The sequence below is a fragment of the Oryzias latipes genome, chromosome 1, assembly GCF_002234675.1.
Source record: "Oryzias latipes chromosome 1, ASM223467v1".
Classification (NCBI taxonomy): Eukaryota; Metazoa; Chordata; class Actinopteri; order Beloniformes; family Adrianichthyidae; genus Oryzias; species Oryzias latipes.
The window spans coordinates 23,921,486-24,209,843 of NC_019859.2; the positions used below are offsets into that span (position 1 = coordinate 23,921,486).

At 39.2% G+C, this 288,358-nt stretch overlaps 8 protein-coding genes and 2 long non-coding RNA genes across 21 annotated transcripts; 6 read left to right on the plus strand and 4 right to left on the minus strand.

Annotated features, from left to right (window-relative positions):
* The first annotated feature begins 8,281 nt into the window (after positions 1–8,281).
* Positions 8,282–14,286, plus strand: LOC101169912. Its single transcript, XR_909150.3, has 3 exons — positions 8,282–8,465; positions 11,876–12,150; positions 12,246–14,286. It is a non-coding gene; the product is annotated as an uncharacterized LOC101169912 (long non-coding RNA).
* A 1,212-nt stretch (positions 14,287–15,498) lies between these two features.
* On the plus strand, positions 15,499–31,947 carry gpr108 (G protein-coupled receptor 108). Its single transcript, XM_004066060.4, has 18 exons — positions 15,499–16,071; positions 16,324–16,443; positions 20,831–20,881; positions 20,998–21,089; positions 21,177–21,247; positions 21,335–21,465; positions 21,543–21,605; positions 21,684–21,785; positions 21,859–21,992; positions 26,204–26,279; positions 26,371–26,444; positions 26,531–26,648; positions 26,731–26,861; positions 28,133–28,176; positions 28,711–28,760; positions 28,948–29,031; positions 29,305–29,426; positions 30,506–31,947. Exons 1-18 carry the CDS (start codon positions 15,979–15,981, stop codon positions 30,594–30,596), a joined length of 1,647 nt encoding a protein of 548 aa, XP_004066108.1. The 5' UTR covers positions 15,499–15,978; the 3' UTR covers positions 30,597–31,947.
* A 1,304-nt stretch (positions 31,948–33,251) lies between these two features.
* Positions 33,252–38,391, plus strand: LOC101158921. The gene is made up of 7 exons (XM_023958775.1): positions 33,252–33,394; positions 33,950–34,009; positions 35,562–35,643; positions 35,715–35,835; positions 35,903–36,042; positions 36,289–36,452; positions 36,653–38,391. Coding segments are annotated over exons 1-7 (1,053 nt in total). The 5' UTR covers positions 33,252–33,392; the 3' UTR covers positions 37,137–38,391.
* A 2,009-nt stretch (positions 38,392–40,400) lies between these two features.
* Positions 40,401–59,243, minus strand: LOC101159169 (calmodulin-regulated spectrin-associated protein 3). Of its 3 annotated transcripts, none has more exons than XM_011478167.3 (19): positions 58,665–59,243; positions 54,599–54,861; positions 54,238–54,378; positions 53,629–53,718; positions 52,585–52,620; positions 52,002–52,049; positions 51,162–51,300; positions 50,732–50,871; positions 48,228–48,321; positions 48,067–48,118; positions 45,909–45,970; positions 45,792–45,822; positions 43,255–45,550; positions 43,001–43,122; positions 42,631–42,917; positions 42,438–42,537; positions 41,712–41,821; positions 41,500–41,618; positions 40,401–41,408 (listed from the first exon to the last, which is right to left on the minus strand). In XM_011478167.3, the coding sequence occupies exons 1-19, from the start codon at positions 58,798–58,800 to the stop codon at positions 41,079–41,081; spliced, it is 4,596 nt and encodes a 1,531-aa protein (XP_011476469.1). In that variant the 5' UTR covers positions 58,801–59,243; the 3' UTR covers positions 40,401–41,078. The 3 variants fall into 3 exon arrangements, with proteins under 3 accessions (XP_011476469.1, XP_011476460.1, XP_011476464.1); XM_011478158.3 differs by having other exon boundaries at positions 43,255–45,652; XM_011478162.3 differs by lacking the exon at positions 52,002–52,049 and having other exon boundaries at positions 43,255–45,652; positions 58,665–59,242.
* A 3,395-nt stretch (positions 59,244–62,638) lies between these two features.
* LOC101170403 lies at positions 62,639–64,909 on the plus strand. Its single transcript, XR_909155.3, has 2 exons — positions 62,639–63,714; positions 64,331–64,909. It is a non-coding gene; the product is annotated as an uncharacterized LOC101170403 (long non-coding RNA).
* LOC101159417 (lysophosphatidic acid receptor 1-A-like) lies at positions 64,901–86,350 on the minus strand. Of its 5 annotated transcripts, XR_909119.3 has the most exons (6): positions 86,007–86,350; positions 77,944–78,399; positions 73,935–74,429; positions 70,406–70,665; positions 66,366–66,521; positions 64,901–66,292 (listed from the first exon to the last, which is right to left on the minus strand). XR_909119.3 is itself a non-coding variant. In XM_011477835.3 (5 exons), exons 2-5 carry the CDS (start codon positions 78,188–78,190, stop codon positions 66,423–66,425), a joined length of 1,101 nt encoding a protein of 366 aa, XP_011476137.1. In that variant the 5' UTR covers positions 78,191–78,399; positions 86,007–86,350; the 3' UTR covers positions 64,901–66,422.
* Positions 86,351–99,552: 13,202 nt separating this feature from the next.
* Positions 99,553–126,020, minus strand: LOC101159647 (bromodomain-containing protein 4). 4 transcript variants are annotated; one of them, XM_023958803.1, is made up of 22 exons: positions 125,922–126,020; positions 123,366–123,511; positions 116,410–116,650; positions 116,228–116,320; positions 115,614–115,751; positions 112,631–112,763; positions 111,899–112,485; positions 111,442–111,813; positions 111,175–111,303; positions 110,509–110,727; positions 109,826–110,046; positions 109,651–109,751; positions 108,055–108,330; positions 106,946–107,035; positions 106,485–106,874; positions 105,628–106,275; positions 104,647–104,747; positions 104,389–104,509; positions 102,824–102,954; positions 102,550–102,734; positions 101,344–101,590; positions 99,553–101,257 (listed from the first exon to the last, which is right to left on the minus strand). In XM_023958803.1, the coding sequence occupies exons 3-22, from the start codon at positions 116,536–116,538 to the stop codon at positions 101,189–101,191; spliced, it is 4,380 nt and encodes a 1,459-aa protein (XP_023814571.1). In that variant the 5' UTR covers positions 116,539–116,650; positions 123,366–123,511; positions 125,922–126,020; the 3' UTR covers positions 99,553–101,188. The 4 variants fall into 4 exon arrangements, with proteins under 4 accessions (XP_023814571.1, XP_023814563.1, XP_023814554.1 ...); XM_023958795.1 differs by having other exon boundaries at positions 108,073–108,330; positions 110,452–110,727; XM_023958786.1 differs by having other exon boundaries at positions 101,344–101,587; positions 110,452–110,727.
* Positions 126,021–127,229: 1,209 nt separating this feature from the next.
* Positions 127,230–139,413, minus strand: LOC101170651 (A-kinase anchor protein 8-like). Of its 3 annotated transcripts, none has more exons than XM_011478200.3 (13): positions 139,104–139,413; positions 138,387–138,425; positions 137,307–137,523; positions 134,795–135,386; positions 134,115–134,226; positions 133,985–134,034; positions 133,867–133,897; positions 133,688–133,784; positions 133,403–133,544; positions 130,106–130,211; positions 129,369–129,499; positions 128,752–128,847; positions 127,230–128,393 (listed from the first exon to the last, which is right to left on the minus strand). In XM_011478200.3, exons 1-13 carry the CDS (start codon positions 139,126–139,128, stop codon positions 128,019–128,021), a joined length of 2,013 nt encoding a protein of 670 aa, XP_011476502.1. In that variant the 5' UTR covers positions 139,129–139,413; the 3' UTR covers positions 127,230–128,018. The 3 variants fall into 3 exon arrangements, with proteins under 3 accessions (XP_011476502.1, XP_004066110.1, XP_020560408.1); XM_004066062.4 differs by having other exon boundaries at positions 127,965–128,393; positions 133,985–134,031; XM_020704749.2 differs by having other exon boundaries at positions 127,965–128,393; positions 137,307–137,525; positions 138,392–138,425; positions 139,104–139,345.
* A 429-nt stretch (positions 139,414–139,842) lies between these two features.
* LOC101159893 (zinc finger protein GLIS2) lies at positions 139,843–176,706 on the plus strand. The gene is made up of 7 exons (XM_023958813.1): positions 139,843–140,443; positions 162,666–162,850; positions 165,316–165,503; positions 166,503–166,688; positions 170,141–170,274; positions 172,084–172,202; positions 173,617–176,706. Exons 2-7 carry the CDS (start codon positions 162,688–162,690, stop codon positions 174,261–174,263), a joined length of 1,437 nt encoding a protein of 478 aa, XP_023814581.1. The 5' UTR covers positions 139,843–140,443; positions 162,666–162,687; the 3' UTR covers positions 174,264–176,706.
* A 22,669-nt stretch (positions 176,707–199,375) lies between these two features.
* Positions 199,376–229,865, plus strand: LOC101160140 (vasorin). Its single transcript, XM_004066104.4, has 2 exons — positions 199,376–199,635; positions 225,508–229,865. The coding sequence occupies exon 2, from the start codon at positions 225,528–225,530 to the stop codon at positions 227,634–227,636; it is 2,109 nt and encodes a 702-aa protein (XP_004066152.1). The 5' UTR covers positions 199,376–199,635; positions 225,508–225,527; the 3' UTR covers positions 227,637–229,865.
* Positions 229,866–288,358: the final 58,493 nt, after the last annotated feature.

Consider the following 288,358-nt stretch of genomic DNA (forward strand, 5'->3'; position numbering starts at 1 on the left):
TAGCCAAAATCAAAAAACCTGTGTCATTTTCTAGGACATAGTTTTGCAGAGCTGCAGTAAGTCATTACAAATTTGCCTCTGAGTTGTGGGCAGGACCACTGACACAGAGCAACCCAGCTTCCCTTCCCTTCCCCGTCGTGGGGTGGAACGGACGGGGGAGCTTGTGGCCCGCCCATCATAGTTTCGAAGTCACAAATAAGCTCTTTTTTAAACTGTTTTTTTGTCTGTTCCTAAATCAGAAACAATAAAATATATGTTCTCCATCATGAGGAAAATGTCACAAAAATCCGATTTTCATCATAGTGAGTCTTAAAACCAACACAACAGGTTTCAATTTCACTTTTGACTTTGCACTTATGTGAAAAGTGAAAATTGGGTTCATCCTTATTTAAAAAAGGAATTAGAGAGAATGCCTGTCTTTAACCAAAAGCATACATTTTAATTTTTGAGTAGATTCAAACAGTAGGCTATTATGTTTGTTCTCGTATCTGATAAGCCAGGTAAGTGATGGCAGATGTGATGTGATTTATTTTGTTTAAATATCATTTTTTTTCTTGCTTGGTCCAATAAAGTTCATAGTGTCTGTATTATAAACTGACTTTGTAGGTTCTTCTGTTATCAGACACGGTTGTGTTTTTTCACATACCTGACTGATCCTCTAATGATGTTAGATTTGTACTTGACTGTCAGTCCAGACTACTATTGGATACTTAAGAAATCCCAGTGGTGTATACGGGATTTCTTGTGCCATATCAGCTGTGGTGCAGAGGTGAAGCGGTCCTTTTATGATTGGGAGATCACAAGTTCGGTTCCAGCCCTGCCTGCACATGTCTGGAAGTGTCCTTGGGCAAGGCACTGAAGCCAAAATTGCCCCTGGTGGTTATAGATAGGATGGCGCTGGTGTTAGACAACAGAGCTGCCTCCAGTGTGTGAATGTGTGTGTGCATGAGTGAAAGGGATTGAGACTGTAAAGCGCTTTGGACCTTCTAAAAAGGTAGTAAAGCGCTGTTTAGGTATACAGCATTTTCCATGTTTATAAAAGAAAACACACTGTATAACCTTGAATTTTTTTTAGCTTTCTTGGAGTAAAACAATATCTTATTCCAGTTTGTGTAATAGTTTGCACTTATAGAATGATTCTATCAGTCATTTATTCAGAGGAAATGGAACAGGTTTGACTGATGTCCTCTCATTTGCATACTCGAGTGTGGAGACAGAGCTGTAGGAAGGTGTGAGGGTTTTGTATTATGCGAAAAGTCTAGAAGAAAGAACAAGTCCTTCAGGGTGAGATGCTGTCTATCCTGATATCTTAACTCTGACAGGAAACTTATCTTTTTTACTCAAGCTTTTAACTCCAATGAGCAGATTTAGTGGGCCAGCTTGTTCAATTTGACTGTTAATTGCTATTTTTGTTTATTGTTTCTATTTTGTTGCTTAGTGATTTTATTTATATTTGACTTCATGCTCAGCACTTTGGTTGCTCCTGGTTTTATGAGTGCTTTATAAATCAATTGATTGATTAATACTCTGATCCAAAGGGTTTGGTTCCAATTTTATCAAAGAGTTTGGCAGGAATGATTGAGTTAAACAAAAGACTAAAAGAAATACTGATGCTTTAGAGTTCTAATAGAAAATGTCAATCAAATAAATGGCGTCCTCCACAGATGTGTTGGTCTTGTAAACAAAATGCTTGCTGTGCAGGAAAAGTGAGGTTTTTTTTGTTGCTTTATTTTATGTCCAGATGAAAGAGACTGATGATCTCCTGAATGCTTTGTTTTTAGAACAAATTATTTTCTGGACTTTTCAGAGTCCAAAAAAGAATATGGTCAACTTTTGATTTAATCCTATTTATTTTTTACCTGGGCTTGTGTGAGTACTTTCATTTTCAGCTCCTGTAGAGGTCCAGCTTCACCTTTTGTTGCTGACTCTGCCTCTTGCAGAGCTGATGGTGGCCTCTCCCTATACCAATCACCAGGCTGGGAGAGAAAAAAGCTCCCAGAAACCCTTGCTTCAGTTGCAGTTGAATTCCTTGGGTGGAATTGATTGGTATTCAACCCTTGGGTGGAATTGAAGCCTGATTTCTGACCTAGCTGATTTCCATCCCTGTCGTTTTTCCCTTTGTCCCTAAGCTTTTAAGTTTGGTCATGTGGTTCAGTTCCTGTTTGTTTTTCTCTTTAACAGCTGTTATGCAACAGCTTTCAGTTTGATTAGTTGTTAATTATTGTTAAGTATTTCTGTTAATATATTACTTCTTTAAACCTAAGAAGTATGTTCATTATTTATAGCTAATTTATAGCTCAGTTTTGTACCAGTTTTTTTCAGCTGAATCATTTTCCATTTGTTTTGTTTCGTTCCCTGCTTCAATCACCCAAATAAAAAACATTTTATCCCTCCTGGTTTTAATATTTTCCTTATGTTACCCATTTCTCCATTTTCTTCACGTAAGTACGGTGGCTCTGAGGTGAAAATCCCATCAACAAGGATGACAAAAACAACAAAAAAAGAAAAACAAATAATAATAAAAAACAACATTAAATTGTAGACACCAAAATAAAATTCTGAAAATCAAAATGGAAAAAAAATTAATTTAAATTGTCAAAATTACTTTTGAAAATTCTTTGTAATAATTTTTTTCATTTGTAAGAAGCCCTGCAACAATGTATTTTTCATTAAAGTTTGAGCTTTTAAAGCTGACTGTCTGTATTATATATATATATATATATATATATATATATATATATATATATATATATATATATATATATATATATATATATATATAAATTATATACATATATATTATAAATTTATATATATATGTATAAATATATAGATATATGAATTAATATATCTTATATAAAAGCTACCACCATGCCACCATGCCACCAGGGCTATAGGAAGCATTGTCATGTGGGTGCCGAAGACCCCACATGACAATGTGGGGTCTTCGCACTCCGCCACCGTCGGCCAGGCTTCTCAAGCAGGTGTGTCTCCTATATAACTCATTGGTAAGTCCCTTTGCAAATAAGGAAAATATTTAGCTCCAAACTGAATACTAAGCTAAAAACTTAAACATTTAGCTCCAAACTCAATATTTTCTTAAAAAGCTACACATTTAGGTCCAAACTAAATAATTAGTCAAAAAGCAAAATATTCCATTTGTGCTTGTATATTTAATTAACAAATAAATATTAAGCTTAAATGTTTACTTTGGAAAATATGTAGGTCAGATCTAAATATTAATTTGCAAACTAACTAGATATTTAGTTTACAAACTAAATGTCTAGTTTGTAAACTAAATATATTATTCTTTAAAAATATTTATCTTTAAAATAAATATTTAGCTTGCTAAATATTTTCTAACTAAATATTTACTTAGCAAGTGTAACATTAAAAGGTTAAAATATGCTAAACTTTAGGCTAAACATTTTTTGTTGGACAGGAAAGAAAAAAAAATCAGGCAAGAAGAGAGAGGGATGTTAGAGAGGAGTGGTAGGAGAGTGATTAAAGAAGGGGGTGGGGAGGTGGGGGGGGGGTAAAACCATGTAGCAGCATAAAGCAAAAAGTTGCTGGATTTTTATAATCATTACAGTGAGGTTCAGATGTAATACAAATCTAGAAGGGGCGGGGCCTGTCCACACACACCCAAATGTTGTCAACATACCTGTTGGCTCCAAAAATATTCACATACAGACATGTCATCATCTACACAATACAACTAACGTTCACACCCATTCTTATGGATTCAGACTAACACGTGTGAAATATTACATTCAGTCAAGCAAACTATTTGTGCAAAGTTGAGCTAACACCTGTGCTCGAGTGAGTATTTATGTTCTTCTAAGGGGGATGATGGAATGTAAAAAGAAGGAGGGAGAGTGCCCAGCCATCCCCACACCAGGGCCCCCACCGCAGCAGTGGCAGCCAGAACCCCCCAACACCCGAGCGGTAGCAGATAGAGAACAACCGCCCACTGGGCAATCACATCCGCCACCCAGGCCAGGGCCAGCAGGACTGCCACAGGGGCCCCCAATGCCAGAGAGCAGGGAGGCAAGGAGACAGAGAGTGCAAGCTCCAGCCCAACCAGAAGAGCAGCCCCCCACCGTGCCAGGAGGGCCCAACGTGGGGCCTCGCACCAGGAGAGCATCCCCAGATGAGCACCCCACCACCACCCAGGGGTTCTGAGCATCCCCCCACCCCAGGCACGAATGAGGGCCCCCCAAGGGAGATCCAGGCAGCTACCCACCCAGCCCACGGTTGGTCCAGGAGAAAGCAAGGCAGGGGCCAGCCACCCCCGGCCGGGAGGAGGACACCCAAGAAAAGTGGGGGTCCACAAGGACTGTTGTAAACATGGCTCACCCACAGTTGGAATTTTGGAGAAGGCGGGCGCCCGAGGGCAAGAACCAGAACCCCCACCACTGGAACACGGACACCCCCAGTCTCAGATGTGATGTGATCCGCGGCTCACGTGCTTGCCAGAGAACTCAGGGACCCTTCTCCCTGTGTGGAGAGATGGCCGTCGGACCAAGGAAGCCCCCCCACACACACACACACACACCCTACCAAGGGTCCTACATGACTGAGGGGCAATTAAAACCGAGAGGAGAGGGGCCAGTTTCCATATGGCAACCACTGCCAAGGAGCCACCCCCACCCCCCCCCCCCAGGTGCATTGCAGGCTGATCCCTACCCCCCCATCACTCTAATAAGTGATTCTATGAGGAAGAGGGTAAGTTGGGGTAATTGCTGTTAAGATTCGACTGAGTCACTTTACAAACAGCGCCCCATTCATGACCATTTTTTTTTTCATTTAGGACAGGGGTTTCAAACTCATTTTGGTTCGGGGGCCACATTCAGCCCATCTGATCTCAAGTGGACTGGACCAGTAATGTAAAGGCAAAATAACTGCTATGTTTTAGTTTTTTTACTCAGTTGGAAAAAATGCCTCAACGAACATAGTTGCCTGATCACTTGCAGCCAATGGATCTTAAATAAAATTAATTTCACTTCAAAAAAAGTTGGTCTATTCAATTTTATACAGACTGAAAATTTGACATCTGACACTGAAGCAATCCCGATAATAAACTCAAAAGGGGCTGGAGAAAAAAACGAAACACTGGGCATTAAATGTAAATGTCCAAACCATTAAAAATTAATTTAAATTAAACCTGCTAACATTTGTGAACATGAGAATTTAACCTCCCTTTCTCTCCTTAAACTTCACCCAAACATCAATTTCAGGATTAAAATCCTGTGCAGAAACACATTTACTGTCATTAAAGTCTGCAAAACACAAGGAAATGTCCAAGAATCTTTTCTTGGTTTCTGCCTGAATTTTGTGGCAACACCTACTTTCTTCCTGACTTTTGATGGGGCGCCATCAGTGACCAGACTGACATCACATGACAAGTTCACTCCAAAATCGTCTGGCGTTGTAACTAGAGAGCTGACTATTTCATCAGCTGTTGCTGTGTCCATCAACTCAAGAAACTCTGCTGTGACGTCTCTTTAACATCTCTGATAAATATACACAGCTGTATATATCTGTGATGTTGGTGTTTTCATTAATAGCAACCGAAAATGCAACAAATGACTGGATTCCTTCATTTGGCATCCAAGTCTCCTAAGAGATGCAGAGATGTTGGATCTGTAAACATAATCCTTGACAGACTCATGTTGGCAAAAGTCGACTGCTTATAGGGGCACAAGTTCACCTCTGAAAAGGTTTTGGATGTTTGCACCAACGTGTTTACAATAAGGTAGCTGTCACTGCTCCATCACTGATGTCAATGCTGCAGTGAATGCAAACATTTGTTTTTTTAGTCCAGCTAATAGTTGGTAAATCTTCTCTTTTCTTAACAGCAAATGGTAAAACTTTTCTTTATGGTGAGTCTCATAGTGGTGCTAAATGTTGTATTCTTTGAACACTGTCACCTGTTGATGACATATCAAGAATGGGGGTTTTGCATTCAGCTTTGTTGGAAAAAAACCTCTGTCCATTTTCCTGGAAAGCTCTTCACTCCACTTCACTTTTTGACAACATTTTGGTCATTAGGGTGTCACTACTGATCATCCCTACAGCAAGATAACAATGGTGAGGCTCATAGGGAACCAAAGTGCATCTTACCCAGACGCAGAGCTGTTAGGTTTCGCTTTTGGCACATGCAGAGATATGATGTTTCAGCTGTTTTGCTTTTCCTTTGCTCCCCCTAGTGGAGGAATAGCGCATTTCGGTTATTTCTTTAAAAAAATCATAACTCGCCACAGGAATGGACTAGAAACTTGCTTTCTTTTTTTAAGCATCCTTTTGGTTTTTACTCTTTATGTGTGGACTTAACCACCTGGCGGGCCGGATACAGTATGTTTGAAACCCCTGATTTAGGATGTTAAAATTATAGTTTTCAACTATGACTGAAAATAGCAAAAATATTTACTGTTGGGGTCTTGTCCGGCTTTCGCAGATTCGGATGGTTCTGGACGCCAAAAAATGACGTGCAGTTGGGAAATGAAAAGACACACAAGAGTTTATGAGGGGCCGTAAGAGAATATATGTATGCGAAAGAGAGTATATATGACTGTGAGAGCAAGAATGTATGAATGTGAATGGTTCAGAATAAATAATGTCTTATACGGCCCCTCATAAGAGTTTGCATGAATTTTCAAACCTTTTGCAAAAGGGGAGAGGTGGAAAACACGACCTGTTAGGCTTTGTGGCTGTCCAGTCTCTGTCCTCAAGGCAAAAGGCTTTTTTTTTCCCATTATTCAGTAAGGGAAGATGAAAACATACAAAATACGTCATTAGAATGGTGTATTTTTGTCTAGTCTGCATTGCAGGTGTCGTGGCTCCATAAACACTCCAGTACAGAAAGAAAACAGTGACCAAAAGTCAAAAACAGGCTACTGGTGACCTTGGTACCTAATATCTGTTACTGTTACTTGTGGCTACATAGATACGCAGTAGCGCCCCTGGGCGGTAGTTAACCCGCCTCCTTACGCATGGGTACTTCTGGTGGTAGTTTTAGTACTGGTGTCAAGCCAGCCCTCTCTCGTCGAACGGCTGTAAATTGAGCACTCTCTCAAATACGGTGTGCCGCTTTTTTACATACATTGCGGTAAAAGCAAGAATGCCTTCATTTGGGTAAATGCAAAGTGTAAGAACTGTCATTATACTCATATGTATATACTATTTACACATACGCCCCCTCCCCGTATAAATCTGTTATTACAGCGTTATTGTCATATGTTGACAGAGCTGTAAAATGAAAACTCCTAGATCCACAGAGTCATTTCACTTCTCACTAATAGATACCAACCTGGTGATGTCTTAAAATAAGTTTCAGATGGATCTGATGTGGAATTTCAAAATAAAACCCCAGTGAAATCTGTTATTACAGCATCATTGTCACATGTTGACAGAGCTGTAAAATGAAAACTCCTTGTTTCCACAGAGTCATTTCACTTCTCACTTATAGATACCAGCCTGGTGATGTCACAAAATAAGTTTCAAATGGATCTGATGTGGAATTTCAAAATAAAACCCATTAGAAATCTGGTAGAAATGTGTTATCGCCATATGATGACAAGGCTGTAAAATGAAAACTCGTAGTTTCCACAGAGGCATTTCACTTCTCACTTATAATATCCTACCTGGTGAGGTCACAAAATAAGTTTCACATAGATCTGATGTGGAATTTCAAACTAAAACCCAGCTTTTTACAGCTTTGTCAACTTATGACAATAACACATGTATAGCAGATTTCTAATGGGTTTTATTTTGAAATTCCACATCAGATCCTTCTGAAACCTATTTTGTTACATCACCTGGTGGGGCACTATCAGTGAGAAGTGAAGGGACTCTGTGGAAACTAGGAGTTTTCATTTTACAGCTCTGTCCACATATGACAATAACCCTGTAATGACAGATTTCAATTGGGTTTTATTTTGAAATTCCACATCAGATCCGTCTGAAACTTATGTTGTGACATCACCAGGTTGGTCACTATCAGTGAGAAGTGAAATGACTCAATGGAAACTAGGAGTTTTTTTCCTAAACATAAGTGAACATTATAGTAAATCCTCTTCAATATATGATTTCAATTTTGTCTTTAATTGAAAATTCACCTGAAACATATAATTAAATATACACATATAAATATATAGTTATATACGGGGGAGGGGGGCGTATGTGTAAATAGTATATGAGTATAATGACAGTTCTTACACTTTGCTTCTACCTGAATGAAGGCATTCTTGCTTTTACCGCAATGTATGTAAAAAAGCGGCACACCGTTTTTGAGAGAGGGCTCACTTGACAGCCGTTCGACGAGAGAGGGTTGGCTTGACACCAGTGTTTTACTGGTGGTTAGTGTACAGTCTTCCTGTTAGAACTTCTTGAAAAACGAAACAAACGAAAGTAAACCCGTTTCCTTTCCTTTAGTTTAGAGCTGCATCTTCGGCTGCAGAGCGGTGAGTGACTCGCTTTGGCTTTAGTCAAACAAAGTCTCAGCTTTGTGCCGCTGCTTTTGCTTCTTAGAAAAGGAGTAATAAACTAGACTGCAGCTCATCCTGTAGCGACGCGGTCGGTAGATCAACGGAGCTGAACCGAGCCGGAACGGTTCCGTTGATCTGTAGCGCGCTCCTCGGGAGCCGGTCATTCACCCGTGAATACATGGACTGTAGGAACTGAAATATTATTTACATCAAAGAGCAGTTAAGATACAGTAAATTGTTGCTCCATAATTATTATACGCGTCACTGACCACGAAGTAGTAACGTAGTTTACCACTTGGCTATAGAATGTATTTTCATAATACTGACAGAACGAATTTTCTTATCTAAAACAGTTATAATTAAATAAATAAAATAAATAAATACAAAAAACATTGCTGTTTCCTGTAACCGTGGGAACATTTGTTTTAATAAACACATTTTTTACAATAATAACTATCCATAGAGTGTGTGTCCCACAGCATGCATGCAACCCTTTGACTGTATAGAGAAAACTGGAATGAGCGAGACTGACGTCAGCCATAGAAAATACCTTTCTTCCAGCTCCAGCAAAATGAAGTCACTTCAGTCCTCATTTTTCCAAGATGCGGGCATGGGTTGTTCTGAGGCAACGTTTTTATGGCAACTAGTGTCACCAACCAGGAGTAAGCTTGTTGGACATCCACACCCCTTCCACTGCGAGGAAGGGGTGTGGACGTTGGGAGAATCTGTCAAATGTTCACGGTGGGGGCCAGCGGGCACCACATGCTTTTACTGAGGCATCTGATTTGTCAGTTTAATGTAAAGAAAAACAAAAAGGATTAGCAAGAAAAAAAAGTGTTTATAGCAAGACTGGTAATTCTGACAAATATGTCTATTTGTCAATAGAAGTCTGGCTGTGTCAGATTCCTGCACTACTCACCACATAGTGCACTATAAAGTGCGTTCGCCATTTTTTAGTACGGTCCAAATCTACAATTCCCAAATCGAGTGCCCTAGAAATTTCCCAGACGTCTTTGCAAAAAACCAGTGTGCATCGATGCTGACAAGATTGGCGAATTTAGACCAGAATGCATTGCGTTTGAACAATTTTTGCATCCTTTGCAAAAATGTATTTAAATGTATTTTTTGAATAAAATATCAGCGTTATCACAACACAGTGGATTCATAAATAGTTGTTGCAAAACGATCATTACAATTAGATATTCACGTCGTGAAATCGATGACGTCATATTCGCCGTTTAAAAAAAAAATAGTTGTGGGAACTTTGTCCAAATTTCTTTTAAAATCCAGGGCACCACATAGTCACGCACTATATAGCTTTCTTAGTAGTTAGGGGTTAGGGTGGGAATTCGGACATAGCCTATGGGATTTTGGTCTCTTGGAGCCAGCAGGTACTTCCTGTTTGGAACGCAAGGGGGGAGGAGTCACTCAGTTCAGTTCCTTTATGCAGTCAATGATGCAACCCTGTTACCATAACCTTTTTATAATGCTAAAGAAGATTATGAGTGAGAATCACATGATATGCTGGACTTGACATCATCAAACGGTTTACCAAAGGTTACGTTTTCCCCTCTGTTCTATTTGTCTTAACATAGTTAGCCTAGATTAAATGTCTCGCTCTACCCCATGCATCACATATGATCAGAGTAAGAGAATCCTTTTTATTTTTTTTTAACTTCTTAATATAAGGGAGTTTGTCGTCTTGGTCATCAGCAACTCCCAGCTAAACAACTAGCTTCTTCTCCTAAGAGAAAGCTAATATTAGTACAGACTTGCAACCCTGTTAACAGCAAAAGTTTTTAATTTTTTGCAGGTTTCAAGTTTTGTAATCATCATATAATGTAAAAAGAAATGTACAGTTGATCTGTAAGCTAAGCTAACCAAGCCTTTGATATTTGACCACCTATAATTAATCAATATGTAGCAGGAAATCAGAAAAATTCTTCCAATTCTGGAATGACCCTATACTTTGAATGAACGAGGATTGACCTTTTGACCCCTCCCCTAAATGTTTTTCTGCATCCAGCTGCAGACACAACACTGCAGCTCACATTACACATCTGATAAACCTATGAGAATCAAACCCAGCATTTGCAGCAGGGTTTGAACACATTCACCACTGATCCACACAGGCGATCCTAGGGACAAAAGCCATATGGAGGAACACACAGGAGAAATTTGTATAGCTCTGGGCCCTTCTGGCTCAAAAATGTTGTATTTCAAACTTTATTAAATATTTTTAGTCTTACAAATTTTTTCTTAACTTTTTGAGCTCAATCTTTTCCCGAATAAAGGACAGGGGCACAATGTTGGTTATAAACATTGATTATATTTTTAAAAGTTTATAAATCTCCAAACATTGTCATAGTTTTTACACAAAGTTGTAGTTTTTGTGGGTTAAACAATTGCTGCTGCAAAATAACAGAAACAAAATCAACAAAAGAAGGTTAAAAAAATAGTAAAAACATCAGCCACTGATGAAACGTTTCTTTAAATTTCTTTTATGTGGAATAAATCTGTTACAAAACTAAAATAATTTCTTTATTATTTTTTTAATCAACAGACTCAACTTTGTTTTTTAATGTGTGGCAAAAAATATGGATGGAGAATTTTGTAGTAATGCCAAATTTAGACACAACCAGATTATTATTATTTTGATCTGTAGAATTTAAACCCATTCAGAGCAGAAACTGTATGATAAATACTTCTATTTATAGGTGTGTCTAAGGTTCTCTTTTAAAGTACATCCTAATGTGAGGTATCCTAGCTACAGTCTCAACACATGCGGCTTCAGGTGGAAGAGAAGTTATTCTATAGAAAATGTCTGATATACGTTTTCAGACTGTAATGTTGTGAAAGCAATATCTATAATACAGCTGTTACACTGAATTTGCTTTGTGTGGGTTCCAACTTAGGCTTTTTATGTTGTGAAGAAAATTGCAAAGAAAATTGAACTTTAATAATAATTCAGTCACATGTGTGTGTAACTGCAGACATGTGACTTTGGCCTACCTTTCTTAAAAGAGAACTTGAATAAACTGTATTAGAACCATGAAAACCCTGAGAAGTAAGGAGTGGTTTGTTTTTCCTACTCCATCAGGAGTCGCCACAGTGAGTCATCCCTCTATTTGACCACGTGATTTGGCCTCAGTTTTGTGGCAGATGCCCTTCCTGACCCAACCCTTACAATTTACCCAGTATCAGTGTATGGAAACACTGGAAAGCTGCTATAACTCACAGCAACTGATGGTCCCAGTTGGTCTCCCAGATGTGTCCAGGGTGGCTGCTTTGAAAAGATTGCGTTATACTCAAACTGCACATATACATGCTGTTAATCTTCATCAAGCTTTCAGAGAAACTTACATGTTTTCCTTCTTTCTGTTTAGCTAAGGAACCATGGCGGTTCAAAAGCTGCTCCTTGAATCTCTGGAGCAGTTGCGCACGGTTGACTTCCAAAAGTTTCAGTGGTACCTCACAGAATGGGTCCTTCAAAGCTTTAAATCAATCCCTCGGTCCCACCTGGAGCATGCATCCAGGCCAGAAACAGTGACTAGGATCGTTGAGAGATACGGAGAGGATAAAGCAGTGGAAATCACTATTCAGATCTTAAGGGAGATTGGAAACAACAATGAAGCAGAGAAGTTGATGAAGGCCCACTCAGGTGATAAAGAGCTTGTAATTGAACTTACTTTACCACCTATTTGCAGCTTTTGATAATTTGTCTGTACTAACTCTCATAATCGATCTCCTTTAAAGCACAGGTGTATTGATGGCTTCATCTTCCACCACCCCCTCCTCTGTGACGGCCCCTGCAGCTCCAGCTACAATGCTGGCTAAGGACAAAAGCGCGATTGTTGCCCCTACCATCAGCAACAGCACCATCGGAGAAATAAATATAACCTTTAGAAAACATAGCTGAACAACAAATCCTGATAAATTCCTGACTTAATGCATTATTTAGGTTGAAATAGAAACCAAATAGTTTAATTTTGAGATTTACCTTTAAAAAAAAAGACAAATCAATCATTGACCATTGTTCGTTGAGATGAAACTGAGTGCTTGACTTACTCAAGGACAATATAATAGGAATGCCGAAAAATTAATAAAGCTGAACGTGACTTGTAACTTAAACTTACCTGTGACCTATTATTGTCATTACCGGTACTTAAACTGTACAATTCAAATAATTAAAATAAGAAACAAAGGGTCCATACTCCTCACAAATTATTTCTAAAAATATTCATTTTTAATCTCCAAACTGCTGAGTAAAACACAGTGAGGCATGTTTTGTAGAAATATGTTTTTTTGAAGAGGAATCGCTATTTTTTATTCTGAATATTTACATCCCTGAATCTGCAGGCGCATTTATTTCTAGCAGGTGTGCCTGGACTATTCCAATGTGTTGGGGTTTTATTTTTTGGGCAAAAAAGCTTCTAATGCAGACATAAGTGTGAGTCAAAAATTGTATTTCTTGATCATGTGTATTATATAACATTAACACCAGAGGTTTACATCCGCTGCAGAAAAAGACAGGTAACTCAGTCTATTTTTTTCGCATTTAATAAGTCCTCACTCATCCAGTTGAAGTTATTGTAAAAATAATTTGTTGTAAAAGATCGAGTTTTAGAAATGTTTTTTTTTTTTAAGGTCAAAACTGTTAAACAAATACACATTTACTGGACATGTGTAGCTTTCCAGATCAACTTTAACTTGAATGAAAATAGTTGGTATTCATCAAAATTCTTCTAGTTATATTTTACTGGGAATATGCTCTGAAGAGATTAATGAGAGCGAATGCAAACAACAACAAAAAACAACATTGTTTTAGTTTGTAAGCAACTTTGAAACTGTATCGGAACCATGATTAAGTGATGAGTTTTGTTGGCCCATTTGCAGCCCAGCTTTTCCTTCCTGTCTTATGTTTATATTATATTTCTAAAGAATAGATTTTATTTTGTGGGCCGATATTATTAGTACAGTCACCAAAGACTGTGCCACCACCCGAATCTCACACTTTTTACGTTATCAGACTAAAGGTGTTTATTCTGTTTGCATGTGCACTCTGTAACCTGACTTGTTAAACTGATTTGGAGGATCAAGCTTCTCTATTAGAAGGCCCGCCTTGCATGTGTTGGTTTTCTCAGGGAACTCCAGCCTCCTCCCACCGTCCACAAACATGCTTTACAGGTTAATTTGGTTGTCCTTTTGTGTGAATGTGAGTGTGCATAGGTATGTGATCTGTGGCCCTGCAACAGACTGGCGACCTGTCCAGGATGTCCCCTGCCTTCACCCACAAGTTGCCGGGAGAGGCTCCAGCTGCCCTGTGACCCCAAAAGGGAAAAACTGGTTTAGAAGATAAATAAACCTTCTCTATCATTAAAGAAAATATCCTTTCATTAAAAGTACTGCAAACTCTCTGTATAATTGCACTTTTTGTTGAGAACTCTCTTTGGAGGTCTGAAGTCATAGGAGGATCTGGCTTTACTTTGGATGGTAAAATGTCCCTATATGACTAAAAGCCCCCAAATGGTCCATTACTTCCCACACTGTATTTCTTGATAAGGAAAACACTGGACAACTCTTATGAAAGATTTACAGAAACAGGACTTTCACTAAAAGCTCTTCAAAGAAGATTCCCTTTTACTCTCCCTGAAGGACTTACTCCAGACTCCTTGGGAATGTAAGGTTTATGACTTCATCCACGGAAGGACACACAAACTCCACTCAGGACAAGCAGAGATGAACATTTTATTTGAATTACCTGTTTCCACGAATAAAAATTTCAAATATCTATTAATTTATTTTGTTGTGTTGAATGTAAATAACCTGACATGAAATTGACTAAACTTTCTTCACAGATCTAAACTGGAAGGATACAAAACTTTCATCATAATCTTTGTGATGACATGAATATTTTATCTGCATATTTGAAGATGAGTTTTCACATTTAATCATATATTGATAAACTGAATGTTAGGAGTGGATTGTGTTGAATTCAATTCAAGTTTTGACTTAATCCTTGTTATGTGAAACATGATGCTCAATGAAGTTAGAGCCACTGGAGGCGTGTGCTTATAGCTATTAGCTGATAGGAAGGCCTCTTCTGAGGTCAATGGGTGATGGACAGCCTCACCTCAGATTTTAATTTCAGAAAAATTCTGAGAGAGACAAGAATGAGAAAACCTTAGGAGGGAGGAGAACCACCGTTGTTTGCCTGGTGAGCCACCCTGGTGAGGAGACCCTCTCAGCCAAACTGTTGCAGCTTCATGTGTCTTTACAAATACCGACTTCATTCATCCAAATTTCAGTCTTGAATAGCCTAACTTTATTGATCTCTTTAGATCACAATATATCTCTTAAACTGTTCTGAGGCATTACTTTGCTCATCCACTAACTTTCACAAAGCTTCACACGCAGACACACACAATATTGAATTTTTAAGGAGCCCCTAAAGGGCCATTACAGAAAAAAAATGAAGTAAAAAAAAAAATAACAGCACCCGTTAGTTTTTTATTTTTTTTGCTTTATTTTTTTTTTTCAATGCCCCTTTAGGGGCTCTGTAAATTTTACCTGTTTGTCATTGTTTATATTTTCATGCTCATCTCATAATAAATATCAGAACATAAACATTCTGTTAAAATTGGTATTGAAGATTGCTCTCTTGACCACATTTTAAGATAACATTGATGAATTTACATAATTGAGTACGTTTTCCTTCCAATAAAGAAGGTGGTGTCCCTTAACGAGACAAATACATGGACGTTAAAACTCTCATTTCAAAGAAAACTAATGATGAGAAGCATTTGTGTTATAGTCTCAGTTATTTCGTTTAATTATAAACGATGCAATTTGCCATTTACAGCGTTTTTGAATCTGAGAGATTGTCTTAAAAAGTAGACGAGATGGGAAATAATGATAAAAATATAAGAATTAAAAAACATTTTTTAAGCTTTATCACGAATACAAGAGAATCAAAGTTAAACTTCAATTCACACATCCGCTTTCTGCCGGAAGAGCACCCCGACTCTTAATCACGTGACCTCTTTTTAGAAGAAAAAAAGATACGGTTAAACAATAAAGCTAAACACGTTGTTTAAATTACTCAACGCTTGTATTTTGGAAATTTTGCATTTGGAACCGTATCAATATTTTGTAGTTTAAAGTCGTATATTTACAGTAAGTTGAGGAAAATTGCTCGTCAGCGAACGTTGGCCGCTGATTCGCAGCTGATTTCAGACCAGGAAGTGAGATGTGTCCATCGCTCACTACTAGCTTGTTTTTAACCTTATGCGATGAAAGCGCTAAATGATATATAAATTATTGTATATTTGTGACAATTTAGGATTACGGTTACAATCGGTTTTTTTTTCTTATATATTAGCGCTGGTGCAATTTGACTTGGACACGGTGAAGACTCCTAATCGACCCCTTTTTTAACCATCTGGGAGGATCGTTGTTGGTCGAAGTATCCGTTAGCAAAGTCGGTGTGATGGCCGAAGCACACAGGTATTGTGTGGTCGGATTTCTACTCCTGTCACTGCTATCTGGATGCACGGCACGGATACATAATCTTACCCTGGAGGTTAGTAGCCAGCAAATTGAACTGTGGAGCTACGGTTAGCTAAGCAGCCTCCGGCATGAAGTCTAACGCCTGTTAGCTAGCTAGTTTGTGAAAATGAGCTTCAAAACATTGTGTCAATTTGTTAAAAATCTTTGAAATTTCTCCCCAAGATAATTTAAAATGTCTTTTTAATAATTAAAATAAAAAAGTAGATTAGAACCACAGTTGTTCGTTAACTTAATGGCTGAGAGTAATGTCTCATTTGTTCGTCAGAATGAAACGCGCTTTGTTGTGGATCTCAACAACTTTGGTTTCTACGCCAATGGGACTTTGAACGTGAACCTGTCTTCTCTGCGGATGAATGAAGGGATTGTGAACTACACCAAGTATCCAGTAAGAATCCTGTTTATAACCATACCCAAAAGGTGCTGAAGTCACTCAGAATTCTGACGGTCTATCTGTTCGGGGACAGTCTGCAGCGATAAAGGAGAAATGCAAATGTTCTTGCAGGCAGATTTAATCTATTTATTTACATGTTGCTGTTCTCTTTGTCAGTGTGGTGGAAAAATAAAATCACACTCCATAAAGAGTAATTTGTGCTATCCTAGGCACTTTAACATTGGGAGTGGGGTCATCTAGACCCACTAGACAGTGCTATGAACCTTTTTTCTTCAATGATTTGTGATCTTCACTGGTTTCCATGGATTACATCAAATCTTTCCACCTTTCTCCACCTTGCTCATGGTAGGGAGAACACGTCAATGTTAGGGTGGGGTCATCTAAGATAGCACAAGGGTTAAGGGCGCTGCTGCCAACAACCAAAGAATCTATCTAATTTAGAACCATATGTTTAGGTATTAAATTATAGTCATTCATTGTTTCAAGTTTTTATTCCAAATCCACTTTTATCTATAGAAACCTTTGTTTTTTTTACTTAAATTGGACAAAGGTAGGGTGCTCTTAAAGAGCCTTTCAGATAAAAATTGTGTTTTTGGTGTTTATAACATGTTCTTGTGGCATTTGTCTGATGATTGAGGACATATGTAAAGAAAACTAAACTTAAAATTGTATGAGTTGGATTTTAAAGGGCTTATATCATGCTTTCTTAAACCTTTCAGAGTAAACTATATCCATAGAAATGATAATATATCACCTCTGGCACACTAAAGAACGATTATTTCTAAATGAATAATGAGTTGGTTTCACAGCTCATTTTCCTACCTAGAAGTAAGATGACTCAATCTCTGAGGCACGACTTTCGATCCGTGTGGGTGGCGCCCATTTCATGACGTCAACCTCGGCAGCGTGTCTGCGTTTCGCCCACGAAAACAAACAACATCCAAACTTTTGCAAAGATGGATGTGCATGTTGTGCATAAAAAATGATACTGTTTTTGCCGATCAGCGCTAGCTGCGTGGAGAAAGTGTGTGTCTTAGCCTGGGGGCGGTGCTTGCAGCACAGAATCTACCTGGAAGGGGCTGTTCTCACCGACTGTAAAAACAGTGGACAGTTCAACCCCTCCCTTCTCGTGTTCCCAAATAGGAAGTACCATTGCTTCCTGTTACGGGCGCCGCCATGTTAAAACTAGTCGACAGTGACTGGTCCGAGTCGCTCTGAGTCATCGTTTCTATGTTTCTTATGTCGTGCCACAAGCACGATGACTCAGAGCAACTCTGACCAATCACTGTCGACTGGTTTCAAAATGGCGGTGCCCATATCAGGAAGTAATAGTGAGGAATTTGGCCTCATTTCGCGAGGGCTGGAGGTAAGGCATTTTCTATGGGTAAAGTCTCACCTCGATTCGTCCAATGTTTTTACAGTCTGTGGGCTGTCCTCACTGGTCTACGTCACAATATAAAAAAACGCTCCATTTCGTGGATTGGGAGGGGCGGGTGCTCAGAGCGGAGGGTTTTAGAGGAATACTCAAAAAACTGATGAATGGATCAAAATACTGCTGTGGGGTTGTTTTTTGTGAGGAATTAACATTATAATACACTTGAAAGTGCAAATAGTTGATTTTGCATTATATAGACCCTTTAAGAAGATCTATGAATTAATGCCAAAAAACAAATGAAAAAAGATGTCTGTTTGTTTTTTGGCTGCTAAAAGTACATGATATTGTTCTAATGGTAAATTATTTCCTGGATTTTATGAATTGCTCATGTACTTTAATATGTAAAACTCAATTTGATTGTTCATTCTTTAGTTGTTTTTTTTTTACCAATTTCTATAAGTGTCTGAAAATGCTGGTGTCATCAGATCATGCAGTTCTGCCAAATTGTGCATTTTCTTATCCACACTGCAAATCTGCCATACCATCACTTCCAACCTGCAGTGGAGGCCATTTTGTCATTAGAAAAGGAACTAAAGAAAACGTTAGACCTTTTTTTTTTCTTCTTTTTTTTTTACATGACAATTGGGCTTGATTATGTTTCCCTCCTTCCTGAATCAATTCAATTTATTATTACAAGGTCAACATCCACATTTCTTTTACATCTCAAAAGAAAAGGTTTTTGGCAAAAACAATCGACTCAAAAAAATAAAGGTCATTCTTGATTTTCTAAAATTGGTATTGCATACAGTAAGATAATAACAATAGCATAAAAAATAATCTATGGATTTAAATAATTATTCTAAATCCTGTAAATTAAGATCTTTTGTTTTTAAACCCAACTCCATGAATTGTCTTCCTAGGGGGTGCTCATTATCAGATGTGTGGACTGGATGAGACGGCCAGAAGCTTTGCTCCCATTGACTGTAGTGTTTAAGCATTTCTCTGTTCAAGTCTGCCAAAAATGATCCTGTCATCACGACGCAGCCACCTCCGTCCAGTATTCCAGGATTTACTCGAGCTCTAGTGTTGGTCTCTGTTTGCAGTAACACTAAGATAGACTTAGACATAAGTCATCAACGAGAGTGAAACCGGATGCATGCTGAGAATATAATCTACCATCTAAAGGATCTCAGCTGGATCTGCGTTTGCAAGGATGCATAAGAATTCAGATGCAAGGCTCCAAGACAAAAAAAGTCACTAAAAACAACAAACGAAGTAAAAACTGTCATCATGTCCGTTTCCTCTGCCTCTTCCTCACATGGTCTACTCAAAACTCACAACTACACAATTTTCTTTCGAGTTTAATGTTATGTACAGTAGATGATTATAACTGAGATACGGTTAACCTTTCATGGTTTTCATGTCATAAGTGTATAGGTTTTATAACCATTTTTCAAAAATATTCAAAGCGAGTTCATCTCTGTTCTTTTCAGAGCAGGTGGAAAGTTCAGAGAATTTTCTAATTGTCCTGCTGTAATATTTACTCTATATAAAGCACACACCCTCCTGACAAAACACTGGAGGAGCAGAGTGGACCAGAGAAACAGTCCTTCATCTGTTATCTGTGTTCTTCTAGTTAAGATTTAGACACAAAGGGCATTCAATAATCCCACCTTTATGTTTCAAAATATTATGGATTTCTCACAATCAAATCTCAGTTGACCTGTAAGATTGATTTCTAGCATTTAAAACTTTTTAAAAATGTTACTTGTTCCTGTTTTTAGTTGCTTTTAAATATTCAATAAATCTTATTTGCTATAGAATTGTTTATTGCGTGGGTTATGTTCTAAAAATAACCCGCGACATGTAAAATCTGCAAAGTAGAATTACAGATGTTTGAAGGTTGTAAAACCCCTCACTACACACTTTGAACATTTGTCTCTCCTGTTTAAACACTCAAAGTTCAAGTCTTAATAATTCAAAGCAAATCAACTTTTATTTATCTAGCACTTTTCATATATAACGTAACACAAAGTGCTTGACACCAGAACAAAACGAATACAGTGATCCCTCGCTATAACGCGGTTTACTTTTCACGGTTTCGCTACTTCACGGATTTGCATCGTGCATTGTGTTCTGCATTCTGATTGGCTAAAATGTCACTCCGCTTTTTCTCTACCTGTGCGTCAATAACGTTGCAGTTTAATATGTACATGTACATTAAACAGCTTACCAAATTTACAACACGTACGTGCAAATTCTCTTGCAATTTTGAGTTTCTCTAAAACCCATAGAAAAAGAGCGACAACAACTGCCTATCACTATGTTCTTCTCCCGAACAAACACAGCTGCACCGAGGGCTTCAAAAGGAGAAAACGCTGCTTAGCGGAGTCAGGATGCAGCGTCTAAGTCTGAAGAGCAGTGAAATTCACCTGAGTCACTATTTGTCCCATTGTATTTTTTCATAATCATTTTAAATTTTCTCCCGTTTAATCCAATTACTCTCGGGTCACGGTGGGCGGGGCTAATCTCCGCGATTTGAAGCTTTCTGTTCACGTTGATGATGAAAATTATTATTTGACAGTACAGTACAGAAGTTATTTGTTGAAAAAACCTTTCTTAAGTACTTTTATTTGTGAAACAAATGCTTGAGCCTGTAAAATGGTCTGTTCTTTCTTTTCAATGTATAATAGAGTTTTTAATTGTATAATACTTGTTAAAAAAATAAAGGTTTCTACTTCACGGATTTTGCCTATCACGGGTTCATTTTGGAACGTAACCCCTGCGAAAAACAAGGGTTTACTGTAATATAAATACGAGCACAACAGTACAAAAAAAAACACCCCCACCCTGAACCACAAAGAACCCTAAAAAGAAAAAATTCACAGAAAATAGTTTGCAAAACAAGATCGCTAAAGGTGAACTGTGATAAAGCGAGGAACCACTATATATGAAAAAATACAGTTTATCTAAGTTAATAAACTTAATGTCTACACTTTTTTTTAGGTTGGATTCAGCCTTTCCAGGTCTCGTGTTAATGGAGTCTTGTCCTACACAGTAAGTAGATCCAACTGTGCTCCAGAATATTTAAGCTGTTCCAATCCATTGTGGATCAGCTGCTGTAACGCATAAATGTAAGGATTGATGGTTAGTGTTTGTTTTGTTTTTTCCAGGCAGATGAAGCGGACACCTGTACACTCGATTTGACCAAATCACCCAATGATGAGCCACTCATTCTTTTTCTTATTGACATCAGCAGCCTCAGGTGTGTGCCGTACACCTTCTGCAAGTGTTTAGGAAAGCACCCCACTGCTTCCTGTAAAAGTTGACTAAACAGCTTGTATTTGTGCAGCGTCAAAGTGATGGCTATGGGCGACCAGGACAATGTGTTGACAGCAAAGCCGAAGGCTGAAACAAACACAGGTCAGTGGCTTTTACTCATGAACCTGCTGCATTCTGACGTGTATAACTTTTATCAAAGAAAAAAAAACCTGCGTCTGTGTGTTGTAGGAAAAAGAAAAACCACAGTGGCTTCTGCTACAGAGAAACACCCTGTCAGTATGAAGTCAGCACAGCCTGATAAGTCTAAAGAAATCGTGGAGCAGACGAAAGAAGTTAAGGATGAGGAAAAAGACTTTATTGTACGCTGCGTTTAAGCTCTATCAGTTCTTTATGTGACTTTCACAGGAAACTGAATGTAAAAGTGTGTGTTTTCTAGCTGGACAAGCCAACCAATTTCAGCTTAGCTCTGGTCAAAATTAACAACTCCTACAACTTCATGGTAAGTCGGCTGACCTCGGTTGACCCAGTATTCGATGGGGTTGTGAATAAGATTGAGGGTGCAGTTTGTCCTCCACAGTTCACCGTTTTGGTTGGCATGAAGGCCCAGGGCATATACAGCCTCAAGTTCCACTACTGTTATAACAGGTTACCTGGGATCCAGATTCCTTACTCCTTCACGGTGAGTTGACGGCTCTTTTGCACGCCTCCGCTCAGCTCAGAGCTCACATGCAACTAAGCGTGTCAAACCACAGGTGGCTGTGACTGAGAAGAATCCAGGAAGCTTCCTGTCTGCAGCAGAAATCCCTTTGTCCCGCCTCTACCTGTACATGGCTGGAGTCTTCCTCGTTGCTGCCATAGTCTGGGTCCACATCCTCATGAAGCACAGGTGCGTGAGAACACAAACCTGCCATGTTAAATTAGCAGGATGACTTCTTTTTTTCTAGATGTTGAAGTGAGATCGTTTGCAGCTCTCTATTTTCTATCATCCGAAATTCCTGGATCTGCCACATTTGATTTAAAGAAATGGTAATTGGCTCTAGGAGCAGGCTTGTTCTTATTGGAGCATATACAGTGGTGGACAAAATTGTCGGTACCCCTCAGTTAAAGAAAGAAAGTCCACAATGCTGACTGAAATTACTTGAAACATTCAAAGGTAACAGTAAATTAAAATTTATTGAAAATTAAATAATCAAAATCAGCCATTACTTTTGAGTTGTTGATTAACAGAATGATTTAAAAAAACAAACGAGTCAAATAGGGTTGGTCAAAAATGATGGTACCTCCATTAAATACTGAGAACCACCATATTTTCCGGACTATAAGTCGCTGCGGAGTATAAGTCGCACCAGCCCAAAAATGCATTATAAAGTATAAAAAACACAGATAAGTCGCATTTTGACGGGAAATTTATTTGACAAAATCTGAGACCAAGAACTAATAAGTTCCACAACCTCATATGACACAATCATAGCAGAATGTTTATCTCATAATTTCACAGTAATTCTTTCTCATACTTATTTATTTATTCCTTTCATGAAGCATCATTGGCCAACTAATACTCTGTTTTCATCCTGTATTTGTAGAAACAGTTGTCATTTTTATTGCATTTCTGAATCTATGAAATCATTGGAAAATAGAATATTATGTTTTTAGCCTTCAAGATCTTACTGTAAAAAAGGTTTGCTGATTCTCTGAGTCACTTAACATACTCTTAACACTTAACATACCTCATACATCAGATTGACCCAGGAACATCATCTCTGTTCCTCACAAATGAACATAACAGGAGGGTTAACAATGTATTTATTTCAATTTATTTCTAATATAAGTCGCTGCAGAGTAGGGCTGCACGATATGAGGAAAACTCGTGATATGCGATATTGGTAATTAATATTGCGATAACGATATAAATTGCGGTATATAAACAAATAGCAAAAAAAACCAAAAACATCATTTCCATTTCACTGCAACAGTTTAAAAATTATACTCCAAATGACCCTTGTCGACGTATGAGGCAAACATCAAACATAAAAGGGCTCATCTGGTTGATCAAAAACGTAAACGGGTCCTTCTGATTGGTTAAATGCATAAAGGGATTTATTTCATTTGTTCAATATTTCAAGCTGCCATGAGTTTGTTTTAGCACATTTAAGGTAATCATTTATTGCGATTTTTGCCGTCTTTTGCGGTATGCATATTGCACAGCTTGATTTCGCGATAACGATAAATTTGCGGTATATTGTGCAGGCCTACTGCAGAATATAAGTCGCACCCTTTGCCAAACTATGAAAAAAAGGGCGACTTATGGTCTGGAAAATACGGTAATTGCCCAGGGGGTCATGATGAACTCAGGTATGTCCTTTAATTGACATCACAGCTGTTTTCAAACCCATAATCAGTCAGTCTGCATACTTAAAGGGAGACAAATAGTCATGTTGCTGTTTGGTGAAAAGGTGTGTACCACACTGAACATGGACAACAGAAAGCGAAGGAGAGAATTGTCCCAGGACATTAGAAACAAAATTATAGACAAACATGGTAAAGGTAAAGGCTATAAAACCATCTCTAAGCGGCTTGAAGTTCCTGTGACGACAGTGGCACATATTATTCAGAAATTTAAGACCCATGGGACAGTAGCCAACCTCCCTGGACGTGGCCGGAAGAGGAAAATTGATGACCAATTGAGGAGACGGATAGTTGGAACTGTATCCAAAGAGCCCAGAACAACCTCCAAAGACATTAAAGGTGAACTCCTAGATCAGGGGTCGGGAACCTATGGCTCGCGAGCCATATATGGCTCTTTTGATGGTCACATGTGGCTCGCAGACAAATCTTTAATTATACTTTTTTTTTTTTTTTCATTAGACCAGTCATTCTCGTGCGCGATGCGATGCCAGAGGCGCGCAGTAGTATCGGTGCTTGGGGAGAAAAATCTGCACCGCATATCAGTTTACTATTATCTAATTTTTCTCAGAGTTTGTACCAGCTGGAAACCTGTGAATTGCCGTGCCTAATACTAATACTGCGCGCTCTTTCAGTTGCGGGGACGGGAGGTGTGAAGAAGAAAGCAGAGGGTGGGGGTGAGGGGTTGTGGGGACCGGCAGCAGGTGAATCGCGCAGGGATTATAAAAACGTAAAACCCGCTACCCGTCACTCACTGCAGCGTGTGAGTGTGTGTTTGGCTCCACGTCTGCATGTGAGCAGTCTGTCTCACATCTAAAGTACATTCATACTAACCTAAGATCACGTTTAAAGTCTCAACGCCTGCATGAAGCAGAAACTCACCTCGTATCAACCAGACTAAACCATCAGCAAAACTACCACGAGAAATACTCATCATTTATTAGCAACAGCATAACGATGTTATTAAAAATAATCCACAGACTTATTGTACTTTAAAAATGTTGAAATTACATCAAATTCACACATTCATTTGTATATTTAGTTTTAAACATATTGCACATTTAGTTTTAAACACATCGCGGACTGAGTTGGGCTGGGTGGGTGTTGGACCGCTTTATAAGTTCTGGAGTTCAATGAACGCATCATGCAGCGATCTGATTGGCTCTCAGTTCTGTCGCTCAGCCTGTTGTTAGGTAGTTTGGACCAATGGGGTTCAGCTATGGGCCGAATAAGGGAAATGGGAGGGCTGACGCGGCAGTGAGGGAATATAAAGTTGGGAGAAGTGCTTTCGTCTCAGCGGGATAGATTCAGGAGTTGCTGAATTAATTTTACGGCGTTTGTTGCGGTCTTCAGTAACCAGAATAAAGAACCTTAAAAGAGGTTAAGTCTCCGTGCATCAGTGTGGGAAAGAGACACTACATTATTGTATGGCTCTTTCAAAATTACAATTAAAGTATGTGGCGTTTATGGCTCTCTTGGCCAAAAAGGTTCCCGACCCCTGTCCTAGATCAAGGTACATCACTGTCAGAACGCACCATTCGTCGTCGTTTGAGCCAGAGTGGACTTCATGGGAGACGACCAAGGAGGACACCACTGTTGAAAGGAAATCATAAAAAAGCCAGACTGGAATTTGCAAAAATGCATGTTGACAAGCCACAAAGCTTCTGGGAAAATGTCCTTTGGACAGATGAGACAAAACTGGAGCTTTTTGGTAACGAACATCAGCTCTATGTTGGTAGACTCAAAAATGAAGCATACAACCAAAAGAACACTGTCCCTACTGTGAAACATGGAGGAGGCTCAGTTCTGTTTTGGGGCTGCTTTGCTGCGTCTGGCACAGGGTGTCTTGAAGTTGTGCAAGGTAAAATGAAATCTCACGATTATCAAGGCATTCTGGATAGAAATGTGCTGCCTAGTGTCAGAAAGCTTGGTCTCAGGTCATGGGTCATGGGTCTTCCAACAGGACAACGATCCAAAACACACAGCCAAAAAACCCCCAAGAATGGCTAAGAGAAAAGCGTTGGACTATTCTGAAGTGGCCCTCTATGAGCCCAGATCTGAATCCCATTGAACATCTATGGAAGGAGCTGAAACATGCCATTTGGAGAAGACACCCGTCAAACCTGAGACAACTGGAGCAGTTTGCTCATGAGGAGTGGGCCAAAATACTTGTCGACAGGTGCAGAAGGCTCATTGACAAATACAGAAACCGTTTAATTGCAGTGAATGCCTCAAAAGGTTGTGCAACAAAATATTACGTTATGGGTACCATCATTTTTGTCCAGCCCTATTTCATTAGTTTTTTTAATAATAATTTCTGGTTCCAATATTTTGGCATCTGTACTATGAAAAAAATGGCGACTGAAATGACTTCATTTTGTTGGAATTGGAAGTAAGCTATTTTCTATGGGTGGTGTCACACTCACTCGGTCCAGTCCTCATATACAGTCAATTGTTAGAAAACGGAAATCTGTAGAAAAAGAAAAAATATAGTTACAAACTTAACTAGAGTTAACAAAAAATACAGTGTTTTATTTAAATACTTGCTATTTTGAAGATGGGGAAATGTTGGGGGTCAGTATTTAATTTACCGAGTTTTTAATTAGCTGCAGTAAAAAAGAACCCCACTACTTTTGAGTCCAGTAAATGATGCAGATGAACCCATCAAGCTTTCTTTTTGTGCTTGTTTTGTAGGTACAGCGTCTTTAAGATCCACTGGCTGATGGCGGCTCTGGCTTTCACCAAGGTTATATCCTTAGTTTTCCACAGTGTAAGGACTCTGCACTATTCCACGGCCTGATCATTTTCAGTTGGTTCTGGTTTACTCTAATGCGTTGCACACTGATCTACTTCTTTTTCAGATCAACTATCACTTCATCAACACTGAGGGCCATCCGATTGAAGCCTGGGCTGTCATGTACTATATAACTCACCTGTGAGTGTCACACGGTAGCAGCAGGGAATGTTGTGTAGTGACATTTGTGAAGCATTTTTACGTGTTTGTGCTCATGTGGCCCTCAGGCTGAAGGGCGCTCTCCTCTTCATCACTCTGGCTCTGATCGGCACGGGCTGGGCTTTTGTCAAATACATCCTCTCTGACAAGGAAAAGAAGATATTTATGATAGTCATTCCTCTGCAGGTACTGTCTATATGTGTGTGTGGTGGGGTGGGGGCCTTTTACTCATTTTGTCTCAATAACTTCCTCATTTGACACCCTCCAGGTCCTGGCTAATGTTGCTTACATCATCATTGAGTCGACAGAGGAAGGCTCCAGCGAGTATAATCTCTGGAAGGAGATCCTCTTCCTCGTTGACCTCATCTGTTGCGGAGCCATCCTTTTTCCCGTCGTCTGGTCAGTGTCTGCCTTAGTTTGTGCCTTAAAAATGAGTTCAGACTAGGACGCCTCTGAAGTTGAGATGATCTGTTCTGCTGCTTGGAAAGAGGTGAACTATAGTTTGTTTTCCTAGCCTATGTTGGAGTGCTGTATTTTCTGCACTATTATTCGCCCTGGAGAAGATGCGGCAGCCAAAAAATACATAATAAAGAAGAAAAAAACTCCTACACACTGGAGTATAAGTCACACTTTTGAGAGAAAAGTGCAACGCTTCTAAACAACCCTGCCAAACCTCAATGCTGTGTTCACACCGAACGCGATTCCCACGCCAAATTCCCGTCCCCCACCTCTGTGTTGACACCTGTCAAATTTGACGCTTGTCCAGAAATGTGTTCATAAACCTGATGCTCACGCAGCTTGTGGGAGGAGCTACTGTCTAAAGTTTTCAGCCTCATCGTGGAAGCTTTGTCTGTAGATCTCATCTCTAGATCAGCTGATTTGGTTTGCTACCTTCATCACTTAATTTGTCCATCTCACAGCATGAAAGTTGAATTCATTACCACCTATACTTTACACAGTTAGAGGTAACTGGGTGTATGACTGGATGGGTGTGTGTGTGTGGGGGGGGGGGGGGTGACATGGAAACATAAGCAGTACTTCACCGTTTTACTATTATAGCTCAATAATTCACATTTCTATTGAGATGGAAAAGAGAAAAAATCCTTTGAGTCTTCTCCCACACAACTTTCCCTCAGACGTGGGCGCTAGAACATGTTAGCTGTCATCAGTGAAATTTGAGCAAAGAGGAACTGGAGTCGAGGTGGAAAATGCAGACGTCCAGGGAGGCTCCTGGTAGGTTTAGGATTTCAGCAGCTTGGTAAAGAATGATTTAGGCGAGAAGATTTTCATCACCAAGTCCAGGTTAATTAAACTTTTTGATGTAATGACTCCTGAGTTTGCTTTCCTTTTTAAGTGGGCTGCTTTTTGAGGAAAGGTTGGATCTCCTTCATTTCATAATGATTTTATGCAATGCGGATAAAGCGCACAACTACCCAGCACTGTGGTGCAGCAAATGGTCATGGGATTACATCACTGCATACCCTTCAATCCTGTCTTACTTTCTCAATTAGATACAGTCGAAGCCCAAAGTTTATGCAAGATTACGTCCTTCAACTACTATTAGGAAATGGAAGCTTTGACATAAGATCTTCAAACACAAATTCTGAGAGTTCAAGTGTTAAACTGTCCGAGTAAAATGCCCTTTAACTGTATCTAACCCGTGTTCACAGGTCCATCCGTCACCTACAGGAGGCTTCCAGCACAGATGGCAAAGGTGAGTCTTCATCCATCGGAGTTGGATCACTAAATGCAGAGCAGCATCTCACTTCATTAAACCGGCCGCAGAAATTTGAGCCATTAAAAAACATGAGCTAGCTGCCCCCCACCCCCCTTATTTTTAGTGAATCATACTTGTTTTAAATTTAAGATAACCTTCATGAGGTTCAATATTCACAGCGGAATAATATCTCTCTTTTACAAAGGCTGATAGTTGAAAAAGCCTGTTGTGACGTCCAAGTATTCATATGTCTCTAAAAACATCTTTGAAAAGTTTGAGTCTCGTCTGTAGCTGCGGTTTTGAAAAAAGTCTGAGTCAGAAAGCTTCCTACATATAGTTCTTCAACTCATCAGTGTGAAAATCTTTGACATGCAAACTGAAGTCAGGTTTTCTGGGGGGGAAGGAAGTGTCGATGTGTTTCTTTATAGGGAATGATGTAAAAGTGTGTACTGATGTGTGTGGACCTGAAGACTGCAGAAGCTGCTGTTGCTCATTTTTAAACCTCATTTTCTCTTCTTTTTTATTTCTTAGCTGCCATGAATTTGGAGAAACTCAAGCTCTTCCGACATTACTATGTTATGGTGAGTGGAAACGTCCCTTTGGGATCCAAATTTCTGCACTAGTTTTACAGTTTCACATTCAATGCTAACAATAGCGAGAGCCTATTGGTTAACATATACTTTCAAGAAACATCCACTTTCATTTTGGTTTGTTTGCAAATGTTTGCTCTTTGCTGATAATTTCTCATTTCTGTTCTTGGATGTGCAGATTGTGTGTTATATCTACTTCACAAGGATCATAGCCATTCTGCTCAAAATCACCATGCCTTTCCAGTGGCAGTGGTGTTATGAGGTAAGGCTGCAAGGATATTTAATAACTGACTGTGTTTGTCAAATATGGAGAAAAAACAGTGGCTTACTCTAAATCTTGCATGACTTTTCTTCTTTTCCTGCTGATTTTATGCCTTAGTCATAACATTCAGCCATAGTTCATAAGTAGCAGAGATTTCTTTTAGTAATTTAGTAGTAAAATGATATTTTCTTTATGGCTTTTAAAAGTGTTGAACTATCACTTCCCTGTGACTGCACAGTGTCAGTCACTTGTCTCACGCTGTCTCTTTTTTAGTTTCTTGTGGAGGTTTCCACTTTGATCTTTTTCGTGCTGACGGGTTACAAGTTCCGACCGGCGTCCAATAACCCCTACTTGCAGCTTCCCCAGGACGAGGAGGACGTGGAGATGGATGAAGTGTAAGAAACTCACCCTTAAATGAATAATGCCTTTAGCTTTTTTACTTTGATTGGTTGATTCTGGAAAACTATCAGTAATCAGTCGGAAGCATATGTATCTTTAGGAAGGACCCTCTGGTTCCAATGAGCCAAACTCCCAGAGACTTTTACAGAGAGTTAAAGCCCATTATATGTAAAAAGAAAGCCCCAGTCCAATGTTCAAAATGTTTTATTGACAGATTCTCTCGAGCCTGCTTTCAAGTGGTAGGGCTATGGACTTCAAACGAGCTTATTCCTGATTGGTCAAAGTGGTAGAACCGATTACTTACTGACGTTGTCTGGCTTTAACGTGGCGGCAGCCGTATGATGAAAAAAATGCCGTCTGAATTGACATTTTCTATAGATGATACCACAGTCACTCAGTCCAGCCTTCATATACAGTCAACGGGAAAAGCTGGATATTTAGACTAATTAAAGGTTTACCTACAGCTCACTTTAAATCAAATTGAATTTGTTTTCAATTTGGATTTGTGGGTGTTTGTTTTGTCAGAGAAGGTTCTGGGCCTCTGACCCCCTATCAGATACCATAGAAGAAGATGATTGACACCCTCCTGGCTAAATAAAGACTTAATTTTAAAACTTTTTTTTTTTTTTTGACAGGCACTTCCTCTTTTCAGACTGTAACAAGTCTTTCTTTTGGACCCTAACCCATACAAACCAATGTTTAGTCCAAAACAGGGGTGCTCATTACATCGATGTGATGGTAAATCGCGGGCCATCAAGGACAAATAAACAAAAAATGAAAAAATGCTTCCGGTTCCACGGTTCCCCACAAGGGATCCGAGTCCACTCGGGGCAGCAGGCATGCGCTTTCCGAGCGCTGTCCACGGGTCAGGGGCACCCTGGGCACCCTGGTCTAAAAAATGCTGTTGCAAGGATTTACTAAGGCCTGTTGTTGAAGGAGCTTCAACAACTCAGAAGATAGTTTTGCTTCTAAATTAGTCTTTTTTGTGCAAATTTAGTATAATAAACTCATTTGTTACTTTATGTAATTAATTCACATTAAAATCTCCACATATTTCTGTTTTTTTTTTCTTCAGGGTGACGGAGTCAGGCGCTCTGGAAGGAATTTCGAAGGTCAAGAAGACATCTAATGGACGTGAGCGCCAGAAGGAACCCGATGCCATCTGAGCCAAGGGCTTCAACTTCCAGAAAGAGCAACTAACCCCCCCCCTCACATCAGCGAATGGAAAAGGGGGAAACAGATGGACCAAGACTCCCCACTTTCGTTTAAGTTTTTCCTCTTGAAACTGAGTGGTTCCAGTGGTCATGTCCACTGTCTGGCTATGCAAAAAAACAAAAGAAAAAGGAAAAAAAAAAGGCCTAACCTGTGGGACTCCTCATTTTCTCACGTTTCTCCACACAGAAGCTTAGAAGATTCAGGAGGTTTCTGTCAACACGGACATGTGGAGATGCTGAGACCAGCTCTTTTTGGTCCCTGTTGTTTTCTTCTTCGTCTTTCTCCAAAGATAATTATTTTAGAACAGAAATTTGCTCTCGAGTGTGTTTATAAACTATTTAAAAACGGTACTTCTGCAAGCCTTCTTACCTTCTGTTGTGTGAAGCTAGAACATTGCGCGTATGTGAACGTGAGAACCTGCAGGGGTTCAGTTCAGCTTTTTGGAGACGATGGCCCAAACTCAGGTAAAAGGCTCATTCAGTCAATTTCAATATAGGCCCTGTATCCCACCATTCAGGGGGCAGGGAGTTTTCATTTCCCATCACTCATTGTACAACTTCCTGTTCACGCAGCACATGTTTTGCTTTTCTTTTGACAGTTTATTGCAATGTCTGGATGTTTGACGTAGTGTATTTCAATATATTGATTTCCCACATAACCCCATGTTTGGCTGTGTTCCTGTCTGTGTTTGGGAGGGAAATGCTCTTCCTCGTTTGGACCTTTGCTGTAATTTAGTGCTTTGAGGACAGCTCCTCCACCTCATTCAGATCCTGGCCTATCAGAGCGGTGGTCTTGCTTTGAGGACCGCCTTAATCTGTTTGTTTTTTTTCCTTTATTGGGCTTGTGTCGCCCTGGCAGAAGCATCTTTGCAGCTCTTTAAACACTCTGTTTCATCATTTGCTCTTGATGATGTGAAGCTTTTCCCGAGGAATTATTGACTACTTCTCTGAGCAGCCAGGCTCAGTACATGGCCGTGTGTAAATAAGACTGTTAATACAGAGAATTTCTTCGTGTTTCAGATGATATCGAAAGACCAGATTTTTTTTAATTTTTTTGGCTACAAGTTGAGTAAGTTAACAGTAAACCGTTAACTGGAGGCTCCTGATGTTTAACCAGTCCTGTTCACAGAAGACAGAGCTGCAGTGTTTACACTTTGTGTCTTCAGGCTCTCAGTATTGGAGCTAAAGAAACAGATTTATTTGAAAGTGGTGAACGAAGGTTAATTTCTTTTGTTGCTTTTGCTCATTGAAGGAGTCTAATTGATGTTTATATTATTGTCACAATAAACTGGATTTCAGGAAAGACCTGTTCACACTCTTCTTTCAAACTCTACACAAATCTTTTTCAGGGTGGGTATTGATGCATAAAATGTTTTGGTGCAAAATCAAATCTGTAAATTTAACATTAAAATACAAGGGAGAAGGCATCCATTTAAACTCCCATTAGCAGGCAAAAAACTTTCTGCTTAGTATTTTTCTTTTAGTTTCTTCTTGAACAAATAAAGTATAAGAATGATGTTCATCATCTGAGAAGTTACATATTTCCTTTAAAAAAATTGTTTTTCAGCATTCCTGACGCTGAAGACTAGATATGAGAAAGAACAACTGAAAAATAAGTTAAACATTTTTTGAAGAGGAGAGAAAAAGGTGGATGAGTCATCCATCTGTCTTCTGAACCTGCTGAAACCCCGTCTGGGTCATGGGGCCGCTAGAGCCAACCGAGCCACTGTTAGGTGAAAGTCGGGTACACAAAACAGTACCTATGGGCGATGTAGGATCATCAATTCACTAATGAAATTTGTTTTTGAACTGTGGGAGGAAGCTGGAGAAAACCCACACATGCATGGGGAGAACACACAAAGGTTCCAGCCGGGATTCAAGCGGAACCGTCTGGTGAGGCGAGAGGACTAACGTGTGACACTGAGCAGCCCTGATCAATGCAAAAAGGTAAAGGTTTGTGGGATAAAAGAGTTCTGAAGGGATTACTATAAGTAAAGGGGTTTGATTGTTGACTAAAGCAACATAAAGATAAACAGCCACATTTACTGAGTTAAGTCATGAATTTGTTTCATTGAAACATACTGACACCTGCAGCAGCAACATGACTAGTTGTTTTTTTTAATCTTTTTGGATTTTGAATTTTAACATGTTCTTGTGGCAGTACTCTGATGATGGAGAATATATATAAACTAACTAATTTAAATCGTTGTGAATCAAGAGCAGATGAAAAAATGGTGTTGGAAAAATATTGTATTTATGATGTAGAAAATATGCTGGGTTGGCCACAAGCTTCCTGCTCCAAGCTCTCAGCTATGGTGAGGGGAAGGGGGGATGGGGTTGCTCCAAGCACTCATGGTCCCACCCACAACTCAGATGTGAATTCCGAGGAACAACTGCCTCTCTGCAGAAGCTATGTTCAAGAAAATGATTGTTTTTTTTTATTTTAATCTTATATTGTTTGATAACAGCATAATCATAATTCAAGGACCACTGGGATGCCTTGACAACAGATGATCAGATTCTGAGCCCAATATTCCTGCGATGAGCAGAAATTGCCTCTGGATCACAGTCCTGCACTAAACCAAGCAGACTCCAGGTTCATCTCTTCGGCTGCTGCCCCCCACCCCCCCGCCCCTCCTCGTGGGCGGGACCGGTCCCAGTCTTCTCTGCAGTGAATCCTGCGCCCCCCTACAGCTGCAGTCTGCAGTCCCATCACTGCTGCGGAGAGCGCGCGCACCACAGGCGGAGATGTGAGTCTGCGCTTTCATTATTAGGGCTTTAATCTGTCCCCGCCAGAAATAGTTCTGACGTTTTTAAATGTGATGTAAAGTCAAATTAGATTTTTTTTCTGATATTGATTCTGTTACAGACTGCGTTAGTGAGTGATGATGATCTGGATCAGGTTTAGTCCTTTGGCGCTTAACTAAAATCACCGGTAGATAATTTAGGGATGATTTTCTGCAATCATCTGTAAAATTGGCTCTGACCCTGATCGATGACCTCAAAACGTCTTTGCATGAGACAGCGATGAGACAGCAAACGCCCCCCACCCCCCACCCCCTCACCTCTTTGTGGGCAGGAACCGTGTCCCGTTTCAGCTCTGCAGAGCCGGGATGCTGACGCACATGCGTCACCTCAAACCTCTTCGGTTTTTCATGACTTTTTGTGACCATTTGTGGCTCTTTTTGCCCTTTCATGGCTATTTTTCCCCCTTTGTACTTTCACAGATGACTTTGCATGATCAAACTCCTTTGTTGTTGTGAGTCTGTGATGTGCAAATCTGTCATCTGTGTGTTCTCCTCCAGGGCTTTCACCTACCTTCTTGTCATTTGGGTCCTGGCGATTTCAGCTCAAGGTAGTGTTGGGTAAGTAAAATATTTTTAAAGTCCCACTGTAATCATCTTTTGATCGATTTTCGTTGTGTTGTTTTTAGGACATAGTTTCTGCAGAGAGGCAGGAGTTCATTAGAATTTGTTTGAGTTGCGGGACTGTTTGCGTGGAACAAGCTGGCCCCACTTCCTGTCACCCATAACTGAGAGTTCTCTGTTTACAGGCTCTCCTCTCCTCCTCTCACAGCCCCTCAAACCTAACATTACCAGTTTTGAGCCAGATTCCAGCTCTGACGTCAAACATCATTTTAGTAATCTGCTCCTGATTCACAACAGTTTGAATAAAAAAATAGTCAGAAACATAATTTTAAGCTTAATTTTCTTTATTCATGTCCTCAATTACAGAGAAATGCTATAAGAACACATTAAAAACGCCATTTTGGTCAGAGTGGGTCTTGGGGTTTTCGTGGCCTTGTCTTCATCATCAGGCTTTTGTAATGATACAAGTCAAACATGAAGTTGTGCGCTGTCTGTTCAGCAGTACAAAAACACTGATCCATTATTAAAAAATTGAATACAACCAGAAGAAGTTTCTTTCAGTAAACAAGGCCTACACTCATGACTACAGTCATTTGAACCATAAGAAGCCCCGGTGACATGGTTGTTACAGAAAAACATCAGCAATGTGTTCTGTGGACCACTTGGTCCATGGTATATCCCACTTAATTTTCAATTTTAGAAAAAATGGTCTGGGTTATTTCGGGTTAAATTAAAGTCAGAGCATATTTAAGTCCAGTTGATATGATTCAACGAAAAGACGCCACCTGGATGAATGAGAACCTTTGCCAACTTAATTCCTAAAAGTTTTTTCGTCTTATCATAACTTGAGACAAAAAATTCCCCAAATTTAGAAGTTTAAACGTGAAACATATAAAACATGAGTTAATGGGTCTTGAGAGGTTAAAAACCTAGTCCAATGAAAATTGAGTTTTTGGTGTTTTTAACATGTTCCTGTGGCATTTTTCTGATGATGGAGGACAAATATAAAGAAAATGGGCTCAAAATATAATTTCTGAGAATTTCTTTATTCATGTACATCTTCGTTTTCCTCGTCTGAGCTGGTATCTGGCTCAAAACTGTTGAGCTGGATAGCTCCAATATTGCTCGGCATTTTTGTTGCACCACTAGTGTTAGGTTGGGGGTGTGAGAAGCTGTAAGTTAGTGGGAGAGCGTGAAAACGGTGAGCTCTCAGCAACTGGGAGGGGAAAGGAAAGGGATTACAGTTGCTCTGTGCCACAACTCAGAGATCAGTTTTTAATTAACCACTACCGCTCTGCAGAAACTAGGTCCTATGTCCTTTTTTTATGTTGACCAAAAACTGCTTAATTAAAATTAGAAGACAACTGGGAACAATTTGAAAATAGATTATAAGGTGATCAGAGTGGGAAATAAACAAAATTAAATTGAATAAACAGAAACAAATAATCTATTGCTTATAGTCAGCATAAAGTAAGCGCCCACATACCTGTTTTTCTAAAGAGTTGCCAAAAAGGGAGGCATCACGAGTTTTGTTACTTTGTGCTTTCAGACCAAGTACCAGCACCAGCTTCTGCACCGAGTCCAAAGAGTGTTTGGAGTATGAACTGATCTGCAAAACAGACGAGTATGAAGTGAGTGTTAACAGACACACACACATGCACACACACAACGTAGCTTTTTACATGTGTGCGTTTGTGTCCAGGTTCGACACTACAGCCCCACCCGCTGGATTTCAACTGACGCCGAGGCCTATTTCATGGGAGTGGGTGCAGCCATGGCTTTCAGGAGACTCTTCCAGTACATCACCGGGGCAAATGAAGGAGGTGAGGGATTGGAGTGAACATCTGAGTGCTGCAAGCTGCTTACATCACATTTGGACATTTTGGACAGGTGTTCAGATGGAAATGACTGCTCCCGTCCTGGTGAAGATCCCAGAGGACAGCAAGATGTGGGGGCCGGCTATCTACACGCTCAACTTCCTGCTGCCTGCTGCCTATCAGGAAAACCCACCAGCCCCCACTAATGATAAGGTGAGGGTACAGGTGATTGTGGAAGATGCAGAACTGAACATGGTTTTAAGGAAGGAGCAAATGTAATTCAGGCTCTGTTCATTGATATTGTTATTTTTTGTTCAAAATAAAGAACAGTCTCTAATGATCATAACCAAACATCAAACTGAAGAAAGGATCTTTTTCAGTGAAACACAAATCTTCAACCTTTAAGCATAAACATTTGTTAAAAAGAAATGGGACTGTGATGGTTTGTCCTCCTCACAGCTGTATTTCACTGAGATGCCGCACATGGACGTGTATGTGAGGACCTACGGAGGGTGGATGCTGTCCATTGACTCCCGGAGTCACACTTACCTGCTGACTGCAGAGCTGGAACGAGTGAGAGCCACCTACAACCACAGCTATCACTATGGCGTTGGCTATGACAGGTGTGTTTTTTTTTTTTTATTGTTTCTTAGACTTCTGACCTTTAAACCCAGCAATCCTAAATCTACTTATGCTCCAAAACCTTTGTGCAAACTAGGATTATGTAGACTTTTATGCACAGTCTCTAGAAATCACAGGGATTTTTTGCATGTGTTCCACTGATGACTGTTCTCTCTTTTGTTTGTTTGTTGGATGAATTCAGCCCCTTGAAGCTGTTGAACAGGCACAATGAGGTTTGGTACGTGGCAGAGGGCCAGCCTGTTTGCGCTGACCCACAGGAGCCCAGTCCTGCTCACACAACCCGGCCAACTCCGACCCACCTGCCTTCAGCCTCCCCGTCTGACCTCCTCCTACGCATGCTCTCTGACTCACCCTCGATGTCGTCCTCCAACGTGTCCTCCAACGCAACGTTTAACACCTCCTCGCTGCTGCCTTCTGACACCTCCCCTCTCCTGCCATCTGAAGCACCAAGCAGTCGTCCCTCTGACCAAACCCTGGACTCCAGCCAGCCTACCCCCTCTGCTCAGATGCCCCTCAACCCGGCCACCAACTCCTCAGATCCTGTGTCCGAGAGCCCGTTGTCAGAGTTGCAGCCCGATGCAGAGCTGTGGAACAGCACAGCACACAACCCAATGGACTCTGAAGACGAGCAGAACACTGTGTCTGAGCCTGTCGATGCAGTTTAGGAACGTCTTTTGCTGTTGACCCCACATGGAATCTCAGTGAGAATCAACCACTCGACCGCCCGTTCTCTGTGTCCATGTCCCCTTTATAGCACCTCCTGTTACACATTATACCACAGCCTCCTGTATCACCAACGTACGCTCTTCCACTTCTTCTTTAACATTATCACACATCTATATCCTAAAATGAGGTCACCTGTATGCATTCATTTATCTATGTGAGTTTCCAAAGCCATCTGTAGCTGCAGATTAACGTAGAATGTGCTTTCAGGGTTCTCTATATGTTATTTTCTCTGCATTACTGTGCTTTCAGCAGCACATAGGTGTGCTCCATTAGTGTCCAGCACACATGTCCAACGTGATCTCTGCTGCAGTATTAACTCTACAAATTGAAAACAAATAATTCGGAAACATTTTTTTGTTGTAAGTAAGCGCTTCAAATACCTGCTGAGCTGTAGATTTTGTGAAATGTTTGTGGAATTTAGGCCAGCTTCATGACTATTAACTCCTGTGAAACAAAATAATAGTAATAATAGAGTGAATTATTTGAAGAAATTACATGTGTAATATTCATCTAAAAAAATCAGCAATATTAAAGAAAGGAAAAAATACATTTCAAAATGCAGTTCAAATGCATCCTCTTCACACCGGGTCCAGCATTTCTGCTGAATGATCACCGCCTCACCAGTTCAAAAGATGCAACATTCTTCACCTTTTTCACCCAGCTTCTCTATGTGTCTCTAGGTTTTAATCTCCTGAGATGCAGCAGGAAACCAACAATTAGGAGGGTTTGCTTCTCCACATCACTTAAACTATAAGCTGTGATCCTATGTGTACACAAAATGTTACCAAGGATTCAAATTTAGTTTCTCTAAGGTTTTCTGAGAGACAAAAGAAAAATGCCACAAGTCAAGTACAAAGTGTAAATATTTGTCATTGGTTTGATAAAGGTTTTTTCTTTAGGCTTTAAGAACTTTCAGTGATTAGTTCTTTGCAGAAAACGGCTTAGTCACAAAACCTTTCCCTAACTACTGTGTCCATGTGAAATCTTTATGAAGCTTTCCTGTATGTATTTTTCTGGAATTATTGGGTGTAAGCTTGCTCTGGCATCGCTCCGAAAACTTAACAGCCTGCGTGAAATGTATGTATGGAGTCTAACTGTTGTGGGATAACACCAAAGATCTGAGTCCAGTGCACGATGCTTCAAAAGGAAAAAGTTCTGAGGAAGCTGCAATAAAAACTGAACTTATTCCATTCATTCTTGGATTGGTGGTGATTTTTTCTAAATAAGGAGTTTTCACTGTTTGTTACACATCATTAAATTAACCTTTGTGCTATCTTAGATGACCCCACCCTTACATTGACGTGTTCTCCCTACCATGACAAAGGTGGATAAAGGTGGAAAGATTTCATGTAATCCATGGACACCAGTGAAGATCACAAATCATTGAAGAAAAAAGGTTCAGCGCACTGCCTTGTGGATCTAGATCATAGACCCAACTCCCACAAGTGTTAGAGACTAAACTAGGTTAAATTAAACTAAATTTTGTGTTACTTGTAAAAGAAACAAATTAGCATCACAACTTGTTAGATTGAGGATTTAGTCTATCCTTCAAACAGCAGGTTTATTCTTTACTGGGAGTAATCTAAAAGAAGGAACTTTACATTTTTAGTACAAATTGACACAATAAAAAAAAAAAAAAAAGTGGTGTCTAACTGTTTTCTTACCTTTTACTTTACCTTTTTTGTCCGAAAAAGGTGTCCATGTATTTTGAGAACCCACGTAACCCTTGTGCTATCCTATCCACTTTAACATTGGGAGTTGGGTCATCTAGACCCACTAGACAGTGCTCTGAACCTTTTTTCTTCAATGATTTGTGATCTTCACTGGTGTCCATGGATTCTATGAAATCTTTCCACCTTTATCTACCTTTGTCATGGTAGGAATAAAATGTCAAAGTAAAGGTGAGGTCATCTAAGATAGCACATTAATCCGTTTTCTAGATGCTGGAGCCAATCCGGCTACTGTTGGGTGAAGGTGGGGTACACCTACCTGAACAGGTTGTCAAAGAGCTTGATGAGGATCATTTCAAACTATTTGCTGTTAAAACAATGGCCAATTAGAACTGTAGGATGCAATGGAAAATTCCTTAATTATCATTTAATTCATCATTTCAATTTCTTTCTTGAAGTAAAAAAAGACATTTGACGGTTTAACCCTTGTGCTATCCTAGGCACTTTAACATTGGGAATGGAGTCATCTGGACCTCACACGACAGTGCGCTGATCCTTTGTCTTCAATGATTTGTGAACCTCACTGGTGTCCATGGATTACATGAAATCTTTCCAGCTTTATCCGCCTTTGTCATGGTAGGGAGAACACGTCAATGGTCATCTTGACCACATGGGATAGCACAAGGGTTAAACATTTAGCCACACAATGTCTACGAAAGTAATTTGACCATTCTTGGCACGTTAACTGTTTCCTCACTGTTCAAGTAGTTTGAACAGCAAGCAGCAAACAAATATTTGTTTCAGATGCTGTAAAGACTATTTTTTGCAGTAGCTGAAGATGCAGAAGCACAGTGGAAAACATATTCATAAAACATATATCACTTAGACCTTAACCCTTGTGCTATCCTAGGTGAAGAGAATTTCATGTAATCCATGGACACCAGTAAAGATCACAAATCATTGAAGAAAAAAGGTTCAGTGCACTGTCTTGTTGGGTCCAGATGACCCCACTCCCAATGTTAAAGCGCCTAGGACACCACAAGGGTTAAGGTCAAAGTGATATATGTACGTCTTTATTTCTTTCAACAGAGCTGGCATTTGGCTCTCAACTGTACGGCTGGAAAGCTCCATTTTTGCTCGCCATTTTGTTTCACAGGTATTAGGTTGGGGTAGTGAGACTTTGTAAGCTAACAGGACTGTGTGTAAACAAAGGGATCATGGGAAATGAGGGCAGCCTCATTGTAAAATGACAATGACAAAGGTTTTTTTCATTTTGGCTCAAAGTAGCATCATCATCACTTAAAAACCTCTAGGAACACTTTAACAATAGATCAAAAGATGATCAGAGTGGGACTTTAACCCTTGCACTTTTATTGGTGCTTGTTTTCTCAAAGGTTTTCATCGTTGTGGAATAAAACCCAATCTGAATTGCACCAGATTTCAACCTGAATGAAAGTTGAAGTTGCTATGGTTACCCATCCCTGCATAAGAGTGCCACAGTACAGCAGAAAAAAAGAAGTTTTCTACTAAACGTGATTTAGCCTTTTCTATAAGTTTAATGTACAAAAGAGATTTTCATTGGCCTCCATTGCTTACATATCACCAGTTTCAGCAAACCACATCATTTTAGTTTGAAATTAGCTTATACCACACACAGCAAATAGGCATTCATGCTGTAGAAATCTCAGAAAACCACTGACAACTTTAGTGAACGACAGATACCATTGATATCTCTTCATAAATATCTTTCACTCATGAAGAAACTTGGCTTCAACCCACTTTCAAGTTGGTTCGTACAAAATAATAGTCCAGTCAGTCGCTCAGGTTTGTTTGGCTGTTGCTATAAAACTGCTTATGATGTAAAGAATCCAAGTGGGGCAGCAAAGGTGCTTCTATGAAAGTTTTCTAGTGCACAACTAAAAAAAGACACACTTTTAGTCTTGAAAAAAAATCTGTACTTTAAATAATTAAAGTATATTGTTTTATAAGACACAGATAAGTGACTCTTCTGAATGAAGTCAATTAACGGGACGTTTCTGTGTCTTCTGCTCTCTGATAGTTGTGCGATCAACATTTTCATGGACACAAAGGAGAATAAATGTACCTAAGGAGAGAAAACACACAGACTCATTTGTGTGCACGTGTTACTAGTTTTCTGTTTGATAAGTTTTCCTTGTCCTATGAAGATTTTTTATTTTTATTTTCTGCTCCTCATTTTACAATGGCCACCTTCTTGTTAATACTGGCTCTCCTGCTTCCTCCTCCGCCGGTGCCTCCTCCTCCTTGCCATAGATGGCTGGGGATGGTAAAGGCGTCCACACTCATCCCCACTGTTTTTGAAGGAATGGCACTAAACTGCTTCCTGTCCGAGCTGTATTTGTAGATGGACTCCACTTGGTTGGAGGAGAGCGTCCGTGGACCCACCCCGGTTAACCTGACGAGGTCCTGGGAGTCAGCGTTCATAGTGTACACACCTCGGAACTGACAGCTGGAATCACGAAAGAGGATCAGGAAGTGGTTGGCCGAGCTCTTCTCCATCTCCTGAAGTAGAAACAAAGAGAAGATCAGAAAAGTTATTTTGATTCAAGAACATCATGTTTGTAACATTTCAGAGACATCAAAAACCCCATACCTCAAAGATCTTATTCTTTTGCGTTTCATTGACCTTTCCAGCCAGGCAGCAACGGGACAGAGCGTTATGAATGATGAATTTATTTGACCTAAAACTTGGCTCTTTAAAGAGCTTTGGGCCTAAAACAAAGCAAGAGCATAAAAAACAGAAAGGGTAAGTACTTCATATCATTCTTCAAATTCGGATGGACTCGGCGCTGTTAATCTGTGTACCTGTGTATTCTGGGGCCGGCGAGGTCCCATTGGACTCACATTCCTCATCTTCATTGGAGTTTGATGGTTTGTTTTGTGATGTGCTTTGAGCGGGAGAATCAATGGAGCTGCTGCAGAAGAGTCAAACAGCAAGGCGATGAGTTCCCACCTGATCTCCCTTATGTGCAGACACTGTTCTTAGGTAGTACTCCTGTTGTTCTTTTAAAAAGATAGAGCTGAGATAGAGCCATAGATATTTTTCATTACCACTGTCAGAGAAACTTCTCTTCGATGTTTTCACTCTGACATGTGTGAATAGATCAAGATCAAAAACTTTTGTTGTCAAGTTTACCTACTTTTTATTTTTTGACCAAACTGCGCATGCTCTCGTATGAAAATGAAAATGGTGGATTTAAAAGGAGACCTACAGGTGACACGGTGACATCGGTGTAAAAGAACAATGTCAGAAATGTGTTATGAGGGGAAGGGGAAGGGGGACTGGGGTCGCTCTGTGACAACATTCCTGCCCACAAGGCACATTTTTATTGAACTGCCACTCTGCAGAAACTGTCCCAAAACAGTTTTTTTATTTTGGCCAAAAATGGCAAAAGACCACTGTGAATGCTTTTGGAACAGATCGAAAGATAGGTGTTGGTCTTAAAGAAACAGCGTTGGACACAGAGGCAGTCATGGAAAAAAGGCTAGAAAAGAAACAGGAATAGAGAGAGCAAAAAGAACATAGTCTACCTCTGTGGTTTCTTTGTGGGTTCACCTTTGTCGTTTCCTGGCTCTTCCGTGGCTGCAAGGTTAAGTGAGGAGTGGGAGTAAACTTTTGTCAACTTACATCCTGGGAAAAGACGTTAAAAATGAACATCTTGGTCATCAGATTGTGTGCAGATACATTCTGGTGGATTTTTCTTTCTTTGGTTATGACTGTTACCAGTTGCTCCTTTGGCTGGACTCAGAGACAGCTGTGTTTCCTCTCTGGTCATGCTGCGAGGGCGTGAGCGGGCCTTTTTAGCTGACGAGCGGCCATGAGTCGTTGACTTTTGCTTTAGAACTTTGCCCAGATCTTCCATTATTTTGAGCTGTTGGCGGCGTGCATACTCCCCTCTAGTGAAGTCCCCTCGGCGGGCTGGTGTAGCTGGAGGGGTTGGGGAGGGCGATGATGTGCCCCTGGGAGGCGTGCAGGAGGGAGATGCAATATTTCTGTCTGCAGATGCCGATCTGAAAACAAACCGGGGCGATGTCACTTTCACGTGTCATTATTCAGTCTTCAAGCAGCAAAAAGTTCAAACGTTAAAGTTGACCTTATTTCCCTCTCTTGCTCGTTCCACTGTCTCCTCTTCTTCAGCTCCTCAGTCCTCTTCTGCTGCCGCTCCAGCAGCAATGCTCTGCGATGGGCCATTTCTCCTTCACCGAGAGTCTCCTCCTACAAGCACACATGCACATGACTACAAAAAAGTGCACAAAACCCAAGGAGAAGGCCTGTATGTACATTTAGAAGCGGTGTAGAACCCTTCCACATGTGTACCTCGCTTAGGACAGATGTCAGAGCTCTCACCTTAAAGAAGAAGCCAATCCCTCCTCTGGTTTCCACTTCAGCCTGATCTCCACTTGGCTCAAGGGTTCCTGGGAGGACCTCGTGTTGTTCTTTGCACTCGATTTGCGGATCGCTAACATCTGTAACAAGACTGATTTGTTCAACTGGATCCAAGCTTTCTACAACAGGGGGCCTTGCAGATTCTGTGTGGTCGCTCATAGAGTCAGAGGAAAACTCTTGACCCTCGTCCGTTGGTTCATCACTGGTTCCCTCTGGACCTCCAGCAGTTGAAAAGGATGCCTCATTCAGACTGAATGGCTGCCCTGCAGCCATTCCAGGTCTTCCTGCTTCTGCACTGAACGCAGCAGAAATGGACAGAGTTTCACTCTCAAACGAACACTCAGACGGAGCTCCGGAGCTGCTGCCTCCGGCAGGCCTCCGTCGCTCCGGCCTGGACTGAAGGAAGGTGGGTAGCCCTGCTACTGCCTCTGCATCATCCTGCTCCAACTCCAGGCTGAACTGGGTGGGTGTCTCACTTGAAGCCGTGTCTGAGGTGTTCTCCTCAGGCTGCTGTGGGAGCTGAGGAGACTCCTGAGGAGTCTGGGCAGCGCCAATACGGAAGGAAGAGGAAGTCTGGACTTGACACTTGCTGGGGGACACGCGCCTCAGGTGAGGGAGTGTGTCCACATTGTGGGTCGGTGTCAAGACACGGTTAAGTGTTGGGAACTTGAGTTCAGAGGGCCTGGTCTGGGGATGAAGCTGAGCACGGGGGGCGTGTTTGGTACTGCGGGAGGAGAAGGAGTTCATTTTTGTGACAGGAGCTGGACAGGAGGAAGAGATGACTGTTTTAGGTGAGCCGGATGAAGAGAGAACTTGAGCACGGCGAGACGGCGAAGAAGCTGAAGGAGATTTGGACACAGTTGGAATAACCCAGGCCTTGCTGGTGCTCCTTGTAGGAGTCCTTGTCGGGGTTCTTGGTGGTGTCTTTGTTGGTGTGTGAGGTGGGGTTCTGGGTGGAGTTTTTGTGATGTTTCGCGTAGTGGATTTTGAAGTGGATTTGGGCATGTTTCTAGGTCTTTGGTTGCTCATGAGCTGCTGCTGCTGTTCTGTGAGTTTCTGCATGTCTTTCTGGAGGGACTGCAGAGCTTCACTCAGTTTCTGCACCACTTCATTGTACTCTACTATGACGGCCTCTCCGGGTTTCTCGCCTCCTTTTTCAGTCTCAGCTCCTTTCTTGCTTTCAATTGAGAATGTTACTTGTTTCTCTAAGCGGGGAGGATTTGAAACAGATGGTTTTTCTTTTTCCTTCTCTACACCCTCTTTCTCCTCCTCCTTTTTCAATTGTTCCTCCATATGAGTGAGACGCTCGTCCAGCGTTAGACTGTCCACCTCCGCCGTCTGCCCTTCTCCTTCTCCTTGCTCTCTTTTCAGCTGAAGGAAAGCAGTCTTTCCGAGCCTCTGTCTGTGTCTGGCAAAAATGGCTTCAATGCGTCTTTTTTGTGCTTCAATGCTTTTGCGTTTGTCCTCAAGGCGGGCTGCCAGCTCCCAGGCTTCAGAGCCTGGTTCTGGCGCATTGGGACCCTGGCTGCCCTGATGGCAGGACGCAGAAGCTGGTGTGGAAGGAGTGAGCGGAGTTCCAGGGGTTGTTGGGTTTGGAGCAGATGCGTGGTCTTCCCCAGCAGGAGGATTTTTTCTTTGATGGTCTCGTTGTTCTGCGAAGCTGGTCATCCGTGGACTGTTGTTGGCATTGGAGTTTCCATGACGACCACTGGCAGGTCGAATGTTACCAGGTGTGTTTCTGGGAATATCATCAGATGCTTCTGAGGAATCAATACTACCATCTCGCAGAACAGAGTCATCGTCACGCGACGTGTCACCGCTTTGTCCTGATCTGCTCCGCCTATTTTGCTTTTCAGCATCAGCTGACCAATCAGGGATTCCTGAGCGAGAGGGAGCAGAGCTACTTAGCTGAGGATTTTCTTTTTCAGGGGAGTGCAGAAAAAACCCAGCAGGGGCTCCTTCAGGGCGCAACCTGGCCTCCTGCCGGCTCCCTATCCTCCCTTTTTTCTCAGGTGTTCGCCCCTTCCTCCTGTCTTTGCTGCTGAGGGTGTGAACAACCTGCAGAGCTTCCTCGATGGTGGGCAGCTCCCCCAGGGGCGCAGTGTATGCATGAGGGCCCCAGGCAGACCGCTGTGGGGGTGCAGAAGCACTGACCAGGTGGCTGATGTCTTCAGGTGGACTGTAGGGGACATGAGCCAACCCTTTCATTGCCGCCGGTGAGGTCATTGCAGGGACACCGGCGGTGAGGTCTTCGGTGCTGACAGAGCGAAACACAGAATCTATTGGGTTTCCCATGACAATGTCAACATCACTGTCCAGGCCAAATGGGATGCTGAAAGTCACTGCAGACAGAGGACGACTGGAGAAAAGTGGATGGTGACAGAAAGATGGAGAAAAGGATGCAAACGATTTTTGAAAAGCAGGAAAACACCGAAGCCAAAGAAAGAGGAAATTAAAATATGAATGCCAAGCAACACCCATGATTTCCATTTGCATACCTGATTTGTTTCTTTGTCCAACCTTTATTTTCTGCAAATAATATTTTAAAAATCAAATTCTGTTTAATTCAACTGGTTATGAAAAACAGATGCTTTTCAATGAAGCAGTTATCCTACCTGGTGACATAGAGGAAGGAAGGGGGACAAAAGGCTGTTTGAGGATGAAAGCAGGAGAACCACTGAAAAAAAGAAGGTAGGTATGAGTATTGAGAGTTGATGTTGCAGTTTAGGTAAAATAGTTAAAATATTCATCAGTCTAAGTTTTCCTATAACACATGTATACCATAACTGAGTTTTAGCAGGGGATCTGAATCTGCTCATTTAAAAAAAACAGAAGTTATGTTCAAAAAACTTAAACAAAAAGATTAGCAATGACAATTGGGGATCATGAGCAAGTTATCTGCAAGGAAACTCTATAAAATATAAAAAGATGCTTGTGCTAAGCATCCCATAAATTGCTTTTATCAGTACTAACGCTTTTGCCGGTTAATAAAATAATCAGGCATTTTGTGGTCCAAGCACCAAATTTGGCAATGCTGTAACTTATGATCCCCTCTTTCAGCAAAGCATGTTAGCCACGAGGGAATTCAAGATTTTAGTATATATGTAATATACCGATATATAATCCATATTTATAACAGTATTCTGTAGGTACTCCTCAAGTTTAAAGACTGCATTTTGTGAAGGAGGAGCCCATATTGTTGACACTGGGGCAAAGAGACGCTGAACATTTTTGTTTAATAATTGAGTGTGTCGCGGGCATCTTTTCAAAAGGCTGCCAATTTGGAATTTTTCTCTTGGTCTAAGGTACATCCATCAGTGTTTGCCCGGGCAGTATACAGGGTCAGGGTTAAGATTTGGGCGTACTTTCCTGATTATTTTTACATTTTAAAGAGGTTTCTCACCTACAAAATTAAACAAAAACTGGCAAGTTTTTAAAGTGATGCTTATGGGATTGGCAGAACGCTACTGCACAAGTGCAAAATTATATATCTGCAAATAGAAGCAAACAGCACAGCAGCTGCAGTCAAAGCAAGAAATAAAAGATTAAATGAGCTTGTCGATTTCTCAGGCATCATTGAAACCTGAGATCTGAAGATGTAGGATTGTGCATCCTCAGGAATGAATGTGCTGCTGGTGTCGCTTGTCAAAGCAATAAAGGTGGCCTGCATGACGTAACAGTTACTTTTGAGGCCATGTGTTTTAAATACCAGAATGATTTGAATGAAAAAAGACTCAGAAATGCAATTTTAATCCTAATTTTCTTTATATATGTTCTCCATCATAAGAAAAATGCTACAATTACATTTTAAAAACACCATTTTTTAAGTGGGTCTTTCCACTCAAGCACCTTTTTAAAAACTCCTTCTCATTCTTAATAATTGTCGAAATAAAGACATGTACCTGTAATTTCAGCCTGCCCTAATTTGATGTCATTTTTTTTCATTTAATGAACTAAAAAACAGTGAAAGATATTGGCAGAGAAGAAAGCTTGGTTTATGAGAAGCAGGCAGCTGCAGCTTCTTCTCCCTTCCCTCCTTTCAATTGAATCGGTTAGTTCAAAAGGGGCCCAAGTCCACAATTTTTTCAAAATAGAGATATTATATGTTCTATGGTCTTCAAAGGAAAAGCTATCTGTTTATGTGCAAAAAAGTCCCAAGTCCGTTGTAATGAATTGACTATGCTTGACAGTTAAAATGCATTAAGTGCAAAATTCCTGGACTTGGGGCTCTCTTGCATGGGTTTTGCTTCATCCCATAGATGGCAGCACTACTTGTCCAGTATGGCAGCGCCCCTGTTTAATTCAAGAAGGGCCCAAGTCCAGAGACTTTAGTTTGCTAGTCCTCTGAAATTATAAAAGTGAGGTGCTTCATATTATAGCATTTGAAAGCTATGAACTGGTGCTAAATCTGGGTTAATTATTAATCATTTAGTGTAGCTTCCCTTTAAGCCATGCAATTAAAATCATTTCCTGGAAAAACAAACCTCTTGGACTTGGGCCCCTTTTGAACTAACCGATTCAATTGTTTTTGTCAAGTACAAAAAATTGTGTCAAAATTTGCACATCCATATTGTAAACCTTGTGTCTGTGACTTTAGTTCCTTTTATAAATTAGGGTCAGGTCAGGTTCAGTGAGGCTTGCTGTGTGAGTACCGTTGCATTGTTCTCAGATCTCGGAGCGCTCTTCACTTCTTGTATATCTGACTTGTGTTCTTTGTTTGCATATTCAGTATATACCGGTAGGTGTGTGTTGGTTCTTACAGAAAGCCAGTACCTGTTGCTGTTCCCATTTACAGGACTTGTACACTCCAACACTCCGGACACATCTGAAAACCACAGAAGCCCTTCATCACTGAGGCATTCATTTGGAAAAAGGAACCCAAACAAGAAAAACATTCATTTTTTGTGATGTGCTGAAAAAAACTACTAGCAAACCTGTGAGGTCAACTGGTTGAATTGGCTGAACAAAATCCGGTTTCTTCATTTCAAACCACTCCAGCAGCTCAGCTACGAGGCTGAGGATGTTCAGCTAACAAAAGACAGTGTTGTGTTAACAAAGACTTGACACGTGTAGTATCACACAATTTAATACATGCGGAAAAAGCTGAAGCCTGGGGAAGGAAATCCCAAGAAGCACAAAACAAAAAGGAACACAATGAATTACAGTTCAAATCTCTGTAATTAATTACAATTACTGGACAAAAGAAACTCCTGTTGCTTAATTGGTTAGGTTTTGTAGGCTCTGACATTTTCTATCGGTTAAATGAAACGAAAAAGAAGTTAATTTTAAAAAGAACGGAGTTACTAGTGAAAATGCAAACGAATGGATTGGTTAAAGTATAGAGATGCCCTCAATGCCGCAGCCACATTTCTTTCCAAACTAGCTCAAAGATGAGACGAAAACAGATGCTGCAAGGAGTCTTCTCGACCCAGAGGAGCAGCAGGTGAGCAGCAGAGTAAAGACCCGCTGTGAGTACTGATGTGTCGTTTGTGATACAAACAACTCTAAAGTCGGCTCTTTGGTGAGAAGGACAAGAGCCGTTTTTTTTCTTTCCTGGGAGCCATTTTTTCTATAATATTACACCCTTTCTTACTTTATTTTTCTCTCTAAGCTGCACGTGACTGCATCTCTGCACGTGACTGCACGTCTCAATGCCCTCCGCAGACAAGGGGGGTAATTTGGTAGACTCACAGCAGTGCAGAATTGTGCACAAAAGGCAGATGCAGAGAGAGAAAGGTGCAACTCATTGTAACGGGGCATGAAATATTTCTTTGTGTTTTCAAAAAGAGTGGCTTAATTTCACATTTGATAGATATGAATATCGGCGTAACAGGTTTTTTTTCCACATCTGACTTTGAGCAGTGGCATCGACCACATGTGTTGTAACTTATTTCTGTGTCATTTTTCACACATAAAGCCAGGTTTATACTTTGCAAAAGGTTAATGCTTTAAAAAAATAAAGTTAAATGAAAGACAAGAGGATCTTGTTTGTGTTGTTTTTCCGTTGAGAATTTTGGAAAAAAGTAAAGTAAGGAGTAGTAAATTACTCTTTCAAATAGGTATTGAGGAAAGTACGGTAATTTAATTAAAAATTTGATCCAGTAACTAAGTAAAGTAATCAATTACTTTTTAGAAGTACTTTACCCAACACTGATTATTGTAGACCCGGAGAAAACTGACGCATGTCGAAAAGGAAAAATATTGTTATTAATTCAGACAATTGTAGCTGAATAACAGTACTGGTTTAGAAACTCAAGTAAAGGTAGACTAGTTGGTGCAGTAAAACTACTCTTAGAGATATAGTTTTTAAAAAATGTTTAACGATGGATACGGCTGAGATTCATATTATTCCCTATTCCCTATTATTATATTCCTGAAACAGTGTGTTTTGGATTTCATGTATCTATACAATTGTTAAGTACCCAGTACCCAACGAAAATTTGCTGCGTGTAAGTGAAGTAGTTGCCAGGCACTTCTTTATAACAGACAAAACCTTCATTCAGCATCTTACAGCAAATTATCAATGCTTGATGTAATAATGTAATAATGAATTTATTTTCACTTTGAGATGTTTTGCGTTCTTGTTTACCTCATGGGCGCGGCCATTTTTATGTTAGTGGACACCGAACAGCCTTTGTAAGCGTATCTGCTATTGGTCGATACGTAGGTGAAGCTGCAGGCATCCTTGACATCAGCTGTCAGCCTCACAGAGGAAGATTGTCATCATGTCACTAGATTCATGGCTAAAAGACCTTAAGTACGGCCTCGGCTACACTGTATTGACGGTAAGGAAAATTTTAAAATTCTACAGTCGATAGTGCTTTCTTCTTTCTAGTTATTGATGTGGTGACTGTAGAAATCTTAGTAAGGTTTTCTGCAGCTTTTGATTAAATTCTGCATTAATTACAATACATCATTGGACCACAGAGAATTGGAAGAAGACCTCTCAAATGAAGCTGGGTCTGTAAGTTGTAGTGTACTACGTAAACTTATTTGAATGTTACCAGTAAGTTTACTTTACAAACAATAGTCATTCAGGGGCTCCTCCTCATACGTTTTGGAAGTTGTGTAGTAGATAAGCAGTCATGGGAAAACATGTTGGGTTAAATCCTAGTTGTCAACAGCAATAGAATAAAAGTAAATTACTAATTCCTCCTTCTTTACTGCTTTCAAATAGGCTGAAATAATGCCCCAGTTGTCTGGAAGATGCAGATAAAGGGCCCTAATTTTCTGTGCCCAGTAGTGGATGCCTCCTACTTTTTCCTCAGTAGCCTCGCACTTTGTAAACCTTTGAGGCCCCTGAATGGTGAAGTACTTTTTCCTCTATAGTATTTTCTTTTAGATATTGGTACAAACTTTTTTTGAATGCACATTTTAGATTGAATATCTGGTTTTAGAAGATATTTAGAAGAACAACATGATACCAGAATGGACTCACATGCAGGGGTGGGGGGGCGTAGAGCAGGTCCTCCACAGCCAGCTGGCAGCAGCTCAGCAAGTTGCTGTCACAAAACTCCTTGATGAGCTGCAGGTTGTAAATGCTGTCAGCCACAGACATGGTGTCCTTCAGACACACATCTGGAAAAAACACATACAAAACAAAAGATCCAGTATTAATATGCAGTGCATGATACGTTTTGGCAAAAATGGACTGAAAGTTCTTCAAATTTCTGTGGTGAAATAATCCTGGAAAACATCTTTTTTTAATTCAACATGAGAGAAAACTGCAAATTTGCAATAAATGACAAGGAGCAAAATATTAAACGTATATTTTTTTGTCTGTTTCACTATCACATTAACTGTAATATGATTTAAACTTAATCTGCTTTTTTTCCCAACGGTTTATCATGAATGGCTCATTTGTGTACCCTCTAGAAGTAGCAGGCTAGGGCAGTAGTAGTACAACACAGCAGCAATTGCACAGCCGTTAGAGAGGTCTTTGACGGCAGAAACCAGAGGAAAAGTGGGCGTAAGCTTGGACAGCACTTTGTCCTTCTTATAGCGGATCTGTAGGAGAAAAGACAAGGCAAAAGAAGGTTGAAGCAACCAGGAAACCTATCGGCAAAGAAAAAGCATAAAACGAAAAAAGCCAAGTGGAAAACAGACAGAGAAATCGAGGTGAAACGTTAAAATAAGAGCTTATATCATTTCTCTAATAGTTCAGACTTAACGCTCGCAAAGAAAATGTGAAGGCAGCCTGTCTGACTTGTGTGGAACAAGTACTTTCATTCAAAACTAGTGCGTCACTCAAATGCCAGTAAGAAAACCCAAAAAAGAAGAAGCACAGAACCACTAAAGTAAATTCAAGCACATACTGTACATCAAACACCTGCTGCAGCACAAAGCTTTAAACAAGGCAAAGAAGAAAGCAATATTTAAAAAAAAAAAGCTGTGGTTAGACAAATGCAAATGAAAATGTGGACATTCTTTCCTCAGGTAACATGCAGCAAAATCAGGCACTACTGGGTTTTAAATCCATTTTAATAAACAGTGACTCCTAACCCTCAGATGATTTATTTGCATGGATGGTATAAATCAAAGCAAATGCTTCAATCTTCACAGTCTTGAGGCTGTGATTTGATCCTCAGAGGGTTCAGTTATCAGTGGACTTTATAGGTGAGGTGCTGCTGACTGAGCGGTGTGTCAGTGCGTTGCTACGGGAGACGGAGAGGATGGGGGTGAGAAAAGAGCGAGGTGTTATACGTTACCACTGGCGGCTTATTCCCCGACTCCTTCAAACAAAAAGCGATAGCATGCTGGATGGGGATGGCAGAAAGAGGGAAACAGGCATAAATGACAAGGAGGCCGCTCATCAGGGGGACCGCCACACCACAAAATCACATGGCTCTGCTTAAGGAGGAAGAGGAGCAATAGACGAGAAGGAGGAAGAGGAGAGGAAGGAGAGATTAAAAATAAAATAAAGGAGGCATATACTGTATGTCTTTTGGATTGTTGTTTATCACCTCCCTCTGTTCCTCTCCAAGACCCCATTGACCCCATCAATCCCATCAACTGTCTGTGCACTTCCAGATGAGACAGATGACTGATGCAACAGTCAGAGACATCAACAAAGAAATCCAAAACATCATCAGACAAAAATATATAGCTACGGGACACACAGGACATCTTACTGCTCTGTTTACAAGCTCAGCAGATTTAAAAAAAAAAAAAAAAAAAGGTACTTTATGCAATTCCAGTTTCCACAGAAAGATAGGGTTGTGCAGCTTTTTCAGCACAGAAATGTCAGCCAGAGCAGTGGGATGGACAAACACAGATGAGGAGTGCACTTACTGGGACTAGTTTCCAGTACCAACGGGTGGACTGACACTGCCAGAGCGAGGAGTGATAGAGGCAAGCAGAAAAAAAGACCAAAGACGGTGTTACAAGCCTCAACATCACTGCAGCAGCCCACACAGAGCTTTTAAACCAAAAATGACCATTTGGACAAATTTGTCTGATTTTTTATCAGTCTGCAAACACCTACTTTTTCCTTGAGCTTAGGTGAGAATTTTTGACAAAAAGCATTGCATGAAAAAATTAAACAGGAATGTTACTCTGGAAAAAGTCCTTCTCAAAATAAGTTAGAAATAAAAAAAACAGGATGTTTGCCCTTGTTATACGGGAAAAAACTGCCAATAGAAGCAGTAGAATTAGTCATGGTGAGAATTCTTAAAATAAGTTTTAATGTCTGCACCTTTCAAGACCAAATTATAGCTTGTAATGAACTATAAACACTTGCATTATGTTCAGGTATATTGTTCTGATCACTGGAAAAAATATGTCACAAAATAAGCATGTTTGATGCATATTTGCATCAATAGACATCAATGGGTTATATTTAAACTCTTCTTCCCAAATATATACTATTTTATGTGCAACAACAGTCCAGCTATCCTTATTTCTAGAACATAATGAAAAATCTAAAGTGAAACCAAAATTACACAATTTGAGAAAAATTAATAAAAACGTATATGTATGTGATATGAGTCAACTCAAACTCTTCAGTTTGTTTAAATCAAGCAAGCCTCTCTCTGGAAATAAGACCACTCACAAATAAAACTTCTGCTTAAAATAACTGTATAAAGTAAAAAATAATAGCTTCTTTAGAGATATTATTTAAAAGAAGATGTTTTTTAAGATCAAATGACTTAACAAAATGTTTAAGATTTACTGTCTTAAAATAATATCAAATAAAACTAAGTTAATAGGAAGTTTATCATGTATCAAGCGTAATGAGATATTTAAACTAGAAACTAAAGAAAAGGTGTCTGGTATTTAGTGTTTTTGCAGTGTACGTTGTGAAAGTAAAAACTTGTGTGTGTGCAGCTTTTTTACCCTGTCATGAATGGGCTGCAAGTCTGTGCAGTTCTGTGATTTGGGCGGCCCGTCTTCTTCTTCTGTGATTTCTCTCAACTTCTGTGTGAGCTGAAACAAAACATTTTTCGAAAAAAAGGATGAAGGATTATTTCCAATACTGTTTATCTCTAAAATATGAAATTATGCTTTTCCAGTAAAACATAGGATGGAAAGTTGAAAGAACTGATGGCTGACATAATTTCAATCACTGGATTTTGTAACTCTCTAATAAATCTTTTAAAAACCCAGTTTTAGTTAAGTAAGTTTTCATATGACACCAAGACACCCTTTCATTGGGCCTTGTGTGTTGGACACTCAGGTAAAGAGAGGGGCAGAGCTGTCCACTGAGCACTAGCTAATAGTGAGTTGGATTTGCTGGTGCAGGTCCCCGCAGACGAGCTGGAGGAAGTGCTCGGGAATAAGAAAGACTGGGCATCTTTGATTAGACTGCTACGACCCTACAACCCAGTCCCGAATGAGCAGAAGAAGATGGATGGATAACTAAGACAAGTGTCCTTTGGTTTCAGAAAGGGTATTGTGATAAACCTACTAATGCAGTTTCTAAATGTTAAAAATGTTTAGCCTCACCCTGTTGACCCAGAAGAGCAGAGCATTCTCCCATGGAGCTCCGACGCCTATTTGCTCCGCCTCCGGTGCCATCTTTACCTTGTCCACTGTTTGTCTGGCAGCCAGTGACATGAGTGAGTCGATGAGGGCAAGATGGGCTTTCTAAACCAACCCCAAAAGGACAGCGACAGTTCAAAACCTGGGCTGCTTTTACTTCAAAAAAGATGGAAATATTGCAGTTTTAATCACAGAATTTCCATTGAAATTTTCTCTCATGTTAACACGGTTTCTTTATTCTCCCAAATTCTTGCTTTTCTTTTTCCTTATCTCTTCACATATATGTGGACTTCTGTGACAAACTGTGCAGTTGGTAGTCACTCACCACGTTAACGGGACTTTTGCTGAGGTCTCCCTCTGTGACAACTGCATCCTGGACATTTGGGGCGAGACCTTTCTTAACCAAGTACTGCAGCAGAGCCGAGTTGTCGGCTGGAGACCCCTGAGATGCTGGCGCCTGAGCCAGCAGGGCCTGAGCTCGGCAGTACGTGTCAGGGGACAAGAGCAGCTTAGAGATGGAGGGCTTGAGGTGCTCCTGGTCATACTGGTCCTTGTAAAGTGGATCTCGAAGCTCAACTGGAACATTTTCTAGAAAAAAAAAAGAGAGTCACCTTGAAATAGACACTCCATTCATCTCACCATCTGCAGTAACCACTGTAAACATAGCTGATTATAACTAACTGTAGTGTCTTTAAATAAAAACTGAACCTTTTATATTTTTAATGGAAACAAAAGCCAAATAAAGGACTGAAAGAGTCACCAAGTCACCATCTTCAGCCTGGAAGATGAGGACACGCTGAGATCATCAGAGAAGACCTGGGGAGCAGTTTATATTGATGATGTAAGACCTTTTTATACAGACATGCTCAAGTAAAAAAAAAGCCAAGTTTGCTGCATTGTTCTTGTAGCAGAGAGTCCCATGTGTAAGTCTACTGCAGATAAATGCTTCATTGATGAATTGCCTGATGTAAAGAAGTTGCTGCACAGAGACTGCAGACTTCCTGTGTTGTTTGGTGGAGAGTAACTTCTGGGCCTCTTCTTGTGACAGTAATAAAATGTGATTGCTAGACAGGATAACCTCATCATCTACATGAACAGCTCAGTTGGGTTACTGTGACATGAGAGTCATCTAAAATCGCAGCGACTGGGTCATTTATACACACAGAAAACCCAGACATCCACAGCCGACCCAAATTCTTCTTCTACATTGTTCTAAAAATTAAGGACTTTTTCCTTTCCTTCTATAGTCAGACCTTATTATGTTTTCTTTTCTTGTTTTTTGTCTCAATCTAACCCTGACACTCGATGAGCAGCTGAATCTTTGTGGTAAACCTCTTGAGTAAGGGCTTCCTTATATAATGAACTCCTTCCTCGCATCCCGTGTCCCATTTCTGCATTCTGCTGAGTGGAGGAGGCGGAAGAAAACCCAGCCATGTCTCTGCATCAACGGGGGAGGAAGCACGCACTCTGCTGCAGTGTGACACAAATTGTTTGGGGTTGAATTCTTGCTTTATGAGGACAGAAAGGAAAGAGGACTGTTGTCGCTATGGGAATGGCGGACATGGGAAGTCGTTGCTTGGCTTCCTAACACAGCAATGATGCAAGAAGACAAGACCGAAGAGCAGGAGACCAGGCAAACACTTCAAGAATGTGCTGAGTTAGAAAAAGCCCAGACCGCCTTGTGAGGCTGAAGCGGCACAGAAACAACATGAACGTTTACATCATGTTTACAATACCGGTACTTGTTTTGATCCCATCCTATAAAAATGATATTTGAGGTTCTGTTTGTGGGAGTGGATGTCAAGAATACCTTTTCAACTATGATCAGTTTGGACTCTTGACAACATTTGTTCACATATCAGAAATATCATAACTGAGTTTTATTCAAATAACAATTGAAAGGTTTTCTTACTTTCAGGTTTAATTTGTATCTCAAGAAAGCTTGAGACAATTTTGAGTGGATGCAGTTGTAAAACATTAATAACATGCATAGGACAGAAAAAAAAAGAAAACAGAAAATAAAGCGATCAGAGCTAAGACAAAAATAAAAGTAAAATAAAATAAGATCATCTATAGGCGAACACATTTCACACAACAAATCAAAGGTCTATGTATTCAGAGTCTCCTTATATGTTTACACAACCTGAACATCAAATACAGTCTAACTGTTGCTCAGTATAGTATATTTTGTCATATTAACTTTTGGTCTTATGCGAATAAATAATGAATTAATGACAATTTATGTTTACTTGAGAAATAATCCAAACAGTTTTGGTTACTTTTGTCTTTTTGGCAAAATTTTGTCTTTACTGTAATCCATATGAAGTTTTCTGCAGAATGTCATCGTCAAACATGACTTCACTTAACCCTTGTGCTATCTTAGATGACCCCACCCTTACATTGACGTGTTCTCCCTACCATGACAAAGGTGTATAAAGGTGGAAAGATTTCATGTAATCCATGGACACCAGTGAAGATCACAAATCATTGAAGAAAAAAGGTTCAGCGCACTGTCTAGTGGGTCTAGATGACCCAACTCCTAATGTTAAGGTGCCTAGGATAGCACAAGGGTTACAAGTGCTGACTCCCCCTCTTTTAACCTTTCTCCTTTTTAACTTTTTATCAACAGAAAAGTTACCAAAAAGGTCACATAGGGAGTTTTCTCTGTTTACGGTGGGAGTGAAACATTAGTGTGGTAAATCAATCCCTCAGCAGCTTCATTCGTGCTTCCATCAGTTTTCTCCAAAGCACCCAGTGGACGTTCCAAGTTCTCCATCTGTCTCAGGCAGGCTGGGTGGATCCTCTGGAGCTGTGTCCATGCAAAATGCATGGGATGTTGCATAAAGCCTGACTGTGAGGCCTTTTAGACGCAAGCTGACAGAAAAGTGTCAGCAGATCTTTGACCTGCCCCCCCCCCCACACACACACACACTCACACACTCATGCGGGCGGCTCGACGCCTAAAACAAATAAAGCTGTGGGCAGCTTAATAAAAAGACCTGCCATGATGGTTTAGCCCATTGAAGTATGATGTCACCACATACAGCACATCCTTAACCCTCTTAAGCCAATTACATAAAAAATGTACTGAAAATAAAACATTTTTAGAATGAAGATCTTTTTAAAAACCCTTTGATGAAATCCACAAGAAATGTCTTTTGATGAGATAAAGATACTATCAGCTAAACAATGTGTGATTTGGTAAGGTTTTGCTCAAAACAATGTTAGTTTAGAATAGAATAGAATAGAATAGAATAGAATAGAATAGAATAGAATAGAATAAAAAATAAGTCAAAAATATTGACATGAGTGTTGAGTGTTTACCCACTGTCTCCAATTTGATTCACACATTTTTGACTGTTTTATGAAGAATTAATTATAAACAAATTTTATCTTCTTTCAAAACAGCAAAGAGTCAATTAATAAAGAATGACAGTAAATGAGTTATTCTAACCATACAGTTGTGGAAAAACAGCAAATATTTGCAGTGATTTTGAGATTCCATGTAAGAAGCCATTTTCAGATGAGCAGGAAAGGGCCTTCTTCTGCCCCTAGTGGAAAGATGAGGAACTACAGGGCAGAAAACATGGACCAAGTTCTATACTAAAGGTTGTCAAGGCAAGTTTGGATCATGTTAAGGGGTCTCCTAAATGTGTGCATCAAATATGATACCAATGGTTGTATAGGGTTAAACAGCAACACTCCAGATATCATTTGACGTTTTTTCACAAGGTCTTAAATTTTAAAATATTTCTTTTGTGTGCAGTGAGATTAAACAGCAGGCAGCAATTAGTGCCCTTTGATAATCTGCCTGGCTAAACGCGTGTGCACATGCAGACAGGGAGGCACGGTGAGGCACCAAATGTTATAAAAGAAAGAACTAACAATAAGAATAAAAAACGCCCCCTTTCTTGATAGCACCTACAGTGTGTCACCTTCACCACACCAGCGCGCACTAATGCAGGGCGTGCGTGCGTAACACTGACACAGATATGATGTGGCCTGGACCATTCACAGCCTGCTCACGCACACAGCACAAAGACACGCTCACTTCTGAGCCACGCATCCGTGTCTGTGGCGAGAAAACACAGGGAGGCCCGTGGTCGACTCCAGATCTGTCAAAAGGCTTTGCTGGACCATGACAGCCTCACGCGCTCCTGAGGACATTATTCCTTCTGAAGAGCTCGTGTTCCGATTGTTGGCCCTCAACCATCATTTGAAAATGAAGCAGAGAGGAGTCAAACTGACAAAGGTGGATGCTGAAAATATCAGGTTCTGCATAGGACTCTAAAACTCAGAGATGCACATGCAGCAGCAGCAGCAGCAGCAGTAGCAGGATGATGATGCTCGTGCGCCCCACCCAACGCAGCTGATGGAAGGGGGGACTGTACCTGCACAGCCGTACAATTTGGACAGTAGCCAGCGGATGTTGGCGCAGATCTTGGCCCGGTTTTGGTTGTACTGGTCCAGTGGCTTGATCTCCGGCACCGAAAACGTCTTCTTCATGGCGCTAGGAGAGTCCACCATGGCCGCGCAGAACCTCACGGAAGACACGGCAGCGGGAGCGCGCCGGGGAGAAGTGAGGAGGAGGAGGAGGAGGATCCAGTGATGCACGCGCAGACAAAAAAGGTGAACGAATATAAGTCAGTTTTCATTGTGTGAGCGAAAAAAATGAAAACATTTGCAAATCAGCAGTTGATGATAAAATACTAATGCTTTGTGCTTCCACGAGCCCCTTCATCTCCCACAGCCAACCCCCAAAAAACACATCTTTATGTCCCTTATCAGAATAACACACTGGCTAAACTCAAGCCATTTTTGAGTGCACCTTATTTGAGTTTTATCATGAGATCTACTGCTCTGTTTCCTAAAATTACTTTCAGACAAACCAAATAACATTTGGAATGACATATTGTTAACAGAAAATATTGAAATTACTTTTGTAAATTGAAATTGAAGTCTACCTGGTTCTTCTTATACACACAAACATATATACACTCATTCATTTAAATTGACAAATTATTTAACATTTCAAATGTTTCAATTTCAATTTCAATTTCAATTTGACACAGTTTTTTATTTTTTATTTTTAGTTTTTTTAGTGTTACATAATTTAAGATCTTTATCCAAACAAATAGAAATTTTTGCTCCTTCATTAGCTCTTGCTCTGCTTGACTAAACATTTTGGAAGCTTCCATCGAACATAATACGTTTAAACCTGGAATCTGTCAGGACTTAAGCTTCTGTCTCCCTTTCCGACCACCAGAGGGAGCCATCTCCTGGGTGTTGACTTGGTTCTCAATTTTACTGCGTGCCCCATCACCCACTGCTCACTGTCCCCGGGCCTTTCAATGGCTATTCTGCATTCAGTAATCACCACCAGTGTACACAGGCACCGGGCTTTGCTTGGTGTGAAGTCTTGCTTTGCGTTTGCTGACAGGCTAAGCCTTACTTCTCTGTTTATCCCCTTCGTGTATTTTGACCTTTGGCTGTTTTGACTTCACTCTGCCTCGTCCGTGCCCAGTTTGTTTGCTGATTCTCTTATCAGCTTCTTCTTCTTCTTGACTATCCTGAGCCTTGTATGTGTTTGTCAATAAAAACAGTTGCACATGGATCCAAATGCCTCAGCTTCATCACAGAATGTCATGTTCTTTTTAAAAAGGACAGGACTTTTGAGGGAAAACTACTTTTTATTTCCCCAAATGTTACAGTAGTGGAAGTATGGTAGAATAAAAGTTGAATATACTACCATTTTGACTCTGTTTTTTGTTGTTTGTTTTACAGATTATACCCATATATTAAGTTATTAGTATATTTGTCTAAACTAGCATGATGGTCAATAATAGTCCCAAGAAACTACTTTTCTTACAAACACATTTCTATTTCTATCCAATCCAAACAAATGTTCATATTACCGGTATTAGCTTCATTTGTAATCTGTACAATTTGTTAAATCATTTCACTAAATGTCTTTCTACTTCTATGATTATTGATTCTTATTTTTACCTGGTTAACTTTTTGCAAATTACTATTGATCATTTGCAGATATGAAAAGCCTATATTGTTTTTCTTCTTTTTTTTGACAAATTAGCAACATCATTTAGTGTTGCTCTTGAAAGAGAACCTTGGGTAATTGTACAAGTTATCGTATTTTGTTGTGTCATCAAGTTGCAACATATTCAAGTCTGTCAGTTAAGTGCCTTGTAACCACTTTTTAACCAAGTTTCTTGTCTTGTAATGCCCACATTTCTGTCAAACAAGTTAATAAATAATTGTATCCAATACTTTGCTTAAATAAACTATAACCACTTTGTTTTTATCAACAGTTATTGTAAAATTTACTGTGAAATCTGCTATTACTAAAAATGCGGAACTGTTCAAATATGTCAATGTTGTTAAAATCTCTAGATTGTTTATTCTTACATTCTTACTTGTCTGTTGGAGTTAAATTCTTATTTTCTGCATCATTATATAAATAAAAGTCACATGATATGACTTCCTGTGATTTCTCTCGTCAGGTACGTTTCATGAACATTGCATTGCATTCTGGTTTTATTAATAGGGATAACTTTTCATAATCTGAACTACTGTACATAATATTTCTACACACCGTCAGCATAAAGTGCAGTTTTGTTTTGAGTGAAATTCAGTTCAAGGCTTTTTTTCTAGATGTTTTTTTTACTGATCGATTGATCAGTCGGAATGTCACACGGTCTGTTTCTCTGTCTATTTATTTATTTATTAATTAAAAAGGTTTACAACATAACCTTTCAGGTTTTGGGCAAAAGACAGCAATTCTGTAGTGAAAAGCATCCCCCCCGTGAGCAATAAATACTTTTTATTTTAAAGAAAAACAATGAAAATATAACATTTTTTATTAATAATCTATTTTCAACTTCATGACTCACAAAAGACTTGCTGCACTTAAAACATTTGCTGGGCCACTAGGTAACCATTCCTGTTTTTTACAATTACTTCTTAAAATACCTACAACCAATGCAATAAAAAAATCTCAGCTGTGGTGATGGGAAACACAGACCTGATGTAATAAAAACAGGAGGAAAGCAGAAACAGAATTTTAGCAATTGAAAATGCAAAAACGCGACTACAACAATACAAGCGCCACAACTAAAACACATCCAGTCCAGATACAAGAAACATGGACTGGGAAGCTGAATAGGAGTCTTGAAAATAATTACAATGGATCCTTAACAACTTCTACAACTGCATCTGTTCTGCTTTCAAAAACAAGACCTACAACCACAAAAAGAAAACTGTAAAACACGGCTAATATTTGAGAGTTTAAGTTCAACACAAAAGCATTGCAGGGTCTTCTCTCCCAGTAACAGGGACGGTATAATGTGAATTTTGGAGCTAAAACTCCACTCATCTATTTAACCATGAAAAGCTTTATTTGCCATATATTGTACTTTTCTTACTTTGTGTATTTTTCTTAATCTAATTTTATTTTGGAACCCATAAAAATGTGAACATATTCCAATGAGTTTTTTTGTCCTAAAATTGGCGAGATGCATCTTTGTAAAAATGACTCACATTCTAATGATAAAGAAAAAGACGTGACGTCATGGAGCCACTGGACACCAGATGGAGCACTACTTTCAGGAGAAACAGTTTTCTTGCTATGATTGGAAATACACTGGAAGAACTTCAGCTGTTTTCTGTTAAGTTCTCATTAATATGTTATCTATGTTTCCCATAGGGGTGGGAGGGCTAAGGGTATTGTGTGTGTATATATAAAAATGAAATTTAGATGAAGGATTTTGGACATTATATTACAATAACTGTCAAAAACTGTCAACTAATGAAAACAGATTGCACACTTTGAGAAAGATTCCAATCAGAAAAAGCATATTTTCTAAATAAAGCATTTATTAAGGTAAGGCTTGTGTAGTCACTATAAAGGCCTGTTCAAATCCCAGCTGGGAGCTTTCTGTGTGGAGTTTGCATGCTCTCCCGCTGCAAGTGTGCGTTTAAGCATGGCACTCCGGCTTCCTCCCACAGTCTAAAAACTTCTTCATGGGTTGATTGATGATTCCTGGTGACCTTTTCCAGGTTGTACACAGCAAATTCCCCAGTGTCAAATCTTTTCCTAGTCAAACTGTCATAGCTCTGTCTGAGTTGTGACAACAACAGCAAGTGTAAGGCCCAACCCACATTTTCCTAGTGTTGGTGTTAATGCTCGGAATTAAAAGGCGCTGAGTAAAAATGACTCTGCGGGGTGTTAGTCAGCATTTTTAGAGTTAAAGTTGTACAGATAGTGTCAACAATTAACACCCAAAAGAGTTATGTTAACTCTGAAAATTCAAAACTATATTCAGTGTCAATTTAACACTGTGTAGATAAAGACCATATGTTATCTGTCTCAGAGTTAAAATCCACTCTTTAAGTGTTGCATTAACACTTCTGTTTACTACAACCCGTCTTCACAAAGGGTAGCTGGGATAGGCTCCAGCATCCCCAAGACACTGACAGGGTTTGGAAATTAGGTGGTTGGACTCGTACCACCTTAAAATATTAGGTGTTGTAACAACATTTAATGAACACAACACTAAACTTCTGTTGGTATTTTGTACTTTTCAAAACATTTTTTGGCCATGACCCATTTTGCTATTCAGACCCCAGAAACATAAAGTAATATTTGTCATTTTTGTCTTGTTTCTGTAACTTCTCTTAAATAATTTGTGTTTTTTTTATGGTTCATTTTTCTAAATAGTCCTCTGGTTTATCTGTCTTATTCTCTGTAAGTAAACAAGGGTTAAATTTGACCAGTTTGTCTGATTCCCTGAACTGTGCTAAAAGATTCAGATGAAGGACTTTAAACTCATCACCCTTGTGACATTCTGCCCTTGTCATCCGGAAGTTCCCTTCTTATCTCCTCTCAGTTAAGTAATACCACATTTTTTTAAAATTCTGTTGATTATGCGTGGTGTCTAAGTTCTTCTTGCTGGCCTGTTCTTTTGTCAGCAAACAACAGATGACACAATTTTGTGTTCTTTTATTCCTTGGTTTCTCATTGTTTAAATATGAGAACAAACATTGAGCAACAAGCTGGTTTAGTGTCCTACCAGGAAAATGTAAACTTTGAGGAGTTTAAGGGAAAATTTGAAGTTTTTTGTTCCGTTTCTTCTGTAAAGACCTTTCTTTATTTAGAGAAAACAGATGTCAAGGAACTTGATTGGTGACTTTTTAAAAACAGGATAAAGAGCGACTCAGCATTTAGGAATGCCACAAGACTGGCTTGATTTTCCAGGACATTCTTTTTTTTTTTAGCTTCATTACCACAACAGAACAAGTTTGTTGTAGGAGGAACATCAGTGTTATCTGATTGTGTTATTGTAATACTTAAAGAAGCACCTGACTGTTCTCCAACCAGAGTTTAAGTGTAACAGAGACGACACGGAGCTGCACAGAAGACCAGAGGTGAGTGGGAAACAGCCCTATGTTTTTAGGTGTTGCGCTCAACAGTAACATGGAAAATAGATGGATTTTGTTGTGTTATAACCCTTGTGCTATCCTAGACACTTTAACATTGGGAGTTGGGTCATCTGGACCCACTAGACAGTGCGCTGAACCTTTTTTCTTCAATGATTTGTGATCTTCACTGGTGTCCATGGATTACATGAAATCTTTCCACCTTTATCCACCTTTGTCATGGTAGGAAGAACACAATGGAAGGGTGGAGTCATCTAAGATAGCACAAGGGTTAAAGAGACTGCTTTGTTTCAGCTCAACACATTAATTTATTAATATTGCGAGAAATCTAAAGTGGCAAAATATTTTAAAGTTATAACTTTCCCTTTAACATTTTTCCGGTTACTAACAGCTGATAAACCTCAGTTCTGCTTTGAGTTTATTATGACGTTAAAACGTCTGATTTTAGTTTATCTTGATTTTTCTATCTGCTTTATACATTATATAAAAATTCTGTTTAAGTGAAGGACACCTGTTCACAGAGCAAGAGGACATTTTCGATGTTTTGCATTTATGACATTAAAGTTTGTAGAATGATCATCTTTTATCTTGTTTTTTCTTTTAGGTATTCTTGCTCCTCTCATCAAACCATGGGTGGCTCCTCTTTAAAAAAGGCAATGTTCTGGAAGAAGAAGAAGAAGTCACCTCTGAACAAAGCCTTCAGTGAAATCAAAAAGGCGCTACCTAAAAAGAAAAAGAAGAGGAAGAGCATCTTTCAGAAGCTGAAGAAAGACAAACAGTCCAAGAAGAAATTTTCCCTGACCAAAGACAAAAAATCCACATCGCCGCTGCTGAAGAAGCTGTCTCTGGGTCACAAAAGGAAGGAGTCGCTTGATAGTGCTTCAGGAGATAGGAAGGAAAAGGACAAAGGAGGGCTGGGTCGGGTGGGAGAGCAGATTAAAAAGAAATTTTCTCCAGAGAACCAGAAAGAGACCAAAACTCAAGAACAGGTTTCTCCAATTGAGAATTCAAAGGAGGACACTGACAAAACATTTAAGATGAAGAAGCTGAAGGATGTCATGAGTTTCAGTCGAACAACAGGAGCCAAAGAGAACAGAAAATTATCCTGACGGCCTCTGAAGGATGAAAGACTCTGGAAGAAACAGAAAACTTGAAAAATAAATACAAAGATATGTGAACTCAAAGTTTTTATTTATGTCAATGTAAACTACAGAGAATAAAATAAAATGTGACCAACAGATAATGTCATCACCATTATATATTACATTCCCTCTTTTCATGACAGCTTTACCTGATATTCATATTATAAATAATCATCATGGTAAAATGGTCTGTAATTTAAAACTCAATAAACGCTTCATATTTGCCCTGAATATTGAACATCAAAGTTTAGAGTCACAAACAGTGAGTTAAAATATTTTGTGTCGCTCCTGCACAGTTTATATGATGCAAGGCACAAACGAGGTAAAAACAGTAAATCAGGTTTTAAAATAGTTCTAACATGCCTGATTAAAGAAAAATTGAAAAACATTGGCAATCTGCATTTTATACACAAAGTAAAATGAAAGTCATAAATCTTGCACTCATTAAAGAGAAAAAAAAAACACTAAAGTAGGCAAAAAACACACACACAATGGCCAAAATTAAAATATAAATATGGGCTAAAAATGTAAAGAAACTAGTCAGTTACACATTTTGTTCAAAATACATTTTTTTTTAAAAGGTCTCTCGTGCACAAAAATATGGGTTTTGCATTTAATTTGTCATGAAGATAGAATCCAATAAATTACAGAAGGGAATAAAGCTCAGACAGATGTTTCTAAGCAGAACTAGGAGTGACCAAGTATGGATGGAGCCGAACAATGAAACGAATCCTTTTCACAGCACTCAATAAAAAAAATTAAAAAAAGGAGAAGCAGCTAATGGGAACATTTTAAGAACATGAGCTTCAAGTTTTATGGACACATCTGTCCATAAAAAGGGTTGCAGAGGCCTTCACACAACTGCAATCTGAACAGGTCAGAAACAATAAGATAGGGCGGAATAAAGCCTTCTAAGACGAGTCAAACGTCTACAGCTCAGCTGGTCTTATAAGAGACTTTGTGAGTTCAGTCGATCAACGATCCCCGTTAGCTTCAACAAAAGGCAGTGTAATTCAATGGAAAGTTTGTGTCAGTTGGGTTCAGAGTCAGCCGTCTCTCGCCGTGGTTGCTTCTGTGTTGCACATCTCTCAGTCTGCACCTTCAGCTGTGTTTGAAGCTCGCTGCAACCACAGTTGAGCTGACGCACCATCAAAGTTGTTTTGATCCACGTAGTCTCCAGGAAGCCAGAGGCGCATGCTGCTTCACATGGAGCGTCGGGGCTCTTCTGCACTCTCTAGTCGCTTGTTATATAGAATAAAAGTCGTTCCAGGTGTTTTCTTGTTTACATCTCTGCCAGGAATCGCCAGTTAGTCATTGTCCTAGTGGGGAAATGTGATTCTCCCCCATGTTGAATAAATAAGCCAACATAGGCAGGAGGTTGAAGGTTTACTCTCCTAAAAACTGCCACCCTTCTGTGTAAGAAACTGTAAAACCAGTCCACCATTAACAGAAGTCCTTCTCTTCCTGCCAAACATACTAAACATCATTGTTTTTCACCTGCCAGATGTCTATGTAAGTCTGCAGACTGTGGAGCACTTGTCCTTTGTCTTATTTTCAGCTTCCTTCACAGGCGGAGATGCTTTCCTTGGTGTCATGCAAGAGAGGAGTCCCGTTGAGCTGTTGTCTCCTCCGGGCAATGTGAAGCTTAGATTTCTACAGACAGTGGTGAAGAGACAGAAAGTTGAAATCAAGTACAGAATTGGGAGAGTAAAAGGTGAAAAAAAAAAGAATAAAGTGCAGAGAAAATAAAAAAGAAATGGGAAACAGACCAGGTTATTCATGCATTATATAGCAAAAAAAAGACAAGAGAAAAGGACAGGAAACAACGTTCATCATCTCGGCACTTTGCGATGTTTCTAGTTTGCACCGGTTTCACATTTGACTGCTGTCAAAATGTGAAACCATTTTTCTATGTACTGCAGAAGAAGCACAGAAAGCCCACCAGCACACAAGCACTTACACAACATCTGTAGTCATATTGTGCTTTTATTATTTATTTTTTTGGAAGAAAACAGGTTATGTACAAAAATGCACCACAGATCATTCTAATTTCCCTAAAACACAAAATATAAAAAAATAAAACATTCTCAATTTTTAAAATTCAAGCACATACGATTAGACTGAAATGTACATTTATCTTCCTAAATTTTTGATTTGAATTTACTTTTACAATCGATTTTGTGTCTTCTTTCTTGAAAACTTTGACTCCAAACCACAGTAAAGCACACAAGCCTGCATTCCTGCCCTCTCCAAGCCTCATTCTCAAAGCCAAAACATTCAATTCATAGAAAAACATGTTTTCTATGCATCACAGCTGTGATTCAGAAATGCTCCCCCAAACACACACACATGTAGCTTGTGACTGCACTTCCGGCGAGTGTTTGTGATTTTCGGCACATGCTTGTGCTAGAGCAGCAAATTAGAGGAAATGTGGTAAAAGCTCCGCCTGATTAAAGCGCCAGCACACATCTGGACTGATTTAACACTGTTCAGCAAAGACGGGGACAAATCCAACACACACAGACTGCACTGAGGATGCAGAAATGTATCAAAACGCATCAGGCAACCAAATGATTTCAGGAATTTGGGTAATTCCAATTTTTTTTTTTTTCTTTTCTAAATAAAGTGGCTTGTTTACAGCGCGAGGGTCATTGAAGGCTTGTTTTTATGAGCCCAGTGGAGTTTGATCAAGGTCACCCAATGATGTTGAGAAAAAATATGCAGCATGAGAAGTTTGTCATCTTGGCTTTATTAGCATACACATGTATGAGTTTATGTGAGCACGCGAGTGTGAGAGCAGCGAGCTGCTGTCAGCACGCATGCAAGCTCAACAAAATGCTCAGGAAGTAGAGCTGTCAGAATAAAGTCCATTTTGAATGACAACGGTGGGATGAGAGCTTTCGGATAAGTTTAGAGTTGGATGGTTGCAAAGTTTTGGAAGAACCAGTCACAACCTTTTGTAGCTGCTCACACACAGTCTTCATGATCGCACACTTGTTTGGGATGTTCACTTCATGACGTGTGTACGCTTTGTTGGGCGGCAAAATCTTGAAATGAAAGAATCTAAATTCTGTGCTTACAGAGGCAAAAAAGGCTGGCTGCACTGTACGAAAGCTTCGAACATTGAAATGGTAAAAGAGCCACTGAACGGACTTTTTTGCAAAAATACAGGTCTCAGAATTTTTACAGTAAAGGAAATGCTGGGACTGAAAGTGAACAGTTGGTTTTGATTGACAGATTCTCAAACCACAGTGTGCTGTGCTAGGTATACACACGTCTGTACATTTACAACCACATCATTTACCCCCCCCCCCCCACCACCTCCTCAGTGCAGTCTTAAAACCAGACAGCAAAAGCACAACAAAAAGACAGTAAAGAGCAGACATCCAATAAGGCTAGTGCTAAAGCACAGTTTGCACCGTTAAAATGGAGTGGTGCTGATCTCATACCGAGCTCAGTCATGTCTTAATTTCAATGGAGCAAAGCTTATGATATCTGCTTTTCCTAAGATGAACAAATGTTTAAAAAACACCAACAGGTGCAAAGAATGCATTCCAAAAAACAATAAATGCAGAAGGTGGCAAATGTACAACTAAAGTAGAAGAATGGATTTATGCACACATGTCACCTTTTTTTTTAAATGAAAATACCAACTTCCACTGTGAAACTATCATCTGTCATGTAGGGAGTTTTTTTTTTTTTTTTTTTCTATAAGCAATAACTAACAGAAAGGAAGCGATTGAGTAGGTACGCTAATAAAAACCTCTGCTGACACAAACTCATTGATGCTTCCAGTATTTTTTGGCAATTTAACTGTGAAAGATACTTGGAACGATGAAGGAACTGTTCACTAAAACTTATGGCAGTAAATATTCAGCTTTGCAAATTCTACAAAATGTACTCACAGGTCAAACCGTTTTATAGTGTCAATTAAAGGCGCTTTGACACTGCTGTTGGTTTGTATTTGCATCTGAACTCTGGTCAAATCTGAACAAATAAAATGTGGGGCATCTGAAGGGTCATGTACAGACTATGGTGTCGTTCAAGCAACAGCGTGAATAGAAACGGACTAGTTAACAGACTTAAGAGCAGAAGATAACCAGAGGTTAATTTAAGTGCCCTGCATTTTAATCTGAAATAGAACAAAAAAAGCTGCTTAGCACAAGTAAAAACAAAGATTGATAAAATGATACCCAACTGTCTTAATGGTAAAAGTTCTACATAGACTAAAATAAAACGGACTTCCTTCTTTAATGTTTTCCTGTCAGAGCTTTTCAATGCATTAATGCTGCAAAATGAGCAGCTAAATATAAAAATGTTTCAAGACAGTTAGGTCCACTCTCACTAGTGTGCTGTAAAAGCAGACCAGAGCAAATTAGAGTCGAATTTTGGGGCATCACAAAGCCATTCAAAGAGCCATTGAGTGAAAGCACGCTTAATTTTAAGTTATTTGGTAAAATAGCCATCAACTAATTCTGTGGTGTTTTTTTTAATGATTTAAGACACAAAAATGTGGCTTTTATACCTAATGTATTTTCCGCACTACAAGGTGAGAAAACAAAACAAAAACGACAGTGCGCTTTATAATCCAGAGCCTCATATAAATGGATTAGTTCTGGTTGGGTTTACTGATGAGATACAAGACACTCTGTCAAAATGTCAGTTTGTATTTTTTACAAGTTCAAAACAAGTTAGGGCGTTTTTGTGAATACGCCAACACGGCTAACGTGTAGCAGTGTAAGATAGGATAGTGTGTTTTTTTATGTGTTGCTAACAGAGTTAGGAGTTACAAGTATTGGGAAAATGCTAACGAGGATAATGTCTGTAACGTAGCAAACATGTAGCGTATTACAAACAAGTTTTAGTTACTGTGATCGCAATTTATAAAGTCTGACCGACTGACAAACTTACCTCTGACCTATCTCATTAAATGAGCCTTTTTAGTTTGGTGCGCCTTAAGTATGTATGTATATATATGTATATATGTATGGGTGTGTGTGTGTGTGTGTGTGTGTGTGTGTGTATATATACATTTATACATATATATGCGTGTGTGTGTTTATGTTTATATGTATGCATGTATGTATATATACCATTCATTAACGGTGCAATTTATAATCCGGTGAGCCCTATGGAGCGGAAAATACAGTAACTCATTTGATTTTTGAACTCTGCAGATCTAGATACTTTGATGCTCTAAAGCATTTAGACCAATGACCCTTTATAAGGTTTATAATTCAAATATTAACACACACCAAGCTTTAAAATACATTGATTACATTCTATAAATCGTATCATTAATATTCTATTCATATAACTTGTTTGAAAGATTTTCTGTTCCAATAAATGTTCACACATCTGACACTGTGGTGGGAAAGCAATGAGAAAAGTCGAGCTGCCTTTCCAGAAGTTGTGAAACCACCTCATTAGTTTTCAGATCCTGTCCCATCAATGTGATTTCAGTGAACTGATACTTAGTGGAAGTGGTTGTTTAGCTTCCGCCTGCTCCCAACTACGCCATTGCTCTCAGACAGTACCTCATGCTCTGTGTTGTTAAAGTAAACCTCGGAGGTGCCGCCTTGATTGCCGCTTCGATTGGACATGCAGCACAGGATCTCCTTGAAGGTTTTCCTCATGTCTTTGTCCCTGAAGGAGTAGATGATGGCGTTGACGAAGGAGTTGCACTCAGCTAGAACCAGGCAGTATTTCTCGTAGCGGAGCACGTTGCACTTCTCGCAGTCCAGGCCATCCAGCAGCAGCACCACGAGCCCGGGTGTCCAGCAGATCACAAAAAAGCCTGAGGAGGGAAACAGCAGAAAGGTTGTTTTTTTTTTTTTTTTTGGGGGGGGGGGGTTCTTAAACAACACAAGAACTCGACAAGTTAAAGATGATAAGCCAGAGACAAACTGAGGAAAGATAAAGAACAGCATTGCATAAAAATGTTAGGAAGTGGGGGGGGGGGGGGTCATGCCATAAATTCCTTTGTAGACAGATACAGTGGATAGACACTGAGATGCACGGCGTGCGTATGTGTGTGGGGGTGAATAGTCAGGTTTCGTTGTCACAATACACGATTACGCAGCTCAGGAATGTGTGCACATGCTTGCAGGACCTTAAGTGTGCACCACAAACTGCAAACAGGAATAGTTAAACACATGATATTTGAGGGCAATTCTAATGTATGCTTCACCTCAAAGTTAAGTCTTCATCTACCAAATATTGCTTTTGGGGAGAAAAGAGCCTCACTTCAGGCTAGAGAAGATTGGGTTGCATCCCCTCACAGCCTCTACGGTCTCATAAAGGTGTCTGAGTAACAGATCAGATATGCAGCCGCTTGTCAGGACGCGCTCGGGTTTTTTCATCGCCTCCCTCACAAGCCAAGCAGCTGGATCCTGGCTGCTGAGCGACGGGACAAAGCTGAGTAACCTTTTTAGAAATGAGCTGAAACCTATTCAAAAAGTGCATGATCTAGAGCTGGCAAACAGAGCAGAGTAAAGCCATGAGGGGGGTAAGAAGAAAAGGCTGTGCCTTCCCATCATGGAGATGTTTGATTGCACAAATATGCACCTCTTCAGTCTTCCTTCACAATCACATGTTTAAGGATTCAGTTACAATCCGCCCTTTCTTGTTTTTGAACACCAGAACATGATTGTGCTTGTTGGCTTTCTGCAGACAAACTGCTGGTAGCAAAGGCAACATTGTCAGTACATTGACTATCTTAGGGGGGGTCGTTTCCATCAAAGCACACTAAGGGAGTTTAGGACATGTCTAGCTAGAAAACATGGACAGAACATAGAAGTTCATAGGTTTAGTGTTGGTGTCATCCTGTGCAGAGACTGAAATCTGCTCCAGACATTGTCTTCTTTGTGTTTTTTCCTTTTGCTGTCTGTGGGTGATGTTTGGGACTAACAACAGTTAAAAAAAGAAAAAGAAAAAAGCACTCAGTAAAGTGCTTTGCACAAATGCAGCAATAATAGTGTGGTCTGATAACACTCAAATTAATATTCAGATCAATAGTGTATTGATAAAACTAATACACCATTTATTATTATTTTTTAATCAGTTCCCAGTTGGAAGATTCTTTTACAAAAAAACTTGTTAAAAAAGATCCAACAAATGGCAAATCTTTTCCCGTACAAGTAAATGCAACAAGAAAAATGTCTGAAAGCTTTTTCTTTTAACTTACAAGCCTTTATGCAGAATGTCAGTTGTTCAAGTCCACACATGTTCATGCTATGTGAGTAAACAACAATACTTGGAGGAGGAGAAAACTTCTCTAAAACTTATCACAGTAAGATTAGCAAATTCAGAGCAAAACAAACAGCAGAATCATCAACACATCCATACAAGGCTAACGTGGACGCCAACAAAAAAGCAACCAGGCAAAAATTTCAGTTACAAAAGCAAATCTGAGATGAAATGAAGGAAAAACAGACAAGGTCAGTCACAAAGTCAAGACCACAACATGGTAGCACTGCGCCTGCAATTGTTCAAAGAGAGGGTCTGTGTGCTTTCACTGGTTTAAGACAGACCATGAGCAGTTTAGATTTGTGAATTACGCCATCTATTTATTTATACCAGAACAAAAAAGAAACAAATAAAGAAAACTGTCTCAGTCTGTCAAATACTAAGATTCATTAATCATTTCATTTAGCTAAATTTTAGAGAAAAACAAAAATGGGTCCAAGTTAAACAGACAAGTTTCTCCATATTTAATATTCATTCATATAAACTTTTCTTTGACACATTCCAATTTCTACAGAGCTTGCAGAGGTAGGACTTTCAGACCTTCTGAATCTGGGTCACTTCAGGATCTTTCAGTTCTTTGACAGCTCGCTCTCAGCCTAAAACCAACATTTTGGGGATGTTTCATTTTTCAATATACACAGTGCACTGTGTTCTGCATCCTGATTGGTTGTAGACCTCGTCAATCAATCAATCTCTGCACTCTTGTACAGAATGCATTCAGCTGGCCAGAGTGACATAAATCTTACATCGTGAACAGATTTTTGGGTTTATTCTACAAAACTGGACTTATTTTTCAACAAAGAGTTGAACTTTGAGAGTTTAAACGAGAGAAAAGTGTGAAAATGTTCATCTCTGTTTAATAAAAGTGCACACTGTCTGCTGTGAGGGGGTTTACAGCTTTAAACATCTACTTTACATACTTAATCTATCATTTAATACATTTCGGTCTACATTGTTAACATTTTTCCCCCTCCCACCACTCAACAACCGTGCCATTTTTGCTTAAATGATGTGGGAACTATTTAATGCTTTTGCTCTAATCCAGAACACGACCTGAAGCAAAATAAAAAGGATGACGTTTTTGTTAACTAAACTGGTAATATTTTATTTTAGCGCGCCAAATGGATTGGCAGATGTTCATTTGGAGCTGGTAACCTAGTGGTCATTTGGAAATTGGCCTGCCTCCCTTTTCTATTTCCAAGAAGCTTCAAACTAGTAAAAATCATTTTTGCTCGACATCAGGAGATCTGTATATAGAAGGTTTCCCTATAGCTACAGGCTTTGCAAGTCTGGGATGGAGTTCAAACAAGATAGGGGTTTGTGTGCCACTAAAAAACTGAATCTTTTCTCTCAGATCTTAGACTTTTAATTAGTGCATGAGTAAAACTACAACCTTTGTTTGTTTTTGTCCGCTGTAAAGCAAGAGCTGTTGACGAATTGGAACTGAAGGAATGTCCTGAGATAAGAGGATCTGCAAGCCGCAGCTGCACAGCCAGAGATCAAGTTGACCATTTTGACTTTTGGCCAGCACAAACTTTTCCTGCGTGTCATTCCTTGTTCCTCATTCTGTCCGCCACAGGAAAGCGTTGTGCAGATATAGCGTCAGAACGTTTGTGAAAACATGCAAAGTGAAACTTAATTAACCTCAGCTACACATGCCTTCCCTGCATGGCTGCCCATCCCCACTTCTTTGTAATAGCATTTGTTTTCATTATGTTGGAGGTGTTCACTGAAAGCGTTGGTGGACCAACAAACTCAACCCTCACCAAAACATTATGTAAAAATTGGTCATGACTGGTGCTGTGTGTGCTTCCTTACCTAAGATCATGGAGACGGTCTTCATCAGACTAACCACAGTCTCTTTGTGACGGACTTCCCTTGTGTGCTGTGACATCTGCTTGCTCTTGTGCCTCACATAGAGAAAGATCCGGATGTAGACCACCACCATTATGGTGAAGGTCAGCAAGTTGAGAATGGCCCAGAACACTAGGTATCTGCGGCTGTACATCGGCGCCATGGTAGAGCACTGTTCTAAGTCGCACAGGCAGTGCCAGCCCATTGAAGGAATCAGGCCCAGGATGATGGCCACTAACCAGATGAACACGATGATGACAAAAATCCGACGGGTGCTCATCTCACTGTGCAGCTGCATTTTAAAGATGGTTTGGTGGCGCTCCACAGCCACCGCCAGAAGGTTGAGGACCGAGGCTGTGAGGCTGGTGTCAATCAACCCCTGCCGCACAAACCACTGCTGAACGGACAGCTTAATGGTCCAGGGCCCGGTGTGAAACATCAAGTGGAGGTATGAGATACCTGAGGAGAATTTCAATACAAAATGTTTACCTCATGTATGGGTATGAACATACTGTAGTTTTTGTTTTCTTAAATTAATATTTGGTCATATCAGGCCTAGAGCAAAAAAAAGCATAAATCAAAAAAATATTTTAAAACAGTGAAAAGACAACCAATGAAAGAAATCTAACTTGTATTTTGATTGTCAAAACTTTACAAGCAGGAAGTGTGAACTAAGAAATTAAAAACATTATTTTCCTTACAGAGAGCCGCAAAAAGGAAACATCTGACTTCTTTAAATGTCTACTATCTTTAACATGAACATTTGTGTGTTTGGTTCTGACAAGGCTGAACCAAACACTGAGTTTGACCTTTCAATTCAGTCTCGTAAAAACTGACCCGTTGTAAAGGTTTTAAAGATCAGAATAACTGAAGAGAAAAAAATTGATATGCAGGGTTGCCGAAAAAAGCAAAAATCTAGTCTAGCATTTTGATATGAAGCTGAAGTGTTTGACCTCAGTCTTGGTTTAAATCAAATATTTATGCAATGCCTTACCTCATCAGCAACATAAGGAGCTGGATAAATGTATCAATTAGAATGAGTTGAATAAGATTCTAATGCATAGGTTGCAATGGTTCTTTGACATGATAATAGATTTGTTTACATAATTGACTGTATAAGAGAACTGGATATGAGTGACCCCTCCTCTCTTGCATTCTAAACAGGAAGTACCTGCTGGTCCCTAAATATGGAGTCCTATACTGTTCATAATTAAATAAATAAATATTTAATTAAATAAATAAATATGAACTCATGAAAATACACAATCAACCAATACATCTCTATAAAAAAAGATCATGAAATTGTTAAAAACCTGCACACTGATTTTAAATTAGCCATTATATTATTCAATATATTTCATTTTTCTTTAAAAACCTGTTCATTATTTTAAAACAGCAATTTAAAATATTCATTTTATTCATGTGGAATATTATTATAATTCTACGTCTTTTTTCAGAACCTTGGATTTCAAAATCAATATTTTCCAAAGTAGCTTTGTTTTTATTTCATGTTGCTGTTTTTCACAATGGCGTATTTATTTCATGAAGAGCTTTTTCAGGAGAATGTCTCTGTCTGTCAATCAAACTAGACAAGGCGGAGACACTTTTGTGATTGGCTTTTCCTTTACCCAGACATGAGCAGCAGCACCCCGACTATCGATCGAAGATGCTTCCCCAAACGTGACGGCGCAATGCACACTCCTCAACACTAGGGGGAGTATGCACCTCAACACACCCACAGTGTTACAAGAAATTGGACAGTTTTTGTTCTAAATTTGCGGATAAAAGTGGCTTTGGGAGAGTGTGCATAATTCAGGTGGTTTTGTGGTCGGTTTGGCAATTTTCATCTTCTCATGAACATCTAGTAGTGGTCTAAGTTAGGCTGGGTGGCTGTTGGAGTTCCACAAAACGTCTATGAACTGGAGTTCCATGAACGCAACATGCCGCGTGTGGGATGGGCTACCAGCTAATGTTTTTAGCCTTATAGCCACATGGAGCGGTTGCCTGTGCTTATCTCAGTAAAAATGCACGGATGCACAATGTACATGGAGTGTTAAAAGATCAGGTTTATTTATTTTGAATAGTTTCACATGATAACAATGTTTCCATGTTTGAGTTCATGAGATCATCCCAGTGAGTCTCTGCTTCAGCTCCTGCAGTCAAACGTCTTAATGACGTGTAAATCAGAGCGCCCAGGCAGCACGAGTGTATGTGTGAGCGCAAGTTAAGGGTCTGTTGCCCTGTCCCCCTGAAAAGTAATAATAAAAAAAAGGTTTCCTCCAAAGTACAGAGCCTGATTCTTGGAGTAAACCCTGGCTGCAGAATTGCTCAATCAATCCCGGATCTCCGCTGCGTTTTCTGACCACGGTCAGAAACGTCATCGCAGGAAAGGTTCAACATATTCCCGGGAGGGAAAAATAAAATCAGAGGACCCGACTATAATCATTGTCTCATTGAAAAAAGAAAAATTTAAGGTTCAGGACGCCTGAGCAGGCTTCTTCCGCTTTGCGTAGTTGCCTGGTCTGAGTCTGTTGGTCCGCCAGCTCACCTCCTGCCAGCCGACACAGTGTGAGGCACGATGTGAGCTCTGAGAGAATGGCGGAATGAGGAGTGTTTCAACGGGGGACTTATAGACGTGGACGACCGGAGCTCCTCTGTGGTTTGGTCCACACAAACCCTCAAACTACAAAACAGAGTTGTCAATGTTTGGTGCAGCAGACAGATTGTTTGTCTCTATTTGATCTATAATGTCAGCAAAGCCGTGCAGATATCACTGAAATATGTCATCTCTCTGACTGGCACACCGCTGAGCGAGTATCCAGGAATAAGAGTCAATTTCCATGGATAAGCCAATGAGCGTTAAGACCCCGCCCACTTTCACTGATTGACAGATAGACTCATTTTCCTGAAAAAGCTCTTCATGAAATAAATACGCCATTGTGAAAAACAGCAACATGAAATAAAAACAAAGCTACTTTGGAAAATATTGATTTTGAAATACAAAATACGAGCTTCTGAAAAAAGACAGAATTATAATAATATTCCACATGATTAAAAATGAATATTTTAAAATGCTGTTTTAAAATAATGAACAGGTTTTTAAAGCAAAATGAAATATTTAACAATATAATGGCTTATATAAAATCAGTATGCAGGTTTTTCACAATTTCATGATCTTTTTATATATTTATGAGAGATTTATTGGTTGATTGTGTATTTGCATGAGGCCATGAGCCAAAATTCCACGGATTTTTATTGAGAAATAAATGGCTAGTACTCATTTATGTCAGGATAACCATTTTTGCTCTAATATCTTTAGCGTGTTCTTGATCATCCTAATTATTTTTTTCACAATATATTTTCTGTAGTGCAAGTTTTTCAAGTTTTACCTTAAATAAAGGTAGGCGATCTTATTCAAAGTGTTTGACAGATGCTCCCGAGCCTGCTTTCTTTGAAGGGGTGTGGCCTTCTAACATGCTCACTACTGATTGGTGAGAGTGGTTGCCATAGAAATGTAGAGTCAGACCAATCATTGCTTACTGACAATTTCTGGCTCCAACATGGCAACAGATGTATTGCGAAAAAAACGCAACTGAATTGACTTCATTTTGTTGGAATTGGAGCAGGTGAATTTCTATGGGTGATTACACACTCACTCAGTCCAGTTCTCATATACAGTTGATGCTTTACGTGCGTTGACGTAGCCTTAATCAATATGATTCTGGTTACCGTAGTAATCAGATTACAGCTTTTCAAACACTACAAAAACTGGCTTTAAACAAATGTCTTTCTTCGCGAGGACATTAACCCCTTCATCAAACCGCTTCTCCTTTTAAATGTTTTGCAGAATTTATCGTGTAATGAACTTTTTAGAAAAGTCAATTGCAAATTAGTCAGTTTAATGTTAGCCAACACATTCCTCTGTTTCACAGGAACAGATATCATAAGAAAAGCAAATAAAGTGCATAGTTACCTGAAAAAAAGTCAGCCAAAGCCAGATTTGCCAGCAGGTAGTAGATGGGAAAATGAAAACGGCGGTTTTTAAAGATGGCTCCCATAACCAGTAGGTTGGAAAGGATAACAATGATGCAAACCGTCAAGCCCAGGGTAACAACCACATAGTCACGTTTGCGCCAGTGGTCACTAATGTTCTTGCCACTATGTTCATAGTAAAATTTGACGGTGCGGTTTGCGGCGCACACCTCCATTGTTTGGTTCATCAAGCTAACGTCTCTGGTGGCTGCTGGATCAAGGAGGAGCAGAAGAGGACAGAGAAGATGGAGGCTTTGGGGCAGCAGGGCAAGATTAGGGTGGTACGGAGACTGGCCCTCTTTGACGGAGCAGAAACATGCACCTCATCACGTCAACAGATCAGGACTGTAGGATGTTCTGCATTAGCCATCTGCTGCTGCGCATCCACGTTTTCAGTCTGCAGAAGAAATGATAAAGTGTTAAAAAAAAAAAGATTTTCCAGTATTTTCAGTCAAACCAATGGATAAAAGGCACAATAAGACATGAATCAACTTAGGTGTAACATTAAGTATTGGCTGAAAGAAGTCGTTACCCTCCCGCAAGTCTGTGCTAAAGAAAAAAAAAGTGGACTCCAATTGAAGATGTAACCAAGTGATTACCAGAGCAAGAGACACGAAAACTTGAGCTGATAAAGAAAGATAAAGAGCTCAAGGCTGGTACTCTTATGCAATATAGTCCGCCAATAAAAGGAACACTGAAAATCAAGCTGCAACAAGTGGATTTTCCATCGTCATTACAAATAGGAGATATACAGAAAACTATGGCTTTAGATTTGAATTCAACTTTTTTTTCTGGCTTCCTCTCACAGTCCAAAACTATTCTTTCCAGGTTAATTGGTGACTCTAAATTTTCCCTAGGTGTGAGTGCCCTCTAGTAGAGCGGCTGGAAACGGATAGTGGTTGGGATAGGCTCCAGCAACCCACTACTTGTGGGCCACTTCAGGATCACTGAATTTATTGTGATCCAATAAATGGCATGAGTTAAAAAGGAAGGATGGAAATGATGGACAATTTTACACCTTTGGGTGGTTTGATTTGATTTTACACAACAAACTTGCCTATTCAAGGCATGCTGTTCCAAACTCTGACCTGTTAATAATGAGCCTTATATTTAAGATCTCACTGCCCAACTATGGATTTAATCATAAAAATGAACATACTTCGATTTCTAGGTAACACAATCAGATGTTGATTTTTTTGTCAAATTTATATTTCAAAACCATTTCTGTTTGGTTATGAGAACATTTTACTTAACTAGTAAGTTAAAAAAGATGGAACCTTCAATATAAAATAAATTTAAAATTAAATTAGTAGATGTTGTTCCCCCCCCCCCAAAAAAACACAATTCTTTTTAAAAATTGATGAAAGTGTACAGCCCTTATCTTCCAACTCCATGTTTGGGAAAAACACATTTTCAAGCTTTTTTAATGACTGCCATATTTGGTTTTGTGCTGTGATTTGTGCTACTTTGGTTTAATTCTAATTTAGTCCCTTCCTGTACTTTAAGTGTTTATAGCTAAGTGCACCAACAATGCTTTATAAGTAAATTGAGACTCACACTCAAGCTTATCAGGGTTCACAACAGAATTGAGGGGAGTGTGAAAGTTCACCAAACATAAAGGATTAGCCAGAAAACTCAAACACTAGTAATGCTTTACCTGAATGACCAAATATCTGTACGAGGAGTGATTTTAAACAGTAAAATAACCACCATGCCCCACTCTACTGGGCTTTATCGCTTGGAAGGAACAAAAAAAATCAGGTATATATATATATATGCATGTAAAATATGATGCTTTGACTAAATGAATACTCACTAAAAGAAAAAACCTGCAGCTCACTAACAAATCTAAGGAAAAAAAAAAAACATTTTAAAATTGTTTATGCACCAACTTCTACGCTTGTGCAATGGATGACAGTTTTTTTTAGAATCCAACCCAACGAGTTTTGGCAGGACTTTTACGATTATCAAGAAAATCAACATTACACGTATGGCATGACAGAGTTTAGAATGTAGAACAGAAGAAAAAAATTTCAAAGCGAGACCAACTTTTACAGATGAGAACCTTCCATTTACACTTAGCTTGCAGAGGTTCCTGCCTTGAACGTTTTACTCGTAAATGCCAGATCAGCACAGCGACAGACGCCTCCAAGTCCAACCGCCTCAACAATGCACGCAGGCAGAGCTGCTCCCAGCTGCAGACACACCTCACAATTACACAACCCCGCTTTGTAAATCAATCTCAATCCAAACACGCACAAGTGGAGCACGCGCACACTCATGGAGGCGCAGGGAGGGAACCTTGGTTACTCACTCCCATAGCAAGGGTGAGAGAAAAGAAAAACAAAAGAAAAAAAATGTTGGAGTTTGAAAAAATGTAATCCATGGACAGAAAAATAAAGACAAATGGAAAGAAGTTGGTTAGATCTGGAGAGAAACTATTGTAGAAAACAATTATATAACATCTAAGAGGACAAGAAGAAAAGAAACCTTAAAGTCCTTACAGAGTGGAAGCAAAGTGCAGTATTTGCTTCTATGTGTGCAGGAAACACAGATACAGGTTTTGATAAAGATGGAAAAGACTAAACTTACACTGTAGTTTCAAAAAAACTGTATGAGAAGAGGGTCTTTCTCTAAAAGGTATTGAGGAAGAGTTGACATCTATTTGTAGAAAGGATTATTGCAGCCTTTATCTTGACATTTATGATTATACTGTTGGAGACGTAACAAAGCTCAGGACAAAAACAGCAACAGGGATACTATTCTTTTTTTTTAATTGTTGTTTGGGAAAAGAAGATTTCCTACAAAATAAAGCTTAGTAAAGACAAAAACATTTTTCAGATGACAGAAAGTATGATAATAAACTACATTTAAGCAATAGAGCCTTTTCTAATCTGGCCCATTCCTCCAATCTGCAGACAGGCAAAGCAGCTGCAAAGGAAGTGTGGTGAATTTGAATCAGCAACTTCCTGAGTCGAAGACCACAAGACAGCACCGCATATTTTCAGAGGGAGATCAAATCCCAGCAAAGTCAAATCGAGCCATTTGTCTCTTATGAGGCACAGCGGAAAACAATCAAATTTGACTCCAAGTACTCAAGGATGATCAAAAGAATCATTATCGTATTGTCATTTATAGCTAAAAGTCTTACTGGAATTCAAACATTTACAAAAAAAAGGCCTAAAGCTTAAATTAAACTTTTTGTTTCAGAGTATGGCTGTTACTTCTGCTTTTGGGTGTGAAGATGAGTTTTATTTTTATTTTCTTTTTTTTTTTTTTTTAATAAAAAGGACGTTTATACCAGTCAGCAGTGGATGCAGTTTGTTTTCACAAACAGAAGCTCAGCTGTCTAGAATTTGTTTGTCCATGCTGCTCCATGTAGAACAATTCTATTTGCTGAATTGTCAGAAAGGTGCTTCTTAATTACATTCCCACATCTATCATCTTGTAAAAGCATTACCAGTGGTCTTTTAACTGTGATTATGCTGTTTTTAGCCAAAAAAAAACCCTCCAAAACATTAGTTTCTGGGGCGCCCCTAGGGGCTTCCCATCATCTGTTAACACTCTCCCCCACTACCTTACAGCCCCTCACAAACACTTATCAGTGCACAAAAGGCAAGCAAAATCTGAGTTATCTAGCCGTACAGTTTTCATCCAGATGCCAGGACAGATGATGAAAACAAAGACGCACATGGATGTAGTCGTCTTCAAGTGGATGGATCAGAAGCCTGTGGCTTGCTGTAGTAGCTTCTGCGTCATACCTACAAGCTTTTTCCAACTGCATTTTTTCATTTGCTCTTGATTCACAACAATATGATTAGAGAAAAACGTAATTTTCTTCAGACACGTCCTCCATCGTTAGAAAAATGCCACAAAAAACTTGTTGAAAACACCAAAAAAAAAACATTTTGATGAGCCGTATGTTTAATCCATGGTGAGATTAATGCACAGATTCATAAAAATACCATATTTATTGATTCAATCTATGATTAAAAATAGATTATTCATTCATCCGCTCTTTTCTTGCAAAACAAGCTTAATTTAATAATAAAAGTTGCATCTTAGTTGTGTTTATACTGCTAGGTGCTCAATAACATAAAAGATGTTTTTTTTAGGTTTTGATGTCAGTATTTATTTAACTTGAAATTTAAATTAAGTTTAAAATTAGAACTCAAATATATTCTGTATTTTGGCAGTGATGCTCAGCTTATGTTTTAAGTAAAAAACAAACAAACTAAAGGCTCGTGTCACTAAGAATTTGTTTTAAAGAAACTGTTGAGACATATTTCAAATAGTTTCTACACGCCATCTCGTGCTGCACAGGATGACACATGAACCCAACAGTAATCCTAAAAAAAAATCATTTTAGTTTCTTTCAGTTGCTGGTAACACGTTGTGGCGAAGCAGCCTTTAAATCCCACAAACCATTTTGTACACGACTAAAACCAAAGGTACCGCCCACCGTTTCAAAATCTATTCCCTGCATTCAAACTCATTTGCTTTGCTTGCCTCGTCTTTCAGCTCTGTGAAGATCCACAGCAGTTTACCATACTCAGGAGAAGAAGAAAAAAACGTTTGTGGCCCCAAACCTGTAAATATTTGAGAACCACGTCCACTCAGAGGAAGTCCCCATAACACAGCTGGAAAAGAACAGCTCAAAGAACCTGACGAGCTCGGAAATCTTGGTGTATATCTTCTTCGTGCTGCGCCGACAATGTTTACAGCTGAAAGTAAACCGACTCTTGGAACAAGCTGAGCTCCTCGCCGTCATGTCAGGGACACCATATTAACAGCGTAAACAGCTGCCGAGGAGAAGTCTGTCCTTAGCTAAAGATGGATGCTGTAACCTTACACCAGGTTGATAGAGGAAAAGCACATTGATAACAATCTCAACGTTGGGATTGGGGGGAAAAAAAAATACTCCCAACACTTCGTCTAGGTGTCGTTTTTTGTTGTGTTGATAAAATCTTCCCAATGTTGGGACATTGTCCTCAGGGGTTTTCTTTACACGTGGGGTCTGCGTGCGTCCTCTCAGATGTCACATTCTTTTGTGTGTTATAATGCCGTCTTCCCGGTTAAAGACAACTGAAATGGATCTATCCAAACCCATGCAAGGCTGCAATGTGCAACGAAACACTTTTCTCTAACCGGTGGATTTCCATGAAAAAATAGGACATTTGTATGGAGGCTTTATTTGTTAATTAAAGCAATATAAGCTAACCCAACATAAAAGGAGGAGGAAGTCTCCGGGGCAAATCCTCCTTCTTCCATTAGACGTTCCCACACTTCACATCCCAATTCCCACTGTTTTCCCAGATGATTTAAAGTCCCACTCCGATCAGCTTTTGATCTATTTTCAAAGCGTTTCCCAGTTGTCTTTTAATTCTAATTATGCCGTTTTTTGCCACAATCAAAAACCCGTGTCCTTTTTTTTTTTTTAGGTCATAGTTTCTGCAAGGCGGCACTTGTTCATTAGAAATTCACCTCCGAGTTGTGGGCAAAAGTGCTGCCATGGAGTAAGCCAACCCCCGCCCCCCGTCATCCATCTTGTTACACGTTCTTCTGCTAGCTTACAGCCCCTCACATCCCCAAGCTAACATTAGCAGCATAACAAAACTGGCAAGCAATACTGGAACTACCCAGTCTTAAGGCCTGTTCACACCGGGACGAATTTCGCCGGCGATATTCGCCGACGTTTAACGCCTCGTGACCAAACAAAGGGCACCAATGTGAGTGTGCACACTGACGCGAAAAAACGCCACGCGTCGAAGCGTCACTTTTTAAAACACGCCTCGGGTTCGTTTTTTTGGTTTGACGCGCAGCGTCGAAATCTATTTCGACCAATGAGAATGGCGCTTTTGCACACGTGTCTGGAACTTCTGAAGTTACAGTAAACACTACTTGAGGGCACTCAAACACAAAACTGCCTTTCTGAGCACACATACCAGCGAAGAAGATAGACGCCAAGGAGCGTCTACATTACCGCGAAGCAATAATGACGGACATTCTAAAATATCCCCGAACCAAGCACCAGTTGCTCCAACTGGTGGTTGAAATATTCATGTTTTCTTTGTATTATTCTGACAAGCGCGTAAATACTTGCTCTCTTCTTCTGAGTGAAAAGCGACTTTAAGAAGCGTAAATTTGCGCAGCGCCACCTTGTGTACAGGAGGATTTCTATTTTACATTAAGCGCCATCTAATGTCAGGGAATGAAATTGCATGTTTGCTCGGCTCATCGTCAGCGAAAATCGCCTGGGTGTGAACACAAAAAACGTGGCGAAAAACGCTGGCGAATAACGCCTGGCGAATATTCGTCCCGGTGTGTACGGGCCTTTAAGCTGTGTTCACACCACCCTCTGCAACGTGACCACCTTATGGAAACTATGGAAACGCACGGCTATGCAAGTCATTCGTATATTTGAATAGAGCTGTGAAAGAAAAAGCATGAAGCAAGACTCCTGAAATTTGCACCACTTCGACATTTCGCACCAAGCCTCTTCCAACTGTAGATGGCGCGCATGCAAGTATCGGGTAGTGGCAGTTTAGTAGTGGACGTTCATAGATCTATTCGTCTACAAGTGGATTCATCAGAATGGAGCGGAGCTGGGAGCTTGGGGCTCGCCTAGCATATTTTCTACGACACAAGTACAATCTTTTTCAAATGGCATTTTTCCATGTGACCCTGAATCACAACAATTCTAATTAAGAAATCCTCAAATGTAATTTTAAGCTTAATTTTCTTTATACATGTCCTCCATCCTCAGAAAAATCAATTCAAAAACACAATTTCCTTTGAGTAATCTTTAAAGCAATTCTAAAAAAATAAAAATAAAAAAAAAACCACAAATATAATCGCCTCAAACTTTACACTAACGCTTCGCTCCAAACTCAATCTGAGCAGATGCCTGAGCTTTCTCATGCATCTCAAATCTGCATTGCATTTGTGAGTGAATTGACTGAGCCGAATCAGTAAACACCAGTTTGAATGTAAAGTAGTCATTACCAGAGGAGCCACACCCAGCTCTCCTCTCTCTCCTCCGCCGACGCACAGAAAGCAGCTCCTCACGGCCGAAAAAGAACTGCAAAGCTGGTGAAATGTGTTTCTATGGCGGCAAATAAAACTGACAGGAAGTCATCTGCAAACTGTCTGTCATCCGTTCCACAAAGGCAGGGTTCTGGTTTCTGGACCACAAGTTATAGAGTTTTTTCAAACAAGAAAAGAAGACAGCAACGCTCTTTGACTGTTGCTCTTTCACTGCAACAATTTGTGCTCAAAACACACACGATCACTAGAAAGAATTTCATTTGGGAGCCACAACCATGTTTTGAGCTTTGATTTTCTTTGCAAGTTTCAGTCACATGGATCTAAATAAATGAATAAACATGAAACACTGTTTCCACAAAAAAAAAAAAAAAAGGATTCTGAAAGTTGATCATGTTCAAGCTTGAAGACCTAATGCATGCATTTTCTTCTGCACCAGGATTTTCAGGATGCTCATGTTAAACTGACTGATTTCACTTCGCCTTTGAGCAAAACACTTGCGCCAGTCGCATTGTAGATCTGAAAGCGGTTGGGACGATGAACTGTGGCACTTTCAGTTTTATTCTGAGGAGCATCATCAGGAGGAACCATGTCTGAGGGCAAAGTGGGCGCATGCTGAGTATAAAGCCGCAATGAGTGATGGGAGAAAAACAAAACAAACATAAAAAAACAAGATCTGCTGACTGGTTGTTCCTAAGATAAGAAATAGGTGCAAAAAAGTGCTGATTTTTTTCAAAAAAAACACTTTTTAAATATTTTGTTGCACTTTTAACTGAGTGGGACAAATTCTATCAGAATAAACAAATGAACTTTTTAATACTAACCATTTTTAGACATTTTACCACAAAAAACTGCCACAGGTAAGTTGACCCTTAGTGACATTGAAAAAAAAAAGTTGAAAGTCGATCAAATTATTTAAGATACACTTCAAGAATAGGAGAGAAAATAGTTAAAACTCACCGTCCTCCTTAAAGCCTGTTCAGAGGAACGAAGGCAAATATCCGGTGCAACTCTCACACCTGAGCCCTTAGTTTCAGAGCAAAGACTAACCGAGCAAGACGAGAAATTTACAAAGAAAAGAAAAGCACGGCCCTTCTTCTGTGAATCTTCTATGGAGATTCACTCAAAGTTTTCCTTAAAAAGAAAGTCGCAGCAAAAGTCCTCCTCCTTCACCTGAGCTGGGACTTCTTTATGCTTCCGGTGTTCAAGAGTGGCTGTGACATGTATCAGTCCGCACAGGAGGAGCGCGCGGGGTGCGGCAGGCTCGCGCGCTTTCTATAGGCGTCCTCAAACCGGCTGCTTCTCGCTGAGGAATGAGTTGTAAAAGCCTTGGTATGCCCTCTCCACCAACCTGATTCAGTGCCCGCCCCCAACTGCCCCTTATTGGCTGAAGAGGGGGAAGGACGAGCCAAACGGAGCGGCTGAGAGGTGTGATTGACAGAGAGGCAGAGGAGGCTTGGGTTCTCTGAATGAAGAACGCGGTTGTGAATTGCTCTTGATCAAGGTCGGTCCGAGGTTACATGTGTTGTTCACTGAACTAAAGTACAGGAATGTCATGGACAAAACAAATACTATTATAAATACACATACAATTTATCAAAACTGAGATTTTGTCATTTAAAATGATACAAATGTATGTCTTTCTGATAAAGATTTCATATTTTTAATGTCAAACTATTTTAGTTACCTATTTGTATTTGTATTCAACCAGACAAATAGCAATAAGAAAGACAATAATCACACGATTTGGGCTTCTGCGTTCAGGCATAGATACACAAGTTTCTAGAACAATTTTCATGCTCCAGGTACAAAAAACATGGCCATTGGATGGGCATTGCCAGTTGAATTCGGTCAAACTTTGACTAATCAGAGACTCGGATTTGGTGGTGACGCATGGATGGCATCCCATATTAATTCACTGAAGTGCCAACTGTTAGAAAATTGATTAAGGAAATTAGTTGCAGTGTCACCCTGGTTGTCAATGACAGAGTTCAAATGTTTCCAGTAAGTTTGCAGTATAGTTGCTATTTTGGTCCATTTTTCCATGCAGATCTTCTCAAGAGCTATGTTTAAGGGCTCTTACTGGGCAACGCAGACACTCAACTCCTTCCACAGACTCTTTGCTGGATTGAGGTCCAGAGATTAGCTAGGGCACTCCAGAACCTTGAAATACTTTTTTTTTAAATGGCTAATACTTTGTGTTTGGGAGATCTAGCCATGTTTCTTTCTCAAGGCCCTCACAGATGAAAGGAGGTTTTGCCAACATGTCACCATACATGACTCCATTCATTGTTTCCTAAATACAGATCAGTCACTGTACAAAAGACTCAGCTGTTATTAATGTGTCCTTTAGGTTTAAGTTCTGTTTAATAGACAGTAAAGAATCAGGCTCATTATGAGGGCGATGACATCATGGTGTTGCTGCATGGCAGTCTGCCTGTCTGCTCTACTCTGTGCATAACCACACACACAAATATCTTAACCACATCCCAATTGATGTATACCATCAAAAGCCTGTAGTGGGGATCACAGTTATTCAAGACATCCTCCTGCCTCAGTCATTTAGTCTCACCGTTCACACGCCAACTAACCTGCTAACTGCAGCAGCCTCATCTAGGCACTGTAGCACTCTGGCCGGCACTCCCTGGTTAAGAGGGGTGGCAATCACGAAGTGCATTACAACCCAAAACCTCACTCACAGTCCCTATTCTAGGAAAGCAGCCCCAAACCATGATCTTTCCACTCCCATGCTTCACAGTGGACATGTTGTTCTTGGGATGAAACTCTGCTTTTTATTTCTTCCAAACACAGTGAGTGCAATTGATACCAAATAGTTCCATATTGGTGAGTCAGGTCACACCTGAAATGATTGGGAGCAAGTCAAAAATCAAAAAGCTAGTAAACAAGAGAAAGACTTAAGCTCTTCTAAGCGTCTTTTTATAATAACACAGATATTAGCTGTTGTGGTTAGAGATCATCCACAACAGCTAATTTAGACAAAGAAGAGATGCAAAAGGAGAAATATAATTATTTTAAAATATAATATGCATGTTCAAATTGTGACTCGTAAGTAGCTTTCCTCCAGTTAATGACTCTTACAAGATACATAATTTACATGACAACTTTAAACACTATCCTAACAGTTTAGTTTTCAACTGAAGCTTTGATTCTTGGGTACAGTTCTGTTCTTCTATATCTGCCTCTGATTGCGAGTTCTAAGAACTAATGCAAAAATGAATACAAGAGTAGAGATGTAAAAGATAAACATTAACTAAGCAATTTAAACCAGTTACCTTTTAACTGTTATTGTAAAATACTGACTTTTGTACTTACCTTTCAGTAAGAGTATGTATGGAAAGCAGAAAACCCTCTTGTAAAGGGAGGCTAACATATATTTAACTTTAAAAAAAAGTCCAGATGACTAAATTTTTTTTCTGCTTTGGGACCATCCTGGATGAATGAATGACTTCACAGATACTCATCTAAACTGTTTATTAGTCCAGCATCTTATTCTTGGTTTCAAGAATAAGGGCGGCAGTGGGGTTGAGGTAGGAGGGTTGACTCCTGATCGGATGATCGTAGGTTTGATTCTCGCCTTGCCCGTCTATGTGGGATTTTGTTGTATCTGTGACTCTGTCTTTTGTTTTGTCCTGTTTTATGTTTCCTGCCTGGGGACTATGGATGGATGCAAATTAGCATCATTGCTATAATCCAGCATGTTTTTCTTCTGTCTTTCCGCTTGGTCCTGCAGGTGTAGTGGAACTGTTTGCAGAGGAGACTGCAGGCAACACACAATGACAATATAAGAAGTCAAACAAAAGATAAGAAAGAAACAACAGGAAGAGGAAGACAGACACAGAGGGAGAGCAAACAAGCTGTCTCATAAAAATGTGTGTTTTTGAATTATTTTCAAAATGCTCTTAATTTAAAAGTCGGGTTGCCTGTTAGATTGCACCAGTTTTAGTTTCCAATTGTTGCAATGGGCTTTCTAATTGCCAAAACTTCTTTTCAGCCATGCAGACGGTTGCCCTCAGCCAGCAATGGTGGTTGTTATGGTAACAAAGATGCAACCTACCTTCATGTCCTTTACTCTAATTTGATCCTATAGATTATGTCCAGACAAACAATTGATATCCAGATACAACATAGACATGGCCAAGGTGACCAAAAGGCCAAGGCGGTGAACATTAAATTTGAGGCTCAAAATTTGATATTCGTACCACAATCCTTTTGTCTTAGAGCAGATTTTCATGTCAGAAAGCATCAGAACATAGAAAGTAAATGGAGAATTGTCTGTCCAGTTGATGAATTGCATTAATAGACAGCAAAACTGCAATACAGGAAAAGGATGATTATGATTCCGTGAAACCTTTTTTTTAAATTGTGGATTTGAACTGTAGGAACTGGTCCTAGCTGTTCAACTGTCCTTAACTTAAAAAAAAGTGTTGTTCTTTCCAAACACTAAAATTTAGGCCATTAGCCATTTTAAATTATGCAATTACTCACTTAAGTGTGCTGAGACACTGATTCTAAGGGCTCTTGGCTTTGGCTAACACTGAAAAGGAACTAAATGACTGTTTTAGGGATCAAAATGGGTGTTTTTTAATTCTTATTTTCAATTCTTTTTTACTGATGAATCAAGACTTTGCTATGAACCCATTGTAGGTTTTAGAATCCAAAGGCTGTAAAAATGTATGGGGAAAAAAAGAACTTTTCCAATGAGTAAGCTAAAGCAAAGACTATCCCTCTGAAAATGACCAGTCAATCAAGTAATCCTTTTACACCAAAGCTCCTCATCATTGTACTACCACCACCATGTTTTAGGAAAAACCTTTTTTAAAAGAGCCACTACAAATATCAGTAAGCAATGACATTTTTCTTAGCCCATTAGTTGACAGGCCTCTGCAATGACAAGTCTCCTGTAAAGCATCAAGTTAGAATAAAGAATTAAGTTCACACTGCCCTCGGCAACATGCATTCAAGCAGCCATTTTCAACGAAAAGTCTATGTAAACATGCATACACGCGTGTTTCGGGCTCCCGCATTCAAAACACTCACATTCACGCGTAGCTATGCGAGATTCTATGACCCTTTTTGGCTCCGAGTACTGAACGCGCGGCTGTTGAACGCATGCTGAAACTTGTACCAGAATGAACTATGACCAGTCAGGGACTCGGATTCTCATGTGACGTCTGAAAAATTGATCAAGGAGGAGAAACTCTTAATCATGGTTCGTGCCTGGCCAGAATTCTTTTTTATATATCAGAATAGAGCTGTGAAGAAAAAGCCTGGAGCACGATTTGCGAGATTTGCACCGCTTTGACAGTTCGCCCCTAGCCTAGCGCACCGCATTCTTGAATGCGCAACTCATGCTCAGTGTGATTATAGTTTTATATTTCCAAACAGTTGGGATTTTTTGTCAAACAATGATATTTTCTTTCATTAAAAAAAATAATAATAATAATAAAAAATAAAAAAAACACCTTTCACCTTAAGCCATGGCCTGTAATTCTTTTTACACATTTGTTCCCTTGAATTTTCAAGTCACACAATTATCAGCAGTTGTACTTTTTACTAATAAATAACAAATAATAGAAAAAATGTATTTATTTTCTGTGGACAATGTATCAAATATTTGGGGAATAGTTGCTTTAAAAGTAAGGATCTTCTGTTATTTTAAAGTCCAAACAAAAGGAAGTCCCATTATAGAACAGGATGGAGGAAAAGGAAAGGTTGTTCGCACACCAACAGAGCAAGAGCCGTTGTTGTTCATTAAGAGCAAATGCTTTGGAGCAGACAGTGTTGAAATGTTGAAGACAGAAGAAGAAGGTGAGGTCAGCAAATGTCAGCCAGATGGCTTCCTGCATGAAGCACGGAACAAAACCCAAATGTGAATGTGAGCTGTGGAAAAGAACCAGAATGTATCAGCATGTTTGTGTTTTTGGCAGAACTATCCAAGATCTTGTGTAACATGGATGTGCTCAAGTTGTGATTTTTTTGCTTTTGTGCATCTGCAAATCACACCCTAAGTTACTTGTCATCTGGCGTCAGTTCTTCGGAGAGTCTCCATGTACCAGGGATTCCATCATTGACATATAATTCAGGAACCTTGGAATGTGTGTCCTCTCCAGCTGAATACATCCTTTAATGGTGGAAAATGTAGCAAAAAAATGCAACAAACTTATGTTCGTTGTTTACATGCAAGTCATGGGTGGGGGTTGTGCTTTTTGAAAGAACCCTCCATTGCATCTTTAGTAAAAAATCCAAACATGGATTCATCTAATACAGAACATGTGTCCAAGTCAATCTGATATCATTACGAAGGCAGGAATTGCTGAACCGTCATGTTTGTGCGATGCAGCTTAATCTCTATCAGCTCCTTGATAAACAAAAAAACTCTCAACTGAAAACTTGTCAGAGATTTTCCATCTCTTCCCTCAGTCACCATGATTAAATGAATAGAACTTTGAATGATCCCACAACGGGGAAATTGATTTAGTACCATAGCTCAAAAATAACCCATCCGATTATAAATAACAATAAATAAACACAGATATTAAAGAACACTAAACTACATGAACACAATTTTAGCTCTCTGATTTCCCGCTGTTCCCTGCAATCTGAGGCGTGTCCCACACTGTACAATTTTGTTTCGTGTAAGCTTTTATTGTGCAATACAACAATTACCCAACTGTTCTGGAAATGTGGTTTGTACATTAGAACCTTATGTTGTGAGCTAATGCCTGTTTGCGAGTCCCTTCACATCAATATCCTCTGAGAGAGCGGTTAGTTTCCTTCAAGGGCAGATTAACTACACAAATATGTGTGTGCGTGTAGGAGTAGTACATGTATTTTTATTTACCAGAGAGTAATAAACAAGTTGTTGCTGAGTGGATTTAGCAGACATGACTCTAAATAAACACAATTATGTAACTTATATGTACCTTACAGACCCACTACGATGAAAATTGATTTTGGTGTTTTTAACATGTTCTTATGGAATTTTTGCTCAAGTTGGAGGACATTAAGGTTTTGATGTCATGGACACATGACATCAAAATAATCTTAAAATTGTATTTATGACTACTTCTAATTAGACAAAATAATGTAGTTGGAAAACAATCGTATTTGTGACATAGGGCCACAAGCTCCCTCCTCTGCTCCATTCTGAAGCATTAACTTGCAGACAAATAGATCCATCTACGTCTTTGTTTTCCTCTTCTTAGCTGACATCTGGCTCAAAATTGTACGGCTGGATAGCTCTAATATTGCTTGCCATTGCTGTTGCACTGGTAGTGTTGGGTTGGCGGTGTGAGGAGCTATTAGCTAGTGGGAGAGAGTGTAAACAGAAAGCTCTCAGTTTATGGATGATAAGAAGCAGGGACAGGCTTACTCCATGCCAGAAGTTCTGCCTATAACTCGCGCAAATTTCGGATTAACTCCTGCCGCTCTGCAGAAACTACCGGTAATGTCCTAGAAAATGACACGGTTTTAATTTTGGCCAAAAACTGTAAAATCATATTTGAAAGACCACTGGGAACACTTTGAAGATCAAAAGATAAACAGAGTGGGACTTTAAAAACTCTATCTGAGAACCTAGTTTGGAGACAAGTTTTCCTATGCCTTTGTTGCATTCAGTACAGCTTTTTTTCATTAATTTTATTTAAATATACTCAATGTTGGATTTAGTTGTCATTTTTCAGCTCCGCCTCTTACTTTTCAGCTGCGACTCACCTACTGTAAGTAATTAGACATTGTCCTTTTCTCTTGGTGTGCTGTTAAACCTGTTTGCCTTATGCTGATGTTGTCACAAGAACAGTGGCAGGCAGGCAGCAGGCAAACATAGTCATGTGACAGAAGATCAGATCTAGATACACCGCTCGGTAAGGAAAGCAGAGTGGCACAAACACTTCATACTGAGTGAGCTCAGTGCAGAGTTTAAGTGGTTGATGAGGGAATGAGAGTCAGGTGGGATTGAAACTCTAGATGGTTTCCGCTGGTGACCTGACTTCTGACAGATGTCAAGTTGTATTGATTCCTCCCCCCACACTAACCTGCATTGGTTCTGTATCTGTCATAAAGCTGTGCTCGCAAAAGCCTTACTTAACTCATCTGGATTCCTCTTTTTACAGTCCTGCATCTATGGAGTAAGAAATTCCATCTCATCATATCCAACTTGGGTCTTGCTCTTACTCTTGAGGCGCAGTGTCGTTCAGAAATTATCACATTAGTGCAGAGTTTCAGTTTGGTAAAATGTACAGACATGGGTCCCACTGTGAAGTCACAGAGCTCAAACAAAGAGCAAAGAAGAGATACAATTTTCCTGGAAAGTTGAGTGACCTCTCCACTATGAAGCTTCATTCACCACATCCAGAACACTGTCACCACCCTTTTTTGTCTGGGCTGGTATGTCAGCAGTTCAGTCGCTGAGTAGTCATGATAATAATATTAATAAGGAATTAGATTTATCTGTGCTTTTCCAGACACTCAAAGCACTTAAAATGTCCATTATTCATTCAATCCTCATTCATACTTGGTGATGCGAAGCTACTGACGTAGCCACAGCAGACTCACTGACAGAGGCGTGGCTGCCAGTGAGTCTGCCTCTGACCATCACAGGGATATTCATAAGCATTCACACACCAGTAGAGCAACACTGGAGGCAGGGAGGGTGAAGTGTCTTGCCCAAGGACACGACACCGGTTGACTGTGGGGAGCGGGGATCGAGCCGCCGACCCTTCGATCATTGGTCGACCTGCTCAAACGCCTGAGGCACTGCCGCCCTAGTAGAGCCCACCCTGAAGCTACGTTCACACCGCCCTTTTTTCAAGAGGCCACTTCCAATGAAAAGTCTATGTAGACGCACGTAAATACACGTTTCAGAATTCCATGTTCAAGACTCCCGTGTTCATGCGTTTTTAGGACCCTTTTACGGGCTCTACTTACAAAACTCGTGTCCTCTGAACGTGTTGAAAGTCAAACCAGTTGAACTTTGGGAAAGAAAAATTCTGGAGCAAGATTTGCTACATTTGCAACACTTTGACATTTCACACCAAGCCTCTTCCAACTGTAGGTGGCAGAGATGTGCTAGTAAACAACAAAAAACGAAAAAGCTCCTCCCTGCTTTCTCAGTGTGAAGACCATGGACTAAATGTGCATTCACATTTAGTCACATGCCCAGTGTGCCAGTAGCTTAAGACTGGGAAACTGTGAGTTCAAAACCCATTAGAGACTCTTAAATTGGGACTCTATGCCTCCCTGTTTAGTACAAAACATCAAAAGTGGAAAGGGGGTTTTCCCAAGAACAACTGTTTGGTCAGAGGGAGGCGTCAGAGTGCAAAACAAACGTCACTCCGGTGTGTCAATCGACCTTCTCTGGCCACAAAAGAGCGATTTTTCACTCCGATCTGAAGAACGAAGCAGTGAGTTCTTTAAGGCATAATTTTTTTTTTGTCTTCTCGTCTCACTCAGTCAACTACTTGATGAAGTTTCTACATGTTTGATCTAGCAGTTATGTGAGGATGTTGCAATCAAAGTAATCTGCCTGCATTGGCATTTAGCTTATCTCAACGCCAATGCAAAAACTTTAAAGGATTTATTTGGTAGTCAAAAAGGCAGAGGTCAGCTGCAGAGATGTCAAACACATCCATGTATGCAAAGCTGCACATAGTCACAAGGGTTTAAAGTGTAAAATTAATATTAGTGATGCACGATATCGACTTTTCACAACCGATACCGGATATTTTCCTGCCTCTTGTGGCCGATACAGATTTTCAACCGATATTTTTTTTAAAACTAAAGAAAACAATATTAGTCCCTTTGGGGGTCCTGGCTCGTACCTGGGGTTGGGGTGGGGGATGCCCAGAACTCCTGGGTGGTGGTGAAGTGCTCGTCTGAAGAGCGCCCACAGGCCCCCTGCCATTTTGGGCCCTCCCAGCACGGCGGGGGAGCTGCTCTCCTGGTTGGGCTGGAGCTTGCACTCTCTGTCCCCCCATGCCTCCCTGCTCTCTGGCTTCGTGGGCCCCCGTGGTGGTCCTGCTGGCCCTGGCCTGGGTGGCGGATGTGATCGCCCGGAGGGCGGTTGTTCTCTATCTGCTACTGTGCGGGTGTTGGGGGGTTCTGGCTGCCGCTGCTGCTGTGGCGGGGGTTGTGGTGTGGGGATGGCTGGGCACTCTCCCACCTTCTTTTTACATTTCATCATCCATTTTAGAAGAACATCAACACTCACTTGAACACAGGTGTTAGCTCACCTTTGCACAAATAGTTTGCATGATCGAATGAAATATTTCACACTACGGTAGTTGGATTAAATGCATAAGTATGCGTGTGTGAACATTATTTGTATTGTGTACATTTTGACAGGTGAACATTTTTGGAGCCAAAAGGTATGTTTGTAACATTTGGGTGTGTGTGTGGACAGGCCCCGCCTTTATAGACTTGTAGTACATCTGAACCTCACTGTAATGAGTATAACCAGCCAGAAACTTGTTGCTTTATGCTGCTTCATGTTTTTACCCCCCCCCCCCCCCCCTTCTTCTATAATCACCCACCTATCCCCCCCCCCTCTAAAATCCCTCTCTCTTCTTCCCTCCTTTCCTTTTCCATCCGGTCCAACATAAAATATTTTCAAATATGATTAAAATGAATAAAGTTTGGCCTAGATTACAAAAGGGGTTTATTTAGACGTACCTCTGGTTTGTCACAAGATTCGTAACCTCTGCTGTTAAAATAAAATATGTCCAACACAAGAGGCCTTTGGCTCTCATTTATATATATATATATATATATATATATATATATATATATATATATATATATATATATATATATATATTTTCATATATTTTCTTTTCTTTAAGGGTTAAAAAATAGTGTTTTTTTATAAAAAATATGGGTGGTTTCAAGTTCTGCTGTGGTTTCTGTCCAAGCTGTGGCTAATGAGTCACATCAGCAGTTCTATTCCACTATCTTTTATTTTTTTTATCACTGACAGAGATTAAGATCATGAAATGGCCCCTATAGCAAGATACTTCTTCTCTACAGTATACTGCTGCAACCTTTCTGACAGGAAGTAAAAATAAAAAGAAGTCCATGAAGCTACCAGACGTTGTGTTCCATGAGGAAGTCTGCCCGATTTTTGAGACGGTTTAAGACTTTTTCTCACTGATCAACAATAGCCAGCTTTTTATATTTCAACCACAGTCCATCCTTTAAATAATTTCAGGTCCTTTTTTTATTTCTGCACAGTGTTTCTGTTTAATTTAGCAGAAGTTGAAACTTTGACTAAAGAATGAAGTGCTTGACCTGCCAATGTTCCACTTTTATTTCTTTAGGTTTAACTCTGTCAGACGTTTTACGATAACTGAAGGATGCCGTTTGCTGCAGCGTTTGGGTTTGCTTATACTTTATCAGATTCATAGGTCAGTGACCTCATACAGATAAGGAAGTGTGTGACATCAATTACTAGTTTTTATTTGTTTTTGTTTTTTTGAAAGACTTTTAGATCCACATTTGCTGTCATCTTGGCTAAAAATAGATAGAGGGAAACTTCTCATGCTAAATTTTGGTCTTTAAAGTCCCGCTCCGATTAACTTTTGATATATTTTAAGAAGTATTCCTAGTGGTATTTATGATTATGCATATATATAAAATGTTCTAGCTCTGCCACTGCCTCCATCATGAGAAAAATGCAGCAAAAACATGCTGAAAGCACCATTTTCATTCGAACTGGTCTTTAAAAACAATTTGTGTAACATGTCACATTATAAACAATTTTCTGATTTTGATTTAATTGTAAAAAAAAAGAAGTAAATAACAGAAAGAAAGGATTTTTCTGTCAGGAAATTAACTTGATGTCACAAAAGACAGGTTTAAAAAACTCAGTGGGAAAACTTTTTTTTTTCTCTATTAAGGCTCCCATCAGTCATCAGGTTTTTTTTTTAAACTTCTTTTAAAAAAAGTTTTTATTAGTAGTTTCTTTCTGTTAATGGGCTCTTCTCAAAAAAGCAAACTCTCAACTTGTGAAGTACAACTAACAAATATAAACATCTGAAATGTGTTCTAGGGAGATATTTTAACTAATTTCCACTTCAACTTTCTCTGTTCCGAATTAAAACTATTTCACCCAAAATGGAAGCTTTCATCAAACAGTATATCTGTTTGGATCAACAGACAAATGGATACTTAATAACTAAAACCAACCTTTAAAAAAAAAAGTAATATTTAGATGATTTCTAATCAATTGTTCAATATTTTAGATGTTTTAACTCCATTTTATTAGATCACAAGCAAAATTAAACAGTGTTTATATAGCTGGAAACTGAAGAGTTCCCGGTGATCTAATGAAAATACTGAAAGGGTTAAAGAAAGAGCTACCCCAATGACTGAATTATAATTGAGGAAGCCGTCACTTAAAGCTGGATCTGAAACAGAAATAAAAAGAGATGTGGAGGTTTTTCAAAACTGTGTCACAACTGAATGACCAGGACGCTTCCATGGAAAGAGTCGAGCTAAAAGAGCAACGATCAATTCCAAATGACAGATATAGAAGAAAAGTGAAAATGCATAAATTTTCCATTTCTTTTTAATCAGAGAAAAACTTACTGTAGAAACAGAAAATGAACTATTAGAAATGTGAAGACCTGACCAAACCTCTGCCTTTCTTTGGAATCATCTGTCTATATCATTTCTAGTTAAGATGCAACAAAACAAAATACAATTTCAAACACAGCAATAGATAAAGTTGTCTGGTATATTTACTTTTTGAGAATAGCTAAAACAAGACACTAAGGCTACAATTACTAATTTAATTTAAGAAGGCTGATTTCAATTTCTGAGCTCAAATTTTTTTAGATTTTTGGTGCTTGCTTGATTTTGTAAGGAATTCATCAAATCTTTTCAAACGTGTGTAAAAAGTCTAGCACTTCAATAAATGTAACTAATGTCCCATTTTAAATGTTAAAATATGAGTAGTGCCTTTATCTGCCATCCTTCATTTTTATTAGCAATGCAAAACCAACCATCTGAAAATAATTGTACTTCCAATATTATTTAAAAATACCACCCTCCCTTAAAAAAAAGGAGTTATCCAGGCTTTCCCAGACACTCAAAGCGCTTACGATGTGTATCCATTATTCATTCACTCCTCATTCATACTTGGTGATGGGAAGCACACTAACCAGAGAGCAAACCCAGTGAAGCCACGCCCCTGTCAGTTTGCCCCAGGGCTGCTTCCCTGGGGCAAACTGACAGGGGCGTGGCTGCCAGTGACCACCTACGGCCCACCATCACCGAGACATTCACATGCATCCACGCGCCAGTGGAGCAACACTGGAGGCAGGGAGTGTGAAGTGTCTTGCCCTAAGACACAACAACAGTTGAGTTAAGTGGGGATCGAACTGCTGACCCTTCCATCATTGGTCGACCTGCTCAGCCACTGCCAACCGAAAAAAAGAAAGGAAATGTCACCTCGTTCTTTCAGTAAAATTGCTGTTTTAGATTTCTTTCCACAAGTGTACATTTAAAATTAAATAATTCAAAATTTCCTGGGAATTTATAACTTTTTGTGGAATTCCATGATTTAAGTATGAAACATACAGTATATCTATCCTTTTTAAAAACTTTATCATGGAAAAAATGATAGAACAAATAAAAGTCAAGTTCTTGAGATCAAATGATTTACCGATCCACATCGACAGAATTCACAGAATTCCACATTTCCACATAAAGTGCGTATATGCCATAGTGCTTTGAGCTAAGGACATTCTAGTCCGCAGGCTTTTATTCTCTGTGTCAACATCCAAATCCAGAGGATTGCCATTTTTTAAATAATTTTCTTTGCACTGATTTTTTTAGGCGGAAATTTTTACTACAGAGAAAAGATTTATAGCAAAAGAGAAAAAAAAAACGGGGCTTATTTGTGACAAGTTCCCTGCTCAGCTCTATTCTGATGCATCTACTTATAGATAAAAAGATAAATGTACGTCGTGATTACTTTGCCCGAGCTGACATCTGCCTGATGTTAGGAAGGCCTTTAAGGGGTTGTAAGCCAGCAGAAGGGGGCATAAACGGAGAGCTCTGAGCAACAGGGAGGGGAAGAGGGGGCGGCATTGCTCGGTCCCACCCACAACTAAGATGTGAATTTCTGATGAACTATTGCTGCTCTGCACAAACTATGACCTAGAAAACGACTTAGTTGCTTTGATTTTGGCTAAAAAAAAAACCCCGGCATAATCATAATTAAAAGATCACTGGGAACACTTTCACATAAGATTTAAAGATGATAGAAGTGGGTCTTTAAGAAGTTGGGCCACTCCCCTTTTAATATGCCCCCTTGTGGTTACTGGGTGAACTGACCCGGCTCCACTTACTTTGATTTCCACTCCAGGATTAAAGTGAAGTCTTAGCTGAAGTCTGTGTAGCCCCCTTATTGTTGATGTTAAACAGTGTAAAAATATAAAACAAAAAATGGTAGCAGAGAAAAAAAACAGACATCAGAACCATCATCTTTTTTTTTCATAATTTTAATACTTTTCTTAAAAAAGGATGCTCCATTATCTGAAGATGAACCTGCTGACCTCAATGCCTCACTCATCAACATACAAACACATTGTTCTGAGTATAATAAAATCAAAAGAAAACAGTAAAAGGTAGAGAGAAGAAATGTTCAAAACGAACTTGTAAAAAGAAGAGATTTAAAAAAAAAAAAAAAGTGATTATAGAATTGAAAACACGCTTGGTTCTTACCCACCCCCTTCATAAACTAAGGAGGGGGGGCTTTCACTTCCATAAGAACACAATAGTATACAAGTGACCCAAACTGTTAACATGGAGGATGAAGACGACAAGGGCTTCATCTGAATAAAAGCATTTCATACGGATTGTTGTGGAGATGACGGCAGAGGACAGGATAGGCTGAAAACAAAAAAACAAACAAAAAAAACATGTACATGAAATAGAATTATTGTAGGAAGTGAATCAATTGGATGCACTAAAAGAAATGGAGACCTAGTAGTCATAACTGCCTTGAAACCGCTTCATCACCTTCACAAACTGTTGCATAACTTCCGATTTAAAAGGGGGATAAAGGAAAATTAAATAGCAATAAAACAGGCTTTTTTATCAAGTGAGAAGAAAACACTTTATATGTTAAAAAATTAAAAAAACGAGTGTGAGGGAACATTCAGCACTGAATAGATTGGTTTTTGGCATGGATAGGAGAAAAAAAAGGAGGGGAAGTGTGAAAGCACAACACAGACAAAACAATCCTCTCAATAGAATCATTAAAAAAGTTTTTCCTCTTCTTTACAGTAAACTCTACAAAATCAAACCAGCGCTCAAAGATGAACACAAAGACGAGCTTTGCTCCCCACAATCAGAATTTCTTAATATCTTTTTCGCAGCCTTATTGTATATAATATATATTTATATATTCATGTATCTATTTATATATAGTATGTATAATTTGAAGGGCGGGGTCATTAGTTTACAGGCCAGAGCACTAAGGCAAAGGACAGACTCTGAAACGGTTGGAGAGCGACTCCTTTGTGACTTGAATGTATAGCAAGGCCCCTGCCGTTCAAGCTGCAGGGAGAAGTTCAAGGAAGTGAAAAGGAAGGACGTCTTAGAAACGGGTCTAAGTGGTCCGGGTCTTTCTCTCCCCGCTGTGTCCTGAGAAAAACAATAACATCTCAGAAGATGGCCGAGGCCTGACCCCCTCCGCCCTAGCATCCCAGGGAAACCAAACACTAAATGATAGAGACGAGGTTTAGTGAGAGGAACATGTAAGAGCTGATTATTTTTTCGTCCACCGGTTTCTTTTAGAAAAAAAAAAAGCCTCTTAGTATCACACGCCAGGGAAACGTTTTTGTTGAACTTTTTTTTTAAATTAACTGAAGCTTTTGTTTAAGCATCATCACCAGCGGCTTCCTTGATGGAGCCGCTCATTCTATTGAACCGCTTTCAACCCCTTCTATTCACAGGACACAAGCCAGCTGTCTCAACTACTGAAAGAAAGGGAGAGTCACTATAAAGTCTGTGTGATGTGGGTTAGGGTGCTGAGCAGCAACCGTGTGTGTCATCTCACTTTTCTATTCTTATTGTCAGCTGTTTATGTGCGATGACAGGGTGTCCGCACGTCTTTCTCAGAAGAGATTTTCTTCAAAAATTGCCATCAGGTCACTCTGAAAGTTTATGTCAATGGTGTCAGCCATCTGCAGACGGAAGACAAAGGAAAAAGGAAAATTAGTTTTACAGCCTGATTCCAAAAAGGAATATTTGTTTGTAGTTCAGTCCGTACCGCCTCTCGTCTACGCCTCTCCTGCTCACGCCGGCGAGCCATCTCCCTCTGCTGGTCGAGAGCATTCTGTGCAGCCGAGGTTGGTGGGGGAGGGGCTTGTTGTGGTGCAGGCGGGGCTTGTGGTGAATGAGTGGGCGGAGTTGAAGCTTGGGGTGTAGGTGCAAGTGGCGACTGTTGCTCCTGACTACGGCGGGTCTCTCCTTGCACTCGACGCGACTGTTCCACAGTGTCGTCGTCGTCCCGACTACTAGAAAGAAAAAAATGGGAGTGAAGGAGCTGCTCTCTTATCACCTAGCTGATTGGTCAGTTTAAACTTGAAAAAATTGTAATAAAGAAAAAAACATAGAAAAAAAATAGGATTAGCAAGAAAATGTAAAAAAGGTATCAATGACAAATAGAATGACTGAGACATAGCTGTTTCTCTATAGAATTTGGTACTTCCTATTTAAAACACAAGGGGGAGGGGTCACTCAGTCCAGTTTTCATAATAGTCAATGGTTGTGATTTTTATGTTTAATGTTTTCAACTTGACAAAGGGAATCTTAGCCTTTTCTCTCAGGTTAAATACACCTGAAACAATAATGTTTCGTCACTAAAACAGCCTGAAACTGAAGCATCCCTGAAGGTTCTCAATAAAAATCTATGAGCTGGGAAATCAAATCAAAACTTTAATCCTAACAGTCTTGTGAAACATAAAAAAAAAGAGGACAAAGATGATATCAACTTTATGGTGGGATCTGCAGTTAAAGAAACTTATTGTTTGTCATTTCAGAATTGAATCTTCTCAGTGTTTCCGTCTACATGCTCTGAGAATTGTGTCTAGTACCCTAAATAAAGTCCAATTCCTAAAGCTAATTTCATCTTTTTCAGAAGTTAATAAAAAAATGTTGATTCACATTTTATGGTTCTGTTTTTTTTCCAGAGATGTCGCTGGCAACACTTAAAAAAAACAAATGCTCTATGATCGACCAGAACTCTGTGACTGTTGACACGGTCAAAGTGCCTCCGCTGATTCTGACATGAAGAATGTTGTTTTGCACCGACGTGCAGCCCATTACTAATGCAGAGTGGTGTAAAACGGCACAAAGTCGCTTTTCTCTGCTTCAGAACCCTCTTGAATTACGTCAATTGAATTAACACGGGGAAGCCAAAGGGTTAAAACAACGTATCGCAATTCAGAACTCTGATTTGGAACCTCCCACTCACCGTAGTTTTTCCTGCTCTCGTCTGGCTTGCTCCGCCTGTGCTTTCAGCTGTCTTTCACGCTCCTTTTCTCTGGCAGCCCGTTTGAAATGCTCAAAACTGCCACTGGAGGAACGCACCTGAGACGCCGGCGTGGACTGGCTCTGTGCCAGGCTGGCCCAGGAGCCCATGTTCTTTAACTTCACATCCTGCAGGGGACACACACAGAATAGTGCAATGGTGTAAAAAAACTGAACAAAAACAGAAGTTTCATTAATTGCTTTGGGTTTATAGACACCTGTGTCTTTTTGGGTGCGATTGGAGTTTTGGGTTCTTGCTTGATTTTGCTGTCCTGGGAACAAGGCATAGCCGGAGAGACCGGGAGGCGGGGAACAGGGCGAGAATCCTCTGTTGACTTTGTCTCTGACCCTGAAGCAGACGCGAATGAAAACTCTTTAGAAAGATGTCATTTCAGCCACTATCGTGCATGAGCACCAGAGATATTGCAGAGAAATTCAGTGAGAAAACGGCACAAATTCCTTTGAAGATGCAATTCAAACATCCACGTCTCTAGCTGGAGAGTTAGCAGCTGTGTGCGCACAAACAGGACATGCAGAAGAAAACACAGATTAGTTTACAACACATCCAAACCCATGTGCAAGCCCGCTCATTCATACGGATCACAGCTCCTGTACGGGCATTGATGCTTGTGAAAAAAGGAAAAGAAGCAGAAAGAAACGTCCTGCTGTGAAGGAAAACCTGCAGCATTTACATGGGGACTTATTTATTGGCCTCATTCTCTGTAAGGAAAAACTGTTTGTCCGGATCCCAGAGCAAAATAGATGGAACATGTCTCCATCATGTCATAATGAGATCTGAACTCAGGAGAAAAAAAGGTTTTAGCAGACAAGAAGAGGAAAAAAACAAAGAATTAAGCATAAAAAGTTCAAAACGCATAAATACAAAAATATCTAAATAGAAAATATTTTTTCCAGAGATCTTATATGGTCAACTTGTTTGCTGCCACCTCAGATGCAGATCTATTCGACCACAATTGTAACATAGATTTTAGTCAAAATGTGACAGATTAATAGATGTGTAGGTGAATCTGTCCACCCGTCTGGTTCAAACACCAGTTTTGTCTCTTCTAGAGGCTACAAACTCATTAAAAACACTGTTTGCCTTTTTGATCCATGAAAAAAAAGAATCTAAAAGCAGCAGCTTCAGATAAGGGTTTGTGGTGCAGAGGTCGGGCAGTTGATCTCTAAATATAGCAGGTTTGGTTCCCTCCTTGGAACCAAACCTGCAAGACTCTGAACTCCACATTAATTATTGGTGGATATAGGTTGGCGCCGGTATGATGCTGTATTCATGCTGGACATATAACACACTTTTAGTGCGTTGATGAATGCGTGTTTAGCATATGGTGTTCATACTGAGCTGTCACTACCCAATACTAGCACATTTACCTACAGTTGGAAGAGGCCTGGTGCAAATCTCACAAATCTTGCTCCAGGCTTTTTCTTTCACAGCTCTATTCCAATATGAAAGGCTTGATGTCATATCATTCTGGTTCAGACCGCAATTATTCATTTGTCCTCCATAATCAAGTTTCAAACGGTTGGCACTTCCGTAAATTAAAGGGGACGCCATCCAAACATCACTACCAAATCACAGTCCCTGATTGGTCAAAGTTCAACAGGTTTAACTTTTGGCTTGTAATAACGCAGAAGCCCTAAAAATGCAGTGGCGCAGGTTTACAAAGACTTTTCATTGGAAACAGTCGCTGGAACCCGCATATCAGAGCTGGGTGTGAATGCAGAATTAGGTTAGAACCAGACTGAAGAAAACTCTTGTACTCACTGGGTTTGCTCTCTGGTTTGTGTGCATCCTGGCGAACTGCTGGACTGAAGGGAGAAGGAGGCAGAACAGGAGAGAGGGAGGGCTTTTCCTCCTTTACTCCCACCAGGTTGGACCTCTGCTCCTACAGAAAAGTGCATTTAGATGGTCAGAAGCAGAAACAGAAACATAACTCAACCATATTCAAGAAATCTTTTTCAACAACACATTTATTGAGGAACAATTGAAGAAGTTAAAGATGCAAAGTTCTGAACAGCTTACATGCTTCTTGCTCTGTGGAGGCGACTGTTGCCTTATTGTATTGAACTGAGGCATCTGAGGAGAATGCATCATCATAGGAGGCGGACTGTCTTGCAGACAGCCTAGGAAAACAGGAAGCAAGTTACGGAAATTCACACCCATTTGTTTTATTGATCTGTTTAACCTGAACAGCAAACATCTTGAGCCACATGTGACAGAAAGCAGAACCAAAGCTGCTTTCTTCATTTAACATAGGAAGAAACTGTCATCTTCTGTCTGGAAAACCACTGCACTGGCTAGAATACTTTGAAGACCCACCCTGATGAAAATATTGTCGTCGTTTTTTTTAAACATGTTGTTTCCGCATTTTTCTTATGAATGTATGTGGGACATACATGAAAACAAAATTAAGCTCAAATTGCATTTCTAAGCATTTCTTTAGACAAAAAAAATAGTTTTAAAAAAAAAAGCTCCATGTTCTGCTCCATTCTGATGCATCCAATTGTAGACAAATACGACTTGATTTTCCTAATCTGAGCTGACATCTGGCTCAAAAGTGTACAGCTCCAATATTGCTCGCCATTTCTGTTGCACAACTAATGTTAGCTTTGGATCGTGGAGGCTGTAAGCTAGCAGGAGGGTATAAACAGCTCTCAGTTATGTGTGATGGGGAAGAGGAGGCAGGGTTGCTCCTCATCAACAGTCTCACTCACAACTCAGAGGTGAAAATCACTGAGAAAACTATGTCCTAAAATACGACAGGTTCTTTGAATTTGGCTAAAAACGATATCATCATAAAAACACCGGGTATGCTTTTAAAAGAAATCAAAAGTTTATCGGAGTGGGCCTTTAAAGTTCAGTCAGTCATCTTAAATAACCTAAAGCGACTTAAAATAATGAATACAAGACTATGGTTTGTAGAAATGTTTGTTCATGCTATTTAGAGACTATAAACATCTATATCCTAAAGTGGTATTCTTTGTTAGGATCTCTGCGGCTCACCTGTGGAGAAAAGCTCTGGTTTGTTCTGTGGTGATGGCTGTTGTTGATGCTGCTGCAGCTGCTGCACCTTCTGCTGCAGCAGCGCCCCCTTCTGCTGCTGTGACTGCGTGTGCGCATGCTGGAACGACTGCGGCATGAACCCGGAGCTGTGTCTCTGCGGCAGGGTGGGAGCGCTGGAGGACATGACCGTGTTCAGTGCCGAAACCAGCGGGGGAGCGACCTGCATGGGCGAATGTTGAGGCAGCGGCAGTGGCTGCGGCAGCGGCTGCGGCAGCGGCTGTGGCAGTGGTAGCGGCAGCGGCAGCGGCTGCGGGGCGGGCCTAGCCTGAAGCGACTGCAGGAGGGTATGGACTTGACTGAGTGGCGGGGTTTCCGGGTTTGTAGGTGTTGGCTCCTCGTCGTCCTCTAGCAGGGCTTGGGGAGGCTGCGCCGATAAAGTACCCAGGATGCCATGAGACGGCGGTGAAGGGAGCCGTGGTCGGGGGACAGGTTGGGGCAGGTTGAGAGGAAGTGCAGGCTGAAGCTGTGGTGAGGAAGATGGAGGGATGGAGGGCAGAGAGGGTGGAGGCGGCTGTGGGGGTTTGCGTGCAAGTGGAGCAGCGCGGTTGCTGGGTCTGGATGGTTGCTGGGGAAGAGCATTATGAACTGCTGCATTCAGAAAAGAAAAAAAAATTAGAAACATTAGTTAGTGAATAACAGAAAAACTTCAGTTACCCAGAGAAGATTAACATTTGAATAATGCTTTATTTAACTTTATTTAAACATAACAAAACATTAAACTCTTAGAAGAGCTTAGCAATGAAGAAATTTACTGTAAATTTAAAAGTTCTCATCAAGAAGCTGCTTTTCTATCATACCTGGGGAGGCTATGATCGGATGTTGGTTTAGGAAGGGGTGTGTCTCAGACGCCATCTGGCTGGGTCTGGTTGCACTGAGAAGGTCGGGAGCGGCAGGGGCGCTGGCGGTGGAGACGGCTGAACTAGCCTCTGTGTTGGACTGAGTCAGGTGAGAATTCATGAAGTGAGGAAGAGGATCAAACCCCGGAGTCATTAGCTGGGACGAGTCCAGAGAGGGCACGGAAACGGGGACAGGAAGAGGCGGAGCAAACGGCGGTTTAGGCTGGAATAATTGAGGCTGCGGCTGAGGAGCAGAGGCGCCCGGTACTATCCCGCTGCTGAGGGGTTGCTGGAGCGGTCCCTTTGTGTCCTTGTTGGTCAGCTGGGTTTTCTGCGGCTTGGGAACCAGCCCTGCAGACAGATGCAAGGATGAGCCAAGAACAGCTTAAAGAACCAAGCATGAACCATAGGGGGGCAGTTACCATTATCAGAGTCTTCACTGTCAGACGAGTCACTGCTGCCAGAAGATGAGGATCCCGTCTTCATCTTCGTCATTTCCAGAGACTTCTCCACTTCATGAGACAAACAAAACCACAAGTTTTAGAACTTTCAAACTCTTAGAAGTTCATAATTAATGAAGACATTTTCAGTTCAAGTTTGCTAGCTGATTCTTCAACCATATTTAACCAAGTCAAAATATTGTGTTCTGTATTTTTGAAAAAAACATAAATGTGTCCAACTTTCAGAGAAAAAATATCTTTTTTTTCCTTTAAAGTTTCTTGTTAAACGCCTGTTACTTTTCTGTAAATAAATCTGTAATAAATGCTGCGACTGTTAGGAAAACAAAAAAACATACTACCATATTTTTCGGACTACAAGTCGCTCCGTAGTTTAAGTCATGGACGCAAAAAAAAAAAGCAAAATAAAGAAGAAAAAAAATCATATACAAGTTGCACTGGCGTAAAAGTTGTCCTTTTGGGAGAAATTGATTTAACAAAATATGGGAACAAGAACGGACATTTCATCTTAAAAGGCAAATCATAATAACGAAATAGATATCAATGACACATTAATGCTTATTTAGCTTCATGAAACAAGGAGGAATCGAGTTTATTCATTTCAAATGCTTTCTTTTCATTCATTTCTTCCAGCGCACTATTCTTTATTTTGATTGGCTGTAGACCTTTTCAGTCGGTCTCCTCCTTGCCGTCTCTCCTGTACAGAAAGTGTGCAGTTTGCCAGAGTTACAGAATCTTCATCGCGATCAGATATATGTTTGTATTCTACAATACGAGACATATTTTTGTGCAAAGGTTTGAACTTTGGGAGTTTAAACAAAGGTGAAAAGTGTGTAAATGTTAATGTCTGTTAAATTGCGTGTGTAGTGAGGGGTTTGACAGCTTTCAACCATCTGTAATCTTACTTGGCAGATTTCATCCATCACGGGTTATTTTTACAAAGTTTAAGGAGAGAACACTGCACACACACATTGATCTATTTATCTGTATGTATATTATAAACACACACATACTTCTGAAACAACTTGCAAAATTGGTGACTAATACTTCAATATGAATGTATGTAAACTCACAGATAAGAGGAGGCGTACCTGAAGCTTTCTTCTTCTTCTTGAGGCAGCTGGACACATACTTCTCCAGCTCTCTCAGAGTTGAGGGTTTGAGCGTTTCAAAGTCGATCTCGATCTCGTCAGGGTTCGAGTTTTTCAGAGAAGGCTCTCGAGTCTGGATTATGTGCACGACTCGACCTAGTTTATCACCAGGCAATTTGTTGATGTCCAGGCTCAGCTGGCGCTTCTCCTCGTAGGACATCGGTTTGCATCTATCAGCAGGCACGCCAACAAATGCATCTGAGGAGAGAAGGGCCATGAATGTGAGGGAATTTTTACCTTATTCAGGTCAAATGCCAACAGAACGGAGCTAGAGATCTGAAAAGGTTATTATTTGGAATAGAATCCTACTGCATTTTGGAAAACAAAACATGGTTTTCCTTTGTGGTAACAGGAACGCACAAAACAGCTAAAGACCATTATCCATCATTTTTAAGGCAGGCTATTTAAAGAATTTTAGGAGGATAAAGAAAATGACAAATATGTTAATGATAAATATATTAATTAAAGATCCAATAAAACTATTCTTCACTCTTGTTTCATGCTAAATAACAAACTTCATAAATATTATGTGATGGAAATTAATTAGTGTGGATTAGTTAGATGCAACCTTTTACATTAAAGTGCAGCCAATATTTTGGACCTTTCGGTTCTGCTAATTCTAGAAACAAGTTTCTCACCAACACAGAGACTAGGCCTGACCAATAAATTGCAAATTTATCGTTATCACGATATCAAGCTGTGCAATGCGCATATCGCAAAAGTCTGATATATTGCGATAAATGTGCTAAAACAATCATGACGTACTTAAAGAATCAAATAAATCCATTTATGCATTTGACCAAATCGGATAGACCCTTTATGTTGTTGACCAATCGGATGGACCCCTTTTAAGCTAGACGCTATGTAGACGAGGGTCATTTGGAGTATAATTTAAGGCATGTGGACTCTTATTTAAATACAACTGTTGCAGTGAAATGGAAATGATGTTTTTGGTTGTTTTGCTATTCACGTCTCGCAAGTTATATCGTCATCACAATATTGATCATTTGCCTCATATCGTGCGGCCCCAATAGAGACACAAATCGTGTGCGGCCCTCCCAAAACCCTTTTTTTTCCAGCACAAAACACATGTCCACATGACCATAAATCAGTTCATGGTAACATCTCCTGCTTTGTTCATTCAACAAAATCGGCCTAAAATTGACTCTAATGACCAACAAGATGAATTGCATTAATCAGTTGATGCTATTCATCTTTACCCTAAAGGTTTAACTGTGATTCCACATTTTTGTCTCCATTTCTGAAACAAATGTGCTGTGGATCATTCAGGCATAGATAATTGCCAGGGGAGAAAAAATACAAAACATATAAAAAATGAGGGAAATGGACAGAAACACCCTTTAAAATTAACCATGTGATTCAAATGCTCTGGACTGCTCATTAAGGGTTATATACAATCTGGAAATTTAAAAAAAAATGAGATTATGAGCCAAATGAAGATAACCAGTGATCTTAATTTAAGAGCTGCATGAAACAGTGATTGTGTGACAGACGTACCAAGGTTATCCTCTGCTTCCAGGGAAGCAGAAGGAACCAGAGGGACTGGGCCTGACGGAGGGGGGACAGCTGGGCGACTATTTTTAATTCCTTCTTTCTTCCTGTGAGAGACAAACGATTAGGCAGCTGCCAGTTCAAGCAATAACAATGAAAGTGATACGCATAGGAAATCTACCCGGGCTTTTTCCTTTCTTTCTTCACCACCACAGCCTCCTTGTTACTCTTGTTCTTCTTTAAATTCTGGAGCATGGTGAGTTGCGTCTCTACAGGTTCCTCCACTCCTGCTTTCTTTTTATGCTTTTCTTTCTTTTTCTCTTTTTTGTCCCTCTCTTTCTTCTTGGGTTTGCTGGCCTGTGGTTGAGAAAGTGCTGCCAGCTGCTCGTGCACAGCCTTGAGCTGGAAGACACAAACATGTCGTCTTAAAGGATGTTGAGTCTGGAAGTTTGGCTCCGGCCAAGTTCCAAAATGTTTGGTAAAGGTGATCTGCATTCATCCCCCTCCTCCCGCCAGCTTTCAAGGCTGGCTTAGAAATACTGATTTAGATAATGTAATATTGATTAATCAAAATCTATGTATCAAATTTAAATTAAATTGTTTTGTTCCCAAAAAAAATTGACTTTTCTGTTCATCTTTGACGTACAAATTTGATCATCTTCTAAACAAATGTGACACTTCCTTCACTTGTATGAAAACTCTTTCTACATCATCAAAATGTTTTAAGGAAAAGACATTTGACCAGTTAAACATTCAGTTTCATCTTGTCAAATCATGAACTTGTAAAACAAAAATGAAAGGTTGTACTTTGGTAGCGATGGCCATCTCTACTGCTGAGCCCTTCATGGTTGCTCCTTGTCTGACCTGTTCCTGTAGCTCAGCCAGTCGTTGTTGCCTGTCTTGCTCGGAGTCGCCTCCTGAGGACTCTGAATCCGAGGAACTGGAGCTGTCATCTTCGGAGACAACAGGAGGCGGAGCCTGTCGAATGGAAGGTGCAGGGTGGAGGGGCAGCGATGGAGCAGGAACAGGGGTGGATTCTTCAGGGTCATCAGGCATTTTGGCAAAACGCATCTCAAACACATCCTGCAAAAATCAAAGAAAATACAGAGAACATAGTTGGAAAAAAGGATAAATATTAAATTGAAGAGTCTTAAATATATTAATTTAACCCCCTCCTCCCCCTGATAAAGTATGACAGCCATGCAAATTATGACAAAAAACATGGAGAAATTCCAAAGGCCTCAAAAATTGAGGCCAGCATTTTTACAATATACTTAAGTTTTATGAAATGAATAGAAAACCTTTAAAGATGAACTGATGTAAAAATACATTCTTTCTAAGATAGAGATTTTCCCTTCCTGACACACAACTTTTGTTTAGGTTTGATAATCTGAAAAAACTCTAATCAAGAACTTTTTTTTACAAAACAATATTTAATAAAAGGGGGGGAAAAAAATCTCAAACATTTCAATTCAATAATACAAATATCTTAATGCAGTTTCTGTGTCGTTATTAAACTGTGGCTTTTACCTGTAATTTGCGTGCCATGGAAACCACGTCATGGTCTGGAGGATTGTACTTGTAACAGTTGGAAAACATCAACCTGACGTCTGCTGCAAATTCCTGTGCATCTCTGTACTGCCTATTGTCCAATTTTTTCTGAAGACAAATAAGATTATCATTCACTCTGTTCAAAATGTATAGGTCAGATTTTTTAAGTTTATTCCTAAAATATAGGTCTACAAAAGTAGAACACAACTTAGAGTTCCAATCAGAAAGCAATTCTCACAAAGGTACCTTGATGGTGCTGAGATCCATGGGGTGCTTGATGATGTCATGATAGTCATGTAGGCCAAGAGCTTTAGCGTCGACGGGCTTGTAGAAAGGCCAGGCATACGCCACATGCTTCTTAGACAACATTTCTTTAAGGAGGCGTGCGCAGAAGCGCAGCTGTTCCTGACGCTTTGACGTCACCGTCCCTCCCGTCTCCAAACCCCCTCCCAGGTGATGCTGGGAGTCTGGCTGTAAGGTGTCTCTTTTGGGTTGCTTGAGCGGCCGAACAGCCTCTCTGCGGGGCCGAGTAGCATCGGATACAGGGGGGGACTCACTGAGCTGGTCGTTGGCCGTGGGTGTGGTGGTGTCGGCTTTTCTTTTCTGGCTCTTTCTCTGCTGTTGAAACATATAAAAGTCCACATTAGTGAGGAAACATTTCACTGGGCAGCCTCTGACAGCCTATGCACTGGGGAATCCTCACCTTTATGAGAGCTGGGGTGCTAGGCATCATGGGGGCAGGATGAAGGCCTGGGTGTGTTACAGTTGGAGGAGCAACAGTTGCCAAACCTTGACCCAGGAGATCTGGGGTTGAGAGGGGGAACGAGGGGACCAGATGGGGAGCGTGGTTGGGGGGTGTGGGAGGAACGCGTGGAGGCTGGGGCAGTTGTTGCATGGGTTGTGGCATGGGTTGCAACATTGGCTGCAGCATTGGCTGTGACATGTGCTGCGATAGCGGCTGCGACAATGACTGTGAAATGGGCTGGAAGAGAGGCTGGGATAGTGGCTGTGGAAGGGGTTGCGATAGCGGCTGCGACAGCGGATGGGACAAAGTCTGCAACATAGGCTGGGACATGGGCTGCAACATGGGTTGTGATAAAGACTGCAACATAGGTTGTGATAGAGTCTGCGACAGAGACTGGGACATTGGCTGCGACATAGGCTGCGACTGCAATGGCGCTGGAGCACCACGGTTTTGTGGAGTGGTTGATGGGGATGAAAAGCCTCTGGTGTTCGGGGTGGTTGATGGGGAGGATGACTCATGGCCTGAATCTGATTTTGTTGATAGACCTGGAAAACAGTAAACAGTGAGTAAGGACAAGAACATCAAGAGAGAAGATTTGATCATAGAAACAAACTCTTGTGCAAGTTGTTCAGAATTACCAAAATCAGCAAAAAACCCTTTTCCCGCTTGATTGTAAAGATAAAAACGTACCCAGCTCTCGTCTGACACCTCGCCGCCCTTTGGTCAAAACAGAAATCTCTGTCTCCTCTTGTGGCATCTCTGTGATCTTCTGCAAAAAGAGCTTTTCCAAGGCCTCTGCCATCAGGACAATATCATCCCCAGGCTAAACAAAGAGCCACATGGGTGTGTGAGAGGGCTTCAAAGACGGGTCAAACAGCAGGATAAAAGACAACAACACACCTTTCTTTTTCAATGAAACAAATGCATTGCTTGAAGGTAAGAGAGATTAAGGTAAGAGATTCAAAAAAATAAAGTTGCGGATTTGTGGAAACTTGTAAAAGGGATATTTATTATTTTTTTCTACAGCAAGGGTGAATTATGCAGGCTTCTGTTACGAAACCTGAGCACAGAAAATTTTCCTCTGTGTTTAAAAACAAACAATGAATCAGGATTTATGCAAACACAACATTTGACAAATTGTTTTGCCTTGCAAGATGATCTGAGACTTGGTTGTGTTCTCAGTTTTGCAATGGTTTTCTATTAAAAAAAAGCTGTGTTGCTTTTATTTGATTATTTACAAATCAGAAACTTCTGCAAATCAACAACATTGTTTCATTGAATTATTGTCATCTGCAAAAAAAAAAAAAGAAACGCAAATGTTTTTAGATTAAAAAAAACATTTCTGTTGCAGCATTTTAATTAGTAAAATAGTTTTTTGAGAAACCGAGGCTAACAAACATTTAACAGCAAACTTCAGCTGCGTTCAGACCTGTCCGTGAAAATATTGTCTTCAAAATAAACCAGTCTGTGGACTGAAAAAGGGTTTGGACCACTGGTGTACAACTGTAAAACTGCTTGTTTACAAAACACAATAGGAAGGCTATGAAGCATTACTATTATACTGTGATGCATCTACAGTCAAATTTTAACAATAAAAGTAGAAAACCAAAGTCTGCTAGCTTGATGCTAACGTATAATGGAAATTCCCCTAGGAAACTAATGCTAGGTGTCACTGCACCATTAATGAACTTGTTTTCTTGGAAAACTTATGGTGTTAATATATGCAACACAGTGCTTACTGGAATAGCGTATACTTTGATTTCGATTCGGAACAAGGTACAGTGGACTTAGCGGACATTTGTGAGCCAACGGCAGCTTTCTCATGACTTTGGATCAAAAGATAAAATAGGTGCCTTAATCCCCTAAACATTGAGGAAACTTGATGAAACTCGCAACGTTTTCCGTTTCAAACCTGAATTCCTCACGTCACATCGTGACGAACAATGTGAAATGAGCGTGGTAAGGAGCGGTCACAGGTTCAAGCCCAGGTGCAATCACATAAATGGACGACCTTCTAAAAAATTTTTCAAAACTGCAGAATCACTTAAATAGTGTCCTGTGACAAACTGATGGTGTTCAGCACAGATAGGGAAGACGTGGTTTCGCAAAAGAAAAAAACCTATGTGATTACCAAGTTTTCCCATTGTTTTCTATCAGCAAAACGAAGGCGATCCGCAAGATGTAAAATATTAACGACTTGCTTAATTTTAGGTCTATTGAGCTATTTTACCTTTTTGTGTGAACTAATGCTAACGCTCAGTCGACATAAACATACATTGCTGACTAAACACACAGCTTTATTTACTCACAGCCATGAGTCTTCCAAACTCTTTTAAGGAAACATTTTTAAAGTAACAATTTGTGGTCTAAAGTGTTGTTTTTTTTGCTTAAATCTTCTGGAATAAAGTGTAATGCTATGGCGCGAGCTCCACCTAGTGACCAAATTGAAACACACTCCAGCAGAAGCAGAACGTTTTTTTTGTAACATGAATCTGTTTAAACCCTTTAACTTCAATGTTAAAGATCGGCTCATTTTTGTTGGAGTTTCTCCGTTTGAGAAACCATGTAGCACTGTATGGTGTTCACAATCTCATCGGTTTATTATTTCACCGATACATTTTACAGTATGTGAACTGTATCTGATTTATATGAATATCTTCAAAACATATATGTATTAATGTATTTTATACAATCAAGTCTGAATGTGTAAATTGTGTAAAATGGAATCAAACCCAGTGGATCGAAAGAACCGAATCTGTCAAGGCTCTGGTAAATCGAATCGAATTTGAAAATTATTGATGCCCAGACATAGAAGTGCACTTTTTAAGTGTTAGATGACAAAAACAAAAGATTATAAAATACAAATATGAGACAATCTGGATCTGTGTATTAAATATGTTCATTTTTTTAAATGTAATTTAAACGTATCAGGTAAGGACAAAATCGAATGACTCTGCCCCAAAAAGACCTGATCTGGACATCTAATATTTTTTACGATAATCATTTTTTGCTGGTATTCCTGGCTAACTGGGGGTTTCACAACAAAAACTATAGTTATTAAATTAAAATATTTCTTTAAAAAAAAAGATGAATGTAACGTTACAAGCAGTTCCCTCATATCTGGTCAATGCTAGTGAAAAATAGAAAGAAAATACCCGCTGCAACTGTGAACTTCACATTATATGTTTCAATTTTGTTAATATAACAATCAGAAGGGATTTCAGTACTTTGCAGATATGTTTTTAATATTAAAGGCATGTTTGATAAATAGATGTGTTTAATGTAAGAACATAAAACCATTAAAATATTAAATAAAAGGAGAACTTTATCATCATAAAATTAAGTGTAGCATTTGTTTGTTTTGGAAAGTTTAAGGTCTTAAAAAAAAGTTTTTATTTTGGTTTATCATAAATAGTAAAACAAGAAGCTGCAATGCAGAGTCAATGGTTTAATGAAAGTGTCACTTCAGTCAATTTTTTTTATTTGCTTTTTGTACCAATTATCATTTTTTTGCTTAATACATTGGTATAATTTTAATAAAGACAGCACATTGCTCATCTGTTTCTTATATAATGTTTTTTTTCCCAAGTTTTTGAATCAACATCTATTCCAGTTTAATGCTACCGTGCTGAACTGTTTTTGTTTTTTTATGGAAGGAGAAAACGCTGCAAACCTTGTTATAGATGTAGCAGTTTGTGAACATTGTGTTGAAGTCCTGGATACATTCCTGGGCATTCCAGTAGTAATTGTTCTCGAGGCGTTTTTTTATCGTCCCCATGTCCATAGGAGTCTTGATGATCTTATAATAGTCCTTCAGGAGGAGAAAAGAAAAACATGACATTTTTCTTCATCTTCCTTCAGCTCAAAAATCATTACTCTTCAAGAACTTAAATATCAAGTCTTATTAATTCAGCATAATTTACCTCTATTATGATTCAAAGAGCACCTCTAAATTTGTCATATTGATTGCTTCTTATATTCTCAGCAGGACTTAATTTGGCCTCATATTATTTTGAAAAGAAAGTCTGAGATATAAAACAACAACAAAAAAAAACAAGATGACAGATACTACACTACATCCACTTGATAACTGCAAAATAAGAAGTGCTAAAAAGACTAAGAAGGTCAAATTCGTAAAAATTGGACATGATTCTTGAAAGATCTGCTTAAAATAAAATCAACACTTCATTCCAACTAGCTGTGGGGTGCTTTGCATTAAAAGGTCATTTAGGACCTCATAAATCCACAGTCTGATTTAAAGCACGAGTAAACAAATGATTGACTCACAGGCAAACCAAGTTTAACTGCATCTACGGGTGCTTGGAAGGGCCATGCAAAATGATGTTTCCATAATGTCTTCAACACCACTTTATGCAGATACTGGAAAATAAGGACAGATCACACCATACAGGTTAACAGAAGATTTAAAAAAAAACACTGGTACAAACTGAAGCTGAAGGGGTGAATACCTGCAGCTGGTTGGTCTGACGTTTGGCTCTGGTAAGGTTCCATGTTTCAGGGGGTGGGGGGTTGAAGGGAATAGGGGGTGGGGCAGAAGGTGGGTTCTGGCTGCTGCCTGCCTGCAGTCCGTCCCCCATCGCAGCTTTGAGTTGCAGTGGCTGAGCAGACAGTTTAGGCAGACTGGACCTGGCAAGGGCAGGTGGGAGTGAAGGGGCCCCCCTCAGGCCATTACACTCCCCACGCAACTCTCTGGACAAATGAGAGACGAGAGAAGCTGTTGGAGCTTGTAAACATACAAAATATAGAAAAACTGCTAAAATGTCTGACAGGCAGCAAAAGGAATCACCAAAAAAACAACAACCTGGATTGCTGCCTTTTAAGCCAACATCTGATTGTTGAGGACAAACTAAAGGCATCAAACACGTCTGACATGCAACCATGTTTACATTTTGGGATCTGTAGAATGGTAATTATTTACCAGACCAGAATAAAAGTCTTCCACTTTCGGCTTCTCCCATCAGGGGTCGCCACAGCGAACAAGTCGCATGGTAAATTTGGCAATGTTTTACGCCGGATGCCCTTCCTGACGCAACCTTCTCAAACTGGGCTTGGAACCAGCAGAGGTAGAGAAGGGAACAGGGAGCAGCCCGGAGTCGAACTCGGGTTTCACGGATGGAAGGCGCCGCAAACCAGCATGAGCTAAACTGGCTCCCTTACCAGAATAAAAGTACAGTGTGAAAAAAAGTATTTGCCGGTAACCAAAACTGCAATTTATTCCACCAAAAAAGATAAAAAGGTCTGTAATGTTCATCACTGGTAAACTTCAACTGTGAGGCAGAATGGGGGAAAGAATCAAGGAAGTCACATTGTATGATTTGCAAAGCTTATTTATATAAAAGGTGCAAAAAAAAAAGGATTTAGCTCCTACAATCAAGAATTCTGTCCCTTATAGACTTCGCCTTTGAGAAGCTCTTCTATCAACCTTGTGTTGCTAGTATTAAAGTCACCTGTTTGAATATAACCTCTACACAATTACCAAGACCAAAGATCTGTCTGAGGACACCAGGGATACCATTGCAGACCTGAATAAGATTGAGATGAACCAATCTACAATAAGCAAACAGCTTGATTAAAAACAGATTAACTGTTAAAGCAATTACTTTTAAAGGAACATCTTCATCACAAAGTGATAGTTGCAAGTTTAAGCTGTTAATACAGGCAACTAGGAGGACAGAGGATCCTCTTACAGAATAAGTTACACGTCTGTGAGAGCCAGAAATCTTGCTCATTTGTAGGTGACCAGAGACAATGTCATTTTCTGGACTTTTCTTTCTCGCTTTGTCTCTCATATTTGAGGTATACCTATGATGAAAATTACAAGCCTCTCTCATCTTTTTAAGTGGGAGAACTTGCATAATTATTGGATGACTAAATACTTTGTGCCCAACTGTATAGAAAAACGTTTGACCTCTTGTCATTGCCAACCAGGGTTACATTACAAAACATTGAGGAGAACCTTAGTTTTTGACTGAATACGTATTTATTGCCCCTATGCAAGGGCCTCAAAAGTAGCCAGTAGCCGGCACCCGGTGAAAATTCACCATCTGTAAGGTAGTTACCGGTTCCTTTTTGATGACAAACAAAAGTTTCATTTAGTACCTTACAGTAAATAACCTGTGTATGAGGAGTCCAAAAGCAGCCACATGAGAACAGGTTAGGGGAACTCATAGTTGCCAACAGTGATAGAGTAAAAGTTAAGAACTAAATCCCCTTTCTCTTCTACATTCAAATCAGCTGAAATAATGCCAAATGCCTGGCAAATGCATAGACAATAGAAATTACACATAGAAATTTTCCAGTCAACGACTCACACCTTCAGCGCTCAGGTTGTAGCCTCCTACTCTGAAAACCTTTGAGGTCCCTGCCTCTATTTATTATGTCATGTTTTGCATTAAGTCATAGGAGGATAAACATTATTGATACAAGCCACTATAATATCTGTACTGATAACCACCCAGATGTTAACAGTCAACACAATCTGAGAGAGACTTGTAGTTTTCATCATAGGTATACCTCAACTATGAGAGACAAAATGAAAAAAAAAACTTCCAGAAAATTACATTCTGATTTTTAAAGAATTTATTTGTTAATTATGGTAGAAAATAAGTACCGTAATTTCCGGACTATAAGCCGCTACTTTTTTCCTGCGCTTACAGCCGTGCGGCTTATTCAGTGACGCGGCTAATTTATGGTTTTAATTGGTGGCCGCCATGTACGTACTTTCGGACACAGTGAATGGTTACAATTCACTATCTAACACCAAGCACAAGTCATTTGTTTTTCAACACACCTCTAAGCAGCCAAACAGCATGGACCTCACTTCAGGTCTTAGACACTTCAGTCATGGTTCAACAAAACGAAACACGCATGCCCAGCCGCATCCCAGAATCCTTTGGTGCCATGAAACCCAACGTGCACGTGATCGCCACTACAATATGAAGAAGCTTTCAAGTTAAAAGCAATCGTTAGAAGCAGCGTGAAAAAATCCACCATCACCAACGGGTTTGGAAAAGCTGGTCAGCTGCGTGACAGAGAGAACAGCGCATGGAGTGAATTTACCTCTGAGTCATAGTGACTCGGCTGGCTGCACGTAAATATGTGGGAATAACATCAGCCTTTATTTTGTCGGGACACGACTGGAAACACAAATTGACGTGGTCGTTTAAACGGTTTCTAAGGACTGAGCGGAGTTTTGCATTGAAACGCTCACAGCCTCCGTGTGTGCTGGAGACTGCGTGTGAGCTGCGGGGCCGATGGCAGTCTGAAGGCTCCCACACGTAACAACGCATCCACCCCTCATACAAAAAACGTACAGTATTAAGTCCGATTGCTCTGCACAGACACGATTTGCTCCGTTCACCGGCGCAATGGGGACGAAGCGCTCCTCCTTGGAGCCGCCCTGGCCAGAGCTGTCGGAGAAGAAAGGAACGGGAGACAAGGAGCCCGCGGACGGACGGAGCTCAGAGGCGTCCGCGGACCAACAGTGTTTGTTGTGGAAGGAAACTTCTGACCCACGCGCTGCGAGGAGGCGCGCGTATCGCGCTGAGGCGCGTGCTTTTTAGCCGCCGCTGCTTTATTTTACTGGTGTGTTTTTTAACCAGCCCTGTTACTCCCATAACGCTGCCGCGACACAAGCGGAAGGAGAGCTTTTCCCGTTCACCCCTCCATGCACTGCTGATACTTGCTCATTCTTAAACACTTACAACAGAATGGCGAGCCGGGCATTGGCCCCGCCTTTAGCCCCTAAGACTCATGGGAAATGGGGGATCGCGGATGTAAATTTCCTCATCATAACTGAGGGATGTAAAGTTGATTATATGGTTACTGTTTGTAATTTTATGTATGATACTTAGATTGTCAATAATTAAAAAAAAAATAAAAAATAAAAAATAAAAAAAGCCATAACTGAGGAACTTGTGAACAGAATAGAGTTCCATGCTGTTTGGCAGCTGTAGATATACTCAAATACATGGGCCTCAGGCAAATCTGACTCCACCCACTGTGTGCTAATGAATCACACTTACTCTGGGAGTTAGGACTTGATTTGTTAGGATGACAATGTTGCCTAATACATGCGGCTTGTACTCCGACGCGGCTTGTGTATGTATAAAAGTAGTTAAACACGTGAAAATGGGTGGGTGCGGCTAGTAATTGGGTGCGCTTTGTAGTCCGGAATTTACGGTATTTGGTCACCTACTAAAAAAGCAAGATTTCTGTCTCTCACAGACCTGTCACTTCTTCTGTAAGAGGATCCTTTGTCCTCCACTTGTTACCTGTATCAGTGGCACCCGCTTGAACCCATTATCTATATAAAAGACATCTGTCCACAACCTCAAACAGTCACACTCAAAACTCCCAAAGAGCTGTCTCAGGACACCAAACCAAATTGATGACCTGCACCAGGCTGGGAAGACTGAATCTGTAATAGGTAAGCAGCTTGGTGTGAAGAAATCCACTGTGGGAGCAATTAGTAGGAAATGGACGACATACAAGACCCCTGATTATCTCCCTCCATCTGGGGCTCCCCGCAAGATCTCACCCTATGGGGTCAACAGAACAGAGTCTGGACCAAAGTAACAAAGGCTACCATCAGTAACACACCAGGGACTCAAATCCTGCAGTGACAGAAGTGTCCCGCTGCTAAAGACAGTACATGTGCAGGCCCGTCTCAAGTTTGCTACAGAGCATTTGGATGATCCAGAAGAGGACTGAGAAAATGTCTTTTGGTCAGATGAAACCAACTGAACTTTTTGAAGAACTCTACTCGCCGTGTTTGGAGGAGAAAGAATGCTGAGTTGCATGCAAGAACATCATACCTACTGTAAAGCATAGGGGTAGAAACATGGGGCCATGTATCGTCAGATTTTGGGTGAAAACCTCCTTCTGTCAGCAATGGCATTGAAGATGAAAAGTGGCTGGGTCCTTCGGCATAAAAGCGATCCCAAACAGACTCCCCCAGGTAACGAAGGAGTGGTTTGGTAAGAAGCATCTCAAGGTCCTGGAGTGGCCTAGCCAGTCTCCAGATCTCAACCCCATAGAAAATCTTTGGAGGGAGTTGAACGTCTGTGTTGTCCAGCAACACCCCCAAAACATCACTGCTCTAGAGAAGATCTGCATGGAGGAATGGGCCAAAAAACCAGCTGCAGTTTGTGAAAAACCTTGTGAAGACTTACAGAAAATGTTTAACTGCTGTCATTGCCAACAAAGGGTATATTACAAAATATTGAGTTGCACTTCTGTTATTGACCACATATTTACTTTCCACCATAATTAGCATATAAAATCAAACAACGTGATTTTCTGGATTTTCCCCCCTCATCGCTGAGGTAAACCTATGATGAAAATTACCGGCCTCTCATCTTTTTAAGTGGCAGAACTTGCACAATTTAAGAACTCTAAATGTTAAAGAGCTTTGCATGAAATGAAACCCACTCCAGAACAAACACTAATGTCAAAGTCAGGTAATCAACACAGACTCACATATGTGGGTTATATTTTAAACCACACAGTTCAGCCAAAAAATAACAACAGAAGGGCATAAAAGCCAGAGAGACTACAAAAATCCTGAATGCAGAGTCAAATGATTTTCTACAATCTTGACAGCAGATCCACGTTTCAAGGACACGCGGTGTTAACTCGAAAATATTTATTAATAAAAACGGTTTAATTACCATTTCAGCTATATATGTCAAGAAATTCTATACTGTGAATCGGAAATGGCGTAATAATGCTTTTGTCTTACACGTGGATGCAGGCTGATGACAAAAATGACCATTATTTCTTACTTCTGTCTTACTTTAAGCAGTTTAGGTTAATTGAATAAGAAAAAAACTAGTTTACAACTAGCAGACTTGACTTTAAGCAATAAACAATTGATTGTTAAACACTATCACAACAACATAAAAGCTAGTACTGCCCCTGTGGAGCACAAATAATTGCAGACATGCACAAATTAGGAGCTTTCAACAGTGTGATGTTTTTGCTTGACTGACAATATGGCTAATATTTACTATTGGATAACTTCCTAACAAGTGGCCTGAAAACCAGAATTCTAGCAGAAATTAGGGGTCTGACGATAACCGCATCACCACGGTGATGACGGTCGTTTACTGAACTTTTTTTTTTGTTAAAGTTCTACATATGGTGCGTGATTGGAACTATAATAAACGCATTAAACACATTCATCTTTGCTGATAATTAAATTTTTCTGCTAGTCTTGTGTTCAGACTTCAAGGGTTTCTGGGAGAAACCTTTTATTACTGTTCTCCTTTACTCCCTGCACAGCGCCTCTCACTCACTCTTGCGCTGCACGCGCTCCCTCTTTTTACACACATGCGAGTGGTTTCAGCAACACACACATCCTCATTCTACGACAGAAGTTTCCGTTTCACGAAGAAATACAACAAATTTACTGTGTTTTAATTATTAATTTCCACTGTATTCATTTCCATTACAAGCTGCGTGCATTCTTGAGTGCGCGACAAGACCGCCCGCTGGAGGATTTTGTGTCGGGGAAGGAGGGGGGTGTTGCAGAGTCCAGACACCGCGACTCTTACTGCTTCATCACAGCGATGATCAAAAATCCCACACTGTCACAGCTGTACTCCAGATCAATCACCGTTCTTCTGGCGGAAACCTTTAATTACTGTTCTCCTTCACTCTGTAACACCAAACATGAACGCGGACTGTTAGAGTGCGATGAATATCACTACGTGCTTTTTTTGGGAACTATTTTGTGCAGCGCAAAGTTACGTGTCTGTATAAACAAAGGCAGAGCCTCCTGCACCGTGTTCTTCATGGGTGTCAGGCTTCATGGCTACCGGAAAGGTGACAAAGAGTCTGCAGTCTCGTTTATTACTATGCAATATATAATACCCTGAGAAGATGTCTGTACCAGAGAGCACAGGTAAAGCCTCGTGTGCAGCTTCAGAGCAGTCCGCTGCAGAAGAATCAACACGCACCCCCAACGCACGTGTGTGCCCTCCTGCCTCCTACACACGCAGCGCGCTGACACACACACACACATAGTCATTCTACAACACCTATACAGTTAGTTCATTAGTTAGATAGGTAGTAGTTTGTTGTTACTGTTGTTTGTTAATAAAGAATGTGCGTTGTAATTGTATTCATTTTCGGTGCGGCCGCCGGGGATTGTGCGTTTGGCGGCGGCGGGGTGTGTGGGTGTGTGTGTGTGTGTGTTTATCACCGCGGTGATCAAAAATCCCACACAGTCACTCTCTAGCACAAATGTTATCGTGTGTGGCCACTGTACCTGCACTGCCAAAAGTACGAGGAATGTGACGTTAAACAATCTTTTTTTAAATTCAAACATTAACAAAAATCCAGCCATAATTTTTGGAGAAAAAAAAACACCATGACATTTACTTCTTTTGAGGGAACTTACATGTTTGATGCTGTGCAGCGATGGTCTAATACTCCACTGTGGTCATCTCAGTTGGTAGGGCAGCAGTTTCCTGTCACATGAAATGGTCCTCAGTGACACGCCGTGGGGGCATGAAACCACAAAACACGGAGAGCCGAGTGTCACACCTACAAGAGACAGATCAGAACACTTCAACATTTTAAATGCAGGCTGTTTTTGTTCAGAAAGACCAAACCTATTCAGAGAATTGAGTAGAATGTCCTATCAAGCATAATTGAAATTGGACTTATTGCAACAATTCTGCAGAAAACTACAGGCAGGTATCCACACAAACAGCCTTCAATTTTGAAACACATTTTAATGCAGTTTTAAACAGATTTAAAAATGACGTGACTAACACATTTTTCTTGTATATGCGCCATCTTGTGGGGTCTAGATGACCCCATCATTACATTTACCCGTTATCACTTCCATGACAAAGGTGGACAGAATTTCATGTCTGCCATGGAAATGAGTGAAAATAAAAAATGACAGAGAGAAAAAACATTCAGCGCTCTATCTTTTGGGTTCCAGATGACTCCACTCCCAACATTAACGTGCCTTGGATAGCACAATTAGGCCTTTTCTGGTGTGCGTGGCGGAAAAAAAACAGTTATTCTTATTAATCATAAGAATTGTGTAATTAGTATAGTAATTACTGTAGATTATTCTCAAATGAAAAGCAATAGAACATCGCTAATATTCTCAGACTCTACAAGCCTCAGATTTTCACTTAAACTTTTAAGCTCAAAAGATCTGTAGATTTTTACTTTGCAAAGGCAAAACCCTTTAGACAGTTATATTTCAAATGCACAGTCTTATGTTTGACAAATAGCAAAAGGTTAATGTTCTCACGCCAACTTTGAGTGTGAAGGTGTCATGATCTCAGTTTGTTCTGGAGACATGAGCACCACATTTCTGTGTACAGTTTTCCAAAAATATTCTTGAGTAAAAGCTTTAGCTTTGCTTTGCTGGACTTGAGTTGTTCCCCGTGTACTTCTAATCATTTTTAGCCAATATCAAAAAACTTGAGTCGTTTTCTAAGACATATTTTCTGCAGAGGGACAGTAGTTCCTTAAAACTTCACCTCACAGTTGTGGGCGGGTCTGTTGGCGTGGAGCAAGCCCCCCCTCACTTCCAGTCTCACATGTGTTTACGCTCCCCTGCAAGCTTACAGCCCCTCATCACCCCAACCGGTGCAACAAAAATGGTGAGCAATATTGGAGCCATACAGTTTAAAGCCAGATTCTAGCTCAGATGAGAAAAAAATAAATAAACAAAACATACATGGATCTAAATGTCTACAATTAGATCCAATTAAATGGAGCAGAGCAGGGAGCTTGTGGCTTGCCGTAGGACCTTGTACGTCACACTTTTCCTGACAGCATTTTCTCGTGTGCTGCTGATTCACAATGATTTGAATAAATAAATACTCAGAAATGCAATTTCAAGCTCCATTTGCTTTATACATGACTTCAATCATAAGACAAATGCCAGAAAAACATATTAAAAACGACAAAAACGTTATTTTCATTATAGAGGGTCTTTAACAGTTTCTTTCATTTTTACTTTTTCCTCTTTTATCTTGTTTTGTTTTTCATCTAAGCTTGTACTTTCATAGTGTTTGGGGGGGAAATAAAGGGTCAGATGTGGTGCAAATGTAATCCCAAATCCGAAAAACGTACAAATGACTCCCAATATCTTTATCACTATGCAATTTATGTTAGATCCTACAGGAATTTAAATAACCAGCACACGACACGCACACACACCCTTGCTGCAAAGCTAGATTCTGAAGCCCAAACGCATATAAAATGTCACGTTCCGCTTTAAATGCAGTCATTTCGAAACTACCACATTTATCATAAGACGCACAAAAACAAACAACATTCAGCAAGACGTCAACCGCGAATAAATTATGAAGTTTAACAAAGAAGTAGACGCTTTACGTTTTTCTAGATAACCTTCATTACATCGCCATGTTCGCTGACTTCAAGTGACAGCTCTGCACGTAAACAGTGTTCCAGAATACAGCTTCCACGAGATTGGTATTCTAGAAGTGATGTACGCCCCGGTTCACGTGAGTTTCGGCGCCATCCTGTGCAACTTACGCAGCCGAGAGGACGTAACTTATGTCACGAATACGGCCTACGGGGCTACAAACAAACAGCCTAGCAGCTACCTGGCTAGCATGAGACCGAGTTGCCGCTAACATGCACACTGACAGCACGTAGAACCAACTGTCACCAACAAAAACCGAACACAAAGACTGTCAGAGGTGCGATACGGCCGACAACGAGCACAAAGGCGTCCAAACGCACCCCTGAAAAAGACAACAAGATCCCTAAATCTGGTGTGCCCGAGCCGGTGCAAGGCCTGCGCAGGCAGCTCATGCTTCGCCTGACGAAGGGCTCACTGACGGAGCGTCAAATACAGCACTGATGACCGCTGGGAGACCCTCGGCGGATCGACGGGGGTTTACGCTTTCCTATCATCTATTCGTGTCGTGTTAGCGAATCCATTAAAACCTAGTTTTACCTTCTTCAGGCGCTTGTCAGCAATCGCAGCCCTTCCTCGCCCCAAATCCAGAACAAACAGTCCCGTTCTACGTCAATGACGTCACACGTAAGGGGGCGGGCCTGCCCGCGCGCCATCTGAAATGTCACGTCCAGCTCCTCCTCTCCTCATGCAATACCATGTAACATTCGGAAACGAGGTTAGTGTTGCTCAAAAACACCAAATATTCTAATGTCACTTACTGTATTTTGACACACTATCATGTGTCGTTTGTTTACCTGTGTGACATGCTTAGAAAAGGTAAGGTTACAAAATAACAGGACATTTTTAAGCTTACAGTTTGAATTCTGGCACATTAAAAACTAAAACAGAACATTTTTAAGGACCGTTTCTCTCAAAAAGCCTACAAAATTGTTAGGAATGAATTGTTAAAACTATTTTAGTGAAGTCTTTCTGTAACAGAATAAATGTTTTGTTTGTCACGGGGTTTGAAGTATTTCCATTATGTATGTCCACGAGTCAAACCTAGAACACAAAATGTTCATAACAAAAAAATATAATTTAAACAAACGATTTATTTATATGAAAGAAAATGGTAAATGCACATAAATCTCCAAAATTGCCTTAATTTTCATAAATAGCAGGTTACAAAGCAGCATATTTAGAAATAGCTTTATTTGAAAAGATGGAGAAGGAATCTACAACTTAACACCTTTGCAGATAGAGGCTGGCCTTTACATTTGGAAAACAAAAAACATTTTACTTCTTCATCCAGTATATTTGCTGTGAAAGAAATGCGTAAAAATTTATCAATTTACCCAATTTTTTGTTGCAGTTTTTCATCAAATCAACCCTAAATCCTAATATTAAACACGAAAGTCAAAATGTAAAAAAAATAAAAAAAACTGTTCAGCTGATAGCCCAGTGACGTTACGTAACAGAACGCAACTGCGCCGTCTAGTGGTATGACAGGGTATTCACGTCGGATTGCTGTTAGAACTGTGAAATCCTGAAAAATAGTTAATATTTTAAAATAGACAAAAGAAAAGATTGACACTAAAAGCAAGAACAAACTTTAAAAGCTATATTTTAAATTGATAATTTAAACAAAAGTGCATTTAGGTGAAGTTTATGTTACCTGAATTGACAAAAACATCAATAATTGTTTAAAATGTTTTAAATTTGTTGACAGCAAGACATCCAGTTATATAAACTATATAAATTCTATATTGATCGATATATTATAACCACGTTATTTACAGAAAGTTATCAGATGATGTTCACATTGTGCGGCCACTCATTTCAAGCAAAACAATAATAATACAAAACAATTTTCTCCACATCCTTTATTGGAATATTTTGGGGCATGTCAATAAACATCACTGTATCCAAATGAACACAGTGGCACCGTTTCATGTCTGAGGGAAAGCAATGGCTTAAGACAATACAGATTATTTCAATATTTCTAAAGATTTCCAACACTTCACAAAAGGCACAGAAATCAGGCCCAACAGTTACATTTTTAGTAGAATTTACAAATGGCTTTAAACACAAACATTTCAGCTGGAGTTAAGAACAGAGTGCACACAGACTTAAAGACAAAGGCAAGAGCTCTTGCCTGGCAGTCTAAGATGTAGAAAGGAGTCTACCAAAATATCTACAACTAATTGATGGGAAGTCATGCATTTGTGTTTTTCACGTAAATGTTGACAATACTTTTACTTCGTGTTTTTGCATTCCTAAATTTTAATCTTAGCAATAAAACTAACAGTGTTGGAAACATTCACTATTCCCAAAAACCAAAGTAAGGGCCTGGTCCTGGCAGGGACTTTTGCATGTGTTTATGCAAAAGCAGGACTGGATGGGCCTCTTTGTAGTGGATGAACATCCTCAAAGCAGATATGCAGCATCCCTTTGATAAGATGTCACCCCGCTGCTCAGACAACCTTTTGCAAAGCTACACTTGAAACTGCATAATGTTCTGCTGATGTGGTACAACTTCACTGGTTTTTGTCTGGCCCTCAGATGCAGACAGGAAGGATTTTGGGGGGGGGGGTGATAAGAGACAAAATACTGGTCAAAAAGTTGCACATTAAATAAAGCGTTAACTTTGTCTTCTTAGGCAACATTGGCCCCCGCTTCCTCCTCGTCAGGATCCCGGAACCCCCCTTCCTCGAACTCATTGTGTACTATGTATCCCTCATCTTCATCCTCTCCAACTTCAAAACCCTCCATTTCTGCATTCTCCAGCTCCTTGTCTCCGTCCTGCTCCATGTTGCCCTCTCGTTCTTCTTCTTGGTCTGCAGCTGTAGCTGCCGGCGGTTCTATCTGCACCTCTTCCATCTCTTCTTTGACAGTCTCTTCCTCAGGCACAGGTTCGTCTTTGACCTCTGTCTGACCAGCTGCTGCCTCACTGGTTACCTCAGAGGCTTCGTTCGCTATGGAGTCCTCTGGATCCTGCTCATCCTGGTTACCAACAAACGGGTTTTCACCCTGAAAGAAAACGAATATCTGAAGTTTCGTTAATGAAAACTAACAGGAGTATGTAAGGGTTAATGGCTGACGAAGTGTGCATTATCAGAAATTACTGCACGCTTCCGCGAAGTGCATTTATTTCTGATAATGCACACTTTGAAGGCCATTATCCCGCTTACACCATGGTCACATAAGAAACATATTCACTTTATTTTATTTATTTTTTCGGTTCGGATCGCTTTTTTTTCTACAAAAAGTGGACTGTTTGTCTTCATCTATGGGTTTAAAATATAATTCAGAATTGTCAAGCAGATGTCACTTCACTTGATTCCTCATTTTCCATTCTTCAGTGACAGGCCAGATGGGATCTACTTACCTTAAGGTAGCTCTCCAGCTTCTTGCCAATCAGTTTGTGGTTAAGAATGCTTCGAGCGACTGACAGACATCCTCGCTTGGACTGTTCCATCATTCCCTTAAAATAGGACAGTTCCAGATTGAACATTTACAGAAGAATAAGAAACGTTAGTCACTGTCGTCGTACCTTCAGGTAGACGGTCTAAAGGAATGCCGAGACAGAATTTGCCCCACCAATGCGTAAATTGGCTGTGCGACTTGCGTTCAGTGTGAATGCAGCTTTAGAAGTCTTAAAAATGTAATAATAATAGTAATTTTACTTTATCCCACAATGGGGAAATTCCTTCTCTGCATTTGACCCATCCTCTGGGGGGAGCGGTGAGATGCGGGCTAGCCGCGCTCGGGGGAAATGTGACAAATCGCATTCTTGCATATCAGAGAAACAAGTTACTGTGGTTATAAGGTAGCACTCACCCAAAAAGCTATGTGCTGGTCTGTAATAGCTGTCTAAACATGATAATTTTCTAATTGGACATCATTTGTGTGTAAATCCTTTTGCTCTGCATTTTTTCTGATCTGAGTGATGCTTTTATGTAGTTGGTTTCCTGTCAAACTCTTCAAAGGCTTGATGTGACATACCTTTCGGTTGTAGTTATGGTCATGAGACTTGATGTGTTTCTGGATCAGATGGGGCTGCATGGGAATGAAAACATCACACGCTGAACAGTGAGCTGCCTCCACCTTCCTCATGAAGTGCTCCATGCCCAGTTCTGCAAAAAGTGTTGGATATGCTGTCAGTATTTTGTTTTGGTACAAAAACAAGCATTTGTACCTTTGACTGTATATTAGAACTGCACCGAATGACTCCCCCCCCCCTCGCATTCCAAACAGGAAGTACCCGTTGGCTCCAAGAAGCCAAAATCCCAAAGACCTCTGCAGCTATTCAGTATATTTGTCAAAATAACCATTCTAGATCTGCTTCCCGTTTTAACATGTTCTTGGTAAGCTTAATTTTTTTAAATACTTGTTTTTGTAGTCAAAGTTATTCAAGTTATCAACTGGCCAATCAGATGTCTCAATAGAAGTATGTGGTCTTCTGTCAAACATTGGAAATATTTGACAGATTCTTCAGAGCCTGCTGTCAGTGGTAGAGGTGTGGCCTTCCAACGAGCCCACTCCTGATTGGTGAGAGTGGTTGAGTCAGACTGACTCGAACCAATCACTGTTTACTGACAACATCTGATGGCGGCGTCCATAGTGCGAAAAAAGGCGACTTAATTGTCTTCATTTCTTTGGAGCTGGAAGCGAGTAACTTTCTATGGGTGACGTCATGCTCACTCGGTCCAGCTCTCAAACAGTCGGGTGTTTGCACTCACCCCTGGTCAAGTCCTGTTCTCTGTACATCTGGCAGATAGCAGCACTGTGATTTTCCATCTGGCTGACCCGTTCATCAGTTTTCTTAAACTTGTTCATAAGGTACTCCTGAAGGAAAGAGGAAAAGTTGAAATTTAAAAGTTGTTCCTCATGTACAGCATAAAACACCCAGCAGTTTAGAAGTGTCAAATCTCCATTTTACTCAATCACTGCAATCCAGACTTGTTTCTGAATACAGTTAATTGTTTTGTTTGAAAAATTCCACGTCTTCTGGGATTATACTGAATGTACAAACCTTTGCAATGAAGGTTATATTTTTATCTTTTGTTCTGAACCAAAAAAAAGCCTTTAAGAGTTGAGGGAAAATACTAGATTCTTGAAATCTCATCAGTTTTTCTTTGAGAAGCAGAAAAAAATCATTTTCCTATGCTGCTGCTTGGGACGAAAACCTGATGAAAATAATGTTTGAGTTTTTGACATGTACGTGTAGTATTTTCAATTTTTAACAAATGTAATAAGAAGTAATGGTAACATTTTAAATTAAGATACAATTTTTAGGGTATTAGTAAGACATTAATTAGTACAATAAGTCTAATAAGGTTTATTAAATTACTTAGTTAACACATTTACAAGCATTATTATTAGGATGTTTTAAGATGCTATTGATGTTTATTGGCATTATAGATGCCTAACAAATTTGCCAGTGTTAAGCTTAATAAGATTCAGGGCTCGACATAGCCATTTGTCCGCTGGCCCGGTCCTGTTTTTCGAGCAGTACGGACCACAAGACTTTATTTTTTACTTGTCCGCTCGGGCCACTAAAATATCTAACAATTAATGCATTTTTCACCTTTTTCAATAAAGTATATTTTGCGAAAACGTGTAGATTTACCTCGTCTTTATAATTCACTTTTTCTGCTAGTCCTGTCTTCAGACTTCAAGGGTTTCTATGGGAAACCTTTTATCACTCTTCTCCTCCTCTCCCGCCTGCGCGCGGGGCTGTCACTGCCGAGCACCACGCGGCACGCGCTCACTCAATTTTTTTTTTCAAACTTTATTGAATGTAACAATTCAATACTAAACAATGTTAAACAGCAACAACGAAGGAACAAGCCAGTGGGTTATTATTACATTTTATGCAGATATATTTAAACTGACACACATATCAGCGCGCCCCCTGGTGGTTTTTCACCGCGATGATCATAAATCCAACACCGTCACTGAAGAGAGACTGAAGCATGTCAGAGATGTGGAAGACATGGCAGGAATAGATAGGAATATGTTAGACGGAGTAATGGGTGGAATTAGTACTATGGACAGCAAGATATTTAATGAATGCATTGAAGATGAAACTGTATGCACTAAGCTTTAAGCTGAATGTCAAAGAATCAAAGGCAACTCAAAATACCTGAATCTCAGACTCAAATGGAGTATAATGTCAAACTACTTAATTTTGTTTTTCTTTACAACACTGTAAGCAGTAAGTATTTCTAATTAACTGAATGATCTCAGTAATTTAATTGTATTTAATTTTTCAATTATTTCATTTAATTAGGTAACTAAAGTAACTAAAAAGTAAATGTAACTTTGCAACAGTAACAAAAAGCAGAACCTTAAGGCAGTCAGAGCAAAAAAGTCAATAAAACTTCTTAACTATTGATTAGGAACAAATGTGAAATAGCAGTGATTAGAAGCAGCATAAAAACTTCTTAACTAGTGTTAACTACTACACTGCAGCGCTCTCTTCAAAACATCTGAAACAGACTAGAGCAGATTTAAGTTTGATATGCTCTATTATTAGTCATTGAAAAGTGTATAAATTAGTGTTAGATGTCACCAGAATGCACCAAATTGCACCATATTAAAATTTTCCGGGGGGGCATGCCCCCGGACCCCCCTAAAGTTGCAAGCACCTGCGGAGCGGCGGGTCTCGCTGTGCGCGGTGTCGGGCCAGTAACTTTCAAAAACTACTGGCCCTGTGGGCCAGTGCAAATTTCTGGGCTATGTCAACCCCTGAGATTAATTAACAACCTTTGTTAACAAATTACGAAGTATTATTATTGTTTGGGGTTTTATTAAGCCTAAGTGTTAATAAGCCTATAAGTTTTATTAACTAACTTAACAAATTAATAGGCCTTATTAATGTGTAATATTCTAGTAAGATATTTGTCAGCATTATAGATGTCTTGCAAATCCCTGAAAGTGTTAATAAGGTTCATTAATATCTAAAGTCAGACCATCGTCTTCAAAGCCCATATTACTTAACTGCTTATAAGCTTAACAAATGTATAATTAACTTTAACAGTTTAGTAAATGTTTTGCAACACCTCATTTAAAGTGTGGAATATTTTTACCACAAAGCATAAAGATTGTAAAAAGAACTTTAACACATAGGGACCGGTGTCGGATGACGTATCAGCGTCATATTAGCATCATAGCTAATAAGTAAGGTATTAGCATCTATCCTGAGTGAAATATTCATTGCAAATCCCATCATCAGAACACAGTCCGCTGGATTCAATGCCAGCTGCATTCAACCACTGTTGCCTTGCTTCCAAGTCCACTGGAAAGTTGCACAAGCCAGTCATTTTTGAAGAATGAAGGCAACACACCTACTAGCCATGCTAAATTTTATAGTTGGCCGCACATATTTAAAATTACACTTAAGTCCCAAATATGTTCTCCACATTTGTGCTCTCGTTATGATGATGGCTTGCTTTTTCCTGCATCAACCAGTGGGGGTAAAAATAAAAACAAGAACAGTAGCTGGGTCGGGTACTGTTGGGAGGTTTGGTTCAGACGGGTTCCAAATTGCGCTGCGCAGCTGAAATCGCGCTGCTGCAAGATCTCTGCACAGCACCTGAAGCTCAAATCGCATGTCGAAAATTATGTGCGAATAGCCACCCTCTTTCTGACATTTCATTTGCTGTGAATTCAACAATCTGCATGTGCTAGCATCAAATCAGTTCTGAGCCACAGCTAGAGCTGCTCGCTGATGCCATGGAGCCAAAATTATTATTTAATTCAAAGCATTTTTCATGGGTTTATCAGAATTCTTTTTTGTCTGTAATTTTACTCAACAGCAGGGTATGGTTCACACATTCCACACATTGTTCAAGTGTTGATCTGGAACCATAATTATGTCACTTTTGATCATTTCCTTATCGATAAAGATAAACTTTTGAGAATAGTAACTGTCAGTCCGCAGTCAAATGGAACTAATATTTGTTTTAAATTCTGCATAAAATCTTTTTTTTTTTAATAAATAAATCTAAAAAAGGAAAAAGAGGCTCCGTCACCTGTAAGAAGTCTGTGGTGGGCTTGGACAGCTGACTGGAAAGGAACTTAAAGTGCTCCTTGTGAAAGCGACTTTCAAGATGAACTTCCATATCGGCTTTGTAGAAGGAGCGAAACTTGCACACGGAACATGCAAACATCACTCTAAGGGAACAAATACAAACAACAAAAAATAGTCTTTTATTAAATTCCCACCATAAGTTGTTCCAAGAACTTGTTAAAGGTAAGAATGGTTCTAAAATCAATAAGGACAGCAGATGAATTTCAAAGGTTAAGGGTCACCTCACCTTTCCAAGAATCCTCTTCTCTTCCTGTTTTTTGACTTCTCCTGTCCTTGGCTCTGTTTTCCATGAGGCTTTGTCATTTCCTCCTGTTTGGGAGCAGCTGAGCATCACAAAAGCACGTTAGGAATACCCAATATTTTACACAAGCCAACAAAAGTCCAAGGATGCAGTGTGAAACCTACCGACATCTTCTCCTTCAGTGGGTTGCGTCTCCTGTAAAAAACAAAAGAAGACAGGTAATTAAAAAACAAAAACAAATGTTAAGCTATAAAAAAAACATTGAATTATTTGCCAACTCACATCGGCTGCCGTCTCTGCTTTGTCATCATCAGCTTTTTCTGGTTCTTCTGCTGGAACAGATGACATGAACATCAGAACAGTGAGGACGCTGCTTCATGAGGTTGTGCAGCTGCCGAATCAAAGAAAGCACCTGGTGTCGTTTCCGTCCCTTCATCCTCTTTCCTGTTCATCTTTGACTCTGGCTCATCAGCTTCTGCTGGATTCTTTCTCTTCTTCTGAAAGTTGCCCTGCGGTTTCACCTGCTACAGTAAAGTAGTAATCAAATTTGTACTTAGAATGATCAAACTTGCAGTTCAAAATCATACATTTCTACGTTCAAAAGTTAAACCTGGAGCGTGGAACTAAACCTCTGGCAGTAAGAAGTTTCAGTCTTTATTCGCGTTTGACTTCAATAAATTTTCTTATTTAAATATTGCACTAAATTTTTAATAGACATGCTTTTAACTTTGATGATTAAAATATCAAATCATTCCAACTATCATAAGCTGATAAAAACTGGAGAAATAGAAAATTTGGGGGAAATTTTCTTTGAATCATTCACCCAAAACAGGATGGAGTGTTTCAGCTTTACTCAGAAAAACTGCACTTCCACGGGTGATTTCAGCCCAAATAAATCGAGGGCTTAATGGAACTGTAGTGCAGCAGATATTGTTCTTAACCTATTTGGCTGTTTTGTTTTTAATGGTAAAGGGCACGAACAGGGAGTTTAGACTGACCTGCCTGTTGTTTCAGGTATAAGAAAAGGAGGGAATGAAAACGGGGATAATTGCTGCCCGGGGTCTGAGGTTTCATTTGGCTGGAGTTACTTACTTTGTTGAGGGGTCTCTTGCGGCCTCGTTGGCGGCCAGCCCTTGGGCCCCCTCCAAAATGCCTCCCAGGAAAGTCGTGAGGCCCTGCAGCAGAACCCTGGAAGCCCCCGCTCTCAGGGTACATGCGGTTGGACAGGAGGGATGGGAGCTTTCCTCTACCACCTCCTGGAGAGTAGCCGCCATGGGACTGAACACCGCTGCCACTTCCCCGCAAACCTCCACCTAATGGAGTGGGGTCAGACCTGCGGCCCCCAAACCCTCCTCGACCCCCAGCACTTCCACCCCTTCTGGGGGAACGTCGGTTTGCTCCAACCCATCCTCCACCTCCAGAACCTCCTCCTTGGCCACTGGCGAAGGACTCCCTCATATTCTGTCGCATTTTGGCGACACCATAGGCAGAGGAAGGGCTGTCAAAGCCTCCTCCTCCTCCTCCCAGCCCCATTCCCCCTCCGAAGGTCGAGCCTCCTTGCTGATTCAACAGCATGCTGTCTCCACGGACATCCCCAAAACCAAAGCTACTGCCACCAGATCTGTAGAGATCTCGGGAGGGGAGAGCAGATGTGCGCGAGTCGAAGGACTCGTACTGGTCAAACCTGCGGGAGGGAGGGAGAGGGTTGACAGAGAAGAGCAAAGAGCAAGGGAGGGTAACCAGTTTGGGGTTTCTCCACCTGCACTTCTTTCTCTTCATTCCTTTGCTTTTTCTGAGTTCCAGAGTTCATAACCACAGATTACAAACATCTGAGCTACAACAAGGATTTGTTTGTAGTTTTTATGAAGCAATACAAGGTTGTCCTCATTATTTACAGAAACAATTGAAGTCTTAGGGAGGGAATTCATGTAAATCAAGTTCTATCTTCAAAAGGTTGGCTGGTGAACGGTGAACAGACATGAACATGTCCCAGCACTCACAGGATAGGAGTATCAGGTGAAATAAACTAAACTGATGATGTACAATATGGACATTTCAGAAACAACAGCCTTCAATCAACATTTTGGCTTTCTAAAGCATTACTGGGCTAGCACCAGTACACTCATCGCTCTTGAGCAACCTAAAGCCAACATAGGTTAGGTCACATGGAGGATGGGACAAACGTGAGGAAACGCACACAAGGCAAAATAAAAGCAATGCTTGAGGAGAGCTGGTTGAAAGATGAACCGGGCAACATGGGCACGGATGGATGTCATTGTGTTTTACCATGAAATGTGTTCAACAATGACACCTGAAGAAGCCTTTTATAATGCTTAAGCTTTCAGGACAAATGCTCATCACCCCATCAAAGCTCTTAGAAACAGTGATAGCAGAAAGAAGTTTTTCCTTCTGTTTTCTGAAATGCCAAGTTAAAATGCAGCCCTTGAGCAAGGCTTCTATTCCATCCTTTATTGAAATTAGAGATGTGATCAGAAATCAGGCCCGATCACCTAGTGTTAGACTCAAGCTGAATCGGAGGGATCGGATATTTATTTTATTCTCTTTATTATGACAAGCGCTATATATATATATTTTAAGATTATTATTATAGGTAAATGCTCTAGTAGAAGTCTGCATATCATGAACAGATCACAACATTTTACTGCCATAAAACGCAGCAGAATCTGGCCCTATTTTGAAGCGACCAAAAACAGGTTGCTACAGTCGAACTTCCAGGCTCAATAACTCTTTTCACATATATTTAAAACGGACAGCGAGAATCTCAATTGGTTTGTATTAACGCAAACAAAGACCTACAAAGTCATTTCAAATTAAAAAAGATCAGATTTTTGTTTCTTTGTTTATGAAAAATTGTTCTCTCCATGGTGCTGAAAGAGACAGTAAGACAGCTGCTAAGAGACCGTCTACAACGTGCTCTGGGAACAGGTGATATTTAAAAACCATAATGTCTCAAAAACATTTTTGAGACATTATGACAGACTATTTTTACCAGCACTATTTTTACTTAATTGTTCAAGCTACTTCACAGAAGTGCCCTGTTTAAGTGTTAAATGACAAAAGAAGGTTAAGATCAAATCAGGGAAAACCTGGATCTGTTTATTTCATTTGTGTTATAAAAGTATCGGAACGGAACCTGGTATCAGAAAATCCAATATTTACAGATATTTAAAATCAAATTACTCTGAATTGGATTGGGGCCACATAAAAAACTTGATCAGGACATGCCTAATGGAAATCAATTAATATGTTCCCTGAGGGGCAGAAAGCTAAAACTTAACTTACCACTCTTAACTTTTTATCAAAAGTAGGGTTCCTGGTCCATGTAGCAGTCTTTATTCTGATATTTAAATCAATTCCATACTACCCCTACAATCCACATATAAGACAAGAACTGATTGTTTTTTGATAATTAAAAGCATCCCAGAATATGATTAAAACTTAGTTGGGGGTTATCATGATTATATATTAAATTTTCCAAAAGTGTTTTGCTAAATTTGAATACAAAGTGAATGTTTTATGGGATGGATGTGTAAAAACGATATCTGATGGAGATGGAATGAAGCAGATAAAGAAGTGAAATTACCCATCTCCCCGGGGCCCCTTAAATCCTCCTTCGAACTGACTGAGCATGTCCAGGCGATGGTTAATCTTGGCAATGACTGCATCCGCATGTGTGCCTCCAGATGAAAGCGGAGATCCACCAGAGATTCCTCGTTTCATATGGCTGCCTCCTCCAAAGCCCCCGGAGCCAGACATGGAGTCCTTATAACCTCCCCCATACGATTCAAAGCCACCTGAATCTTTCAAAATTAAATAAATGCATCAAGAAATCTTTTTCCTGCCAACATCACCGGAAATTATTAACTCATTGCAAAGATGGACTTAAACCAGTATAGTCAGTGATTTTCAGCAGAAATGTATCTTCATAAAAACATTGAGTTTTGCTTGCTAGAGTTTGCTTGCTGGAACCAGCTTATACTTCCTTTTGATAAAGTAACAAAATAATAAAGCTTGAAAGTACATTTCTGTGTATTTCCTTATTTAGTTTTTAGTTTTTTAATCAGGAGAAGAGGAAAAATGACAGTTTAAAAAGGTTTGTAGCAGTGAGCAGAAGCTACAATCACCATCCCACAAGCTCCCTGCTCCGCTCCATTCATATGCATCCTCATCCATTTCCTGGTTTTCCTCATCTGAGCTGGCATGTAGCTCAAAACGGTACAGTGTTGAGCATGTAAACAAACGGATGATGGGGAAGGGAATGGGCTTACTCCACGCCAATAGTCCCGCCCACAACTCAGGGGTAAATTAACTACTAGGAAAAGGACACAGGTTTTTATTTTATTTTATTTGAGTTAAAACCAGCATAATCCTAATTTAAAAAAAATAAAATAAAAATAATAACACTGGAAAAAACTTTAAAGATGATTGGAGTGGGACTTTAAGGTGCATTTTGTAGCATTATCAAACAAGAGTCTAAATTTACTCTTATTGATTTTACTTCTTTACTTTTTGTTTCTAGAACAGAAACTGTGGGTCAAGTCAACTGCATAATAGCTTGACCCTCTAAATTTAATCTTAATAGTATAAAACAGGCATATTGCAGTATAGTGTAGGAAATAGTGCTACTTTAGTCTATCAAATTTAAATGATTTACATTTCTTACCTCTACTGCCCAGACCTCCACTTCCCCAGCTGGAGTAACCTGCAAAGGAAACAATCTTTACAGGTGACAATTCACAGGTACAAACAATGCTATCTATATTAAATTAAACAAGTTTATTTAGACACTCAAGTATAACTTCTCGAAACGGCAATCAATCAATCAATAAATCGTGAACAAGAGATGCGTTCTAGCCGATTTACTAGCCTTCTGGTCTACTGTCTGTCTGCAACAACAACAGCTCGGCTTTCTTCCCAGAGAATTAATAACCCTCAAGATTAATATTCAACCAACAATAAACAATCAATACATGTAAAACATGCCATTCTATTTTGGCATTATTGTGCCAACGAACTTCCGCAGAGAATGAACAGCAACAATGGGCTACGCGCGTTAGCATCTTAAGTTTAACGCCACCTTTCTTTGCCGAGGCGCAACCCCTCTTCGGTTTTCGCTAGCAGGCCTTTCATTTCACGGAAAATATACTATAAAATATGAACAACAAAGTACTATTTTAATAAACCAGCAAAATAAAAGAAAAAAAACCAGAAAATCAGCCATTAATGAGAGTTACGTGCTTCCATCAAGCTAAGTCAGCAGAAATGTTAGCTAACAGGATTGATTGCTAGCTTAGCTCTGCGCTAACGCAATGCGGTAACGTTTCTCGCTTAGCCATCCGTAAAAGTGCATAATGACTATTATTTAGCCGAATATACTCACTAGAACCGTAACCGCGACCGTCCATTGCACCGTCGTATCCCTTCTGGACAATTCAATGAAGATAGGAACGAAGAGGAAGACAGGGGATCGTCCCAAGTGGCAATCTCGACGCACTATTCTGCGGCAGGTTACGTAGTGTTACGTGATCAACTCCAGCTGCGTACGCACTTCCCAAAGAAGACTCTTCATGACTATTCATTTACGAAGAAGCTTCGGATCTTTAAACTCGTGAAACCCAAAACTCTCTTTTATCTCTCTAGATGCTGCTCCCAGGTGAGAACATATCTTTAGCAAGTAGTGACTTCAAAGCCAGCTGTAGCTCATGTGTCAACTATGGGGTAAGGTTTGTTTGATTTTGATGAACTGAGCCTGGGAGGCAGAAGTGAAAGCAGTTGGATCATCTCTTCAGGAGTGCCACAAGAACACGAAACACAAAAAACACGATTTTCATGGGAATGTGTTTTTAAACAGAAACGGTGTCCTATTTGCTCAATATATAAGGAATGTTAAAACCAGATTTGGTTATTAAAATAAATGACATGAGAAAAACAGATTTTTAAGTGTAGTAGGAAAACGTGATCATGCATGGGTATAAATAAGAGACAGAATAATACAGAGGCACAACACATGTGAATGTGGTAGAATACTATTTTGATTTGATTTTAGACACTAATTTAAATAAAAAAACAATGTCTGTGTTTTGTTTTGTTTTGAATTTTATGAATTGATTGGTCTTTTGCATGCAACGTAAAGTAAAGGACACTTCAGTTACTTAAGATTTTACTGGTTTGAGGGTGACTATGACGCAATGGAAGCCTGAATTCTGTGATTCCTCCCTGAGGCGGTCGGAGGGGCTGGATCTCCCGTTTGCTCTCCTCCTTCCCTCCCTCCCTCCTGATGGGGAGCGTCGGTAGGTCGTTCCTCCTCTCAGCTGCTCGGAGCTCAGATGACCAGCGTCGCAACTGAGCGATGCACCTTCGACACAGACTTTGCTGTTTTTTGAGGACGAATCTTACAGACATTGAAAAATATTCTTCATTTGTATGCCTTTAACTCTGATCTGCTCCAGAGAAATTGAGAGCTAATTTTATTTTTAGGACAAGATTTGTTTTTAAATCGCTCAACTAAAACCTGGCTGCGTGTAATAGTTACAGTTTTCCGATTTTTATACTGATGGAGTCTTTTTTGTAGCAGAGGAAGATGATTGGAAGCTGATTTAAAGCGCGCAGGTCAAACTCCTTTTATTTTGATGAATTGCGCTCAAAGTACCGACAGCATTTCATTTCCAGACAGATCCAAGACAGAAGAAGACATTCTCAAGATCCATAGGGTGTCTCGAGGTAAGCCTCAACCTCTGTTACAGAGATAAATGTACAAAAAGCAAAAGGAAGAAAAGGAAAAATGTAGTCTGACCAAGGTTTTAAATGAAATTCATTTCAGGAGAGAAATCTTCATTCACTTTTGTTTTAGGAAGTAGATGGGTGTAGTCAGCATGTGATTAGACACAGATCATTGTCAATAAGGAAAATTCTTGAGCAAAGTTGGCAAGAAACAAATAAAACAACTAACAAACCAAACAATTTATTCAACGGTTTTAAAAAAAACCCATCATAATCTGACTGACCCTCTATTGCACCCCCACTCTCTTAAAAAAAATCATTCAATTCACTTGAAATTATTATTAAGGTAAAAACTCAAAAGTCTTTCATTTATGGATATTTTCTTATGAAGAGAATATAAATAAAAACACACATTACAATAGTAACTTAAGTGGATCTCCATGACATTGTCTCAGAAAGACCAGGGCAGTGCTTTCCACTCAAAAAATAACATTTTCTAATTATTTCAATATCAAATTTATATTTAATGTTCCAGTTTGATCATTAAAAATCTTGCAATACATTGATGAACTGGATGGCTCAGTGTGGAAGTCGATGGATAAATAGAACAGGAGGAGAAAAACTGTCTGGTTTGGTTCAGACATGATGATAAAGAAAGAGAACAGAGACAGTCTTTTCAGATGGTGCTGTTATTATGAAAGTATGTTTTTTTTAATTCAGTCTTTTTATAATTTGATTTTGTAGTATTAAGTAACAGTAAACCTTCAGTATCATTTATCGGTGAGTAGATCTTGTCTTTTTATTTATAAGCTAGACTTAGTGACATATTTATTTTTTATTAGATTTACAATAAATGCTGTCTAAATGCCAATATTTTATATGCTGTAGGAGTAGCCCTTAGAACAACCATCCTTTGATCTCAAACCTTATTAACTCTGGGCAGTGAATACACTCAAACCTCTTGAGACCCCATCAATCGTTTGACATACCTTTTTCTTTTAATTTTGTAGTCACAGGGCCTCAGGTAATCAGAATTAACTACAGTAGCAATAAAATCCATGATATGATTTATTCGCATGTGGACCGCAGGTCTCAATTTTTGTCACAGACAGAAATGTAACTTTTTTCTTTTTTGCTCCACTTTAATGTTTGCCAGAGTTTACATAAAATTGTCTCCTAAACGAGGAATCATTTCTGTTGGCCAGGAGTCTTCTGAAAAAACAGTGTGCCTGTATTTGTCACATCTAAGTTTATAAAAACCACTTTAGGCACAATTCTCAGTGATGACAGAACAGCTTTTTGAAAAAAATTGGCTTAATTTTAGGACCATTCTGTTCTTACTATGAATTTAAAAAAAAAATGCTGTAAAGTCATGTAGGATTAGGTTATGTAGACCTTAAAATAGAAAGAAAGGGTCAATTAATTGAGAAAAACCATTTACCGTCACACCTAAACTGTTTTAAGTCCTTGAAAAGATTTTCTATGAAACGTAAATTTCCTAATTTTCCTAAATACAGATGATCTTTTAGGTATTATTAACTGATTAGTTGGCATTTATTTCCTGAAGTACATCTCTTTACACAGGCCTTTTCTCCTTTATAACAGTATTGTACGTGTTGGAGACTTGTTGCATCATGCTAATTTGCAAAGGCTGGTCTGAATGTCTTGGTTTGATTTGAGAATATTTTGGAAGCTAAGCACGTTCCTCTGATGCATCAGTCTTGCAGCTTCCTTCCTCTCAGACTTCTGTCTGTTCCATGGATAGACTGCACAATCCATATGGGATCTGTCTGTGCAGTGTAGTCACCATTAAAAACAGTGAACATTCATCAAAGAAAATAGGAAGAAAAAGAAGTGTACAAAATAATGGTAGAAAAATAAATACATAGCACAAGTAAAAAAAGCTAGAAAACTAAACAAAAAAAGACATCAAAGCGGCTGGATGGCTCAGTTAGCTTGCTGTAGGACTGGTGCGCAGGAAACCTGGGTTATAGGGAAATACAGGGTTGTGTCAGCAAGGGCATCCGGCGAGAAAACTCTCTGCCAAACCACCTCTGCAAATCAGTGAAAGCTGATCCCTGACGGGATGTGACAAAAGATGAACAACAACATTAAGAAAAAAACACAAAAAAATGGGGGATGAGAAATGAATTAAAAATATCTATATATTATAATAAATGAAAAAGCAAAGGGCAACAAGGTTGGAGGTTTCACAAAAAGTGTGAAATAAAAAAAAATATATATAAACAAAGACCAGTAAGCAAAAAATAAAATTAAGAAAAACAATACAATTTAGGAATCAATAAAGAATCATAGAAAACAAGTTGGAACAGTGTAAGGACAAAAACTGAAGCAAAAAAAAAAAAGTAGATAAAAAAACTGACTCACATATGAACTGAAGTTCCATCTCACTGCTAATCCACAGAGTTCAATATGATGTTGGTCCTCCTTTTACAGCTACAGCTTCAATTCTTCCGGGGAGGCTGTCCACAAGGTTGAGGAGTGTGGTTATAGGAATTTTGACCATTTGTCCAAAAGTTCATTGGTGAGGTCACACACTGATGTTGGTGGAGAAGGTCTGGCTCTCGACTCCACTCTAATTCATCCCAAATTCACCCCTAAAGGTGTTCAGGTCAGGACTCTGTGCAGGCCAGTCAAGTTCATCCACACCAGACTCTGTCATCCATGTCTTTATGGACCTTGCTTTGTGCACTGGTGGACAGTCATACTGGAAGAGAAAGGGTCTGCTCCAAACTGTTCTCACAAGGTTGGGAGCATGGAATTGTCCAAAATGTTTTGGTATCCTGAAGCATTCAGAGTTCCTATCACTGGAACTAAGGGGCCAAGCCCAAGTCCTGAAAAACAAGCCCACACCATAATTTCTCCACCAAATTTCATACTCGACACAATGCAGTCTGAAATGTGCAGTGCTCCTGCCAACCTCCAAACCCAGACTCGTCCATCAGATTGCCAGATGGAAAAGTGTATTGCATCACTCCAGAGAAGGCGTCTCCAGTGCTCTAAAGTCCAGTGGGGGGGTGTTTTACACCACTGCATCCGACGCTTTGCGTTGCACTTGGTGATGTGTGGCTTGGATGCAGCTGCTCTGGGATGGAAACCCATTCCATGAAACTCTCTGAGTACTGTACTTGGGATAATCTGAAGGTCACATGAAGTTTGGAGCTCTATAGCATTTGACTGTGCAGAAAGTTGGCGACCTCTTTGCACAATGCACTCCAGGATCCGCTGACGGCTCTCCATCCATTGTTGTTCCCAAACTTTTCCATTTTGTTATGATCGAGGTGACAGTTGGATGTGGAATATTTAGGAGAAATTTCAAAACTGGATTTGTTGCACAGGTGGGATCCAATGACAGTTCCACACTGGGATTCATTGAGCTTCTGTGAGCGCTCCATTCTTTCACAACTGTCAGTAAAAACAGTCTGCATGCCTGAGTGCTTGATTTTATACAACTGTGGCCAGGTTAAGTGATCTGGACACTTGATTCTGATCTTGTGATGATTTGGATGGGTGAGCGAATACTTTTGGTAATATAGTGAGTGTGTGTATATACACACATAATTCTAATCCACGTGTACCCCTCTATTGTACATTGCAGAAACAAGCCCTTGGAAATACATAAAAAAATATTTACCTCACTAGCAGATTTCTTTTAAATATGCAAAATAAATCTGCCAATGGGGTTTCTTTATAAAAAAAAAATTATAGTCGGTAAAAGAGCATGTTTTCTCAAACTAAGATTATTTTGCTATTGAAAAACTTTCTTTACAGGATTTTTTTTTACATTTTTTTCTTGAAACAAGGATCTTTTTACTTTCATTAGATTCAGTTTTTGGCTCAGTGTTTCTAACCTGAGCCTTGATGGAAGCTTGCACGGACACTGCTGTCCTTCACCTTCTGTTGTCTTCATACTTTTCTGCTGTTTGTACATGATGAGTTCAGTGGGTTCAGCCCTGCAATAAAACCACCACTCACCCTACTTTGTCCCCCCACAGCTGAGGCAGAAGTTAGCAGGCCTCAGGCCTCCCTGGTTCTTCTCTTTTACACAACTTATTTTCTCTTCTCCTCTTCTCTCCTTGTTGCGGTTGGCTTTGTCAGACACATCCCTGCAATGGATAGTCTTTTTTGTCTTAGCTTGAAACCTCTAACTAACCGCTGGCTCCTTCCATCCCGTCCCTCCTCCATCTTTGGAATGTCTTAGTTACCCCCACTTTATGTTTCCGCTCTTTCATTCTTACATGCTAAAATCCCCCACATGCTTGTGCCAGCATCTGCAAATAAACACAAAAATCCCCAAAACATGTTTGCATCGGGCATAATTTGGTCCACGTGCCCACACAACATCGTAAACACGCACATTTTGAAGAACAAAAAGGCCCCCATTGGTTTCCGCAGGCCACCTGTGCAGACACACGCATACACAAACACACACACACATTTCTATAAATCTCTTTTTTTAACCTCTTTTTTCCATTATCCTCATGAGAGCCAAGAGCTGGGGCCTGTGCTTCCAAACCAAACACAGACCGAATTCCAGAAAGCCCAACTCAACACCCCTATCCCTCCACCCACCCTTTGGCTTCTCCCTCCTTCATTTTTGCCTCCACTCCTTTCTCCCATTTTCTGCCTTTTTCTCCTCCTTCTCCTCCTCCTGTTCTTCTGAACTGTACCTCAGGAAGACAATTCAAAAATGACTTGGAGTAAGTTGAAAAGGAATGAGTAGAAGAATAGATTTAGGAAAATGGCACCTCAAGTTTATCACCTAAAAGAGAATTATTTGTCATTGATTTGTCATGTGTGTCTGCATGCAGCAGCAGTATTCCTAAACTTTTTGTACTTGGTGACACACTGATGCAATAGTGTAGTAAGTAAGTGTTGTGGTGTTTAACAAAATTATTTCTTTTAGTGTTTTAGTGCTGTAATGACACTCAGGGAAGTCATATATGTTTTCAAGCAACTGGCCACTTTACTACACATACAGTAAGTACAATAAGTTAGCTATATTGTGAAAAACTCAGGAGACACACAGTGTTTGTTTCACTTCACTGATTTTTGGGATAAGGAGACAATTGTATTGGGGTGATAGACCTCATTTTGTGAATTCCACATAATGGTCTCACTATGTACAGTGTTCCTATCCAGTGAAACCAAAAACCAAAAAAACCTAAAATAAAAACCTTCTCAATTTGGCATCAATTTCAACATTTGGTGGTTATAAATAGAAGGCCCTGGAGAAGGTGAGGTGAGCGATACGCTGAGGTTGATATAGTCCTTACGGTTCGCTTCATCATGTCAACAATTCTACCAGCACACCCCCAACTTTCTGTTCATGGATGATATTGCTCCACCACATGGTGCCAGAATTGTCATAGATCAACTTTAGGAAGTGGGAGTGCCTCATATGGTATGGCCAGCAATGTCCCCTAACCTGAACCCTGTAGAGCACGTCTGGGCCCAGCTGAAGCAGAGAATGGATGATTATACCCCACCCCTGAGTAACATGGTAGAACTGCATGTAGCACTTATGGGAGAGTGGAAACTTTTACGTATTTCATTAAAATTCAGACCAAATAAGAAAATCATTTATCTAAATAACATTATCACTAATTTATTGTGATATCTGTATACTACAATGGTGTGGTTAACTGTGTAGAATGCATAGTTTCATCTAAATATGTGATTCTACATAAACTCTGTTGTTTGTGTTTGTAGATGCTTGCTAAGTAAAGGGTGTTTGTTTTGCTGCCTGTGCCAATCTTTCAATGAGACTTTGTGTATAATTTCCCCAAAAAACGAATTTCTATTATGACATTGATTATGTAATGTTTCATGCTACTTTTGGTGTTTATTTTAATGACTTCTTCTTTTACTTAGATTTTTTTGAGCAAAGTATTAAAACTATGTTTTTTCTAAGTATGATTATCAACCCCCTGATTTGACCTTGTTTGGATTTAGCACATAGTGTCAAAACAATATGAACTCCGAATGTCTTAGTGGGAACAGCCAATTAGCCATAGAAGATGGAACAGCACCCTACAGGCTTGGTTGTCTCAGTGTTTGCTACTAAAATTATTGCCGTCAATATCTTTAAGAGGGATGTTTTCTGTTGCTTGTGAAGGCACATTCTCATTCCCAGAGGATGTTTTTACTAGGAAGCAGTGGATGCAGTTTGTTTTCCAAAGGGAGACATATGCCTGTAGAGGAGAGTTCCATAAATAAAAGTCAATATGAACCTTGGTTGTGCTACAAAGATGCCTAAAAGAAAACGAGGACCGGTAGGTTATTTGACCCGGAAAAATGTAAATGTCAGGCATGTCTTTAATGGGGCAGACTTTTCGCCTTTCTTAAAATATGCTTGTGGGGTTCTGAGAGGAAGAATCATTTTACCTAGAGCAGCCAAATTGTCTAACTCCTATATGTGTGCATGTAGAAGAATAGCTTTTAGCTTTTGTCTGGTCGGTTTGTCGGTTTAATACATTTCCCCCTTCTTATTTGTGTTGCTGTGCATTGGGATCAGGGGGAGTCTTATCTTTGAACAGTTGGCCATGTAAAGTGTTGTTGGGGTTGTTTTAGTATTCAGATAAGACTTGACCTCAACAGGTGGGACATCCCCAAAACTGCTGCTAATAGGAAGAGGAAAAACTTTAAAGCTGCTTACACATCGGGCGTTTGACGCAAGTTCAAGAATGTGCTAAACGTGCATTTATGAACATGCGTTTAGCGCTCACACTGGTAAAAGCAGAGAAAGGCTTCCCTTTTCCTTTTTCTATTGTTTACTAGTTCATGTCTGTCACCTAAAGTTGGAAGAGGCTTGGTGCGAAGTGTCAAACCAGTGCAAATCTCGTGAATCTTGCTCTAGGCTTTCCCTTTCATAACTTTATTCTGACAAATGAAAGACTTGGTATAATTCCATCCAGGCACAAACTCCAGTTATTAATTTCTCTTCCAAAATCAAATTTTAAATGCTTTGCACTTTCGTTTATTAAAAGGGACGCCATCAATATGTCACTACCTTATCTAAGTTTCTGATTGGTCAAAGTTTGACCAGGTTAACTTGAAATAGCCACGTGTTTCGCACAGCCCAAAAACAGTCATAGAAACTTGACTAGCTATGAGTGAATGTGAGAGTTTTGAATGTGGAAGCCTGAAAAGCACGTTTACGTGCCTTTACATAGACATTTTACTGAAAGTGGGTGCTTGATAGCGCGTTGCTTAGAGCGGTGTGAATGTTGCGAAAAAGAACTAGTTTATCAATTTATGCAAACTTTTAAACCGACACAAAAAATACAGTTTATGCCACAGTAAAGGTCTAATTAAGATTACATATCCATCAACTAATAGCCTCTTTAAGGCTAAAAAACACCTCTGTCTAGTTTTCACTTCACATTGTTGGGTTGAACCACTTGCTAATCTTAGTAAGTGTAAAAGAAAAGTTTCTCCAAGTCTTTATCAGCTCAGTCTCATATAGGTAGTGTAAGATCAGCCTTTAGGTGGTTTTATTTTTGGACCTCCTCATTAAAATATGAGAGTTTTTGAGAGTTTTTAGAGTTTTATCTCAAAATAAATTCTTGAACATGACACAATTGTACTAATTGCAATTTTTACAGATCTCATCTTATACCATTAAACTATACTAACTAGCTCAAGCTCATTGCACAGAAATTGACTGGAGCATTTTTTCCTTTGCGTTTCTTTGTGTCTTTCCCTACTGAGAATGAGAGGAACGCCCAGAGTACAGCTGGTATTGGTTATTATTTACTGGCTTGGCACGCACACACATGGACACATTCACACACACAGAGTGGAAACAAATTGGGTGAATCAGCTCTGCACATCGGAATGTGTGGCATATGTGTTTGTGTGTTTTAAGTTTGGATGACAGAAAGAATGAAAGAGGGATGCTGAGAAAAAGAGACAAAGTGGGAAAATAAAAAAGCTAAATGACAGCTATGAGAGTTAAACATTTCAAAAGAGGGTTTTATTTTTTGCATTTTGGCTAACCTGACCATTAACCTTTTACGGGATCTCTTGTCTTTCACGAAACTCTTCTCTTTCCTTCCTCTGCAATTTCATTTCCTCCTCTGCTTTATTTTTTTTGTTCTTTCTCTTCATATTTTCACCTTCAGGCACAATGTCTGTTTTCGGTTTTTTTCCTCAACAACCCTGGATTTTTCTCCCCCCTTCACCCTGGTTCTTTCTCATTCTTAAACCTCTGAGGCCGCCGGTCGATGAAAGCATCAGTGAGGAGAAGAACTTGTTGCTTCATTGCTGGTGAGGAATTACAGGGAGGGGAACCAGAAAGGAGATGGTGGTTTCTGTGTTGATTTTGTCCTCATGCCAAACTGGTGGATGGTGCTATTGCAAGGGATTATGGGTAGAGATTAGGAGCAAAGGTAGGGGACAGGGGTACAGTTAAAACCAGAAGTTTACATACACTACATAAAAACAGACATAGGCTTTTTTTCTCACCATTAGACATGAAAGAAAAGTAAACCTTTGCTGTTTTAGGTCAATTACAATTAACACAATTATTTCTATTTGCTAAATGTCAGAATAATGAGACTAGGGTTTTTTTTTGACAAGTTTTTACTACTTTTATCAAGATCAAGATCAGTCAAGATACTAGGAAGACAATTGTGGATTTGCACAGGTCTGGCTCATCCTTGGTCACAATTTTTAGATGCTTGAAGACAATTGTACGCAAGTTTAAACATCATGGGATAGTGCTACCATCATATCACTGAGGAAGGGGAGATGGGTTCTATGTCCCAGAGTTGAATGTACTTTGGCCCAATATGTGCAGACCAACCCAAGGACTAAGGTAAAACATGTTGTGAAGATACCTGCTAAAGATGGTTAGAATGTGTTGTTATCAACAGTGAAAGGAGTACTGTACAGACATGGGTTGAAGGCTACTCTGCTAGGAAGAAGCCATTACTCCAAAAACATAGAAACAGAAAAGCCAGATTAAAGTTTTCTAATGCATACAAGGATAAAGACTTAAATTTTTGGAGAGATGGCCTGTGGTCTGACGAAACTAAAATTGAACTGTTTGGACACAATGATGATGGTTATGTTTGGAGGACAAAGGGGCAAGCGTGCAAGCTTTGGAACATCATCCCAACTGTAAAACATGGGGGTGGTAGCATCATGGCGTGGGGTTGTTTTACTGCTGGAGGGACTAAATCACAAAATAGATGCCATCATGAAGAAAGAATAGTATGTGGACATATTGAAGCAACATCTGAAGACATCAGCCAGAAAGTTGATGCTTGGGCGAAAATAAATCTTCCAAATGGACAATGAAGCATTCTACCAAACTGGTTACAAAGTGGCTTAAGGGTAACAAAGTCAATGTTTTGGAGTGGTCATCATATAGCCCGGATCTAAATCCTATTGAACATTTATGGTCAGAACTGAAAAGGCGTGTAAATGCAAGTCGACCTAAAAACTTGGCTCAGTTACACCAGTTCCGTCTGAAGGAATGGACCAAAATTTCTACCATTCTTGAGAGAAGCTTGTGGAAGGATATCCAAGACGTTTGAACCAAGTACTGCAGTTTAAAAGCAATAGTACCAAATACTAATAAAAAGTATGTAAACTTTTGACTTTGACAGATGTAAAAAAAACTTGACCAAAAAGATCCTATTCTCATTATTCTGACATTTAGCACATAGAAATAAGAGGTTTAAAGTTCCTTACTTCAAAACTTCGTTAATGTTACAAGTTGTTTAACCCTTAAATGTTACTAAACAGCACCACTAGAAAACAATGTGTCCTTAAATGTGCTTATTTTTTACATGGTTTTTACTTCCTTTCTTTCCAATGAAAGACAGGAAAATTTCCCCTTTATGGGATAAATAAAGTTTTATCTGTCTGTCTGTCTGTCTGTCCGTCCGTCCGTCTGTCTGTCTATGGTAGACATTTGATGGCTCGGTTGGCTGTGGGTAGGACTGGTGTGTTGGGAAAGCAGGGTACATAGCTGGGTACATATACTACTACTCTGGAAAGCCTAGAACAAGATTTGCAAAATTTTCACCACTACAACATATCACTCTAAGCCTCTTCCAACTGGAGGTGGCAAATATGCCTTGTTTCTCTTGTCATATATTGTTTTTCTTTGTCCTCCTGACTCTCATCATTGAAATATATTTAAAAAAATATTCGTATTTCCTTTAAGCTTTTTTTTCACTTTTCAGCACATCCCTTCAAGGGTTGCTACAGAGGATGAGCTCTCACTGATTTGCACAGGTGGTTTGGCAGAGATTTTTATGCTGGATGCCCTTTTTTGACACAACCCTGTATTTTATCTGGACTGGAGACAGGCACAGGGGTCCCAGACTTGGGCCTTGTTGTGGTTATAGAGTTAGGCAGTGGTAGGAAGGGTCTTGCCCAAGGACACTAACTAGATGAAGCTCATCACATCCCTATGAATATGTACCCTGCATTCCCATTGCACCAGTCCTACACACAGCCAACTGAGCCATCAAACTGCTACCGTATTTCCTTTCATATCCTCCCTCTAAAATCCTGTGCTTAGTTAACTGGTATGTAGAGTTTATTATTGGTATCCTGTAGTCAATTGTTATTTAGAGTTTAATGCATGTGCTGAGACCCTACACGGTGATTTATTACTAAAGACCCACTCCAATGAAAATTGTGTTTTTATAATATTCTTGTTACAATATTCTCATGATGGAGGACATATATAAAATAAATTAAGATTAAAACTGGGTTTTCTTAGTACTTCTTTATTTAAATCGTGATGCTTCAGGAGCAGATGAAAACCCACGGCTTGAAAAAGCTCATGTTTGTGACAACAACTGTGATGGGCGGGCCAAAGTCTCCCTGCTCTGCTCCATTTCTGATGCATTCACTTGGAGACTCATAGATCCCTTAATGTCTTCATTTTCCTTCTCTGAGCTGGCATCTGGGTTTAAACTAAACGGCTGGATAGCTCCGGTATTGCTGGCTGTTTTTTTTTTTTTTGCTACACTAATGTTACCGTGGGGTTATAAGAGGCTGTAAGCTAGTGGGAGAGAGTGTAAACAAAAGCAGGATGGGATATCAGCAGAGGGTTACTTTTGCACCAACAGTCCCACCCACAAGTCAGAGCTGAATTTCTAATGAACTACTGCGTCTGTGCAGAAATTATATCTTCAAAAAAAACAACAACACGGGCTTCTGGAATTTTGCTTTAAACTGCATTCCGGTAATCATAATAAAAAGACATCTGGGAGCAATTTTACAAAAGAAAAATTAACCTGTTTATCATTTGATAAAAATGCTATGCTCTAATCATTTTTAAGTACAGCATTGCAAGCTTTGCATTGTGTCTGTAGAATGAGGATGCATGCTGCTTACATTTACAGTTAGGGCTGTGACGATAACCGCATCACCGCGGTGATGAGGTCTTCACCGCGGTAATGACCTCATCACCGCATCACCGCACTTTTTTTACGCACTTTTTTTTTACGTTTTGCATATGGTGCGTGATTGGAACTATAATAAACACATTACACGCATTCATCTTTGCTGATAATTTACTTTTTCTGCTAGTCCTGTGTTCAGACTTTCCTTCTTTCTTTCAGACTGTTCTCTCCTTTTCTCCGACCGCGCCTGTCTCTCTCTCGTAGGCGCGCTCTCAGTGCGCTGCACGTGACACGCGGCTCCCTTTACAGTTACACCAGTGTTTTTCAACCTTTTTTGAGCCACGGCACACTTTAACCTTGACAAAGACCCCGCGGCACACCAGCATCCCAAAAAAAAAAACCTCAGTCTGTATTTATCGACAGCCCCCCCCCCCCCCCCCCCCGCAATCTCACGTGCATTTTTGTGGTAATTGTAGCAGAAAAAGCAGGAAGTTGGAGCTGTTTTTTCTAAAAGATGAAATAAAAGTTAAGTTAGAAAATTCAAAAACAGTTTTATGAGTGTTTGTTGTGGTTTCAAGACGTTTAAGGACGACTCATTTTACGCTAAGATGCTGTCCCTTTAACCCAATGCATCATGGGAGATGTAGTGTGAAAACTGCCGCAAAAGGGCAGAAAGACTAGTGTCTCTGAGCTTCAATGTTTTGTTCACTTATTCCACGGTCTGATACTGGATTCTGTGGAAAGCTACACCGCTAAAGACGAGCTTTGGCTGGTATTTTTGTTGGAACGGAGAGACTTTATGAGCTAAAAGGAACAAGGAAGTGGAGACTTTAACCACTTCTGATTGGTCAGACTGATGACATGTGATTAAGCCTTCAAGAATGATTGGCGGAGACAGTTAAAGGGGCGGGACTTTGCCGCAAACGGCTTTAGCTGCAGCCAAATCGCGGTACCGTCATTCTTATCAAAATGTCTTTAATAGAATCAAATTAACACAAAGAAAAAATAGTTTTATGATCTTTCATATTCCTAACTACTCAGTGTTTTATCAGGGCCTGTTTGGATGAACAAAGAGCTGATTTCCTGGATATGGTTAATGTTTTTAGATCAGTAAATGAGGGCAATTTCCCACGGCACACTTGACCATCTCCCACGGCACACTAGTGTGCCGCGGCGCACTGGTTGAAAAACACTGAGTTACACAAACAGGCGCGCGCTTTCAGAAGCACACATCCTTATTCTACAACAGAAGTTTCCGTCTCGCAAGGAAATACGACAAATTTACTGCTTTCTAATTATTAATTTCCATTGCAAGCTGCGTGCGTTCTTTAGTGCGCGACACGGCCGCCCGCCGGAGGATTTTGTGTTGGGGGGGGGGGGGGGGGGGGGGTATTACTGTTGTCCTTCACTCCGTAACACCAAACATGAACGCGCGCTGTTAGATTTCCATGAAAATCACAACATATTTTGTTTGGGAACTATTTTTTGCAGCGTAACGTTACATGTCTGTATTAACAAAAGGCGGAGCCTCCTGCCCCGCGTTCTTCATGGGTGTCAGGCTTCACGGCTACCGGAAAGGTGACAGTGTCTGCAGTCTGCTTATCACTGGGCAATATATAATATTCTGAGAAGATGTCTGTACCAGAGAGCACAAGTGAAACTTTCCTGCAGCTCCAGAGCGGTCCGCTGCAGAAGAATCAAAACGCACCCCAAACACACGTGTGCGCACCTTCCTACTATTCCTACACAAGACGCTCCGCGCTCACACACATAGTCAATCTACAACACCTATAGTTAGTTCACAAGTTAGATATGTAGTTGTTAGTTGTTACTGTTGTTTGTTAATAAAGAATAGTACGTTGTAATTGTATTTATTTCCGATGCGGCCGCCAGAGGATTATTGTGTTTTTTTGTTTGTTTGTTTGTTTTTTGGGGGGGGGGCGGTTAACCGCGACACCGCGCCCCCTGGTGGTTCATCACCGCAGTGATGAAAAATTTGACACCGTCACAGCTCTATTTACAGTCCAAAATCAAATTGGAACAAACTTGGGAAGTTCTACTCGGATTCACATATATGTTGCACTTGTTGTCATCAGTCATTGAGTGCATCTCATTGTACCCCAGCATCAATAGCACAGGGGTAAGAGTAAGAATGTAAATTCAATCCTCCTTTTGTTGTAATGCAAAAATCACGCAGGTACAAAATTGTCTGGTTTACAGACACCAAAAGTAATTTTTTGGCTAAGCATGTTATTTTAAACTATTTTTATTTAGCACAGCTGTTGTGGAAAAAGATAGCATGCTGTTTTTTGTTACGAAGCAACGTTGTCTGGGGATAGAGGTGTGGTGTATTCGTTCGACTTGAAAAATGATCTTGAAGCCCCAAAGAACTGACTTTAAGGCTATGTTCACACTGCTCTTGACAACGCTAATGCAAGTGGCAACTTCTAATGAAAAGTCTATGTAAACATGTGTATAAGCATTTCCGTCTACTGTGAAACTCTTAACGCTTATTAAAAACTCTGGTGTTCAAGCATTGCCACACACATTTTTAAGGCCATTTTCAGGCTTTATGTACAACATGTTTTTGAAAGCTAAACCAAGTCAAACTTTGAGCAATCATGGACTGAGTGACATATGGATGGGGTCCCTTTTATTTCAGGGAAGTGCCAACTGTTTGAAAATCGATCATGGAGAAGAAATTAATAATTGTGGTTCATGCCAGGCCAGAACAATATGATACCCAATCTTTCATATATTGCAGTACAGCTGTAAAAAAGACCCAAGAACAAGATTTGCAAAATTTGCACCACTACAACATATCATACTAAGCCTTTTCCAACTGGAGGTGGCAGATATGCCTTAGTAAACAGTGGAAAAAGAAGAAGCCCCTCCCTGCTTGTCCAGTGTAAACACCATGGGCAAATGAGTGTTCAAGTACCTGCGTTCCGAGTATTCTTGAACGTTCGTCATAAATCCGATGAGGCTGTAGCTTAAGACTTTATCTATTTTTATATTAAAGAACTGAAGTTAACTCTCCACTGCTATCCGTGCCTATTCGCTTAAACAACATTGTATCACAGACAGTTACAAGGCTATAAAGATATTTATTTTTGCTAAATCTGCTCATTTGCTGGTTCATGTCAGAATTATCTGCTGCTTTATAGAGAAATAGAAGGTAGTGATGGGACTGGTTCTAGGGAGAAATGATTCTCCTGAAAGTGATAATTTAATTGAAGTTAAAGTGTAACTTTAATATCAAAGCTTAGATATTTGAGTTACAGACTGACCGAAACCACAACTATAAGAACAACAATTATTAAAAAAAACAAAAAACAAATGCTCTATTTTTTTTCTTTTTTCTGTGTTCTACGTATTGACTCTGGTATTCAGAATGAACTGAGCAGGAATCTGCTTCTGAGAACAAAATTACATAACTTGTTTTTTGAAAGCCCATAAATGGAGGAGACGGTTCTCAAAACTTTGAAGTTTTTCTCATTTGTCTTGGAAGAGATTTTGTGTGATTTGGTCAACGGTTGAGAGTGAATGTAATTACAGAGGGCAAAATGTTGGAAGACTGATGAACAAAAGAGAGGCTGCCTATTTCCTCAACTATGTCTCCACTTTGCTTTTACATGTGTGGTTCAGCCCCAGAAACACAATTTCTTTTGGTGAGATTTCATAAAAAAGCCAACTGAAACAATAGCTTTACAGTTTTGGTCATATCAGCTGTTTGGAACGCTGCCACAACATTCTCCTCATTCCTGAGATGTGCCTCTTATCTAAAGGGTGTTCTGTGGCCTAGCAAACATCACAGCAAATGTTGTTATGAAGATGAAGATGAAGAAAAAGATCAGAGAGTGGCATAAGTGATCTCTGTTGGCTGAATATGTCTGTTGGCTGAATCCGATTCCTGCAAGGTTTCCGCACAAAGTTAGGTTTCAAGGAAAGGATCATTTAAATGTTTTCAATAGAAACAAGCCATGTTGCAAAACCTTCTGCAAAACTTTTTTCTGACTTTACAGGTGTGTAAACAATCAAAATGAGTTTAGAAAAGTTTTCTCCTCCTTTTCCTCTGGCAGCTGCTTTCACTCCCTTTTAAGTGCCGAGGACGGCACTGTCAGCGGGAGAAACACTGCAGGCTCTGTTGGTGGCGATTGCACACTTGCACTGCGGAGTTGCATCACTTTGAGTCTCTGAAATACAAGAGAGAAGGAGAGAGAGCACAATCTTGAATACATAACTGGAAAAGTCTAAGGAGAGAAAAGGGTGGTCATCTGACTCCCACAGTCCTTTCCTCTGACGTTTTTTGCTGCTATTTCACTTTTCTTTACCCTACATCATACCGTTTTCAAGTTCTGTAAGATGTTCTCTGTCTTAAACGAACTAAGAGCGTTCTTCTTTTGATAATGCTTACCATTATTTTAGCATAAAATGCAATGTTATATCTTTGTAAAACTCTGTTTTCTTTTTAGCACCAACAATTCACTTTTTTTCTTTCCTTTTCTTTCCACCATTTGTCAAACAGGTGTCCAGTTTCAGCCAACTTCAGTGTTTCTCATAAACGCTTGCACCTCAGCTCAGACTTTCTTCCTCCCTCAGTTTGCCTCCAACACAGAAACAAAGCCTCCTGCCATCTTTGCTGTTGCAGATGCATTGCGTAATACCTTAAAAGGATGAAGGCTGGAAAGTTCAAAGTATTTAGGAACTGAAAAATAAGGACTGCATCATCCCTGGGACCAGGCGCTGTCCTACATCCCACTCTTTGCACCACTTTTCACACATCAGACATGAAAAGTGATAACATTTTGTTCAACACCCCTCTGCTTTTTCCTCTCCCTTTCTATTAACAGATTAGAAACTTAAAAAAATGTAGAATTAAAAGCTCTATTTTAGGACTTCCATCAACATCAGGAATGGTTGAACACAATGAAAAAGACAATGAAGAAAATTGGAGAAATTGGAACGGGAAATTTACTGAAAAAAAAAAACAAATGAAGGAAAAGAAAAAGAAGTGGGAGGCCTACAGAAAGTGAGACATATGTTCAGCTAAAGGAGAGGAAGAGGAAAACCACAGGATTGGGGTGGGGGTGGGGGGCAAAGCAGGGCTTCGTGGGATAAAAAGTTTGTGTGAGAGGAGGAAGGACTCCCTTCAATGTGATAGTCTTATACCTGGTAGGATGTAAGAGCACTGTTAGTAAGTGTGATTTGATGAGTTTCATGGAGGTACAATTGATTAAGTTCAATGAAAAAAGCAAAGAGTGACAGTGGAGAGAACAACTCCATCTAAAATGGAACATTTTGGAACAAAGCTCTAGTAGAACCAGACTTAGTTTGGCTGACCATCTGCTGTGACCAGTTGGGGTCTGAGAGGACCAGAAAGAGACAAAGAAACACCAACAGAATAAAGAAACTATGCGAATAGTCTCACCCACAACTCAGAGGCAACTTTCTAATGAACTGAATGAACGAAACAGAAACGATGTCCTAGAAAACAACGCAGGTTTTTTTTAATTTGGCCTAAAACAGCATCATCATAATTAAAAGACGACTGGGATTGATTTTACAATAGAGCAGGGGTGTCAAACTCATTTTCACTGAGGGCCACATCAGCATAGGGGCTGTTCTCAAAGGGCCAGATATAACTTAAACATGTAAATAAATGTAGCTACTCCTTAATGTTAAATAAATCATTATTTATTTATTATTATTTTATCTGCTTATTAAAACCCACAAAAATCCATTAATGAAGGATCAAGCTGTCCAAGTGAATAAAGAAAAATAACAAACTGAGCTAGAAAGAACATGTATTACACATGTAGCATTTTACAAAAAAAGGGTGCGCACAGCCTTGCATCCAACTGATGGTTTGATGACAACAATTTGTCTGCATACACCCATAAAGCCTGCAAACATTGAATAATTACAACAGCAGCTACACATAAATAATATTTAATTGACTACAAAAAAATGTATTTTAAAAATTAAAAACTTTAATGCTCTCACCGGCCACACACATTGACATGGCAGGCCACATTTGGCCCCCGGGCCTTGAGTTTGATACATGTGCAATAGAGCAAAAGATGATCAGAGTAACTCTTTAAAGAAGTGAGCAGAACTGAGAGAATTTCCTCAACCCCATTATATAACAAATGTATTCTGCAGCTTTTTCTTTAAACATCTCAAGAGACACTCTGCGGAAGTCTAAACGCATGCCCATATGTACCTAGTTATGCACCAGCATGTGCTTGATGGCAAAACAGTCAACCTCTGTTTTGTTAGGCAGCAGGGTTTTCCTAGGTGGGCCTTGGCATGTGGGGGAAAAGCTGCTGGAGCTTGGAAGCTTATGTTATAGGAGTTCCAACTGATGTGATCATGATCTGTGTGCGTTCCTGATCCATATGTGCCCCGTCTCATGCAAGTACAGGAGGGGAGTCAGAGAGGTTGCTGCAGATGGATAAAGGAGTGTGGTGGGGTAGCTGGCAAGCTGACTGTGGGTCTTAAACATTGACTTCATTGTGGTTTCCCCTTTGCCTTATATGATGTTGTGAGATTGTGTTGGTGAATGTGGAACAATTTGTGGCCACAGCAACTTCAGAAGTTTAAAAAGCAGGACGTGTAGCTTTCTGGGAGCTGTTTGAGTTCAGTGAAAGTAAGTAAAGAAAACTCATTCTGCTAGCTGTCATTATAGAGTCATTCTGCGTGACAGCCAATTGAGGTTTTGTCACAAATGTACGCGCAACCCTCGTCTGGCGCCGTTTAGGAGTTCCCCTGGAAGCAAAATTACTGTCTGACTGAAAAAACAAAAAACCTCAAAACACAACAGATGTCTGCAGGCGTTTTCTCAATTTACCCATTAGATTTTAAAGAAATACTAAAAAAAAGAAGAGTTTCTTTAGAAAACTTCAAGAACATATAGTCCAACTGTGATCCTCTTTTATTATTTAGTATTATGACGTTCCCAGTGGTCTTTTAATTATGATCTAAAAACCTGTATTGTTTTCTAGGACATAGTTTCTACAGAGTGGCAGTAGTTCATTAGATATTCAACGCCGGCTATACCTTCACCTGGCTTATAAAATCACTGTTTGTTTACACCAGGGGTGTCAAATGTCAGGTTTTCGAGGGCTAGCCACCTGCAAGTTGTCCAAAAATCCTGCTTAAACTGCTGCTGATTACCTGGATCAGGTGTGTTTAGCCAATGAGGAGCTTCAATGGCAGGTCGGTTGGACGACATGTTGGACACCGTCCCACATGTCCTGGATTCTGACACACCTGTTGTACACTCTCTTCTGTTTGCCAAAAGCATCTCATGACCCTAACCTGACAGTACCGGTGCAACAAAAATGGCGAGCAAAATTGGAGCTATCCAGCCATACAGTTTTGATCCAGATGCCAGCTCAGATAATGAAAAAGAAAACGTACATTGATCTAGTCGTCTACAAGTGGATGCATCAGAATGGAGCATGGAGCTTGTGGCTTTTAGCTTGACTGATACAAATGACTGATGAGAAGCTGCTTCTTTTATTTTTCAATTGTTCCCCACAGAAAACTCTTCCCATAAACTTTTACTGAGATGCGTTGTATTGTTTGCCTGTTTAACATCACATAGCTTAACTTGTTTTTTTTTTAAGAATTTGATAAACTATGGAGTTCAAATGATCATCAAATGGGTATCAGTCAAATGGGTATCAGTTGTTAAGACAACAAAACCTTGATGCAAACAGGACTGTGATTTAGGCCCTGTAGGATTGGAAATTCTTGAGTCATGTGTCACCTTTTCCAGCAGCTGTCAAGCTTATAGTTAGCTTTTAGTCTACTGGTGAGATACCTGCTTATTGACTCATTTGTTTTTGTGCAAACATATAAGATGAGTCATAGGCTGAGCTGGATTTTTGTCTCATGGATCAGCCTCAGTGTTCAACTCAGGAACAAAACGTTTGTCAGGAGCAGAGCACAGGAATGCAGAGGACTGGGGTGAAAACTGATATATGTTACTTCACAAGTCATGAGGGTTTTTTTTAAGGAGCTGATCTGCAAATAGATTTGACAACAGCTATGAAAGTTATATTTTTTCCAAACCTGTAAAGATTTGTAATGATAATAATGGATTGGATTTATCTGCGCTTTTCCAGATGCTTTTCATTCATACTTGGTGATGGTAGAAGCGTGTCCAGTTTGCGCCTACGGTCGCTCTGACCATCACTGGGATCAGTGCTGGTAGGCAGTAGCGTTAAGAGCCTTATGTTAAAGTGATGTTAATTGTTCGCCATTGACATGGTAATTGCCCCCAGTACCATTGTTGATACCCCTTCTGGATTCCTGCGTGGTAGCCTTCTACCTTACCAACCAAGCTATCTTGCACATAAATGACTTGTATGCTCTTTTGTTTTGTCATTAGATGATATTGGAAAATGTTATTAGTTATAATAAATAATAATGGGTTTGTTGTTTATGTTCATTTGTTCTAGTTAGTTAAAGGGTCTATATCATAAAAAATTAACTTTTTGAGCTTTTAATTGTGTTATAAGGTTCATTTCTCACTATGAATAACGCAAAAGCAGTGTTTTGATATGGAGTTCCAAATTGTTCATAATTAAATAGATAATTATGACCTTGTGCAATCACGCAGTCAACCAATATATCTCTCATAAATATATAAAAGATCATGAAATTGTGAAAAACATGCACACAGATTTTAAATTAGCCATTATATGATTATTATTATTATTATTATTATTATTTGACTTCCGGTTCCGGGTTGCTTTATTGATATTGCAAGATTCTAAATCTGTCTGATAAAAGTTTGGAACCGGATATTGATAAATCATGTTATAAAATGGTTACGTTAGAACAAGGGTGGGATTATATAAATTTGCTTCCTTCCACTCCCTTTCAAGCAATATTTATTAATATGTCTAATTATCCAGAGTTTGATTAGTTATTGTACGAATGTATAACTTATGATTGTTTTGTTTTTGTGTATTATTCCTATTTGATTGCTTGAAATAAACCATTTCAAATCAAAAAAATTCAAATCAAATCAAATTTTGTTTTAAAATCCTGTTCAATTTTTTTAAAACCGCATTTTAAAATATTCATTTTTAATCATGTTGGATATTATTGTAATTCTATGGATTTTTTCAGAGCCTCAGATTTCAAAATCAATATCTTCCAAAGTAGCTTTATTTTTATTTCACATTGCTGTTTTTCAGAATGACTTATTTCATGATGAGCTTTTTCAGCGGAATGAGTCTGTCTGTCAATCAAACAAAACATGGCGAAGACACTTTTGTGATTGCCTACTCCTTTTACTCAGACATGGACTACATCGATTGAAGTTGCTTCAGCGAACATGATGGCGCATGAACACCCCTCAACACTAGGTGGGAGTATGCACCTCAACACATCGACAGTGTTGCCAGATTAGGCGGTTTTGGTTCCAGATTTTTTGGGTAAAAATGGCTTCAGGCTTTGGTATCCATACTTTGGCGGTTTTAGGGTTGGTTCTGCGTTTTTTTTTTTTTCTCATGGAAATATAGTAGTGGTCTAAGTTAGGCTGAGTGGCTGTTGGTCTTCCGCTAAGCTTCTATGCACTGGAGCCCCTTCCAGGTGTAGTCTGCGACACCAGCACCGCCCCTAGGCAAACGCACACCCCCAGGAAGGGTGAAGGGTGCAGCATGAAGGGTGCACCCTTCACGGAGCTAGCGCTGTTTGGCAATAATGCTTTCCTTTAATACACACAATATGCACATCCATCCTTGCAAAAGTTAAGATGTTGTTTGTTTTGGGGGCGAAACACAGACACGCTACTGAGGCCGACTCTAGGTTGACGTCATGAAATTGGCGCCACCCACAAGGAGCGAAAGGCGGTGCCTCAGAGATCGGGTCGTCTTACTTTTGGGCAGCAAAATGAACTGGGACAATAACTCATATTTAATTAAAAAATTGTTCTTTGGTGTGCCAAAGGTAATATATTATCATAAATATGAACATTGTTTACTGAAAAAGGCTTAAAAATAGCACGGCATAGGCCCATTAAGTGTGCTTTAGTTCCCCTCCAAAATGCACACTGACCAAAGTGATACTAATAAATGTAACCTACTGTCAGAGCTGTTTATTTACTTATTATTATGATTGCAGTTTTTTAAATTTTACATGCCAGAACTTATTTGCAATTTTATAAAAAATATTCTTCCAGTCAAGGTGATGCTAAATTAAGTAAAGTCCTGTGTTTAATAATATGTTGTGAATTAGCCTCATATATTAGAAGTGTTAGGAATGAATTTTAAACCAATTTGGTCAGGTTTATTTCTGATGTGAAGATTTAAAAAAAGGATGACAGCGCATCACTGTAAATGTAAGACATAATAGAAAACAATATTTTGATTTGGGTTTCATGCATTTTTTTAAAAATAAATTTGCTGATTCAGGATGCTTTCTTTGGCCCAAAGTGTGCTTTATTTATATATATTTATTGTAATTTTTATTTGTTGCTGTTAAAAGTAGAATAAATTAAAACTTGTATTTAGATAAATACATACACTATTTTGATTCATTGGATACTTAAAAGCTACAAGTCATAAATGATTTGCCCAGTGATCACAAAAAAATAAACACGATAAATGAGCTTTTGTACAATTTTCTAAATGGTTAAGTTGGGCTTGGTGCCTCTTGCTGGGTTTTGGTCAGTAAGAAGAAAGCACGCCACAAGAACATGTTAAGAACACCAAAAACACCTTTTTTTATTGGAAAAATGTGATTTTGTGTATACTACAGTTAAAAAGAAGGAATTTCTTTTTTTAATTAATTTTTTTTTCTGTTCCTAGGTGGACAACATCCACAGCTACCATGCTCTCCGTGGACGAGCCTCTGGACTTGAAGCTTCCCTCCAGACGGCTGTGTGACCCTTTCACATTAGGAAAGAGGACTCGCCCCTCCTCTTTCTGTGGTTCTGTCCGCACCTTTCGACCAAAACTATGCCCACCGTTTCCGTCCCCTCCCTCCTCTCCAGGTAAAAGGGAACCCCGAATATTACTTTATATCACTCACCAGCAAGCAAAACTCGCTAAAAAGTGATGACATGTCCCAGCAATAAGATAACTTTCAAACATAGGCTGCAACTTTTTTGTTATTTAATTTTATGGATTTTTGTTTTCCCTCCCAGCTTCCGTCATAAAGGCTCACAGTAAATTAAATAAAGTTGATCATAAAGTGAATCACAGTCAAGGTTTAGAGAAAATTATGTCTTTTGACATGTCCCTGGCACTTTAGTGTCAGGAGGAGACTCAGGTCCAGCTCTGTGATAACTCATTGGACTGTTTTCACTTTCCCAGGAAACCAAATGTGGCAAATGCTGACTCTTTAAATAGAATTAAATAGATTGTTCACACATTTGTTTCCTAGAGGCAAAGGAGTGTGCAACTGAAATGAAATGAGGCTGAAAGAAACTGGAGCCAAGACAGAGAACCAACATTTAAAAATATCAGTGGGGGACTGTGCATTACCTGGGCCTTCAGTAGTGGTACATCTGAATCACCCAACCCCTCACGAATCATTTTACGATGCAGAAACAAATTTTGCATTGCACGTTGAAAATTGCTGTAGCCACAATAAATGTTGCTGAATAAACAAAGCGGAAAACAAATGTTGTTTTGCAACTACATCCTGCAAAAAACACTGAAAATAACCACATACATTTGGAATATTTTTTATCATGATATTTATAATTTCACTCATCAAAAAATTGTATTATTTGAAGACCAAATCCATCCTCCTCTCTTTCCTTAAAAACAGTTCGATCACCTGTCATGTAGATTATAGTGCTTTAGTTCCGTCAAGAAGTCCTTTTCTATTGCCATCAAAGTTAAAGTCCCATTAGCTGTCACACACCTAGGTGTGTGAAATTTGTTCTCCGCATTTGACCAATCCCCTGGGGGAGCGGTGAGCTGCAGACACATCTGGCCTCTGGAACCATTCAGCGGTTTAACCCCCTCAATCCAAGCAGGGAGGCATTGGGTCCCATTTTTAGTCTTTGGCATGACTCGGCCTGGATTTGAACTCTTCCAGTCACAGGCCAGACACTACCACAAGGCCACTGAGCTGGTAGGCCAGTGCTGAGAGCCGAGTCTGTCCAGTTGTGTTTCTGCGTAGGTTTGAATTCGCTTTAGAGCCAAAAATGTCTGTTAGACAGACACAGTGGACACGAGGATGGACAGCACCAAACACACACATCTGTACGGCTGCTTCATCCTCTCACTCAGATTTTTCTGATAAAGAATGTCAAGGAGATCAGTGGGAGATTTTCCTGCTAAATCATCCATGTACATTACAGTCAGCTCTGTTTTGAACCGAGACAGATCAAAAAGTGCTCTGTGTCAAATGGGCCAAGGCTGCATGTGGGACATTTTCCCTGTATTCCTGAAACTTTTGTCCAATCAGAAGGTCTGAATACTGTGACATTGCCAAAGCCTGCTAGAAGGCGCTGCTAACACCACCTCAAAATCTGATTGGTCAAAAGAAATGAATGTCTGACATTGATTTTGCATTAGGGAGCCTTCAGAACTGATCGTGAAGGCCTCCTTAGCTCTGACCCTGCCTGGCAACAAAGGACATGCGATCGGTTAAATGCTCCAATATGAAAATACGTCTGTCTGAAAGCAGCATAACCATCATAAACACAACAAAAGAGATGGAAAGACCATTTGAAATGATTCAATGAGTACACATGGACAAAATATAATTATCACATGAACCTTGAAGGCCCTAATGACCCACCACTGAAAAATGTTTAAATTGGTTCTCATTGTGTTTTCTGAAATTCTTAAGCAATGTTTCTTTTACTTTTCCACATTTTTACCCTTTTTAATGGTGGCGCAGTGGTTAGCGCTCTTGCCTCACAGCAAGAAGGCCCCCGGTTCAAGTCCTGGCTGGGGGACATGAAAAACAACATCAATGGGGGACATTTCTGTGTGGAGTTTGCACGATCTCCCTGTGCATGCGTGGGTTTTCTCCGGGATCTCCGGCTTCCTCCCACCATCCAAAAACATGCTTCATAGGTTGATTGGCAACTCTAAATTGTCCATAGGTGTGAGTGTGAGAGTGATTGGATGTGTGATTGAGGATATTCTACCCTGCGACAGACTGGCGACCAGTCCAGGGCATCCCTTGCCTACGCCCAAGTGGCCGGGATAGGCTCCGGCAACCCCATGACCCCGAAAGGGAAAAACGGTCAAGAAGATGAATGAATTTTTTTTATGGAAGATTTTCCTCTTCCTCACTTCAGTCTGTCCAGCCATTTTTCAAACCGATTTACCGGTAATCCATTTTGGGGGTTAAGGGGATGCTAGAGTGGACTATCCCAGCCACTGTAATCCAAAGGCAGGTTAGACCTGTGATGGCTCCAAATGAATAGAGTGTTTTGGAAAATATAAACTAAATGTAACATCCTCTTATTTTTATTAATCATCTCCTTTATAGATTCCCAGTCTCCATCTCAAGAGCGACCCGGGTCCTGCTTCACTTCTTCAGTGATGGACCTCAGCCTGTCCCCTTCTTCTCGCCATGCCAGTTCCCTCTCGCCATCTCCCTCATCACCCCTGACCCCTTCTTCCCCCTTCGAGCCCCCCACCAACAGCAGCAGCCCTCAACCACATCTCTTTGTGAGGGTAAGGGACACTGACACTGACACATTGAAGCATCCTCTACAATGTCATTGATAAGTGTCCTCTGAAAAAAAAACACAGTTAATGATGGCTGCAGTTTAAAATAGATTTTGGAGAAGAAATTCTGGTTTTAATGTGTGAATCTGTAAAGTGGACTCTTTCACATTTCCATATCTAAGAAAAAAGAGAAATGTCTGATTGCTTAAATGGCAAACTGGTTTGTGTTTTCCTGGTTTGTTTCATAAACTTACCTGGTCTTTCTAATAATTACATGTGATTCATGGAGAATGAGGAGTCAATCTTTTGTATTTCATACAAACTGCATCAAGATTAAAACACCTTCACTTCTATGGTACAAACCACACAAATTCCATTATAGGCATCTTTAAAACAAACAGCTGCATCTTCCATAACAATCATTATTTAGCTCAGAAATCCTTTGCTTTAGTTTTCTTTGTTTAATTTTAATTTAACCAAACTTTTAACTACTGCCTTAATGAGCATCTCTTGTGAGACAGTTGCAAAATTTAGTTCCTGTTAAAGTAATACTAACTACTTCAATTTATAAACAAATAAAGAAAAATTGATTATAATTTATTTTCCAATTAAAAAAGGAAAAACAATATAACTCAATTTTCAATTAATATCCCACATGTATTATTTTTGACTAAATTCTACACTTTCCTTTCTAAATGTGTTTTTCTAAATTTCATTAACCTTTTATTTTAACATATTTTTTTAAATAACATTTCTGCTTCTTTCTTAGGTTTTCTGTCAAATGCATGTAGTTATTTTACTGCAGTTAATCTCTTTAAAAAGTATTTCAACTGAAAAACTCTCTCAACAAAAATGTCTTTTTATTTTCATAACTGCTGTTACTCATGCAGAACTACATCTAACAGTGACAGTTTCAGGGTCACGAGCAGAATTCCTCTCTGAAGGATAAAACTCAGCTATTAGACTGTGACCTCAGACATTTCTGTCCACGATCGTTTATTTCAGGATGCAGCATATCATCCTGGACTGGAAAGTGGAACTTCTCAGCACAGTTATCCATTTTATCTGCCAGTTGGAAGCCCACAGAGGGGCTACAGCTTTCCATCCCCTGCATTTATAACTCAGCAGGGAGAAAACACAGTTTCCCCAGAGCTGTCGCATGACGGACAGCTGGCCTGTCGCTGGAATAAGGTCAGTGCAACTATCCCCGCCTAATGTCTGTTTTAACCCTCTACTGCGTAGCGTTGCCTCAAGGCAACAAACCAAATTTCATGTCTCTCCATTGGCCATTTGAATATAAAGAACTTTTTTTTCTCAAGAAATGAAACAAGTCATATTACTGTCCAATAGAATGATGAGTTGAAAGTGGTGTGGTAATTATGGGTGGAGTGGGTCCTTTTCTGTAAGCTGTGCTACAACAGAGACGTCTTAAAAAGCGAATATACTTTTTTACATGTTTACATTAATGTACATGTTAAATTTTAAAATATATGAATGTGCATTAGGATGTGAAAAAGTATTTTCTACTTAAAACAAATATTTATAAAGTAAAACTATTACCATTCGTTGTCTCAAGGCCACACTATAGTCAATGTGTTTTAGAAAACATAATGTGTTAGCATGTGTGTGTGTGTAGATATGCGTTTGTAAGCATGTAATGTTGTTCACCGTCACAGGAAATGGACATAAATACTTTTTCTGGAAGGAGACCTAGGAAACTTTCATTGAGGGCGATTCCCTCAGAAAGTGAGGACAGCCACGTTTCATAAATACAATGAGAAAGTGGAGAAATTAATTCATGAACCAGGTTTGAGGGACAGTTATAAGCTCAGGGTTCAGTGGTGGAACAGTTGGAATAGTAATTGTGTGCGTGTGCATGCACATTGGTCCTATAGCAATTATTTATCTCTAATATGTTTTTCCTTTTTTTGAGCAGAAAATACAATTTACAAATCTGTTTTACACCTGATCGCAACTGCTTCCTGAAATTCCACACCACTAAAGATGATGAACCTTTGATAGATTAATAAATACAAGTTTTTGGAAATATTATGTTCTTTTCATGTTTCATGAAATGTTAACATAGTTTATTTGTTGTTTGTTTGTTACTTCAGGTTTATTATATTGTAAAATTCAAATACAATACAATTGATGATTATCTGGTGTTTTTACTACTCTAGTGGCACAGTGTTACCTAGAAGCAATAAACCAATATCTGGTAAGGGGGTGGGGGGTGATCAATTTTACGATTTATATTACATTAGGGACACCAAAGCTACCCAAAAATAGGATAAAATAGTTTTTTTAAAAAGATGCTTTAATATCACTTTTTTGCTTCTTGATTTGCTAGTCTCAGTGCCTGTCAGTTTCTTTTTGGCCAATAAGTGGTGCTGTATAGCAAGCCCTGAACCCGTCTGCCAGTTAATAAATACCAAACTGCACCCAAAGAAAAAAAAGCAACTTTGACTTTCATTGTTTATCATTGAGCAGAAACCAGTTTTTTTCAATTTAATAAAAATGTAGGTTTAAATCGTTCTTTTAATTCTAATGGAAAAAAAATCTCTTTCTATCAAATGTTCATGCATATGAACAGTCTGTGTGGGCCAGATCATCACACTTACACTTTGTAATACTTGTTAGTTTTCTATAAGATTATCAGGGTGTAGCCAAAAAAAGGACCTCTGTTTATGCCCCTAATTCCTTATAATAATTAATTTGTAACTTAATTAAGAAACAGAGACAGTGAAACTTTTTTGCAGGTCATTTTTGGTATTGCTTTTAGAGTCACTTATGTTTACTTTTTCCTGACTGAATTATTAATGAAATCAGAGGAGTTAAAATGTATTTTTGTTAAACAAAACATTTTTTCACTTGTCCTGTCCAGTAGCTCAATAAACACATAAGAGCTGAAGGCCTCTTGTGTTGGACAGATTTTACTGTTAAGATCGGTTATAAAGCTGTGAACACACAAGGTGTATATTTGTATAAACCCCTTTTGTATTTGAGGCTAAATTTTATTTATTTTATATTTACATACATGTCTTGTTAGACCAGATGTAAAAGTGATGAGTGAGAGATATTAGAGATGGGGAATAGGACTGCAAATTAGGGAAAAAAGGGGGTGAAAAAAACAGTCATTAACAGTGTTCACCTACTGAGCCCGTGTCCTGACATTAAGATATAAAAATGTATCTTGTTCCCACAGATTAATATCTTGTTCCCACAGGTTATTATGTCGTTCGCACTAAATACTATTCCGTTCCCACAAGATACTATTGCGTTCCCTCAAAATACTATTCCGTTCCCTCGAAATGATTAACTCGTGCGAACGCAATAATTATGTCGTTCGAACGCAATAATTAATCCGTTCGAGCCCAGTAATTATTCACGTCATAAGTCATACACGCAGATATGCTCTCTGTACGCCGGCAAAACTAAGCCGCTTTCAGCGGTAACTTCCGTGTCTCTGTGACCCATATTCGTTCAAAAAAGGAACATGAAAAACAAAAATGATCACTTTATTACTGTCTCAATGAATATAAGAAAAATATCAAAAGATTTATGATAACTAGGCTGCTTTGTCATACGATAGCTCCTGCTAGGCTACTACTAGCTCCGCCGCAGAGCTCTCTGATGTATGCCGGCATTTGGGCAACTGGCTGGTCTGTATGTCTGCTGGTATCTAAAGCAACTGACTGCTAAAGTTAATAAAAGACAAGTCCTGAATATTATTATTCCTATTCGACCCTAAACTACCATATCAGCTGTCTGTCAATAGACCAGCCAGTTGCCCAAATGCCGGCATACATCAGAGAGCTCTGCGGCGGCGCTAGTAGTAGCCTAGCAGGAGCTATCGTAAGACAAAGCAGCCTAGTTATCATAAATCTTTTGATATTTTTCTTATATTCATTGAGACAGTAATAAAGTGATCATTTTTGTTTTTCATGTTCCTTTTTTGAACGAATATGGGTCACAGAGACACGGAAGTTACCGCTGAAAGCGGCTTAGTTTTGCCGGCGTACAGAGAGCATATCCGCGTGTATGTCTTATGACGTGAATAATTACTGCGTTCGAACGGATTAATTATTGCGTTCGAACGACATAATTATTGCGTTCGCACGAGTTAATCATTTCGAGGGAATGGAATAGTATTTTGAGGGAACGCAATAGTATCTTGTGGGAACGGAATAGTATTTCGTGCGAACGACATAATAACCTGTGGGAACAAGATATTAATATGTGGGAACAAGATATATTTTTATATCTTAATGTCAGGACACGGGCTCCGTATTCACCATATATTAATAAAATTAAATAACAAGCTTAAAAATGATCTGTTGTTTCTGATTTTCTTTCTTCCATTTTTTACATGGTAGTCCCACGTTAAAGTAGTTAAAACATATATACATATTTCCTTTTTTATCCACTTCTTCACTTTAAATGCCATTTGACACCTAAAATGTTTAACAACTAATTTGTTCAATAGTGGTACTGAATCAAACAAAGCACAATGCAGTTATAGACTGTGAAATTTATTTTAGGAAAAACTAATTTTTGGGAAGCTGCACAAGCTACACAAGATCAACTGTGTTCATTTAATGTTGGAACTCAATAAATTAATTTCATCTCTATCTCTTCTTCAGTGTAACATGCTTTTCGAGTCGCTGCAGGATTTGGTGGATCATATCAATGACTCACATGTCAAGCCTGAAAAGGATTCTGGGTACTTCTGCCAGTGGGACGGCTGTGCACGCAATGGGAGGGGCTTCAATGCCAGGTACTATTTAATATAGGAGCAACCTTTTTACTTCAACTTGGAAGGACATTTAGAAACCGAAGGTTGACCCTCTTTTTAAGCACGTCTTATCGAGAAAAGTTTTCTTTTAAATGACATATGGGTTGTACTAATAAATATGTAATATATAGACCTAGTTAACAGTTTGTGTAAAATGTTTGGTGTGTAAATAAAAATCTAATATGGCCTTTCAAGAAATGATAAAAAATAAAAATCAAACGATTGTGTCAACTTTAAAAAAGTTGTCAAATTACAAGATGCTTTTGGGGGAAATAAACACTTTCATTAAAGTACATTGGAAAAAGCTTTTCCTCATCGTACTAAAAGCTGATTTGTTGTATACTTTAATTAGTTTCATTTTACAGGAATCTGTACCGAAAATAAGAATTACTGTTGTAGTAAAGGTTTGATGGCTGGCCTCTCTCAAGCTGCGGCAGAGGCGGCCAGTTTCAATGTTAAGTCAATGGTACAGGCGATCTGAGGTCCTATGGTGCGAAGGTCTGGCAGCAGAACGATTTGAGCAGTGCAGCGAGATCTGGGCGGCAGCTGCAGTGGGCCAGAAAAAAATTGATCTGAACTCTGGGGAGGTCACCACGTCGCGTCAACCAATCAGGGACTTAACTTTGGGCATGTGAGGTTTTCAGTGACAGCAGGTAGAAAACACGCCCAATATAGTGAATCGACCTATAGATCTCCATAACTTACATCCATTTTCTTAACCTCCTGTATCCCTTTCGGAGCAGCAGGGTTTCAGGAACCCGTCCTGGCTATTGTTGGGAGAAGGTGGGTACACTCCAGACCAGGGGTGGGAAAACTTTTCGACTCGTGGGCCACAAAGGGTTCAGGCCCGTGGGCCATAGATTGCCCACTTTTGCCTTAGACAGTCTTATGCAAGGCCCATGAAGCTGAACAATCGCGGTCACTATGCCGGTTCCTGGGAGGCGAGCTGGCGGCTAGACAGAGAACCGTTGCGGTATTCAAGAGGCAGCCTGCTCGAACCTCCTACACTTGATGATATTTTTCTTATTTTCATCGAGACACTACTAACAAAAAAAGGTTCCCTTTATTTTGACCATTTCGGGGACCTTCAAATTCTGGCAGAGAGAGACGGAAATGCAGTGTCTTTCTGACACATCAACGGGAGTTAAGATCACTGAACTGGGAGACACTCCTAATAATCTCATGAACCCAAACATGGAGACATGATCATTACCAATGTTTTTGTAGAACTCTCTCTCAACATCATGCGTGTCTTCCATGCTTTGTAAATTAGATGAACACAGACTCCGTTCCATGAAGTGATGAGGCTAAAAACATTAGCTGGTAGCTCCTCCCACACACGGCCGGGGCTTCAAGCTATTGAAGACATTTTTTGACAGGCGGTGAGCAGAGAATTTGCCACGCGGCGAATCAGAGGCGGCTGGCGCAAAATGGCTGCGCGAATCGTGTTCGGTGTTAACACAGCTTCAGGCTCAAATCAGATCCGGCTCCAGAGGAGTTTAGCTAGGGGGGCCATTGCTCGGCCCTCCTTTTGGATCAAGTGCTGTGCCAGCATAAACAAATATCAACTTAAACTTGAGAGTTTCTGGCCAAACAAAATTCCCAGCTGCATAAACAAAAAAGAAACTGACTTCACCTTCAAAACAGGTTGTCAAGGTGAGCAACATCCTTCAATACACTATGCTGTATGCTTTAGGTTTGGCTGCTCTCTTTAATGAGACACAACCCTTTTTTTGTACTTATGTCCAGGATGATTACATGGCAGGTGTGTAACTTTGAATTGTGTTACAGGTACAAAATGTTGATTCACATCCGCACACACACCAATGAGAAGCCGCACCATTGCCCCACCTGTAACAAGAGCTTCTCACGTCTGGAGAACCTGAAGATTCATACCCGCTCACACACTGGTGAGTTCACCAAAAAAAACTGACCATTTGAGTTCATAGGAAAGGAAAATGTAACCAACTTTTTTGTATTATCCAAAATGGATTCAGTGTCTGAAATGTGTTTCAACAGGCACAGTTGTTATACTCTCTCTCCAGTTCTAATTTAAAGGACATTGTTGTACACACAGGGCACTGTCCTATCACCATTTAATTTCAACACGTATACCTCAGTAGAAGTCTTGTCATCTGCAGAAATATTCAGATGAATTAACAGTTGCTGGGTGCTTCAGAATAGAACAAGAATGAGTACAGAGAAATGGCGGACCCCTTTGTGACGAGAACAATCACTTGATACTGACAGTGAAAAAGAAAAAGGAGTTCACTGGGTTATTTAGGAGATGTAGCAGCATGTCAAACCCTATTTGCATCATTGGAACAGAAAGTGGAGTCGGAGAATGAGTACAAATGAGTTACTTTGGAAAGTGAGCCAGTTTCCATGCCCACAAATATCGGATAACTGGAATTAGCCAGACATTTGCAAACTGATATGTTTAAGTAAATTATCGAATTTATTTTGGCTACGTAATGACAAAATTTGCAGACTTCTTTTACTTTGAACATTTCTGAGTCTGTTCTAAAAAAACAAAGTGATCCTGCAGATCATAGCATCAGCTTTGCAAATGTAGGCACTAATATGTCTGCAAACCCATTGCTGCTGTATTTCATCTAAACTCCAGAGGAGGAAACAGTGGATGTCTGCAGGGCCAACCTGGTTCGTCCATGTTGTGCATGTTTTGCATGGATGACCCACGTTTACTTGCAGATACACGTTCAGGTATTCAGACAGAAATCTTAATGTGATTATTTTCTCAATATTGATTATCCTATTTTCACAGACACTTAAACAATTTAATAACTCAAAAAATAAGTTAATGACCAGATATTTGGCTTATATGCACAACTTTCTTTTCTTACTGTTTTCTGCACAACTGCCCAAAAATAGCTGACAAAGTAGATTGGACATCTTGAAGTAGCTCGCGTCCTACAATGTTTGCAGCAAATTTCCAAATATCCTTTATTAGTCTGTTTATTAGTGAAGCATCAGGTAAATGACTTAAAGAAGCTGAACATATGGAAGAATTGTCTGTCTCTGTTCTGAGTTTAATATGTATCTTAATTATGCCACTATTTGTACCTATTTTCCCACTTAAAATGATTTAATTCAATCAAGTTTAATGAAATTGAACTGACTTCAGAATATCCGGATTTTTAGGATGTAAACATACGACAACATACAACATATGCCAAATTAAACTTAAGTTTTCTAATTTAAAAGTGTTAGATAGTTGACAACATTGGCACCTCTCGTGACCCCCTCTATGTTAAGCATGCATGAAGCTGATTTTTTGGTCTCATTTCTGTTTCTGCTCTTCAGGGGAAAAACCCTACATTTGCCCATATGAAGGCTGCAGCAAGCGCTACTCCAACTCCAGTGATCGCTTCAAGCATACTCGCACACATTATGTAGACAAGCCTTACTGTTGCAAGATGGTTGGCTGTCTCAAGCGCTATACAGATCCCAGCTCCCTGCGAAAGCACATCAAAGCACATGGGCACTTTGTTGCACCCTCATCAAGCACCTCCAGCAGGCTGGGAATAGGGCTCCATAGTGCCTCCGAGGTGCCGTGTGTTCAGGAGGGACAGGTCGTTATTCCTGGAGCTCTGGCTGCCCTGCTTGGGACATCATTTCCTCTCTCTGCTCTTTTCTACGGTGGAGCTTTAAGCCATCCCAGGATCCCCCACTTTCCCGCTAGAGGGGAAATAGGCAACAGCATGACCCATCTCGGCCTTTCAGACTCAACGCTATTACACTTTGGACTGTCAGCTGCATCCATGTTAGGGTTTGGAGCGCTGAGTGGTTTGGGTCGAATCATGGAGAGAAAACCAGAGGACAAGGGGGAAGAAAATGAAAGTGGAGCACTGAACCTGTCAGCAAAGGTGAGGAGGACGAAAATGGATCCTTTGTCATGGGTGGGTGCCGCCTCAAGGCCACTCTTACACAAACCGGCTACTGTAGGTTAGTTTGTTTGTAGAGCAAAGAATCTATCAGTCTTCTGTTTTTTTTTTTTTAAACTGTTTCCTATCACACTTTCGTGCGTTAAGCTTCATGTTATGCATGCTGGTTCATGAAAAATATGTGTGCTTATGAATAATCAGAGTTTTGTCTACATCCTGACTGCCATAAGCTACAAGGATTAGTCATTTTTGGTCCTTGACACCAGAAGATTGGCAGGTAAGATTGTTTCACAATCATTTCTTTCATTTTTGATTTACAGAATCCCTCTACTTAAATGGTTAAAAAATAAAACATGTATTAAGGCAGCTAAATCTGAAGTTCAGTTCTTAGCTAATTTTAAATTTAGGTCAGATTTGATCAAAAGCTAAAATTTAAATAATTATTGTGGACAATTGTAGCAACAAAAATGGTAACAACATGAGAGGTTGTTTTCCCTGGCACAAAACTGAACTTTATTTAAACTCAGAAAATGCAGTGACAAGACATGATTAAATATATAGTTCAATCAGTTAAAAATAACTTAATCTTTAATTTGTTGTTGCACAATTACATCTGATTGAGTTCGAATGCACCAATATTTAATCAAAAACACAAATGAAAAAATTGTGATCTTGAGTTAAACAGCTGAGTCAAAAACTAAACATTTGAATCCTTGAATCCATGTTTGATCCAATCCTGGGCTATGGGCTGGGCTTCACGCTGGGATATAAATCACAATCTCTGTTTGATGGGGTTGAATTTGTAAAAAATGAGACAGATTCATTTGAACTGTTTTGGATTCCCACTAAAGAGACTGAAACTATTTGGGATGTCAATCTTCTCACAGCACCTCTTTGTTAAAGACCCACTCTGATAAAACAGTGTGTTTTTGGTATTCTTAATTTGTTTCTTTTGAAATTTCTCTGATGATAGATGATATACAGAAATTAAGCTTAAAACGGAATAATTAAATTTTGTTTTATTTCTTTAAATCATGAACCAGAAGCAGACTAAATAATGCTGTTGAAAAAAAGAGCATATTGGTAATATAGAAAATATGCTGGTTGGGCCACAAGCTCCCTGCTCCACAATGGGGAGGGAAAGGGGAGTTGGGTTGCTATTACTGCTGCTCTGCAGAAACTTTGTCCTAGGATATGACACAGTTTTTTTTTTTTTAATTTGGGCTCAAAACAGGATAAACTTAATTATAAAACCACTGGGAACGCTTTAAAACTAGATCAAAACATGATGGGAGAGGGTCTTTAAGGGATGATGCTGCGTAAAACTTGCACTAACAACATGAAACTTGCCCATGGACTCTGACCATCACATATTCTGCCATACAATTTTAACAATTTAAAGAGATTATCCAATATTTACTTCATTTTGTACTATCTCCCACTTGTGATTACATTGCGTAGCGCTAATGTTGCTCACTTTCTACGGCTCACTTATGGACTTTCGCCATCTGCATATCTCACTCCAGGCTTACTGGGGTTTTCAGGTGGAGAACATTTTGCTTAGCTGACATGCGCCTGAGTTTAGGCGAACATTCAGTCCGACCAAAAACGTTGACTTACAATAAAAAAAAAAATCTAGAATTTAACTGATGAGGACAAAGCTGATCATAGCAAATTATGAAGTCCAAAACATTTTTGGATGAAGGAAAGCCAACATGTAATAAGCTTTTGTGACTAACAACTATCCATCTATCTAATATCTGCAACTCTTTTTAAAAAGCAAGCTTTAAGACAAAGGTCAAATGACTGACACTTGACAGATGAGTACAGTGTGGCATTCCACAGTTTGTTTTACCTGAGAAAACGCGACAGTGTGTGATGTATGATTAGAGTTCACCCACAGCCGTTTATGTGAACCTTTGACTCGTTTAAACGTGACGAAGCTGACGCTACTGAATGTACGATTTTATTTCTTTGTTTGCAGAATATAGTTGCTCGGCTTTTTGTTCTCATAACCTTTCTAAGACAATGATCTGCACAGGATTTGCCTTTGCTTTTAAAAATGACACAAAATGTTCAAGTCGACATTCAAGTTAACATGTAAGTATCAACAAGGTCGACAAAGATGTGCTTTAGTTCGCATTTGCTTGACTTGAACGGTTACAGTAAAACAGGGGTGAAGGTGTAAAAAGATTATTAATAATGATGCACTTTTAAAAAAAAGATATTTGACAATGGCTACGTGTGGCCTGAACCTGTGATTTATTTTTAATCCTGTAGCACATCAGTTACTTTAGTCAGCATTGCTAATTTGTGGAAGTGCCTTTGGTTTAAATATATCAACAATGTATGTAAACTATTAAGTTCATGAATGCACGGTTTATAAACATTTTTTTTTACCATCTTTGACTGCACATTTTTTGAAGATATGGGGGCCACTGCAACACTTTCCAGTTTTGTTGATTTGACTTTGACCTTTTGTCAATAAACTCATCAGAATAAAAACATTTTTATGAATTCTGTTTTTTTATTTCAACGTATGAGCATTTTTGTGCAGGAAATTTAATGTGTTGGGCTTATTAAACCTTATGAAATAAAGTGTAGCCATCCTCAGTTATGTGAATGTTAAGGAAATGGGTGTGGCTCCGAGGCATCACTCTTGACAATAAGACGTGTTAAAGTAAAATTACTGCTGTCGACCGTTTATTAAGAAATAAATGTCTTTATTAATAAAGTAAACAACAAACAACAAACTACTTTCCTGAGAACACTTTCTTCCAGGTGTGTGTAACCGCTTCTCGTCTATGCTCTGCGTTGTGTTATTTTGTGTACCCTCAGGAAGCTACGAGACACCGGAGGAACTTCGTCATGTTTATTTATACTGTTCAAAACACAATATGGCGTTAACACGTGCTGCGCTCAGATAATGCCCCAAAACTCTTCCCGATTAGAAAATAGCACAAAAGGGTTACACATACCTGTTGATGCTGTCAACACGTGCTGAGCTCAGATAATGCCCCAAAACTAAAAAATAAAAAGTTCAAATTAGCACCAACATTAAACACAGAGAAACAGATCTCCATCATGCTCACCTCTTCCCGATTAGAAAACAGCAAAAAGGGAAGGGGGGGGCATCAATTTATACCCAGGTCTGAAGGACCCTAATGGCATGCAACTCAATTACCAGATATAAAATAAATAAAATAAATTAAAAAATGTGTGTAATTATGCAATACTTTGTGAACCCGTTACATGTGCTTGTTTTCTCCACAGTTCCCTCCCTCCCCCTCCCCACCCGCTCACGTCTTCTGTAATTTTATCTGCAAACATGACATTTTCTGGGAGGATCTCGGCTGCACTTTAAAACCATGGCATGTCTTAACAGAAAACCGACACAGGGAGAGTTCAAAGAATCAGGGATGGAAGGAGCAGACAAGGAGCATCTAATTAGCTCAGGTGGGAGCTTGAAAAGGTGAGGTCTTGAATTTATGAATTTGCACCTAATTTTCTTTGAAATCACACAGAGATTATTTAAACCAGCAGAAAAAAAATCAAAGAGGAACAACACTTAATAAATTCTCCATGTTCTTCACATCCCTAGTTGAGTTGATTTTCTATCTGTCAATCTGGGTGAACCTCCAGCCTTTTTTAAAAGTCCTGTTTGGATGTAATAGACAGCATTCAGCATGTGGCTATAGTGACAAATTGATGACAGCCATTTTCACAAACAGTCTAATAGAGCAAAATGTATAACTACGTTAGTTTTTTTTTACCACATTTCCTTCTTTTTTGTTCATGTTATTTATTTGTATTTTTTGTTGTTGTGATAAACTCACACATAACAGATGCGTGCAAAGTCAGCATGAAAAGGCTGTTTTCTCAGGGAGCATGAAATGGAAATTGAGTCATTTTATTTCAAATAGATTTATATGTTACTTTTCTGCTAAGAAGGAATACACATACGGAGTAGAGTATGGCTTGGTTAAAAATAAAATTAGGAATGCAAAACTGACACAAAAAATCCTAGACTAAATTTCCATCCATCTACTTTATATTCTGAGCTCTTTGAATCCCTTTTGGAATCATGGGGCTGCTGGAGGCTGTCCCAGCTACTGTAAAGTGAAGCAGTGGCGATTTCTTTAACCCCTTGTGCTACCTTAGATGACCCCACCCTTACATTGACGTGTTCTCCCTACCATGACAAAGGTGGATAAAGGTGGAAAGATTTCATGTGATCCATGGACACCAGTGAAGATCACAAATCATTGAAGAAACAAGGTTCAGAGCACTGTCTAGTGGGTCTAGATGACCCAACTCCCAATGGGAAGCTATAAGGGAAGCTCGGCTTCCCTTATAATGTCACAAAATTAATGGTCAAATATGTACTATTGTATAATATTTTATTGACTAAAAATGCGTTAGAAAACGTTCATCTCAAAGACGAGTTCGTTCAGAATCAGTTACATATAGCAGGTCGGCTGACTCGATTTCCTTCTCATATATTCCCGCAGCGTCACAGTGCATTTCCCTATTGAAGCCCAGCGTCCAATGACTTCAATGGGGCTGCTTTGAACATTTTTTTTCAGCGCTTCGAAACTAGACGTTCATTGGATAAACACTGCGATTATGTCCCGCCCACAGATGCTCAGCGTCTCTGGGGGTCAATGGGGAGTGGGCTGGCCCGGACTCCGAGCTTCTGCGTGATGATTGGAGGGTCTGTCGAAAGACTGCATCTCCTTTTGACTGACAGCGATTCTGTACTATAAGAAATCCCTGAAGCTATTCGCACTCAGCGCCACCGTGGATTTCTCAAGTTCAGTCGAAATAAAAACTGCTGCAACCTATTTCTTTGATATTGGCTTATCGAAATTGCTTGATTTTCATCATACATTTCGCACAATTATACACCATATTCCTTGTTTCAGTTTTACAGAGTTTAATATATTTTTTTAGATCGTTCATTCATTCATTCCTTCATTCATTCAATCATATAACGTTAGTAGGCTAGGCTAGCGTCCTGGGTAAAACTGCACACAATTATGAGTTTGTGTTCATGTTGTACACATATGTACAAATCTTCTCTGAGACTGATGTGGTCTTTGATATTGTCCAGCAGAGGGCGATGGATTTTCTTTACTGCAAGAACAGAATTTAATCTCTTCTTGCATTTGTCAAAGAGAAGAGTTCAGAGGGGGCTTTCCAAGCCATTTATGCCAAAACAGCAGATCTCACATCAGACCCACGAGATGAGCCCATGAGAAAGCGCCGTCTGACCCAATTGCAGGATCCCCAATCCTCCAAACGTCTTAATGCTAATGAAATGTTGAAATAAATAGTTTAAAGAAATAGAAATGTAAATTTATAGTGCTTAAGAAACGTTTTACCATTGTTTACTTTTATATTCATATATTCCATACAATTTAGCTGTTAATATATTTTGTCACATAATGATCAAATGAGAACAATTATAGTTACTGAGGTCCTTAAAACCCTTGTGCTATCCTAGGCACTTTAACATTGGGAGTTGGGTCATCTAGACACACTAGACAGTGCTCTGAACCTTTTTTCTTCAATGATTTGTGATCTTCACTGGTGTCCATGGATTACATGAAATCTTTCCACCTTTATCCACCTTTGTCATGGTAGGGAGAACACGTCAATGTAAGGGTGGGGTCATCTAAGATAGCACAAGGGTTAAAGGACCCATATAATACAAAATCTATCAGTCCCTCCCAATGAGTGGGTTCTCACCATAGGTGAGTGAGGACAGCCGCTTCCAGAAAACAAGTCCTGGTGTTTCCTTCCCATCCGATGAGCAACATCAACAGCAGAAAACTTTTCTTTTTCTGAAGGCAAAACATGATGACAAATGTTGATCCCCTCTTCACCCATGTTTTCCTTTTCAGCCTCAGGAAGCCCGTACAGCCTCAGATTCCATCCATGACATAACCTTGCAGATCTGCAAACCGGGCCATACATCTCAATGTAGAGTCCTCACATTTCTCCACGTTTTTCCATGACAGCAACTTTTTCATATATGAGTTTAATTTCGGAGCGGACAATTTCAACCATTTTTTTAAGAGCATCACTTCTTGAGTTGATGAGATCGGCGAGAATATTAACTGCATCATCAGACTTCATGGACCAGGTCTTTTGCCAAGATGAGGCTTACTTGGGGTGACTGGGAGTGAAGAAAATTCCTCCTCCGATACCATGTGTATGCCCATGCTGCTGGAGTAGTCGTGCTTATCAGCTAACAAGCTGGTGGAGCTTTCCTTTTCTTTTGAAGATTCACTTCTTTTAGCAGACTTTGGCATTTTGCACGGAGGCAATTTTCTAAATGTATCCACAAAAAAACCACAATCCAGAACGTTGCCTGGTCGTTTTCAAAAAAAAGTAAATCTTGCTGCTTCAAAAAAGTTCAATAAAAAGTTGGGTGCTGGGAGCTCGATATAAATGAACCATGCCGCCATTTTGCCGGCACAGTTCTTTATTTTATTGGCACGCTGCGGAGGCTGACTCTAGGTGGACGTCATGAAATGGGCGGCACCCACGCGGAGCAAAACCTGGTGCCTCAGAGATTGGGTTGTTTTACTTCCGTGTAGGAAAATAAAAAATATTTAATGAGTACTCAAGTGTGCCAAAGATAATATATTATATAATATACATGGATTTTGTTCACTATAAAATGCTTAATAATAGCATAATATAGGACCTTTGAGCCTGGAAACTCTATGGTCGGTGTATATAAACCACGTTTGCTTTACATTACTTTATAGGTCAAGTTCAAACCATCAACAGCTGTTGGTTTGTGATGTGGTGACATTTTTAAACATGAATTTCTCATCGAACACGCTAACTGCTGTTTGTAAAGAAGCGTGCACATGGTCATTGCACAGATCAGTCTTCAAACCAGGCATCTTGTATTATGGATGCTCAACTACTTAGTAGGTAAAAGCAGATCTTAGAAGGAGAGATTGGCCTTTTCTATATGTGTCTCATCAATATAGACCTACTTAAAAAACACTAGTACAATAGATCTAGAAGTTTACATTGTCTTTTTGGTAAAATTCCTGTGCTTTCATTGTACAATCTGACCAATCAGGACCTTGCTTTTTTAGTGTTGATTATCTGTGTACTGTATTTGAAACATGCTACCAATGTTAAATTAAAAGAAATGATTTCATGAGGTAAAGAAACAAAACTGTATTTTGGGTTCCGGCAGGGCATTAACCCGACTGTTATGTTGCGGGTCAAATTGACCCGTTTCAAAGTTTGAACATCTAGGAAAAATGGTTAAAGTATTTTTTCAGCATGAAACTTCTTCTGCTTGCCTTAATTTGCGTAATTAACGTATGAAAATGGTTCATCTCACATATATGCAACCCCCCCTGCATGTTTATATCACATAGATACTGTTCGGGTCAATTTGACCCGGCAGTCAAACTGGAGGTTCAAGGATGTCTTATTATTATTAGTATTTCTTTATTTGCAGCTGTGAGACATATTTCACCCCAATCACACACATAGACACACACGCACACAGGTGCATAGGTGTTATGACTTTTGACAGGAACCATTTATGTTCTCGCTGGAAAACTCAACCCATGTTCAGTGAACACTCAACAGGGGAGGGGCAAAACATATAAAAGATTCTCTGCATGGGAGTCCTTCCAACATTACACAGGCAGACGTTTACAAAATGAGCAGCAGAAGCAAAAGGATGACAGTCCAGGAGGCTCTGGAAGTCATCACTGATCATGATCAGAAGAAGACTATCTTGAACTAAATTCTGATTCTAATGATTCTGATTTTGAACCAGATGAGGGAATTGTTATTCCTGTTCCTCCAAGCAAGACTTTCATATCAAAGAATGGTGAAATACATTGGTCTTCATCCTCAAATATGCGTTAGACAAACCTGTTTGCAGAAAACATAATAAAGAAAGTGCCAGGGCCCACTAGGATGGCAGTGACCCATGTGACCATGTCAATTTAATTCTAATTCTAATTCAATTCAATTCAATTCAATTTTATTTGTATAGCCCAAATTCACAACAACAATCATCTCGATGGGCTTTGTATCAGTAATTGAAAAAGTAAAACATAAAATCAAAAGTATCATGAATACATAGAATTCAATAGGAAAATAATAAATTGAAACGGACATCCCTGCCCCTTAGACCCCCCTTCGCGGTAAGGAAAACTCCTAATAAAAAAAAACGGATTCTGGAAAAAACTAAGAAACCTCAGGGGTGTCCACATGAAGGAGGGATCCTACCACAGGACGGACAGGCGATTTACCAGAACTCATTGAGAAGAATTTATTTATCTAACTCTAAAACTACATATTTAAAGTCCAGCAAATGAGCATCATCCAGATGGAGTTGGGGGGACAGTTGGGGGGACAGTCGGGGGCGCGAGTCGAGCTGGAGACAGGATCCAGGTCAACACAAGCATGACCTGTGCGAAATGTGCAAAATGAATTTGCACAAAGCACAGTGTGTGATGACTGGTCACTCTTGTGCTGTGTATATGCACAGACACACACACACAACTTCATATTGCGATTGCTTGTCTGTTGTATTGTGATTTTGTTTTTTCTGGTTCACAGGGCATGTATGTAAAACAAAATTTCAAGATTATGTTTCAATGTTATGTAAAACTATTGTATTTCATATGTCAGTCTTTCAAAAGTAATACAGTAGGGAAAAATTAAAAAAAGTTTGAACATGTATGTTTTTAAGAAAAACGAGGGAATTATCTAATAATTGAATCACTTCCTGTTAGAGGTAGGAACACCATTTCACTAAGTTTTTGAAAGAATAATTGGTAATGGAGTTAGTGATGATATATTCACACTGCTTGTTAGGATTTTCTGGGTTTCAGACATTTTTTTAATTAATAAAAGATGCACCGGGTCAAATTGACCAAGGAACATCATCTCTGTTCCTCACAAATGAACATAACAGGAGGGTTAAACCTGTTCCTAAAGCTGCTTATGAGTTTGTCAGACAGTTTGTATTATTGTGTTTCAGTTCTGTTCCCAAATGTTCTTTATTTCACTCAATATAGTTTATAAAAACAACATCAGTTTAGTTTGTATTCTTACTATTTATTGTATTTTCAAACCAAAATACTATAAGAACATTTTCACATGATAATAGTTTTGGATTGAAAAGTTCTTTAAATTTTCCCTGCCTAAAAAAAATCTGAAAATGGTTGATTTGTAGTTTGTCATCACACCACAAGAGAGCGTACTAACATAAGAAAACTCTGTTCCTTAACGTTAAATGTTGTTTTGCTTGAATGGTTGATTTTTTTGAAAATGAATTTCAGGAGCATTTAAAGAGCCTTTTTATTGTTGTTCTAGATATTTTAACTACTTTAGTTAATGGGATTCTAGATCTATTCTGAAACTTACTTGTATCAATTTTCTTCATTAGGTATTTAAGAAAATTACCAAAGACACACAGAAAAAAAGAAGTTTGTTTTTTGTCAATTCAAACATAAGCATGAGCACAGCTCTTAAAAGCAAACGATCACATATTGGATCCTTTTGACTGGCAGATGCTGTAGCTGCTTCGTTTTAATAGGAGAGTTTATATTCTGTAATATGCAACATTTATTCCATATTCCAATTAAAATGTGAGTGATTTGTTTCCGAGACAATATGGAATGGATTTTTGGGAAGTTAAAACCAGCACTAGAAGTACATTCAAAATAGCTAATTACCTTATTTGATTTTTTTTTTCTTTTTGCCGTTAATTTCTTAATTGAAGGTTTTCTTTTATAAACATCCACTGCTGTGTCACGTGAGAATTTATGCTTTAGCGTTGGGGACCATGTTGTGTTTGCAGTAAGTCTCTAACGGCTGTGAACACAGCACTTCCTGATCTCCTCACATTTTGTGAGATTCCTCTTTAACATGAAGACGCCTGCTACTCACATTCTCACGATCCCTGTCAAACGAGCGCTCTGTGGGCTGTGAGAACCGACAGCATTCCCGGCTGCTGGAGGCCCCACACTGTGAGGATCACCCTGTGTGCACGAACACAGACCAAACACAAACACACCACCACCAACACATGTATCTTCCATACAGAACTATGCGCATAATGCCACCAGCAGCATCTGACTCCCAATTTTCCCCCAGCATTTTCTCTTCCGTTTCTCTCTTCTAAGGCTGCATGTGTGGCAGATGATTTACAGCTTGTTGGGAAAGTTAGTTCAATGTTGCACTGCAGTTACAAGATGGACTTTAAAAAAGGAATACATTAATTAATTAGCAATGGTGTTTTAAAACTGCAAAAGTATGGAGTCCTATACTGTTCATAATTTAATAAATAAATATTTAATTAAATAAATAAATATGACCTCATGCAAATACACAATCAACCAATAAATCTCTCATAAATATATAAAAAGATCATGAAATTGTGAAAAACCTGCACACTGATTTTATATAAGCCATTATATTATTCAATATATTTCATTTTGCTTTAAAAACCTGTTCATTATTTTAAAACAGCATTTTAAAATATTCATTTTTAATCATGTGGAATATTATTATAATTCTGTCTTTTTTCAGAAGCTCGTATTTCACAATCAATATTTTCCAAAGTAGCTTTGTTTTTATTTCATGTTGCTGTTTTTCACAATGGCATATTTATTTCATGAAGAGCTTTTTCAGGAGAATGAGTCTATCTGTCAATCAGTGAAAGTGGGCGGGATCTAAACACTCATTGGCTCATCCATGGAAATCGACTCTTTTTCCTCGATACCCGCTCAGCGGTGTACCAGTCAGAGAGATGACATATTTCAGTGATATCTGCACGGCTTTGCTGACATTAGAGATCAAATAGAGTCAAACAATCTGTCTGCTGCAGAAGATGCAAACATGAACGACTCTGTTTTTGTAGTTTGAGGGTTTGTGTGGACCAAACCACAGAGGAGCTCCGGTGTGGGTACCGGATGTTCTCGGGTTGCCGGATGTTCTCGGGGTCCTTCGGGGTCCTTCGACCAATGATGACGTCACACTATTTGATTGGGTGTAAGTTGCCACGACCAATGAGTTAACGTCGCTAAGTTTTTTTTAAAACTTTATTGACAATTGCGGTATCATACATTAACAATGACATTAGCGTTAACAACGAACAATAACGATGTAATCAATATTGCCTCGAAGATCAGTCACCATTGCCAAATATAACATATTGACATAGAAAATAAAGAATAGAGGGGAAAAAAAGAAACAACGAACATAACACACAAATAAATAAAAACACAAGTAAAATAAAATAAAGGAACATAGAAAAAATCTAAGTAGTCTAATACTAGTTAAGTTAGGGGTACTCGTGAAGTTTGTATTTCTGAACAAAACTAAGCAATTTCAAGCCATTCTTCTTTTTCATATAATGAAGTGATTGAAAGTAAAAACAGAGCTCTTTATTAAATGTTATAAAAAGTGGTTTGGTCTTCAAAACTTGACCTCACCAAGATGGCGGTGCTCTCCTCCCATGAGGAACCACGTGATGTCTCCTCTAGTGATATAACTCATTTGAAGGACCCCGAAGGACCCCGAGAACATCCGGCAACCCGAGAACATCCGGTACCCTCCACTGGTCGTCCACGTCTATAAGTCCCCCGTTGAAACATTCCTCATTCTTACGCCATTCACTCAGAGCTCACATCGTGCCTGATGTCGGCTCGCTGGCGGACCGACAGAGTCAGACTAGGCAGCTGCGCAAAGCGGAACATGCCTGCTCAGGGCTCCTGAACCTTATGATATTTTTCTATTTTCAATGAGACCATGATTACAATCAGGTCCTCTGATTTTATTTTTCCCTCCCGGGAATATGTTGAACCTTTCCTGCGATGACGTTTCTGACCGTGGTCGGAAAACGCAGCGGAGATCCGGGATTGATTGAGCATTTCTGCAGCCAGGGTTTACTCCAAGAATCAGGCTCTGTACTTTGGAGGAACCATTTTTTTTACTATTACTTTTCCGGGGAACTGGGCAACAGACCCTTGTGGGTACCGGATGTTCTCGGGTTGCCGGATGTTCTCGGGGTCCTTCAGGGTCCTTCAAATGAGTTATATCACTAGACGAGACATCACGTGGTTCCTCATGGGAGGAGAGCACCGCCATCTTGGTGAGGTCAAGTTTTGAAGACCAAATCACTTTTATAACATTTAATAAAGAGCTCTGTTTTTGCTTTCAATCACTTCATTATATGAAAAAGAAGAATGGCTTGAAATTGCTTAGTTTTGTTCAGAAATACAAACTTCACGAGTACCCCTAACTTAACTAGTATTAGACTACTCAGATTTTTTCTATGTTCATTTATTTTATTTTACTTGTGTTTGTATTTATTTGTGTGTTATGTTCATTGTTTCTTTTTTTCCCCTCTTTTGTTTATTTTCAATGTCAATATGTTATATTTGGCAATGGTGACTGATCTTCGAGGCAATATTGATTACATCGTTATTGTTCGTTGTTAACGTTAATGTCATTGTTAATGTATGATACCGCAATTGTCAATAAAGTTTTTAAAAAAACTTCGCGACGTTAACTCATTGGTCGTGGCAACTTACAGCCAATCAAATAGTGTGACGTCATCATTGGTCGAAGGACCCTGAAGGACCCCGAGAACATCCGGCAACCCGAGAACATCCGGTACCCACACCCTTAACTTGCGCTCACACATACACTCGCGCTGCCTGGGCTCTCTGATTTACACGTAATTTAAGAAGTAGTTTACTGCAGGAGCTGAAGCAGAGACTCTCTGGGATGATATCATGAACTCAAACATGGAAACATTGTTATCATGTGAAACTATTCAAAATAAATAAACCTGATCTTTCAACACTCCATGTACAGTGTGCATCCGTGCATTTTTACTGATATAAGCACAGGCAACCGCTCCATGTGGCTATAAGGCTAAAAACATTAGGTGGTAGCCCCTACCATACGCGGCATGTTGCGTTCATGGAACTCCAGTTCATAGAAGTTTTGTGGAACTCCAACAACCACCCAGCCTAACTTAGACCACTACTAGTTGTTAATGAGAAGATGAAAATTGCCACAAAATCACCTGAATTATGCACACTTGCCCAAAGCCACTTTTATCCGCAAATTTAGAACAAAAACTGCCCAATTTCGTGTAACACTCTGGATATGTTGAGGTGCATACTCCCCCTAATGTTCATGAATGTGCATTGCGCCATCACGTTTGGTGAAGCATCTTCGATCGATGTAGTCAGGGTGCTGCTGCTCATGTCTGAGTAAAAGAGTAGCCAATCACAAAAGTGTCTCCGCCTTGTCTAGTTTGATTGACAGACAGAGACATTCTCCTGAAAAAGCTCTTCATGAAATAAATACGCCATTGTGAAAAACAGCAACATGAAATAAAAAAATAGCTACTTTGGAAAATATTGATTTTGAAATCCAAGGTTCTGAAAAAAGATGTAGAATTATAATAATATTCCATATGAATAAAATGAATATTTTAAAATGATGTTTTAAAATAATGAACAGGTTTTTAAAGCAAAATGAAATATATTGAATAATATAATAGCTAATTTAAAATCTGTGTGCAGGTTTTTCACAATTTAATGATCTTTTTATATATTTATAAGAGATTTATTGGTTGATTTTGCATTTGCATGAGGCCATATTTATTTATTTAATTAAATATTTATTTATTTAATTATGAACAGTTATAGGACTCCATACAAAAGATGGGTGTTTGCTCTAATGACCCACTCCGATAAAAATTGTGTTTTTGGTGTTTTCAACATGTTCTAGTAGCATTTTTCTGAGGATGGAGGACACGTGAAGAAAATTAAGCATAAATAGTGCATTGCATTTCTTTAGAACAACCTTAAATCAGGAGCAGACAAAAAAGCTGTTGCCTAAAAAATATGCTGAACAGGCAACAACCCAGCCAGCAAGGCCAAGTGGGCCCCAGATGGTTAAAAATTGGGCAGAAACTGTGGGTCTCAGATGGGTTTGTTCACAGTTTCCATGGTGGCCCCACCTGTTTTTGCCCACATTGGCTTAAGAGGGCACTCGGTGCTAGGCACTCGATGCTAGGCCACCTGGTGGACAGCTCAGTTGTCCACCGGGCGGCTGGTTAGCTCAGTTAGCCAGCCAACCTATAAACAGACAAGCCTCAGGGAGGGCAAGGAGGGCGGGGTAGCTCAACACCACATGAATGAACGACTGCTGCTTTGCAGAAACTATGTCCTAAAACCAGTTTGTGCAGAGCAGCAGTAAAACATAATCTGAGGCGGTCTTAAGATCTTTAAGATTTCAGGAACTTTCACATATTGTAAAGTTTTAATTGAATTTACAACCTGATCATTGTTACAGTTCTGTAACGGGGTATTTGTTTAATTCAATTCAGTTCAATTTTATTTATATAGCCTAATATACAAACACAGTTGACCACTCCATTCTTCTAAACAGACTGCATGACATGGTTGGAATCACTGGAACGGTGTTCAGCTGGTTTGAATCCTACTTCACAGGAAGAGATTTATCGTCAGTGTAAATGCTGTGTCATCTGGGAGGCACGGACTGACATGTGGTGTGCCACAAGGTTCGGTCCTTGGCCCCACACTTTTCAACTTTTACATGCTACCGCTTGGTGATTCCATCAGAAGACATGGGTTAAACTTTCATAGTAATGTTGATGACACCCAGTTATATGTGGCTGTGTCTCCTGACGACATGGGACCTATTGATGACCTTTTAAGTTGTGTTTTAGATATTGAAACATGGATGTGAGAGAACTTGATAAAGCTCAATCAAGACAAAACTGACATTTTAATTGTTGGTCCTGAAGCTGAGAGAGAAAGGGTCCATTCCTATTTATCAACTAGAAATATTTCCCGAGTGATACCCGTTCTCTCCAAAGCCAGTGCTGAAATATAAACCCATGCTTTTGTAACATCTAGGATAGACTATTGTAATGCTCTTCTTTCTGGTGTCAAGAAAAATACTCTCAACCGCCTGCAGCATGTTCAAAATTCGGCTGCACGTCTTTTAACTAGAACCAGAAAGAAGGAGCACATTACTCTAATTTTGAAGTCTTTGCACTGGCTCCCAGTGAGCTTTAGGATCAATTTTAAGGTTCTTTTATTAGTTTATAAAAGTTTAAATGGAACTGGACCCTCATTTTTTATCAGATTTACTTTTAGATTATGACCCTCCCAGAGCCTTCAGGTCCACAGGGGCAGGTCTGCTGCTGGTCCCAAAGGTCAGAACTAAAATCCATGGCGAGGCCTCATGTCAGCACTGCGGCCTCGCCTGTGGACCAGCCTGCCTTTTTTTTTAAGAAAAAACTCAAAACACATCTTTTTAGTAAAGCTTTTACATAATTTTTACTTGTCCACATGTTTTTATTTGATTTTATAAAATTTTTACTACTAATTTGATTAGTTTTGATTTTAATGGTGGGATGTATATGTGTTGGGTTTTTTTTAACTCTATATTATGTATCTTTTTTTTTTTTTTTTTTTTTTTCTGGGAAGCACTTTGAGATGCTCTGTAGCATGAAATGCCCTATGTAAATAAAGCTGAATTTGAATAAAGTTGAATATTACAACATAGTTGTCTCAATGGGCTTCAGTCCGGTAATTGTATAGGAGCATGAAATCAGTCATGAAATTCAATAGGTAATTTCTAAACTAAACAGAATAAGTTAAACTGGGCATACATGTCCTTCTCCTCGGTAAGAAAAAACTCCTAAAAAAATTGATTTTGGGAAAAAAATACCTCAAGGATTTCCACATAAAGGAGGGATTCTGTCCCAGGACGGACAGGCAAAGAATTAGCTTATCTAACTCTACAACTGAATGTTTGAATAGTGCTTGTTGATAAATTTGTTGTTACCTTCCTGCAAAAAAAAACAACTTTTAGAACATATATATACTCCAATTCTCTGTATACCATGGAAAAGGTAATTTCAGTCTGATTTCTGTGACCAAAGTGGGTTTTTCTTTCTGAGCAAAGTTGTCACTGTTGCTGCTACAGGGCATATATGTATTTTTATTTGTTAAAGATGAGACTTTAACTCTTTATTACAAATATGTTTAAGTTTTGGTTTGGCTTTTTTCTCTCAGGATATAAAAACTCTGAGTAAACGTGAATGATAAAATGTCACTGGTACTATTTTTGTGTTCAGTGGTCTTTTCACATGGCTGACTAATAGTTGATTTTGCGTAAAATTGAAATGGAAAACAAAGGGACTGTGGAAAAGGGGTGTTTGATGGGTGTGTGGTGTGTGCAGAGCACAACATTTTTCCATATTTTTCCCCTCTCAAACCACCAATGTAAAATAATGTTAACCCTGTAATTGACAAATATAGTCACACCCATGATACAGGCATGATGAAATCAGTGTGACTCATGTAAGTGTGACATATCTGGGTCTTTAGAATAACGTTTTTTGTCTTTTTGGTACCTTTATTATTCTCTTAACTATTAGGCTTTAGGGGAAATTGAACATTGTAACAGTGGTGCGTTACATTTTGTATCCCATAATTCTTGCACCATGGAAACCAGGTTTTTTAGAAATAAAGCTCAGAAGGTTCCTTCACACAAATGTCCTTACATCTTGATTTGGAAATCAAGCAATTGAAACTAAAATATAAAACTTAAGAAGACACACAGAAATTTACATCTAAACAGAGATATAACAAACTCAGACAATCATTGATTGAAAAATATACGTACATTCACATACTCATATAAATAAATAGTTATACCGACTCTTAGTCATAAATAGATATATCAGCTCTTACACACACATTAAATGACACAGTAAAACCCAATAAAAATTGAATTTGTCAAAAGGGATTTAATCAGTTACTTGAAAAGAAATGGAAGGCAGTAAACTTATACATTCCTGCCCCATTATACTTAACTTAACTTAACTTAAATTTATTTTCTCTACATGTAAATCATTATCCAGATCTTAACGTCAGATCGGTTATGTATACACTATAATTAGTAGTGCAGATCATTTAAAAATCCTCAGGTATTAATAAAATTAAATGACAGAGATTTTCAAATGTTTTTTAAACCTCAAATTAATTTTAAAATATTCATTTTGGTATTTTAGAAAAATACTTTCGAATGTTTTCATAAACTTGATGCAGGCAATCTTCATTGATTACTAAATATGCAATATAAACAACTGAAATCAAACAGAGCTGCAGACAATTCACATGTTGAAATACAGATTTTAATTGCATTCAGATGGCATCCTCTGACAGATTTTTGTTCCAGATGTTTAGCTGTTTTTGTTCTGATTCAATGTCTCACTGGTATGTTTTTACAAAGGTGTCTGTCCTCATAAAACATCTGAACACCGCTCCACACATGTACTTTCACTGAGGGCGTGGAAGAAGCTGCTTTGAGAAATGTCATTACCATCTGCCTGTGGTCCGCACAGAAAGGTTAAAGGCTATGTGAAAACAAAACATCACCAACAAGGCTTACAACTACAAAGTCTGGAGTAATGACCAAACATGGGTTCCCATGGCTGTTTAATTCTCCTCCCTCCTACCAAAGACATTCTCCTTTTCACTTGTTGTTTTCCTTCCTCCCTTCTTCCTTCTAACTGTCAATCCATAAACCCCTCCTAGTCTTCCTCTTAACTGTCTGTTACATTTCACATCACCATTGTCCTCCGCCTCCAGTATATTTCTGTTCCTGGTTCTCCTCTTACATATGTCAAGCAATAATGTCTCTTTAAACGGTTTCTGTGGCATGGCTACATGCAAAAAAAAAAAAAAACTATACTCACCTTTTTCGGCTTATCCTTTCAGGGGTCGCCATAGTGAATCAGCTCTTTTTTCTTTTAACTTGTTCTGTCCAACAACTGAGCAAACAGATGAGAGCTGAAGACAAGTTTTACTATTGCAAAAAGGGGTTATCGGACAGTCAAGGGTGTATATTTTAATAAGCCCCTTTTTGTTTTTTTAATATTTTTTATTTCTTTGTTACCATTTATGTTTTAAATATATATTTTCTTTTCTTTAACAGAAGGAAGAGAGAGGGGGAAAATGTGAAAAAAGGGGGGGGGGATAGAAGAAAATAAAAAAGGGAGAGGGGGAGAAAGTGAGGGGATCAAGTGCTACCTACTAATCTAACCACCTACTCAATTTGAGTAGGTTATGATTTTAAGCTTCGTAACATTTATGCCAGTTCTGCTGGAAAGACAAATATTACATCTAAACGTGAAATTCTGACACTAAGATAAGCGGAAGATATCTGTCCATCAATACACTGTGGGTTGGGAGCGAGGGATAAAGCAGACAGTGTGCATGTGGGGGTGGAGATGCAAGCACTCTGTCAAAGTGTACCATGTGATCATAAGGGGAACCAGATCCTCCCCAGCCCGACCAGCCAGACCAGGAGAGAGGGACTCTCATAAACACATTCTTCAGGTTGCCCCCCGCTCCCCGTCACCATGCAGTAACCTCCGCCGACCGACCGACCCCCCCAGCACCCCACAAGCCAGGGCGTCCTGAGAGGAACAGGAGGGTGAAGACCGGCCACCCCTCCCCGATCCCACCCATGTATTGTGGTGTGGGTGTGCAGTGTGTGTGCTGCAGGTAAAATGGGAGGTCTCCAGTGGGGTGGCGGGTCCCACTGCTGCCAAGCAGCAGAGCCCCTCAGTCAACTTTTACTGATTTGCACAGGTGGTTTGGCAGAGATTTTTAAGCCGAATGTCCTTCCTGACACGACCCTGTATTTTATCCTGGCTGGGGAGCGGCACAGGCGGACCCAGACTTAGGTCCCCTTTTGGCTACATAGATGGGCAGTAGCATGAAGGGTTTTGGCTTAGGATCCACACTGGATTAAACTCATCGCGCCAATCCTACATGCAGACAGCTGAGCCATCCAGCAGCCAAAATTCAAAATAAATAATGAAAAAACATGGTTATTTAAATGTTGCAAATAACTGTGGGTTACATAAAAACTAACTATAAGTAACAAAGTTATATAGAGTGAATATTTTCAACAAAAAACTTAGTGAAAAGAAGAAACAAAATTATTGGATTTTTGATCATTTTTTGTCAGCATTGCTAACTTTTTTTTTTATATCCAGTCCCATGAAATCATATGGTTACCATATTCCATATGTTGTCAGATCGTCATGTGTTTTCATCGATAAGTAAACAAAAACCCAAATATGTAAAGCATTTTGAAAAAAGTTTAATTTTAATATGAATCATTTTAATATGTCCATGCATACTCATTAAATATTTCCAAATGGTCAGTCCATTCTCTTTTACGTCTTTATGATGGACCCATGTACTCTTTTTCCTGGTTTAATTTTACTAAGAACATCTCTTTGCAGAGCTGTTCAACAACGCATGGACCATTTGAGATCTTGCAGTATTACCCATATAACTTGTTCAAAACCTGAAGTAAATTAATTGTAGTGCATAAGTGAATGGTTTTGCCTTCTTGTCTTTGACATTGCCAGTGGTTTTATTTTATAAATATATTTGTGTAGTTTGATTGTTACTTTACATAAATTGCAGGAGGTGAAAACTTTTTACTGATGGATGAATTGGCATTTTAAGGCTTTGCTGCACAAAGACAGCAGAACTACAGTGGATCAGAGTTAAAACTGTGTTCTGCTTTGTTCAGTGGGACTGCTACGAATGACTTTAGTTGAAGCTCTATTTCTGTGTGGCCAGAGTTGAATTGTGTTTGGTGAGACTGGGGCTTAAAGGTCAGTGTACCTGGCTGTCTCATTGTTCTCACACACATGAGGACAAAAAGGATGTGATTAGTTAGAGGTGGATTTTTTTTCATCTTGTCAAAAAGTGCTATAAGTGTGAAGCTTTATTTATAAAACACTTTACAACACTTTCAGGATACCAAAGTGCTTCACGATAAAATGAAGCACCCACAGGCCAAGTAAACTGCCACCGCTGTTTTTCTTTTAGACAATCAGCCTCATTGAAATAACTTTTGCAAGGTCAGCAATGTTTTAAATCAGGATACCTTTGTGTAGTCAGAAGACAAACGTCTGTGCAAAAAAACTACCACATGCAGCGCTGCTTTTACCTGAGCAAACACATGCCAACATTAACACTGTTGGCTTTATACAGCTTGTCGTTCTTGTTTCAGAGCCTTTAAAGCTGCAAACCTCGGTGTGTGGGTGGGACTGAAGGAGAGAAGAGAAAGCCCAACATAGAAAGAAGTCATTTCCGTTGTGCTGGGGAGGTCTGTGAAGGGTCAATCCGTCCACAGTCACATAAACACTCAGTGCAACACTCCCACTTCCTACTGCTCTCCTTCGCTGCTCTGACAGCAGGAGGCACACTTCTCTGCACCACCTTGTGCTTCACTATTTGGATTTGCTGTAATGTGTCCTCTGCATATTTACTGGTGAGTCCTCCCACACACCTACACATCACATATCAGACCCTATACTAAATGTCAAATCAAATTGAAAGATAACATTTTCTTCTGTTTTTTCTTTGAGGATCTAAAAATAAATCAGTTTCTTTTAAAATATCTTTATGCTTTGCTCACATGAGAAAATCCCACATCTGTGTTTCACTGCAAAACATCACATCAAACATGGCTGTGAAGGATCTGGATTCTGCTGTTTGTTTTCTCGCACCCTTGTCAAAATGTGTTCCTCTTCCCAGGTAAACACAAGCTCAAAGGGACACAAACACACTTACACCAAGCTGCTCTGATCCCACAGCCAATCACAATGAGAGAGCTGAGAGTATCAATTTAACCTGGGTACAGCAGATTCATTATTTAGCTATAGAAAATCTGTGTGTGTTTTCTGTGTGTGTCTTTTAGATGGCCAATGCAGCTGCAAATAGACATATCGTTTGTATATTTACACCCAACATTTTTGTCTTACTATAGGATTTTTTTTTCATTTGAAGAAGTTTTTTTCACCTGAATAAATTTACTTTGTTGGCTCAAACATTTAATCATCTGACAGTGATTTGTACATGTAGATTGTGTACGTTGGGATTTCTGTATGAGTTTTTTATGCATAATTAAATAAACAAATTAAAGACACAAGATCAGAAGGAAAATGTGGCCCTTCACATTAAAGTTAATAAAAGTCTCTGTGAAGCATGTGTGTGGCTCATTATTTATTTAAAAAAACTGATAACAATGTGAAGGAAGTATTTTACTTTCAGAATGAAATTTTCTTAAATAATTGCATTGTTTACTCAAAGTTTGCATGTGCATTTAAAGTTAAGACTCAGCTGATTTATTTAGACTTTTTAAATAAATTTTTCTTTTACAAGAACCTTTTTTCCCTAAATCAAATTTGAAAACACAAATTTTACCAATTGGGAAATATTTTATTGCACTAATATTATAATGCAAGCCTTTTGATTGTAAATGAAGCCCACATCATTACTTTTCCCCCACCATGTTAAACAGTTGGTATAATCGCTTTAAATTGATTGAGTACATTTATTTTAACATAAGGAGCTCACACCCACATTTCTGGTTTGGTTTCTTCAGATGTAACTTGACTAATTTACTGATGCGTTTTCTTCCTTTTTCTTTTTAGGAACCAAGGCTTTTTTTCAATGCCTCATATAAAATCCCCCATAATTCTGAATTCACGGCCACCTTCCGAATATACCTCTGAAGGCAACATTTCCATTTTGTAGTTGATTCATTTGAGAACACAAGTCTTTGTGAAACATGCCTCAACGCAGAAACAAAAAACTGGTTTCCAAATAAGACCAATTCAAACTGTATTCTAGAATAACAGATTTGTGTATACATCAATTTACCATAAACCTTTGTTTAATATAGAGTAAATTCTAGATTTAAGAAACAGAAATATAAGATTTATTGAATTAAAAAAATCAAAAATTTTCCATGCATTTTTCCTTTTTTGTTATTAATATTTCCAATTATCGATATATAAAAATAAACATGCTATGTTAGAAGCCCTGAAGCTTTGATCAGTGGTGTCTCACCAACTACTGCTTTTAAAAAATCATTTTGTTTTTCTGTCCAGTTCCTCCTTCACTACCACCTGCCATTTTTGTTTCATTAGATCTGTCACAGATTTGTGTTTCAGCCTTGAATAGGGTGTGGGATAAACATGACAAACCACCTGCAGATGTAGGTGCTATTGCAAAACTTGGGCAAAGGGGTCTGGATGGATTTCAGAAAAATGAGCAAAAAAGATAGTTTGTTCATCTAATTTAATTTAATTTAATTTAATTTTGTTGAGTTCAGGTGTAAATGGAATACTTTTAGATTATATATGAAACCTTACATTTAACCCCTTAATGCCCAATGGAACAAATAGGCGTCAAACGTCCTCTGCTCCAAACGTACCGTCATTTAGCATCTACTTCAAAGCAAAAACATGGGTGATTTGTTTTTCATAGCTGGAAATAAATTCAGTCATAAAGGGGTTAAACAATGACATTTAAAAATTTCTTTATGTTTTATTTAATGGATGTTAGTGTTATTATTATATGTCTACATGTTTGAACATGTGTGATATAGGACATCTGTGGTTTACTGGCACTGACCACGTTGTGGACTCTTGTGAAGAGGACGAGGCGTCAGGTTTCAGCCTGATCCTACGTCTGCAGCACGGTCCCGTGCTTGAATTTAGTATCTCTGTCGACAGCACATTTGCAGCTTGGTTGACAGGAGGAAGTGCATGGTTAGGGGTCCACCTGCAGCCACTTTCACAGGACTGTGTATAAATAAACAGGCTTAAAATGGAAATGCAAACATGCAGACGGAATTGCAAACAAAATGAGATGTGACAGGTGGGAGAACTCTCCCAACAGTCATGGCACGGGCATGCTCAAAAGTGCAACTATCAGATCTGGCAACACTGGAGAAAAAAACGAGTCCTGTTGATGCTGGTAATGAACACTCGTCTTTTAGGGGAAAGTCCTGAAACCACTCTGGCCTCGTAATGTGGGTGGACCTTGTGGAATGACTGGAATGCCGACCAATGGAAAAACAACTTTGGGGAAAAAGAACTGTCAAAAAAAAACATTGCTGTTTGGATGTTTTTGGTCAAAGTGCTGCACTTTCTGCTTCTACAAAAGCAACTTATGGCTAATTTGTTTTGATTCTCTTTCTCACCAACTCAGTAGTAGAAATTGATTCAGAGCAGGGACAACACATGATGACTTTTAAGAGAACCAAAATATTGGTTATGAAACTGACTTTTCTTGTTTGAACTGAAACGATTTTACGCTCTATTTTTAAACCTGCTAATCTTTTGCTCCATTACGGAGTTCAAAGGTTAAGCAACTCGAACCTTTCTAAAAAAAAACTGTAACTAAATGTTGTGACTAACTGTAACATTTGATTAAACAAATGTCTCAAGTTTAAAATAGAATTTTCTAAATTTACTTAATTAATTTAGAGCAACTGTTTATCTTGATCATACAAACAACTTTATTTAATCAATCCAGACTTTTAAAACTCTATGACCTTGTTGATTTTTATACTGCATAACTTATTTACAGAGCAAGTAGCAACATATACTGGCAAATGGTGTATACATACAATGCTTTACTACATTTTTAGAAGGCACAAAGTGCTTCGCAGTCACAGTCCTTTTCACCCATGCACACAAACATTCACACACTGATGGAGATATGCAAAATGCGATACTCAAAAACAGTTCTTAGAAAAAGAAGGAGGCTAAAATCAGACGGGATGCAGGAAAGCAAAATCAAACTGAAAAGAACCTCAAAAGTTTCTGTGTGGCACTAAACTCTGCAGGTTAAGCAATGAGCTCGAACAATGTTCAAATATCCATAACTTTCAAAAACTGCATAAAGAAACTTTTGTAAAATGAAGATGAGTGGACCTAAAGGTCATTTGGGTTTTCATATAAATTCCAACTATAAGGGACGTTATAAAATAATTAATATGTTCTGATGCTAACCAATAAGCTATTGATTTGTTTTACTTAATCAGCAATGTGTGAGCAATGAGGTGAGTACTAGCTTAATGTGATGATGAATATTTGATGATAATCAATGGGCATAACAAAACTGTTCCATGTCGTGTGATGTATATCAATGTTTAATGACATGATGTGTAGCGATGATTACTGTGATGTGAAAATGTATTCTGATGATAATCAACGAGTATTACACATCTGTTATGTGAAGTGTGATTCACATTAATGTCTACTGAACTGATTTTAGAAGGTTTTAAGGAGAAACAATAGGCACTCTCTTTTTTCTTATTCTGTTAATAACCAGACTATGTGAAGAAAAACATTTTTGACGCCTACCCATTCCCTTCCAAACAACAAATCAAACTCTATTGACCTGGTTAATTTTTCTTTATTTTCTAATCAATATATTCATAAATATCTAAAATGGGTTTGACACATCTGTGTTTTTTCTATTTTTTATTGGAGCATTCAATTATTTTTCAATCACAGAAATCAATCAATTCAATCAAATCAAATCAAAATAAAACAAGAAGGATAATAAAATGACATGCTGAATTGTAAACTCAAATGTAAAGCCAATAAAAGGCTTAATATTTAAACTATAACAGCTATTAAATAGTGCTATACCACTATCATCAGACAGATGCAGAGTGTTCATATCATTTTACTTTAAAATACTTTCATCCATTTTAAAATAAAAAAAAACGTATCATTTGAAATGACCAAAATCCGGGAAGAAAAAAAAACACCTGGGGAATAATAGTTTTAAAGAGCTCACAATTCTGTAAAAATAATAATAATGATAACAATAATAAAAATAACTTTACATAAATAATTATAAACAATACTGTTAAATCAAAATGAACTAATATATTCTTTTATCTTGAACATATGGAATAAAAGATCAAAATCCATAAGAAAATAAAAACTAAATTTGAGAAAAGATCTGAGGCAGCACCCCATTTTCTAAAACTTCATGAGTTCCTCAAGTCATTTGAAAATGAGATATTACCCACCATTCAAAGCGTTTGATGCACAATTTGGATTGTGACAGGAGTGGGATGAATTTAGGTGAGGAGAAGACGGGCGACCGTCGCAGGTGCACCGTGAGCGCCGTCTGAGTCTGCGCGCGGCGCAGCGCCTCCCACCGCCCCGGCCTGTTTAAATGCTCGCCTCCTTCACTACTGAGCGCTTTTGTGGAAAAGTCTGTGCGCTCGGCGGAGTCTGAGGAGCGTAGAGTTCGAACGCACAGCGGCGCAGTCACGTCTGCAGTTTGCTGCCAACTGTCCGTGGAGGATATCTGTGTTTTGTCGTTTGAGACTGAAAGAGAATCTTTTCCCTCTCCTTGTTCTGTTTTGTTATTTGTATCGACTATAGCGCAGATTAACTATCCTGCGTCCCGTACGAAAGGAATTTGTGCGTACGCACTCCCTCGGATTGTGGATCGTTGATTTCTGTGCCAAGGTAAGTTTTTGGCGCATTTCTGCCGCGCAGTTTAACAGTAAAATGTCCTCAACCATTCATTCAACTTCACAACAGTAAATGACAAAGGTTTTTGGGAAGCTTCTCATTTTCTTAAAAAATATTCAGACTAAAAGACTTGTAATTGTATTTCCATTCTGGTTGGAAACGTTTCTCCTCCTCCGTGCGGAGCGCACGGGTCACTATCTCGGGTCAGAATCCACTGAGCAGCGAGGAGTGTGCTTTCTGCACAAGCACCCTAAATGGCCTTTTTGGGATTGGGAGTCGCTATCTGCCCATTCACGGTTTATCTCTGACCTCTGGCTGTCTTATCACCTCACAGAGGAAGTGTTAAATCCGCGGGAAATTCTCAAAGGAGCAAAACAAAATACTGTCACTTACAGAGCATTGACATTTTATGATTTTCCTGATTTTAGAGAAACAAAACCAACTGTGGGGATTTGCGCTTTAAAATTACATTTTTGGTTATCCCAGTGACTGTATAGCACCTAGGTGATCTAACCAATTCAAACACTTCATATCATCTTAGCATGGCGGTGGAGGTGTAATAATTTGGGCTTATTAAAGTCACATTAGATCTGGATATTTTGTCAGTAAAGTTAAATGTATACCAAATTATGGAGTTGCTTGGTTTTTCAGGTATTTTTTGTCTTTATAAAAATGCAACTATAGGCTATAAAGTTGCAGCTAAGGTTTAAATTTTCACAATAAATCAAATTTATTTCATAAAAATGTATTTTAGAACTCACTTGAGCCTCATAATGTTAAAAGGCTTAGGGGACATCTATATATTGCCCATGTGACAACTACATTCTATTTTATCCAATTCTATTTTGCAAAACATGACTTAAATCAGCTCCAAGCATAAGAGTATGGCATTTGACTTAATTTTGTTAGTTGAATTTTAAAATCCAATATTTTCAATTAATTCATATTTATTTGTTTGAAAACATAAAAACTTTAGTTTAACTCAAGTTTATTTGTGTTTTTGTCACAAATCTGCAGTTCCAGGTGAGTTACTAAAAAAAAAAGAACTTTTTTTCCCCTTTTTCTTTTTAACAAGAAGGGGATCATGCATGATTGACAGATTCTTTTATTGGCCCTCATGACCTGCTGATTTGATCTCATATTGCATTTTACTGACTTCAGTGGTTGCTCTGCAAGGAGATAGAGGCACTAAAACAAGCCCAGCATGGAGTATTTCTATGGGAAAAGCAAAGAAAGGTGGACATAGCGGGATGGTCCAACATATATTCAACAGAACGGGACAGCAAAGCAAACATTCCTGCCTGGGTGTCTCAGAGATTTAATTAAGGATTCTGTGAGATGCTGCAGCATGCACCTCGAGGTGAGGGCTAAACCCAAACTCCCTCCTGTTTTGAAAGTTGGTCTAATCCCAAGGGTCAGCTAATAAGTGTTCGGGTCACGCCACCATGACGACTTAACAAGACCGGACCCAAAGGAAGGCTCTCCAATCAGAGAGTTAATAACCCCGAGAGGGAAGTCGAGGGGCACGAGGTGAAGAGGATGGAGTTTGGAAGTGTATGTGTGTGTGAGACAGGCCAACCGAATGACCCTCCTGTGGGGTTTAAATGGGCTCTGCTGTTATGCATCAATGCACACGCACATGTGCTCTCCCACACACACACACACACCAACACACACACACACACACACAGACACTTCTTGCTGCAGGTCAGATTTGTTTGCTGTTTTATTAGTTGCTCTTCTTTATTTCTTTTCAAATTTAGTGTACAAATAATGCCTGGCAGATTTATCTGAATGAATTCTGGCTATCATTGACATTGCTTTGCATCCTTTCTTTCGCATTGATGCTTTAAATGTTTCTGTGCTTTATACATCTAACATGTCCTCCTGATGTGGGGGGTTTAGGAATTTTTGCCTCACTGTCGTTATCATCTTGTCTGGATTCCTTTTTTTTATTTGGATGCAATTTTTTTAGCAAAAAATGTCCTCTTCTGTCGATAACCCTAATCAGCTACAGTCTAGACCGGGGTCCTGCAAGCTGAGGGTCTGGAGCCACATGCAGTTCTTTTATCCCTCCATTGTGGGTCTTTGGCTGAACAGTGTTGTAAATAAAAAATGCTCATGTTTGACTTTCTTGCATCTTTAAAAGGCCTTTATCATGCAATTCTTAAGCCTTTCAGAGTAAACAATGTCTATTTATATGGTAATATATGACCTTTGCCACACTGAAGCACACATTTTTTATAAAATATGAGTTATGTTAGAGAGCTCATTTCACTTCCTTCCTGGAAGTACGACGACTCGATCTCTGAGGCACCGCCTCAGTGGATGCCATCCATTTCATGACGTCAACCTAGATTCGGCCTCGGCAGCGTATCTGCAAGCAACATCCAGACTTTTGCAAAGATGGATGTGCATATTGTGCATATAAAACAAAAGGGTTTTTGCTGATCACTGCTAGCTCCGCGTAGAAAGTGTGTGTGTCAGCCTGGGGGCGGAGCTGGCAGTGCAGACTCTTCCTGGAAGGGGCTGTCCTCACTTATTTACCTCACAATGAGAAAACTGTATATGTGGCTTGGGAGGGGCCGGTGCACAGAGATCGGTAAGAAATCCAACCAAAGGACTCTTTTAGCATTGTTAAAGGTTGCAGACCCCTAGTCTTGAAAAAAGATAAACAGAAAAGATAAACAGTTTTTACTTTTGTTGACTGCGGGTTGATGAATGAGACGGTTAAAAGTTTGCAGATGCATTGTTTAAGTTTAATAGTTCATGATCAATTTGTGTGGAAAATATACAACCACAATAGCCAGACACGTACTCCTCCTGTGGAATGGGATGCCATTCTTCTACTAGCATTTGCTGCAAGGTAGTCCATGCATGTGTGATGGTCACTGTGGCACGAACAGCACACATCTAAGGCTGATCATACAAATGATGGATTATCATTGAATCAAATGATTCAATGTGGCTTTGTTCTGGACTGCTGGCAGGCTCTTCCATCCTCTCCACTCCTGAACTCTGGTGGCAGTCACTAACAAATCTCGCTTGTAGTCATCAAATTCAGAAATTGGTATGAAGGCATGGAGACATGAAGGAGACTCAAATCTGCTCCAACACTGGGATCTTGTCCTCTTTCCTCTGTTCTCCAACCTAAGGCTGTCATAACAAATCGTTCTTTATAGTGGAGCTGTTTTTTAGAATAATCATGCATTTTGTGGTCCAAGCACCAAATTTGGCATAGATTTACCTTAGGATCAACTTTTTCATGAAAAGCACGTTAGCCATGAGAAAATCCAAGATTTTAAAATTGACATGTTATTATAGAATATACATATAATAGTATTCTGTAGGTACACCTCACGTTTAAAGACTGCATTTTGTGCATGAACAGCCCATATTGTTGAGACTGGGGCAAATAGATGTTCAATATTTTTTTGCAACAAGTGTGGCTGGCATCTTTACAAATCTTTATGGCCTTTTTTATTTTTCTTGTGGCTAACATGCTTTTCTTAAACAGGGGATTCTAAGGTACATCAATTGTAAATTTGGTGTTTATGCCATAAACTGCACAATTTGTCTGAAATATCAACCTAACCAACTCTGCTGTTACTGAATCTGTTTCTGCTGGAGAATCCTTTCTGTTAGGACAAGTTGCATGCTTGGTTCAGATCATTACACATAAAACTCCTGCAATGCACCCCGCAGGCTTCTTTAGTGACCCATTGTTGAAACAGACTCATAAGTTTGCACTTATTATATCATTTTAAGTTCCTTTTTTATGTTCCTACTCTCCTGGTGAGTTGCTGCTTTCCAATAAACTGAACTGAACAGAGGAGTGTGGACTGTATGATGTTGGCTTTTCACTGTTACAGGATAGCACAAAAGTGAGCTGTTGACCATAACAGCAATTATAGGGAAATTTACATATCTTCAGTTTAACATTAAACACCCAAATTGTTTTTGCCCAACTCAGTTTTTTTTCTTCTAAATTCTGAGTTATATGGCCCAAACTTTTATTAAAGAAGGTAGGAATCAACCATGACATCTTCCACTTTACAGAGCAGATGTGCAGATTGGGAGGCTTGTGCTCATTTGGGAGCATTTAGAGAAGTAAAGACCTCGCAGACATCAAGTGCTGAACCCTGACAGCAGATAAATCTTCCTCCTCAGATCAGCCTGCTAGTTCCAATGAGTTGAGACATTCCTACACTCTGTTTTTGTTCTCAGTGCCATGAAACACACTTTGCACCTTTACAAGCTTCCTCGACACCAGACAAATTACCATTGCTCAAAATGTTGAAACCAAACTGATTTTCCGAAGCTTGCAGCCTGGTTTGCCCCATCCATCTCAAAAACCTATTACTTCTTCATTAAGCTTTGAAGCGTGTTCTTCATTAACTGCCTTCTAAAATGTTTGTGGCAGTATTCCTAATGAGGAACATGAAAGAATATTTATCTAGCAGCCAATGTCACATGGATCTGTGTGTGTTGGGATAGGGAGTTGTGTTGTGATTTTGTGCAAACAAACTATCCCAGCCCCCTTACTCTGAGTCTCACTCCATCTTCATGTCCTGAGGGCACCTATAACCACCCCCATGCAGCAGTCCTCACTCCCTAACACAAGCTAGAGTACACTAACACTAGTTGTGAATAGACAGTGGCCCGAAGGGCGGCATGACTACGCAATGCTTTTTAAAGGAGTGCACATGTGACATTCATGAAAGGAGCAGAAGATAGAAAAAGATGCTGATTTATTAAAAGAAAAATGTCCCTAAATGGGATTATTTTAGAGCCAATTTAAGATTTATGTCTGTGTGTTCCTGCAAAAGTTCTATTGAAGTTTAATCTGTTTGTGATTGGTTCTGCATAACTATTTTCTCTTGTTAAAGGGTCTATATCATGCAAAATCAACTTTTTTGAGCTTTAAAGTGTAATATAATGTTCAACAACCCTTATTTTGCTCCAGTAAAGCATTTCTGAGCATTCCTCTAAAACCCTGCGTTCTGACCACCAGCCCCTTCCAGTCTACGAACGCAAGTGATTCCTCAGATTGTGGTGTCACAGTGTGAGGAACAGCCCCTTCCAGGAAGAGCCTGTGCTGCCAGCACCGACCCCCAGACTAACACACACTTTCTAAGCAAAGATAATGGTGATCGGCAAAAACTCTTCCATTTTATATGCACAATATGCACATCCGTCTTTGCAAAAGTTTGGATGTTAGTTTTTGTGGTAGAAATGCAGACACGCTGCCGAGACCGGCTCTAGGTTGACATCATAAAATGGGCGCCACCTAAAAGGATCAAAAGCTGGTGCCTCAGAGAACGCATCGTCTTACTTCTGGGTAGGAAAATTACTGACGTGATGACAGCAAAAAATGATCAAGCCACCATTACAGTCCAATGTGTCGATTTTAGGTCGTGAATCAGTTGTAATTGTTCATTCAGAATGAACCAACACTGTTTATGAATCATATCAGTAACCACAAATTATGTTTCGAATCAAATCCTTGTTAACAAATCCTTGTTAACAAATCCTGACACGGCTGGGTAGCTCGGTGAGAGACTACCATGCAGGAATCCAGGGTTCGATTCCCGGAGGGGGATAAACAATGGTACTGGGTCAATTACCATATCAATGGCGAGTAATTATCATCACCCAGTGAGGGCCCTTAGGCAAGACCCTTAACGCTACTGCCTCCCGAGCGCAGTTAGGCTGCAGCTCACTGCTCCCCCAGGGGATGGGTCAAATGCAGAGAAGAATTTCCCCATTGTGGGATAAATAGAGTACCAATTATTATTATTATTATTAAAATGAACTGTTACAGCCCTACAAAGATACAGTAGTTTTATAAACATGGAAGAACCCAAAAATCCCTTCACAGACAAGTAAATATCCACGTTTGGATCCTTAGATTAATCTCAATGTTTTTAACCAAAGAAGTCGTGTGGATGTGTAGATGTGGAAGCTGCAACTCTGGAGCACTTTTTGTAGTTGAGCGTGTTTTGGAATCATCCAGGTCAGTTTAGTTCTTACACAGTCTCCAAACCAAAGGTTACTGGTTGATCATAACTCACAAGAGTTGTGACAGTTTACCATTCTTTGCTCCTAGTGCGTGAATCACTCAGTCCACTAAAACAATCACAAATATATTGTTTGCTGCAAACATGTCTCTGGCCCTTCAGCACTCCAATCATGTAGAGTAAAGTTTATCAATCAGTCTTAATGTTTCACTCCAACCTTCTATTTTTGATCTATTTCAAAAGCGTTCCCAGTGATCTTTTAAATATTATTATGCCGTTTTTAGCCAAATCAAAAACTACTAATTTTATGCAGAGCGGCAGGAGTTCATTAGAAATTCACCGCTGAGTTGTTGGCAGGACTGTTGGCATGGTGCAACCCCGCCCCCTTTCCCCTCCTCAGGTGGTGAGAGCTCAGAGCAGGGAGCTTGTGGCTTGCACAGCGTCTTTTCTGTCACAAATAAGCTCTTTTTCGAACTACATTTCTTTGTCTGCTCCTGATTCATAACAATTTATAAATAGAAGTACTCAGAAAACTATTTTAAACTTAATTTTCTTTCTATATATCCTTCATCATCAGAAAAATGTCATGTCAAAAACACCAAAAACCTAACTTTCATTAGAGTGGGTCTTTGAGGTTTTAGATCTTTATAAACAAAAATACATTATTAGCCATGGTCTAATTGTGCTTTTGACTCTAAGATAACTTGCATTAAGGAAAGTTCTTGCTAGCAATTTTCTTCCTCCACTTATCTTAATGGTTTGTCTTGCAGAACATGATGTGGTTTCCAGATTTCTTTATGTTTTGGCTTAGACCGAGCTTTTTTTGAGTGAGCTGACACATGAGATAGGATGTGGCAGATTTGAGTGCTCACTCTAGCCAAATCAACCGGAGTTTGGGGGTCAAGCTTACTCTGATACAGCACAATTGCCCGCTGTGAGTTTGCCAGAAATTACTGAACAGGATGTTATAAAGTAGTAATGAGGTAGTCCTAAATACAGAGATGAGAAAAGTTTACTTTTTTAACTATCAACAAAGAAAATAGTTTTAAACTACCGAGCTCTCTGATTTGGATTAAAAATTGTTTTCCCTCTCTGATTTGGATTAAAATTTGTTTTCCACAAAGGTTACCATCATAAACCTTTGAAAAAGTATTTTTTACCATTTATGTTCATCAGAAATGTGATCAATTTGTGCTTAGTCTAAATCACTAGTGTCATGAAATCTGTTTTTCCTAAAATAAAGTTGTTTTAAGTAGAACAGATGAAAAAAAAACATTTATTAACACTATGTTTAACCAGAAATGAAATCAATTTGTAAATGTGTTAATTGAAATTTAACCTAAGTAGTATTTTTGGCTCTGAAACTCAGCCCTGTTGCATAGGCCTCTCGTTGTGGCATCATGCACCTCATTATTTAACTCAAATGCATTGTCTGTTCAATCACAAATCACTTGTTTGCATATTCTCTTCTCTTTCTGCTTGCTCAAACTGTCTAACACACATCAACACACAAAAACATGCATGTCCTCACACAGTCAGCAAATTCAGGCTTTGAGGATTTGTTCCATCTGGATGGGAATTAAGAGCACTGGAGTCAAAGGGTGACCCTCACATCAGATCAAGAAACTAATGAAGCAAAAGAAACAGAGTCCCAAAAACAGATACAAAATGTTGTAAATAACACTGAAACTCCCAATCCAGATAATCCTAAAGACAAGGAAACCATTGGAAGGGTTAAGCGCAGTCCAGCACCGTACTCTACATTTTAGTCTGACTTAAGCACAGTATTTGATTATGCTAGAAATAAACGGTTTTCAACATGTAACAAAACAAAGCAGGAATATGAATGGTTAGTGGTTTTGAATCTGCTGAATATGACAGAGAGATTTTTTACTTGTTGATGCTGGAGATGTCTTACACTTGTACTTTAATTTTGGTCATTTTCATGCCCCCTTTCAAATAGAACCTTTGAGCAAATAACGTAATTTGAAAGTAGTTTTGTTGTTTTGTTTTGTTTTGCTGTTCTCTTTACCTTTGCTGTTTGTATTGTTCAGTTTATTTCTTTGATTTTTCCCATAGTCTGTTTTTCTATTGAACTGTTTCTGTGTAGAGTGGTCACATGCACCTGGATCACTTTGTATTTGAGCTTTCCATTGACCAGACTCCTTATGAGTCAACTCAATATCCAAAAGACTGCCTTTTGCAACCACCAAGCCTCTTCCACCCTCCAAGTTGGGCAAACTTGGAATTACCAAATGTTGCAGTTCCTCAAAAGGCCACTGGAGGCTGATATCAGAGGGGAGCAGTTTCTGGTTGACTACTATATCAAAAATACAGACTATACACTAGAAATAAAAACATTCACAGCATGGTTTTAAGACTAAATCAAGGTTTATTGCTTTAATTTCTATTATTGACAATGTATTGTAAAATACATTTAGATAGATGGATTCAAATTTCATGTTTACCTGCTTTTGAAAGATTCTTGTGTATCTTACAAATCTTTGAGCTGGTTTTGGATGATGCAAGATAAGGTTTAGAAAATAAAGAAACGCCCCGCTCTCTAATACATTTAAATGATTTGAAGCTATCTTCAAAGTTAACAAGTTGAGGAAAGAAAATAGAAATTTGATAACTTAAAATAACCCACTGCAAATTTCGAGAGAAGTTTGCCACTGATGTGATTTATGTGGGAAAATATTACACAAAGCTGTTGCATTCATTCAAAGGCAAGCCGCCAGCCTCTGGTTCAAAGTTTTAAAGCCAAGACAGTTAATTAACAATATGTCAACAAGAAAGACCCTCTGAAAACACCAGACAGACCATTGCAAGTCCAAAACAAGCAGTCAGCAGACCAGCCAAATACAGAGGCATTACTCTATACCTCCAATGAGGCCAAGACACACCAGACTGCTCTCAGATGAACAGATGGGACATATTAGACAAATTGAGGTGGGGCAGATTGATGGAGTCAATTCACAAGCTTGGTCACCGCAGAAAGTGTGCCTGATATGTCTTTGTCAATTCCTGATTGGGTTCATGGCTGGTTCAGGCGTCTAATTTAAGTTCAACTGTTGATATTTTTAAAGGAAAGGGTTGGACTTGACCAGTGGCTGTTTTAAATTTATAGAGGTATAAAAGTACAAATAAAAAAAACAGTGACTGAAAAAATAAGTCATTGACAGTTTCTATTGGCAGTAAGACCTTTCTGTGTGTTCCTGATGCTTTTCAGATTGCGTGGAGTTAGTACGGTGAAAACCCCAGCATTGATTTATAGGAGAAGATTAAAAACAAACTGAGCTCACACTGGACAAGCAGGAAGAGGCTTCTTTGTCGTTTTCTTTTGTTCCTGTTTACTAGTGCATGTCCACCACCTACAGTTGAAAGAGGCGTGGTCCAGGCTTTTTCTTTCACAGCTCTATTCCAATATATGAAAGACTTGGTGTCATATTTAATGGTTGGCACTTCCATTAACTCAAAGGGACGCCATCTGTACATCACTACCATATCCGAGTCCCTGATTGGTCAAAGTTCGGCCTGGTTGAACTTTCAACATACGTTGAGTGGCCGCATGTTTTGTTTGTATAGCCTGATAAACAGACTTAAAATGTGCATAGCAATGTGTGAAGGTGAGAGCTTTGAACATGGAACCCAGAAACGTGCATTTATGTACGTTTGCATAGTCTTTTCATTGAAAGTTGTTACTTGAACGGACATTGCCGAGGGTGGTGTGTACATAGTTTCATAGAAACATAACAAACCTCACATAGGTACAGAGACATAATTGGTTTGTTATTCCTAAGAGTGCTAGTATGTTCTGTGGTGTGTAAAGGCCTCTGTATGTTTTTCTAGGAAATGAAACCAAGTTAGTTGTTAGTGATGTCAAATTTTAAAAGACTTCAAAATTCACATCCCATTCAACCCTTTCTAATTGTACTTTTGATCAACTCTTTGATATTCTTGACCAACTTTCCTCTCACAGGCTGCCAGATTAACCTTTGTTCAAAGCAAAGTTGTGTTTCTAGATTGTTATTCGTGCAGTCTGTGGGCACTAATGTTGCGTCTGCGTTACCCTGCTTGTGTATACACGCTGTCCATCCGTTCACATAAACACAACACCATTTTCTTTTGCATTCCTTTCCCAAACATCCCTGCAAACCCCCAAGGCTTGTGTCAGAGTCGTGTGTCAGCGCCTGGTCTGCAGTGGAGCGTGCCACCACCATTCCTTCACGTGTCTCCCCCTCGGTGTCCAGTTTCATCGTGCGGCGTGCAGCGAGCCTTGTGTTTTAACTGCAAGCATATGGATTTGCAAGCTGGAAATTAAATAGGTATTATATAAGGCTTTTTTGCTGGCAGAACCTTCTGAAATGTAAAATTAGTAATTCTGCAGTTTGTGTTGCTGCTTATGAAGTGTCATATGACCGACTGCAGTGTTTGTATTTTTAGCTTTGACTAATGACTAGGTGGGGAATTCTCTTTTATGTTGGTATTTGTTTTAAATTGACATCTGTGGATTCAGGCTCAAGTCCCAGCTGGGGGACCTGAAACAGAACATCAATGGGGGACCGTTCTTTGTGGAGTTTGCATGTTCTCCCCGTGCATGCGTGGATTTTCTCTGGGGACTCCGGCTTCCTCCCACCATACAAAACCATGCTTTCGTAGGCTAATTGGTGCATGGGTGTGTGATTTTGGCCCTGCGTCAGACTGGCAACCCGTCAAGAACATACCCTGCCTTCACCCAAAAGTGACCAGTTTTGGCTCCGGCGTCCATGTGACCCCAAAAGGGACAAAGTTGGTTTAGAAAATGGGTGGATTCTGTGGATATTTTATGTTTGTCATTATACTTCTTTTTTTCCTTGCCCCCTCTAACAGAAAAAAGCACATTTCTGTAATTGAACACACAGCCCCGATAGCAAATTGGACAGAATAGTCCAGATGGTGCAAGAAGACAACTTTTAAAGATCCACTCTGATGAAAATCATGTTTTTTGGCATTTTTTATTCATCCATGTGTCTTCCACCCAACATGGATTGGGTCGTGGGGACAGCAGTCCAAGCAAAGATGCCCAGACTTCTATCTCTCCGGCCACTTCCTCCAGCTCCGAGGGGTTCCCAGGCCAGCCGAGAGATGCTGTCTGTCCAGCAAGTCCTTGGTCTTTCCCGGGCCTCTACCCAGTGGGACATGCCCGGAACACCTCCCCAAGGAGGCGTCCAGGAGGCATCAGGACTAGCGTCAAAATTAGACCGGGCGGACCACAAGCTCCCTGATCTGCTCCATTCTGATGCATCCTCTTGTAGAATAGATCCATGTACGTCTTTGTTTTCCTCGTTTGATTTGGCATCTGCCTCTAAACTTGTACGGCTGGATAGCTCCAATATTGCTTGCCATTTTTTCTTGCACTGTTAATGTTAGGTTGGGGATGTGAGTGCCTGTAAGCTAGCAGGAGAGCGTGTAAATAGAGCACTGAGAGGAAGGGGTAGGGTTGCTCCATGGCAGCAGTCTCACCCACCACTGAGATGAATTTCTGATGAACCACTGCCGCTCTGCAGAGACTATATCCTAGAAAACGACACAGGTTTCTGATTTTGGCTCAAAACAACATAATCCTAATTAAAGAACCACTGGGAATGCTTTCATAATAGATCAAAAGATGATTGGAGTGGGACTTTAACATTTGAGCTCTTTTTAGAAAATGTGCTTGTTATAATTAGAAGGCAACTTTAGTTCCAATTGTTGGATCTAAACATCAAAACTCATATTCTGGCTGATTCAGCAATGGCTCAACGTCTGACGCTGTGATTGATGTTCTTCAATTTGCAACTGCAGAAATAGCAGACTACGTGCCAAACTGAGTGAGACCCAGCTTATGTCATGATTAATGGCCTGTTAGTGAGATAAGCTTCCTGATTGGCATGTGTTTTTGAATGATGTCATGTGTGCCCTGAATTCAAGCTGCTTTATTGTAAACATTTGCTGTGCTCTTAACCTGAAACTGGAGCTATTAAATTGCTTGTCAGTGAAGGTTCTGTTATTGGGAAGGATATTTTTCTTTTTTTTTCCTTTTTCCTTTTTTTGGCAGTGACAGGTCTCTCAGTGGAGCAGAATGAACTTTGCCCAAACTCAAACGAGTTCCATATTTTCCTCGTTTTGCAGGCGTAAAGGCTTTTCAGCAGAGTCTCCCCCTCCCCTGACGCATTGTACGAGTCTAAAGCTGCTTCAAATCTACAGAAATAATGTCAGAGAACAGGCCTGGTCTTGTAAACGTCACCGAGCAGACAAGAGTGAAGCTGCTCTGAACTGAACCGCAAACAGTTAAAAATCTGATTTCCAGTTCCAGGGAATAATACAGCCTTTGTTTCAGGGTCATGAACCAGTCAAGGTCAGTGCTTCTTAACCGAGCCAAGCAAACACACATGCAGTTTCGTTTGCACTAATTGATTCTCCTTCCAAAGGCTAGAATGAGCATGAGTGTGTGGATAAGCGTGGGAGTGTGTCTGTATTTGTGTGTCTGTTTACTTTAAAGGATCTGTCAGGAGTCAAACTAAATAGATAAGTGACAAAGTAAACACTCATTCCTCTCAAATGCCAGAAATCTTTTACAAGGACATTTTTCTACACTCAAACATTGGCTATTTTTTGCAGTTTTTTTAATTACAATTTAAACTTAGTTTGAAATTATAATTCAGTCAGAACTGCATGCGTGTGAGTTTGTGGGAGATTTCCTATTAAGTTTTCAGCAGTAAATCCACACACTGGGCTAATGAGATGATCCAGCTGCGGTGAACGGTTGGTAAAGCTTTGCAGGCCTCTTTCAGCTTCTGTGTATGCATTGTTGTGTGTGCATGTGAGGGATTAAGTAGGTGTAGCAGTTTCAACAGTGATTATGGTGCATAGTGGTGTTTGCATGTGGCAAATTGTATCTGGAGATGTGTTATGGCAAATAACAGCACTGAGTGTTGCTGATTTGCCTGTAAAAATCCATCATGTGTGCAGATTTTCAGGGAATATGTGCAGGTTTTAGTGAAGTCAGAAGTTCTGTGAACAAAGTCTGCAGCTGCAGATTTTACTGAACTAAAATCATATATTGCATCTGAGCAAATTCATGAAACAGTTTCATACATTCTTTCCTCGAGTATTTAAAGCCTTACACAACGATGGATGGGCTGTCTGCGGACAAAAAATAGACAAATCGGTATGCGGCAAGGAGGTGGCCCACACAAAATGTTAAGATTGTTGACCACTCGATGGTGAAAATGTTCATGCACCTTTTTTTTAAAGGCATGCTTCGGATGACAGGTTGTAGCAAGGTAAGCAAGGATGAAGTAGGAGCCCATTAGAGCTGTTCAGGTGAAGTTGCATGCTCTGTGGATGCTGCCAGTTAGAAATGAAGAAATTAGACAATCAGAGCATAGTTTGCGTGGATATCCTGTGGGCGTCCTACGGGCACTCATATTGACCCAGTGTGCAGCATTTTTCTGCGGCAGTAAGGAGCCAGTACATGCACCTTACTAATAATGACTAGTTAGCTGCGGTAGGGCAGCTCCTGATAGCATCACTCGTTTGTCATAAATGTGTGTAACTCACATTATCCTTACAAATACCTAATGATGCACTTACCATACCCACGACAATTATATGTTCGACTTTCATGATATCCCTCAAGGTGGCTGCACAAGCCTTCAGTGACCTGCAAGGCAAACAGCCACAGCCGCACTTGTCTACGACCCTCCACTGGCCAATCAACCCAACCCCTATGTAGGTGCACGTGATTACGGCATAATCTGCTAATTAAATGCTCAAATGTTAAGTAAAACTAAGCCTGCATTCTATCCAGTTGAAAATTTTACAAACATTATTCATTCGATTGTTGACAAGACCGTGAAGTAGAATCCATATATGTATGGTAAATGGTAAATGGCGTATACTTATATAGCGCTTTCTACCTTCTTACGAAGGCCCAAAGCGCTTTACAGTCACAGTCCCATTCACCCATGCACACACACATTCACACACTGATGGCGGCTCCGCTGCCAAACACTGGCGCCAACCTCCCACCAGAGGCAAGGTGGGGTTCAGTGTCTTGCCCAAGGACACTTCGGCACATGGGCGTGCAAGGCGGGAATCGAACCTGCAATCTTACGATCATGAGTCGACCGCCCTACCGCTGCACCACGGCCGCCCATATGTGCATCTACGTGAAATGCACTGTGCAATTTTTTGATTCAAGCCATGAGATAATTTAAATAACCACTTTTGTGCACTGACAAGAGTAATATCATTGAAGTTGGAGGTGCATGCATGCTACTTATCTAAAATCCTAAATGGACAAAAATAATCACTCAATTTAAAAATGTTGGATGTTTGCAATTTGCTCTGTTCACAGTGAAAAGGGGAAGGCATAAAGACTTTAAACCTGCTGTCCTAGTCAAAACAGAGGCATTAACAAGACGAGACAAACCTAAACATGAACAATATTTTTTCAAAGTTTGCTAAAACATAAGTAGTTTTTAGTGACACATGAGTTGATGTACAATGAATACAAAACTGAAAACAGAATCGGTTGCTTGAAGGCTGCAAGGTAAAAACTCACCATGATGCGTTTAACTCAAGTAGAGTAAATTTAAAAAGATATAATATGGGAGGAAAAAAACAGGAAATTATAAAAAAAAAAACCAGTCAAATCGAAGTTGTTTTTCTCTGAACAAATTTGTCAGTGTTTTAATAAGAGATAAAGACAGGATAGTGGTGGTTGCCAGTTGCCTGCTGGCACACCTGTGTTAAGATCACTGCAGGTGGAAGGCTTATTTCAAACTGCTGACAGACAGGGAAAGGCTTGGAGGCAATGATGTGTAACAACACAGGCCAGACAGTCTTCAGATTCATCATGCATTAGTGCTGTTTTTCTTGCAGCGCACATTCGTACTAAGTTAATCCAGCTATTTAGTCTTGTTTATCACTCCACTGCTATTGACAAAAGTGATCCCTATTTAGGGGGCACATAGGAAAATGATCCACACATAAACATAACCAGTTTGGTCAACTTCTGCAAGAATGCATGAGTGCTTCCTCCTTCTTTGTCTACATGTTAACTGTAAGTTTCCATTGGAGTTTCAATGAAACCAAAGCATGTTGTTGTGCTTAACATGTCCTTCAGTAAACATCCTATCATCTTTTTTATGTCTCATTTTTACTCTAATACTTAAAAAGATTGTTCTTCAGTGGAAATATTAGGAATTGAACTTTTCACAACCTGAATGACCTCTGGCCTAAATGCTTTAGTAATTTCCCTCGTCATTTAAATGCCAAGACCTGACAGGAAGACTCTGTCTTTTGAATCAAGTGTGTTGGAGGATAATACACGCTTGGGTGTTAGTTTGTGTAATAGTGTTTAGTTTTGCTGGAGGTTCTTTACTTTTTAGCACACAGTGGCAGATGATTCTTATGGCAATGACAACACCACATGTTTGGTTTATTTGATTCATTGGGAGCAGAGGTCAAAAAAGAACTATGGTAATAGAATTTCAGATTATAAGGGATTTATATCATAGTCAGCTACATTTCACCAAGAACAAAATAATTTTTAAGAAGGACTTTCCAACTTTATTGCAGTTAATAGGCCGCATTAAGATTTTTTTCTTCCCTTCTTGGGTTCATCCTATTCCTTCTTCAACCCTTGTGTCTGCATGCAAGCTTTGGATCATTTTACATGTTTTCCCATGTAGAATCTTGGTTGATTTTATTTCATATAATTTAATTTGTTTTTATTTTATTTCATCTCATCTTACTTTATCTCTGATTTCTCTCCTATAAACTATTATTAAACTCAATTTCAATAATGGAGGATCCTGCTGTTTTTTAGGAGATATTCTTAAAAATATTGTATACCTGAATTAAAATAATATCTCATAGTGCAGTAACTCAGGACATGAAGGTAGTTAAAATACAGACATACGGACAACGCCATGTTTGAGCCAGATGATGTCAGTAAGCAATGATTGGTCTGAATCGGTCTGAGTCATCATTTCTATAGCAACCACTCTTGCCAATCAGGATTGAGCTTGTTGGAAGTCCAATCTGTGGATCAAACTTTTCAAACTTTTCAAACGTTCAACATGACACCAACTTTTATTGAAACATCTAACTGGTCAGTTTATAACTTGAATAACTATCGTAAAAATATAATGAAAAAAAAACTTGGATTATCAAGAACATGTTAAAAAAAGGTATCGGGTCAAGAATGAAGATTCTGACAAATAGAACCACAGTAATAGCTGTTTATTTTTCAATAGAAGTTTACGAGATTTTCTTGGATCCAATGGGTACTGTCTGCTTGGAACACATTGGCGGAATAGCCATTTAGTCCAGTTCTCATATACAAAAATAAAGTCAATGTGTATTAGGGCTCCACGATATGAGGAAAACTCGCAATATGTGATATACGTGATCGATATTGTGATGACGATATAACTTGCAAGAAATGAACAACTAGCCAAAACAACAAAAACATTTCCATTTCCCTGCAAATGTTTAATTTAAATAAGAGTAAAAATAACTTAAATTATTCTCCAAATGACCCTCATCTAATTAGGAGGGCAACATCTAACGTAAGAGCTCCATCGGATTGGTCAACAATGTGAAGGGCTCCATCTGATTGGTCGAATGCATAAAGGGATTTATTCAATTCATTAAATAGTTAAAGTTGCCATAAGATTGTTTTATCACATTTGAGGTTTACCATTTATTGCGATTTTCGCCGACTTTTGCGATATGGATATTGCACAGTTTGAAATCGCGATAACGATAAATTTGCGATTAATTGTGCAGGCCTAATGTGTATAAAAGCTATCAGCATAATTGCTTCTTGTTATTAGTAAGAAACTTACATGTTTAGAAGCTGCAAGTTTTGAACATCTCTTATAACATCGGAAAAAAAGCCTTTTTTGGAAAAATCTGCTTAAAAAGGCAAAAATATTATCTTAAAGCACCAAAAGACATTTAATTTGCAAGATTACAAAACAAAAGACAGTATTATGGCAGCTAAAAGATTTTACATTTAAAAAGGGAAATCATTGTGAACCGACAGTGGAAGAACATGACTGTGGTTTATTAAGGAAAGGAAGCACTTGTGAAATGAGAAAAATCAATTTGCCAAAGTTGTTGGTTTTTATTACAAATAATGTTTGCATGCGTATCAGACACCACTAATCTGGGTTAACATTTACTTTCACACTTGCACTTGCAGACAAAACAATCCAAACTGTTGTAAATCTCTTTAAGAGTGAACGACACTTAGAACTCATTGTCTTGAACTGACAAAGAACAAGATTAAACAAGCTGTTACACAAAAGCAGGAGGGTTTAACAGCACCACACTGACCAGAACTTTAAATGTCTTACAAATTATCCTTACCTCTTGTTAAAGTGCAGTGGGGAAACTCAGCCACAGACAGTCACCAACAACAAGCACTAAAAGGTAATGTGTTTTAAGAAGGTGCATTTTATAGTAAAGCTGAGCCCATTTGAGGCAAATCCCATGAAGAGATCAGACATGGAAAACTTTGCATCACACAAATTCCAATTCTGGTGAATAGTTAAGCTCAATGCTAAAATTATTGTTTTCTCAATGAACTTTGTGCCACATTAGTTTGTGCCCCAAATAACTTCCAGATTCTAACAAGGATTATTACATTTTTCACAAATAGTTTCCAAGCATAATTTACAATCTCAACAGCTGGATATATACATATAGATTAGGTAAATTAGTTCAAAAGCATGAATTGCAGGAATTATTGAGTCTGCCAAGGATTAGGATTAATTTAAATCTGTGTGTTGGTAACAGAATGTAAAAACCTTACACATACTTGTAGTGTTGAACACATTGTACACACACACACTGAACATACTTTATCTACTTACAGGAGCACTAATAGGGTTTCGTCCAAAGAAGAACCAGTGTTAGTTCATAGCTGGTGTTTGTGTTGCTGCTTAGCTGGTTTTGCATAGACGTTTGCAAATAACTTGTTTGTTTCCCACAGATACAGAGGCAAGTCAGTGCCCCATCCATACATCATATAAAAGCATAAAAAGGTAGCACCTCCACATTCACCAACAGCTTTTTACAACAAGCTGTTAGAAAACCAAACAGCTAAATCTGAATCAACGGTTAGGATGTTGTTACCATTGGAACTGGACATTTATGTATGGACTTTTTGATTGGTTGGGGGCACAACATCACTGTGCTATAGATATAAGTTTGTGTGGAGTTAGTGCGGATGGGAGGTAGTTGGGAGTCAGGAGAGTTAGGTGTGTGTGTGGGGTTGCGCCTTATTTATTTACCAGTAATAATATTAATAATGGATTGGATTTCTCCGCCCTTTTCCAGACGCTCAAAGCGCTTACAATGTGTCCATTGTTAATTCACTCCTCATTCACACTTGGTCATGGTAATCTACTGATGTAGCCAGAGCTGCCCTTGGGCAGGCTGGCAGGGGCGTGGCTGCCAGTTCACGCCTACGGCCCCTCTGACCATCACAGATACATTCATACACATTCACACACCAGTGTAGCCACATTGGAGGCAGAGAGGGTGGGGTGTTTTCTTTGGTTTCTGATGAAAATGTGGAAGAACTTCTTGAAGAAGAAATTACAGCATCACCCTGCAGCATGAAGGGTGGCGATAATCCAGTCTAGTAAGTTTATAAGTTTGAAAGGTTTCCAGCACTATAAACAAGGAGTTTATCATGCCCCTTTTATAAATATCACCTCAGCGGTGTATTAGTAGAGTTTTCATCCTAAAACTGGAAGGTTGGGGTTTCAAATACATGGTCAGGACGTGTCAAAAACAAAAAAGAAGTTACCCAATGCCTTTCTGTTTCACGTTTAGTCTGAAGGTGTAGTTAAAACAATGAAATTCTTCCAAAAAACAGTACGCTTAGTAAGCCTAATTGTGTAGAACAAATTTCACACAAGTGTGTGACAACTAATGGAACTTTAACATTTGAAGACCTACTCCAATTATCTTTTTAACCATTTTCACTAATGTTTCCGTGGTCTTTCAGTTATGATTAAGCAGTTTTTAGCCAAAATTGAAAAAAAAAAACGTTTTCTAGGACATAGTTTCTCCAGAGCAGCAGTTCATTTGAAATTTGCCTCCGACCAGGACCGTTGGTGCAGAGTAATCCTGCCCCTACGTCCTGACAATCCTTCTGTTTACATGCTCTCCCACAAGCCTACAGCCCCTCAAAAATTCAATGTAAGATCACTGGTGCAACAAAAATGGTATATTAGAGCTATCCAGCCATACAGTTGTGAGCCAGATGCCAGCTCAGACAAGGACAATGAAGATGCACATGGATCTAGTCTTCTACAGGTGGATGCATCAGAATGGAATGGAGCACGGAGTTTGTGGCCTGTCAACTGTATTTGTACGTAACTACAGTCTTTTTCCAACTGCATTTTTTTGGTCTGCTCCTGAGTCACCACAATGCGAATATTGAAAATTTCAGAATCCCAGTTTTAATCTTAATTCTATTTATACAAAAGAAGGAGGCCCATCCCTGCAGCTCCCTGCTTATCTGGTGTGAACACCATTTGCTAAAAGCATATTCATGAAACTGTGGATAACACGTTCTTCAATACGCAACACTTACCCAGTGTAAAACAACCAGTGTAAAACAACCAGTGTAAAACAACCAGTGTAAACCAAGCGGTTTTGGGTCTTAAGTGACTGCCAGATCCCTATTTCCATTTATTATCCCCAAAATCCTAAATTAAATCTACTAATAGGAGAATTTATTGTCAAGTATAACTGGTTGCGGCCATTTCTTTCAACAATAAAATAAAGTATTAGTCCTTCCTACAGACTATCTTTGATTGTTTTTCAAATCCACCTTAGACTGTTGTGAAATTACAAATTCAATCCTACTGAACTTAGTGCCTGTTCAGAACATACTTTGATGGGGAAGTGGCAGTGCTCTGGTGGTCAGAAACTAAAGAACTGGAATAAAACTAGACTCACTCAGAATCTACACTGGAACTAGGCTGGCCTAAAACTTTGAAAACACATAGCAAGACTGAAATGGTAAAAAAGATTTAAAGTAAGTTTTTCAGGTAACACTTCTCTTGTTTCTTGTACACTTGTTTGTAATATATTGGGAAGCTAATGTTTACAGTCATAATCAGTAATTAATTTTAGGTAAATGTTATTTTTGATAGAGATACAGTACATGTTGGTCCTAATAGTTCCCCAGCAATGGGGGAGCTTATGGTTTACAGCTATGTCCAATATTCAATAAATGGTATAAATGCTTACAGATATATTTACATTATTGTTTCAAAGTGATACTTGTTCATACAAGATCCTTTGTTGTATGTAAAAAAGGTCAAGAACAGTGTTATTGTCCAGTAAAATAAAAGTTGTGCATTTGCGATTCTGAAGAAACAAAAAGGAAATTTAAACTTTGTGTTACTGTAGACACTTAAGTATTGGTATCAGTAAATATCTGATATCGGCCACAGTTGCAGGGGAAATACTAGTTATCGGTATCAGCCGGAAAAAATTACTACAGCCCATCCCTATTTTCAGGCATAAGGGCATATTTTACTCTGAGGAATAGGTACAGACAATACTCATATGTAAAAGCTTTTTCTTCAAGAAACAAAATTTAAATTCCATAATTATTTGGTTATTAACTTTATTCTATCATTACTATTTTCCTCGGTTTCAAAAAATATTTACTGCATCTGTTTAGCTTCTTCTGTTGTTACTCAAGGTCATTGCTTTGGGGATTTCATTGTGGAAAACTACAACATCAAATACCTAAAAAAAAAAATTCTACCACTATTGCTAGAATTGCATTGTATACTATTAACATACTATACTATTTTATTTTTGTTTGGTTGTTTTAGTTTCACATATTTTGCTACACTTTCACTTACAAGCATGGAGGGAAAACCGTTCCATAAAATGCTGTGTTTTGTTTCGTCTGCAGCTGTTAAGATGGTTGTTGTTTTCATCAGCATGTTCACGTTCTTCCAGTGACTTTTCAAATTCTCCTAAAGACCCCAGCTGGCATTGAAAAAAGTAGTGTGCTCATTATATCAGAGATTCTAACCACCCAGCAAGATTTTACCTTTTCAGCTGAGGTGCTGTCTTTTCATGAGTCACTGCTGATTAATTTTGGTGAATTAATCAGGGGCAAATGAAAATATGCCACAAGCTCCGTGCTCTGCTTGATTCTGTTGCGTCCAATTGTAGACGACTTAGCAGACATCATAGTCTCCCTCGTCCAAGATTGCATGTGGCTCAAACTGTACAGCTGGATATCTCCAATATTGCTTGCCCTTTTTGTTACGCCTGTAATGTTAGATTGCAGGTATGAGGGGCTGTAAGGGGCTGTGAGGGGCAGGAGAGAGCGCAAACAAATGGATGTCAGAAAGTGGGGGAAGGCTCATTCTTGCCCACAACTCAGAGGTGAATTTCTAATGAACTTCTGCTGCTCTGTTGAAACTTTGCCCTACAAATCGACAGTTTTTTTTTAAATTTTGGCTGTAAACTGTATAATCATAAATTAAAGGCTACTTGGAACGCTTTGACAAAAGATCAATAGATGATTGGAGTTAGACTTTAAATAGCTGCTGAGTATGCAGACATGTTAACTAGATGTTGATTAGTGATAGAAGACTGAAAAGTTTTTGAGCGTGTGTCCTTTTTATGCAGACAAACTTGTGAGAGTAACAGAAAATGACAGGAATGAGTTATTAAAATAGCTGAAGTAATACTATTTTAAATACTTTGAGGGTTTGAGCAACAGTGTTAAACCTGTTTTCTGTCATGGCCATTGGGTGTAGGGCAACCAGCTATTAAAACAATAAATTTCCCCTTCATCTCTCACTCTTTTCTACCCCCCCCCCCCCAACTTTACCTTCAACACTCCCCTTCTTTTGCCCCTTTCTTGAATACTGCTACCTTTCTCTTATCACAGGGGAGGACAGAGGTTTATGTGGGCCTCTCATTCTGTCTCACAGTGAGGAATGGCTGCAGTGTATTGTGGGTAACAGGATCCAGCTGTGTTGTAGACTGTGTTTGCGTGTACTGGTGCGAGGAATGTGTGTGTGTGACCACACAGCTGTGTGGACGTGTGTGATAATGGCTGTGGAGGTTGTTGGTGTGTGTTGACCAGCTTCATGTCATCCTGACAGTGCTAACTCTGTGATCCTTTGCCCGTATCTTATATCAGCAGCAGTGGATGTACAGCCCTGAGAAGCTGAGGAAAACTGTCATTGTGGATTAAAAGAGCAAATTAAATTTGTTTTGCAGCTAGTTCAGAGTAATGCAGCGCTGACTATATGCAGAGTGTTAAGTGCACCCCATGTTTTGATGACTGCGGTTAGCAACACTCGTGGCAGATTCTTGGCTGTAGGATTCAGGCATTTGCTTGTTTTTAAACAATGAAAAAGGGCCAGAAAGGTAGAAGAAAAAAGCGGTCTTTAACCAAATTTGACTATTCCTACATTTTTTAATCTTGCTGGAATCTTTCTAATTTTTTTTCATAACACAGGTTGGCTTAACTTCTGCAGAGGCAAACAAAAAACGTGCCATCATTGTTGCCTTTACAATGAATACTATAATAAACTAACGTTTTTACTGGCTAGGTTAAATACATGCCTTTATAAAAAGCAAAAGAGAAATTCTCCTTTTAGTTAGCTGTCAATCAAACTGTCGCAAAGACGCTCGGTTTGAATTAATGGGCCGCTGTGATGTCAGAACAAATTGGCTGATTTGAATCAGACGGGTACCAAAATCGCGGCGTGCCTCTGAAACAGCGCTGCTGCCAGACCTTTGTGCCGCACCCATTGCTCAAATTGCACCACTGGACCTCAGATATTGGTGTCACCGACTTAGCATTGAAACTGCCCACCTCTGCCATGAGAATCATGTTCGCAGTTCAACCCTAACCCGTAATCCCAAACTTAGCCCTTCCTCTGGTTCTGTGTGGCCAAGAAAAAAGTTCAGCACTGGCCACATGCATTTCTAAAATAATGAGCAAATAGACATTTTTCTTTATGGCCTGTTATTTGCTGTGCAAGTGAACTCAACAATCTGCATGTGCTAGCATCAAGTCAGTTATGTGCCAATGCTGCTTGTTGGTGCAATGTAGCCTAATTTAAAATGTAAATCAAAGCATTTTTCATGGGTTTATTAAAGTTATTTTTCCTGTGTCATTTTTTTAAACGGCAGGGTCTGGTACACTTGTTTTGGCATTTCGAACATTGTTCAAAAAGTGCCGATTTGGAACCAAAAATATGTCCGTTTTCACCGTTTCTTTATCGGTAAAGATAAAGTTTGGAGAATAGAGACTTTCAGTCGGTGTTATTTGTGCCCCCCCTTGTGTCACGCTCTTCAGTCATGCAAGACACAGCTTCCAGAAAGGGGGATCAAGGGCGGGGATACTAAGCTTAGCACCAATGGTTGCGCCCAAGTAGATTTTGGAAACAGAGGCTTTAGATAGACATGAAATACGGCTTTTTAAGACATTTAGGTTGTAGGATTTGGGTTAAAAACGTCATTATCAAAAACACCTCTGGGAACATTTTTATTAAAAACTAAATGTCATAAGGGGACTTTAAACCCAAAAGACCCATGACCAAACTCATACAGCACCCATACAGCTTGAACGATTTTGCTTCCGTATTGAAGCTTATTTAAAAAAAGAAAAGTGGAGCCGGTTTAGTTTAACATGGAGTCACTTGTGAAGGATTTTATCGTTGACACGTTAGGCTTGATCGCCAACTAAATTCTAGTTGATTCAATTCACAACTTGCACTAGATAGATTAATTTGGTTGGATAAATCAATTCATCGATTAGTCATTACACCCCTAATCTGTGTTTACTGCAATTAAAAAAACTGATTTTGATGAAACTTGTTATAGTACCGGCAAAAACTAAAATCTACTTTCACCCCGGTTGTGTCAGAAAGTGCATCCGGCATAAAACTCTCCTAAACCATCTGTGGAAAAATCGCTGTGGCGACATCTGAAGGGATATGCCGCAAGGTTAACAACAATAACCAATAAATTAGTTGTTTGGTTGTCGTCTTTGTCGTCTATGTCTCTTTGGTCTTCCTGAATCCTCCTCGATGTGACTACATCACTTGACAACTCCTCATCAAAAATACTAAACAAGGTTTATGTTTTTACGGTTTTGAGCCAGATGCCAGCTCAGATGAGGAAAACAAAGATTTACATGAATCTAGTCATCTACGAGTGGATGGATCAGAATGGAGCAGAGAAGGAAGCTTGCCGTCCGCCCGGAAAATGCAACAAGAACATGTTTAAAACACCAAAAACACCATTTTCATTTTAGGCCCGGACTCCTCGTTCTTGCTTTTCTGATGGCAAACGGTCAGCAAAGATTTGGACTGGCAAGACTTCAACTAATGAAACAGCTTGAAAGATTAGGTTGATATTACACAAGGGTGCACACACCCGCTCATGTTCTCACTCATATGTCAGCTTATTACAGATTTTTCACTCTCCTTTTTTTAAAGTTCCAATCCAGTATTACCACTCCTTTCTTATTTTGTCAATAAATCTGACTTTGTCTTTGCACCAGCATTACCCTTAAAGATAAGGCAACTTTTTCCTTTCTGCAAACATTAACTGACTTCACACTGACAAAGTTCTGGATTCCAGAAAACATAAACAGTAATGCAGAGAAGTCTGTCTGAAACAGAGGCATTCGCAACTCCTATTTTAACATTTGTCACTGAAGCAGCAGGCTCTGCAGGTTGTCAGCATGTAGACATTTCTTTTGTGTTTCTTTGTTTTGCTTCTGTCTGAAACTTAATGTATGATATTAGCAGTAATAATACACGCATTTGTTTTTCTTGGTTTATGTGGCAATGTGGTTTGGTAACTTTTGGCATTTACAGTTCTCTTAATATATGAGTTCAGCACCATGCAATCTGTCAAAATGTAAAAGAAATGACCTTGTGTTTTACCTCTTGTTGGTGACACATGTCCAAAATACATTCACCTCTTTAGAGGATTTTAATTTCCACCATTTTGTTCTTGTTTTTGTCAGTAACAAAGGTTTAAAGCCACAAGCTTTGATTGGAAATGTAATTAAATGTGTCCTAACAGTTTTTGAAGTAGGTATCTCATAACACACTCAATAGCAGGTCAGCTGTATTATATGGGATAACTTAATCATCCATTTTATTAGAATCTGAGCTTATACATCTTGAAGAGGAGAAAAAAAATTGCAAGGGTTTAGCGTATAAAGGGAGCAGTGGCAATATGCCAGTGATAGATTGTAGAAATTTCATGGAAATCATTGTGTTTCCCCTCCTTTTCTACCTCAGAAGTCATGGAAAAGTCATGAGAGAAAGAGTCAACTTTCCAAGGCAAAGAGGGATGGAAGGGCCAACAAAACAAAAAATAAGGATAACAATTTTTTGCTAGAAGAAGAATATTTGGGACAAAAGCAAGGACAAAAAAACCCACTGCTAACATATTTTTAAGCTTTAAATGTCTCTTTCAGAGCCTTTTGAAAATCCAGCAATTGTTGTTTCATTTCTGTTAGAGTTTAAATTCTTTAGGACTTTAATAAATAATATTTTTGAGTATTAGTATGTTTTTATTAGCCTTTGGGCCGTAACTGAAAGGGCTCTCTCATTCTAAATGAAAATAACTGTTCTGCGTTTTTATTTCAGAAAGATAGACATTGAAGATCGAGATTTTGGAAACACATCATTTTGCTATCTATAAATGTTTAGTTACCATCCAGTTGTTAAAATAATTTCAATTAACACAAATCTTTCTGTCTCTTCCTTATGTTTTTCAGAGTTGACGGCTGTCACCAACATGTTGCTTTACTCCCTTCTTTTCTTCATGCCTGCTGTGGCATTTTCCTGGAACTGTCCTGACGACTGCACATGTATCAGCGGGTTTACCATATTCTGCATTCAACAACCATCAAGCACAGTGCCCCGGGTCCCCATCACAACACGGAATCTCTACATTTTCAATATTGGCATCACCACAGTTTCCAGGGAAGACTTTAGGGGTCTGGTGGAGCTGGAGCTGCTAGATCTAAGTCAAAATGAGCTGGCAGAAATTCCTGATGGGGCATTTGAGATGCTGTCAAAACTGAAGAACTTAGACCTGTCCTCTAACCAAATCACACACATTTCCAAAGACAGTTTCTCTGGCCTGGTCCAGTTGGAGAGGCTGTATCTCTATGCTAATAACATTCAGAGCATTCATTTAGATGCTTTTGAAAATTTAGAGATGTTGCTGGAACTCAAGCTGCAAGGAAACAGCCTCACATCCCTTCCTCATATGGATTTTCCAAGGCTTCTTCTTCTAGATCTCAGCAACAATAACATCCCAAGCCTGGGACCTTCCGACCTCCAAACTCCACACCTAGAAGCCCTTAAACTGGGATCTTTGGGGCTTACCACTTTGGACGAAGAACTTATAGCCTCACTGAGAAATCTTCATGAACTAGATCTGTCACTTAACAGGCTGCATGAAGTACCTAAAGCACTGAAGTTGGATTCGCTCAAGGGGCTAATGAAACTAAACCTGTCTGCCAACCCACAGCTGGAGCTTAAGCATACGGATTTGTTAAAACTGTCTGGACTTCAAGAGTTGGATCTCAGTGGACTTAATCTCCAGGGATTTTCTGAAGGCTTTTTTGAAACTTTCCCAAAGTTGGTGCACTTGACAGCAGCTGAGAACCCGTTTAACTGTTTGTGTCCATTGGCATGGGTTCCTGTTTGGCTAAAAGGTAAAGGAGTCACTCTTGGGAGACCAGATGAAACCAGATGCCATTTTCCTTTAGTAAATGCAGGTAAAATGCTTTCAGCACTGGATCACAAAGATTTTGGATGTCCACCAACTACAACAGAATCTTTCGAATCCCCCATTGCAAACACTGTTGTCTCACAGATGCCAACTTCATCTCCAGAAATTACCCATACCGATGCTATTCCACCTCCTCCCCCACCTAGTAAGGAAACCGTCTCCTCTAAAACAGATATCTATCTCCCTCCACTTGAATTTCCAGTCTCCCCTAGTTCTGCAAGTGACAAATACAAGCAATTCTTTTGCCCTCCAAATATTTGCCTCAATGGGGGTACTTGTAATTTTGACCCACAGGGCCAACTGAGCTGTTCGTGTCCCTCAGGAGCATCCGGCCTCTATTGTGAAAACTTGAACGATGTCAATGAACCACAGCCTTCACCAACAGAAGTTTCTGAAGTTGTCCCTGTGGTGCCTGATAAAGTGGATGTCATCATTTCACGGCAGGTTACCTCCACATCGATCCTTCTTGATCTTCACCACTTTATTGAAACACAACCACACATCCGGGGCATCAAGTTGACCTACCGAAACCTTTCAGGACCTGACCGCCGCCCTATTGTCTTGAGTTTACCGACTTCCTACCCCGAATATACTTTGCGTGGATTAAGACCTAATTGCACCTACTCTGTCTGTGCCAGTCCGCTTGGTGAGAGACCCAATTCCTGGGGAAATGGCTCTTTAGAATTGGGGTCATGCACAGAGGCTCGCACAGAGGACATCCTAATGTCTTCCCCAGAGCCACTGTTGAAAGAAAAGGCTTCTTGGACATCCACTCTTATCTCTTCTGTAGCTGCTCTGGTTTTAGGGCTAGCTGTGGTGGTTGGGACCATAGTTTCCCTCCGAAAGAGACACCAGGCAAGGGCAGGATTAGAGCAAGAGTGTGGTACACCTGAACCTGATCCCATGGACTTGGAGGGTATAAAAGTTTGCCTGGAAAATGGGGTGAATGGCAAACTACCCCTCAAGCAACCAGAGACAGATTTTTGTCAGCCCCCTCAGTGTCCCCAGTTGCAAAATGGCAATTTAGACCACGAAGCACCCTTAATCCATGGACACTGTCAATCAAATAACAATCTAACATCTTTAAAACCATCATATTTCTAATGGTTGTGCAGTTTTTTACATAAGAGATCCCACTGGGAGCTCCAGGTCCTGAAGGAGATTTCTTAGTTTTTGTTCTAGTCTTCAGAGGTACATCACACGTTCACAGGTGGAGAAAGGGCACTTACTTTCCTCTGTTAAACACAAGATTACAGAGCAGGGTGCATGAACTCTTTAAGAGACAATAAAAGCCGAATAAACACATAAAGCACAGTGGAAATCCGCTCAACCGCTTTTGAAGGATAAAAAGAACTGGTTAAACTTTGTGATACTTGGATTATGGAAGAACTCAACCTTGGAACTGAAGTGCAATCTTGTCGTTTTAGTACTGGGGAGAAAATGATTGTTCCTCGTTCATTGACCCTACTATAATGCTTTTAAAAAATGCTTTGTTTGTTTGTAAAAAATAAAAAAATGTAAATGAACTGTAATCCTGTTGCTGGATTTGGGACATTTTGGATTTTGGGGCCTAGAACTGGAGGACTCACTGTGGCTCAAATATTCCATAAAAATAGCATCGTAATTCCAAGTATATAAATGGAGTCTCAACCAACAACAAATGCACCAGGGATTATGAAAAGAACTTGCACTGAAATATTCATTTACTCCCAAATGTGTCATGAGGCAATTTCCAGAGGAAACGGATGTTTATATTTGTTGTCTCAAAGTTGGTGTCATATATTATGAGGCATACTTTGATATTTCCTACAACTGGTTTGAACTCTTCCATGTCAACAAATTAACTAAGGCTCTCCACTTTGGAATTTGACTCCTTTGGAATTACATTAGCTGTGAATAGAGTTAATAAGAATAACAATAATTAAAAAAAAGCTGTTTTAGCAGTTGGCATATGTTTGTTGTTTACTTTTGTATTCTTTGAGTGTATTTTTTTTTTCTATTTTAGTATAGCTTTTGTTGTGAGGTGATATAATAATTGTTTAAAAACTGCTTTTACCAGCATTAATTCTGTTACTATTCTTTCTGCATTTAAGGCTGAAAAACTAACATAAAATAATGTTGCTCAAAGCAGAAATAAATAACACCATAGTTTCTTGCAAATCAGTTCTAACAGATTTATTGCAAGTCAGTCAGAGTTACAAATGTAACAGAATGCTGATATTTGTATATAGCTGTGGATCTCACCAAGTGAATGTAACTGTCAGACACTTTATTTTCATTGCCAGGCCAACCAATGCTTCTGCCAATGCTTCTTAACGTCATGGTCATTAAAATTGTCAGACTGCTTGTGAACAATAAAACTATGACAAGTTGCTTCAAAAGATTTTTAGTTGCAGAGCTCACTCCTATGAAGCAGCAAGTGGTTTTGCCGAAAACGGAAAGGGAGTTCAAAGATATTCTGATCAATGGACCATGTCCGTTTCCTCTTGTTAATAATTCCAGCCATGTCTTCTCTGCTTTTAGTTCTGTGGAAGTGTCTTTTTTGGACCGCTTTCATCAACATCTGTGTTTGACTAACATTGGTTAGTAACTGTGTGCTTGGAAACTGTTTTGTTTAACTGTTAACCAGACTGTGAGACACGCAGGCTAAATGCCGCTGTTTGATGTATTCTCCCTGGGGATTCTTTTTCTTTTTTGCCTCCATGGGCTTTCTTTTTTGAATACATTTGATACAAATTTTTGTTATGTTTACCCATATTTCTCTCAATTTTACCAAACTAGAAGTTATACATGATAATGTTTGAATTAGTAAGGTGGCGCTTCAAAGCGAAAAGTTTTTTGACCCCTAAAAGACCATGTAGTGCCCTGGATTTAACACAATTCGGACACATGCTCACTACTTTTTTCTATTTTTTTCAAATAACAAATATGACATCCTCTTTTTTTATCCATGTTCATCTGCAGAGAAAATCTAAATTCACGAAATTTTTAAATTTGTGGTTACTTTTATTTAAAAAATGTCCCAACCTTTCAGGAATTTGGGTTTGCATTCTATTGTTATGTTTTCTGTTAAGATTATATTAATTTTTTTCAATGTTAACTTCTTTTTGACACAACCACAGGAGTTCACACGTTTAATCTAGCATATCCGTACCTGGAACACTCTGGAGTCTGGTGGCAGAACTTGTATGGTTTTATTCATGCCTTTTCTTCTTAATGTGTGTCTTTGTGTTGATTCACTTTTTGAATTATCGTTTTGAGTAATTATAATTTTTTTTTGCAAGAAGACAATGTTGGGAAATGAACAGTATTAAACTTTCTTACCGATAACACATGTGTAGTTTTTTTCTTTGATTCATTGTGTCATATATATGTTTAATACCACAGTAACGAGAATTTTAAAGTTGCTTACTTTGGATGATTGTAACACTTTAAATCTAGGACCTGCCTCTCGCTGGATATCATTTTTTGTGCCCCCTTTTCAAAACCCTAGAGATGATTATGCTTGAAAATAAAAATCCTAGATACCGAGTTCACTTAAGACTCAGACCAATTATGTCTGCCACTGTGAGAGCACCTGTTTCCTAATCTGGTTCCTTCATACATTACTTGACCTTTCTGGATCAGATTCTGCCTTTGGAAACCAAAAAAGACCTCTGAAGCCCATCATGGTTCTCCTGCACCTCTTTAACCGTTTCTAAAAAGTTGTTATTTCCTAAGGAGTTGTTGTCTCTGTGATTGAAGTAATCTCTTCTACTGAATTATTTTTTGTCCTCAGGGTTCATAAAATCTAACCAGTTTAGATAGCTAGAATATTATTACTTTCTCCCATACTTTACCTAATATATTACAATCACTACATGAGATACCACATCCCTAAAATTTTAACTGAAATAAATCAAAACTGCAGATCAGTTTAAAATTACAGTTACTTTTGTTAGAAAACGATTTTGCGATCCTTGAACAAACCCACAAATAGTGTGTTCGTTTGGATATGCAAATGAGACTGTGAAAATTTAGTGTCAACAGATTTTAGTTATTTCTTTGTTTCAGTTTACAGGTTACAATATTTTTAAAGACTTTTTTGGGTTAAGTAGCTTTTAAGGGGCCTCTGGCTACAAATTTTTGTAAAAGAAAACCACTCAATACTTAATTTTAACAAATGTACTAAAAATGCTTTTATCGAGGGATGAAAATATTGTTAAATTTGACAGAAATAAGTATTAAAATACATGATTAAGCTATCAAAAGGACTCAGAACCCTTGTGCTATCTTAGGCACTTTAACATTGGGAGTTGGGTCATCTAGACCCACTGGACAGTGCGCTGAACCTTTTTTCTTCAATGATTTGTGATCTTCACTGGTGTCCATGGATTACATGAAATCTTTCCACCTTTATCCACCTTTGTCATGGTAGGGAGAACACGTCAATGCAAGGGTGGGGTCATCTAAGATAGCACAAGGGTAAACAAAAAGAAACCCTTGTGGTACTCCACAAGTTATATAGCAGAAATGTCATTTAGTGTTTATTTATGTTTAGAATATTTGTGCATTTCTTTTTAATTTAAAAAATAGCTGTTTGGGCCTCTTATTTGAAATCAGCTTATGTAAAAAAAACAAAAAAAAGCAGAATTTTGGTGGCAGAAGGGGTGAGAAAAGGTGAGGAATCTTAAATACGTAATCCTCCAAACTTCAAGAGACCCTTAGAATAAAACCGTACTTAAGCAGAGGTAAACAGAATTTATGAATGAGCAAAGATAAAATGGAGGTGAAACCTGTGTTCTTTCAGTCCCTGCAGCAACACATGGGAGCTGATTAGCCTCAGGCTGTTTTTGAGGCACAACAATAGATTTGTAGAGCCAGGACAGGTTATGCTTGGATTGAAAATGACATGAGCGCACAGAACAGGGATTATACTGGATTGCAAGGTTTTGAGGTCTTCACTGCAAATCATAACACGCAGGACTCATACTAGACACTGAGGCATGTGAGCCTTTCAACCACGTGCTTGCTGATATGCATATGAAGTGTAAAAAAATAAGCATAAACCGCATAGACTATTCATGCATGTAAGCAGTTTATAACACAGCTGCAGTGGGAGATTTTAGGTGAAGCATGGGCCCTGGTGAAACTTTCCTTGTACGCCAGACCAGTTCAGCCGTGAGAAGTTCATGTATAAAAAAAACAGACACACTTTCAACAGGACATCCTTTTAAATGCTATTTAAAAATGGTCAATGTTCAAAAAGTCAACAAAGACACTTTTGAGTTATGACATTAAAGTCACAAGTTGTCTCGCATAACTGGTCGCGGTTGATTGAGGAGCACAAAGGGATGTCTTCAGCACCACAGACACTGCATTGTTGGTACCAAAAAATATCAGAGGATATGCATTATCCCCCAAAAATGTATTCGTTTCACACATTTTCATGCAACATACAAAACAGGCAAACAAGCAAGGCAACATTTCATGTCAATACAAATTCAAGCTCAGTCCTGATCACACAACGTTCATTGTTATCTAAATGTTGTTTTCTAACAATCAGGTTCACAAATAAGAAGTACTGAAGCTCTACGGTCAACAAACTAAAAGCTAATTTCAAAGACAAAGAAAAACTTTTCAGGCTTGTTCTTTGCTTGTTGTTTTAACATATTAGTACCTCCATTTAGTTTTCACAGTAGGGACAGGAGTTACTCAAACTAAGGTTATTTATAACTAAACTACTTAAAGTTGAATAAAGTGTTAAAGAAATTATTCTAGTTCACCCTTAAAAAAAAGTCCACAGTGTTAAGTATACGTAAGTATAAATATAGCAAGTATAATATACACCAAGTATGTGTAGTGAAGTAAGTATACCAATTGTATGCTTTTTCAGACTGAATTGGAACATTTGAAGTTTACAATATATTAAAGATAGTCAAAGAAAACTTCAAGTATAGTGTGTGTATGTATTGACCGATTTTTGGTACATTTAAATAGACTACTTTGTGCTACGGGCAGATAGAATTATGAAACATTTTTAAATGAGGTGAACTCTTTTGAGACACTTTGTTCCCCAGTCCTTTTTCTAAAAGAAAAATAAAGAAATTGCTCCTTTTAACACACAAAACAATCAAGTTGTTCAGTCACTCCATCGATGTTAAACTACTTTTACACCACCCTAGGCAGAGAACGTTCAAGCGGCCACTTCTAATGAAAATTCTTTGTAAATGTAAATTTGTGTTTCAGGCATTCTAAACTCTTGCGTTCATGCATAAGTACAGAGATTTTTAACATCGTTTTCATGCTCTACGTACAAAATGCATGGCCTTTGAATGCGTGGAAAAATAAACCAGGTCGAACTTTGACCAATCAGGGACTTGGATTTAGTAGTGACATGTGGATGGTATGCCTTTTAATTCATAGAAGTGCCAACTGTTTGAAAATGGATCATGGAGGAGAATAATTGCAGTTTGTGCCTGACTTGGATTATATGACACCAAGTCTTTCATATAACGTAATAGAATTGTGGAAAAAAAACCTCGACCAAGATTTAGGAGATTTCCACTGATTCGACAATTTGCACCAAGCCTCTCTCAACTGTAGGTGACAAAAGAAAAAGAGAGAGGGGCCTCTTCCTGCTTGTCCAGTATAGCCCACTTTGGGCTATACTAGCATTCAATTGTTTTTCAATTTTGTTAAACTGGCTATTGATCTTTTTTCCCCCCATTCATTCATTCATTCAATCAGTCATTCATGAATGAATGAATGAATGAATGAATGAATGAATGAATGAATGAATGAATGAATGAACGACTGAATGGATATTGATTAAACTAACAAAAATACTATTATCAAGCTCCAATAATTCTTTCTCTGCTGCTTTTTCTTTGAAACATATTCACATTTTTAGCACATCATTGCCCCCACAGGTGTAAATTGGAATTGCAGTTCCTCATTCATCCTGAGCATAAAAGTCCTACTCTGATCATCTTTTGATCTATTGTAAAAGTTTTCGCAGTAGCTTTTTAACTATGTTTATCCTGTTTTTAGCCAAGATTTAAAAAAAATCTGCATCGTTTTCTAGGACATAGTTTGTGCAGAGTGGCAGTAAATAATGGATTGGATTTTTCTGCGCTTTTCAAGACACTCAAAGTGCTTACATTGTGTCCATTATTCATTCACTCCTTATTCATACTTGGTGATGGTAAGCTATGGTTGTAGCCACAGCTGCCCTGGGGCAGACTGACAGAGGTGTGGCTGCCATTTTGTGCCTACGGCCCCTCTGACCATCACTGGGACCATTCATGCACATTCACACACCAGAGGAGCCACACTGGAGGCAGGGTGGGTGAGGTGTCTTGCCAAAGGACACAGCGACATTTTTGGGTGGTGGGAGGGGGGATTGAACTGCCAACCCTTTGGTCATTGGGCAACCTGCTCAACCGTCTGAGCCACTGTCGCCCCGAGTAGTTAGAAACTCGCCACTGAGTCATGGACAGTTCCTTAGAACTGAGAACTGAGTAGACAAAATAAAAATTTATTCTTCAAACTGCTCCCCTCCATTCATGAAGTTGTAAAATTACGAAAGTTGCAAATTTTATTTTGTATTCAGTACATTTTTATATTTGTTCAATGCTCATGAAAGGAAAAAAGAAAGAAAAATACATAACTATTATCCTGAATTTCAGCCTTAAAGCTGCTTTCAATACTGCCTTCAACTTTTTAAAACTTCCTCTTTTAAGTTTGTTCCTGCGTGGCTTGTTTCCTTTGACCTTTAACCTCTCGAACGGGTGGCATTTGACCTTAGCCAGAAACAAGCCATGACCAGCATTGTTATGCTCCCTTTCAAAAGGAAAGAGTGGATAATCTGGCTATTTATCCCTCCTCTCCTTGTCCTCTTCAATTACCTCCAATCTTTCTTCATTACCTCAGTGTTTATTGTTGTCCCCCATTTATTTATTTAAACCATGTATGTACAATAAATGTTAGACTATTTTCTTTCACTTTCTCATATCTTTTAGGCTCTTGGCTACATATAAATTATATTGAGATGTATTAAATAATTATAACCCTAATTCATGTTTTTCTCTTTCCACTCAATCCATTCCTTTGAGAAATATATGCTAAGCCCTCAGGCTCTCCTCCTTCCTTTGTCAAAATGATGTGAACTTGACCAGCTTCCAATCAAAGGGCCCTATTTTGGTGGTGTGGGTTTCCAGGCAGATTTTTACAGGTTTTAACATGACCCAAGAGATAGGAAACAAATAAGAGGATATATTTGAGAGGAAAGAAAAAAGTGAAGAGAAGAAAAATAAATGTCTACTACTTTAAATGAGTTTATTGCATTCATAACAGTATCAATATTATTTGAAATTGAAATGTACACACTGTTTAGATTACTTTAAGGCGTTCTTGTGACTTTGTAAACCAGAGCACAAGATGCACCAAAATCAATTTACATTTAAAGCATTAAATAAAACTTAAATATGTTTATCTTAATTTTAAATTCTTAGCTTTTAAGCAAAATAATGCAAAGATAGCTTTATGAATAAAAACTTGAATAAATTTGACACTTTTTAAGACGTGTCATTACAAAGAGGAAAGAAATCAAAAACAGACTGGATTTTTTCATCACATAAAAGAAAAATAAAGAAAAAAAATGAAGATTTTAAGAAGCTTCATTTACCCAGTTTTTTTTTTGTTTTTTGTTTTTTACTTTTAAGTCTTTTTCTCTTTTGAAGAGAGACGGGTTTGTTTGCAAAAGTGTCTCTTATCTATTGACCCTTGTTGCTTATTGACCATATGTTGCTTGTTTGCAACATACTGTTAAAATCCAGGACTCAACTTAATTTAACATCACCTTGAATGACAAAGCCACCTAATGTTTTTCATTTAATTGAAAAAAGTCAGGCATTAAGGGGTTAAAGAAAATTTAATATGTTTAGTTTAAATCACTGCCAAACTGTCCAACATTAAAGTACACTTTCAGCCCAGGTTTATTGTTTGATGGGGTCCATCGTCTCTTTTCAATGTCCACTTCTGCGTCCCAGTCTCTCATTTTACATGCAGACTTCATGGTCATGTTTGGCTACCTTAGATTTGTTGACTGACAGACAATAATTCATTTCCTTTGACATAAGCAGGTCCTCCAGGGTTTCTAAATAAGGGGATGACCTCCACTCTAAAACAAAAGAAATTGTATGCTGAAACAATGTTGCTGAAATGTTTAGTCTTTTTGGGTCTTGTAGAAGACTTGGCTATCAGGTGGTGTCAAACCAGGGGACAGGAATTTCACCTTGGAGACCAAAAACATAATGTTTGGTATGTTTTCACTGTGAGACACACACACACATAAATACACACACAAGTTTGGTCTACTTAGCCAGTTTTCTTGCAGTCATTTAAAACTAGTGAGCTGCACACACAAACACACAAAGTTGATAAATGGCTGAAATAATAATGACCTAAAATAATACTTAAATGAAACTACAGTAAGCTGGGAAAACGATACATTTGGAAATTGGAGACCATTTTGCCACCTCCACATGTCCATCCTTTTTTTCTCCCTTTTCCACAAACACATTTTTGCGTTTGTTGAAGAGGAACACATTTCTGATTGTCTGTTTTATAACCAACTACACTCCTTTTAAGTGTTTTTTAATGCCTGCTTTATCAAGAGTACTGTAGCTCATCTCAGGTAGCAGCTCAGTTGGCTGCGTGCAGGACTGGCATATGGGAAACTGTGTGCCAGTCTACCCCATCCCTGGTGGGGGGAACCAGGTCTTCTGCAGCAGTGGCCATGTCCCTTGGGTGCTGGCTTTCTGGGCCTGGCGGCCCTCCCTCCATGCAGGGAGAGGGATCCCTGAGTTCTCTGGTAAGACTATGAGCCGGGGATCACATCACATTTGAGCCTGAGGGGTGTCAGTGTCCCTGTGGTGTGGGTTCTGGTCCTTGTCCTCGAGTGGTGGGCCTCTCCAAAATTCCAACAGTAGGTGAGTCAGGCCAGGCCATGTTTACAATACTCTTCGGGGACCCCCACTTCTCATGGGCGTCCTCTTGCTCGGCAGGGGTGGGTGGCCCCTGCCTTTCTCTCTTCTGGACTCCCTGTGGCCTGGAGCATGGGATGGGTCTCCCTTGGTGGGGCCGTGGCTCGTGCCTGGGGTTGAGTTGGGGGGATGCTCAGAACTCCTGGGAGGTGGTGGGCTGCTCGTCTGGGGCTGGAGGTGTTCTCCCTCGTGTTGATATGTTAACCCCACTAAATCAACCATTTTTCTCAAATCAGGGGTGAGCTTGACAGAAGTCTGCACTTCTACCACTTGAAAGCGGACTCAGGTGAATATACCAAACGTTTCGAACTTTCGATGTGAGACCACATACTTTTATTGAGGCATCTGATTGGCCAGTTTAAAACTTGAATAACTTGCAATACAGAAGAATATATGGAAAAAATAGGATTGGCAAGAAGATGTTTTAAATAGTGCAAAAATGGTTATTCTGACAAATAGAATGTCTAAATAATTGCTGTTTATTTCTCCATAGAAGTCTATGAAATTTTAGCTTCTTGGAACGAGCAGGTCCAGTACGTAAGTACTTGGATGCCGGGGGGGGGGGGGGGGGGGGGGGGGGGGAGTCACTCACTCCAGTTCTCATATACAGTCAATGATCTATACACATTTTGACCAACTTTTAGACCAAAGGCAGACTGATGCTTGTGGTTAAAAAGCTTGATCACACGCAGTTAATAAAATCTTGATGTTTTGTGGCTTAATTTACTAAATTGTTCATTCTGATATTCTCCATTACTTCAATCTTTTATTTTCTGTGCTGTTACAGTTATGCTAACTGAATGTTAACTGCATGAGGTTTGATCTACTAAAGTTTAAACCACTTTAACTTAATCTGCAACATTTTCTGCACTCTTTAATCATTTTAATTAGTCTTAATAAGTCTGTTAGAATATACCATAGTGTAAAATCTACATAAGAGTTATGTAGGAACAGTTTTGTAGGAAAAGTCATCACCTTATTGGACAGATTTGCATAAGAGAGCACAGACTCCTCCTCCCTTTCTTACTATCACTCAGCAGCCAGAGGAAACAGAATTTTCCACCTCTGTCTGCCCTCTTTGGACACAGATATTTGTTGACAGAGAGAACTATTGTCCAAAACAATACTTTATGAGAAACTTGTGTTCATGTACACAAGTACTGACTGGTTTCTTTATATATTTAGGCTTCACAGTAAATTTGATTTATTTTATCTTCATCTTAAACATCTAAACTGTTTCTTTGGTGTCAAGATAAAACTTAATAGCCTATATTAATTCTTAGACATTTTTTAGAGGGCAGTAGATTGCATCACGATAATCTTATTTATTTTCCAAGTTAACAAATGCTCCTCAAATCAAATAAAAACCACACCTCACTTGTAAGACTCCTCAGGCTGGATAATTCGATTTCAGGGAGTTTGGTCCTTTCCTAAAACAGTCCAGGACATTTTGTGCAAAAAATACCTTTACAAGGGATCAAAAACCTCCTTTTAGTATTCGATTTAAACAGACAAATTTGCTGCCGACAGGAAGAAATATTTGTTGTGTTTGGTGGTTTGATGAAAGGAATATGGTGTCCATTTTTGTACATACCTAAATATTATTACTCCCTCTCCTCGGATCCAGGTATATGAAAAATCTGCATCTGGATGCAAAACTCTGACAAGGAGTAAGCTTTTCATTTTCAAAATGTGACACAGCTACAACTAGAACTGACTTTTCTGTCCTGTTGGCATTTGTTGTGTTTTGCAAACAACACTTAGTTTATTACAGAGGGTGGATTTAAAAATCCTGGAATATTATACTTTGAGACTTTCATTTGTCTCCTTAAAACAAGTTATGATTACAGGCGTCAAATGATTGTGTTCATTGCGATTAAATAATTTGTCTGTTATTTTTTTTTCTGGTAATATCATTCCTAATCTTTAACATTACTGTTTCTGCATGTCAGTTGCTTTAAAATAAATCAATTTTTTGGCTTTTACTTGTTAACCGAACTGATGTGAAGAGCGATTGGCTGCTAACTGACTTCTAGTGAGAGCTGCGTGAAGAGAAACGGTTAGTTGCAGAGAAGTGTGAAAATGGAGAAGCACACGCAAGTCTGTATTATGGGTGGAAAATATGCATTTTCTTTTTAGATTTATTTATTTATTCGATACAGGGGCAGCGCATATTAATAAACATTCCTGTCAATATGCCAGAGTTAGCTAAAGGGCTATTTTTCATCTACATAGGTAGATGTTAAAATCAACCTAAAAGATCAAAATAAAGTTACATATTTGCACAACATTACATACATACAGTACAGACCAAAAGTTTGGACACACCTTCTCATTCAAAGAGTTTTCTTTATTTTCATGATGATGACAATTATAGTCACACTGAAAGCATCAAAACTTTGAATTAACACATGAGGAATTATATACATAACAAAAAAGTGTGAAAACACTGAAAATATGTCATTTTGTAGGTTCTTCATAGTAGCCACCGTTTGCTTTGATTACTGCTTTGCACACACTTGACATTCTCTAGGCTACGTTCACACTGCAGGCTGAAACGACCCAATTCCGAATTTTTTGCCCCTAAGCGGCCCAATTCCGATCTTTTCATGACAGTCTGAATGACACAGATCCGATCTTTTCAATTGCGACCCAGGCCCCGTGGGTTTGCCGTCCTGATTCCGAATTGTAGCCGTTCTTTTCAATTGCGACCGCCGTCTGACCGGCCAGGCGACTTGATTCCGAACCGTACGTCATCGACACGCAACAAACGTCATCATTTTGCGTTGAAGTAGGCGGGAACGAGAACGTAAACATCAACCATGGTGGACGATGCTGGACAATGGTGGACGATGGACGAGAAGGGAGGTCACTGATTGGATTAATATTTGGGGTGACAGCTCTTTTCAGGCCAAACTCCAGGGCTCTGATCGCAAGTGGGCGGTTTTTGAAAAAATTTCGAGATAAATAGCCGAGCGTGGTGTTGAACCTTTCCCGCGATAACTTTTTTTTTCTTTCTCCCCTTTCCGACCATGCTCAGAAGCGCGGGGGACCCGATGCGATCCTCCTCCTCCTCCCTGTTCTGATCCTTAGATTCTCCAGAACGGGTTAATAAAGAGTCCATAGCATTTATTCTGGGGGAAACCTTCTTTTATTACCGTCATCCTTCCTCCGTAACACACACCATGAATGTGCGCCCACACTGCCCCCCCCCCCTATTCTCTATCGCGGCACGCGCTTGCACACACACACACACACGGGGCGCGCGGGCCCAACACATGCACATTTCCATTCCACAACAGTGGGTACAGACGATCCCGACTCCATTGCCTTCTTAAAATGAGAAGATTGTAATTGTGCTGCTCCTTCGTGAAAATAAATTTAATATTACAAAAAGAGCTCCGCTTTTGACAACACTGTTGTTGACATCCATTGTTAACGTTTGCTCCGCAAACAACAAGTGACGTCTGCGCATGCGGGTCTCGTTTGGGTCGTGTCACGGTCACACTGGAGATAACAAAAGTTCGGATTTACTTGGAAATGTGAACGGTCTAGCAAACAAATCAGATTTTTTCAAAAAATCCGAATTGAGCATTAAGCCCTGCAGTGTGAACGTAGCCTTGATGAGGTTCTAGAGGAAGTCACCTGAAATGTCTTTCACTTCATAGGTGTTCCCTATCAGGTTTAATAAGTGTGATTTCTTGCTTTATAAATGAGGATGGGACTATCAGTTGTGTTGTGCAGAAGTCAGGTGGATACACAACTGTTAGTCCTACTTAATAGACTGTTAGAATTTGTATTATGGCAAGAAAATTAGCTAAGTACAGAAAAACGAGTGGCCATCATTACTTTAAGAAATGAAGGTCAGTCAGTCCAAAATATTGGGAAAACTTTGAAAGTTACCCCAAGTGCAGTCACAAAAACCATCAAGCGCTACAAAGAAACTGGCTCACATGCGGATCGCTCCAGGAAAGGAAGACCAAGAGTCACCTCTCCTGCGGAGGATAAGTTCATCCGAGTCACCAGCCTCAGAAATGGCAGGTTAACAGCAGCTCAGGTTAGAGACCAGGTCAATGACACACAGAGTTCTAGCAGCGGACACGTCTCTACAAAAACTGTTAAAAAGAGACTGTGTGAATCAGGCCTTCATGGTAGAATATCTGCTAGGAAACCACTGCTGAAGAAAGGCAACAAGCAGAAGAGACTTGTTTGGGCTAAAGAACACAAGGAATGGACATTAGACCAGTGGAAATCTGTGCTTTGGTCTGATGAGTCCAAATTGGAGATTTTTGGTTCCAACCACCGTGTCTTTGTGCGACGCAGAAAAGTGAACGGATGGAGTTTACATGCCTGGTTCCCACCGTGAAGCATGGAGGAGGAGGTGTGGTGGTGTGGGGGTGCTTTGCTGGTGACACTGTTGGGGATTTATTCTGTTGGGGATTTATTCAAAATACTGAACCAGCATGGATACCACAGCATCTTGCAGCGGCATACTATTCCAACCGGTTTGCGTTTAGTTGGACCTTCATTTTTTTTTCAACAGGACAAAGACCCCAAACACACCTCCAGGCTGTGTAAGGAGCGGAGCGCCAGATGCACCGGGTGACACGCGTGGTTCCTCCGAGTGCTCTTCTGTAACGCCGGGCCCAAAAGCCCGCAGAGGTCCAACAGGACGGCTCGAGGAAGTCGGAACCGGCTCATAAGCCATCTAAAGATGCGTTCACTCCGAATTCTTCCATTTGCCACATCTTCTAAGTGCGCAAGATCAGCCATTGTGCGTCATTGCGCATTCATTGTGATGGGGCATTTTATTTCCATCCATTTAATTACATCTGACAAGCTACAGATGTCGGTAATAATCGACGTGGAAATGGGAAATTGTTCAGCGCAAATGTAATTTCTTGTTGCTTTCTGAATGGTTGAGACATACGCCATACATTGTTTTATCAAAAATAAAAAAACTAAAGGCATATGTATGAATACCATAATTACATAGCTTATGAAGAAATGTTTTAATATGAAAACAACTTTCCCCAGTGGACAATTAGTACGTCTGTCCGTCCGTCCGCACGCCCGCACCTATATCTGCTCCGCCAGATGGACACACTGACTAGAATATCAGTTTTGTACATTATTTCGTTCTGTTAACTATATTATTTATGAGGATGAATTGCACAACATGCCAATATTGCTGAACATATTTCACTTTTCTTTTTGCAAATAAGTGTTCATTTGAATTTCTGTTGTAATTTTCGTTTGATTTTTTTGTTTGTTTCACTGCTGATCGATCAAACGGGTGTTCGTGTAGGCTGTTAATTGTACGACTTGCTTTGTGAAGTCTTCATCTTATTCATGAGAGGCAGTAGAGTCATTTTCACTTTCACGTATTTCTTCCTTCTGCCGATGGTGTCGCCGTTTCTCATTTCATCCGTTTTTGTGCGTACGCCTGGGTCAGAGCTTGCATGAAGGACCGCACATTTTCCCGTCAAGTTTGCTTTTTATAAATCTCAACTATTGCGTAGAGAGTGGCGTACGCCTTCTTTTGTGCGTACGCAACGTTTATAAATGAGGCCCCTGGCCTCCACAGTCACCGGACCTGAACCCAATCGAGATGGTTTGGGGTGAGCCGGAGTGAAGGGAAAAGGGCCAACAACTGCTAAGCATCTCTGGGAACTCCTTCAAGACTGTTGGAAGATCATTTCAGGTGACTACCTCTTGAAGCTCATCAAGAGAATGCCAATAGTGTGAAAAGCACTAATCAAAGCAAAAGGTGGCTACTTTGAAGAACCAAGAAATTGACATATTTTCAGTTGTTTTACACTTTTTGTTATGTAAATAATTCCACATGTGTTCATTCATAGTTTTGATGCATTCAGTGTAAATCTACAATTTTCATAGTCATGAAAATAAAGAAAATTCTTTGAATGAGAAGGTGTGTCCAAACTTTTGGTCTGTTCTGTATATTAAACAATACATTCATCGAAATTATCAGTTAACCTAAAAGTAAATTGGCGATAAAACAATCCAAAGTCAGACCAATTTATGAACATATACACACATACAAGACAAGATGGTAGCGGTGATCGATGAGAGGAGGTTGACTCAGTGTTGACAGCTCTGATTGTTTATGAGCCATTTCTTTAATCGTGTCTTATGAATTGTATGTGTTTTCATTTTTTAATAGTTACAGGGGTGAAGTTCCACTCAGGGGCATAACTAACAGAAAAAGCAGTCTGACCAAAAACACTTTTTCTAAAGGGAATGATACAGTATCCTCTGACTGCACTCCGAGTTCTGTTGAGAACTGCTGTCCGGTTGTTAAACTGTTGAAGGGGAGGGGATTATAAGCCATGAATAATTTTGTACATGAGACAGAGATTTGAAAAAATTTCCATGTCCCAATTCAGTAATCAATGTTTTTGTTATATTGGACAATGGTGAACAATGTTGGGTTTCTTATCCAAAGTTTTAACAGTTTGTTAAAACAAGGAAAGGAAGGAAAGGAAAGGAAACACACAAACAGTGCAAAACATTTCACTTCAACAATCAATCCTTCCAGACTCATTTAGCTGGGGATTGGTACACTTGCAGAATTACACACCAACACACACACGTGTGTTTGCAGAGGTTTTAAAGATGTATTGCAAGTCTGTGACCAGACATGTAAACAGTAAGTGATATGTGATTTAATCATGGAGTGCATGTACATTTTGCAAAATAAATGCAAAGCACCCAGGTGTGGGTGCAACCACAGCTCACGCTAGTAGCAAAGATGCTAGCCAGAGCAAAACTCTTCACCAAATGAGAGAAGTTTATTGGTCAATCTCCGGTTTGCTCAGAAGAGTTCCTACTGTTTTTTGACGTGTTAAATTAGGGAACCCTGAACCCGATTTTTCCACCTCAGCAGATTAAGTTTTGATGACAGGCTCAGACTGCAGCTCAATATTTTTTCCTTATGCAGCCCCACCCATCTGCTCTATATACTGCTTATTCCAATAAAGGTAATCAATTACACATTGTTGCCAAACAAACCTGTTGAGTTTAACATGCATTGTGTTCAGCTTTTCGGTTTGTGAGGATATAAAATCAACTTGTGAGAGTCAGTCTTTCCACATCCCAGGTCTGCTTTTCCCATTTTAGATCTTATTGTCTCTTAGAAGTCCAGGGAGACAAAGTGCTGACTGACAGCGCCAAAATTACAAATGTGCTATGAAAAAATCTGGCAGCCCCTTGGTGTAACTCATAACTTTAATAAAAACCATGCCCAGCACTAACACTGAGATTTTCCTAGTTCTTCCTGTACTCAAACTGAAGTTGAAGCTGGCCTAGTTTAATACACAGTGGAAAGTTATCCCTTGTGCATTTTTGTCCTTTTTTTCAAAACTCTTACTGGCCGAAATCAAATTTCCTTTTGAAAATTACATTATAGAGTTATAATTGCCTAAATCCTTTTCTCCTCTATGTTTTTTTACTCCAGCTCAAAAGGGGAGGACAGACCATCACTCTTTAGGCTTTGTTGCAGGACTTATCATTGGGAAACAGTGCAACAGTTTGGGTGTGTAGATGGAAAAACACAGTGATGTGTTTACAACAAGGCCCACTTCAACATTATCTTTCTTAATGTCCAAAACATTCTTACATAGTTCAATTTATTGTTATGACGCTTCTTCTGTAGTATTTTATGAAAATTTAACAAGGTTTTGTTAAAGAAAGTGTTTATGCATTTGCCCTACAGATTCCTAACATCAATTGTCCACAATTCCAGTGGGCACAAATACAATTGTGTTGTATTGAAGGAAGTGACAGGGAGTCAATGTAATATTTTTACTGCCAGAAATTAGAACAAATAATGTTGCCACATTTTAAATATATAAAGCCAACTGCATTACAGAACTGTGTATGAAAGATGTTTTACACACCCTTTGATAAAATCCAGTAAAAAATCTTGCAATGTTGTTTTTTTTAATGAGAAATAGCTAGTATCACTAATGATACATTGGGCAATTTGATAAGTTTTTGCTCACAACAATGTTATTTAAAGATGCAAAAATACTGACATAAGTGTTGAGGGGAAAAAAACATCACACAGTTGCTGCAGATTTGTCACCTGCACATCCATGATGCCAATCTCCCGTTCCACCTCATCCAAAAGGTGCTCTGTTGTGCTGAGATCTGGTGACTGTGGAGGTCATTTGAGTCCAGTGAACTCATCATCAAGTTCAATAAACCAGTCTGAGATGATTCCAGCTTATAACATGGATCCTTATCCTGCTGGAAGTAGCCATCAGAAGATGTGGTCATTAAGAGATGGACATGGACATGGGCATTGTTTAGTAACAATTCTCAAGTACTCTGTAGCATTGTAATGATGTTCAATTGGTACTAAGGGGCCCAAAGTATGCCAAGAAAATATATCCCACACCATTACACCTCCACCACCAGACTCACCCATAGAGACAAGGCAGGGTGGTTTCATGTTTTCACGTTGACGCCAAATTCTGACCCTATCATCTGAATGTTGCAGCAAAAATTGAGACACATCAGACCAGGTAACATTTTTCAATCTTTCTAATGTCCAATTTTGGTGAACCTTTGTGAATTGTAGCCTCAGTTTCCTGTTCTTAGCTGACAGGAGTGGCACCCAGTGTGGTTTTCTGCTGCTGTAGCCCATCCGCCTCAAGGCTGGATGTAATGTACGTTCAGAGATGCTCTTCTACGGACCTTGGTTGTAACCAGTGGTTATTTGAGTTACTGTTGCCTTTAGCTCCTTTAGCTGGAAAGCAGTCTGGCCATTGTCCTCTGACCTCATGCATGAACAAGGCATTTCCGCAAACAAAACTGTTTGCTCACTGGATATTCTCTGTAAACCCTAGAGATTATAAAGTGTGTAAAAATCCCAGTAGGTCAAGACTCTCTGAAATACTCAGACCAGCCCGTCTGGCACCAACAACCATGCTACGATCAAAATCACTTCAATCACCTTTTTTGCAGTAGATTGTCTTGACCCTACATGCCTAAATGCACCAAGTTGCTGCCATGCGATTGGATATTTGCGTTGACCAGAAGTTGGACAGGTGTACCTAATAAAGTGGCCGGTGAGTAATTATGAGTTATACTAATTTTTACAACTCCTAAACTTTTAAGTCCAAGTTAAATCTCAAGCTTCTGCAAGCTACAGGTGAGACGTAAAACTGACTCTTGTTTAAATCCCACTGGATTACACAAGATCTTTACACAGTTTTGATGCTTTTTTGTGTACCAAGTGTATTTGTTATACAAAGAATCATTATATTAGGCTTGTAAATAAAGAACTGCAGGAATAATGGAAAGTATGTATGAGGCATACATGTACTCCTCAGGGTTTTCTTCCATAAACATGATTTTGTGTGCTGGAATACATGCAGAAATGTTTATGTGCATCAGTCATAAGCACCTTCAGCTCACTAATGTTTCTCCTCAATCCTCCAATATATTGCACACATGAGCTGAGCAATAATAATGTCAGTATAAATGTTTGAACTTACTATTCTGCAGTTTCAATATTTGTGAAATCACATGAAGTGTACTGTGCTGAATTTCTAACGCTTGCCAACTCACATGATGTTCATCTTAATAACCACAAAAGATCAGATATCAGTCTATATCCTGTCAATATTTTGATTCCAACAAAAGCATTGGTTTGGGGTTAAAAGGAAGCCCAGATTTTTCTCCAAATTACTTTTTTTGCAAACTGAAAAAAACAACAATGAGGAGAGAAGCGTCTGCAATGGCAAGCTTTCAGCGAAAGCTCCCCAGCAGGCTACAGGAGGAACTGTACTGGCGAGTATTCCAGGTGAGTAATAAATTCTCATGTATAATGACAGATAGACAGGTTAACAAGTTGAGGGATGTGAGTGAGTTTACAGAAGACACTTGAAATTTCAGAACCTGGTAGATTCCAGCAAAATTGCTTCAGAATTTACTCTGCTACTGAGAAAAGTATTCAAAATAATGCCATTATTTATACATCACCAGCACATAAACATCCAAGATTTTACAGTTCTAAGACTTTGAATGTTTACAGGATAATTCTATTGTCATTGTAGCCGTGTCCTTTGTACTGTGCAGATGTAACCCACTTCACACCCTGACACAGGCTGAATGCTGTCCGTCACCAACTACTGACAAGTTATTTTCTTCATTCTACCATACACAGATTTGTTACCGCAGTACAGTCTTGTAGAGAAACTCCAGGTCATGTTTCTTAAAAATGCACCAGACTGAAACAGTAACTGATTCAATGAAAAGACCACCTAAGTTGTTCAGGTTGGGTCCTTTTCAACGTGTAAGGTCCATTTATTGAATGTGACATGCACAACAACACGTCTGCATTTTTATCTTCTTTAATTTTGTCACGTACCTATTTTTCTCTGCAGACAGGAGAACAATGGGAACAAAAGCCAAAGATCCGCCTCTGTTGAATAGATGTTTTCTTCAGCAAATCTTTTTTTTTTTTGCTTTGTACTAAACCAGACTGTACGTGTTTACCAAAACACCAACATATTTCTGGCTAAGGAAACTTTTGGCCCTTATGAACTCAAGTTGGCATTTGCTTACTGTAGCATATATTTTGACTGGAGTTGTTCAAACGTTGGACTGCTGAAGCACCAACATGTCTTGATAAAGTACGATTAGCTTTTGTAAGAACTTCTTTGTTCTGCGTTTGCCCCCCTCCTGTGAACCCCACGGCAGCACACCTGCAATGAATTCTTCAGCAGGTTGTTTTGATGCGTTTATTTACAAGTTAAATCCCACATTTGTGTCTGCCATTTAATGGTTACCTTAGAAATGTACCCGAAAAAAATTAGTTTTGAAAACTTTATAATAGAGAGAGTCTCACAGAATGTGCAAGATTGCAGCTTGAAGTAGTGATAAAATCAGATTAGTCAACAGGCTGGGGCTTGTTGGACAAAAAAAAAATGAAACTTAAGTCCCATTGTTTGGAAATCAGATCAGTCTAACCCTTCAATGTTAATGTGTTTGCATTTAGATCGTTTTTCTAACCTCTGTGAGTGTATGACTTCCTTGAAAAAAGAAGTCACAGAATGACCTAGTGACATCTCTTTTTGTTGAAAACAGACACACACATGACATCTGAACTAAGCATTACTTCTAATCAAATAATCTCTCGCTTTCTGATTTCAGACCAGTTTTTATTTAATCTGTGTCTCAGCACTTCCGAATTCACATTCTAAAGACAAGTCACATCATGCATTAAGTTTTTTTTATGTTGCGGCTGACTATCAATTCATTGCAATTAAATTTTGCTTTTTAATGACATATTGATTCACAACCTTTATTATTTCAAGGGACTTTACAAAAATATAAAGGAAGAAAAGTATTTTCAAAAAATTTATATTTTGAGATTGTCATCATTCAGTTCAATCAATTTAATTTAAACTTTATTTCAAAAAGTTCTGGGACTAACAGATTACATTAACTAATTTTTGACATGATGTAGTAAGCATGTATTTGCATGACAGAAAAAGTTCCAATTAAAGTAGAACTAGAGTGGGTAGCTATTTGTCTAAACCAGTTATTGTGCAACAAAAACACTCAAACCTTTTGTCACACATACATCATGCATATAAATCAGAATGATCTCCAGATTTAACAAATGACAAAAGTAGTAAAAGACTCCCACAGCATAATGGGAGAACCTGCAGAAGTTTAAATGAAGTGACAAAAAAAAAAAGTATTGTTTTGTATCTAAGACGCAGTAGCCTTATTTCATAATATTGATTCTCAAGTAGAAGTAAAATGTCAAAATAAGAGTTGAATACAATTTTAAAATGATCTGATAAATAATGTATCAATTATGGAACCATGGAAACATTTAAAAGTGTATAGTTGTGCCCAAAGGCAAATGGGGCCTGGGACTCCCAACTCTCTGGGGCCCCAAGCTGAACACTAAATAACACTACATAACACTACATAAAAATGACTCAAATAAATTTGTCTTCCATCAAAATTTTACTCTGTCATAAAAAAAACGCCACAAATCACCGAACTAATATTATATACTTCTTTCACATTTAAATGGGATTTCAGTTTTTATATTCTTATCAAAACATTTGGATTCCTGATAAATAGGAAGTTATTTGATGTTTTACCCTAGTGTAAACGTGTCTTGCACCTCTCGGCCACCGTAGTACGTTTTTAAAAAGAAAAATAGTTAATACAACAGCTGCAGAGGGCCCCATGTTATTGTTTGCCTGGGGCCCCCAAACTGCAAAATTCGCCACTGCCCACAGCCAACATTTTATTAAACTTTTGTTTAAAAAGTCTTGCTTGTTTTTAAGTTATTGATGGACTTGAGTGTTTTTTTAAGGGTGGTTTCCCTCCACGAAGCATCATTGCTAAATACTATAAAATATCACTAGTCTGCCATCTCTCTCCATCTTAGAATACCTCCGCAACTCAGATTAATATTTGTTCCTGAATAGTAAATGTGAAACTGACACAAAAAGACCTTTGTACCAGTACTATTTATTTTATTTTTTTTTATTATAAATACAGTATATTCAAGTAAAAGTTAAATGTGTAGTATTCCACTACAAAACCATCCTCAGAACCTACTGTTTTCAACAAAATTTTGCTTACCCTATTTTCAAGGCCACAGGGCACTCTGGATTATAAGGTGCAGTTTCAGTTATAAGTGCTTTTTCTGTATTTAACACATACCGGGTTTTAAGGCGTGGGCACGTTAAAACACATTGGTAAAACATGCATGCTAGAGTGTGTTTTAAAGAAGGCAGAGGGCGGAAAACTGAGTTGGTTGTGATTTATTTTTTATTCTTTCAGTCATCAATTAGCATCCAAAAATCCATCAAAGTCCTCATCTCTGTTTCTAAAATGAACAGCTGGGCTAAATTTCTATCAAACACATCAGGTTCCCCTTTCATCATTGTCAGAGTCCGTCTCGTTGCCGTGCGGCTCCTCATGAACGATGCCAGCTTTTGCAAAAACTCGAAGAACAGTGCAAGCAGACACGTTAGCCCAAACATCTACAATCCATTCACTAATTGTGGTGTAACTCACCAGGCGCTGCCTCCCAGTCTTAAAACTGTGTCCGCTATTGGACAGTGTGATTCAGCGGGATGTCAAAAGTGAGCCTCATCCATGTTGGTGAGGTGGCTGGGCTGGAGGTGTTTGTCGGCGGTCTTTTTACTGTAGCAGGAGCGGAAGATGGACAGCTTTTCATTGTAATCCGCTAGAAGTTGCGGCGCCACTGTAGTGCTTGCCCGAATGGAAAAATGGCACAGTTTCATAAAACAAAAGAAAATGTTCAATTTTCATTTCCTCTGCAAGCAATACTGCCTTTAGTCAAACTGTTACTGCAGAAACGCTTCTCCCAGCTGTTCTCTGATCATTTATCCATCGCTCGAGTCAGTCTTTCAACTTGGGCTACCTGGCCTTGTTTCCGCGGAAACTCAGCTGCGTCTTCTTGACCCATCGGAGTTCGATTTCCAGTTTCCTGTGGCGATCCCTGAATGGATATGCCGAAAGGTGGACAACGTCATGTTAGCATTAAATAAATGTTTATTCTAAGCTATGTGCTTTCCTAAACCTAAGCAACAAAACCAAAAGAGTTTATAGATAAATGAGAACCAAAAAAAAAACTACTGTATTTCCTGCACAAAAGGCACACTTAAGCCTTTTTTCTTTTTTTTTTAAATGACTGTGTGCCTTTTAATCTAGAGCACCAAGATATGTAGTAATTCTGGTGTTTACTGATGTGTATGGGATTTTAGGAGGTCAGTGCTTTATCAAAATGTTTTGTTGGATGTTATTGTGAACACGCTAACACGGCTAAAGTGTAGCAGTGTGGGAAGTATTCTTTTTACAGGGTACCAAGGTTGAGAGTTAGCGTAGCCACAGTATCGTTTGTTTTTGTGGTATCACAGGGTATGTCCGAATTCCTTCACCACTCACTACATAGTGCACTATAGTGCGTTCGCCATTTTGTAGTGCTGTCCGAATCTACAATTCCAAAATGGAGTGCCCAAGAAATTTCCCAGAAGTCTCTGCGAAAAACCAGCGTGCATCGATGCTCACTAGATTGGCGAATATAGACCACAATGCATTGCGTTTGAACAATTTTTGCGAAGAAAAAATGAATTTTTTTAATAAAATATCTACGTTTTCATCTTCAGAACAGTGGATTTGTAATTTCACTGTTTGAATTCGATAACGTCTTATTTGCCGTTAAAAAAAAAGTAATGAGCATGGTGTCCGAATTGCTTTTAAAATCGGGACACTACATACGCACTGTATAGTTTTTTGGCAGTTAGGGAGTAGAGTGGGAATTCGAACAAAGCCACAGTTTTTTAAAGTTTTCCAAACAAGTTTGTGAGTGACGGGCAAATACGCTAACGAGGCTAATGCTTCTAACATGGCATCTAATGTGATTTATGTGAGGCATGTCACAAAGTTTAGAGTTACTGTGACCGCCGTTCATAAAGTCTGACTGTTTAATGGAGTTACCTCTGACTCTTTTGTCTCACTTCATTCACCTTATTATTCAATGCACCTTATATATGACATAATTATGAAAAGAGATGGTGCACCCTAGCCTATAGTGCGGAAAATATAGTACATTTTTTTTAGAGAATATTGTTTTGGATTTGCACTGCTTTACTCACCCCTAACCTTATATTATTAAATTTTAGTCCAGAAAGAGACCCCAAATGCTAGGGATTATGGACCATTGGGCAAAAATGAACAAACATTTTTGAAGAACTAAATATGACAACCAGCAAGTTCAAATAAAAGAAAGAATAAATTCAAATTCACAAAACCCAAAAAAGAATCCACATTAACCAGAGGTATTAAAGTGGCCTGCACACAAAAATAAAGAAAAAGAGCCTTATTCTATTTCCAAGTTTTCATATATTTGCATATTTTGTCTCCTCACACACCAGACAGCTTCAATAAAACATATTTCATTACAGTAGATGAAACAAAACTTTAGAACAGTAAAATCTGCAGTTTTTGACATTATGCAACTCATCAGCATAAATGTAGAAACATTCTGCCTAAAAAAAGGAATAAAAACAGCTCCAGGCATCTTGCAGACATTTGTTATGAATTATTATTCTGTCTGCTTCTGTCAATGTAGGTTCATTAAAGCAATGCCTTGGGCTGAAGAACAAGTCAACACTCTGGTGTGGGACAGTTTAAAAGACTATTGCAGAGTTTAAAGAGGGACTAAACCACTGTTCCTCAACGTGCAGCTAGCAAGCCACTTGTGGCTCTCAGAGCCTTACTTGGCAGCTCTCAACTGGATTCGGGTTCTCAGAATGCACAAATAATAGCCATTTAAATTATCTTCATTTTTATTTGTATATTTGTACTCGTTTTCAGAGTCATAAATACATATTTAATCTCCACCATCAGGATTACAGCTCTAAGATTCAGACATTGAACAGGACATACAGGAACAGACTGATTCACGTGGCGCACCTTGTTACAACATGGCAGTGGATGAGAGCACCAACTGATATGTGGTTCAGAGAATAATCTGCTGTGTGTTTGGGTCAGGTTCCCCAGAGAAATTTCTTTTCAAGGGGAAATGCTATGTCTATTACCAATCCTTGGACAAATAATAACAACAATCAATAATCTTCTGTTTTGTTTTTGTTTTTATAAGAAAAGTGCATCAGCTGGTCTAGTCTTGCACGTGTGTGCACTGATGGCGTGTCCAGCATGCCTGGCAAAGAGAAGGGTCTCATTGGGCTTAAATGATATGATAACCCCAGCTTTGTCAGTTTCCACTGCATCATTTATCAACAATCACTTGTGTCCAAGCCTAAAAACCCAGAGTTCCAAAATTTTCTGAAAACTGTGGTGTGTGTTGTGACATTTATTGTCACAGACATTTAAGGCAATTAATTGAAGAATATGACAAAGAGTACAGCGATTTGGTGGTGCACAGCAAATTGAGATGGCTACCTCGCGGAAAGGTGCTTGAGAGGTTTTCTGAGCCTTCTTCCTGAAACTCCCACATTCCTGGAAAGCAAGAGAAACGATCAGCCAGAGCTGAGAGACCCAGCTTGAATCATCCAATTGGCCATTCTTACATACATCACCTCTACTTAAACACTTGGAAGGGAGTTGCAAGCTTCCAGGTGATATGATGCAAGCTGTCAAAGCATTTCAAACCAAAATAAGTGATCTATAGATACCAGATGAAAAACACAATCCCTTCCCAAAACTCAGGGAGTTCCTCACTAAAGATCCATCCTTGCAGCAGCACTTTTCTCACTTTGCATTTGTGGGGGTTCTGAAGGAGCTCAAAGGAGAATTTGAATGCAGGTTCAGTAATTTTAAAGAACACAAGGACTTTTTCAATTTCAATGAAAATCCCTTCCATCTGAGGTCAACTCAGCTTGCACCAACCATCACATGGCTCTCTCCTACCAATCGGGCCATTTTTGAAGGTAAAGTAGTCCTTTGTGGTTCTCGATGTGAGTGTGGTGGGATCCCTGGGCAATGTAGTCGGCCCCACATTTGTGGTTTTAACTGTGTCCCCATAGTTTCAAAGTTTTTCTTGGATTTTAAACTTTTAACTGTTAATACAAATAACGTACCAATTTGTTCCCATGTCTTTACATTAGTCCCTCGCTAAATCGCAGTTTACTTTTCGTGGTCTTGATGTTTTGCCGATTTTAATTGCAATTTTGTATGCTTTTTCTTTACTTTTACAGCGCACTGTGTTGTGCATCCTGATTTGCTTCTGATCCTGTGAATTAATCTCCTCCATGGAGTGTCTCCTGAACAGATCGCATTGAGGTTGCCACATTTACATAAATCTTCGATCGCAATCAGATCTTTCTTTTCATTCTATAATACTGGACTAATTTTTCCTATGAAGGTTTGAACTTTTAGAGTTTTAACTAATGAGAAAAAGTTTAAAAATGTTAACGTCTGTCTGGGAAAAGTGTATAAAGTGTGAAGAGTTTACCAGCCTTAAAACATCTACTTTGTTGATCTCACCAATTGCAGGTTATTTTTATAACTACGTGGTGTTGTTGGTTTTTTAATGTAAAGTAGCACTTATAGTGTTTGCAGCAATGAGTTTAAAAGGTTTGTGTAAAACAAACGTAATGTGGGGCAGCCACGGTGCAGAGGTAAAGTGGACAACCTCTGAATGGAAGATTGCCAGTTCAGTTCTCACTCTGACCGCCCATGTGTCAAAGTGCTGTTGAGCAATCCACTGAACCCCACATTGCTCCTGATGGTGACATTAATGAGGTACGTAATGACAAATCTGTGATCATTTTAATCAAAGACTTTTTTTTAAAGGTACCGGTAGTTAAGACATTTTTAGGTATGTTCCAAAGCCAAAGTTTTTACTTTTAAGGGGAAAAAGTAGATACACCACCATTAATGCATCGTTTTCCAAAGCTCTTTTCATCCTGGGAAGCGTAAAAGAGGCTGAATAATGAGCGCAGGGTGTTTACGTGAAAGAGCTGTGGGAACTCCAGAGTATGAGACACAATTAAAGGTTGATGGGGGGAAAAGTCAAATGCCAATCATGAAAGAAACAATATGTTTTAAAAAGATGGGGGTTCTATAAAGAGGCCTCTGGTAGTTTGTGCTGGCAGGGAATTGTACAGTGATTATTTCAGAGGTTTATCGCTGGAAAATGATGCCTGCTTGACATGAATGACCAGTAAGCATAAACTAAAGCAGAGTGATGAAGGGAAACCGGGAGACCTCTAGAACAACCCAATAATTCTATGTAGGTTTGCAGAACAAGCACAACTGTCCATATTTTGCTTTACATTTTGGTCAGTAATTTTTGAAAAAAATTTCAGCAGATTTGTCTTTTGACAATAATTTTCCTCTATTTTACTTCATCTCTATTTGGTCTGAGGCTAACATTTCTTAATTAATTGCATTTACGTTCTGAGTTAGTTCTGTGAAATAAGCACATTCATATTGTGATCAGATGTGAAGTGCAGACAATGTGAAGCGATTAAGCAACTCACAGTGGGAGGTGGACATGGAGAGCCAGAGCTGGACATGTGTGAGTACTTAACAGTTTCTGGCAGCTCTGCAAGTGTAGACTTTGAAGCAAAAGCAGAGGAGAGAATGAGAGTCTTTAGAAAACTGCTGAGTAAATCTTAAAAGCACTAACTTGTGCAAGATGAGCTATGGAAAAAAGTGCAAGCTGAAATGTGGGGGATTTATTTTTTTGAAAAAAAATTGAATTTTTATGTGATTCAAAAAACAATCTCTCCAAAGCACTCCTCTAAAGACTCCACTCTGTTTCTCATCCTTTCAACTTCAATCAAACTGCTTTCATATCGAGGGAAGATAATGGTATCAAAGAAGCTTTCTGTTTAAGCTGTTTCATCTTTACAAAATTCTCAAAAATTATAGATTTTTAAAAATCTGAATTAGCTCTTTCCTCAAGATGGAAGAAAATTGTTTGGAGACCCTAGTGACCTGACCTGCTGTTTTTGCTTCAAATTGTATGGTTGGTGGTTTATGTGGGCGCTGAGCCTTTCCCTTTCTGCATCCTTTCAGTGGGAGGTCACAGATGAAGAACGCAGTCTAAAGCTACGAACACACTGGCCATGTGACATACCTTGAAGAATGCGCTGATTGATGCATATTTAGCCAATGGTGTTCACATTGGACAAGCAGGGAGGGGCTTCTTTGTCTTGTTCTTTATCTACTGTTTACTAGCCCGTGTTCGCAACCTACAGTTGGAAGAAGCCTCAAAATGTTGAAGCGATGTAAATCTCGCAAATCTTGCCCCAGGTTTTCTCTTTCACAGCTTTATTGCGATATATGAAAAACTTGGTGTCATATAATTCCGGGCGGACACACACCGCAATAATTAATTTCTCCTCCATGATCAATTTTCAAATGGTTAGCACTTGCCTGGATTAAGTGGGACAACGTTCATATGTCCCGGATTGGTCAAAGTTTCAAAGTTTTGACCCGAATTATGATCTTAGAGGTTGAATCTAACATCTGTAAAAAACATGATCTTAGGTCTAAATTTAAAACAAAAAATTATGCTGGAATAAAAGGGAAAAGTGGGAACAATATCACATAAAAACCCAGACACGACTTCCTTTTTAATGGGTCATCAAAAATGGAATATGGAAAAAGAAAAAGCCTCAAAAACGTAAAAAAACCCTCTTTGATGCTTTTTACTCTTCTAAGAGAAGTTAAATGCTGCAATGTTTTTGCACCGTTGGTCAAAGTTCAGCTTCTGAAAGTGTGCGGTTTGTTTTGTTAGTCACTCCTTTCTGATGAGGTCATCACTCCGCGTCAGGTCGTCAGCATGCTTGGGTTCTGTTCTGCAGCTGGGCAGCATCAGCCTGGAAATCCCCTCTTCCTCCATCCTGGGCCTCTGAGTACATGCATGTGAAAACCAGTGCATGGGGAGGAGGTGTGTGTGTTTGACACTTGTTGAGATTTTTCACTGATGTGTGGGGACTTACTTTAATGGATGAGGTCTTTGCGACTGTTTTACCTCAAGTGTGTGTTTGTGTGCGCGTGTGTGTTTTGTGGGTGGAGGCCTTGAAGTCTGGAATCTAGGAGTCCATGTGAGCACAGTGTGCTCCATACAGGAGGGGTCTGGCAAGCAGAGAGTGTGTCAAATAAACGGTGAGTGTAGGAGGGAAAAAATACAAAGTTAGTGTGTGATTGAGTTCAGGATTTTGTTTTTCCATCTCCTGGCATTCGTTTGAAGCTGCATTCACACCACCCTCGGCAATGCGCGTTCAAGTGACTATTTCCAAATAAAAGGTCTATGCCAAGAACGCATTTCGGGCTTTTACGTTCAAAACTCTTGCGTTCATGCGTAGCTACGCTAGTTTTTTCGGGCTATATGTACATTACGTGCGACCACTGAACAGGCATCGAAAGTTAACTTTGGCTAATCGGGCTCAGATTCTGTAGTGACGCATGTTTAGGGTCCCATTATATTTAAAGAAGTGCCAACTATTTGAAAATTGATTGTGGAGGAGAAATTAATATTTGCAGTTTATACCCCGCCGGAATTCTATGACACCAAGTCTTTCACATATTGGAATAGAGCTGTAAAAGAAAAAGCCTGGAGCAACATTTAAAAGATTTGCACCGCTTAGACATTTCGCACCAAACCTCTTCCAACTGAAGGTGGCGGACATGCGCCAACAAACAATAAAAAAAGAAAAAGAAGGCCCTCTCTACTTGTCCAATGTGAACACCATGGGCTAAATCTGAGTTCAATAACACACGTTTAGCACGTTCTTGGAACTCGAATAACATGACTGGTGTGTCCGTAGCTTGAAGCATAGTCAGAGCAGGGAGTCAACCATCTTAGACAAACTGGAAGTGTGCTCCCTCAGTTTTTTAAATCATTTATGTCATTCGGAATTTTAGGTCATGTTTCTCCACCCTCTCACTATTTACATTATGACCTAAACCCACTTTTTCCCCCTATCATTTTCTAATCCATAACCTTCATTTGACTTCCCAACTCCCTTCCTTTCTGGATCCCCATTCCATCACTTTTGTCCTTGTTCTCTGTTCTTCCTCTGAACTACAGAGTACTCCTCAGGAAAGTTCTCCCTCTCTCCCCCCTTTTTTTGCTTTGACGCCTACACTTTTCCCCACCACTTACTCACACATACACTCATCACACTCGGTCTCACACATGCACATGGCAGGAACCGTTTTCCTCCGGCAAGGATTTTTTTTTCAAGTTCTTTGCTGTTCTTCCCAGAAACATATGTCTGTGATTTTGTATAAATGGCTGAAAAGCCAAAGTGAGACAAAACAACAGCCTCTACAAGTTGTTTTCTTTCAAATTCAAATTTGTTTTAACAAATTGAAATTCACAATTGACTTTTCTTCAGCCAAAATGTCTTTGTGACCTTTTCTAAACAGTTGCTTGCTAATTGAGCACTGTGGGTGGTTTGCATCCTTTTTCTTGCTCTGTGAATCCTTAAGAAGACACAATTACAGGCAGTGCTGTGATTTTCACGGACATTGCTCCTGCTTCAACTATTCCTTCTGATTTTGAGCTTTGTGGAGTCCTTCAAAGCTCCAGGGAAATCTAAAAAGCAACTTAAAAGTCTCCTTTTAAAATCTAGATTTTCCTATTAATTCAGTTTTGGTCAATTAGTTTTAATTTATGGAGCACAAATAATAGCATATAAGGCTCTTTGAATGGCATGGTCAGGACTCCTCTTTTGCTGGAGTGAATCCCAACAATTCCCCATGGAGAAGCAATTGGCAACAGTCAGGAGGAAAATTTAATTTCCTTTTAATGAGAAGAAATCTCAGAGGAAAGCCAACATGTTTGTTTTTTTTTTTTCTCGGGCAAAGATTAGTCACAAAGAAAACGAAGAATAAAACAGTGCAATCAATTACAATCAGTATCGAAAGGGATTAATGTTCTAATGGGTAAAATAATATTAGTGCTGTAAAACATACTTGATTTAAAGATGATATGCAAGGGAAATAGAAAAGAAAGATGGAAATGTCTTCATTTAAAATGAAAAAAAAAAGTTTGGCAACTTTCTGCAAAACTAAGCTTGGTCTGGTGGTCTCCTTGAAGTGACCCTTTACTGTTCCTTTAATTTACTCTTAATACCTTTGAACGGATGAACAATCATTAACTTTTGCAACAGTTTAAAAACCCTGCCCTTTTGTTTTAATTGATTTTATATTTCCTGGGCTCAGCTAAAATGACGGTCAGAGTTCAATGTATATTCCTTATTTGAATATAAATATATATATATATATATATATATATATATATATATATATATATATATATATATAAAAAACAACATACATATATTATACAAGTATACAAATGTAATACTTTTCAATAAATCCAAATGTTTTTAAATGCATGCTTTAGGGGTTGTATGCAGTTACTTCAACTGAGAGAGACAGCTTTGAAAGTCGTGACTGGGTTTTTATGCCACACTGTTCTCACTTTTCCCTTTTATTAAAGAGGTCTCTCTGATATCTTTACATAAAAACACAAAAACAGTCAAATTAAAAATCTTTGTCTCAGTAGAGTTACATACTGTAAACTTTCAGAACAGAAAGCTTTCTAACTATTGCTTGAAGTCCTGCAGACATGTGAGGAGTTGTTTACCTGTACAAAACTGGCAGACACATGAAATGTAGCGAATCAGAACATTAAGCTAATTTACCTAAACAGGAGATCCTCTTTTATTTTGGTTTTTGCACAGTGGAGCAGTTTCTATTGCAGGGATTTCTTGATGTTTTTATGGGATTGAATTGTGGGAAACATTAAGGAGGTTTGTTTTGATTTCTTTCAGAAAAATGGTCCAGTACAAATCTATAAATTCTTGTGCAGATCAAACTTTCTCCTTAAGGAAGAAAATTGGATAACCGTAGCAATCCCCTAAATACAATTTAAGAAAAAACCTTTTGAAAGATTTTGGCCATCTTTGTAGACATTTACCATTTTAAAAGCACCAAGAGATCAATTTGAAATAGTATCATTGCATCTCCCTTATTTTGCAAGCTCATAGCAAACGCCTTTGAGATGGATTTTGTGGTCGTTTGTCTTTTTTATTCCACCTAGCACATAACATTCTGCAGGTTTTTTCTTTACCCAACACAGACTCTATATCAATACAAGAATATATCTACCTTGGATTTATACTACAAGGCACCCATTTGACTTATGTTAATGCCTTAGTAGAGGTGTTGATCCGTACAGGTGCTGCCGGCTTTTGGGTTGTACGGGTCTGTGAGGGTTCAGAGGAGCAGCCACTTAGGGGGAGCACACGTATTTCTTGCAGTTCCCTTGTGGCTCCAGCATCCACCTTAAGGGATGTCATGAAAATGAAACGTTGTTGTGCATGTCGTGAAGTATTTAAAGGACTTATGTCATGCTTTTCTTAAGCCTTTCAGAGTAAACTATATCCATATATGTGATAATATATTACTTTTGGAACACTAAAGAACATTTCTTTTAAATTAAATTATTTGCGCAACTAATTTTCCTACCAGGAAGTAAGACAACTCAGTCTTTGAGACACAGCCTATCGCTCATTGTTGGTGCCACCCATTTCATGACATCAACCTAGAGTCGCTCTCGGCGGCGTGACTGCGTCTCGCCCACAAAAACAAACAACATCCACATTCTTTGAAAAGATGGATCTGTTTATTAGTAAAGTTGATTTTGCATGAAATAGTCCCTACAAGGTTAATGTCAGTGCACAAACGTGCGATGTACAAATTATGCCCTTGAGCCGCACACTAGTCATTAGTGAGGTGCGCGCACTGGCTCCTTACCGCCCACTTGCAAATGAATGCATGAGGTGTGCAGGTGATGTGTAAGTGCCTTTAAGACACTCGAAGAATGCTAACACAAACAATACTCTGTCTAATTTCCTTATTTCTAACAGCCACGCTGCGCACAAAGGCCATGCACTTATCATTTGAACAGCACTAACAGGCTCCTTGCGAAGTAGTTGGGGAGTTTAAAAAAAATGAACCTGCGTCTAATCTACTTTAGTCCTACTTTACCCTTACGTGTTATGAGTATTTGTTACGACCTGTTGGTCACAGCTTGCCCATAGGAAAAACTTGTGAACATTTGCTCTCTATGGGCTCAGGGAGTGACCTGTGAGTTCCTGTGGGCCATGATTGTGTCCGTAGGCTTTGACCATTTTCCCCCGCAAACAGCCCGTATCTAAGGGGAGTTGTGATTAAGGCATGGAACCTCATATAAAGTAGTTCCAGTGTTAACAAAGCTTTCTATCAACATCCCTGAATTAATTTTGGATGGTGTTAAAATTCTAAAGAAAAGATTTCACCCAACCAATCTGTTTTTAGAACATTTATTAAGAACTCAAACAAGTAATTGTTCACACACCTAAGGAATAATTGTGACATATAATACTTTTCTTTTTCGGATCTGCACTGGGTTTTGCATATATAAATTATAGCCCACTTGATAGGCATTGACCTAGCAAAGGGTCTTACTACAATTCCTTTAGTAAACACCCAACAGCAAACTTTTTCATCACATGGGTCTAAAAATGAACACAGTACTGACTGGATGGATTGCTCCAGTTGCCTTTGAATTAGTTTACTGACTGTATCTTATTTATTTATTTGTTTTCACTTTCAGGCGGGGGTCTCTTCCCACGATCCGGCTGGGACAAAGCCAGGAAGACAGAGACCCAAAGCAGTCAGAGAGGATGAGAGTTTAATACAGGATTTGCTGTTATTTATCTCTTAACCTTGCTTAAATTTAATCTCATACTAAACTGTAAAACCCTCAAATATAATGATTTAGATTATACAGTCTTTTTCTCCATCCCCAAGTAAGGCGAGTCCATGAGATTTGAATTTCTCAACAGATTTATGGTCTCATAACATGAGCAAAACAAATTCACTGTCATGTAAACATTGCAAAAATCCCATAACTTTCACTACAAGCCTGTGGTTTTATACATTAGCCTGTCCGCCAATTCTAGTTCTGTCCTAATCACTGCTGTACTCAATAACAAAATTACATGTTTAAAAATTTAACAATGTAACAAATTGGGATAAGAATCACAATACAGTAACAAGGCTACTTATGAAACAACTGAAAGAACCTCACAGAAATAAATAAACATCATTTCAGCTCTCTGAGAAATTTGTAGAAACACAAAAAAGATACAGATTAGAAAATAGGTATATGTTGTTAAGTTTTTCTTTTTCATGTCTTAATAAAATGTCAGTCTATTGCTGCAAGTCTTTTAAAAATTAGAATTAAAGGGATTATTAAGGGCAAAAGGAGCACAAAAAATAGTTGATGAGCCTGCCTTCTGTGGCTGTTGCTAAAATATTCTTGTTCTGACATGAACGTGGTTCAAGAGAAAGGGTTGCTCGATAATGTAGTGGTTAGTGCTCTCACCTTACAACATGAAGCTCCTGGAAGTCAATAACTTACACAACTTTTATTGGTTTGTTTTGTTTTCACACATAGTGCTCTCATAAATAAACCAAAGACTGAAGGTGGGCAAATAGCCTGGTAAAGTAACACAGTTCCAAACTCCACTCTTGTTGTGGCAGTATTTTCAAAGCGAGAGGAGAAAAAAGTAAAAAGACAAATTTTTCAAGTTCCTCCAATCCACAGGTTATCACATAATGTGGCTGCACCTCCTCAGCACACCAAATTTAGATGATGTTTTTGTGAGTTTAAGGCTTTGAGCCTTTCATTTACTGCTCTTAATTAGGGGTGTAACAATACATTAATGACTAGATAAATAGCTGAATTGATACATTGATAAACTGATGAATTGATTCATTCAACCAGAGTGATATGTCGGAGGCAAGTTGTTAATCAAATTGAATCGCCCTAACCATGAAAATGAAATAAATTTATCGAATGGGTTTATTTTACTATAACGTAAATACGACCAAGTGCCATCACAGCGGACAACACACATGTGATGACAGCAAAAACTGATCACGCCATCATTACAGGCCAATGTGTGGAAACACTGAATTTTGAAAAGACATGACCATACAGTGTGGTAGAATCTTCTAATAATCTTTCCTTTGGATTATTTTGATGTGGAAAAACAACAGTGGGCTGAACTTTAGGAAAATAAAATGTGAATGGATTTCCCATCAATTCTTGTTTACTTGTTTGTTTGTACACATATTTAATTTACACATGATTGTCTTGCGAAAAATAAAAAGGAATCTGGAAAATATCTCCTGCGCTGTTCAATAGGTATTTATTTTTGAGTCACACTGGTTGAAAGATTTCCTGGATCGATTTTAGGTCAATGAATCGGACCGTTCAAATAGAACCAATATAGGCTATAAATCGTATCGTCAACCACAAATGAGGACATTATTCAATTGCTTTACGCTTTAGTGTTTCTGGCTTTCAGTATAATTTATTTTGATTTATTTTTGTTCAATAGTTTCTGATGCAATAAATCTTAGAGATCTTAGATTATGACACTTCAACATAATACTCTTAAATGAGAAAATTACCTTTTACTTTACAAAATAATGACAATTTTCTTTCATATTACAGATAATACATAAAAATTGTAATTTTCTAGTTGTGTCTTTTGTGTGGTTGTGTACAGATGAGTAAGGTCGTGATTTACTGAGCAAGAGAAAAACATTGGGCAATCAAGTAAGTTGAATTAAGGTTCAGCTGGTATTTCTACATAAGCTGCTAAAAATACCTGTTCTTATGAGAGTGGGGTGTCTGGCAGAGGCGGGTGGTCTGTGCTGCCAAAAAAGGGTCTGTGCCAAAGTAGCTTTCTCACCGGTGTTGTCTTTCACAGGTTGGCCCCGATCCTTAAGTTAAGCACTGGCCTAACAAAGCTGAGTCACAGTAGAGCTGTTGGAAGCATTAAATCAACCATTGTTTGTAGACAGCACCTCCACTCTGACTGTCCGCCTGTGTGTGTGTGTGCGTGTATTTATGTGTGCAATTCTAAACTTGAATTTGTAACCTTATTAAGACCATATATGGGAAATTCAACTCAAGGCAACCTTTTGATTTCCTAATTGAAGCTATTTTATAGTTCAGTTTTTATCTTTTATAATGTAACCAGTAGAAGGTTTGCTCTTAAGCACCGAAATCTCCCTCAACTCCTAAAAGTGTTGTTATTTACCTTTTGACACATCCCTTCAGGAGTTGCAAAAGTGAATCAGGTTTCACTTTTTTACACAGGTGGTTTGGCAGAGATTTTTACCTCGGATGCCCTTCCTGACAAAACCCTAAATTGTATCTGGACTGGGGACCGGCACAGGGGCACCCAGACTTGTCCCTGGTGGTTAAAGGCAGTGGCGACAAGGATCTTGCCTAAGGACCCACACTGGATGAATCTCATCACATCCCCTGGTTTCCCAAGCTAGTTTTTCCAATCAGTTTTTTATTGTTATTGTGATTTTAAACATGGACAGTATGAGGTTCCGTTTGTGCCAAAAATCTGTTTTTGTGTCCACTGTCTATGTCTTTGATCCATTGTCTATGTCTAATGACCGAGTTAATTGAACATTGGTTCATGCGTTATGTGTAAAACTTTGCATTGTCTTTGTTATACGCCCTGTCGTCTCCTTAGCAACCGTTGCTACTGTCGTTAGCTACGACGTTTGCTACTGTCGTTAGCAACGACGTTTCCCCGTGTCTTGTCGTTAGATCATAGATCTTGCCGTTTTTCAAATTTTGCCAAAGTAGTCAGAAAAGTCGTTTGTACTGCCGGTAAATTGTTTCCTGTACTACCACGGAATGAATAAAGAAACCGGCGCTAGGGTTAACCATGACAAATACTTTTTTAAGATGAACTTTATTGACATTCCCTCAAACGCGCATTGCCAGAAAGAGGGGGAGGGGGGCACGCATGCGTACAACGCTTTCACGTTCCCGAAGCGACTCTCTTGCCAATTTTTTTAAGTTATTTAGAGTCTAGCTTCAATTAAATCTGGAGATGAAACTACTATCTAAGTCTTTTTAAAAATAGCTGATCCTTATCAAACATGCTGTCACAAATCGGGTGGATAAACGAGGAGCAGACGGCCCAAAATCTTTGAATGGATTTTGATCTTTTCTTTTCAATCTGTTATGTAACATGTTGAATAAAAATCAAAAGACTGTTAAATAATAGTTTCATCACCAGATTGAATTGAAGCCATATTCTAAATAACTTAAAACTAAATAACTTTAAACGGGAGCGTGAAACTGTTGCACGCATGCAACCCCCCCCCCCCCCCCAATTCTGCCAGTGCGCGTTTGCAGGAATATCAATAAAGTTTTTTTTTTTTAAAAAGGTGATTCGTTCCGTGACTAAACTATTTACCGACCGTACAAAGTACTTCTCTGACAACTTTTGCAAAATTTGAAATACAACAAGATCTAAGGACACGACATGGTGAGACGAAGTAGCAAACGACACTAGCAACTGTTGCTAAGGACTTTCCTGACGACACGTGAAACGACGTAGCAAACGACACTAGCAACTGTTGCTAAGGACTTTCCTGACGCCGTAGTTAGACGACATGGGATAAGGACAATGACAAAGATAAATGCAAAGTTTAAGCATGGAGCAAGCATATACATCACAAAGTAAATACAAAGTAATAATCAAAGAATCATGGACATGCAGCAGATATTGCTTAGTAGTACATAGACATGAACCAATGTAAAATGAACTCGTTCAATAGACATAGACAATGAGCCCAAAGCATAGACAGTGGACGCAAAAACACGATCAATAGACATAGACAATGGACCAAAGACATAACAGTGGACGCAAAAACACATTTTGATATTTTTGGCACAAATGGAACCTCATAGGACAGGAACTTAACAATCATAAGCTAAAAATAGGCCTCAGTACTGATCAGCTGTCTTTTTCTACTGTCATACATAGATAGACAATAGGACTTTGTGGAAACTTGTTTGGTTCTAATACTAAAGATCACCCTATTTTGGTTTCTTGGTAATATAAGGCAAATGTAGCAATAGATTTATGTATAGTTTATGTATGATAGTTTATGTATTTTTATTATGTTTGTGCCCATGTTCTATTTTTAATAGCAAAACACTTTGAGTCACTCATAGCGCTGTTTATATTATAAAAATAAAGTTGATTTTAACTATTACTGCTATTTTGGTCAATGGTTTTTGTTAAGGTTTTGCTCAGTGTTTGTAAAAAGCCAAATATAGTGGAGAATAAACTGAATTTTGTCTTGCAAGAACCAGAAGTGAAACAAGATTTACTTCTTTATGAAAACTGCATCTCATTTCTACTCATGAAACTAATTGTTTTATGAGCTGCATATGTAATTACTTGGCATTTCCATAATGTGTTTAATGATGACCTGTTTTCTTCCATTCAAAACAAAATTATACCATATGGATCACTAGACTGTTCTGATCGAGCATTGTACTATTTTATTCAAAGATAAGTGAAGTCTAAAGATATAATTTTAATCTGGTCATAAACTATGAAGGTCAATATGTTCCGAAAAGGATGAGCTTGTAGATTTGATGTGAGAACTTGTAACGTAGAATGTGAGAACTTACACACCAAAAATTTGCATCAGTGTGTAAAATTCTTCTGCTGTAAAGTCTGACAAACAAAATTACAACTGACAAATTCCCGTTTAGTGTTACAACCTCAAATCTGTGATTAGAACTGCTCAAATGTGCTTCTGCGTGTGCTCGGATATGCTGGCGCAAATCACAACTGCGCTACAGCTGCGCTCGGACTTCTGACACATTCCTTGCGAGAAACTTGCTGATAAAGCTGTCAACGGTCATCCAATTGAAATGACAGTAACCAGCGTATCCCTTCTTATTTGTGTTTCACTATTTGCGGTTTCACATTTCCGCAAATTTTCTTTTCAGTCAGGCGACTGAAAAATCTCTGTTCATCATAAAAGTTCAGACAACTGGAGACGCTATATGAGACTTTTGCGTAACTCAAAAGCGGGTGGAAAATATCCTGATACACTAAATTCTTTAATAAATGTTTCACAAAGCATCAGAAATGTTTCAGAAGGGTTTTTAATGAGTAAGGTTCTGTGGTGGCCATTGTTTCGGGTCGGGGGTGATCTTTATTCGCGGATTCTGCGGATTCACGTGGGTCTCGTGTTCCTAACCCCCGTGAATGGGAAGAATTCTGAATATATTCCTACTTTTCTGATAATGACCCCAAAATTTTGTACAGTTACAGTATCTTGTTACAGTATCAATTCAAATTAAAAACAGATGATGGTATTTCAGATACTTAACAGCAGGGATGCTGTACTGAAACCGGTACAGTTTGGTAACATTGCCATGTCATTCATTTTTACCAGACCGATGAGCTTCAGCCTTAAAAGGTATTGCTTAACAGTACCTATGTGGTGGCATTGCAATGGTGAACACACAGCATACACTACTTTGTTTCGATGAGGCTTAAAAAGACGGAGCATTTATCCCCCTTTCCCCACTGCTTTTCTACTCCAGTGTGAAGGGAATGGGGTGTTGTATTTTTCGAAAGTAGATGCAGACAGCGTGCGCTGTCTCAAATAAAACAAAAAAATGACATGTAAAAGCGGTAACAGCAGTAGCCTATCCAAACAACACGCTAAACACCATATTCTGGCGGAGAGATGTGTACAACGTTTGATCATCCAAGTGAGACGTCTAGCGCCACGATTCCTTCAACATACGTGTATGCTAGCAGTACACACTTGGAGCATGTGACTAAAGTGTTGTTTATCAAATTTAAGTGCGGGAAATTTATCTGAAGATGGGGGAAGAAATAAATACGGCTACCAGCACTGTAAAAACAATGATCATATATAATTAACAGGCTAAACATTCATATTGTGCCTCAATAATAGTAAATTATCTGACATACAATGTCAAATTAGTTAAAATACAACATTGTGTATTTTTATTTCCGCTGTTATTGTTATTTGAAGTGAGGAGGTCATTTGAAATACTTCGCACTTTGGTTCTTAATTAGAGCTTTTTTGTTTAAGTTGTTACCTGAAAAGGTATATTATTATATATAAAATAAGGCACAGTATCTATTGATAATTTTATTTTGACTTAAGGACATAAAATGAATAAACTGTGTTTTAATTTGTTCCAAAATAAAAGGTTTTTATATACATAGTTTGCTATTAGTCTTGTTTCTCCTTGTTTTCCCACAGAAAAGTGTTGGTAAGAATACCAATAAGAATACCAGATCGATAAGCCACATTTGGGCTGAAATTAAAGTGGGATAACATACATGTTACTCAACACTTAGAAAATGTACACTGAACATTATTAGCACATACATTATTGCTCTCTGGAAAAAAATTCCTTGTTATTCACAAACCTTTCAGCTTTAGTGTACAATTTTAAATTTCGCAAATAATCTCAAAGAAACAGTTCTTTTCTTTTGTAACTTTACTCCAAATATATAAATAACTGAAATAAACTAAATTAATAATAATGTATTTCCTCAAAATACTGAAATTCACTGACTATGGCTATGTTTAGGCATTTTCACTTATGGTGTGTTTAGCAAAGACGTGAGAAAAAAACATTAAAAAATGCATTCGTACACAAGGCTCCACATATCAACACCCAGACAAGAGGCACAGGCAAACTTACCAGAATTTTAGAAGTGGCCCTGTTTAATTTATCCAAGTGGCTTGCACATCTGGCATTAATAACCAGTCAAGCCACTTGACAGTCAGTGAGAAATTCTGCGAGTAATGGGGACAATTTAGCTTTGAGTAAACCCTTTTGGGTCCCACGGCGTACATTTAATATGTTGTACAGTTGGTTCGTATCAAGTGCGAAGAAGAAAAACAAAATAACTTCTGGTTAAAATTATAAACATGCTGCATTCCATTCAGTGTCAAACAAAAGGAAAAATGCCATTGTTTAAAGCCATGCTTTGATTTACTTGGTGAATATTGAGCATTTTAAGAACCCATTGGACAAACTAAAAGCTGTATGGGTGGTCAGAAATTTACCAACACTATGATACATTAGAGGGAGATCTTATGTTTGAGAGAAGAACATTTTGCTTTATAATTAGTAGACATACTCAAAATGCAAATTATTATATGCAACTATAATTATGGTGATACTGATATTGATGGATGAATCTATTATCCACTTAAGAATCCTCCAAATGCATTTTACATGACTGCAATGTGATCATAAGCTTATATTCTTTTTTTTCCTTTACACCTATTTGCTGCATTGATTTGGCAAAATATTAACATAAAAATTTTGCTCTTGACAATGAATCTATTCTGCTGAAAAAACTGATCGGATTTTGCCATTCCATAGCAAAAAGTGATCTAGACTGCTTTTTGTCTTCTGGGCAGGGAAGCAGAGGCTGAATTGCCAGACTGGGAGGTTTCCAGCTCAATATGGTGGTTTTTATTCTGACTTTGAGGGCAAAAATTGCTGTAGGTGGATGGACATAATTTGGGCGGGTTTGAGATCAGTTGGGGAGCTTTTAGTTCCTGTTTGAAACATGTTTCAAGTGCGGTCTGGGGAAAGGCAGGTGTCAGACGCTGGCATCATGGCCTTATCTGCAGTCATGAGATGTAATGAATTCTTATAAAACAAATATGTGTTCAGACTAACCTGTTCCATAAACGCATTTTATAAGTTTGATTCTAATAATTTTAGTCCTCAAAATCTTTATTGTTTCTTTAGTTTACTCACGGTATGTTAATAATGTAAAGCTTATTTCTAGTTTTTTTTAACATTGCAGCCATTTTTATTCTAGAGAAAAGGAGGCCCCATTCTATATGATAGGTCAGGGGTCGGCAACCCAAAATGTTGAAATAGCCATTTTGGACCAAAAAAACAAAAAACAAATATGTCTGGAGCCGCAAAATATTAAAAGCCCTATTTAAGCCTTATAATGAAGGCAAAACATGCAATATGTAGCTATATTAGCCTACTATCAAAATAAGTAAGTTGCTACAAATACATAATGAGCATTAACGATTGAATGTTTATTTGTCCTGCAGTGCATTCTGCGGAGAACAACGCGTGACGTGACTGCTCCGTTGTGCAAGTTTAACTTCATTATAATATCAATGAATTATGTTTCATTTCTTTCATAAAATAAAATAAAAGAAATGCAATAAAAAAATTTGATTTTTGATGTCATTTTATTTTGAGGATTCGAACAAAAAACAACTAAATGGAACGTGCGTGACGTGCCCCTCTGGGAACTAAACAGACTGCAATAAAACGCAGCCTGTGTTTATAAAATAAAACAACAGCCTTTTGAAAAAGTAAAGTATATAAAATCAAATTAATACAGTTAAGTTTGATTTCTGTGCAAATGCCAAGCAAGTCAGTGCAAGGGTAAAACAGCAGCATCCTCTTCTTTCGCTGTACATCTTGCGCTCGAATGACAGATCAGCTTCAAGCATTTGCGGCGCCCGCAGACTTTCATTCAGCTTGTTTAGGTGGCTTGTCACAGTCAAATCCACCAGAAAGTGCAGCTATTCGAGCCACTCAGTATCTTCCAATTGCGGGTAGTTCAGGTCTTTGCTTTTAGGAATGTTTTCACTTGTTCGAAACAGACGACAAAGTGACGCTAAACCTCACCCCTGGACAGCCATCAGACTGTTTCCCTTTCAACTTCATCAAGCAATGCACGGAAGTGACGGCGGTTCGATTTACATCAGCCACCTGCCTAGCGGTCAGTGTTTTGCCAGATAGAGTCACAGTTTTCCAGGGCAAAAGTCATCTGAAAACCGCCAGACCCAGCCAATAACCGCCCGGGGGGGCACCTGACAAGTTTGTGTGTATCATTGTATAATCAATATATATATATATATGTATAAAAAATACACAGCTTTTGTTGATGTTTGTTTGTACTGGACTGATTTAGCAAAATAAAAGATTTTTCTAAATAAAAAATAGTTCAGACTAATAATAAAATGAGTAAAGTATTGAATATTTCTTCAGCGGACCGCCTTCTTCCATTCATTTTCTTAACCCACTCTATCCCCGCTATAACCTTGTTCATTCTTGTGCTGCGCTAGAGCGCCCCAACTATCATTACAACCTGTTCTGACCGTATTTTGCGCTCTATGTGTATGACACACTGAGGAGCGCAGGGGGAAACAACTTTCAGCTGCAGAAGATGTGAACAGGTGGACAGGTAGAGAGGCGGGGGAGGGGCTTTGGCAACTCTGTCAGTGAGAGGGAAACACTGGCGTCAGATTAAGACGCAGCTTTCACTGTTGAATCAGAGACTACTAGAGTCTACCATGCATTGATAAACAGACATCGCTCCATGCAGCGATCGGACCATAACTTTTGCTGGTAGCTCCTCCCACACGTGGCCGCGGTATCATCCTTTAAAGAACACAATTTCTAAGAGGAGAGGCCCCTGCCTTGCTCCTCCCTGGACCAACCGTGGGCCGGGTGGGTGGCTGCCTGGAGTGCGGAGCGGGTCTCCCTTGGGGGGTCCTGGCTCGTACCTGGGGTTGGGGCGGGGGGATGCCCAGAACTCCTGGGTGGTGATGGGGTGCTCGTCTGGGGCTGTGGGTGCCCTTCTCGGGTGGGGCCCTGCGTTGGGCTCTTCCGGTGCGGCGGGGGGGCTGCTCTCCTGGTTGGGCTGGGGCGGCGCTCTCTTTCCCCCCATGCCTCCCTGCTCTCTGGCTCTGGGGGCCTCGCGGCGGTCCTGCTGGCCCTGGCCTGGGTGGCGGATTTGGTCGCCCGGGGGGCGGTTGTTCCCTGCCTGCTGCCGTGTGGCGTTGGGGGGGTTCCGGCTGCCGCTGCTGCTGCGGCGGGGGTCTTGGTGTGGGGATGGCTGGGCACTCTCCTTCCTTCTTTTCACATTCCACCATCCATTTTAGAAGAACATAAACACTCACCTGAGCACAGGTGTCAGCTCACCTTTGCACTAATAGTTTGCATGATTGAATGAAATGAAATATTTCACACTAGTTGGTTTAAAGGCATAAGTATGCGTGTGTGAACACTATCTGTTTTGTGTACATGTTGACATGTGGACATTTTTGCAGCTAGCAGGTGTGCTGATAACATTTGAGTGTGTGTGTGGACAGGCCCCTCCCTTTTTGTACTACATTTGAACCTTACCGTAATGATAAAAAAACAGTAAACTTGCTCAGTTGTCATCTGCCCAGCTGTTGGACAGGACAAGTTAAAAAAAAAAAAAAAAAAAAAAGAGGAGGGGCGTTGCACACCCCCAATAACAGGTTAGATGACAAAGCCCATTAAGCATCTCTTCCTGGTGCGTTCATGGAGCTTCAGTACATAAGACTCCAACAGGTACACAGCCTAACGTAGTCCGCTATTATATATTCATGAGGGGGAAAAAACCGCCAAACCGACCCTAAAACCGCCCAAATTATGGATACCCACCCAAAGCCATTTTTTACCCGCAAATCTAGAACCAAAACCCGCCTAATCTGGCAACACTGCTAGCGGTCCGCTGCCCTGCTGGTAGAAACGTGTGTCGCAGAGACTATGACGCAAATCTTCGTTGACAGAATTTAATATTTATTCTACACATTCTTACAGCATTGGAAAACCGTAAGAATGTTTGTGTCTTGTTTTTCCTCCTACAGAAACCATATTAAAACAAAAAATATATTTCTCTCCCCCATCCTTTTACATTTTCAAACATTTTTGAAAATGCTAGGGCAGTGCTAAAGAGCCGCATGCGGTTCCTTAGCCGCGGGTTGCCGACCCCCGTGATAGGTAATGTAATTATTTTGTTTATTTCGTGTTCAGATCTGACATGAAGCTGCGCTTAATAGCCAGAATGAGGCAATTATGCTTTTTGTAATATTAATATAAGCAATAGATCTTTTTGGAGTAATCTCAACTGTTACTTGATTTAGTTTTTAACATTTTATTTAATTCTTGAACATTTTATATTCACAATAACAGGTTTTTGAAAATCCCTTTATTACGTTTCAAGGAGAGATGCTTGTATTTTTTCTCACCTAAAGTCATGAAACTTAAAAATACAAGAACAATTTCCACTTTAGTTCTTGAGAGGCCAATAAGATGAACTACAAGTCTAATAGTGTTATGTAGTTGATCATTTTTCGATCATTTACCCTATAGGTAAGGGTTTGAAAAAAGAATGAATACAACCACTTCAGAGGGCCAAATGTTATTGTCCACCTGGGGCCCCCTAACTGCTAAGTCCGCAACAAAGGCTACTACAAGCCCCTTGCACTATTTAAGTTTTTGGGGGGGGCTCAAAAAGTGAAAGATCTAGAAGACACAATTGCGTCTCACTACCTTACTTTACCTTAACATGTTGTAGAGGTGTTTCCCGCAGCATCTCCGTAGAAAAAAAAATGTGCCTGAACATTTTTGTTCAGGCTCGTTTTTGTGCGGGCCACCTGCTTACAGATTTGCCAATTTTTCGCACGCAGTTTCCACCCATACGGGCAGTTGTGACAAAGGCATAAGAACTGCAAATTATTGTGGAGGTCTGGGTAACTGGAAAGAAAAACAAACAGAACCAAAACTCCACGCCATTGGTAATGGTTACTAAAGTAAACTGCACAGACTGGATTTTTTTGTACATCACATTTTGTTAGAAGGAAATGGCTCCAGGTTGAGCATAGATTTAGTCACCGCCTGGTGTTTCACTATAAAATTCTGGGCATTTTGCTTCAGGTATTTCTGGAAAAAAAGGCAAACAGACGGTTTTCATTACTTTAAACCACCTTGGTTCAATGAACATATGTGTACTACACAATGCAACACGAGGTTCCCATTGTTGTGTAACCTTTAGAAGAGTAAATAACCCTCAAATAGAGGTGAAAAGGCAAACTGGGCCAAATCTCCTGGTGCTTTTCAAAAGTAAAAAAGCAGTGCATGTTTAGAGATCTGTGTTACGACTTTGGGGAGATCTCGCTTTCACATCTCTTGATTGCAGCAAGAAACGTTAACCTTGGTGATTCAAAGCTGAACTTGGCAACAGTTTGAGCTTGAATCGAACAGCATAATTTTTCATCAGTCAACGCTTGCAGATGTAGAGTTGGTTGTTCTTTTTCTTTTCTTTCTAATTGAAATATGGCTCTTGCACACTCCATTTACAAAGTGTAAAATGTCCCAGCGCTGGGAGTTGCTGGAATGTGCACAAATTGCATAAACAAATTACAAACACTTGCGTGTCTCTGTGTTGTGTGTGTTTCTCTTTCCTGCAATTTTGATGATCAGCACTTTTACTATATAAAGGCCCGTCGCTCCAATATGTAAATATGTGAGAAAACCGTTCTTTCTTTTCAGCCACAGCTGTTACAACACAAGAAAAAATAAAAGCACCCCCCTCTGTGTCTAGCATGCAACCCAGTCCTCTCATCCATTTTTCTTTGTTCTTTCTATACACCCATCAGACATTTACGTAATCTACATTTAAACTGCACATCTTTAAATGGAACTTAAATTTCATAGTAGGGACACTAATGTTGTATTTTACAAGGTTTTGTAAGTCTTTTTGTTTTGGTTACACTCAGTTTCTGAACATTGTTCACTTCATTTGTGGTCTGTATGTAGAAACGGCTGTGGTGTTAGAGTTCTCTCTCTGGTTTGCTTCCTTTAGAAACAGTAGAAACATGTCAAGATGATTTTTAGCAGTTTAGAAAAAAAAAGATCCATCAGTTTGTTGGCATGGGTTTAGAACTTGAAAGGCTGGACTAATTTTAAAGATAAGACAGAGGCTAAGCGTTTAAGAATACACTGTCTAGCCATTTTGGTTGGACTCCTGCCATTCCTTTAAACTGGATTGGCTAAAGTGTTTATAAAAAGAATTAGAGCTGATCTTAAGAAAAAGTTTCACCATTTGCATAGGCAATTAAGAAAAGAGAATATTTATCAGCTATTATCTGGACTGAAAAAAACACCGTCTGCATTTACTGCAGCTGTGACGACAGCGATGGAGCAGTGACATCTACCTTATTGCTAACAAGTCGGTGCTAACATCCACATAATTTTAGATGGTGAACTTGTTAAAAAATGCTGGAGGCTGCAGAGGTCTTATTCCCCCAAAAGCCACCGGCCTTTGCCAACACGAGTCTGTCAAGGATTACGATTGTAGATACAACATTTCTGAGGAGACTTGGCCAGTCAAATGAAGGAATCCAGTCATTTAGTGCATTAGAGGTGCTGAAGAGACTGTCAGAGCGGAGTTTCTTGAGTTGGTTCCTATGATGGACAGAAAAGCTGATGATGTAGTCAGCTTTCTAGTTACTGTCCTGGACAATGTTGGGGTGAACTGGTCTTGTGATGTCAGTCTGGTGGCGCCCCATCAAAGGTCAGGAAGAATCCAGGCGTTGCCACAAAATTCAGGCAACAAACCAGGAAAATATTTTTGGACATTTCATTGTGTTTTGCACACTTGAACGACAGTGAAATGTGTTGTTGCAAAGGATCTGAATCCTAATATTGATGGCCGGGTGAGTTTCAGGAGAGAAAGGGAGGTTAACTCCAAATTCTTGTTATATTCACAAATGTTTGCAAGTTTAATTTAGTTTAATTTGTCATTGATTTGCACATTTACAGTTTAGGCAGGGTGTTTCATTTTTTTTCTGTAGCGTCCTCTTGAGTTTATTATTGGGATTGCTTCAGTGTTCGATGTAAAGTATTCAGTCTGTATGAAATTGAATAAACCATTTTTTTTAAGTAAAATGCCTTTTATTTGAGATACCTTGGCCTCTGTGAATCAATGTTTGACAATAAGTGATTAAGCTACTATGTTGTATGTGGCATTTTTTCTAACTAAGAAGAAACAAAAAATAAAACAAAGCTACAGATAACCAGCTGACCATTGGTTCTTTTGCTTTTATGTCTGGTACAGCCCACTTGAGATCAGACTAGTTGAATGTGGCTCCCGAACCAAAATGAGTTTGACACCCCTGTCTTAAAGAGTTAATCAAGAACAAAATAGCAATGCTCATTGAGAAAGTTTGAAGAAGTTTAACTCTTCAGTAATACGTTTTGCTGTTAAGGTCCGTCAGACATCTAATTCTTTGACTGTGTAAACCTCTGTGCATCAGTGCACACCCACGTGAAGAAAAGCGATTTTCCTCCGCGACACAGTGAGAGGCGGAACACCCTTGCATTAGAGGGCTCGGCATCCCTTAAAAAACTATTGTGGACAACCATACCACTCCAAATGCCCCTACAATTGAAAGGGTGGGGAGAAGCCGTGGGGGTGGGGGAAGAATTCCAATTCGGCCTTTACTCCAGTCTGTGACTCATGGTCTAAGTGTCTGGCAAGTGCCATATTGACCAGGATCCCTGGCTGTTTTGATAAACATTCCATAAACATAGCCCTACTAGCTAAGTTAAATTAAGGCCCATGCACGTGACGCTAAACAAAACTCTAAATGATTTCGGAATGTGTGTGTTTTCGGGTCATTTGTGGTCATTTTAAGTCTAGCCAAACACGCAGAGGCACAGACACCAATTACAGGCACAAGTGTTTGTGCCTCCCCCCTGCTGAAAAGGCAAAATGTTCACCTTTTATAGAGTCGTCTGCCAGAGTGAAATAGCAGAGGTTTGCTTTCAAAAGCAAAAGTATCACACACAGCTGACCAAAGGAGAGACGCAGGAGAATAACCAAAAGACGAATGAAAACAAATGTAGATCAAGCAGAATCACGCTCAGTCTGCAAAATGGATGTGTTTTCATGTGTATTTTATTGTTTTAGATTATGATAATTTTTTAGGTAACTGTGAAACTTATAATAGATGTTGATGCCAACATAATAGTGCAGAATAAGGGAGTGGAAAGGATTATAAAATAAACTATTTCATCCAATTATAAACAATCCCAGTGTTCCGTCTTTAAAAGTTGGGTTGAGATTTAGTAGTAGTCTGAAATACAGAAAAAGCAGCACTGATGGACCAGTGTTATGATTATCCTCCCTTATGTGTATGCAAAAGGTACCCAGTAGAAAGTTCAGTACAGATGGAAGCACTGGCAAGAGAGCGAAAACAACCCATCAGCTTCACACTTTAAAAAGACACTTTAAAACAGGGAACACTTGGGATTCAAACAAGACTTTAAAGTAGTACTCTGATGGTAAGCAAATCAGTCATTTGTCGCACCAGCATCACTTTCTTGTCGCCGAAGAACTAAAAAAGAAAAATACAAAATTTAAGAAAAGAAAGGTTAAAAAAAAGAAAAAGCAAATAAAACCTACAAAAAACCACTTAACCTTCGAAAAAAAAAAGGAAAGCTGAACAATGCACTGGAGTTCTTGTCCTCAGATTCGTGTTAGTGCAGTTTAGAGCATTTTGCTGACACCCTTTGAGGTTTATGATTTTCCATAAATAGATCCAATCTAGATATTTATTTTTGAATTAAAATTATAGAAACTGATACGACGGAGTTTTAGGGCCACGGTGAGGAAAAAAGATTCTGGCCAACGTGACGAGTTTTTCTCGTCATAACAAGATTAATGTCACCATGACGAGAAAAAACTCGTTGTGTCGAGATAAAAGTCGAAATAAAGTTTCGAGATTAAAGTCGCAATGTTGGCAGTCTTTCAGGAGGATTCAGTGTTATGTTATCTCGTAAATTTAAGAGATAAAAACTCGTAAATTTATGAGAAAAAACTCATAAATTGACAAAATTTTAAGCCGTAAATTTATGAGAAAAAAAACTCGTAAATTTACGAGATTAAAGTAGAAGTGAGCATGCGGAGGAGCAGGTCAATGACACGCAGCAACAGAGCAGACCGACTAAACTTGGTGGAACAGGTGATCTGAATGTATTGATAACGTTCCAAATGTCTGGAAGCTCAATTGTTTGATTTATTAAAGTTTTAGTCATTGATGGGTGGTTTTGCAGGATCTCTGCAGCCCGATGAAGCCGTCGGTATCCCTGCAGCTTTCCACTTCAATCCTTTCTTCCTCCACCAAAGACCAGGGGCCTCATTTATAAACGTTGCGTACGCACAAAAGAAGGCGTACGCCACTCTCTACGCAATAGTTGAGATTTATAAAAAGCAAACTTGACGAGAAAATGTGCGGTCCTCCACGCAAGCTCTGACCCAGGCGTACGCACAAAAACGGGTGAAATGAGAAACGGCGACACCGTCGGCAGATGGAAGAAACACGTGAAAGTGAAAATGACAATCCTGCCTCTCATAAATAACATGAAGACTTCACAAAGCAAGTCTTACAATTAACAGCCTACACGAACACCCGTTTGATCGATTAGCAGTGAAACAAATAAAATAAAAATCAAACGAAAATTACAACAGAAATTCAAATGAACACATATTTGCAGAAAGAAAAATGAAATATATTCTGCAATATTGGCATGTTGTGCAATTCATCCTCATAAATAATATAGTTAACAGAACGAAATAATGTACAAAACTGATATTCTCGTTAATGTGTCCGTCTGGAGGAGCAGATATAGGTGCGGGCGTGTGGACGGACGGACAGATGTATTAATTGTCCATTGGGGAAAGGTGTTTTCATAGTAAAACATTTCTTCATAAGCTATGGAATTACGGTATTCATGCATATGCCTTTAGTTTGTTTTATTTTTGATAAAACAATGTATCGCGTATGTCTCAACCATTCATAAAGCAACATGAAATAACTTTTGCGCTGATCAGTTTCCCATTTCCACGTCGATTATTACCGACATCTGTAGCTTGTCAGATGGAGGGAAATAAAATGCCCCATCACAATGCGTAATGACGCACAATGGCTGATCTTGCGCTCTAGAAGATGTGGCAAATGGAAGAATTCGGAGTGAACGCATCTGTAGACAGCAAGAAGACGTGCTGGAAAACGAGGACGAGTGGCTTATGAGCCGGTTCCGACTTCCTCGAGCCGTCCTGTTGGATCTCTGCTGGCTTTTGGGCAGAGGAGCACTCGGAGGAACTACGCGTGTCACCCGGTGCATCTGGCGCTCCGGTCCCCCCCCCCCCCCCCGATGGAGCGCTAGAAGTTTTTTCGCCTCGACTTTGATGTCCGACCATTACTTTTTTATTTCGGCCACGGTCCGAGGTTGTGAGGCTCAAGCATTTTCGCCGTCTTCCACCGTTTGCCACTCAAGGGCCTTTTTGGCATTAGTAATGCCCACACTGTGCCCTCCAAACAACATTTTTCTCCTCTATTCCACCTCGCCAACGATAACTTCTACTTCACATTGAGTGAAGTTACGTTTTTTTCATTTCCTCTCGGTGTGTGCCATGGTTTCGCAATCAATGAATATTCATTTGTGGGCGTTTCACGGACTATTTATGGGCAACTATGGGCGTGTCATAAAGCCGCAAAAGCTGCGCTGCATTTAGAATTGGTTGTGATTTATTAAGGGAAAGATGCGTAGGATGTGCGTGCGCACGGTTTTATAAATCCGAATATTTCTGTGCGTACGCACGTCCTATGTTTCATCCGTAGGCCACTTCTGACGCAAATCCTACGCAAAGTTTTATAAATGAGGCCCCAGATCTCTACGTCTGTGTGACGCTTCCATCAAAAGGAGGAGCACTTTTTTTTGGCATTTTCAATGTTTTAATGCTAATATAACGTACTATTTTCATTCATCTTTGTTGTTTTATGCTGAAACGGGACGCTTCATCTGCAGGAGTGGGCGTATGTAACACGGTTTACTTCCGCATTGGTGTTCGGATGACAGGTTCATGACGTAAAGTGACAGATGAACGTCAGGTTTTGTGAATGAAAAGGAGAATACAGTCTGCAGCGGTTTTCTACACCCAAACGTTTCTCTGAGCTCCTTATTTTACATATGAAAAATTCGGAAAGCCGACTACACTGACAATAATCTGATTTTGAGTCATCAAAAGGTTCAGAATCTCTTTGTTTTAAACCTATAGTAATCCTGAAATAAAGCTTCACAAAAGGCTCCACACATATCATCTTCAAGCTAGGCACCGATAAACAGAGAACTTCGGTGTTTTCTCCTTGTTAATGTACGACTTTTTTCTTGAAGATTTACGAAATTTTAAGTCGTAAATTTATGAGGTAAAAACTCGTAAATTTACGACTTTTTATCTCCTACATTTACGAAACTTTATTTCGACTTTTATCAACACGACGAGTTTTTTCTCGAAACTTTGTGTCGAGTTTTTTCTTGTCATGGCGACATTAATCTCGTCTGGACGAGAAAAAACTCGTCACGTTGGCCAGAATTTTTTTTTCCTCACCGTGGCCCTAAAACTCCGTCGTAAACTGATTATATCCTTCCCGATCAATTTTTACCAACATATCTTGTTTGTATGTTTAGTTTTACCAATTTATGATACTGTCTTACCTAGATTGATTTTTTGGATATGTTCAATCTTCAATCAATCTTGCAAAAAAAGAAAAATTATACGTAATTTGGCATGAGGTTTGTGAAAATCTAGAAAAACAATGTCAAATGGTGGTATACAAATTGTACCCACTGTTAAAAATGTATCATTTGATTTAGCACTAATTTATTAATATTTTCTGCTATTTTAAACATTGACTAGGAGATTTTAAAGTAACAGATTAAATCAATGTCTTTGTTGTCTTTGTTTTTATAGATTATATCAAAGCATACTAAAAATAATAAACCCCTGTATGTGTGTGTGTGTGTGTGTGTGGGGGGGGGGGGGGTTGCACAAGTGTGCTGAGTCACATATCGTACCAGAAGATGTCAAGTAAAATTTTTAAAGTCTCTGTTCATTTGCTTTTTCCCCCCTTTTTAGGCAAAGAACCTTTTCGAGACCCCAAGCCTGGTTAAATGTCAACATCTGATTACATTTCACCGGAATGACATATGTGCTGAATGTGCAGATGTGTCACAAAGTAAAACATCTGCCATAAAACTGACAGGAGAGGAAAAAGAGAGCAGGACCCTGTTGACCTCAACTCACATTACTTAAAGAGCACCTGAAGTCTTTGGTCTGAACACTCAAGCTTGAAGGCTTCTTTCTTGGTGCCAAGGAGGTGAACTTGTGTCCTTGTCAGCTGCTGAAACGTGTATCTATGCCTGACCACCAAATGACAGAGTTCAGAGTCCAAATGAGAAAGTAACTGAGCTGTGTTTTTACGGGCTGCCTGATACCTTTGTCCTCAGTAACAGTTTAGAGTGGCACTAAGTGGCTCTATTTCCATTCCAAGTAATTATAGACCACTTATTTCTGTGTGTTCACATAATTAAAGACAATGAGGATGCAAATTGAGGAAGATTCTCATCCACTCCCAAGGCAGGACTTGAACATCTTGGTTAGAGAGGCATGTTTCACATAAGACAGGAAAGAAACACTTGTCAGTGTTTAAGGCCAAAATAGACAAATTGATAGCCTTTAAACGCAAGAGCTCATTTAATGCTTTATTTAAATAAATACATCCCTTTTTGAGAATCCCTAGTGCTTTATTTAAAATGAACATCTAAATCTGTGAAAGAAAGTAACATTTTTCTTTTGAAGTGAAAACCACTGTCTTTCCTTTGAACTTTTAATTCTATCAGTAAAATTAAAAATAAAACACAAGACCAAAAAAAAAAGCCAAATGCACAGCTCTAATTATGATGACAACAGGAAATGTAAATCCTCAAGCATCTGTTTTGGTTTTAAGGATCTTCTTCCTACACATTGTGTTTTGATCATCACAATATTACTACGAAAAAAGTTGTGTGGCAGTGTGGCAGAATTTATGAAAGTTGGTTTTAGTTTGTTACCATTTTTTTGTTTCTTAACTTGACTACTGTCAGGTTGATGAGCAAATAAATAATTTATTGTTAAATGGCATTTTTTTAAATTAAATTTTTGTCAGTTAACAGTGGTGGACAAAATTGTTGGTACCCCTCAGTTAAAGAAAGAAAATACACAATGCTCACTGAAATGACTTGAAACGTTCAAAAGTAACAATAAATTAAAATGTTTTGAAAATTAAATAATCAAAATCAGCCATTACTTTTGAGTTGTTGATCAACAGAATTATTCAATAAAACAAACTAATGAAATAGGGCTGGACAAAAATGATGGTACTCCATAAAAGGCTGAGAACTAATTGCCCAGGGGGTCATGATGAACTCAGGTATGTCCTTTAATTGACCTCACAGCTGTTTTCAAACCCATAATCAGTCAGTCTGCATACTTAAAGGGAGACAAATACTCATGTTGCTGTTTTGTGAAAAGGTGTGGACCACACTGAACATGGACAACAGAAAAGCGAAGGAGAGAATTGTCCCAGGAAATTAGAAACAAAATTATAGACAAACATGGTAAAGGTAAAGGCTATAAAACCATCTCTAAGCGGCTTGAAGTTCCTGTGACGACAGTGCCACATATTATTCAGAAGTTTAAGACCCACGGGACAGTAGCCAACCTCCCTGGACGTGGCCGGAAGAGGAAAATTGATGACAAATTGAGGAGACGGATAGTTGGAACTGTATCCAAAGAGCCCAGAACAACCTCCAAAGACATTAAAGGTGAACTCCTAGATCAAGGTACATAAGTGTAACAACGCACCATTCCTCGTTGTTTGAGCCAGAGTGGACTTCATGGGAGACGACCAAGGAGGACACCACTATTGAAAGGAAATCATAAAAAATGCATGTTGACAAGCCACAAAGCTTCTGGGAAAATGTCCTTTGGACAGATGAGATAAAACTGGAGCTTTTTGGTAACGAACATCAGCTCTATGTTTGTAGACTCAAAAATGAAGCATACAACCAAAAGAACACTGTCCCTACTGTGAAACATGGAGGAGGCTCAGTTCTTTTTGGGGGCTGCTTTGCTGCATCTGGCATAGTGAAGTGAAGTGGTGCAAGGTCAAATGAAATCTCAAGATTATCAAGGCATTCTGGATAGAAACGTGCTGCCTAGTGTCAGAAAGCTTGGTCTCAGTCTCAGGTCATGGGTCTTCCAACAGGACAACGATCCAAAACACACAGCCAAAAAACCCCCAAGAATGGCTTAGAGAAAAGTGTTGGACTATTCTGGAGTGGCCCTCTATGAGCCCAGATCTGAATCCCATTGAACATCTATGGAAGGAGCTGAAACATGCCATTTGGAGAAGACACCCGTCAAACCTGAGACAACTGGAGCAGTTTGCTCATGAGGAGTGGGCCAAAATACTTGTCGACAGGTGCAGAAGGCTCATTGACAAATACAGAAACCGTTTAATTGCACTGATTGCCTCAAAAGATTGTGCAACAAAATATTAAGTTATGGGTACCATCATTTTTGTCCAGCCCTATTTCATTAGTTTGTTTTTTTAAATAATTCTGTTAATCAACAACTCAAAAGTAATGGCTGATTTTGATTATTTAATTTTCAATCAATTTAAAATTATTGTTGCTTTCGAACGTTTGACGTCATTTCAGTGAGCATTGTGGACTTTCTTTAACTGAGGGGTACCAACAATTTTGTCCACCACTGTAGAAAAGAATCTAAAGAGGACCACCGACACAAGGAGGAACTGAACTTTTTAGACTTTGTTTCTTTGAAACAAACTATTGCTTCATCTTCTGGACAAAAACCAACAGTAAAAGGTGAATTTTCTCTATGATGATATCGCTTTCCTTTGCCGCTAAAGCCAAAGTTGCTGCAAGCTCTGTATCTGTTACCATGACAACGCGTCGCACCTCATATCAAATTGTCCGCATTTTGTGAAGACTAAAAATAACAAGATTAAAGTACTAATAAGAGCACTTCGTTGTCAAAAGGTATTCACTTTATGGCAATATTGGGATTATTATTTTTTTTTTAAAGATAATGTAAGTTGGAAGCACTTATGATTTACGAGTGATGGTGTTGCATGGTGCCCCTACACAACATTTAACTGAACGTGTGAACGCATGGGTGTGCACATGATACGCAAGTGTCTGTTCAAATACATAACAAAAACTGGCTTCTACTGTGATCACAATGCACTAAAGCCTTGCTAGAAGCAGCAAAAATCTCTGTGGTACAACAATAAAGTACGTTTGTGCAATTATGCTATTACTGCAATTAGTTTGAAAGCCTAAAAAGCACCGCTGTACTCTAAATCAGCAGTTTTAACTCCCTATGTTTGCCTTGAGTGACTGCAGGTTGTCATCCCATTGTGGCTTTCTTTGTTTTTTCAGACCTGTTTGGCTTAAAGGCAACAAAATTCTGCATAGTAGAATAGCTGTAGGTGGGAGAGGATAAGAGATATTCTTTAACTACAGCACTGCCATGATGGAGTCTTTACTTCAGTACCCTGTCTGTGCTGCATACTGATTTCATTCAGCAAACCTTCATGTTAACTTCCTTTAGTGATTTTAGTTGTGGCAAAAAGTCAGGAACCAATGTCAAACTGTATGTATGCTTATTTTTTGTGAAAATAGGACATTATTCAGGCACACAGTTGCTATCCTTTCTGCAATTTATATCTTTTCCTAACATGAAAACCTCTCAGGCAGTGTATTTTTTGCAATGAAAGTGGGCTGTACCCATTGTTGCCACAATTAAACAAAAAAAAAACAATATGAGGGAAAAGAGGCCACTCTGTCTGAGTTATAAAAAATGAGAACAATCAGACAAGCATTACCAATCACAAGGTCACTTATTTGTTTCTTCTCCCTCAGTGTGTTTGTGTGGCAGTGTGAGAGTAGGCCTGAGGTCAAAGCTCAGAGCACTGACATTGGAAGAGCACATGGAAAACATTCAGCAATCTGGTAATCTGAGACTAAATATGGGGTCAATCTTTTAATAGTCACGGAGGTAAAAACCATCTCTTTTACCCCTGGGATGGCCAGAAATATACAAATGTGGATAAAAGCACACACATATACACACCAGTGTCTACACACATACATGTGTTAGTGATCTGGACCCCCAATTATCTGAGAATGAGGGTTGAAGGAAGGGGAGGGTGAAATTGGATGAGAGATTTCCCTGATTTAGGGGAAATAGGAAACAGGCTGGAACCAGTGTCACTGTTTAGCCTTAAACACACAGAAACACATACGCCCACATTACATTTCTATTAGATTAGAAATGTAATATGTGAGCTGAATCACAACTTGGTGCAGATTTGTCCTTTCCACCCCCTGCATGCCAATGTCGCTCCATCTGAAATTTCCCTTTCGAATCTGATCTGCAATGAGTTTTTATGCATCCAAGATTTTGGGAAGAGGACTCATTCAAAAACGAGAATAAAGTTGACCAAAAAACGGAGCTTGTCCTTTAAAGGACAATACAAATTCAGCTTAGCAAGCTTATCATTAAACCTGCGTTCTTAGTAACTGTTTGGAGGTCATTTGCTCACTTTTGCTCTGCAGTGTTTTTTCAAGAGACCCACTCCAATGAAAAGTATTTCTCTTGGTGTTTTTATTATGCTCTTGTGGCATCTTGCTGATGACGGAAGACATTTATGAAGAAAACTAAGCTTTAAATTGCATTTTTCTAAGTATCCCTTTATTTAAATTGTTGCGAATCAGGAAGATACAAAAAATGCTGTTTGAAAAAGATTGAAATTGTTACGTTGAAAATATGTTGGGTTGGCCACAAGCTCCCTGCTCCATTCCATTCTGAAGCATCCACTTGCAGACAAATAGATCTGTGAACGTCTCTGTTTTCCTTGTCTGATCTGGCATCTGGCTCCAAACTGAATGGCTGGATAGCTCCAATATAGCTCGCCATTTTTGCTGCTTCTGTAATGTTCTGTTGGGGTTGTGAGGGGCTGTAAGGTAGCAGGAGAGTATAACAACTGGATAATGGGAAACGAGAACAGGATTACTCCACGCTGACAGTCCCACCCACAACTCAGAGGTGAATTTCTAATGAACTCCTGCCGCTCTGCAGAAACTATGTCCTTGAAAACGACACAGTTTTTTTTTTATTTTGCATAAAAACATCGTAAACATATTAAAAAGACTGCTGAGAAGGCTTTTTAAAACAGATCAAAAGATGATTGGAGCAGGACTTTAAATAGGTTGTGTTCGATTTCACTCACTCTTAGTCCACTAAAGGGTGTTTGCCATTTTTTTAGGAGTGTCTGAATCAACAATTCAAAAATCCAGTGCCCTGGAAATTTTCCCAGAAGTCTCAGAAAAATATGGAAGCGATTGTGTAGCATAAATAAAAAGAAAAAGTCAAAACCAGAAATACTTTTTCAGTTTCAAAATGAAGCTGCATTTTTTGACTCAAAATTAAAATGAAAAAGCAATCCACCAAAATGCTTTTTCATTTCTTTCCTCAACACTGCTTATTCTGTCACTTAATTAAAACTATAATAAAAATTATATTTGACATTTCATTTTCAAAATGTTCTCTGGTAAATGTGTAGCAAAATTCATTTAGAAATGTCTAATTTGACAATTAAAATGGATTAATAGAAATGCTTTTTAATTTTCAAAATGAAGCTGCATCAAATGTCTAAAAATTAAAATGAAAAACCAATACTTCAAAATGCTTTTTTTCTTTTGTACTTCAACACAGCTTTTTATGTCATTTAATTAAAATGATAATGAAAATGGTATTTGACATTTCATTTTCAAAAAGGTCTCTGGTAAATGTGTAGCAAAATTTATTTAGAAATGTCTTATTTGACAATTAAAATGGATTAAAAGAAATGCTTTTTAATTTTCAAAATGTAACTGCATCAAATGACTCAAAATTAAAATGAAAAAGCAATATTTCAAAATGCTTTTTCATTTTATACTTAAATCCGCTTATTGTGTGTCATAATTAAAACGAAAATGCAAAGAGGGAATTGCATTTGCATTTTCACATCCACCCTACAAAATTTGTAGCAAAATTCATTAACAGTGAGCATTAGCAGAGGGGAGGCGGGGCGATGACGTCACTGCTTTCTCCGTTTGTCGGACACACAAGGAGCAGACTGTGTTAGCGGCAGAGAAGACGGCTTTGAGTTGGTTGTGAACTTCTGATGAGTTTACACAGTTTCTCAGGACTACATAGCAGCATGTTCGCCTTTTGCAGTCCTCATTCTGACGCACCGTGGACAAGCTTTTTTTCTTGGGACCGCCAGCTGCCTTCGCATACAGCAGAGCGCGAAACTCCCGATCATGATCGCTGACGGCGGAAGTACTGCGACGATCTGAGAAACCATCATATGAATTTCTGTTTCCAGTGGTGTCCAGAACAAAAATAAAGACTGATGTAATTCCCACATATTTACAAATTTATTTGCAGCTTCGCGCTGAATTTGCTGTTTGATGACAGCTGGAGCCCCATCAACAGATAGCAGATTTCAACGTGGTAAACGTTTGCTGGTACTTGGACCAAAAACACTCACTCAGCGCGAAGCTGCAGGAGACTACCTTCTAAATGTGCTTTTATTACAGTTATGATTATATTTAAGGGCCTGCTCGATCATATGTTCTTAAATCGGTGCGGTCAGACGACGCTGAAGTTGGCTTGCGATTCACAGCTTCTCATTCGCGAGGGCACTAAAGGAACATTCTGCTGCATTTTTCACATTAAGATCACCTAAAACCGGGTCCTGTTCACAAACCGCTGGACCTGGACTGCTCAAACCTGGATTCATGGATCTTAATACGAAAAATGCAGTGGAATGTTCCTTTAATGCCCTCGCGAATCAGAAGCTGTGAAGCCAACTTCAGCGGCCGGACACACGGAGAAAGCAGTGACGTCATCGCCCCGCCTGCTCGCTGGAAATGCTTTTTAGAAATGATTATTGAGGCAAGATTCGCAGGGTGGATGTGAAAATGCAAATGCAATCCCCTCTTTGCATTTCCGTTTTAATTATGACACAAAATAAGCGGTTTTAAGAAGAAAAGGAAGAAACATTTTGAAGTATTGGTTTTTCATTTTAATTTTGAGTCATTTGATGCAGTTACATTTTGAAAATTAAAAAGCATTTCTATTAATCCATTTTAATTGTCAAATTAGACAGTTTCTAAATGAATTGTGCTAGACATTTACCAGAGAACATTTTGAAAATGAAATGTCAAATACTATTTTAATTATCAGTTTAATTAAGTGACAGAATAAGCAGTGTTGAGGAAGGAAATGAAAAAGCATTTTGGTGGATTGCTTTTTCATTTTATTTTTGAGTCAAAAATGCAGCTTCATTTTGAAAATGAAAAAGCATTCCTGGTTTTGACTTTTCTTTTTATTTATGCTACACAATCGCTTCCATAGAAATACTTGTGTGGATTGATGCTCATTACATTGATGAATATATACCACAATACATTGCTCTTGGACAATTATTTGTTGGAAAAATGTATGTACCTTTATTCTTTTATAAATCATCCACGTTTTCATCATCAGAACACAGTGGATATGTAAATGGTCTTCATAAAATGTATTAGGTTTTTGCTTTAGCAAATACCGGTAGGTGAAGAATTGCACAGTTCTGTCTTTTGGGGTTAAGGAGTAGGGAGAGAATTGGACATGGCTATAGTTTTTTTCCTCACTAGAGGAACACCAACAATCCATGTTGCTACTGCAGTATTACAGAGAAATGAAAAAGAAAAGGTCTCTCAAAGAGGCCAAATTGGGTTTTTGGCTAATTTTCATCTTTTATAACTTCATAAGCAACACTTTTTACTTGGTTACACAAATGTAGCGTAAGTTGATCTCTTTTGTTCCTTCCTTGTTTCACCCAGCTAGCACTAACAGTTTGCAGTGGTTCCCCTGACTGAAGCCAGGATTTTTTTTTTTTTTTTATTTAGACAGGCCTAACACTGACTGTATTTTAATTGGCTGAAAGTTCAGAAGTGGGATCTGACCTCTTCTTTGTGCAAAGATATACAAACAAGTGGAAAAGACTCCTAATCACTCATTAAACGTTCTGTATTTTCAAGTAACAGACTTTCTTCCCGCCAGTTAGAACTAAAAGAAATTAAATTGTTCTTAGTTTTAGCCCAGCAAGAACATGAAAGAACTTGCTGGATGCACACAAACTGCAGTTCTCTGATGTGTTCAACCACCCACTTGATTATGGTGCATGACATTTGACCAGAGCTTTTTGTAAGGGGCAGCAGGAATGTTGACATCAGACTGGGTTTTTCCAAAAATGCTTTGACTGAAAGTGGGTCTACAGCCCATGAAAATGTTTGTGAAGCTAAAAAAAGAGAGAAAGGAAAAAAAACACTGATGCAAACAGAACAGGAGAGCTTTTGTAAATGTCACCAAGCACACGTTTTTGTCTTCCTAATATTTCTGGAACTAATACTAGGACTCTGTGCCCTTCTGTGATTTTTTTATAACATTTACAGTATTAAGACAGAAATTGAATCAGCAACAGACCTTCAGCAGGACAAACCCTCACTCATGTTGAAAAACATTTTACATT

Excerpts from the sequence above, each read along its gene's own strand:
- gpr108 (XM_004066060.4), top strand. The coding sequence starts at position 15,979 with ATGGCCGAAGCACACAGGTATTGTGTGGTCGGATTTCTACTCCTGTCA. Across the intron at positions 16,444-20,830 it reads TGAACTACACCAAGTATCCA|GTTGGATTCAGCCTTTCCAG; the intron begins GTAAGAATCCTG and ends ACTTTTTTTTAG. Across the intron at positions 26,280-26,370 it reads TATCCTTAGTTTTCCACAGT|ATCAACTATCACTTCATCAA; the intron begins GTAAGGACTCTG and ends CTTCTTTTTCAG.
- LOC101158921 (XM_023958775.1), top strand. Across the intron at positions 34,010-35,561 it reads TCAGCTCAAGGTAGTGTTGG|ACCAAGTACCAGCACCAGCT; the intron begins GTAAGTAAAATA and ends TTGTGCTTTCAG. Across the intron at positions 35,836-35,902 it reads CACCGGGGCAAATGAAGGAG|GTGTTCAGATGGAAATGACT; the intron begins GTGAGGGATTGG and ends CATTTTGGACAG.
- LOC101159169 (XM_011478158.3), bottom strand. The coding sequence starts at position 58,800 with ATGGTGGACTCTCCTAGCGCCATGAAGAAGACGTTTTCGGTGCCGGAG. Across the intron at positions 54,379-54,598 it reads GCAAAAGTCCCGTTAACGTG|AAAGCCCATCTTGCCCTCAT; the intron begins GTGAGTGACTAC and ends GGGTTGGTTTAG. Across the intron at positions 41,619-41,711 it reads GCCGGCCCCAGAATACACAG|GCCCAAAGCTCTTTAAAGAG; the intron begins GTACACAGATTA and ends GCTTTGTTTTAG.
- LOC101159417 (XM_011477835.3), bottom strand. The coding sequence starts at position 78,190 with ATGAACCAAACAATGGAGGTGTGCGCCGCAAACCGCACCGTCAAATTT. Across the intron at positions 74,430-77,943 it reads TTTGGCTGACTTTTTTTCAG|GTATCTCATACCTCCACTTG; the intron begins GTAACTATGCAC and ends AATTCTCCTCAG. Across the intron at positions 66,522-70,405 it reads TTAACAACACAGAGCATGAG|AAATCTAAGCTTCACATTGC; the intron begins GTACTGTCTGAG and ends CACTGTCTGTAG.
- LOC101159647 (XM_023958785.1), bottom strand. The coding sequence starts at position 116,538 with ATGGGGGACGGACTGCAGGCAGGCAGCAGCCAGAACCCACCTTCTGCC. Across the intron at positions 107,036-108,054 it reads AGGTACGCCTCCTCTTATCT|TGGAGAAGTCTCTGGAAATG; the intron begins GTGAGTTTACAT and ends TGTCTCATGAAG. Across the intron at positions 101,591-102,549 it reads CGAGAGCAGGAAAAACTACG|TAGTCGGGACGACGACGACA; the intron begins GTGAGTGGGAGG and ends TTTTCTTTCTAG.
- LOC101170651 (XM_011478200.3), bottom strand. The coding sequence starts at position 139,128 with ATGGACGGTCGCGGTTACGGTTCTA. Across the intron at positions 135,387-137,306 it reads AAGGGGCCCCGGGGAGATGG|GTTTGACCAGTACGAGTCCT; the intron begins GTAATTTCACTT and ends TCCCTCCCGCAG. Across the intron at positions 129,500-130,105 it reads AGAACAGGACTTGACCAGGG|AACTGGGCATGGAGCACTTC; the intron begins GTGAGTGCAAAC and ends CACTTTTTGCAG.
- LOC101159893 (XM_023958813.1), top strand. The coding sequence starts at position 162,688 with ATGCTCTCCGTGGACGAGCCTCTGGACTTGAAGCTTCCCTCCAGACGG. Across the intron at positions 162,851-165,315 it reads GTCCCCTCCCTCCTCTCCAG|ATTCCCAGTCTCCATCTCAA; the intron begins GTAAAAGGGAAC and ends TCTCCTTTATAG. Across the intron at positions 165,504-166,502 it reads AACCACATCTCTTTGTGAGG|GATGCAGCATATCATCCTGG; the intron begins GTAAGGGACACT and ends CGTTTATTTCAG.
- LOC101160140 (XM_004066104.4), top strand. The coding sequence starts at position 225,528 with ATGTTGCTTTACTCCCTTCTTTTCTTCATGCCTGCTGTGGCATTTTCC.